This window comes from Phalacrocorax carbo, chromosome Z (genome assembly GCF_963921805.1).
Source record: "Phalacrocorax carbo chromosome Z, bPhaCar2.1, whole genome shotgun sequence".
Classification (NCBI taxonomy): Eukaryota; Metazoa; Chordata; class Aves; order Suliformes; family Phalacrocoracidae; genus Phalacrocorax; species Phalacrocorax carbo.
In genome coordinates, this window is record NC_087548.1 from 69,084,111 (window position 1) to 69,365,777 (window position 281,667).

General features: G+C 47.3%; 9 protein-coding genes and 1 long non-coding RNA gene across 30 annotated transcripts in view; 6 read left to right on the plus strand and 4 right to left on the minus strand.

The window, feature by feature from the left end:
* The first annotated feature begins 19,499 nt into the window (after positions 1 to 19,499).
* TDRD7 (tudor domain containing 7) lies at positions 19,500 to 74,121 on the plus strand. Of its 8 annotated transcripts, XM_064437828.1 has the most exons (18): positions 19,502 to 19,630; positions 19,661 to 19,727; positions 23,113 to 23,325; positions 31,304 to 31,445; positions 32,902 to 33,115; positions 46,531 to 46,616; positions 47,765 to 47,982; positions 58,608 to 59,188; positions 62,693 to 62,879; positions 64,502 to 64,613; positions 65,495 to 65,697; positions 65,839 to 65,973; positions 68,151 to 68,234; positions 68,392 to 68,526; positions 68,865 to 68,975; positions 70,441 to 70,931; positions 71,228 to 71,388; positions 73,637 to 74,121. In XM_064437828.1, the coding sequence occupies exons 3-18, from the start codon at positions 23,119 to 23,121 to the stop codon at positions 73,855 to 73,857; spliced, it is 3,288 nt and encodes a 1,095-aa protein (XP_064293898.1). In that variant the 5' UTR covers positions 19,502 to 19,630; positions 19,661 to 19,727; positions 23,113 to 23,118; the 3' UTR covers positions 73,858 to 74,121. The 8 variants fall into 8 exon arrangements, with proteins under 8 accessions (XP_064293897.1, XP_064293898.1, XP_064293891.1 ...); XM_064437827.1 differs by having other exon boundaries at positions 19,500 to 19,875; positions 23,105 to 23,325; positions 68,154 to 68,234; XM_064437821.1 differs by having other exon boundaries at positions 19,503 to 19,875.
* A 5,404-nt stretch (positions 74,122 to 79,525) lies between these two features.
* Positions 79,526 to 109,573, plus strand: TMOD1 (tropomodulin 1). 5 transcript variants are annotated; one of them, XM_064438469.1, is made up of 11 exons: positions 79,526 to 79,746; positions 92,515 to 92,678; positions 94,670 to 94,826; positions 98,233 to 98,352; positions 100,722 to 100,811; positions 101,321 to 101,451; positions 103,056 to 103,163; positions 105,066 to 105,209; positions 105,962 to 106,106; positions 107,771 to 107,829; positions 108,597 to 108,682. In XM_064438469.1, exons 2-10 carry the CDS (start codon positions 92,559 to 92,561, stop codon positions 107,803 to 107,805), a joined length of 1,050 nt encoding a protein of 349 aa, XP_064294539.1. In that variant the 5' UTR covers positions 79,526 to 79,746; positions 92,515 to 92,558; the 3' UTR covers positions 107,806 to 107,829; positions 108,597 to 108,682. The 5 variants fall into 5 exon arrangements, with proteins under 5 accessions (XP_064294539.1, XP_064294535.1, XP_064294534.1 ...); XM_064438468.1 differs by having other exon boundaries at positions 79,527 to 79,746; positions 107,771 to 107,835; positions 108,597 to 108,675; XM_064438465.1 differs by lacking the exon at positions 107,771 to 107,829 and having other exon boundaries at positions 79,526 to 79,751; positions 108,597 to 109,573.
* On the minus strand, positions 109,025 to 126,100 carry TSTD2 (thiosulfate sulfurtransferase like domain containing 2). 2 transcript variants are annotated; one of them, XM_064438463.1, is made up of 10 exons: positions 125,874 to 126,100; positions 125,343 to 125,665; positions 124,192 to 124,300; positions 120,670 to 120,795; positions 118,673 to 118,778; positions 116,846 to 116,964; positions 116,037 to 116,195; positions 114,946 to 115,084; positions 114,132 to 114,211; positions 113,422 to 113,628 (listed from the first exon to the last, which is right to left on the minus strand). In XM_064438463.1, the coding sequence occupies exons 1-10, from the start codon at positions 125,982 to 125,984 to the stop codon at positions 113,554 to 113,556; spliced, it is 1,347 nt and encodes a 448-aa protein (XP_064294533.1). In that variant the 5' UTR covers positions 125,985 to 126,100; the 3' UTR covers positions 113,422 to 113,553. The 2 variants fall into 2 exon arrangements, with proteins under 2 accessions (XP_064294532.1, XP_064294533.1); XM_064438462.1 differs by lacking the exon at positions 114,132 to 114,211 and having other exon boundaries at positions 109,025 to 113,628; positions 125,874 to 126,099.
* A 24-nt stretch (positions 126,101 to 126,124) lies between these two features.
* On the plus strand, positions 126,125 to 157,743 carry NCBP1 (nuclear cap binding protein subunit 1). Of its 3 annotated transcripts, none has more exons than XM_064438459.1 (23): positions 126,125 to 126,284; positions 126,452 to 126,537; positions 127,267 to 127,367; positions 128,639 to 128,795; positions 130,749 to 130,856; positions 131,388 to 131,509; positions 132,002 to 132,071; positions 133,656 to 133,871; positions 134,487 to 134,584; positions 135,955 to 136,018; positions 139,256 to 139,366; positions 140,646 to 140,710; positions 141,441 to 141,503; positions 142,844 to 142,918; positions 144,011 to 144,114; positions 144,961 to 145,083; positions 146,298 to 146,400; positions 147,744 to 147,837; positions 150,375 to 150,478; positions 151,158 to 151,272; positions 153,697 to 153,840; positions 154,250 to 154,363; positions 154,967 to 155,233. In XM_064438459.1, exons 1-23 carry the CDS (start codon positions 126,251 to 126,253, stop codon positions 155,165 to 155,167), a joined length of 2,472 nt encoding a protein of 823 aa, XP_064294529.1. In that variant the 5' UTR covers positions 126,125 to 126,250; the 3' UTR covers positions 155,168 to 155,233. The 3 variants fall into 3 exon arrangements, with proteins under 3 accessions (XP_064294529.1, XP_064294530.1, XP_064294531.1); XM_064438460.1 differs by having other exon boundaries at positions 126,126 to 126,284; positions 154,927 to 155,233; XM_064438461.1 differs by lacking the exon at positions 154,967 to 155,233 and adding an exon at positions 155,257 to 157,743 and having other exon boundaries at positions 126,131 to 126,284.
* Positions 157,744 to 159,051: 1,308 nt separating this feature from the next.
* Positions 159,052 to 166,497, minus strand: XPA (XPA, DNA damage recognition and repair factor). Of its 2 annotated transcripts, XR_010370466.1 has the most exons (7): positions 166,068 to 166,497; positions 165,575 to 165,700; positions 163,330 to 163,435; positions 161,583 to 161,714; positions 161,187 to 161,311; positions 160,748 to 160,865; positions 159,052 to 159,278 (listed from the first exon to the last, which is right to left on the minus strand). XR_010370466.1 is itself a non-coding variant. In XM_064437784.1 (6 exons), exons 1-6 carry the CDS (start codon positions 166,315 to 166,317, stop codon positions 159,130 to 159,132), a joined length of 915 nt encoding a protein of 304 aa, XP_064293854.1. In that variant the 5' UTR covers positions 166,318 to 166,489; the 3' UTR covers positions 159,052 to 159,129. The 2 variants fall into 2 exon arrangements, 1 of the variants encoding a protein (XP_064293854.1); XM_064437784.1 differs by lacking the exon at positions 161,187 to 161,311 and having other exon boundaries at positions 161,549 to 161,714; positions 166,068 to 166,489.
* A 2,862-nt stretch (positions 166,498 to 169,359) lies between these two features.
* On the plus strand, positions 169,360 to 172,609 carry LOC135310451 (uncharacterized). Of its 2 annotated transcripts, XR_010370515.1 has the most exons (4): positions 169,360 to 169,410; positions 170,177 to 170,355; positions 171,421 to 171,509; positions 171,806 to 172,609. It is a non-coding gene; the product is annotated as an uncharacterized LOC135310451 (long non-coding RNA). The 2 variants fall into 2 exon arrangements; XR_010370514.1 differs by lacking the exon at positions 169,360 to 169,410 and having other exon boundaries at positions 169,976 to 170,355.
* Positions 172,610 to 222,162: 49,553 nt separating this feature from the next.
* FOXE1 (forkhead box E1) lies at positions 222,163 to 227,106 on the plus strand. Its single transcript, XM_064438553.1, has one exon. It carries the CDS (start codon positions 222,242 to 222,244, stop codon positions 223,127 to 223,129), a length of 888 nt encoding a protein of 295 aa, XP_064294623.1. The 5' UTR covers positions 222,163 to 222,241; the 3' UTR covers positions 223,130 to 227,106.
* Positions 227,107 to 230,427: 3,321 nt separating this feature from the next.
* On the minus strand, positions 230,428 to 243,259 carry HEMGN (hemogen). 5 transcript variants are annotated; one of them, XR_010370569.1, is made up of 8 exons: positions 243,102 to 243,259; positions 239,795 to 239,888; positions 239,058 to 239,329; positions 237,682 to 237,881; positions 236,612 to 236,763; positions 232,536 to 233,649; positions 231,153 to 231,411; positions 230,428 to 230,914 (listed from the first exon to the last, which is right to left on the minus strand). XR_010370569.1 is itself a non-coding variant. In XM_064438222.1 (4 exons), the coding sequence occupies exons 1-4, from the start codon at positions 243,181 to 243,183 to the stop codon at positions 237,775 to 237,777; spliced, it is 555 nt and encodes a 184-aa protein (XP_064294292.1). In that variant the 5' UTR covers positions 243,184 to 243,259; the 3' UTR covers positions 237,654 to 237,774. The 5 variants fall into 5 exon arrangements, 1 of the variants encoding a protein (XP_064294292.1); XR_010370568.1 differs by having other exon boundaries at positions 232,536 to 236,763; XR_010370571.1 differs by having other exon boundaries at positions 231,153 to 231,498; positions 232,536 to 236,763.
* A 6,532-nt stretch (positions 243,260 to 249,791) lies between these two features.
* Positions 249,792 to 253,085, minus strand: SPINK4 (serine peptidase inhibitor Kazal type 4). Its single transcript, XM_064438572.1, has 4 exons — positions 252,915 to 253,085; positions 251,875 to 251,909; positions 251,428 to 251,540; positions 249,792 to 249,950 (listed from the first exon to the last, which is right to left on the minus strand). The coding sequence occupies exons 1-4, from the start codon at positions 252,988 to 252,990 to the stop codon at positions 249,896 to 249,898; spliced, it is 279 nt and encodes a 92-aa protein (XP_064294642.1). The 5' UTR covers positions 252,991 to 253,085; the 3' UTR covers positions 249,792 to 249,895.
* Positions 253,086 to 258,977: 5,892 nt separating this feature from the next.
* Positions 258,978 to 281,667, plus strand: part of B4GALT1 (beta-1,4-galactosyltransferase 1) — a 27,438-nt gene continuing 4,748 nt past the window's right edge. Inside the window, exons 1-4 of the mRNA XM_064439596.1 lie at positions 258,978 to 259,310; positions 271,547 to 271,782; positions 279,048 to 279,235; positions 280,656 to 280,778. Of these exons, the coding sequence (XP_064295666.1) occupies positions 259,040 to 259,310; positions 271,547 to 271,782; positions 279,048 to 279,235; positions 280,656 to 280,778 (818 nt within the window). The 5' untranslated portion in view covers positions 258,978 to 259,039. The remainder of the gene's footprint in view (positions 259,311 to 271,546; positions 271,783 to 279,047; positions 279,236 to 280,655; positions 280,779 to 281,667) is intronic.

Genomic DNA, 281,667 nt, shown 5'->3' on the forward strand with positions numbered 1-281,667 from the left:
CTGCTAGAGGGAGCTGCTTTAGTTTCTATTGAAGTATCCTCCCATGTGTCCACCAAGTTTTATGCTGAGTGTTGGCACAAAGCAAAGCAGTGTCATTAAAGTACCACACAATTAAAACAGAGGCCTTAGTTCTGGCAATTCTTTTTTTATATACAAACCAGGCCATTTGCTGCTGGGCACAGCTTTATGATTTTGCTGTCTAGTTAACTGTACTCACTGTTAAACTGGAGGTTGCTGCCCTCTTGCTTTCTGACTGAGGATAGCAAAACCCTCCACTGAACTAGGAAAGGCTTTTGGGAACCTCTGCCCAGCCACCGGCTGTGCTATTGCTGCAGGTTAAAAATTATTGTAAGAGAAATAGAGCACTGCAGTTATGCACAGATGCTTATGCTATAACTGTTTGGTTCACGGATTAAAAAAAAAACAACCTTGATCTGTTTTCTTTAAAGTCATCCTCCTCCAAAACAATCATCAGTTTGGGGAGGGAAAAAAAGGCCTAAGGTGGAGTGCCAAGGGCACAGGTTTCTGAGGCTGCTCTCACAGTGTCTCCAGAGCTTTCTTTGATAGTCCCTCATGCTTTCTTCTCCATTGCGCCTGTCTCCATCTCTGCCATGTGGTGCTTCCCTACACCAGGACATGTGATTGAACCCAGACACCCCCGTCCTGTGCTGGGAGCAGTGGTGGTGCCGTGCCATGCCATGCTGCTGCGTGGAGAGCATGGGCTGGCCAGCTTCTTCTGATCCCGTGCCAAGAAGAAAGCAGGTGCTAGGGCTGCACCTTGGTGGAGACAGAAAGCAGAGCCTTTTCCCCCAGTAGTGTCCCCAGAAGCTTTGTCCTGCCCCTGCCAAGGACTGTAAATTGCTGAGGAGGAGCGCATCACCGGCGGGTCTTGCTGGGTCCCGTTGGCAGCAAGGTGGTCCAACCCCAGAGCAGAATGCAGCACTGCTGGAGGAGTGGCAGCATGGTGTGGGGCGCTGCTCTGCAGGTGCCATTCCCCTCTGGATGAGGGGCATGCATGCTGGGGAAGCATTGGCAAGCTGTGCCCTAGGGGTAGCCCACCTGTCCCCAGCGGCCCCACAGAGGAAGGATACAAGGGACCTAGTCCCCTCTGGGGAAAATGTGGCATGGGGATTTGGCTCTCAGAAACCTGCCTGCAAAGAGACGCAGGGCAGACAAGGCATGGTTCAGCAGCCAGGCCCATGGTGCTGGCCTTGGGGTGAGCTGTGGGAACGAAGTCTCGCACAGCCAGTGGGGGCCAGGCCCTGCAGCACTCAGCACAGGGAGGTCATGGTGGTTGACGGGATGAGGGCAAAGCCCCAGCATTCAGTGGTGAGGAACAAAGCCCAGCACTGCTCCAAGGCCGGGTCCCAGGGTGCTGAAAGTAGGGGCAGTCTTGGTGGAGAAGGGCTGCCTGCCTTCAAGAGTAGGACTCATAGTTCTCCTATAAAGGTAGGAGCCTGAAATTCACAGGCCATCGTGGCTAAAGACCAGGTCCCATGGCACTCTGTACAGGGGCACGGTGGCAGACAGTGATGGCACAACCCCAAGCCAGACACCATGCGCCTTGGCTGGAGGGAGGCAGCAAGCAAAGTCCTCGACACCCCGAGGGCCAACTCCCTCGCAAACAGGAATGGGAAAGTGTCCAGGGAAAGGTCTGCATGGTCTGTGGGCTTGGTCCGACAGTGCTTGGCTCAAGAGGGACCTGAGGTGGAAGAACCTGCAGAACAAAGAGAGCAGAGAACTGATGATACCCTTATGTTGCATGTGAAAGCAAATGGGATTTGGGATTTCTCAGTATTAAGAGACTTCATGTGGTATCTTCCTGTGCTTTCTGCTGTGGTTCAACAGCTTCCCAGGGAACAAAGCGGTGCTAACATCATCTCTGAGCCCTGTTATCATCAGTTGCAAGCCCTGCAATCAGACAAGGATCCTGTGATGCGCTGCTTGCTCACGCAGACCACGGTGGTTTTATATCACCAAAGACAGGATGGAATGCCGCCAGGCAGCGGCAAGGCCCATACACTTCTCCCCAGCATGTAGGTATGAACAGCTCAGGTGCCTACAAGGCCTCATGCTCCACAGCTGCTAGAAACAGCTCCCTGCAAGAGGCCTCTAGCCACACCGGCAGTAAGAGGACACATCAGCTGCCCAGCTCTCCATAAATGCCTGACCAGCCATGCAGACATGCCAAGCCCTCATGCGTAGCTCTAACCGAGCAGCCAGTTACGTTTCATTCCCACAGTCAACTGTCTCAGAGTGAACGGAAGGCATGCCCTTCCCTGCCTATCGCAAGGTAAGGCCCATGCCATCCAGCTCGGCTGTTTGGCCCTTGGACAGTGCTATCTCAGCAGCAGGGCCAGGTGGCAGCCAGCAGCAAATGCTGCCAGCTGGTCCAAGCAAGGGATGACGAAGCGTCTCAGCCAGTTCTCACCCGTGCCACTGCCTTCCAGACAGCCTCGGGACTCTGCAGTTAGTCTTACAAGCAAGTCTCTCCCACCTTCTGTGGTTGTGCAGGTCCACAGCAACATGCTCATGACATGAACTTACCGAGTGATTGCTGCAACAAAGACAGCCTGTCAGACCCTGCAGCAGTGTCTGCAAGAAGGCCTGGGAGGGCAGCAGAAAACAGCCTGGCACAACTGCAGCTATCTTCAGCATCTCCCCCTTGTCATCTGGGTGTGACAGAAGGGGGAGGAGAAACAGCCTGTTCTCTTTCCACCCAACACTACACAGTGGCAAGCCCCAGAAGCTGTGGACACGGAAGTCTCTCAGCAAAACACCATAGGGAACTAGAGAGGCAGGACACAGACTCTGGCAGCAACAGGGGAACTGCCATGTGCAACCTCACTGTGGGGCTTCACTACACGACGCTGGGTGCAGCACCAAGACCAGCCAGCACCCAGACAAAGCCTGGGAGCACATCCTGCCCGGGCAAGTAGCACAGGTCCGCCACAGCAGGACAGATGCTCAACAGAGAAGGAGAAACTGAAGACACGTAAGTGTAACTGTGAGAGAACAGATATGCTTTGCTATGACTTTGGGAAATGGAGAGGCAGGGCAGGTGTCAGAAAACAAACCCAGAGAAACTGCACAAAGGCAGCACCTCAACCCAGACTGGGAAATGGGGCAGAGACTAGCTCTGTTGCCTTCATGACATCTCTCAGCCACTCTGTGCTGAGAATGCTCAGCCACTCTCACAGGCAAGTGCTGGCACCGCTGCTGTAACAGTGCTCCCGAGTCTGTGCCGGACACCTACGGGGCTGGTGTGAGCCCAGGGTTTCTGGGGATGCTGCTCACACCTCCACTCATTCACACACTGGTTGGAGGTCAGGACATCCTGGCTCAAAGCAGCCTTCACTCCTGCATTCCCAAAGCACAAGCAACCACAGCAGCTCTGGGGCACAAAACATCCCCAGCAGCAAGGACATCAGACGTGGATCTTGCCAGTCCTGCTTCAAACCGGCCAAGCTGAAACAAACTAATCCAGTCACGTGAGCCATTACACAACCTTGCATTAAAACAGATTATGTGCCTCTTCTCCATGAACCCTCCCTCTAGTATGTCCCCAAGCTAACAGGACAGCATATGGACCCTTTGCAACAGCAAAAGATGTCTTCTCCTCCAGAACTACCTAGGCCAAAGCACCTTCACTTGTAGCTTCTCCTCCTGAGCAGGGCAGAAACAGACACCAGAACAAAAGCAGGAGAACAGTGTTACCTGAAAGCAGCTCAGGGGAACCTGCCAGAGAAGAACAAAGATGGCAACACAAGATGGAGCACGCTCCATTAGAAGAGCCAGAATAGCGCTGACATCCACTTAATTTTCCTTCAAGCATTACAAAGATTCAAGTACTACAAAACACCTTCTGGCCTTCCAGTAACTAACCTGGAGTGAACTGTAAGTGCTCTTTCTGCTCTGCCAGTCCAAGGACAAAGGATCTCTGCCTTTTAGGGAAGTGCCACTTCAAAAAACCCAGCTCATCTAGACACACAGAAGAAGGAAGGCCTATGCACAACTGCTCCAGCATCTCTCCTGCACAGCTGGTTGGCTTGGCCCTTCTCTCCCTTGGGCAGCAGCCGCCTCAACAAAACAGAGCACATAGCTGGTGACATGTTTCTCCACCCAGCTCCCCGCTCAGGAGGAGAACAACAGGGCTCAGTTCAGGCCATGCTCATGTCATTCGCAGCCGTGGTGCACAGAGGCCCATCTCAGGCCTCCTCGCCCCTGCTGGGGCCCGGCCTCACTCCCCTCACCTGCAGCACACAGCACATCTCTGCCCTGGCCTCCACCTCCAAACCCTCCACTCCATACACTGCCGCTGCCACCTCCTCCGGTTTCCTTGCTCCTGCCACTGTTCTCCTCTTGCCCACCCCACCTTCACTGCCTCTGGCCCCTGCCGCCATCACACCCGCCTCTGCACTGATCCAAACTTCTGCCCGGCCATGTCCCAACAGCTGCTGCTACAGCCACAGCCCAGCTGCCCAGGGACATAAGGACGGTCTCCCACCCTCCAGAGGATCCCTGCCCCAGAGCAAAGCCCCTTAGACCCATCTGGCAGCCCCAGGGCTGCCTTCCCCCTCCCTGAGGCACCTGCCCACTCCAACAGCGCTAGCACCACGGGCAACTTCCCAAAAAGCATGACAGCAGAGCACTGCCATAGCAAAGGGCCCTCTGTGGAGCAGCAGGAAGGTTATGAGGCAGTGCTGTCAGCCATCAGTAAAACGCTACACTCTCAGGCACAAAAGCTGAAGTAGCTCCTGCCCTCATGAGTGCTCTGGGCACATCCTCACCTCCCCTCTGGCACCCACACGCCTGACGCACACGGGGCTCACGCCGGCAACTGGGGCAGGGTGCGCTGGCTTTCTGTGGGTCTTCCAGAAAGAGCAGGCACCACGGCAGGATTAAACTGTCACTCTGCTCCGTGCCACTTCACAGCTATGCCGCCGTGGAAGCGGCACACCGCTGCCATTTCCATTCAATGAAGGCTGTCTTCTAACCCATCCTGGTGACCCGCAGAGGATTACCACCACAATCAGAGCTCCAGCCGACTTAGCGCAGCCACAATGAGGGAACAGCAAACGCTTTCTCGCCACCGTCAGCTGATGGCCCAGGGTGGCCGAAAACAACGCAGAAAGAGAAATGATGGGGCAGCACTTGGCTAAGCCACCTGGATTAGCCAGGCTCAAAGGGGGCTGAAAACCAGCATGTACTGCTAACCCAGCAAAACTGCAGCTCCAGCCCTCATCTCACTTCACCCAAACACCGTCAGGCAGCTGCTGGGCCCGAGCACACCAAGAGGGGCCACAAACACTAACGCTGCAACGGACGAGTCAGGCAAGAGGAGAAAGAGCAGCCACCTGCAGACAGCCATGACTCTGAACATGCAGCTTCACCTGTCACCTACACACAAACCTCCTCCTGCTGTCTACTGCACTGGCCACAACAGCTCCCCCCTGGGCCTGGGGAACAGCGACATCTCCATGCGCCCTTGGTGTGACACCTTCAGCCACATTTCTCCCCAGAAGACAGGGGACAAGGCCGGAGCACAGGGGAGCTGCAGCAGCATCCAAAAAGGCCTTTGCCTTCACCCGCCTCCCTCTGAGGTACCGACCCGCATTCAACCTTCACCTTTGGCAAGGGCGGGGACCTGGGCTCCCGTGTCCCAAAAAGCACTGCTGGCATGACAGCATCCAAGTGTCCGCCGCACTTCATTTCACCTCGCGCGCGCACACGCGCACACACACACGTGCACACACTGACCTGTTTACCACTGTGACGTGCCTCTGCATGGGTGTTTCTTTAGATGATCCACTCCCAGCAGCTGGAGGCAAGGCAGACTGGGTACTCTCCATAGTGGGTTTCACCACTCCACACGCCACTCCCCTGCCTCGTGGCGGGCGAGGAACAGGCCTCTTGCTGCCTTCTTCGGGCACGCTCAAAGGCCTGGGCTGCCGCAAAGTTCCTTTGGGTTTTCCTAAAGAGTTTGCAGACATAGCTGTGAGTAGCGCCCTCCTCCACCCAACCCAAACACACTGCGAGCACAGCGCCTAACTCCCTCCAGGGAGTCCACGCTTTTCCAAACAACAGAGAAGAAGCACGCCCTCAGCCACACTCACGGGTCTCTTTGCTACACCATCGTGGCTCGCACCCAAGGACTCACAAACCACAATCTCCACCGCTACGCTGCAGCAGGGAAGGAGACAGAAGACCCGTCTCTCCTTATGCTCTTGGAAAAGCCGTGCACCTCTGAGGTGCCACAGCAGGCCGTGCCTCAGGTGGAACCTATGGGTCAGGCTGCCCTTTACCACCCAAGGGCAGCAGCAGCTCCCAGAGCTGCAGCACATGCAGCCTAACTTCACCTCCTTGGCCACCTCCTGCACCGCTACCCAAAGGGCTTCTTCTTCCCTACCCTGGCTTGCAAGCACCTCCTCCCAAACTCCCACCACCCAGCGGAGGTTACCAAATGACACCCGCAGAGCAACATGCCACACTGGCCTCCAGGCCACGCTGCGATAAACCGGCTCTCGCCCGCTTCACTCTCTACTTGCTGGCTGTACCACAACAATTTTGGTAGGCTCTAACACTTCCGAGGGGTAGTGCTGAGCGTGACAACGAACCAATGTGGGTGTACCATCATTGTCCTTTAACTGCGCTACGAGTCACCCGTTCAGCTTCCCAACTAGAGGGTAGCCTGATGGTGTGGGTGCAGGAGAGCAAGAAGACCCTTCGCTCCAGGCAAGGACAGGGGAATACGAACAAACTGCGAGACCCACTGCTGCTCCAAGCTGCCAACTCACAAGCACGTGGGCTTTGCCTGGGCCTGATCCCGCTATACCACATGACAGAAACATAACAACGGCACAGCAGTGAAGGAAAGCTGACCCACAGGCTCTGGGAACACTGCTGCAGCAGCTTATGAAAAGGCACAGAGAGATATAATGAGCAGCCCCTGGGCATCAGCAATGTCGTGGCACCAGGACATTTGCAGCAGCAATCAGAGCTGCTGAAACAGCCATGGAGGATGCTGCAGGGACTCCTCACTGCGAGGGCATGGCTCATTCCTGCCATTCTACAATGGGCTGAGCACGGCCTCAAAGAATGAGCAGGCTCATTGCCATACTCCTTGCCTGCATCTCAAAGCTGTTCCTCACAGAAGCACAGGCACATGGAAGTAAAGCCAAGCGTTCTCCAAGAACTGTTTTTGAAGATCATTCACATCTCACGTATGTGCTCGAGAAAGGCTTCCTCACCGACCATGGCTTGCAAGGACAAGCACTCTTGTCAACAACGCTCCCCGCTCCCAGGAACACTTCACTGGGACCGTGCAACTCGCGGCCATTCGTGACATACTCTCGCAGCCAAGGCTTTTGCTCCAGCAGCCGCACAGCTCTTTCACAAAGGCAGGCCCTCCACAGCTGCCTGGGGCTTACCTGCTAACGTGACTGGAGATGTGTTCTTCAGCCTCATCTGGCAGTTCACTTGTCGTCCCGTTTTCCTCTTGGAACTCCTCTGCCGGGCCACCAGTTGAGCAATTGGCACAGTCTCGCTGCAGGCAACAGCATGGCAAATGACCTTGTTGGAGTAGGAAGGGGACAGGGGAAAACAGTCAGTGAGGCCCAAGCTCATCCACAGCCCACAGAAGGACTTGCAACTATTTCCATGCCTGTAGCTGTTGGATCGTGCGGGCCTGCAGGCAGCTCAGCACAGGCTTCAGCAGCAGACACAGACCTTGGAGACCTCCCTCTCCTTTTGCAGCACACCTTAGAAATCAGCAGAGCAGACGGCCAGCGCCCCTCCATCCTCTTCCTACATTAGGTTGGGCTCCACTGGGGAACAGCCTGGTTTCTCACTCCCGTCCTACAGGCCCACCATCTCGCTTTACAACACTGGGAAGCCACAGGCTTCCAGCCTGCCCTTGCTCCCCCTGCCAAGGGTCCCCAGGGGCTCTGGGATCACTCTGGCCCTTCAGAGATGGGCTGCCTTTGGCTTGCTTATCAAAGAAACAGCATGGCCATCCTGGCTGCACAGGTCACCCTGCAGGCACCGGGGGCTAGCCCCCAACAACATCCCAGCCTTGGGCAAGCCCATGGCCACCTCCCCAGCCTCCTTAACAGCCTCTTGCCTCGACCTCCCATGCCATGTCTCAGCAATGCTGGCACAGGCCACCCCTTGAATGGATGCAGGAACCCTGCTCCAGTAAGTCCCCAAACTACAGGTCTAGCCATGCACTTTGCCTGACAGAGTAGATGCAAGCCCAAACTTTTGGGCCATTCAACTGCTAACAGCCTGCAAGAGCAGCTGGATGAGTACTCCTCCAGGGCTCCACAAGGACACAGGCAGCCACCCAAAAACCCCCAAGTGAAAAAAAAGGAGTCTGTGGTCTCAGGGGCCCTCTCCATGGGACTTAGCTATTAGGCTCAATGGCGGCGGTGGTGTACAGGCTGCAAAAGAGGCCCTCATGCCCAGCACTGCTACCCTCATAACCATGGCCCCCGACAAGCACGGGGATTGACAATTTAACACAGGAGCGGGGCAGGAGAAACTCGGGGACTTGGCCAGCACCTCTGAAATTTAGCAAACAGCAGCTCCAGAAAGGAACTTTTCTCACAAGCGAGGCAGGGCAACCAAAGCAGAAAAACCAAATGCCAAGAGAGAAATGGAAGCCATTGCTAAGCAAAACCAGCTTGCTCAAGGGCTCTCCTCAGTCCCCCAAACCGCCCAGGGAAACATGGGAAAGGGATGACAACGGTAGGAACAAGGCAATGCTCTTGACCTCCAGCAGTGCACTCCAGCTCGTCCTTCCCCTCCTCTTCCTCCTCCACTGCACACCCAGCACCTGCACCAGGCTGGCTCAACACATAGCCATTGGAGGGAGGCCCTCTCCTTCTGAGGGACAGCTCTCCCGTTCGAGGAGCTCCTGCTTAGAAATCAGACAGCATACGTGCTGTGCAGTCAGCACCTATGCAAAAAGCATAGCAGCAGCCTCCCCACTGCAGTGGTTAAATACAAGGAATCATGGAAGAACTGAGGCTGGAAGGCATCTCTATAGACCATCTCATACAGCGTCTCTGCTCAGAGCAGCATCAGCTAGACCTAGTTGCTCAGGATATTCTCTCCAGGTGCAGGATGTGGCATTCCCCTGCATTAAAATTCCTAGGGTTCCTGTTGTTCCATTGCTCCAGCTTGTTGAGGTCCCTCTGAATGGCAGCACACCCATCTGCTCTCGCAGTCCCTCCCGTCATCTACAGACTTGCTAAGGATCATCTCTACCCCATCACCCACGTTATCCATGAACGTGTTAGACACCATTTCCCCAGCATCGACCTCTGGGGCGCACCACTGGTGACTAGCCTCCTGAGGGGTTTTGTGCCACTGTTACGGGAGAGACTGTCAAAAGCCTCACTACACTTCAGATAAGCTACATCCAGTGCTCTCCCCTCATCCACCCAACCAGTCAGCTCAGTTTGGAAGGGTATCGCTTTGGTCACATGTGATTCTCATTTCCTAAGACCCTACTTGCTCCTACTTGCCTTCTTGTGTTTCCCATGTCTGGAACAGCTTTCCAGGATTAGTTGCTCAATCACCTTCCCAGTGACCAAGGTCAGGCTGATCAGCCTGCGGTTCCTCAGATCCTCCTTCCCAGCCTTCCTGAAGGTACAGGTGATGCTTGCTTTCTTCCCGTCCTTGGGAACCTCCCACGAACCACCATGACCCTTCAGAGATAACTGAGAGTGGTCTTGCAACAACATCATCCAGCTCACTCAGCACCCGTGGCTGCATTGCAACAGACCCAGGGACTTGTGCACGTCCAGCTGGTTTAAACGTTCCCTAGCCTAATCCTCCACCACAGAGGGTAAGTATTCCTTGCCCTGCACTTTCCCACTGGCCTCGGATGCTCATGGCTGGTCTTACCAGCAAAGACCAAGGCAAAGGCGGCAGTCAGTGCCTCAGCCTTCTCCATGTCCTGTGAGACCAGGTCCCCATTGCCGTTCTTCTGCAGGACCACATTTTCCCTAGTCATCCTTTTGCTCATGACGTACTTGTAGAAACCTTTCTTGCTGCCCTTCATGTGTCCCTTGCTGGACTCGGGTTCACATGGGCTTCAGCTTACCTGAGCCTATCCCTGCATGTTTGGACTGTGCCTCTATATTCCTTCCACCTCCCCCGATTCTGCTCCTGCCTCTTGTGCACATGCTTTTAATGGTAAAGTTAAGTCAGGGGCTCCTTGCTCACCCATGCGTGCCTCCTGCCACGTTGCTCTTAAAATAGCTGCTTAAAGAAGAGATAAACTTTGTCATACTGTGGTCTGTACCTGACAGAGTCTTAACTCATCTTTGTGAAAGGTGAACCTGGAATCCTTAACTCTTCACCCATGCCGAGATGTCTGTGCAAGAACCTGTGCAACATGTTCTTTAAGGACTTTCTTCGGAAGGATGCTCTCAGAACCAGCAGTGCTTTGGGAACTGATCTGAAGGTGATGGCTTCAAGTTGAAGGTGATGGCTGCCTTGGTTTTCACGTTGTTGAACTCACCAGCAATAAAGGCAGTCTTTCTCACGCCCGTGTGCGTGTGTTTGCCAGCATCTCTACATTCCTCCCAGGTCGCTTCTTCCTGCTCCCACCTCACGCACACTTCCTTTTCATTCTTGAGTTTGTCAGGAGCTCCTTGTTCATCCATGCAGTGCTCCTGCCACCTTTTTCCCCTGCTTGTTGGTGGGACACACCATTCTTGAAACTGGGGGAGGCAATCCTTGAAAATTCACTGTCTCTCCTGGACAACTCTTTTCTGCACGACTCTGTCCCATGCCAATCTTCCAAGCAGATCCCTGAACAGGCCAAAGTCTGCCCTCCTGAAGGCTTGTTGATACTACTGTTTGCTTTACTTCCTTCCTTTCAGGCTCCCACACACCACTAGTCACCGCAGCCAGGGCTGTCCCCAGCCTTTACATCCCCAACCAGTTCTTCCTTCTACATAAGAGCCAGGTCCAGCAAAGTGTCTCCTCTCAGCAGCCCACCACTTGTGTCAGCAAGTTGTCAACAGCACACCCCAGAAACGTCCTGGATTGCTTGTGCTTGGCTGTCCATCCCTCCAGCAGGTATGGCAGTGGCTCAAGCCCTTTGTTGAGGATCAGAGTCTGCAAATGCGAGGCTTCTTGCGGTTGTTGGAAGAAGGCATCACCTGCTTCATCTACTACTTCTTCTCAACCAGGGTATTTGTAACAGTCACCACAATGTTGCTCATACACTGGTCTGTCCTCTACCCATCAGCCATAAGCTCTGGCTGTCTCATCATCCATCCCAAGGCAGAGCTCCAAGCATCCCCACTGCTCTCACACTGGAGGGGCTCACAGAAACTCTCCCTCCTCACCATTCCAGCCCGTCATTCCTCAACAGCCTGTGTCCAGCCACAGCAGCACGCCAGTTGTGTCTGCTGTCACAACAGCTCTCCATGACCCCAGTGAGACTGCAGCTCTGAACAGCATGCAGACCTCCAGTTGCTCATGGTTGTGCCCCATTGTGCTGGCTTTGGCTGGGATAGAGTTAATTTTCTTCATCGTAGCCGGTATGGGGCTGTTGTTTGGATTAGTGCTGGAAACAGTCCTCATAACGCAGGGATGTTTTAGTTACTGCTGAGGAGGGCTTACACAGGGTCGAGGCCTTTTCTGCTCCTCACCCCACACCACCAGTGAGTGGGCTATGGGCGCACAAGAAGTCGGGAGGGGACACGGCTGGGACAGCTGACCCCAACTGGCCACACAGATATCCCACACCATACAATGTCATACCCAGCATATAAATCTGGGGGGAGAAGAGGGAAGGGGGGGACATTTGGAGTGATGGTGTTTGTGTTCCCAAGTCACCGTTACGCGTGATGGAGCCCTGCTTTCCTGGAGATGCTGAACACCTGCCTGCCCATGGGAAGCTGTGAATGAATTCCTTGTTTTGCTTTGCTTGTGCACGTGACCTTTGCTTTACCTCTTAAACTGTCTTTGTCTCAACTCACAAGTTTTCTCACTTTTACCCTTCTGATTCTCTCCCCCCTCCCACCGAGGGGAGTGAGCAAGCAGCTGGGTGGGGCTTAGTTGCCAGCTGGGGTTAAACCACGAGAGCCATGCTGTGGGCAGTCATGTACAGGCACTTGAGAGACGTGCCCATTTCCAGAGAAGGGCACGACAGCTTTCCTCATACTCCTGGCTAACAGCCCTTTCCCTGTTTTTGTGGGCGCATGCAGGATGCACCACCATCAGCCCTGCTCTGTTCTCAAGGACTCAACATAAAAGATTTTTTGTTCACACACAGTTTATCGTGGTTTCATAAATGCACGTTTTCACACCTATGGTACATTTCAGGTTTTTCCCGTCACTAACGTCAGAAGTTATTTGCAGCATTTTCTTCCCTTGTGTTCACAACACTGTCGTCGTTCAGCCTCAGTCGGCAGCTGCTCGCTCACTCCCTCCACCCCTCTGGGATAGGGGAGGACGCTGCCGGTCCCCAGGCCGCGATTGCTGCTTCCCTCTCCCGGCCGGCCCTTCCCAGGTAACGTACCGGGCATGACAGTACACGATATGGAATATCCCCTTTGGCCAGTCTGAATCCGCTCTCTTGGCTGTGCCCCCTCCCCTCCCGCCTTCTTGTGTGCCCGGCAGAGCATGGGAAGCTAGAAATGTCCTTGGCTAGTACAAGCACTGCCCAGCAACACCTAAAACATTTGTGTGTTATCAACATTGTTTTCATACTAAGTCCAAAGCACAGCACTGTGCCAGTGAAGAAAATTAACTCTACCCCAGCTAAAACCATGACAATCACAGTGACTAAGTTTAGCATAAATGACGGTTTGAGTTAGAATAAATGTAGATGTAAGAAGAGATGGGGTGGATGAATGCACTTGCAGGAGAGCAAAGCAGCCTTCAAATTCCTCTTTTTGGAGTGGGCCAGTTATTCAAGCAGAAGCCAAAGTTTCCTTCGAGGAAGGTGCAACCCTGCGCTCCTTGTGGCTGAAGTGAAGCAAAGCAGGGTGCCTTGAAATGACACAACCACCTGTTGCACGTGCACAGCCATTTCAGTTTGAGTCCCCTTGCAGCGTCTTCTGTATACTGGATTTAATCCTCATCCTGTGTGGAAACTGGAGAACATACCTATCGCGTGAAAGAGTAATTGTCACCATTCTTCTTTCCTATATTCAGGAAGGCTAAATTAGTGATCGGTAGTAGCAAGAGGAACGGGGAAAATTTATAAGATTGCCTTTTCAACACAACCAGTCCATTCAGCATCAGTTACACAGGCAATATTCATCTCACACAAATCCTTTGATTTAAGGAGCGTGTAACACGTAGCACTCTGAGATCAGTTTGTGTTATTTACTGCCCACTTCATAGGATTGCTTGTTGAACGCGTTTCTTGTGGTATGCCTTCGACAGCTGCCCTAGCTGTAAGCAAAGTCCTTCTAGGACTACCTGGCCTGCAGTCAGGATCATCAGCTGCTGGCAGATCTCTGCACGTGCGAGTGCGTCTTGCTTTCCTGACCCTCTGTTCCCAAAGGGATTAAAGGAAGAGGTAAGGGTCTCGGCAGCCTTTTTGGAGGTCAAAGTACTCCCAGAGCCAGGAAGAGAGACTGGCTGACTGCATGCTCTTGCAGCAGGCTTATGCAGGCTCTGACCTACAGTCTCAGCTTATAATGGAGCTCAAATATTCTGGAGAGATGTGAACAAAGAGCAAAGCATTAGACTGAAGTACTGCCCAGGTCTTCTATCCGGAAAGCATGTGGGAGCAGGCCCAGGTAGTTACCAGCCCACATCAGTGCATAACCACACTTGCCACCCTCTGCTCAGTGTCTGCCCTCGGAACACTCTGGACAGCAGCAACAGGAGGGCTGTGAAACAGCAATGTGGGCTCAGTCTTTGTGTCTCTCCTGCTCCCCAGGCGTTCTCAGGGTGCTTCCTCTCAGTTGCTTCAGTCATGCAGAGCATATTCAGCCCTCCTAAACCAAAGCTAGTCTTGATGAACTACCTCAAGACTCCTGTTTAGTAGCTTTCTCCTTTTCCACCTCCTAAAGCAACATTTCAGTCTCTCCTTACAGCTGTCACAGAGAAGGCACCGCCTCTAGTGCCACCCAAGAGTCCACGAGACTCTCAGCACACATTGTATTAAGAGGATAAGCAAGGCTCTCAAGGGAATGGGAGGATACCAGATTACACCCTGCAAGGCCCTAGTTAGAAACAAATGGCTATCTGCCAGAGCCACCATGAGGAAGCATTAAATGCATAAAAGCATCACAGATGTTCCCAGAGGTACCTGCATTCACGTTACTGATGTAGCTGCAGCTGATGCAGGCTTGGGCCAAGTGAAAAAGAGCCCCAAACTTGGACGCCTGCTGCAAAAGGGCAAATTCTGACAGTTGTAAAAATGCACCAAGGGAAAACCTTGCTTAAAAGCAGCCACATTTCCAGGCACCGGCACAAAACTCAGAACACCCCTCGTCACACTCTTCACAACTAACCAGGAAGACCTAGTTCCGAGCTCCCAGATGCTACCCCAACCCAGCTGAACCAACTAGGGGGCTCAGCCTTAAGGTTTGTCTCTCCAGACCTACCGTGACAGCCATACATTGTGCCAAACATCCACCAGCTTTCTCCTCTCCCACATTCTCCATAGACTTCAGGAACCCAGACATGGCTCTAGCGAGGGAGAGGCTTCAAGTTCTCCACTCAAACAGATCATCTGCAAGTCATGCAGCTAAGCCACCCATCAAGAGAATGCCTTCTAACTCAAAACCAGGAACTCCACACTATTGGACAAGGAGGCTTGTGGTCCTGGCAAGCTGTTTCCAAGCTAGCAGCCACTAGGAGACACAGGCTAGCGCAGCAAGGCCAAGGAATAAGAGAAAGCCCTCCCACCACACTAATATTCTCTGCTGAGCAAGGGCTTTAGTGGTAAAAGCATTCAAAGACGTCTTCTCCTGTGTCTGCCAGCCCAATGCCCCAATCTGCAATAGTCATGGGGTCTCATGAATACTGCATCGGAAAGCTAAATGAGGCAACTAGCGTTTCACTGTTGCTGACAGTTGCTTTGGATACCTGTGTGCTGTAGGTGTGGGTTTTAGTCCTCTGCACTCCAATGAACCACAGTCATGGTGGGCTTCGGGGGCTGGGAGAAGAAGTTGCTCCCACAGCTGTATTGAGCGCCTTTCCCAAAGCAGAAACTTCCTATCAGACTTGGTACTAGTCGTGTACCTGATTACCAAGGTACATAAGGTCAGTGTTCTGAAACTCATTTGTTCCGGGTTTTTGTCTCACAGTCCTGGGTATGCAAGCCTGCAAGAGACTGCGCCTTGGGTGACCATGTCCATTCACCTGCTCAGTCTGGCAGAGGGCCAGCAGCAGCATTTGCAAACCAAACCCTACCTTAACCTTTATGCGTTTATTGATTTTTGTGTGTTTACTGAGAATGTGCATGCCTTTTAAAGTTGTAGGCAAAAACAAAGCTACCTGTGTAATAAGTGCTTGATATTACCCAACATGATGATCTCTCCCCCAAGTTTCTGTTGTTCTTCAGCTGCCTGCACAGGGTTAAGAAACACACTGAGTAATCAAATGGTAGTAGGCTTCACTACCGTAACTGTGTAGACATGCCCAGAAGAAATAGAAAACAATTTCACATTTAAGAAACATAACTCTTTCCCACCTTTCCCTAAGATTTTGTTTGCACTTTAGGACCAAGTTGCATTAAATATATACATAGAGAGAGAGAGAAAGTCCTGACTGGAGAGATAGGGGTAGAGTTGAGCTGTACCCTGCAGACAGCTAGTTCAAGCCAATTTATATCCACAGACATTTTGAGGAGCACATGAGAAAGAAGTTTTTGCACTGCAAGACACAGACCTCTCCTTGTCTGGGGAAACAAAGCAATGGGTGCTCCTTTACTCTTTCCTGCACATGGGTCTCTGCCTTGTGTCCCTGACCTTGTGCCCTGAGTGTCCAATAACCATCAGTGTGTTCCCTCACTCCCACCTTCTGGCCTTGCCTTGGGCACTGTTTCTTCCAGATTAGTAGTTTCTTTGTTCTTTCAGGTGCCCTTGCTGTAGTCCTTCTGCAGCATTGGGACTTGCTGGCCCCTCTCACAACTCTTGGAGCTGCTTGCCCTGGAACTCCTGGACAGCTGGGACTCCAGGCAAGCACTGCCCGCTCCCGTTGGGAGCAGAGCAGGTTGGGCAGTAGCATCTGCCACAGCAACCAGCCATGTCCTCCCCCATGGTTCCATCTCCTCCCAGGGGCAGCAGGGGACCAGCTAGGGCAGCTCTGGATGGTCTCCTCCATCAGGAGAAATGTGGGGAGGAGACCCTAATGGCTTTGCTAGGGCTCCAGCTGGACACATGGGCATGCTGGACACACTTCATCATCAGAGCCTCCCCACAGCTGCTAGGGAGATCATGATGCTGCATTGACCTCATGGGTGATGGTGTATGAAGTGCTGGGAAGCTCCTTGTCCCAAGCACCTGAGGGCTACTGCTCCAGGATGGACTTGGAGCTGGTGCTGGAGGTGTGGCCACTACTGTGGCAGCTGCCAGGCTCAGTGAGGCCAAGAGGCTTCCTTCATGCTTGCCGAGAGCATGGCAGCTGCATGTGGTTGTAGGCATCCATGCTGCATGACAACTGGGTGTTGTGGTTGAGCCCCAGTCAGCAACCAAGCACCACGCAGCCACTCGCTTCCTCTCCCGTGGTGGGATGGGGGAGAGACTTGGAACGGTAAAAGTGAGGAAATTTGTGGGTTGAGATAAAGACAGTTTAAGAGGTACAGCAAAGGTCACATGCACAAGCAAAGCAAAACAAGGAATTCATTCACAGCTTCCCATGGGCAGGCAGCTGTTCAGCCATCTCCAGGAAGGCAGGGCTCCATCACACATAAGAGTTACTTGGGAAGACAAATGCCGTAACTCTGAACATCCCCCCCCTCCTCCTTCTTCCCCCAGCTTTATATACTGAGCATGACATCATATGGTATGGAATATCCCATTGGTTAGTTGGGGTCGGCTGTCCTGGCTGTGTCCCCTCTGAGCTCCTCGTGCACCCAGCAGACCAAGGGGAGCTGAAAAAGTCCTTGACCAGTCTAAGTGCTACTTACCAACAACTAAAACATCTCTGGATTATCACCACTGTTCCCAGCACAAATCCGAAACACAGCCCCATGCTAGCTACTATGAAGAAATTTAACTCTATCCCAGCTAAGACCAGGACAATGGGCAAAGCTGGTAAGCTCACGGAGAAGCTGCTTGGTGCAACTCATAAAGGAGCAGCTGTATGTCCCCAGCAGTGGCCTGCCTGTCCAGGTTGTATCTCCTCATGTTCATCAGTACAGTGAGCTTCAGGACAGTTGCTAGTATCTGGTGGGCTCCAAAAAGGCTGTCAGTTCCCACTGCAGTCATGGGACTGTGACCAGTTCAACGACCCCTTTGCCCCCCACCACACACATGCAGGGGAGGAACTCTCTGAGGAGTTAAGTAAGGAGAGGCTCCATGTCCTCGAGCCTTAGGGACAATAACGGAGTGACTGACAACTGTTGCAAAAGAAGCCAAGCTCATTTCCATACCAGAGGGAACCAGAGGATGCCTTTGTTTCAGACAGACTGTCCAAATCAGCTAAGCATAAAGAACAGTTGTGTAACTGTCTGTCCCTGACTTAAAGAAATACAGACTTTAAGCAGAACAGTATACCCCTAACTAGTTTTAGGGGTGTACTTAGTGTTAAAATAACACGGCTTGTGTATGTTTTGTATCTGTTTAATGCTATGACCCTATGACTCCAATGATTCTTTGCTTTTTTTAAACGCAGGTAACTATAATAGGTATTGAGCTTACTGTTTTACACTTTTCTGTAGAGCCCTGTCATTCTCTCAGAACAGGACTTAGCCTGCTGTGACTCCACCTACAACAAAGAGCTGGAGGAGTGCCAACACCACAAATTCTGAGGCAAGCCTGAGGAGCTGAATTTACATGTCCTGCCAGAAGAACCTCACTCCACAGTGGTTGTACCTATCAGTTCCACATACATATAGCTCGCTCCGCCAGACCCAGGAGGTGTGAGGAGAGGAAAAATATGCTCCCCACCACAATGCCTGTTGGACAAGTCTCTTCAGCTGCATGAGTTCTCAGCTTGGATCTACACCTTATCATAGTAATTTAGCAAGTATAATAGTTTTGTTTTATATGAGACATGCTAAGCGCTTCACAAGACAAGTAATAGCTCAACTCTGTACTGAGTTTACAAGGCCTCAGTCTGAAGGATGCAAAGCTGCTCTGCATGAACTTTTCTTGGCCTGCCTGCAACTATAGCTATTTGTTTTCCTTACCTTTGTCCAGTGTGACCATACTTTTATACAGAGTTAGAAGCACTTGTTCTGTGTCAAATGAGATATTTGCAGCACTAGCACAACGACGTAGTGAGACAAATACAGGCTTGGCATGATACTGAAGGCCTTGAGAAGTTACAGCAAGAAGCATAGAGGAGAGCAGGCATGAAGTGGGAAGAGACGGGACACAGACTTCATGTTTCAGCCTCCGTGGCAATGAACTTAAGCAGACCAGCATATGGTGTGTGTATCTGGCTCCTCCCGACAAGTACAAAAATGCCAAAAACAATGAAGGAACGACCTCTAATGAGAGAGCTGCAAGCTTGAGCTGGCTGCAACCCACATATCCCTTCCAGGCAATTAGGGATAGCCAGCATTCTGACAATAAGCATATTCTGGAGACCAGTAATGAGATGCACAACTATATTGTGATTCTACAGTACTGGAAATGCAACAGTCTGCAAAATGTAATGCGTACTTGTACTGTGATTGCCATACCACCCTACTAAATAGAAAAACCTTTTAAATGCAAATAGCCTCAAACTTTGTTTGGACCCTCCATGTGTGGAGTATCTAATAAAGCCTGGTCAGAGAATACTGGACACTGATGTGAAGCCGCCTCAGGAGGCTGTCACGCTTGTGGCAGAAGGCAGCTGTCATCAAGTCCTGGCAGTCACCACTGCGAGCATTTTGCAGGCACGCCTCAGGAGAGGTTCAGCACCTCCACCTCGGCCCCGGCATGTGCCCCAACAGTCTCCCTCCGCGGGGCATGCCTGGCTTCGGCAGACCTCCGCTGCACCACCATCACACAGCTGGACCTGACACCACCTCCAGCCCAGCCCTCGGAAGCGGACAACACCTGCAGAGAAGGGAACGCCGTTGCAGAGGAACTGCAGGACGGCAGGGCTCGCTGACGCAGGGTGCCTGGTGAGGGGTTCCGATGGGCAGAGAGCCCCCTGACCGGAGCCCACCCTCAAGATGGCGCCTGCCCCGACGTGGCCCCATCCCGGAGGGCGGGAGGACGTCGATGAGCGCGCATGCGCCGCATGCTGGCAGGGGCGTGGCAAGGGCGTGGCGATGCCGGCGGGACGGGCGAGAGGCAAGGGGCGGGGCGCGGCCGGCGGCGGTTGGGCGCGAGCGGGCGGCGCTGGGTGGAGCCGTGCGGCCGCTGCCTAGGCGCGCGAGCAGCGCTGCCGCTCAGCTCCGCCCCGCCCCATCCCATCCTGTCCCGTCCCGTCCCTCACAGGGAGGCGGTGGCACTCCGTCCGGCCCCGGCCCCGGCCCCGGCCCTGGCCCCGGCCCCGGCCCCGGCCCCGGCCTCGGCCCCGCGGCGGTGACAGGGGAAGAGGCTTTGCCTGGTGCCCGAAAGCATCGGGGTGAGGCGGTGGTAAGGAAGCAGCGGAGCCCCATCGGGCGTTGAGCCCTTCCGGGCTCGGGGGAGAGGCAGTGCGGAGGGCCAGGTGCTGCCGGCCAGCGAGAGGCTGCCGCGCCGTAGCGGCTCCGCTGTGACAGAGAAACTGTCCCGACTGTAGCGGGTTAGTGACTACTTTGTGCCTTCGGAGCGACTTGTGTTCCGCAGGGTTGTGTTTGCCGTGTTTTAAAAGAATGGGGGGTCCGTCCTTCTACGCAGGAAGCTACCCTCGCTTCTTGTTAGCCTGCGTAATAATCTGCAGCATGGAGACCGTTTTGCAACTGGAGGCTGGTAATCGGTTTTAAGCATATGAGAAAAAGTTTCTGTTCAGATGCCGGAAAAGGCTGATTTGAATGATGTGCCCTAACTCACTGATAGTGGCTGCTCGGGCTGTGTGCCCAGTGAAGTGTCCTGTGTGGATGGTGAGCTGCTGGGTGAATGTCTAACTGTTCAATGACTTGACCTTATAGCAGCTAACCACAAAAAGAATGTTAAAAAAGCTTCAGAAACAGCTCTGAGCTTTCTGCTGATGTATCGGTCTGTTGCTTATTGTCACCACTACTGCGTTGCAAGTCTTCTGCATTATTGGTAGCTGCAGGAATGGGAACGTCATTAAGGTGTAAGTTGAAGACTACATTCAGTTTAACCTTTGTACTGCCCTGATTAAGGGCAGTAACCTTAGTATCTGCCCTTTTGTTTAACTAAGGGAATTGTCCTCATGAGTGCTCCTCATAGTATAATTTAGGAGGATGTATTTTATGGTATCCTGTTTCCTAGTACTGACCTAACTCAATCCTTTAGTATTGGTGTACTACAGAGCTATCTGATGGTGGCTTGATGACACCATCACCACCCCCATCCCCTTTCATTTTTTTATTGAAGTTTCCTCTTTTAAATCAACCTTTGAAACTGCCTTCCCAGGTTATTGTAAATTTTCTTCCTTGTCAGTCTGCCCAGCCACAATGGATATTGTGTTAATTTTTCCTGATCGGTAAGTTAAATTCTGGTAGTTCAGGTAGGAGAACTTCAAGAACCATATGAATTAAGTAAGAATTTTGGTATATTCTTTAAAAGAAAGAGTAGAGAAAAAGGCCCCAAAAATGCCCTCATTGACTTTTCCATACCTCTTGTGTTTATGTGACTTGGAACACAACGGCAGACCAACTGCATTTTATGTGCATTTCTCAGTGTTGGGGGTTTGGTTTTCTATATGATTGAAGCATAATATAAATTGGAGATTTATGAATTTGCCCAACACTTGACGTCCCCTCAAATGGATCCAAAGGAGATATGGGCTTCCTGGGTCTTTTCCTTCTGGCAGATGACCCCCATCTCCTCTCCCTCTTTAAAGCCCTGTTCACCAGCTGCTAAGTCTCTGAAAGGATGTGAGAAGGCGCTAAATGCCCAGTGTGGCTGCTGCCCGTTGCCATCTGGAGATGTGCAAGTGCATGTGTTCAACATGTGCTCCTCCTCCTGGGCACAGTAACACTGTGGGCCACAGCTGAGCCGGGGCTGCTGTGAGGTAGCTGCGGTAGAGGTGGTTGCAGGAGCAGCCAGTGAAACCCACTGAACCGGCAAGGGCAGAAATTGTTGGGTAAAGGAGCTGGAGCACCTTTGTGCCTGTGAGCTGGGCTGTGCAGAGGCACCATCTTCGCTGGGTGCTGTGGGGGTATCCAGCCTGTCAGAGAGCGGGTGGCTGAGCTGATTTCAGTGGCAGCCTGCCTGCTGCACCACCCCCACCACCACCCCCCACCCAGACATGGACAGGGGTTTGTTGTAGAACTAGTTATGCTAAAATTTCTTCCATTGTTCCTGCCAAAGTGTTTGTGTGTACAGCTTGTTGAGCCATAGGTGTGTAAACAAACACACACACCTATACAGACCTATTCGTGGTGTCTGTATAGGTGTAGGTATGTGGGTGTCCCTGTGTGTAAATGTATGTGTACACGCACAGAGAGGCAGTCAGGTTGGTAAAGCGCTGTGCACGCATCAAGTAAAACAGTTCAAGGAGTGGTGAAGGGTAGGACTTAATGCATGCTTCCTTGCCCGGCCCCTGAGTTGGGCCATCGTGAAATTGGGTGCAGGACAGTAGACAGAGTGTTAGTGTCTCTGTGTGGAGTGAAACGTGTGGCGCAGCGTCTGAAATGCGCTGAGGGTTGGGATTTCTCTTCCTTTTAGACTTGGTGTGTCGCCCAGGGTGATTTCCCCTAAAAAAGGGAAACAGTGAGTGGAGAGGGGCAGCTTCTGTAAAGAGCAGCAGAAACTAACTTTAGGTGACGTCCTGCACAGCCGTAGTGCCGTTGCAGACAGCTGCCTGGTGCTGCGGCCATTTGGAGAGAGCCCAGGGCAGGGAGGCGAGCGGCATTTGCTCGCCTTGGTGTGCTTGGGGGTGAGGGACTCTCCTGTCATGAGTTGAGCTAGAGAGGCTTGAGGAGAGTGAAGTTGCCTTCTCTGAACTGCTGCCTCTGCTCATGTTGCACGTTAGCTGCTGTGGGGTGAAGATGAGGTGTTTCAAGCACATGAGCATGCTCAGTGTTTGGACTCAGCCACGTGTGCAGCATGGGCTTGGAGAGCAGGGCTGGTCCTGGGTTGTGCAAGAGCTCTGTCCAGCTTTGGTCCATGATTGTGGCGGGGAGGTTTCTCTGGTGAGTTTCTTTGCTCACAGTGGCAGGCATGTGTTTCTCCGACTGGGTGGTGTTGGCACTGCCTCTGTGGCATCCTGCTGTGCAGCCCATGGCTCACAGGGAGTAGTTTCCCTTCTGTTGGGTTTTCTTTCTGAAGAGGTGTCTGTGGAGTCTAGGCATTGTGCACCTGTGGGTAAGAGTGGCATGGCCCAAGTGCCTGTGGTTTCCTTGGCGGAGCTGACAGGCGCCTGCAGTGCAGGGATGCGGGTTTGTGCGAGGGAGGAGTGGCCATGAGCTCCCTGTATCACCGTGGTACAAGAAGGAGGGAGCAGTGGGCGTCAGGCGGTGGGCACCAAGGTCACTGCCCTGCTGCCGGTGGCAGTCGGGCCCTGCAGGCTGTTCTGTGGGCCGTGGCCTGGCAGCCATGCCCCTCTTCTGGCCACGTGGTCTGTGCTGATTTGCTGATTGGCCGGCAGGGCCAGCCCGTGTACTGTGGCTGCTGTGCTCCTTCAGCTTGCTTTTATTGATGATGTCGTGCCCCGTGTGTTTCATACCACACTCTACTTGGCTGGCAGTACCAGCCCTGTTGTACAAGAAGTATCAAGGTCTCCAAAGAAGAGCCACTGAGCTGCTCAATCCTTGCTGTTTGGAGAGGTTGAACAGTAAAAACTGCTATTTTTAGCCCATGAATGTAAAAATGCCCCTTTTTTTTTTCTTTTCGGGTGGAAGGGGTATAGGTGAAGATGCAGGAGCCTGAACTTATTGCAAAAACACTGCGAGCTGTTCTTCATCCATTTAAAAATGGCATACCTTTGTCAGAGCTTCAGGCTGAATACAAATCCCTGACCGGCGAGTGGATTCCCTTCCGTCACCTAGGTCATGGCACACTGGAAGGCTACTTGGAGAGCATCCCAGGAGTGGTCAGAATGGAAGGGAACAAAATGGGAGAGGTAAGAACCAGTTACAGTTCAGAAATGTCTTTTGTGTTTGTAAAGTGTGTATCGTTCATAACTTTACCTCTGCACGTGCCATGGATTTCTGAGGAAAGTATTGTAGTATGCATGTGGTGCACTAATGCTGGGAGCAGTGGAGCTGTGGCATAGACCAAGTGCCTCTTGTTTTTCAGCCTCTGCATGCAGACCGGGAAGTTGTGTTTGCAGAAGGTGGAAGGTTGCAGGGCATTTTCCTGGAAACAGCAGTTCAACTGGAAAGGCAGTTTGTGTGACTGTAGAGCTCTGGTCCCTGTTTCGCATGTCTATCTCTGAGAGGGATGTTGGTGGCTTATCCTGGAACCTTAAAGAAAGTTAACTCGTGTGTGTGTCTTGATCAATTCTTCAGGGTGGGGTTTAGCATCATCTTTTTTCTACAGCGGAACTGTTGTGGGTGCTATTACTTATAACCCTGACAAGGCTTAGCACTCTTGTTTGTTATGAGTTGCAGTGCCACAGGACAGTGAATGCTTGCCAAGGTGGGGAACAGCTCATGCATGTGAGGTGCCTTGGTATGAAAGTTGCAACACCTCAGATTCGCAAGTGTGCAAGGGACAAGGAGTCAGCGCAGAGGACAAGAGGAAGGTCTAGCAGAGGTCAGCAGAGGATATTAGTGTGGTGGGAGGGCTTTCTCTTATTCCTTGGCCTTGCTGCGCTAGCCTGTGTCTCCTAGTGGCTGCTAGCTTGGAAACAGCTTGCCAGGACCACAAGCCTCCTTGTCCAATAGTGTGGAGTTCCTGGTTTTGAGTTAGAAGGCATTCTCTTGATGGGTGGCTTAGCTGCATGACTTGCAGATGATCTGTTTGAGTGGAGAACTTGAAGCCTCTCCCTCGCTAGAGCCATGTCTGGGTTCCTGAAGTCTATGGAGAATGTGGGAGAGGAGAAAGCTGGTGGATGTTTGGCACAATGTATGGCTGTCACGGTAGGTCTGGAGAGACAAACCTTAAGGCTGAGCCCCCTAGTTGGTTCAGCTGGGTTGGGGTAGCATCTGGGAGCTCGGAACTAGGTCTTCCTGGTTAGTTGTGAAGAGTGTGACGAGGGGTGTTCTGAGTTTTGTGCCGGTGCCTGGAAATGTGGCTGCTTTTAAGCAAGGTTTTCCCTTGGTGCATTTTTACAACTGTCAGAATTTGCCCTTTTGCAGCAGGCGTCCAAGTTTGGGGCTCTTTTTCACTTGGCCCAAGCCTGCATCAGCTGCAGCTACATCAGTAACGTGAATGCAGGTACCTCTGGGAACATCTGTGATGCTTTTATGCATTTAATGCTTCCTCATGGTGGCTCTGGCAGATAGCCATTTGTTTCTAACTAGGGCCTTGCAGGGTGTAATCTGGTATCCTCCCATTCCCTTGAGAGCCTTGCTTATCCTCTTAATACAATGTGTGCTGAGAGTCTCGTGGACTCTTGGGTGGCACTAGAGGCGGTGCCTTCTCTGTGACAGCTGTAAGGAGAGACTGAAATGTTGCTTTAGGAGGTGGAAAAGGAGAAAGCTACTAAACAGGAGTCTTGAGGTAGTTCATCAAGACTAGCTTTGGTTTAGGAGGGCTGAATATGCTCTGCATGACTGAAGCAACTGAGAGGAAGCACCCTGAGAACGCCTGGGGAGCAGGAGAGACACAAAGACTGAGCCCACATTGCTGTTTCACAGCCCTCCTGTTGCTGCTGTCCAGAGTGTTCCGAGGGCAGACACTGAGCAGAGGGTGGCAAGTGTGGTTATGCACTGATGTGGGCTGGTAACTACCTGGGCCTGCTCCCACATGCTTTCCGGATAGAAGACCTGGGCAGTACTTCAGTCTAATGCTTTGCTCTTTGTTCACATCTCTCCAGAATATTTGAGCTCCATTATAAGCTGAGACTGTAGGTCAGAGCCTGCATAAGCCTGCTGCAAGAGCATGCAGTCAGCCAGTCTCTCTTCCTGGCTCTGGGAGTACTTTGACCTCCAAAAAGGCTGCCGAGACCCTTACCTCTTCCTTTAATCCCTTTGGGAACAGAGGGTCAGGAAAGCAAGACGCACTCGCACGTGCAGAGATCTGCCAGCAGCTGATGATCCTGACTGCAGGCCAGGTAGTCCTAGAAGGACTTTGCTTACAGCTAGGGCAGCTGTCGAAGGCATACCACAAGAAACGCGTTCAACAAGCAATCCTATGAAGTGGGCAGTAAATAACACAAACTGATCTCAGAGTGCTACGTGTTACACGCTCCTTAAATCAAAGGATTTGTGTGAGATGAATATTGCCTGTGTAACTGATGCTGAATGGACTGGTTGTGTTGAAAAGGCAATCTTATAAATTTTCCCCTGTTCCTCTTGCTACTACCGATCACTAATTTAGCCTTCCTGAATATAGGAAAGAAGAATGGTGACAATTACTCTTTCACGCGATAGGTATGTTCTCCAGTTTCCACACAGGATGAGGATTAAATCCAGTATACAGAAGACGCTGCAAGGGGACTCAAACTGAAATGGCTGTGCACGTGCAACAGGTGGTTGTGTCATTTCAAGGCACCCTGCTTTGCTTCACTTCAGCCACAAGGAGCGCAGGGTTGCACCTTCCTCGAAGGAAACTTTGGCTTCTGCTTGAATAACTGGCCCACTCCAAAAAGAGGAATTTGAAGGCTGCTTTGCTCTCCTGCAAGTGCATTCATCCACCCCATCTCTTCTTACATCTACATTTATTCTAACTCAAACCGTCATTTATGCTAAACTTAGTCACTGTGATTGTCATGGTTTTAGCTGGGGTAGAGTTAATTTTCTTCACTGGCACAGTGCTGTGCTTTGGACTTAGTATGAAAACAATGTTGATAACACACAAATGTTTTAGGTGTTGCTGGGCAGTGCTTGTACTAGCCAAGGACATTTCTAGCTTCCCATGCTCTGCTGGGCACACAAGAAGGCGGGAGGGGAGGGGGCACAGCCAAGAGAGCGGATTCAGACTGGCCAAAGGGGATATTCCATATCGTGTACTGTCATGCCCGGTACGTTACCTGGGAAGGGCCGGCCGGGAGAGGGAAGCAGCAATCGCGGCCTGGGAACCGGCAGCGTCCTCCCCTATCCCAGAGGGGTGGAGGGAGTGAGCGAGCAGCTGCCGACTGAGGCTGAACGACGACAGTGTTGTGAACACAAGGGAAGAAAACGCTGCAAATAACTTCTGACGTTAGTGACGGGAAAAACCTGAAATGTACCATAGGTGTGAAAACGTGCATTTATGAAACCACGATAAACTGTGTGTGAACAAAAAATCTTTTATGTTGAGTCCCTGAGAACAGAGCAGGGCTGATGGTGGTGCATCCCGCATGCACCCACAGAAACAGGGAAAGGGCTGTTAGCCAGGAGTATGAGGAAAGCTGTCGTGCCCTTCTCTGGAAATGGGCACGTCTCTCAAGTGCCTGTACATGACTGCCCACAGCATGGCTCTCGTGGTTTAACCCCAGCTGGCAACTAAGCCCCACCCAGCTGCTTGCTCACTCCCCTCGGTGGGAGGGGGGAGAGAATCAGAAGGGTAAAAGTGAGAAAACTTGTGAGTTGAGACAAAGACAGTTTAAGAGGTAAAGCAAAGGTCACGTGCACAAGCAAAGCAAAACAAGGAATTCATTCACAGCTTCCCATGGGCAGGCAGGTGTTCAGCATCTCCAGGAAAGCAGGGCTCCATCACGCGTAACGGTGACTTGGGAACACAAACACCATCACTCCAAATGTCCCCCCCTTCCCTCTTCTCCCCCCAGATTTATATGCTGGGTATGACATTGTATGGTGTGGGATATCCGTGTGGCCAGTTGGGGTCAGCTGTCCCAGCCGTGTCCCCTCCCGACTTCTTGTGCGCCCATAGCCCACTCACTGGTGGTGTGGGGTGAGGAGCAGAAAAGGCCTCGACCCTGTGTAAGCCCTCCTCAGCAGTAACTAAAACATCCCTGCGTTATGAGGACTGTTTCCAGCACTAATCCAAACAACAGCCCCATACCGGCTACGATGAAGAAAATTAACTCTATCCCAGCCAAAGCCAGCACAATGGGGCACAACCATGAGCAACTGGAGGTCTGCATGCCGTTCAGAGCTGCAGTCTCACTGGGGTCATGGAGAGCTGTTGTGACAGCAGACACAACTGGCGTGCTGCTGTGGCTGGACACAGGCTGTTGAGGAATGACGGGCTGGAATGGTGAGGAGGGAGAGTTTCTGTGAGCCCCTCCAGTGTGAGAGCAGTGGGGATGCTTGGAGCTCTGCCTTGGGATGGATGATGAGACAGCCAGAGCTTATGGCTGATGGGTAGAGGACAGACCAGTGTATGAGCAACATTGTGGTGACTGTTACAAATACCCTGGTTGAGAAGAAGTAGTAGATGAAGCAGGTGATGCCTTCTTCCAACAACCGCAAGAAGCCTCGCATTTGCAGACTCTGATCCTCAACAAAGGGCTTGAGCCACTGCCATACCTGCTGGAGGGATGGACAGCCAAGCACAAGCAATCCAGGACGTTTCTGGGGTGTGCTGTTGACAACTTGCTGACACAAGTGGTGGGCTGCTGAGAGGAGACACTTTGCTGGACCTGGCTCTTATGTAGAAGGAAGAACTGGTTGGGGATGTAAAGGCTGGGGACAGCCCTGGCTGCGGTGACTAGTGGTGTGTGGGAGCCTGAAAGGAAGGAAGTAAAGCAAACAGTAGTATCAACAAGCCTTCAGGAGGGCAGACTTTGGCCTGTTCAGGGATCTGCTTGGAAGATTGGCATGGGACAGAGTCGTGCAGAAAAGAGTTGTCCAGGAGAGACAGTGAATTTTCAAGGATTGCCTCCCCCAGTTTCAAGAATGGTGTGTCCCACCAACAAGCAGGGGAAAAAGGTGGCAGGAGCACTGCATGGATGAACAAGGAGCTCCTGACAAACTCAAGAATGAAAAGGAAGTGTGCGTGAGGTGGGAGCAGGAAGAAGCGACCTGGGAGGAATGTAGAGATGCTGGCAAACACACGCACACGGGCGTGAGAAAGACTGCCTTTATTGCTGGTGAGTTCAACAACGTGAAAACCAAGGCAGCCATCACCTTCAACTTGAAGCCATCACCTTCAGATCAGTTCCCAAAGCACTGCTGGTTCTGAGAGCATCCTTCCGAAGAAAGTCCTTAAAGAACATGTTGCACAGGTTCTTGCACAGACATCTCGGCATGGGTGAAGAGTTAAGGATTCCAGGTTCACCTTTCACAAAGATGAGTTAAGACTCTGTCAGGTACAGACCACAGTATGACAAAGTTTATCTCTTCTTTAAGCAGCTATTTTAAGAGCAACGTGGCAGGAGGCACGCATGGGTGAGCAAGGAGCCCCTGACTTAACTTTACCATTAAAAGCATGTGCACAAGAGGCAGGAGCAGAATCGGGGGAGGTGGAAGGAATATAGAGGCACAGTCCAAACATGCAGGGATAGGCTCAGGTAAGCTGAAGCCCATGTGAACCCGAGTCCAGCAAGGGACACATGAAGGGCAGCAAGAAAGGTTTCTACAAGTACGTCATGAGCAAAAGGATGACTAGGGAAAATGTGGTCCTGCAGAAGAACGGCAATGGGGACCTGGTCTCACAGGACATGGAGAAGGCTGAGGCACTGACTGCCGCCTTTGCCTTGGTCTTTGCTGGTAAGACCAGCCATGAGCATCCGAGGCCAGTGGGAAAGTGCAGGGCAAGGAATACTTACCCTCTGTGGTGGAGGATTAGGCTAGGGAACGTTTAAACCAGCTGGACGTGCACAATTCCCTGGGTCTGTTGCAATGCAGCCACGGGTGCTGAGTGAGCTGGATGATGTTGTTGCAAGACCACTCTCAGTTATCTCTGAAGGGTCATGGTGGTTCGTGGGAGGTTCCCAAGGACGGGAAGAAAGCAAGCATCACCTGTACCTTCAGGAAGGCTGGGAAGGAGGATCTGAGGAACCGCAGGCTGATCAGCCTGACCTTGGTCACTGGGAAGGTGATTGAGCAACTAATCCTGGAAAGCTGTTCCAGACATGGGAAACACAAGAAGGCAAGTAGGAGCAAGTAGGGTCTTAGGAAATGAGAATCACATGTGACCAAAGCGATACCCTTCCAAACTGAGCTGACTGGTTGGGTGGATGAGGGGAGAGCACTGGATGTAGCTTATCTGAAGTGTAGTGAGGCTTTTGACAGTCTCTCCCGTAACAGTGGCACAAAACCCCTCAGGAGGCTAGTCACCAGTGGTGCGCCCCAGAGGTCGATGCTGGGGAAATGGTGTCTAACACGTTCATGGATAACGTGGGTGATGGGGTAGAGATGATCCTTAGCAAGTCTGTAGATGACGGGAGGGACTGCGAGAGCAGATGGGTGTGCTGCCATTCAGAGGGACCTCAACAAGCTGGAGCAATGGAACAACAGGAACCCTAGGAAGTTTAATGCAGGGGAATGCCACGTCCTGCACCTGGAGAGAATATCCTGAGCAACTAGGTCTAGCTGATGCTGCTCTGAGCAGAGACGCTGTATGAGATGGTCTATAGAGATGCCTTCCAGCCTCAGTTCTTCCATGATTCCTTGTATTTAACCACTGCAGTGGGGAGGCTGCTGCTATGCTTTTTGCATAGGTGCTGACTGCACAGCACGTATGCTGTCTGATTTCTAAGCAGGAGCTCCTCGAACGGGAGAGCTGTCCCTCAGAAGGAGAGGGCCTCCCTCCAATGGCTATGTGTTGAGCCAGCCTGGTGCAGGTGCTGGGTGTGCAGTGGAGGAGGAAGAGGAGGGGAAGGACGAGCTGGAGTGCACTGCTGGAGGTCAAGAGCATTGCCTTGTTCCTACCGTTGTCATCCCTTTCCCATGTTTCCCTGGGCGGTTTGGGGGACTGAGGAGAGCCCTTGAGCAAGCTGGTTTTGCTTAGCAATGGCTTCCATTTCTCTCTTGGCATTTGGTTTTTCTGCTTTGGTTGCCCTGCCTCGCTTGTGAGAAAAGTTCCTTTCTGGAGCTGCTGTTTGCTAAATTTCAGAGGTGCTGGCCAAGTCCCCGAGTTTCTCCTGCCCCGCTCCTGTGTTAAATTGTCAATCCCCGTGCTTGTCGGGGGCCATGGTTATGAGGGTAGCAGTGCTGGGCATGAGGGCCTCTTTTGCAGCCTGTACACCACCGCCGCCATTGAGCCTAATAGCTAAGTCCCATGGAGAGGGCCCCTGAGACCACAGACTCCTTTTTTTTCACTTGGGGGTTTTTGGGTGGCTGCCTGTGTCCTTGTGGAGCCCTGGAGGAGTACTCATCCAGCTGCTCTTGCAGGCTGTTAGCAGTTGAATGGCCCAAAAGTTTGGGCTTGCATCTACTCTGTCAGGCAAAGTGCATGGCTAGACCTGTAGTTTGGGGACTTACTGGAGCAGGGTTCCTGCATCCATTCAAGGGGTGGCCTGTGCCAGCATTGCTGAGACATGGCATGGGAGGTCGAGGCAAGAGGCTGTTAAGGAGGCTGGGGAGGTGGCCATGGGCTTGCCCAAGGCTGGGATGTTGTTGGGGGCTAGCCCCCGGTGCCTGCAGGGTGACCTGTGCAGCCAGGATGGCCGTGCTGTTTCTTTGATAAGCAAGCCAAAGGCAGCCCATCTCTGAAGGGCCAGAGTGATCCCAGAGCCCCTGGGGACCCTTGGCAGGGGGAGCAAGGGCAGGCTGGAAGCCTGTGGCTTCCCAGTGTTGTAAAGCGAGATGGTGGGCCTGTAGGACGGGAGTGAGAAACCAGGCTGTTCCCCAGTGGAGCCCAACCTAATGTAGGAAGAGGATGGAGGGGCGCTGGCCGTCTGCTCTGCTGATTTCTAAGGTGTGCTGCAAAAGGAGAGGGAGGTCTCCAAGGTCTGTGTCTGCTGCTGAAGCCTGTGCTGAGCTGCCTGCAGGCCCGCACGATCCAACAGCTACAGGCATGGAAATAGTTGCAAGTCCTTCTGTGGGCTGTGGATGAGCTTGGGCCTCACTGACTGTTTTCCCCTGTCCCCTTCCTACTCCAACAAGGTCATTTGCCATGCTGTTGCCTGCAGCGAGACTGTGCCAATTGCTCAACTGGTGGCCCGGCAGAGGAGTTCCAAGAGGAAAACGGGACGACAAGTGAACTGCCAGATGAGGCTGAAGAACACATCTCCAGTCACGTTAGCAGGTAAGCCCCAGGCAGCTGTGGAGGGCCTGCCTTTGTGAAAGAGCTGTGCGGCTGCTGGAGCAAAAGCCTTGGCTGCGAGAGTATGTCACGAATGGCCGCGAGTTGCACGGTCCCAGTGAAGTGTTCCTGGGAGCGGGGAGCGTTGTTGACAAGAGTGCTTGTCCTTGCAAGCCATGGTCGGTGAGGAAGCCTTTCTCGAGCACATACGTGAGATGTGAATGATCTTCAAAAACAGTTCTTGGAGAACGCTTGGCTTTACTTCCATGTGCCTGTGCTTCTGTGAGGAACAGCTTTGAGATGCAGGCAAGGAGTATGGCAATGAGCCTGCTCATTCTTTGAGGCCGTGCTCAGCCCATTGTAGAATGGCAGGAATGAGCCATGCCCTCGCAGTGAGGAGTCCCTGCAGCATCCTCCATGGCTGTTTCAGCAGCTCTGATTGCTGCTGCAAATGTCCTGGTGCCACGACATTGCTGATGCCCAGGGGCTGCTCATTATATCTCTCTGTGCCTTTTCATAAGCTGCTGCAGCAGTGTTCCCAGAGCCTGTGGGTCAGCTTTCCTTCACTGCTGTGCCGTTGTTATGTTTCTGTCATGTGGTATAGCGGGATCAGGCCCAGGCAAAGCCCACGTGCTTGTGAGTTGGCAGCTTGGAGCAGCAGTGGGTCTCGCAGTTTGTTCGTATTCCCCTGTCCTTGCCTGGAGCGAAGGGTCTTCTTGCTCTCCTGCACCCACACCATCAGGCTACCCTCTAGTTGGGAAGCTGAACGGGTGACTCGTAGCGCAGTTAAAGGACAATGATGGTACACCCACATTGGTTCGTTGTCACGCTCAGCACTACCCCTCGGAAGTGTTAGAGCCTACCAAAATTGTTGTGGTACAGCCAGCAAGTAGAGAGTGAAGCGGGCGAGAGCCGGTTTATCGCAGCGTGGCCTGGAGGCCAGTGTGGCATGTTGCTCTGCGGGTGTCATTTGGTAACCTCCGCTGGGTGGTGGGAGTTTGGGAGGAGGTGCTTGCAAGCCAGGGTAGGGAAGAAGAAGCCCTTTGGGTAGCGGTGCAGGAGGTGGCCAAGGAGGTGAAGTTAGGCTGCATGTGCTGCAGCTCTGGGAGCTGCTGCTGCCCTTGGGTGGTAAAGGGCAGCCTGACCCATAGGTTCCACCTGAGGCACGGCCTGCTGTGGCACCTCAGAGGTGCACGGCTTTTCCGAGAGCATAAGGAGAGACGGGTCTTCTGTCTCCTTCCCTGCTGCAGCGTAGCGGTGGAGATTGTGGTTTGTGAGTCCTTGGGTGCGAGCCACGATGGTGTAGCAAAGAGACCCGTGAGTGTGGCTGAGGGCGTGCTTCTTCTCTGTTGTTTGGAAAAGCGTGGACTCCCTGGAGGGAGTTAGGCGCTGTGCTCGCAGTGTGTTTGGGTTGGGTGGAGGAGGGCGCTACTCACAGCTATGTCTGCAAACTCTTTAGGAAAACCCAAAGGAACTTTGCGGCAGCCCAGGCCTTTGAGCGTGCCCGAAGAAGGAAGCAAGAGGCCTGTTCCTCGCCCGCCACGAGGCAGGGGAGTGGCGTGCGGAGTGGTGAAACCCACTATGGAGAGTACCCGGTCTGCCTTGCCTCCAGCTGCTGGGAGTGGATCATCTAAAGAAACACCCATGCAGAGGCACGTCACAGTGGTAAACAGGTCAGTGTGTGCACGTGTGTGTGTGCGCGTGTGCGCGCGCGAGGTGAAATGAAGTGCGGCGGACACTTGGATGCTGTCATGCCAGCAGTGCTTTTTGGGACACAGGAGCCCAGGTCCCCGCCCTTGCCAAAGGTGAAGGTTGAATGCGGGTCGGTACCTCAGAGGGAGGCGGGTGAAGGCAAAGGCCTTTTTGGATGCTGCTGCAGCTCCCCTGTGCTCCGGCCTTGTCCCCTGTCTTCTGGGGAGAAATGTGGCTGAAGGTGTCACACCAAGGGCGCATGGAGATGTCGCTGTTCCCCAGGCCCAGGGGGGAGCTGTTGTGGCCAGTGCAGTAGACAGCAGGAGGAGGTTTGTGTGTAGGTGACAGGTGAAGCTGCATGTTCAGAGTCATGGCTGTCTGCAGGTGGCTGCTCTTTCTCCTCTTGCCTGACTCGTCCGTTGCAGCGTTAGTGTTTGTGGCCCCTCTTGGTGTGCTCGGGCCCAGCAGCTGCCTGACGGTGTTTGGGTGAAGTGAGATGAGGGCTGGAGCTGCAGTTTTGCTGGGTTAGCAGTACATGCTGGTTTTCAGCCCCCTTTGAGCCTGGCTAATCCAGGTGGCTTAGCCAAGTGCTGCCCCATCATTTCTCTTTCTGCGTTGTTTTCGGCCACCCTGGGCCATCAGCTGACGGTGGCGAGAAAGCGTTTGCTGTTCCCTCATTGTGGCTGCGCTAAGTCGGCTGGAGCTCTGATTGTGGTGGTAATCCTCTGCGGGTCACCAGGATGGGTTAGAAGACAGCCTTCATTGAATGGAAATGGCAGCGGTGTGCCGCTTCCACGGCGGCATAGCTGTGAAGTGGCACGGAGCAGAGTGACAGCTTAATCCTGCCGTGGTGCCTGCTCTTTCTGGAAGACCCACAGAAAGCCAGCGCACCCTGCCCCAGTTGCCGGCGTGAGCCCCGTGTGCGTCAGGCGTGTGGGTGCCAGAGGGGAGGTGAGGATGTGCCCAGAGCACTCATGAGGGCAGGAGCTACTTCAGCTTTTGTGCCTGAGAGTGTAGCGTTTTACTGATGGCTGACAGCACTGCCTCATAACCTTCCTGCTGCTCCACAGAGGGCCCTTTGCTATGGCAGTGCTCTGCTGTCATGCTTTTTGGGAAGTTGCCCGTGGTGCTAGCGCTGTTGGAGTGGGCAGGTGCCTCAGGGAGGGGGAAGGCAGCCCTGGGGCTGCCAGATGGGTCTAAGGGGCTTTGCTCTGGGGCAGGGATCCTCTGGAGGGTGGGAGACCGTCCTTATGTCCCTGGGCAGCTGGGCTGTGGCTGTAGCAGCAGCTGTTGGGACATGGCCGGGCAGAAGTTTGGATCAGTGCAGAGGCGGGTGTGATGGCGGCAGGGGCCAGAGGCAGTGAAGGTGGGGTGGGCAAGAGGAGAACAGTGGCAGGAGCAAGGAAACCGGAGGAGGTGGCAGCGGCAGTGTATGGAGTGGAGGGTTTGGAGGTGGAGGCCAGGGCAGAGATGTGCTGTGTGCTGCAGGTGAGGGGAGTGAGGCCGGGCCCCAGCAGGGGCGAGGAGGCCTGAGATGGGCCTCTGTGCACCACGGCTGCGAATGACATGAGCATGGCCTGAACTGAGCCCTGTTGTTCTCCTCCTGAGCGGGGAGCTGGGTGGAGAAACATGTCACCAGCTATGTGCTCTGTTTTGTTGAGGCGGCTGCTGCCCAAGGGAGAGAAGGGCCAAGCCAACCAGCTGTGCAGGAGAGATGCTGGAGCAGTTGTGCATAGGCCTTCCTTCTTCTGTGTGTCTAGATGAGCTGGGTTTTTTGAAGTGGCACTTCCCTAAAAGGCAGAGATCCTTTGTCCTTGGACTGGCAGAGCAGAAAGAGCACTTACAGTTCACTCCAGGTTAGTTACTGGAAGGCCAGAAGGTGTTTTGTAGTACTTGAATCTTTGTAATGCTTGAAGGAAAATTAAGTGGATGTCAGCGCTATTCTGGCTCTTCTAATGGAGCGTGCTCCATCTTGTGTTGCCATCTTTGTTCTTCTCTGGCAGGTTCCCCTGAGCTGCTTTCAGGTAACACTGTTCTCCTGCTTTTGTTCTGGTGTCTGTTTCTGCCCTGCTCAGGAGGAGAAGCTACAAGTGAAGGTGCTTTGGCCTAGGTAGTTCTGGAGGAGAAGACATCTTTTGCTGTTGCAAAGGGTCCATATGCTGTCCTGTTAGCTTGGGGACATACTAGAGGGAGGGTTCATGGAGAAGAGGCACATAATCTGTTTTAATGCAAGGTTGTGTAATGGCTCACGTGACTGGATTAGTTTGTTTCAGCTTGGCCGGTTTGAAGCAGGACTGGCAAGATCCACGTCTGATGTCCTTGCTGCTGGGGATGTTTTGTGCCCCAGAGCTGCTGTGGTTGCTTGTGCTTTGAGAATGCAGGAGTGAAGGCTGCTTTGAGCCAGGATGTCCTGACCTCCAACCAGTGTGTGAATGAGTGGAGGTGTGAGCAGCATCCCCAGAAACCCTGGGCTCACACCAGCCCCGTAGGTGTCCGGCACAGACTCGGGAGCACTGTTACAGCAGCAGTGCCAGCACTTGCCTGTGAGAGTGGCTGAGCATTCTCAGCACAGAGTGGCTGAGAGATGTCATGAAGGCAACAGAGCTAGTCTCTGCCCCATTTCCCAGTCTGGGTTGAGGTGCTGCCTTTGTGCAGTTTCTCTGGGTTTGTTTTCTGACACCTGCCCTGCCTCTCCATTTCCCAAAGTCATAGCAAAGCATATCTGTTCTCTCACAGTTACACTTACGTGTCTTCAGTTTCTCCTTCTCTGTTGAGCATCTGTCCTGCTGTGGCGGACCTGTGCTACTTGCCCGGGCAGGATGTGCTCCCAGGCTTTGTCTGGGTGCTGGCTGGTCTTGGTGCTGCACCCAGCGTCGTGTAGTGAAGCCCCACAGTGAGGTTGCACATGGCAGTTCCCCTGTTGCTGCCAGAGTCTGTGTCCTGCCTCTCTAGTTCCCTATGGTGTTTTGCTGAGAGACTTCCGTGTCCACAGCTTCTGGGGCTTGCCACTGTGTAGTGTTGGGTGGAAAGAGAACAGGCTGTTTCTCCTCCCCCTTCTGTCACACCCAGATGACAAGGGGGAGATGCTGAAGGTAGCTGCAGTTGTGCCAGGCTGTTTTCTGCTGCCCTCCCAGGCCTTCTTGCAGACACTGCTGCAGGGTCTGACAGGCTGTCTTTGTTGCAGCAATCACTCGGTAAGTTCATGTCATGAGCATGTTGCTGTGGACCTGCACAACCACAGAAGGTGGGAGAGACTTGCTTGTAAGACTAACTGCAGAGTCCCGAGGCTGTCTGGAAGGCAGTGGCACGGGTGAGAACTGGCTGAGACGCTTCGTCATCCCTTGCTTGGACCAGCTGGCAGCATTTGCTGCTGGCTGCCACCTGGCCCTGCTGCTGAGATAGCACTGTCCAAGGGCCAAACAGCCGAGCTGGATGGCATGGGCCTTACCTTGCGATAGGCAGGGAAGGGCATGCCTTCCGTTCACTCTGAGACAGTTGACTGTGGGAATGAAACGTAACTGGCTGCTCGGTTAGAGCTACGCATGAGGGCTTGGCATGTCTGCATGGCTGGTCAGGCATTTATGGAGAGCTGGGCAGCTGATGTGTCCTCTTACTGCCGGTGTGGCTAGAGGCCTCTTGCAGGGAGCTGTTTCTAGCAGCTGTGGAGCATGAGGCCTTGTAGGCACCTGAGTTGTTCATACCTACATGCTGGGGAGAAGTGTATGGGCCTTGCCGCTGCCTGGCGGCATTCCATCCTGTCTTTGGTGATATAAAACCACCGTGGTCTGCGTGAGCAAGCAGCGCATCACAGGATCCTTCTCTGATTGCAGGGCTTGCAACTGATGATAACAGGGCTCAGAGATGATGTTAGCACCGCTTTGTTCCCTGGGAAGCTGTTGAACCACAGCAGAAAGCACAGGAAGATACCACATGAAGTCTCTTAATACTGAGAAATCCCAAATCCCATTTGCTTTCACATGCAACATAAGGGAATCACCAGTTCTCTCTTTATGGTTCCTTTTCAAGGTGTTCCAGATGGCATGGCTTGAGAGAGGAACATCTGCTTTCTTACTTGCTGAAAGCTTGCTGCAGTTTCTGCTGGCTTACCATGCACTCCTGTCAGCCATGTCACCTTCTGTGTGGCTTAAGGTGATAGAAGTGGTATGTGGCACTGTGAGGACTAGAATACAGCTACGGATTCCTACTGGGAGGTAGCAGTAGCAGAACAGCCTCCATTACCCGTGTGGCTAGCTCAGGGGATGGTTTTGCTTGCTGCCTAGCAATGACAGTAGTCTCTTCTGAGTCTTCTTCCCTTAAGGGGACTTTTTTCCTTGGGTATCTGTCCAGCTTGGAGTTGTCCATGCTGATAAATATATGTATAGAGAGGTGGGATCCTGGGTTTCTTGTAGGATCTGCATGACCAGTCACAGCACACCTTGTAAGAAGAGACTGTGCTGCTGCTTTGTGCGGGTATCTGAGTTGTGCCCAGAAGGTAGAGCTGTGATGCAGATGGAGTGCTAGAAGAATCTTTTTCAGATACCCAACAAGTGCAAGGTGTGAATGTGTGTTGGGGTTTCGTGTGGGTGACACTGCCTTTGTACTTTTTCAGTGTTGTCCCACTTGTGTTTCAGAAATGTGCTTGTGGTTGATATGCTGCTCAGCACTTCTGGGCACGCCTCTCCTGCTTTGGAAACTGCTGTGCTGGGCAGTTGCTGTTCTCATTGCTAATGCTGTGGGACGTGACCCAGAACAGAAATATTATTTTTGGTGTAATGATACCCCATAGCTGATGGAGGAGCAGAAGTTTCATCTTACGGGGTCAGTAAAACAGAGAGGGAGACAAGTTCATGTTAAATCTTGTAAGATGCTGCTTAGAAGAGATGTGAGTCATAGAATCATAGAATCGTTAAGGTTGGAAAAGACCCTTAAGATCATCAAGTCCAACCGCTAAAGTATCACTGCCAAGTCCACCACTAAACCATATCCTCAAGCACCCTTCTTTTAAATACCTCCAGGGATGGAGACTCCGCCACCTCCCTGGGCAGCCTGTTGCAGTGCTTGACAACCCTTTCAGTGAAGAAGTTTTTCCTAATATCCAACCTAAACTTCCCCTGGCACTGCTTGAGGCTGTTTCCTCTCGTCCTATCACTTCTTACTAGGGAGAAGAGACCGACCCCCACCTCGCTACAACCTCCTTTCAGGTAGTTGTAGAAAGTGATAAGGTCTCCCCTCAGCCTCCTCTTCTCCAGGCTAAAAAACCCCAATTACCTCAGCCGCTCCTCATAAGACTTGTTCTCTAGACCCTTCACCAGCTTCATTGCCCTTCTCTGGACACGCTCCAGCACCTCAATGTCCTTCTTGTAGTGAGGGGCCCAAAACTGAACACAGCATCCAAGGTGTGGCCTCACTAGTGCCAATTACAGGGGCATGATCACCTCCCTGCTCCTGCTGGCCACACTATTCCTGATACAAGCCAGGATGCCATTGGCCTTCTTTGCCACCTGAGCACACTGCTGGCTTGCGTTCAGCCGGCTGTCAGCCAACAGCCCCAGGTCCTTCTTTGCTGGGCAGCTCTCCAGCCACTCTTCCCCAAGCCTGTAGCGTTGCGTGGGGTTGCTGTGACCAAAGTGCAGGACCCGGCACTTGGCCTTGTTGAATCTCATACCATTGGCCTTGGCCCAACAATCCAGCCTGTCCAGGTCCCTCTGCAGAGCCTTCCTGCCCTCCAGCATATTGACACTTCCACCCAACATGGTGTCATCTGCAAACTTACTGAGGGTGCACTCAATCCCCTCATCCGGATCATCAGTGAAGATATTGAACAGGACCGGCCCCAACACTGAGCCCTGGGGATCACCATTCGTGACCGGCCGCCAGCTGGATTTGACTCCGTTCACCACCACTCTCCGGGCTCGGCCACCCAGCCAGTTTTTAACCCAGTGCAGAGCGCACGTGTCCAAGCCATGAGCAGCCAGCTTCTCCAGGAGAATGCTGTGGGAGGCAGTGTCAAAGGCCTTACTAAAGTCCAAGTAGACAATGTCCACAGCCTTCCCCTCATCCACTAAGCAGGTCACCTTGTCATAGGAGACCAGGTTAGTGAGGCAGGACCTCCCTTTCATCAACCCATGCTGGCTGAGCCCGATCCCCTGGGTGTCCCGCATGTGCTGCGTAATGGCATTCAAGATGATCTGCTCCATGACCTTTCCCGGCACCGACGTCAGGCTGACAGGCCTTCCGACCCTTCTTGTAGAGGGGCGTCACATTTGCTAGTTTCCAGTCATCTGGGACCTCCCTGGTTGACCAGGACTGCTGATAAATGATGGAGAGTGTCTCGGTGAGCTCCTCTGCCAGCTCCCTCAGTATCCTTGGGTGGATCCCATCCGGCCCAATGGACTTGTGAACATCCAGGTGAAGGAGCAGGTCAGTGACTGCCACGTCTTCAACAACTGGGACTTCATTCTGCATACTATCTCCGTCTCCCAGCACAGGGGCCTGACAACCCTGTCAGGGTTGTGGGAGGCCTCTTTGATTTGTGGATCTGCTCTGATTAAAGATCCATGTGAAGGCACATAGGGCTACCTTAATACTCTGCTAGTCTTGATGTCCTGTTGCTATGTCGTGGTTTAGCGGCAGCTCAGCCCCACACAGTCGCTCGCTCACTCCCCACCGGTAGATGGGAGAGAGAATCAGAAGGGTAACGCTCGTGGGTTGGGATAAGAACAGTTTAATAATTAAAATTAAAACAACAGTAGAAATGCAATGTAAAGGAGAACAACGAGAGGCGCAAAGCCCCGGGGGAGGGGGGGGGGAAGGGAGGGGAGAGGGGGAACGAACCGCCGGAACAAACTGCCCGCGCCGCAGCCGCTCGCCGCCCGCCGACCCGACGCCGTGCCGCCTCCGCACTGGCCCTGCAACTGCCCCCACCCCCCCCAATATATTGGTCATGGTGTCACATGGTATGGAATGAACCTGCCATTGGCCAGTCGGGGTCAGCTGCCCCCCACCATGGCCCTGCCCCTCCCAGCCCCCCCCGCCACGCGGCAGAGCGCGGGAAGCTGGAAAGGTAGCCGACCCCCACAGTGAGGAGAATTAACCCCTTCTCAGCCAAAACCAGCACATTCTCCACCCCTTATTCCATACCATTTACACCATGCCCAGGTCCCATATGATGCAATACAACCGTACCAACCACCACCCCTCCCCTTCCCATCCTTTAACATAATACAGACATCATTCCCTTAGTTCATGGACCTTCCCTGTACAATGTCCATTAAAAATGTCCATTGAGTTCATCCAGTCCATGACTCTGGGCTCCATCTGTTGTATCAGTCTTTCCGGGTGGGAGAGATGGTGTGTGGCGTTGGGTTGCTGCATACCGAGTCAGTCATCGTTCCATCACTGCTGCACGGCTTGTTTCATAGTTGATCTTCCATGGGTTGGGAGGCTCGTACTCTGATATCATTGGTACAACACAGAGGTGACACACAGTATTATATAGCAGTTCACATTGTGCCATGCAGTTCATTGACTGTTTTCACCCAAAATCAAATCCCCTTGAGGCACACATTGGACTTCTCCATCCTCCCGCATCACCCACCAAGTGCACCCAGGTCCTCGAGCAAAAGCAATCCCACGAATGGGTTTGCCTTTGCCGGAGGCAGGAAGAACCCAGACTGTTTTGCCCAGCATACTTTTTGTGTGCACTACAGGGACTCTATCCCCTTCCACAGTATCTAGGATTTCTGACTGGGCAGGGCCAGCTCGGTTGGCAGATCCCCTTGTGTTGACTACCCACGTGGCTTTTGCTAAATGTGTATCCCAGTGCTTGAATGTCCCACCCCCCATTGCTCTCAGTGTAGTTTTTAACAGTCCATTGTACCGTTCAATTTTCCCAGAGGCTGGTGCGTGATAGGGGATGTGATACACCCACTCAATGCCGTGCTCTTTGGCCCAGGTGTCTATGAGGCTATCTCGGAAATGAGCCCCACTGTCTGACTCAATTCTCTCTGGGGTGCCATGTCGCCACAGGACTTGTTTCTCAAGACCCAGGATAGTGTTCCAGGCAGTGGCGTGGGGGACAGGATATGTTTCCAGCCAGCCAGTCGTTGTTTCTACCATTGTAAGCACATGGCGCTTGCCTTGGCGGGTCTGTGGGAGTGTGATATAGTCAATTTGCCAGGCCTCCCCATATTTATATTTCAGCCATCGTCCCCCATACCACAGAGGCTTTACCCGCTTCGCTTGCTTGATTGCAGCGCATGTGTCACATTCGTGGATAACCTGTGCAATAATATCCATGGTCAAGTCCACCCCTCGATCACGAGCCCACCTGTATGTTGCATCTCTCCCTTGATGGCCTGAGGTGTCATGGGCCCACCGAGCTAGAAATAGTTCACCCTTATGCTGCCAGTCCAGATCCACCTCAGCCACTTCAATCTTGGCAGCCTGATCCACCTGCTGGTTGTTTCGATGTTCTTCAGTGGCCCGACTCTTGGGGACATGAGCATCCACATGCCGTACCTTTACAACCAGGTTCTCTACCCGGGCAGCAATATCTTGCCACAATGTGGCAGCCCAGATGGGTTTGCCTCTGCGCTGCCAGTTGCTTTGCTTCCACTGCTGTAACCAGCCCCACAGGGCATTTGCCACCATCCAGGCGTCAGTATAGAGATAGAGCACTGGCCACTTTTCCCGTTCAGCGATGTCTAAGGCCAGCTGGATGGCCTTTACCTCTGCAAACTGGCTCGATTCACCTTCTCCTTGAACAGTTTCTGCTACTTGTTCGGGGGTGAAACTCCAAAACACTGGGGGTGCCCACTGCCCTAGGCATTTGCCCATGCTATCCCACATGCCCTGCCACTCGTAACTATCAAGCCTCGGGGCAGATTTCTGGGTGATATTCTTAAGTTGCTTAGTCAAAACCAAAACAACCTGCCCAAAAACTAACAATAAGTGCACCTTAACCACCCAAGGATGTTCAAGGTACAAAAACGTTGTTGTAACAAAGGCACAGACATCATAGAACAAAGTTGCAAAGGTATTATTCTGTATTTCCTCCATATAAAATCTCTCAGAGGAGGAGGTATAATTGCTAATTGCCTCAACAAGGTGGTATCTGAAGTACAGTAACGGTTTCAGCAAAAACCCCAAATACCAGATAAAGCTGAAAACGAGTGTATAACAAATCTTGTAGGCAAAACATTACTAATCACAGCAGAACACAGCAGATTCAACAAACCAACACCGATTTTTAACACCAACTGCAAAAAGGACAACATGGTGCTGTGACCAGCAGCTGTTGTTATCTCCAACCCTTGAGCCCCACGTTGGGCGCCAAAAAGACTGTCGTGGTTTAGCGGCAGCTCAGCCCCACGGAGTCGCTCGCTCACTCCCCACCGGTAGATGGGAGAGAGAATCAGAAGGGTAACGCTCGTGGGTTGGGATAAGAACAGTTTAATAATTAAAATTAAAAGAAAACAACAGTAGAAATGCAATGTAAAGGAGAACAACGAGAGGCGCAAAGCCCCGGGGGAGGGGGGGGGGAAGGGAGGGGAGAGGGGGAACGAACCGCCGGAACAAACTGCCCGCGCCGCAGCCGCTCGCCGCCCGCCGACCCGACGCCGTGCCGCCTCCGCGCTGGCGCTGCAACTGCCCCCCCCCCCCCAATATATTGGTCATGGTGTCACATGGTATGGAATGAACCTGCCATTGGCCAGTCGGGGTCAGCCATCCCCACCATGGCCCTGCCCCTCCCAGCCCCCCCCCACCACGTGGCAGAGCGCGGGAAGCTGGAAAGGTAGCCGACCCCCACAGTGAGGAGAATTAACCCCTTCTCAGCCAAAACCAGCACATGCTACTAGCCTCAGCATCATACTTGACCCCTCTCCTACCTTCTGAGAGCCCAGGTGAAGCTGGGAAGATCACCCCTGATGTTTCTGCAGCTGGTGAAGTTTGTGGTTTCCTCCAGAGATGTCCCCAAACTCCAGAGACAGCTGGTCTCCCTACTGGCCCCTTAGGCAGAGACCACCTGCGGAGCCTGCTTGGTGCATGTGTAGTGGCTGCTGTGGTCTGGAGGTGCCTGGTGTTCACAGCAAGCTGCCATAGTTCTATGGAGAGCTGTTTTGGTGCATTTGCCACACTGACTTCTCCACTGCAGTTCTTCCTTGGGTATGTGTCTTTGGGAGGTGCTTGGTCCTGGTCTTTGAACTCTTTTTCTCCAACTCTTGTCCCCTTTTGCTTACAGTGTATGTAATTATTCCACAGCTGATTGTTTCCAAAACTGTCCTAGTGAGCTACACACTGCCGTGACCTCTTCATTGTCAGGAGCTCATTGTGCTGCATGTGCTCCAAGTATAAGCTGCTGCTCTCTGAGGGACCTCAGAAGAACACCTGCAATCATGACATTTGTGTCCTTTCTGTGGGACAGCACCTCAGAGAGGAATGTCTTTAACAGTGTAGCAACAGTGTACACAAAAAAGACCTTGAGTTCCTGTGTAGTTTTATGTGTTCCCCTGGCTTCAGAAGCCAAATATTTTCAGTAGACTTTGACGTGGCCACCAAGAAGGTGAGCATAATCATGTTCAACAGCAAGACTGAGACACCATCCAGATAAAAGACCAAATAGTGAGGCTGAACGTATCAAACAGAAGACCATCAACTGTGTTATTAAGCCCAGATGCTTTCCTTTTGCCAATGTCATTTTAATGCTGTCATGGTTTTAGCTGGGGTAGAGTTAATTTTCTTCACTGGCACGGTGCTGTGCTTTGGACTTAGTATGAAAACAATGTTGATAACACACAAATGTTTTAGGTGTTGCTGGGCAGTGCTTGTACTAGCCAAGGACTCTTCTAGCTTCCCATGCTCTGCCGGGCACGCAAGAAGGCGAGAGGGGAGGGGGCACAGCCAAGAGAGCAGATTCAGACTGGCCAAAGGGGATATTCCATATCGTGTACTGTCATGCCCGGTACGTTACCTGGGAAGGGCCGGCCGGGAGAGGGAAGCAGCAATCGCGGCCTGGGGACCGGCAGCATCAGTCGGCGGGTGGTGAGTGGTTGTATCATTTCTGTTTTGGCTTTCTTCCCTTTTTCTCTTTTTATTATCATTATTATTATTATTATTTTATCTTAATTATTAAATTGTTCTTATCTCAACCCACAAGTTTTTTGCTTTTGCTTTTGCTCTTCTGGTTCTCTCCCCCATCCCACAGAGGTGGGGGGAGTTTAGTTGTTCGACTGGGGCTGAACCACAACAATCCTTTTTGGCGCCCAACGTGGGGCCCAAAGGCGTGAGATAATAACAGTTGCCGGTCACAGCATAGACTCTGTTCTCAATATTAGTTTATCCGATTGGCACCATACTCTTGATTTGGTGTGTCTGTTAAAGATTGGTGTTGGTTTTTGTGGTCTGCTGTGCTCTGCTGTCATTAGTGATGTTTTGCTTGGGAGAGTTGTTTTTAAAAACATTGGCCTTGAGTTTTATTTGGTATTTGAATTTATATTGAAGCTGTTACTGTGCGTCGGGTACCACCTCATGGATACAATTAGCAATTATGCCTCCTCCTCTGAGAGTTGTTTTTTTAATGGAGGAAATACAGAATGGCACCTTAGCTACCATCTTCTATAATGCCTGCTCCTTCATTACAACAACTTTTCAGTATCTTGAACATCCTTGGGTAGTTAAGATGTGTCAGTTGATATTGCTTTGGCAGACTGTTCCAGCTCTGTCTAAGGTTAATAAGCAATTTAAGAATATCATCCAGAGATCTGCCCCAAGGCTCAATGGCTACGGGTGCCAGGGTATGTGGGGTAGTATGGGCAAGTGCCTAAGACGGTGGGCACCACCAGTGTTGTGGGACTTCACTCCTGAACAAGTGCAGAATCCTGAAGGATTAGTAGAATATTTGGAGGAAGTATGTTGTCACGCTGGCAATCCCAGAGAGATATAAATCACTGCAATGTGCTGGGGCCTGGCCCATGGCTATCGAGCCCTGTTTAACACAATTCAGAACCCCCAAGGGAAAGAGAAGGCCTCTGGATCTAAAGAGACAAAGACAAGGAAAGCGACAAGCACTGCAGCCACTCAAACCCCCACGACAGATGCTGCAGCTACTCCAACCCCGGTGACAAGCACTGTGGCCAGTCAAACCCCCTGGATAGATGCTGCAGCTGCCCCGACCGCGGTGTCAAGCGTTGCAGCTGAATCAGAGGATCCACCAATGCCAGTATCAGTTGCCCCCATACACAAGAAGAAATCCTGGAAGAGGAAGTCAACTCCTTTAGAAAGAGAGGATGAAATAGCAGGGCCATCACGAGGAGAGGAGAAGGAAGAGGACGAACTCGTACAAGAAATGGAAACTACCCAACCCCTATCCTTGAATGAGCTGTGAGATGTGTGAAAAGATTTCGGCCATCATTCATGTGAGCACATTGTCACCTGGCTGCTCCAATGCTGGGGTAACGGGGCCAGCAGCCTGGAATAAGAGGGGAAGGAAGCCAAACAACTGGGATCCCTTTCTAGGGAAGGGGGCATTGACAAAGCATTTGGAAAAGGGAAACAAGCCTTCAGCCTCTGGAGGTGACTCCTGTCCGGTGTGAGAGAAAGGTACCCTTCTAGGAAGATATTGTATATGACCTAGGAAATGGATGACTGTGGAGAAAGGTATCCAGTATCTAAGGGAATTAGCTGTGCTTGAGGTGATATATAATGACTTAGATGATCAACAGTCATCCAAAGACCCAGATGAAGCCCAGTGCACACAACCCACGTTGGGAAAGTTTGTAGGGAGTGCACCATTGATGCATGTGAACATATTGGCGATAATGTCCTGAAAAGATGACGAGGCACCAACAGTGGTGGAGGTGATTGATAGACGGTGGGATTATGAAGCAAATATCTCTTCCTCTCTTGTCTTGTCTCTGGAGAAACTGTCCCAGAAGTGGGTTCAGCAGCTCGAAGAGGATATGTTCTACTCCCCACCAGTATGGACCAGTATCTCAGCCATTAGGAGTAAGGGTCCCTTTGCTCAAGAGAGACGATACACACCATGGGGCACCCTATGGTTCTACCTGCGTGACCATGGAGAAAACATGAGGAAATGGGATGGAAAACCTACCACCTACCTCAACCCTAGAGGTAGTTGCCAACTGGGGCTGAACCATGATGTTTTGCTTCTGACAATAGTTGGGATAATAAGAAAACCTAGAAACCACCTGTTGATTGTCTTCTTACTGCTCATCAGGCTCTCTTCCAAGTCAGGACATTGTGAATACTGATCTTGTGCAGGGGGCTGCTAGGAGCATGTGAAATATATTACATTTTATGTATAGGTCTTGTAAGCAAATGGAATGCTATTCACAGCCAGGAGAATTATTTCAAGCAATTTTCCTTTGAATTTTAGGTCTGAGAAGAGACTAACTGTCCCACCACGGTTTCAAAAGGAGTTGCAAGTTCACCTGTCCAGAAGCTCTTCCGTTGATTCAAATGGTATGTTTGCCCATTAATGACATTTTTGTTGACTGCTCTCATTAGATTGGATGTTATCTTAAGAAAAATCCGTCTTAGTACTTGTTTTGAATGAAGATAGGTTTGGGTGAGAAACCAAGTTCTTTGAGGGAACCTTCTCACTCTGATTTCATGGTGCTAGGGCAATGTGCATGTTTACTTGTCTGCCTCTCTGTCTTCCAGGATTGTGCAGCAAAGTAAATCACAAAACTAGTGTGAGTAGCTTGGAAACAGGAGTATGCTTAACTTCACTGCCTGGTTGGGGATCTGGTATAAGAGAGTGAAATCCTGGCTTTCAGGAGTAAGCAGCACACTAACCTAGCTGTCCAGAAAATACCCTCCTGTGTGCTTGCCCCCAGCAGTTGTGCAGTTGATGGGCTTGTCAAATGATTGTTGCTTTCTTTGCGACCAGTGAAGCGGATTTGTGAAGCTTCAGGTATGGTAGCAAATACACCCCTCCAAAGGAGTAGAGGACCAGAGGTGAGGGAGCAGGCAAGCTAGTGATGTGAACCTCCAGCTGGGATAATGACTGCCTTGCTCCTACACACGATGTATGAAACTGCCCAAAGCAGCTGGACAGTTGCTGTCTCTTTACCTGCTCTGCTGGAGGGCTTCCCTAGGTGCAGTATCACAGAAAGGCTGAGTGCTGGTTCAGACTTTTCCATAGGACATACCTTAGAATGGAAGGCAAATCACTGGTCTGTTTTGTACATCTGTCTGAATTTAGAAGAACATCCTTGAGTGTTTTGCTGTATCTTTGTTGTTCTGTTTGTACTTGTAAAGAAATTATCTTGTGTCCCTCTTGGGACACTGCCTCAGTGCAGCCTCTCAGCAACAGCATGGCTGAGGGTTCTGTAACCTCTTCCAGGATCTCTTCAGAAACGTCTTATGAAAATAACTACAGTGATTGAAAATTCAGTTTCAGGTCAGTTACTAAATGTCTGAGATTTCCACTGCTCTTTCCAATAGAAGGTGACTGAAACAACCAAGTTGGGCAGGAGAGCCACATTTTAGAGTTGGTGTTATGCTGGCAGCTCCCATGCTTAATTTTTAAGTAGGTAGGTAATTATCTGTCTTGCCTCCTGCTGATAAGGCCATGTTTGATTCAAGGTTGTATTTTTGTTTAACAGATAACTTGAATACATCCATTGCAGAGACACATACTGGTGCCTCTGGCCCTTCCACCGCGCCTGTCAATGAAGTTCAAAGTCGCATTAAGGAGATTCTGAGCCAGTGCAGCAGTGGTGTCTGGGTGTCAAAGATGCCACAGATCTACCGGGAAATGTACTGGGAGGAGCTTAGCACAGCGGTGCTTCGTCAGCTTGAGAACTGGCCTCATGTGTGCACAGTAAGTATTCAATGTATTTTTTGTGGAAGATGCCAGTATCCTACATATTTCTGAGTGTTCATTTGCCAAATGTTATTTTATGAAGTCCTGCATTTCCTTTCACCATATGTAGCAGTGAAGGAACAAAAAAGAAAAAAAGAACATCTCCTCCCCAAATTGTAACAATGCCTTCAAAACAACACCCAAAAAATCACCATTGGATGGACTAGCACTTTTTGAGAAGAAAGGTCAGCCTCTGTGACCTCCTGGAGCAAGTGCTCTGGGTTGCTGAGTTGCCACCTCTAACTGACCCCAACACTGACAACCCAGTTGATGACACTTGCTGTCCATGCCATGGTTTGGTTTTGGGTTTTTTTCCCCCCGTTGCATTTTATGCTTTTGCTTGTTGGTGGGTTTATCTCCTCTTAAATCTGTAAGCTACCAGCAAGTCCTGTGAGAACAGTCTTATGTCTGTCTGTAGTTATTCTCTTTCTGTAGCGTTTTCCACAGGTCTTTCCCACATCTTAAGTCAAGGTTACAGAATTTTGCTGTGTAAGTTAGGCTTATGATACAACACTAGATGAAAATGAAGTGTGATAATATTGGCTAGAGACATTACAGCTCAAGCAGTTCCCAGCCTGCCCCCTCCACCCTGCCCTCCCCGACATCTGTTACCTTCTGATCACCAGGGCCATCTTTTACCTGTTAGAGGCCTGTTACATGAGTTGCCATCACTAGTGAGTTAAGGGGCTTAAGCTGCAGTGCTTTTATCTCTTCTTCTGCACTCATGGTTCATTTAGGGTATAACGCAACTTTGCATCTAGGCTTTGTTTAGCTTTATTTTAACAAGCCAGTCATATCAATGACCACTTTCAACTTCATCAGCATCTGTCAAACTGTGGCACCAGAGGAATACATCATTTGCATGTGTGTATTGTATTCTAACACATATATAAGATGCATTTGTGACATCTTGCTGCGGACATCAGTAACGTATGCAGCTGCCAACAATTTGGCTGATGATTGGTTCCTGTGCTATCCGTAGAGCACGCTGTTACATTTTGAGTTACTTAATTCATGCAGCAAATTTTAGTCTTTTTCTTAGCTCATGTTCCAGACGAATGTTACTGTTCATTTAGGATCTTTGTTCTGTGTTCATTGTCCATTTGTTTGTTAACTTTTGGGTCTACCTCTTCTTCCTAGCAAGCAAATAAGGTCATTTTGGTGTAAGTAAACAGTCATTAAATCTGTGGAACATTGTGATACAGCAGGCACAGTACAAGAGCAATCAGAACTATCTGGTTGTCTTGGCACAGTCAGTCTTACTTCAGAGAACTGTTAATGAGCCTGTAAAGCCTGTCTCAATTTAGTGATGTATGTAGACCATCATCATGGCTCTGGCATGGAGAAGTTTGAACTGGGACCCAGGCCTTCTCTTATGAAGGCTACCATACATCTCTTAGATATAAGCAATGTTTATTCCTGATTCAAAAAAGTTGTCTGCAGGTGTACAGCTCTGTAGATCCTTAAAATGCTAGAAGGCAGATTGTACTCTTCAATATCAGTAAAGATGCTTCCATGATTGATTTCTGAATTATTTCTGCCTTGTTGGGTAGTTACACTGGGATTGTCTGGAAACCTTGGAAGAACAACAACAAAAAAAAAGCCTGATGTTTCCCTCAGTACCTTCTTAAAGAGACAGCATGACCTCTTATTTAATGCATACTGATTAGTAGTAGCTTAGTTGCAAACCAGCAGGCAATAAACATTGTAATACGCTTTCAGCATCTCCAAGTTCCTCATCTGAGGACTATGCTGTGGACAGTGTCACTTCTGAATAGCTCACATCCCTAAACTCTTCTTTGAAAGGAAGTAATTTAATTTTTGACTTCTGGGAAATGATTGTTTCTGTGTTTAGATTACACCCACCAGTAATGGAAACTTTTCCTGTCTAGTGAGTTGAAGTCTCCAAAAATCACTATCAGCTGTAGGTTGATGATCTTGTTTTCAGTCTTCACCTTTCAGGCAAGAGGACCTACTTTAAAGAATGAGGCTGACCGTGTTCTCCATCAGTTTGTTACCTCCCTTCCTTTAGGTTAGCCTGCTTAAGAATCTTGTTTATAGCAATGTATTTTGCACAGCTAAATGCAAAATATGAAGTGATTACGTAATGTCTAGCACTCACATATTATAGCCAAGCCTTAATGAGCAATTGGACTGAGAATAAATATGCTCACTGCCCTTATATAATACCCCAAAAGTCTTGCTATCCCGACAGGCTTCAGTCAGGAGAAGAGTTGTCTGCTTCAGCAGTTCTCTTGGTCAGGTCTGCAATGTTGCTGAATTGTGTGCTTTTGCCTCCAGCAAGGCTAGTCCTCTGAGAAAAGTGATGACTGGTGGTGACCCTTTCACCTTCATTTTTTTCTGTCATCATCTTATGCCTTTCTGTTAGATCAATTACTTTGTCATTAATCTTTGAGCAGTTAGTGATCCCCATTTTAGCCACTGTACCTGTCTCATTTCTTATCTTTCTGCAGATTTTTCTCACAAGTCTTTCTTACAACTTAGCAATTTTTTTTTAATAATTCTGAGCCAAAGTTATGTAGCTCTGCTGTGTTTGAGCTCAGCTTTGAATCATTGCACTCCAGGCAACTGAACCCCTGAGGGGGGAGAGAACATTACAGTGGAGGTATGAAGTGTGAGAGGGATGCAGACTTGTAAACAAACAAGTGGGGTTTGGTTTTGGGTTGGGTTTTTGTTTGTTTGTTTTTTGTTTTTGAAGTCACAAATAACCCAAAGGTAATAACAAATTTATTTTTGGTACTGGCAATGTGTCTAGTGATTCCCTTTGCAGTCTAATTATAAACCCCCTTACTAAGTGGTATGTATGTTTAAAAGACTTTTTCCTTGCACATGCTCAGCGCTCCTCAATTACTTGCACTCTGTGATTCAGGCGACAGCAATTCAGATATGGCAATTCAGGAGAAGACTAAATTCCTACATATTTTCTCAGAATGTTTACTTGAATTTCCAGAGTTACCTTCCAAAAGCTTTTAGTCAATTAGGCAGCAGTAGGACATTAGGGAAGGTCCTTGCATGGATGTATAATTGGTTAAAAGATTGGAAATGTAGCGAGGCTGAAATGGTTGATCTTCAGAAAGGCAGGAAGTCATCGTGGAATTCCACAGCAGGGACACTTAGACACATGCTGGTCAGGATTGTAATATGTGAGTTGGTAAAGCGTGCAAATGCAAGTTGAGCTGGCTAATAATACAGGGTTGTTCAGGGTTATAAAGGCCAGAGTTCTCTGAAGAAGTATGGAACTTCCTAATACCAGGTTGCTGGCCGTAAAACTGCAACTAAGACTTAACTACAGCAATAGACAGGAAGGAGTGTCATTACGTTTTAAAAAAAAAGTTTTTTCTGTGTGGACTGTTAAGCTTGGGACAAGAGATCTTGGCATTTATAATAACTTCATTAAAATGTTGGCTCAGTAGGAAAAAATGCAAGTGATGAGAAGTGCTTGAAAAGGAATAGAATAGAAAACAATTTTTCAGTTGGAAGGGACCTATCAGCAATCACCCAGTCCAACTGCCTGACCACTGTAGGGCTGACCAAAAGTTAAAGCATGTTATTAAGGGCATTGTCCAAATGCCTTCTAAACACTGACAGGCAGGGGGCATTGACCACCTTTCTAGGAAGCCTGTTCCAGTGTTTGACCACCCTCTTGGTAAAGAAATGCTTCCTAATGTCCAGTCTAAACCTCCCCTGGCACAGTCCCTCTTTATTCACAAATAACAAATCTAGGAGGTCATCTTTCCTAGTTGGCTCACTTAGTACTTGTGACAAGAAGTTACCTTCCACAAACTTGTAAGAATTTCCCAGAATGCTTGTCACAGCAATATAGTATTCTCAGTTGATGTCTGGGAAGTTGATATCTCCTGTAAGGGCAAGGGCTACCGATCCAGAGATTTTTCCTAATTGCCTGTAGAATAACTCATCAGTGCTGTCATCCTGGCTGGGCGGTCAGTAGTAGACACCCAGTGCAACATCTCCTTTGTTTTCCATCCCCCAATCTTCAGCCAGAGGCTCTCAGCCACATCATTGCTAACTGTAAGAGCTGTACAGTCAAACCTCTCCCTTACACACAGTGCAACTCCTTCACCTCACCTGCCCCCTGATCCTTCCTGTAACTCTCCATGCCAGCACTCCAGTCATGGGACTCATTCCACCAAGTCTCGCAATAATGCCAGTGATATCATAGCTCTGGGAACTGACCAATGCTTCCAGATGATCCAGTTTCATTTTCATACTGCATGCATTGGTGTACAAGCATTTCAGATATGCTCCTGAGCCCTCTGTGCTCCCAGAAGCAGCATAAATGTTGCTGCTAGCATTGCCACCCTCAGGTGATGCCATGCCACCCCTTGGCTTACCTTGAGCTCTTCTGTTAGTATCCCCTTCTCCCAGTGATTCTAGTTTAAAACCCTCTCAGTTAGTCCTGCCAGGTTATGACCAAATATGCCTTTTCCACATGGGGACAGATTGATCCCATCAGGCCCCAACATACCTTGCACCTCAGAGGTTCTTCCGCAATTATAAACCCCAAGATTTTGGTGGAGGCACCAGTCCTAGAGCCAGGCATTTGTATCTTGGGGTCATCAGTTTCTTCCAAAGTCTCTTCCCAATATTTAGAGGATTGAGGAAAATACTACCTGTGCTCCTGAAGTTCTTAGCATTCTTCCCAGGGCCCTGAAATCTCTTTTGTTTGACCTTAGACTTTTTGTTGCAACATCATGTAATACCCACATGAAAGAGCAGGAGCGGATAATAGTCCGAAAGCTGTACTAAGCTATTCAGTCATCTGGTGACACCTTTAATTTGGGCCCCAGGGAGGGATCTAACTTCCTGGGTGGTATCCCCTCTCTTAACAAATGGGGTACTGCATTCTGCTACATCTAGCAGCTGAGTTTTTACTGTAGCGTTCAGAGTGAATTAAACAGGTCTGCTCAGGGAAGAGGAGGATTGCTCCAGTAACCAGTTGTATTCCTTGAGCAAGTAGTTCTGTCAGGTTTTTACTCTCAAGGAAGGAACTTCTGTACCATGATTAAGCTGTGTGAAGCAAAAGCCATAATTCCAAAATGAGAAATGAACTTGAGACAATAAAAAATTCAGCTCTAATTATAAAGTAATAGATAGTATGTTATTATGAGCTGGAATTGACTTTGCACATGGAGGAGATGATGGAGTGCGTTATCATGGCTGGTAGTATGAATGAAAGCTTACACAGTTTAACACAAGCCCTGCAAACTGTCTCTTGCAGATGAGCTGTAGCATTGTGATAGCATTCTTTTGCCATGCTTGTTGAAGAAATCCTGTTTGGTCTGACAGTTCTCTATAGTGGGTATCTCAGTACCAGACTCAGAGCCACTAGCCATTTAGAATGGAGTTCAGTGAACAGAAGACATGTTCTGCCTAAAATTTAACTAGATATGTTGTATATAGTACAGCACAGGGCAAAATACAGTTGGTATCGGCCTCACTGAGAAGATGGTGTTATAGTACGCGTGGAAATGAGCCAGTTGAGGACAAAAGATCCAGAATAACTTTGCTGTCCAAACACAGTGCTAGAACAGGCTGTAGCTCAATGTTCCTAAAGCTCAGTCTTACTGATGAGTGGTTAGGCAACATGATGAGCAACCAAATGAAGTCAGACTCCATTTGACAGCATCTTGCTTTGTTTCTGCCTCGCATACCCTTGCAACTCCTCGTGTGCTAAATCTTGCACTTCTCTGACCCCTTAGGAAGACTTCACTACATTATGAGCTGAAAATCAGTGCAGCCAAATGAACTTCTGACAAAGGTGTCTGCTGATCCTCAGTGCTGGCATAAGGTTCTGAGGAATAAGGGCAGCCCTCAACAGTCTGGAGTTGTTAGATTGGCTCAGCTGGCTTATTGCATGAGAGTTTCACTTGTAACTATGTTTTCAGAAGTCAGAGTCTCAAAAGCGTGATGAACTGTGGACAATGATTGTCTTCACTGTGATGTGCAGCATAATGAAGTGGGAGCGCAAGGAGGATGGACAGAAGGGGGCAACCTAAAGACACATCTGAACTTTGCAGAGCTTACCACCCCAGACCTGACCACTAGCTGAACCTGAACAAGGGATATCTTGGCAATAGGGACCCTTTAGTCTAAACCACAAAAGAAACTACAAAAATATGTCCAGTATGACTTGTATTTTAACATTTAGGTTTAAGCACAGAAGTAATGACTACCAGAAATAGAAAGGTTTCAGTCATTGCAGCATCTGAAAATTTTTGCTTCAGTTGAAGGGCTGAAAGTATCTTCTGTATTTGTGATGAAAAATCCAACAAAAATTTATTGTTGTCATTGCCAGTCTGAATATCATAACTGATCTTTTCTGCGCCCTCTTTATGAAACTGACATACCTGTCAGGGTTAGTGACTGAAAGGCTATTAAATCAAAAACCTTTCTAAATTATTTTGCCTTCCTTAGTATTGTAAGAGGCCAGTGATTTTTGAAGGTAGTTCTTACATCCTGGTAACTGAAATTCAGTTGAAATTCAGTTGAGCTGAGCCAGTTCTTCTAACATTGCATAAACATTTCACAGAATCACAGAGGTTGGAAGTGACCTCTTGAGATTATCTAATGCAACCCCCCTGCTCAAGCAGGGTCACCATGAGCAGTTTGCCCAGGCTGTATCCAGAACAACTGATTGCATATTGGACTAGTAGCTGTAGAAGCTGGAGTGGATCCCAAGGGTAAACTATAACCAGGTGATGTAAGGGGCTTCCACGGCTTTGTAAGGAAAAGCTTACTGTGTCTGATGCCACCTTGTGCAGTGGGGATCTTCAGCCTTTCAAGAACGTTGCACAAATCTGCTTTTTTTTTCCCCAGAACTGGCTACTTTGCATGCACATTCCATGGCTTGGTAGCTTAAACTCTGTTGCTTTCAGAGACAGCTACTTAGAAGAGCAGGGAGGAGTGGAGCATTCATGTTGAAACAGCAACTCACCATGGCCTGGGGAGAACTGTACCGTAGAATGCTTGGGCAAAACCAGTGGGACCTGGAGTTGTAGTGGCTACCTCTGACAGAGAAAAGACACTGTCAGCCAAACGTATGGATGCAAGGTAGTGCTAGTCAAGGTCAGGAATAGCTTCCTCACTGCTTTGAGCTCCAGCTTGCTGGGAATTGGACTTCATGTACTATTGAGGAAAGTCGGGTAGATGAGAGCTGCCTTCACACTGAAGCATTTGTGTAAGGCGCCTGTCAGCAAAATATGTCTGTATGCAGTCTGTGGTACATATGCCATGGTAGCTAGCTTCTGTGTTGCGTATTTAAACCAGATCTGAAAGAATTCATATATCACACTTCTGATAAATTATTCTCACTGAATCAAACTTATAGTTCTGATCAGTGTGTTTTAGAGCAGTTTTTGAGGACCTGTCATGCAGGAGTCATGCAGCCAGACCTTTCCTGTTTGCCCCATGTGATGAGACTGTCACTGACATTAAATGCTAACTTCCACTGTGTGTTTCCTTTCCCTACCTTGTAGAAGAATGGCAGAAAGTAGCTGCGTATGCTAGTTGTGAATGCAACCCTGAAAGTGAAGGACACTTCCTCTGACTAGAAAGTCTCATTTCAAGGAGATGTCTTCTTCACTTTCTTCCTGGAAGGTGTTGATGCCCTAGGAGTTTACTGGTGTATCTGCTGTTTGATTATCACTGTACACACAGTGGAACAAGACTGGGTGTTATCTTGGTCATTCTGGCATTGCAAAGTGGATCCTTCCTTTTGTTTATATATCTTAGTGTAGTGGTTTACTTGCACGTTGTCAAACACACATACGTAAAGCTTTTGTCCTAGCAACACATACAGGAGCATGTCTGCCTTCATCCCCTCTATAGGTGTATGTCAAAAGGAGTGGACTTGCTCTTTCGTGTTCCACTTGACTTACTTAGTTGCAGTGACAGTATTGGGAGATTTTTTTTATTTGAAGCTTTATTATTTTGGGCTCCAGATTTTAATTTTTAAGAGCTCAGACTTAGGACAAAAATGTTTTTCTTCTGTGTAGGATGACTTCAGTCTCTGTTGCCTGATAATACATTCTGACAATGGTTGATTCTGCTTTGTGCTCTTTAACAGAGATGATGGCAGGCATGTTGTGCTTGCAAAGCAAGCCTGCCAGCCGTACTAATGGGAATTACCTTGCAGGCAAATCTATAAACTCAACTGGGAGCAAAGTTGAGATATTTGTGCTAAAGAAAGGGTGGCTGTTTCGAAGTGGTGCTCACAAGTGAAGCTGTTTGCTTACAATTAAAAGATTCTGTAGTGTTCTGTGTCTTCTTGCAAGAAGTGTTGTGTTTCTTCTGTGCAAGAAATAGTCGCCTAATAATGTCCACCTGGGCTTATTTATACTAACGTAAGCTGAAACAACTTACAGAAATAGCATTTTTTTTCTGTTTCTAAATGGTTTGCTCAGTCAGCATCTACAATCTCTTCAAAACAGAGCTTCAATGCCTAGAAAACCTCAGAGATATTATTGGAGTTAAGAGGCTTAAAGGTCTCTAAGGATCTTCTCTTTAGTCTGATGCCACTCTTTATTGTGTAAGATTTAATAGTCCTGTCAGCTAAAATTTATTCATCTCTGTTGCAGCACTAGTTAAAAAGAGCTAGTTAAGAGAAAGGGTGAATAAAGGTAGACCTCTGCATCCAGCTTCTTTCAGGATGAACTGCCATACATTCCAACACAGCCTTCTCAAACCGATTGTTGTCGTGATAATGGCAAGTATTTTCTGGAGCTAAAAGTTTCCCCGGCTAGTCATTTAAACAAATTTTTCAATCTTGTGCATGGCCACTTGGGCCATACTTATCAGTTCCTCTGTCTCTAGGATGTCATTACCTGCCAAGATGGTGTGCCCTGATTCTTTTTCTCTGGGCCACTTGATATACTTTGTTCTCTTGACTGTCTATCAAAGCTCTTGCAAGGCTTTGGTAAGTTTTTGTTTTGGTTTTTTTTTTAACCAAGTTCCTTCCTTCACCTATGGTTCAAGAGGCACAATAAGATTCCTGATACCAGAGAGTACAAATGTAGGTTCTTCCTGTCACGAATCACTGAGAACATTTTTAGTGCTTCTAGATTGCATGGCCAGACATGTTTTGTCACCTCTTATACCAAGCTGACTAGCAGAGATGCTTAAGAACTTGGTGAATGTACCACTGGTATATTAAAGGCCTTTATATTATTTGTTTATATTTTATCCTATAGTAGATACATATTCTTTAGTAAATGGACACTACCCCCTCCTCCCCCCATTAAGAGGGAATGTCTCCTTGGTTTAGTGACCCTACTTGGAAAGACTCAAGTCTTAAAGCCTATGGACTCATTCGCATGAATTTGGGGAGCTGAAGGTTGTTAGATAGGTTTGTTTGCCTTCTTCTGTCTTATTCTTGCAGAAAGTGTTACCACCCTGGTTTTCACTAATAAAGGATTCAGACATGGCACCATGAATGCACGAGTATTCTCTAACATGGTTAATATTTTCTTATATCTACGAAAACTGTTTCTTTTGTGTTGGTTTTAGATAGCACATGTGCTAGTGTTTGTGGGAGATAGCAAGTGATTCAACTATGCAATGTTTTGTTCATTGATCTGGCTCTGAAAAGGACTTTGGTGGGATGTGGACCAAGGAAACTGAAGAAAGTTGTTTCCTCTAAAGAGAAAACACCAAGGTGGAGCTATGTAAACTTTCATAACTTTACTGCAGGAGTTATTCTTGCTTTGGGACCTGTGTGAAAACACTGACAGCTTTCATTATCTCCATTCTGCATAGATATTCTTGCTAAGCTATGGTTAGATTGATCTAGGTTGAAACTGCATAGCTTTAGGAAGTGGAGTTTTATTGTAAGCTTATTTCTGCAGTTCTCAGGATGATGCTTTCAAGATTGTAACTTCATACCATGAGAGATGCATATTATTGAACTTAGCAAAAGGTAGAGACGTACGGACTGGCAAAACATCTGCATCTGAAGGGAGGCTGTGGGCATGGTTTAAAATGGCCTGATCAAACTTATTATGAAATGATCCAGAAATTTATTCCTTAATTTCAGAACTTTTTTAAAGAAAAAATAATTCCTTGAGCGTGACAGCAGATAGCCTTTACAATGCTGTTGGACAGGTGTCCTCTTGTTTCTGAAGTATACAATCAAGTCCCCTTTCCCTCAGTAAACTGAGACAGAAACTTTTGTTTATGACATGCTTATCTGTGTTAGAAGACTGGGGGGAGTTAATGTGCAAAAGACCTAAGATTGTGGAGCGTGTCATCATCTTCTGGTCCTTCTAGGAGAAAAGAGACTGTAATTCTTTGGAAGCAAGTCCAAGTTGTATTGCATAGATTAGATATTTGCCCTGTACTGATGTAGTCATATGTGTTTGGTATCCTTCAAAATGGAGGAGGAAGCATACAAGAAATACTACCCTGTAGTAACTGCCTTAAGCTTAGTTCCCTGTGGAGGTCCAGTTCAAAGTCTGTGTAAAATGCATGTTATAAAAATGTAATTGGTAAAATGTTTTATACTTAGAGATGCAACTGATTTTTGACTCTACTTCTTGTTTTCTAAGGTGGAGAAAGTACACAGGGGTGATCAGATGGATGGGCTTCTTTATCCTGCTAAGAAAACAGCACCAACAGCAAAAAATGTTACGGAACAAGAAAAGGCATCTCAGAATGTTCCTTCTTCAAAAGCCGACCCTTTGTTAAAACCAAATGTGGAGACTACCCCTGCACCACTTAGTAGTGACTTCAAGCAGAAAGTTGTTAACATCTTGCTGAAGTATTCCAGTGGTCTTTGGGCTAATGCACTTCCCAAATTGTACCAAGACACTTACCAAGTAAAATTCCCAGAAGACATTCTAAATAATCTAGAGTTGCTCTCAGATGTATGTATAGTGGACTATGTGTCTGAAGTTCCCAGAAAGGCCATCCTCTATGCTAAACCGCAGAGACTCATTGATGAAAATCTGAATGTCACTGAGAAAGTCCAGAGGCATGATGGTGTGAAGGCCACAGCTGAACAACAGTATGAAGAATCCAAGGACCAGTATCCAGAGAACATAACTGTTCCTCCTCTAATCATTCCATCTGAAGGATCTGTGTCTGTCATGGTGTTAGAACTGAAGAACACTAATGAGGTCCTAATTAGGCAAGTTTGTACTTCAGAATCTATCTTTTTTGCTTTATTTATAAATCCACATACTCGTATTGTGCAGATCTGTATTAAGAGAAGAGATGAACAGGAGGTTGCAGGAATTCATTTACTTATTTTGGTAATGAATCTTAAGGATCCTTTTGTGTGCTTAAATGGAAATTTTCTGAAACTTTTTCTGTGCTGAGCTCATCAGTTTTATCTTTAGCTTGTCTGAGAATCAAAGCAGATTTGACTTGCTGTTGGAAGACTTTTTAAGATAACCCTACTGTGACGCATGGTAGTATTCAGATATTGCTGCAGTACTTATTAAAATTTGTTTTACTTCTAAAACTGCCTTACTACTGACTAGGTGTGACTTGAGTGTGTTCAGGTTGCACTGCAGTTTTCACTTTTGGGGAGAGATGAGCTTCCATCCAACAATAAACTGCTAGTGCTTCTTTGTTTGATTGCTAATCTGCCCAGCCTTAGAGGACAGTGTAAGAAGTGGATTGTAATGGCTATCTTACTTCTGTGTTATTGTACTGTTTCAGGAAATACCATTATAAGCTTTGTATGTTTCATTGTTGAGATAAAATACATAAACCGTAGCAGTTCTTTAAAACTTAACAACCAACCAACCAACCAAAAAACCAACCAAACACTTTTTATAGAGTATATTTCATTATGAAAATTATTTCAAATCAAGCCTAATCTTAAAGGGTTTTATATGTCACTTCAAAGGATGAATCAAGCAACTGCATGGTCATGTGCTATATTGTCAACTTTGGTTTTTCCCACTAGTTTTGGCAGTTTCAGCTTTCATTAGGCAGTTTTAGTCATTCTCAGATATCCTGATTAGGATTGAAATAAGTACGTGTGCAGTTTACCTACAGACCCTTTCACAATGAAATACCCTGCTCCTCATTGCTGGTTGGCAATATTCAACACACTAGCCTTGAGGCTGAAAGTTAGATATCCTTTTTCTCTCTAGCTATCAGTGATGTATTGGAATACTCAGCCTTGAACTTCCTTAATGTGTCAGTCCACCATTTTAGCTTCCTGAAGTTATAGAATCTTAATGGCTGACAATCTATAGTGAAAATGCTGATACTTTGGTGTTATGAGAGAAATTCTCATTTGAGAATGTTGCCATCTTTGTTTAGCTGCTAGCACCATTCCTATATTGTGCTTTTTCTCAGATAAGCTTTTTTTGTACATTGCTTAGGCTTTTATTTTGTATACTGATATTACCACAAAGCATAATTTAAGGTTCTTCAGCATTAATATTTGTGTTGTCTCCGGCTGGACAAGTCAATAATTTTAGCGAAGAAGACACAGCTGGAATTTGAGTAAGCCTAATAATAAAAAACAGAAATCACAGGAGGAAGAACTACAGCAAAGAAAGGAGAGGCTTTATGGTTTAACTTGTTCCTGTGAGAGCTCTGTTTTAATTTAGTCTAAGACATGAAAGATTATGAAGATTAATAGTGCCAGGAGAGACAGCCAATTTAAGACATGTAATCATCTGTACATAGAGATACTGAAACAGTTAGACATGATGGATATTCCATGTTTTGTATTGGGAAGAGCAGGAACAAATTATCTGGCTCTAACTTCCAGTTTACCATGCAGGTGGGACTTCACTCTGCAAAACTTTCCTTCTCACGGTACACCTTTTAATTCTGGCAGCATTGATAACTTGCTATATATGTGGAGTAATAAATCTTAGCTTTCTAATCTAAGAAATTATAAGTTATTTTAAGGATGTTTCTACTAATTATTTGGGGGAATGCTTCGAGTTCCATGGATTAAACTACCACATGGCACTGATGAGCTGAGAGTGACCATGTTAAAATTTCTCTAAAGCAGCAGTTCCCAAATTTTCGACCATGGTTCTTAGACAATATTAAAGTTTCTGAATTTGTCAGCTCTGTGTAGGTATGTGGTGGTGGTTAGTGGTTTCTTGGCCGTAAATACTGAAATGACTACTTAGGGTTATCTATGTACTTCATGGGCAAGGTCATTTGTCTTCAAGATTAAACTAGCCCTGAAGGGAATAGTTTTTTGCCATGACAAGAAAATGTTCATGTAGATGTATAGGAAGGAAACAATGCGTGGACTCACCTTTCCCATGCATGTACTTTCTCCTGATCTACACAAGAACTGTGTAGTGGCTATTGGTTGATGTTGATTTTTGCACGATTGATAAAATCAAGATTCCTCTTTCTGTATGGGGAATGGAGCAGTATCTCTTTACTTTCCTGGTATGTAGCTAAGTGTTAGGCTGAAACCTTTTAAATGCAGTACTAATTAAGACAAAGCTGGAAGGTTTGGTGCTATTTCAAGTTTGAGACAATTATGTGCAATTCTGTAGGAATTCTGATGTAGTCAGAATGAAAGTGAGGTGGCAGAAACACTCCTAGATATTTGCTATATCTCTACAATAGTATGATTGAAGACAGAGATGATACGCTAGGTGCTACATTTGAATTCTTATAAGAAATAATTAACTGTCACCTTTTACTTCAACTACCTTGAGTTTCTCTGCTACAGCTCAGACACTTTTTTTCTCCTTTTATGTTTTTGAATAGACAAAATTTTAAAGCTTGTTTCACGATGGAAGCATATGCCTCTGTTCCTTTCACAGAGAAGCAGCAAGCTTTATGTGACGTGAATTGGTTGCACTTGAGATTTAAGAATGGTACCGAATGCACATTTGCAGTGTCTGGCCACCTGCACGTAGATAAATCTCTAACACACTTTTCTGAGGTAGCTCTCCAAGATTCTTTTCTAAAGAATCTGAAAAATAATTTTTCAATTGGCTTTGAGCAGCCAAAAACTTCTTCAGTATGATGCTTACCTATTACCAGACAATAGTGATTTCCCATTTGGTGTTTTCAGTAAGTTTATGTAGTTTAATAAAGAAGATCTATGCAGCACAAACTGCTTCAGTATGAACTGTTAGGTCAGTGGCCTAATATCAGGATTGTTCTGAAGGCCAAGAGTAAACAGCACATGGTTTGACAGCTGATTTGTGAAGTTATTTTAGATACTTTGTTTTTGATCTACCTCAGTGAAACCTGATTCAGCTGGTGTTTGTTAATGACAGAGTAACTTCAGAGATGATATGTTAGTTTTCTTTTATACTTGGTCTTGGATACTACTCTCCTCTTGTGGTCAAGTTGCTCTGACTAAAAATCTAGTTGATCATGTTAGATTATACGCTGCTGGACCACATTTACTGCCAACAGAAGTGCTAAATATTATGTCAGTTACTTTTCTGTAGCCCTGTTAATGGGAAAAGAGTTTGGATACTGATGTACTTAGAAAATGTATATGTCCATGATTTACTTATACTCTTATATGCATATAAATGTTCTTAGGTTTTTATTCAGCTTTTTGAAGTTGCATCCTAACTCTTATGGTGTTGTGTTTGTGGTTTGGTTTTTTTTTGTTTTGTTTTGTTTTTTTGTTTTGGTTTGTTGGTTTTGTTTTTTTTTTTTTTGTAAAATACTGTAGGTATGTAGGCAAAGATTATTCTTCTGCCCAGGAACAAATGGAAGATGACATGAAAGCATACTATAGTCAGAACAGTACAGTGGCACGAGCTCAGTCTCTGAGAGTTGGGCAGCTTGTTGCAGTACACGCTGAAGAAGATGCCTGGTTGCGTGCTCGGATAGTTTCTCTAGAAGACAACAGAATAAAGGCAAGCAATTACTTCTTTGGGCACTTCAATAAAAACTTCAAACAATCTTGGTTTTTTTTACATACATAGTCAATACCTAAATATGCTGAACTAGCATTCTGTCCTTTCTTGCCCTGAAGTACTTCTATTTTCAGTTATATGAGAAATTAAGACTTTTATGAATTTATGTGATTGCCATATTAAATGGCCTTTCAGGCTTTTATCCATTTCCAGTTTTGAGTTTTGGGGTTTTGGTTTGGGTTTTATATGGGGCTGGGCCCTATAGCACTTTTGTACTGAAAATGTGCCTTTGATAGTCTTGGGAGGAATGGGTGTAGTAGCATTATTTGGAATGGGACAGAGGAAGGGAACAAAATTGAATTGCTGGTAGATCTTGTTTGAAGTCCTGTACTGTAGTATAAATTACATGCACTAAACAGCAAGGCAATGAGAAAGATACGCTTGTATTCCCTTCCAGGCAGATCTGGTACTCTGGGTTCCAGATGTAGTAGGCATAGATACGCAGTGTGCATTTCAATTAAACCCCTTTGAGATTATTTAACTCCTTTCTTAAACTTTTCCTGGGCCAAGCAGACTCTTCTTGCCATCTGCACTGAAACTAGAATATATGATAGAAATGTAATAAAAGTTTCAAACTTCTCAATTATTTCTTGCCTAGTCAAACACTAATGATACCTTTTAATTCTTTGTTCCCCCGAGTTAACTGACTTTTTACCCAGGTGTACTTAACACACTTCTAAAGTTGATCCATTTCGTAATTACTTAAATGGCATATGTATTAGAATTGAGGTTTTTCTGAAAGTTAGTGTGATACCCTTCAGCTGGAACTTGGAGCAGGGTGTCAGAACTCTGTTTTGTGAAAGATTACTGGGTTTAGGGAAGTTACAAGGACGTTGGTAGCAAGCTTGCCTCTAATTTCTCTCTAGCTAGAGCAGTCAGCCAAAGGAAAGCCACCTGCTTTATTGCAGCATATGCTGATTATCCTCTGACACAGTGTTCAGACTCCCTTTTCAATGTTTGGTATGCAGACATTTTGCATGATAGAGTTTAGAAAAAACTTGTAAAAAGCCCTGCCAGAGCCTTCTTTCTCTCACTTTAGTGCCAATCATTTGCTGCCAATCAGCAGTTTCCCCACTGGTTTCCTACCTTGACTGGTATTTGTACCAAAGTTACTATAAGCATATATCAAAATTATTCTTTTAATGCTGTAAAAACAAAAGGCAAAACATAGAATGGCACTTAAGTGGTATTTGACTTCTCAACACTTTCAAAACTTGACAAATAAAAAATGCCACTTTTATTACCTTTCTTCATGTGGTTTGAGGTAATATGTGCCAAGTCCTTCCAGCACTGTTCCTATTAAGAGCTGGGATTCTGTGGAATAGTTGGAGAGGATGGTTTTACAGAGATCTTAAGAAGAAATCTTTCCCTGAAAACTGAACATTCAAGCAGTGAAATAAACATGCGATTAATGGCATTATGTAGTACTAAATTAGTGAAAAGTGATCTGTCTGTGGCTGCACAGAGAATGTGGTAACTGAGTACATTTTCCCTAGACTCAGGAAAACTTACTTACAATCATATCAATGATCTTATGCTTTTATTCCCTTATCCATTATCAGGTAAGCTATGTGGATCATGGCTTCAGTGAGTTTGTTGAAAGCAACAGTGTGTACAAACTACAGAAACAGTTCAATTCACTTCCATTTCAAGCTGCAAAATGTAAACTGGCAGGTAAGAGAAAGCCAATGTTGACTATACAGCTTGCTGTTGCACGATTTATGGCTCGAAGCATCTCAGTCTGGGAGTTTTGATCCTTGTTTGGGATAACTCTATGTATGTTAGATTTTGTCCAAGACAGCTAATCTGGGCAGACACAGGTAGGCATGGAAAGAAGGAAATGGAAGGAAGGTTGTGAAGGAGAGTTTTATAAAGAAACCTTGATATTAGAAGACCTTGATATCCAGTATCTCTTTAATGAAGCTCAGCTACTTCTGCACTTAACTTGGATGCCCTTGTCCCTTTAATATATGTAAGCCTAAAGAAACATAAGTAAATGTTTTCTGTTGTGTGAAGCAATGTAGTAGCACAAGTCTTTTTTCCGCAAATGAGGTGTATCTGTTGTGGCCAGGTTGGGCAATATTCCTAAATATGTTCCTATTTAGTTATTTTAAAGTGATCCTTTCCTTTTCAGTACTTGCATACTTGCAGACCTCATAGAGTCTGCTGGAAATTATTTAGCTTCCTAAAACTGGTAGGCATTTCTAACTTTTAAAAAATATTTTTAGTTTTTAATATATAAAATTGGCATGAATGAGCTTTTAGTTTGTTTGGTTTTGTTGGGTTTTTGTTTTTATTTTTATTAATACTTGGGTGCATTCCTTTTTTCTCTATGCTTTTGCCTCAACTATTTCTGAAGAGGATCTTTCTCACATTCCCCAGAGTTGTCTTTCTATATTAAAAAGGTGGAAATTAAGCAGAATGGAAGTAGAGTTGCAGTACAACTTTCCTGTCACATCCTGAGTCTTGGAAAGATTCCTGTTGCAAACACAGACCTGGTTATTATTTTTCCCTCTGAATAGAGTGGTACATAAACAGTATGGCGTATCTTACAGGACTTGAATTCTTCTGTGATGATCCTGTCCTTGTAAAGAGTGTGGAATCACAGACATGCTCCAAGATATTTGCTGTGGAAATACTGGAAAAGAGTGATATTCCTCTTCTTGTTCTCTATGACACTTCTGGAGAAGACGATATCAACATCAATGCTACTTGTCTGAAGGCGTTGTATGACAAGTCCCTTGAACTGCACCTACAGGTACCATTTTCCTGTTTCCTTAATTCATTAAAAATCCTTGACTGCTAAGGTCTTGGATGGACAAAAACAGTACTCAGAAATTTGCTAAGTTTGTGTATGTGGGGTTTTCCTGCCTTTCTTGTCAAAATCTTACTGTTGCAGGTAGATGCACTATATACAAATGTCAGAGTAACCAGTGTCTTCTCTGATGGAAGCCTGTATTGCCAAGTGCCATCTAAAGGCTTATCTAGACTTTCTGAAGTCTTGCAGAAACTAGAAGACTACTTCCATTACAAGGTAGGTTCTACGGTGAGAGAGGTGGTGAAGTCATGTAGCCTTTCTTCAGAATGCACCAATTACTTTGCACATAAGTTCAAGTTTCTGAGGTAGCCATGGCCTATTCAAAAGCCTACAAATTCTCTTCCTAGATTTTTGGGGCATGAAAAGTGGTTTTGGTACTTTCTGTTCAGAAGCTGTCTAAGGCTTCTGTAACTATGTATGACTTTCCTTGATTAGTTAGAACAGTAACAGTATGGCTCATTATGGGAAGCTTCCAATGGAAACTGCATCAGATTGGTATAAAGCCTGTGGAGATAATGCCATATTTTTTTTCTGGAAGTTTTACTTACGTCATGGAGTTGAGGTGTGTAAACAGCCTGGCCCACAGCACCCCCTGCAAAGCAGTATAACCAAGGTCTGTTGTTCTTAGCCTGGCTTCCATGGAGATGCAGTGGCTTTGATCTGATCTGCTGCATTTCTTGTCCTTGTACCCCTTAGCTTTTGAATGTTGTGGCTAATTTCAACTAGAACTGATGTATAGGAGGTATTTTCAAAAGTCTTAAATTGCTTTAAAATAGGCATGCAGCAGAGAAGTCAGACATTCCACCAACCATTTACAGACACATGCAACAACCCTTACTAGACTTTAGAGAACTGCAGAGAACATACACAAAAAATAAGAAATCTTAAGAGAATCTAATTTGTTTAACATTCGTCTGAGCCTTAGAGAATCAAACCATGAAGTGCAGATCCTTGGAGGTCCTGTTAGAACTGCTGCTTGTGAAACTACTCTATCAAAGTGGTTTTAGGTGTAGAAGTTGAGCTTTAGACCGGTTATAGAACACCATCAGAAATACTTTATATTGAACATGTCTCAATTATCACAGTTCAGTTTCAAGCAAGCTAATCACTGAAGGAAGGTGTATAGAACACTGAAATGTTTAGCAACACAAAGGCAGGCAGCCAGACAGGTATTTCAAAAGTTTGGGTTTTCTGGGCAGAAAGCATATGTTACGTTCTTGTTGCTATTAAAGAGAGACTGAATCTTTTAATATCGATCTGCATATGGGGTAAAAGAAGCATTCTTAAATTTGCTGTTTGTCTTGAGGGGGGGTATTTTCCCTGAGAATTTAAACAAACTAAGGTGTTGATGGGTCTTCAAATGGAGTTTCTTCATGCTTTTTATAGTGTAGCCTGCTGTGGTTTACCTGGCAACTCAGCCCCACACAGCCGCTGGCTCACTCCCCCACCGGCAGGATGGGGGAGAGAATCAGAAGGGTAACGCTCATGGGTTGGGATAAGAACAGTTTAATAATTAAAACAATAATAACAACAATAATAGTAATGCAATGAAACAGAGAATATCGAGAGAGGAGAAACCCAGGGCAACAGGGGAAGGGGAAATGAACACCCAAAACAAACCACACATGACACAGCCTCTCACCACCCACCAACCCAACGCCGCTGGTCCCTGAGCCGCAACCGCCCCCACACACCAACTGCCCCAGTTAATGCGCTGGTCATGGCATCACATGGCATGGAAGGAACACCCCATTGGCCAGTCGGGGTCAGCTGCCTTGGCTGTGGCCCCGCCCCTCCCGGCCTCCTGCCCACGTTCCAGAGCGTGGGAAGCTGGAAAGGTCCCCGACTACTGCAGGCACTACAGCAAAGAGAATTAACCCTTCTGCAGCCAAAACCAGCACAAGCCATTGCCTTGTTATGTTATTTAGGATCATCATGGTGAATGTCATGCCCATGAGGCTTTCATTTGAGTCAGAAGTAAATTTGGTTTGTAAAATATCTCAACAAATGGTGTGCTCTAGAATATAAGGTAGGAGCTTCAGTTGTCTGTCATAGCTCTAAAATGCTCTTGCTTTTCAGAACACTGAAGTAATGGTTTGTGATTTCATATTCTATGTGAATTATCATCCAGATGTGGCTTTTTTCTCCCTGGTGCTTTGTATTCTTCTCTCAGTTTCCCTGTAAGATACCCATATTAGAATTAAAGCTTTACTGATTGGGGAAGCTTAAAACAATGCGATAAGAAATGCTTCTGAGGCTTGAGAGAGCATATATTTGTAACAGAGTTTTTGCTTCTCAGAACTATTTATTCCACGTATGCGTTTTGAAGTGATTAGTTGAGTGCCAGATAGTAACAGTTCCATGCATTTTAACTTCTGTCTTTATATTTGCAGCAGACATCTGAGCTTAATGTATCACTACCTTTCTGTGGCAAAATCTGCTTGTTTCCTTCCAAAGGAAAATGGGCACGTGTAGAGGTAAGAAGTATACAAAGAAGAGCTGCAGTTTTCCCACATAGAAATGTCTCTTTGTTCAGCTAAGTCTGAAGCCTTAGTTTTTGAGAAATTTGTTACAGTGTATGTGTCGCTGTTGTGTATTTAACCTCAAAATGGTGTTCTTGCTTTCTTCTTTCAGATAAGAATTATTCACACTAGAAGGGCACTTGATGTGCAGTTCATGGATACTGGAACAGTTGCAACTGTAAAAGTATCAGAGCTTAGAGAAATCCCACCACAATTCCTGAGAGAAGTAATTGCAATACCTCCTCAGGTACAAAGACATGTTAAAGTTAACTTATGCTAGATCTCTTGGTAGGTTTGCAGTGCTGCTACTTCAAGGTTTATGTAATGAAATTTTGTTTTGTTTAATAGCATTTGACATTGGAGCATATTCCATTGTGCATCTTCACCTGAAATAAATCATAGCATAGTCCTATGTATCAACAAGATGTGGTGTATGTGTAATGGTACTTTTGCATGTTCCTCTGTCTCTTTGTATGTCATACATCGTTAAATCTGTCAGCATTAATGAAGTTTCCGTGAAAAGCAACTTGTGGACTGGTTTACATATTACTAAATTATACCTTGTATACTTAATTCTGTTCTTAGGCTATAAAATGCTGCCTGGCAGATCTGCCTCCTAACACTGGCATGTGGACTCCAGATGCTGTACTGTGGCTGAGAGACACTGTAATGAATTGTCCTGAATTTAGCATGAAGGTAAATAGTCAAAATGTCTGTTACTTGAAATCCATAGGCCTGTGGAAAGAGCATTGAAGGAACAACCCTAGGAGCTTAACCAATCATCAAACTGATTTTTGTTATAGAAGTTTAAAAGATTATAGCCAGCTCTTGGACATAAATTCTATGCAGAGCCCTTTTCTGAGGACATTTGGCATAAAACTTATTTGCTTAAGCCTGTTAGAAAGTTTTCCCCACAAGAATTTAAGAACTTTCACATTAGCCTTTCACATTTTGCTGTCCTAGTCCAAATATGCAGCTAGTTATTTTACCAACTGATAAGAAAGAAACAGAGCTGTTAATGTTCCACCACATAAAAAGATAAAAATGTTGAGCTGATCTTAAATTATTTTTATGCCTCTTGTGAGCATAGCTTTTTCTCCTGATCTTGAAAAGCAGACTTATTTTTTGTTTACTTTTTCTAATCCAGTGTGATTTAGTATATGCTATTGCAGACTTACAACTTCTGTTATCTTTGAGATAAAATTATTTCTGCTTGCAGTGTATCCTATCTAGTTTAATTAACTGAAAACACCCTTCTAAAGGAAATCTATTACTAGCTGCAGACTAAACAAAGCTAATTTCCTCTTAAAAGTCTGATCCTGGATACTGTCACAGCACTTGGAAAAGTGTTTTGTAGTTTTCCTTTATCTTTTTACTTGCTTTAACACTGGAGACAGTATAGTTAAAACATAGCTCCTCTTGTCTAGGACTTGGGACTGTTGCATCTGGCTTTTCTAAGCATCTTCTAAGAGAGTTTGAGTTTGGTACTAATTTTTGCTTGATTAAATAATAGAGGGCAGATGTATGGTTTTAAGTGTGGAAAGTTTTTATTCCTGGCTAAGCAAATCAACAGAAGAATCTGTAAAGAAATGTTACATACTTTGTCAAATGAAAATCTAAGTGCTTCACTATCATTAATCCTAGCATATCTGATATTAAATAGGAAATATTTATCTGTTGGTGTTTGAAAATTATGCATGATACAAACCTGGAAGCTTTTTTCATCTTTATCTTTTTCCCATCCTTAATTTACTAGGCTTCATCTCCCATAATGACAGGAAGAGCATTCCGAAGGATTAAGTGTTAATATTTAATAGCATTACTTAGTTGTTTAGGTCTGTATGGACACTGGCTACTGTTCTTCTGAAAACTAGAATTGTACACACAGTACTGAGGTTGAACCTGTTGGGTGGAACAAAACTCAGTTGAAGCTTTGTATTTGCTTTACATCAGTGAAATAGCTGCAAATGTTCTTTTTAGCTGCTGTGAGTTGCTTACTATCCAACAACTTCATTATATTGGAGAGAACCTGGAAGATACTTCTGTGCATATAGAATGCACTGCTACTGCTTTTCTGTTAAAGGCTTTAGTCTTCTGTACAAAATCAGATGTGCATTTAATAGTTATTAACTGGAAGTTAAACTGTATTTTGTTTTCCAAGGTGGTTAAACAGGATGGTTCAAAGGGAATTGCGCACGTTTACTTGTTTGCTCCAGAGATTTTCCCAGACATGGATCATAGTGTCAATCGACAGATCAAAAATGCAGACTTGTGGAAGCATCAGAAAGATGTTTTCTTGAGTGTTGCACCCAGTGGGACAAGCTCCACAAAAGTGACAAGTGATGCTGTTTCAGCTCTACGGTTAACTGGTGGAAGGCTAGAGAAGAATTTCTCTGATTCAGCCAGAGAACCTAGCAGTGCAGTGTCTACCACTGATATGCCTCCACCTCTACCCTTGTCAAAGACTGGTGAGCTCATGGATGTCTATGTCTCATTGGCCTGCCATCCAGGTCACTTTATTGTCCAGCCTTGGAAAGAGCTACATAATCTGGAAGCCCTAATGGAAGAAATGCTTTTGTACTACAGCAGGGCAGAAGAGAAACCTGTGAACATTGACAAAAACAAGCTGTATGCAGCTAAAATTGAAAATCAGTAAGTAGATACTTAAAAAGATCTTTGAAGGCTAGCCTAGCTCTGCTTTGCCCGCATTGTTAACAAGGCGGCAGATGTCCGATGATATCTGAGAGATTGAGGGACTAAATGACGTTGCAGTCTCTTCATGTTTCCAGATTGTAGTTGGAAAAGTTTACTTCTATTCAGATAACACCAGATGTGGGAAGCCTGAGACATGTTGGTTAAGACCTTTTAGTCGTATCTTATTTTTCTGGTGCCTTCACAGCGTGTGAATACAAATTGAAATAATCTATTCTTGTTCTCCCCCTTTTTAGGTGGTACAGGGTCATAATAAAAGGAATTCTTAGAAGCGGGTTTTTGTCAGTGTATGAGCTGGACTATGGTAAACATGAGTTTGTCAGCGTAGAGAAAGTACAGCCGCTCATGGATGCGTTTAGAAAACTACCTTTCCAAGCTGTAACAGCTCAGCTTGCAGGTAGGTAGTAAGCATTACAATTTTTTTTTGTTAAAGTCTTACATCAGCGGGGATACCAAGTGAACAGAAGTGCAAAGTGGACAAAGCCAAAGGTTAGTGATGTAACTGGTTTTTGCTAAAGTAAAGTACCTGCTTGCAAAAAACATGCTTAATGCATGCACGTTTATGTCATCAAAGTAGCTCTGCTTTTCTTCTTGACATAGGTGATGATGATTCTGTTCTATTCTTTGGCGTTTTTTTAATTTAATGCAGCACTTATAGTTAACCATGTATAAAACCGAAGATTGCTTGAACTTTCCCAGCAGCTGCTTTTCATTGTCATAAATATTCATCATTTCATGTATGTGGTGTTTAATATGCAAAGGACACAGGAAAATCACAACTAAATGGTTTTTGGATCCTTAAGCATAACCCATTACGAAGTATGGAAGTTTTGATGTATCTGTTGATAAGATCTTATGTTCTGAGTATGCTAATCTACGTAAAGTTAGGAACTGGATACTGAGTTTCTGGATAATTTTTTTATATATATCTTGCCCCTACTGAATTTGCTGTTTTCCAGTGCATATTTAGAATCCAAAGTTGCCTGAAACATATTGGTGTTCTCAAACAAGCAAAAACATTCCACAAGGAGGGTGGGGGCTTTCAACAGATTTAAATAAGATTAACTTCCTTGAGATTATGGGGCATAGAACCTGCATACATCTGATAGAATTTTAAAAATGAAACTTGGTCTCTCTCCTTGATGTCTTTTCTTTCCTTTTCCAAATTTTTCTTTCATTTCTGCGTTGCTTTCAGATGTATGCATCTCCTCTTACTCCGTTGCTGTTTTCTGCCACTGTCTGGTCAGCACTAGTCTAGACTTCAGTTACAGAATACGCTTGTCTGAAGTGGCAGGCTGTGGAGTTGGTGCTCTGATCCTAGGTTGCCTTCTGTGGATCTGCTTTCCTGCATAGCCTCAGTGTGACCTTGGGGGTTGCTTTAAACTAGTGATGATGGATCTGTTACCGACAGGCTGGGGTCCTAGGAGTGCAGTGCTGAAATGAAGCTGATTTCTAGCTGTGCCTGTCTACTGGGGTAGTACAGGATCCAGCTGAGCAAGTCTGCAAGTCGTCCAATTTTCCTGCTTCACAGAATCCCAAGTAGCTAGTTAAGTTGGCCTCTGAGCTGCTTCATGTTGTCAAAGCAGGCCAGCTGAGCCCGGAAGACCGGTAACTATTGTCTTGCTATTTTCCACTTTTTTCTCTTTTTTTTCATGTCTGCTACCTCTCAGTCTCTGGTCTATTTCTGTGTAAAATCCCATTTGCTTCCCCACCAGCCTTTCCTAGCATTAATTACCCTTTCTTAACTGTTGATGAACTGTTGACTTCTCATTCCTTCTGTAACCTGCAAGGAACTGTGTTCCTGTGCTGTCCTGTCCTATCAGTAGCAAGCTGCTGCTAACAGTAAAAGCAAAGTGTTGTCACTTTGCTGTTTTGCTTCTTTTATCCATGAGTAGTTCTTTGGGTATTCATGCACGATATTTGAGCCCCTTGAGTCTAGATGCTGGACACCAGCAGTGGTCTGGGAAGACTGAATTCCAAGTCTGCAGGAGCCACTTCTTTCTTGGTGGATTACACAGCCATATTCAAAACCTGTTTGGGTTCTAGCATCACATCCCTGAGCACACTTGACTTTGTGGGATGCTGCTCTCAGAAAAGTAGCAGCAGTTGTGAGGCATTCAGGCAGCATTTCTCTTTGCTTCTGCTCTCTGCAGATCTGGTTTGGGACTTGAAGATCTGGCAGATGTTTTAGTAGCTGATGCTGCTTGAGATGAAGAAAACTTAATCTAAAGCAAGGCCAACAGAACAAATAATTTCAGCAACCTCAGGCAGAAGACAAAGAAATAGTTTGATTTGAAAGGTCTTTAGTTTCCTTTTTGACATGTTCCCTAACACGCCTTGATCATGCATGGCAGCTGATATACTTTGAATTACTCAGTCCATGCATTTGCCTTTCACTTCTGCAAACTTATCTGTATATTTAGACTTCAATAAAAAGTAAATGTCCTAGTCTCTGTGATAATTAAGCTTGTTTGTGTGGGAGATGAGTGAGCTTGAGCTTCTTTCCTAGAGTTAAGATGCATTCAGTAGCACTTGAACATCTGTTTTGTCAAGTATTTAAACTCCCCACAGTTCTTTATAAATGTAATGATTCAGATTGGTCTAGTCTATAAATGACCTTCTGTTTTGCTTTACATTTGTCCTAGGAGTGAAGAGCCAGCAGTGGTCAGAAGAGGCATCAATAGTGTTTCGGAATCTTGTAGAGAAGAAACCCTTGGTGGCACAGATAGAGGCAGTTAATGAAAGCACTAACCCTTGGGATCGAAAAATAGTGACTTTTCTTGTGGACACATCTCTTCCAGATACTGACATATGGATTCATGATTTTGTGTCTCAAAGTCTTGTGGAATTTTCAAAGGATGATTAGTTGCCACTTCTGAAATGTAGCAGCTCAGATTCTTTAGCAATAAAATAAGTAACAGGCTTTGAAGAGAAATATAACTACTACATGGCATTGAACATATGAAGGTGATAAAACTGAAAAATATGTGTTCTGTGAAAAAAGTTTGTTTAACAAGTTTAGGATCTGTTGACTTTCTGAAAATTTGCACTTTGTTTACCATTGTAATGCTAGAATGTTTGGGTGAAAATATTAAAAAAGATATTTATCAATAAAACAATGTTGACCTTTGTTCTTCTCACCTTTCCCTAATTTTGGGGGGCTTTTTATGTCATAGCTGTTACTTAGAACCATTACTCAGACCCATTACTGGGTAATTCTCCCTTTAACTAGCATTTTTATTACTTTGGAAGCATGGAAGCAGTCCTCAATATTTCTGAATTTAGTGCCAGAGACGTGCATTATTGATGGGGTTTTCCCCCTTCCTTAACTTCATAAGAGTTGAATAGTTGAAAGTGCCTTATTTGGAAGACTGCATTTGTGGGGCTTAACTTTCACAGAAGGGTATGCACTTTGTGTGCTTACTAGTCTGCTTGCTGTTCTTTTGCAAAGATACCACTTTTCTGAATTCTCCACTCCCCTCCTTGTCCCCCTCCCCCGACCGGTTGCTAAATTCAAGGCATTCCTTTCCCTCTTTTTCAATAGCTCGTTTTCATGTGTGCTTCTGACAAACTTTCAAGGACTGCTGCCCCCTGGAGACAGGAACAAGCAACATCCTGTAAGCACATGGATAGGTGCTTAAAGTCTTCTGAACGCAGTGTTTTGGGCCTACTCTAGAGGCTACTTTATTTCTGGCCTTAGAAGAAGCCTCCCCTGGTTAGAGGAGGTGTAGACATATTTCATAGTCTGCTGCCTAGATTTAAGGTTGCCTGCCATAGTCCCTTAAGACTGTTAAACACAGTATTAAAGCTTTACACAGTAAATGCCAGCAGAAGGAATTTCTCTGCTGTGTATAGCTGTATAATCTTTCTAGTAATACACAAGCTGAGCTAAGAAATTCTGCCAGCATGCTGTCTGCACGGGTAAAGGCGACTGGACAGAAAGGTGCAGTGCATATGTAACATTAGGATGGGAGAAAGAAAATGCATGCAAATATTCTGAGTAAACAAGCTGTTGAAGCATGTAAGACTTATATTTGCACCCTCTTAATTCTGGTGTGGTTCTGGAGGAGGTCTGAGCTAAGCAGCAGGGAGTCCTCTTGGAAGTCTGGTGAGCATCTCTCTGCCTGGACTGTACTAACACACTGCTAATCTAATGCAAAATGCTACGTAACATGGTCCTGTCCATATTTAAGTATGCTGAGGTGAGACACACAAGTGTACTTGCTGAGAGAGGAGTTACATTCATGCCCAAGATACTAATATTTTTCAATAATAATCAATTTATTCTTCAGCTGCCAGTGCAGAGAAGGTGAAGAATGCAGGTGAAGGAATCAATGCGATGTCAAACTGCTGTAAGGATGAACTTCCATGCAGAAGTTTCCTTCTGTGTAGGACTGCTTCTGAGCCTGAAGCTCTTGAGTGGTGCAGATGAGGCAAGCAATTAGGATGAGACAAGCACTTTCCTGAGCTCCTGCATAGAGTGAGAGTTTTCCTGTGTCTCTAAGAGAATATATCACCTTTGTCCGCACCCTTGCAGAGTTTGATGGCCAGTTAGTTGATCATTGTAATGGCATAGGGCGTTTTGCTGGAACTGTTTTGCAGTTTGCCTGGTTGTGTGAGAAATGCCTGTGCTGTGTTTGCATCCTTTGAGGCTTGGGGATCTGCTGTTGGCCAGTAATTGATATGCACCTATGAAATGGTGGAGCAGGCTTTGAGATTCTACACTTTCACTATTAGGGGAAAGAGCCTGGCAGATGCTCAAGAGACTCAACATGCTTCTTGAGCTTGTTGTCTGCTACTTCTGGAGTATGCCTCACCCTCTCCTTGGTTGTCAGTGGCTGCTCCAGAGTATAAAAAGCCCAAATCAGAAGGAAGGACAATATTCATGTGATCTCATGCATTTGCACAGCTCAGTGCAGGAGCTGGCGTAGTCTGCTTGGTGTGTTGGTACAACAGAGCACAGTCCAGTTGATCAGCAAACCCAAGAGCACCACTCTCCATGTGGTGAATCATTTTAGGCAAGCACTGAACATACACCCAACCCAGTTATTTACACAATGCTGTGTTCAGTCCATACACCACATCCAGAGGCTGCACTGAGATGTCTCCCCGCCTTCACACCCGCTATACAGCGCTGCCCGTCTGCAGTAGCTCCATTACAAGTCCATTATGCTGCAGGTACTTAGTTACTTATAAGTTACTTAGTTATTTACCTACTGTCTTCTTTCACTGTCCAGGATTTTGGTTACAGAGCTATGGTTTTACTCCTGCTTTTAACATTACTTTTTTTACCCCACTGACCAGCCTGTAAGATCCTCTGGTACATTTGCTAGCTGACCTGCTAGTGCTGTTTGAGTACATTTATTGCTGTGGCTTTGAAGAACGTGCAGAAGGTGTTGGCTGTACACAATATTAAACACTTTAAGTTTCTTGAAGTTCCTGATCCATGAAGTAGTTAGCATAATTAGTAGTTAGTCTGCAGTCCCTAGGAGGCATTAGACCTGCCTGCTGGGTCTAAGTAGTTAATTCACTTCAACTTCAGTTTTTCAGCGGTCTGTGTTTGGGGTTTGTTGTGAATGGTTTCTCTGCTTTTTTGAGTGCACGACACCTCACCAGGGGCGCTTCCGCAGCCTCTGTCTGAATCGAGTAGGCGGTGGAGTTGCTGTTTCATGTGATCTTTCCATTCTGATGGTTATTAGAAATGCCTCCACTGGAATGCCGCATGCAGTTCTGGGCACTTTCCTACAAGAAAGATGTGGATTAATTACAGAGAATCCAGACAAAAGCAAGAACAACAGAAGTCTAGAAAACCTGGCTTAATTAGAAGGATTTGTAGTTAGTCTGGATAGGAAAAGGCTAAGGAGGGGAATGCTTTCAGAAATTTTCACTGATAAAGAATCTGGTTTTATACGAAGGGAAAATAGGACACGTAAGGGCTTTAACTGCAGACAGGTAAGTTCAGGTTAGGTGTTAGGTGATTTTTCTAAAGAGAGGGGGAAAGCCTGGAAATGAAACTGGGACTCCAGTTTCATTATAAATGCCAAAAGCAGGTAGGATGTATCTGCAGAAGCCCATCTGATCCTCCCTTGGGACATGGAGATGGAGAGTGTAATTCTTGGGACCCCACCCGGGATAACCTTCCAGCCAGAAAAAGGGAATCTGACATTTTTAGACATGTTTTGTGGATCATCGTGAATTTTGTAAACCAGAAAATGAACATTCATTACCTAGGGGAAACGGATGACACTATAACAGTTAAAAAAAAAACAAAGCAGATCTCTTACTTTCCCAAGGCTGTGAACAATAAGCACTTTCAAACCACCTCTTTTCTGCTTATTCCATCTCAGCTGTATTTTGTTAAGCATACAAAGTTAAAGTTTACCTGTTCTCCTCTCCCAGTATGTTCACCCCAGATTGTTTTGAGGAACTCTGTTTTGTCAGAGAAATGCAAGAACCCTCCATACCATCCCAAAATGAGTTCCCACCTCCAACGTTTCCACTCCTGGACTACTCTTTCCCCAATAGGGGAGACTTGTGTTGCAAAGCATTTTGTCTCTGCGTTTTCAGCACAGTCATCCTTTGTTCTCACAGTTGCTGCACCTCAGGCAAACCTTTGAGAGCCTAGATTCCCATGTGCTGATTGTGTTAGACAAGAAAAGTGAAGAAAAATCATGCAGTGAAAAAAAAAAACTCACTTCAAACCTTCATAATGCCTGAGACCTTCCTTTTGTGTTATTTTGTTCATTGCTGATAATTTCACACTGGAAGTCTTGAACAGGATAATTGTCCTGCCCTGTGAAGTTAGAACTCGGCTGGGGCAGGAGGAGCTTGTGACCTGAGTGGACATGCTTCAGGCGTCCTGAGCCGTTTCCCTGAGAGCTGTTTTGGAGAGGGGCTTAGGTGTAGTTGGAGTTAGTGATACTTTGTGTCTTGTGAACGGTGCTGCACCGTTCATTACTTGCAGCAGGCGCTACTGCAGAGTGTCATGGCAGACAGCTGAAAAAGAAGCGTCACTGATACTTACACTGAAAATTAATGTGCTGAGGAGCTGGGTTAATGTCTTGCCTGGTGGAGACAGGCTGAGTGCATTCTAAGGGGACTGTAGCACTCCTTGAGCTAGCTTGTGATGCTCACAAAGCTAGATCTGACAGCAGCCAGATGGGATAAAAATTAAGTGTCTTTCAGAGCGTAAAGCCAACATGGGTTTGTAGGGAAGCTTGGTAGTGCCAGTGGATCCCTACCCAAGGTCTCGCAGCTTGCACACCCTTGAGGAAGGCAGTTGGTAAGCAGGTGGTATCAATACTGGCATCCGGGTTTGTCTGATCTGGTATCCATCAGGCTTCTTCAGCCTGCAGTAATTCAGGCCTTTGGGCCTGTCAGTGGGTGACTTGGGTCGCTCTAAGTGCCCTTTTCACTCCTGCCAGCAGCTGGGATGATGCCAGTGACTTGTGCCATAATCCTGCTTACCTCCACGAGGCGTACACTCAGTCTGCTGCTTGGCAGTCTCCCCATTTGTATCCTGTGTTTGGCTGAGCTGTAAGCGCTATTTCCAGGGATAACCACAGATCTTGCTCCAAATGCCATGGGACACAGGACCTCAGTGCCAGCTAGGACAGCTGCATGAAGAAAAAGCCAGGTACCATCATGTTTTCTTGGGCCATTTTGAGATGAAGGGCATGGCTGGGAAGTGTGGGGCTGGGGAAGTGTTCAGGTGGACTGCCCTCCTCCAATACATCCGGGGCCCTCTCCGCTCTTGGCTTGTGGCTGCTGGTAGAGACCAGGCAGCAGAGATGAGGAGGAGCTTGGGGCTGATACTTTGTGGGCGATTTGTTAAAAAAGATTACAGGACAAATCCACGGGGCTTTATGGTGACTCGAAGGTGAGATAGGGGAAAGGAGATTTGGCAGCAGCGTTATGAACGCTGTTGGCACCACAAGGTTGGAAGGCAGCTCTCTGGGCTGATGGCAGGCTTGGAGCTGCTTTAGGAGGTGGCTGTCACTGGATGTATGGGGCAAAGTGACAGGGAGTAAAATAAGACACGGATTTAGTAGGTCCACTGATACCGATGGCCTTTGTGGCAAAGCTGCTTTTGCGCTTGCACCCGCAAAGCGCCACTGGCATGGCTAGTGGGGTTGTGTCCAGCCAGAGGCCAGGGTGGCTGTGGCTTGGTCTGGCCGAGGTTTGAGACTCCCCCCGGACTGCACCACCCTTCCCGGGGAAGCCGTTTTTGCAGTCTCCATGTCAGGGTGCTTCGCGGCAGCGTGTGCCCCCGTGACCCGAGGCATGCACACCTTACGGGGCTTCCCAAAAGGAAGTTTGCCGAGGCGGCTGGCTTGGCACTCTGGAGGAGGACGCGAAGGGACAAAAGGCAGGCTGCAGTGTGCCTAAATCCGTAACAGCAGGAGAGCCCTTTTGGGAGGGAATGCTGCCCTCGCTGCTGGGGGGCGGCCGCCCGCGCAGACCCGGCAGTCTCCGCCGCGCCCCGGGGACGGTCGGTGAGGGTTTGCCCTCCCGCCTGCGGGGAAGCACAGACCAAACGCGGGACCCGGGGCGGGGGCCAAGCCGGGCATGGCCGCTCCCGGCCGGGAGGGGCGACGGGGCCGGCCCCCGCTGAGTGACGGCCGGGACGGGGCCAGGGCCGAGGCCGGGTCCGGACCCCCGCCCCCCGCAGCGGCGGAGCCGGCGCCGGTAGGACGCACCGCCCGGGCTCGGCTCGGCTCGGCTCGGCTCAGGCTCGGCTCGGCTCGGCTCGCGGGTGCGGTAAGCGGGTGGCGGGCCCGGCCCGGCCCGGCCCGGCCCTTATCTGGGTAGAACATTTGGCCGGCACCGGGCGGCATCGGCTCGACATAAACAGCGGCCGCCTCCGCCCCGCAGTGCGCAGGGGTGACTGGCTGGGTGCTGGGGCGCGCTGCCCGCATGGCTGCCTGCCTGCCTGCCTGCCTGCCTGCCTGCCTGCGGGTTTGCTGCCTGGCTGCCGGGAGGCCGTGCCCGGCAGCCCGCGGGGAAGGCGCGGGGCCGGCAGCCGGCGGTGCACACGCGTGTCCGCGGCGGGGCGCGGGCGGGGGGGGTGGCGGGGGAGCGGGCCCTGCGCCGCGCTCAGCCGGCTGCCGAGGGCGCCGGTACTTGCTTTTTGCTGCTGTTGCGTTTGTAACCCTGGGAGCTCTGCCAGGAAACGGTTCTCCAGCGGATGGATCACAGAAACCTGCACTGCATTTGTACGGGAGAAGCAGAAATTGGCGGGGGAAAAGACTTCTTGAGTCCTTGTGGTCTATTTTCCACGGCCACCCTTTGTCCGGCTTGAATCAGTCACTGCCTTGCTGGAAAGGTGCTGCCTATCTCAAAGATAACTTTCCTTGGCTCAGCTGGGCACTGCTTCTGCCCCCGCTCACGTGCCATCCTGACGTGCTTCTGCTTTTGAAATGGTCCTGGGTGGTTTGTTGGGCAGAACCCGATGCCCACTGTCCCCCTCTGGACTGGCTGCCCAACCCCTAGGCAGAGGTCCTCTCTCTAGTTGCTTTACATCTTTCCTTGTGTATTGGGCCTTGTGCCAGGAAGGTGCTCAGCCACATGGCCAAGTTTATTTTTAGGTGCATACAAAATCCCTTCCTCATGCATGATCTGGCAGCTGAGGCAGGCGTGAAGAATGAATTCCTCGTTTCTCACCAAAGACACAAGATTTGTGCCGAGAGGTGGCACCTTCTCTCAGACTAGCTGGGCAGCACAAATACTGGGCAACTTTTTGAGCATGCAGGCACTACTTGAGGTTATGGCAGTGAGCCCTTCATCTTTTGTCTTCTTGGAAGGAGGAGTGTGGCTACAACATTAAAGCCAAGCACTGTCTTGCTGGCACTGCAGTGGCCAGAGCCAAATGCCTTTTCCAGCTGTGTAGAAGAGTCTGCACTGTTGTCTCTTAACAGCCTTTGTCCCTGCTGTCCTAATGTACATGCATTTGGGTATCCCAACAAGCACACTACATTGTATGCTCACTGCTGCTCATTTCAAGGTCTCCGTTTTCCTCCTCTCAGGGCTCTCTTCCCCCCCCACCCTTTCAGCATTACTTGGTTTTCCAGCCTGACTCCTCTTGTTCTTTTTGCCACACATTTCTCAGCTCTGATGGTCTCCTGGCTTTTCTCCAGATAATATGTTTTTGCATAATATTGGGAATATATTGCTGCCTCCCCTCCTGCTTAGTGTATTTGGGAAAGTCAAACAGATGTAGAGACAGCCTGTTCTATTTGATTATTGATTTCCTTTGCCCATGTTTTACTTTGTTTCACCCAAAGGAGAGGTTGGTTTGTCTTTTCAAGAGATCCCGAATGATCCTTTTGTAAGAAGCATCTGTCCCCTGTTGCTGGATGTGTAATTCCATCCCCCAGAGCAATGTGCTACTGAATGTAGTGTTTGCAGATGAATTGTTTTACTTTTCTGTTTGCTGCTTCACTGTTTTCCAGGCGTGTGGAGTTTTTGTGAAATCCTGGCAGAGCTCAAGGGGAGGAGGCTGGTATCTGGTTTCTGATTTTTTCCTCTATAGCTGACAGCCATTTGCAAATCATGAGCTAGGAAGACTCTTGTCGTCACTTCTCTATTCCAGGCAGGGACTTGTACTTAAAACATATTTACTTTGTAAAACTACCAGACCCTTGGAAGAAACAGGAGATAAAATTTGTGTTCCATGGCTCCATGTTGCTAAACAGCCACATGTTTTTTGTCACAGGACCCCAGCACTGCCAGTGGCCGAGCAGTTCTCTAGTCCATCCCCAGCTTACAGCAGATCTCTCCTCAGCCAGGGAGGTTGTGGCTTTGTATGGCCTATGTCTAGAAACCCCCAAAAATGGAAAGCCCACCTCCCTGGTGCCCTGTCTCAGAGTTGCATCACCACCCTGGGAGGGAGCTGTTCCTATTTGTTCATGGTGAATGAGCTAAACACATACCAGAGGCTGCCCTGGGTCAGACCAAAGTCTGTCCAGTCCAGGATACTCTGGCTGGCAGCAACCACTAGCAGATGCCCTGGGAGAAGCATGGAAGCAAGGCTACAGCGATGCTTCCCCAGCACTTTACCCTGTTCCAGGCCTGTGCAGTTTAGTAGCTCTCCCAGCTGGAGGTGGTCTCTTTGTTTTTTCAGGCCTTGGAGGATTGTGTGAGGGTCCCACCTCTGTTAAATGTCTCATTCAGATTTGATGCACAGTGTACACCACGTGGTGATTGCTGCTGGAACAGCCCTCATTTTGCTCTGGTATTCAAGTATCAACCTATCTACAGCTTATTAGCTGCACGTTGATGGAGCATTTAACTTCCCCAGCCGCACTAGCAGCTGGGTGGGATCAGGAACATGCAGATGTGGGTGTGTTACTAGCAGCTCACTGTGCTTTGCTGAGGCAGTCTGTCAGGGTCTCTGTGTTACAGAACATCGCTATCACCTGTTGAAGGGCCTGAGGCACTGCTCAGTGCAAGGCAGGAGCCTTTCTGCTCCTGTGTTCACGTGACATCCATCAGGTTCAGCTGCTCCCTGCAACCTGAGTGTGCCAGAGAAGCAGGAGTCCACCTGAGGACTAGCGGAAGTTCAGGCAAGAAACCCTGGATACCTTTTCTGAGCAGATTGGGCTGGCTGTGAACTTTCCAAGTGGAGGGGTTCAGGTTACAGAGCAGGAACTGAGTGCATAGTGTCACTAATGACTCAAATGTGCCCACGCACTTTTCATAGGGATTATTAATTAAGCAATTAGGTACATGCCAGGTGCATGAGAGAACCTCACCCCAAATAGGATAACACATAACTGTGTTTACAAATGCATGCCTTAAAAATATGTAAAGGGGTGATACAGCTGGAATGGTTTGTATTTGGGCTTTGGCAGAGTTCGACCCCATTATGTGTTGCCTGGTCACCAAACATCGAGGCTATTTGCTGGGTGGCCCTGATAAGAAAGACTACTTGGTAAGAGCCAGTATTGAGTTGTGTGGTTTGCTGGCTGCAGGAGTGGTGAGGAGAGGAGGGCCAGGAGATACAGCCAGTTTCTGAGTATGGGGTTAGGAACAAGGTGAGCTGCATCTCCTGGCACACAAGGGGAGAGGAAGGTGCATCCAGCATAAGACTTCCCTCAGCACCAGTGGATGAAGGGAGAGGTCACTTCGGTCGAGCACAGGGAGCTTTCCCTAGTGTGTGCATGACCTTGGACAAGAAGCCATTTGCTGTGGAGCTGTCAAGTGCAAGGATGGAAGTGCCAGCTCCAGCATGAGGATCCCCATGGGGATGCAGTAGCATCATCAGTAAGTGTTGACTATGGTGTATTGAACTTCACTGCTGTTGGGTCCTGGGTGTTGATGATAAATTCAGATAGCATTATGTGTTTTGCATGGCCAGTATGTCATTTAGGGAGGCAGAAGTCATGATGTTCTTCGATAGATCCAAAATGCCTCCTTCCAGAAGTTTCTTTTCAAATACAAATTTCAGTGTGTGTTAGGTTAACAGCTGCTGGTTGTGAGGAGTTTATCGAACCCCAGGAAATCCAGATCTTCCTTGGAGAAGTCTGAGCTTCCTGAAGATTCCCTATTGGATTTCAGTAGGCATGGGCCTCTTGGAAGCTGAAAGGCTGAGGGGCTGAGTCTCTCTAGTTGATGGCTGGCTTGCCTTGGAGCAGTGAGGGTGGGTGCTTGGGCTCTGCTTTCAGCATCTGATGTGACAGAGCTTCTCACTGTCTGCAGCATCCCCTGTCTTTTCTCTGTCCATTCTTCTCATCCAGGGGATGAATGTCCTGGCATTGCCCAGCTCTGCTGTGGAAAGCCTGAGGTGTGAAGGTACGCCTGATGGGCACTGCTTACTGATCGGGGGCTGGGAACATCAACTACCTCGTATGCTCTGTTTTATGGAGAATCATTCAAGATGATGCTTGGCTACTCTGCAGGCTGAACAAGGGCTTCTCAGCATGATAAAGCTGCAAAGCAAGATGCTGTGATGGTCTCCTGGAGGCTGAGTGACTCACTCTTGCGCCACAGAAGCAAGGGACTTAGCCAAGGTGTCCTTCAGCCATGTCTGAGCTCATGGTGGTTTGAACAGTTTGTTTCAGGGGAAGGCAGCAAAACCCCCTTGTGTTGAACCAGAATCAGAATTCAAACTTGAATTGCAGCAGTGAGGACTTTACTTCAGTGGGACAAATTGAGTGCAGAAAACAAGTTTTTGTGAAATGTAAGGTGTCAGCTGGGAGCCCAATTCCCATCCCGTGTAACCTCCTGGCATTCAGAGGAAGAACCTGGGCAGCTGGAAAGACCTGTGCATTCTTCTGAGACTGTCACAGAAAGTTTACAAGGGAAGGGACCTCTGGAAGTTGTCAGTCCAGTGCCCTCCTCTGAGCAGGCCCAGCCTCAGAGCTAGATTAGGTTGCCCAGGACCTTGTCCAGTTGAGCATCAAATATCCCAGAACAGAGATACCACCAACTCTGGTCCCTGTCCAAGGGCTGCACCAGTCTTGCAGCAAGGAGTTCTCCCCTGAAGAAGTCCACTTCCGTCTGCTTCTCCTCACATCTTCGGTGTCCCAGCTTCCTGCTCATCCTGATGGCCCTGCACTGGAGTCTCTTCAGCTTGTCAAGACTTTATTGGGGGACATCAAACTGGGTGCAGCATCCAGCTGCAGCCTCAGTGGTGCCAGGCAGAGGGGACTACCCACCTCTGTGGACCTACTGGCTAGACGCTTTCTAGTGCAGCTTGGACTGCAAGTCTATGGGAAGTCTCTTGTAGCTTTAACAAGATGTTTCAGCATCTTGTACATTCAAGGTGGTGATACATAGCCCGAGCAGACCAACAGCGCTTGACACTGCAGCCTGGGTCTGTGTTTGTGGCTTGCTAAAAAGGTGCTTTCCTCTCTGGCTGAGAAAATCAGATCAGCCTAAAAAAGAATCTACAAATGCAGGAGACCATTCCCTTAAAAGGACTGGCTTTAGATATTTATCTTCCTTTCATTTCTTCGAGCCAAAGACTTGACATTTAGCAAGAACAAAGTATGTTCACTTGAAATGGGGCAAATACCTCACTTCCTGTATCGCAGCTACAGGGCATGTGGTCACCTGCAAGGCCACTGCTGGGCTCTGGTTGTGTCTGCCTGAGAAAGGACTGCTGGCTTTAGGTGTGACATTTGTACCTGTGTGCTGGGAGGACAGCATTCCTCTTCTGGCACACCTGCATTTAACTCTCTCAAGACCAGGGTAACTAGTGGCCGGAGGCATCCAGTGGTCAAGACTTTGGATGCTGTGTGACGACTCTGGGGACAGATCCAGCTCTTCCTGTGCTCCACTCTGCTTTGCAAAATTTGCATAGGCTCATGTTTTTAGATGTGGTCTCAGAAGGACCTGATACGCACCTTTCCCTTTGTTGTTACTGGATCTGGCCCTAATTTGTTTGTCCCTTCTTGAAACTCCTGGGAACTGGTGATGTTGGGGTGCTCAGTGACTCAAACAGCGGGGCAGCTGTGGAGTTGGGCTGTTGCACACCAGCATCCAGCTATGCTGGGATGCAAGCCCAGGGTTTGCAAGCCATCCTGTGAGCTACAGGACCAGCAGAAACTCACTTTTTGGTGGATAGATGTCCTTCATCCCTACAACCCCACTGTGTCTGCTCCAGCTCTACCACTTGTAATGCCTCACCCTTTTCCAAGTGCTCCTGGTACCCTCCCTTCTTCTAGACATCTCTGCAAATGCCCTGGCTCTCTCCTTCATCCCCTGACTGTTAGCCAAAGGAGATGCCTGGGCTTGCTCCGCTTTACATCTGTGCTAATGGATCCTTCTCATGCATGTGCAGCTTGACAAGGTTTGAAGCCTGTATGAGATTTCATCAGAGATACCTAATGGCTTTAAGCTTTATCAGAGGACTGAGAAGCCACATAAAAATATGGTCTTTATTTAGGAAACCAACTGGAGCTGATTTGCTCCTCTCATCTGCACAGCATGCCTCTTGGATTTACACCAGGATGATTCACTGAAGTCTAAGTGTATGCACAGAAAGTGCTTAACTCCTCTTGATTTTGTAGGAAATGGTCACTTGAGGTATGTATAGTTTCTTTAAAAAAGCGCTGGTATTTATCTTTAAAGTTATGCTAAAAGCCAAAGAAAATAAAAAAGAAATTGTAGCAACTACAGAGGTGTTGGTGGACATTGGTTTATTATTTTTATACTGTAAAAGTAATAGCGCTGAACTTTGACTCAGGTTTATACTTAAGCTATGAAAAAATCTCATCAATCACTTCCCTGTATGAGTCAAATAGGAACTGATCTCAAGCCAGACTATCCCTCACGAGGTTAACTCCTGCGTCCGGTGCTGCTTAAAAACAGCTTTCATCCTGAATATCTTTCTGCCTTCAGAATTGGCAATTTTTCCAAGAATCATCAGTACCTATGCTGGTGACACTTGATGGACACCCTCTTATCTCAGAAAACAAGACCTTGGTCTTCTTTCTTATTTCAAATCAATGAAAAAGTTTCCTGGTAGATTTGAGGGTTGTTTGGTGGGGGGGAATGTTCATTTCTTCAGCCGTGGCTCTCGTTGGCCTCTGCCTTTTGCTGGTGATTCAGTGTTACTGGTGACTTGGGATGCACCAAAACCTCCCACGTGCTGCAGTCCCTGGCTGTGGAAGTGACAGCCGTGTGCTGCAGCCTGCCACGAAATGCTGAAATCAGGATCAGATTGGACTGATAACAGAATTTATCACCGAAAAGCCTTGTATCTTCATTGAAGTTAGTTTCTCATTCTCCCCATGTATGTATGAAGACAAAAGGGCTTTCTGTAATTTCCTGCTGTTAGCATGCTGTGCACATGGGAGTTGTGCAGTTAGAGGCTGGGCTTTGCAACATGTGCGTGTGCAAGGCCGCCATTGCACTGCACTACACAGCACCCAGGGGAAACCAGTCTCTCTGTCTTCTCTATGACGTTTTTGTGTTTTCTTCGAATTTGTCTTGCTCACTGCTCTTTCTGTCACTTTATCCCATTCTGCTTTCCCATTTGTTCTTTTTCCTGGGGCTGCCAGAGCACTGAGGGATGACCCGCAGGGTCATCCAACTCAGCAGTACAAGTGCTGCTCCACAGCCTCCCCGAGCAGCCTGCTGCAGCCCGAGCCCATTGCTGCATAGGGCACAGTGGTCCTGCGTGGGTCACATTCCCTGGGTCTCCACTGTGAGGAGATCAGTGCTGCTCTCGGATTCTGGTGCCCCAAAAAGAGCACAGTGCTGTAAGGGGGCCGTACCAGTGCAGAACAGTGAAAGGAGTATTTCCAGTGTCATATGGGGTGGTTTTCATTTTCACTTGTTCTGCAGTATTTGTTTGTTCGGCTATTTTCAGAAAGAAACTGTTCTATCCCCCTCATAATCACAAATGTTGCCTTTTTGTTTGGTTTTGCTTCCCTATATTCATGATAGGAGCAGTCTTCCCCGTAGATGACCTATGGTGTGTGTTCAGCTCCTATCTGATTTCATTTTTCTCCTTGAAACTTTTTATTGGTCTTCATGCATGCCAACTTCTGTGGTCTTCGGACTTACAAAGTGCAAGTGTTTGGCCTGTCTTCTAATGTGTCTGCTGAATACTTTGGACAGTGAGAGCTAATATCTTGCTAGTCATATGAATTTCAAATTTTTGAGGACTTAAATAGTGTCAGTCTGTGCAGCTTCTGTATATTACATATATATTTTGTTGTGCTGAATGATTGAATGCAAAGTGTATTGGTAGGTTTAATGAAAAATAGCAAGAAATCAAAGCTGCCATTGTAGGAAGGCATTGAGAATCATGGAGTCACAGAATGGCAGGGGCTGGAAGGCACCTCTGGATATCATCTCAACCAACCCCCCTGCTTGAGCAGGCACGCCCAGAGCAGGGGGCACAGGAACGCATCCAGGCGGGTTTCAAATGTCTCCAGCAAAGGGACTCCACACCCTCCCTGGGCAGCCTGTGCCACTGCTCTGGCACCCTCACAGGAAAGGAGTTTTTTCTCATATTGAGGTGGAACCTCCTATGTTCCAACTTGTGCCCATTGCCCCTTGTCCTGTCATTGGGCACTAATGAAGAGTCCAGTCCCATCGTCCTGACACCCACCCTTTAGATATTTATAGCTATTGATGAGATCCCACCTCAGTCTTCTCTTTTCCAGGCTAAACAAACCCAAGTCTCTCAGCCTTTCCTCATAAGGGAGATGCTCCCGTCCCCTGATCATCTTTGCAGCTCTCCACTGGACTTGCTCAAGCAGTTCCGTATCCTTCTTAAACTGGGGGGCCCAAAACTGGACACAGTACCCCAAATGTGGTCTCACTAGGGCAGAGCAGAGGGGGAGGATAACCTCCCTCGACCTGCTGGCCACACTCCTTTTAATGCAGCCCAGGATACCGGTGGCCTTCTTGGCCACAAGGGCACATCACTGGCTCACGGTCACCTTGCTGTCCACCAGCACTCCCAGGTCCTTCTCAACAGAGCCGCTTTCCAGTAGTTCAGCCCCCAGCCTGTACTGGTGCATGGGGTTGTTCCTCCCCAGGTGCAGGACCTTGCACTTGCTCTTGTTGAATTTCATGAGGTTCCCCTGGGCCCAGCTCTCCAGCCTGTCCAGGTCTCGTTGGATGGCAGCACAGCCTTCTGGTGTATCAGCCCCTCCTCCCAGCTTGGTATCATCAGCAAACTTGCTGAGGTTACACTCTATCCCATCATCCAGGTCATTGATGAATATGTTGAACAGGGCTGGACCCAGCACAGACCCTGGGGAACACCACTAGTTACGGGCCTCCACCCACATTCTGCCCCACTGATCATGACCCTCTGAGCTCTGCCGTTCAGCCAGTTCTCTGCCCACCTCACTGTCCTCTCGTCCAACCCACACTTCCTTAGCTTGCCTGTGAGGATGCTATGGGAGACAGTGTCAAAGGCTTTGCTGAAGTTGAGGTAAACAACATCCACTGCTCTCCCTTCATCGACCCAGCCAGCCACGCCATCATAGAAGGCTGTCAGGTTGGTCAAGCATGATCTTCCCTTGGTGAATCCATGTTGACTACTTCTGATAACCTTCTTGTCCTCTACATGCCTGGAGATGACCTCCAGGATGAACTGCTCCATCACCTTTCCAGGGATGGAGGTGAGGCTGACTCGCCTCTAGTTTCCCGGGTCCTCCTTCTTGCCCTTTTTGAAGATTGGAGTGACATTGGCTACCCTCCAGTCCTCGGGCACCTCTCCTGTCCTCCACGACCTTTCAATGATGATGGAGAGTGGCTCAGCAAGAACATCCGCCAGCTCCCTCAGCACTCGTGGGTGCATCCCATCGGGGCCTGTGGATTTGTGAGGATCTAGTTTGCATAGGTGATCCCTCTCAACCAAGGGGAGTTCTTCCTTTCTCCAGATTTGTCCTCTCTTCTCTGGGGGCTGAGATGCCTGAGGGCCAGCCTTAGCAGTAAACACCAAAGCAAAGAAGAGAGAAGAGATTTGATGGAACAGATTTGTGGTGAATTAGGGTTAAGTCTTTCCTGAATGTCCAGAAGTGTGTGCATTTAAAATTTGAATATAATACTGCAGTTGTGTTAGAGGATCTTGTTATTTTTTGGGGGTGCAGGTACAGGGGGGGCCTGTGTTAAACCATGCTTGAACCCTAGCACGGGTCAGAGAGAGCTCTTTGTGGAGGTGGCTGTTTCAGCACATTGTATAAATGAAAATAATTGTGCTTAGGCAGAATTTACCTTTCTTATTTTTGGCAGTGCAAAGCCCTCTTGCCTTTTACAGCAGACAGGCTATTTGCTTTTTCTCCCAGCACTCATTAGCAAGATAGGGTAGAAGAGGGCTGGGATGTGGAGATAAGGGACAGCTAGTGAACATACTGGTCCTGGAGGCTGTGCTGGAGGATGAAACACTAAACCCGCTTGTTTGGCGGGCTGGGGAGCAGTGCAAAATGTCCTGCAGCTATGGGCACAGTTAGCGCTCCTTGGGAGCTGTGCTGAGTTGTTGGCACCATCCGGCTGCACCAGCAAGGCTGCGAGGGCACTGCCCCCTCCCAGCAGCTATGCTTGGGGTTCGTAGCAAACGAAATTCTCCCTGTGGGGATTTCAGCTGTGTTTCAGTATGCTCTGCACCTGTCCTGAACCTTCAAAGCCTTTGCTATATGCAGCCCCAACGTCACATCTCTGCAAGATCCTTTGAAACCTGGAGCGCTTTCCAGAGTGTTGCCTTTGTGCACTGACATCCGATGTCTGTCCTGCCTTTCGCCTCTCGGCGCTGACAGTCTCCATCCTTCTGGTGGGAGGCGACAAGGTCAGCCCTGCCGAGACTGCACGCAGGTCCCAGCTGAGCCACTGCTTGCAGGCTACCCCTGATTGCTAGGAAGGGTCTGAGGCTGCCTCTGGGAGTAGACGTCGCCAAGCAGCCAAGACAGAGATTGCCATGTGCATGGCAGGTGTGGGTATTTTAAGCCATTACAGGGAATTTAGCACCCTGGGGTGCTTTATCGTCTGCCTTCCTGCCTGCTCTTAGCTCCAGCTCCTTCCACAGCAGAGTAGTCAAAACTAAAAATTGAATGTGAAATACAGACTAGTCATGGTTTGTGCACTTCAATCTAAGGTCACAGTGTCACAGCACATCTCCAGATCCAGGTCTAGGCTGCTTTTCTAGATCTCCTGCATCAAAGTAATAATAATTGCTGTAACAACAAGCATTGGTTCATGGGTAATGGTGATAAAGGCTCTGCTTTTTTTCTATGCTGACCAGAAGGGCAGTCCTACTGGGGCTGAGCTGCTGGATGTGGCTCCTTGCCGGACTAGTGCATGGTTGTGTGGCTGCTGCACGTCAGTCTCACAGCTCAAGGAGCCTTGCTCTTACTGCTGCAGGGGACTGGTAAAGTGCAGGAGTGCTGGGCTCCCCACTGCCTCGCTTAGCCAAACCCACCAAGCCCCAGAGCCAGTGCTTCCTCCTTCACCCTCCCACTGCCCTCAGCCCTGGTGCCTGCAGGTTGACTGTTGCTGCGCGGAGCAAACCAGCCTGACGAAAAGCTGACTTTCATCCTCTCAGCTCCCAGCTGTGGGAGCCTGGGCGGCTGTTCCTCCCATCAAGGAGGCACTGTCTCCTGGCGCTCTTCCTCTAAGTGGCGAGTGGCAGGAATGCGAGTGATGCAGGAATTGCCATCACACCAGTGGGAAACCAAACGTCTGACCAGATGACGGCTCTAAATTTAAGGGCTTGCTGTCAAGCCATGTGTGCGTTGATGTGCCCTTTTGTGACCAAGCTAAAGATAATTTTCCTATCTGTAACAGCAGCTGCGTTATAAGTTGTATAAAGAGACTTCTCCACTAATGAAGAGCGATCATAAGAGCATGACCTGCCCTGAGAGGATGAGCAAAGCTGGAGAAATATGACTCAGAGAAGGGCTCTTATGCTCCGCAGAAGCTGAAAAGAGGCCATTTATAGAAACTCAAACAATGTTTGGCTCCTTGAAAAATGCACGGGTCTTGCTGTTATATTAATGTAAATTCCACTTGAGAGAATAGCAAAACTTTATTTAAACCATAGGAAAAATCACTTTAAATTATCTAGGGTTCAATATTCTCTGCAAAAATTGAGACAAAAAAATGTAAAGTGCTGTGGAACAGAAGGAAACTTTCAGCAAAAAAGCAAAGTTGGATTCACTTGTGTCTGTTGTAGTGAGTGTATTTTTAACCCACCTGCATATTTTGAACAAGTTGACCTTCACAGGAGGACTACTACAGTCTTCTAGAGCTGGCAGAGGTCCAGTTATGTGCATGTGATTTTGTATGGCATTTTATATTAGGAGACATGGGACAAACCCCTGGGACAGCAGAGATTATCTGGATAGGTCATTTAGCATGTTACTCCCACTTCTCTTCTTGAAGGGTTGGTTTAGATGTGCAGCAACACTCAGGTCATCTGCTTAGCTTGCAGCAGAGCAAACACATATTGTCTCAGGGAAGGTAGGTCACTAAACATCATATTTAACTGGCAGCCTCCTGAACACGAGTAGATAATACTCCCTGATCTCCTTGTGGCTTTAAAACATGGGAAAAAGTGCCATGCACTGTAGCCTTGTGGAGGTTTGCAGGGCTCAATGATGCTACAAATCTGTTTTCCCACCTGGTGGCAACTTTGTCTGGAGTGCCATGTGCAGGGAGGTGTTACTGGGGGCTTGTAAGGTCACGAGAGCTGCAGAGTTTATGTTTATGGTTTATTGCCCTTCAAGGAAATAAATGCCTAGGACACTTGGTTAACATCTAACATTGCTTGGAGAAAGACATCTCTAGCCAGGGTCCTGTACAAAGTACTTCTCAGTGCTGCCCTGTAAGTCTGAGACAGGGCAATGTGCTACTGAAATTGTGCCACGCTCATGACTATGGGCTGTTACTTGCATGTAGGGTAGGGACGGGGGGGCCCTGAGCAATCTGACCTGGCTTTGAAGTCAGCCATGCCTTAAGCATAAATCTTCTGCAACTCTCTGGTATTCAGCATTCCCAGGCCAGCCGGGCTGCAGTGTCCTGTTTCATGTATTCAGTGTTACGCTTCTTGTTTTCATTTCAGGTCCTGTTTCGGCATAAAAGTGAGATTCACGAGACGCCTCTAAGATGTCTTATAGAAAGGAGTTAGAAAAATACCGAGACCTGGATGAAGACAAGATCCTTGGAGCTCTGACAGAGGAGGAGCTCAGGAAGTTAGAGAATGAACTGGAAGAGCTGGATCCTGATGTAAGTCATTTTTACAGGAGATGTGCTAGGTGGTAAATCTCAGTAGATGTGGAGGAATTGGCTGCATTAGTAACCTGTATTTAAGTGGGATCCTTTGCAGAGCCTGTACTCAGTCCAAGGATGGAAGAGACAGTCCAAAGATAAGCAGTAGCAATTTTGCCGTTGCAAGCGTGGGCTACATTTGGGACTTTGTTTTTTGTGATATTCCCCTGCCCTTTCCCTGGCATGCAGGCTCGGGTGTGATGAGCACTGTGATTTGTAGCACCACTGAGAGCCACTGCTGGTGCAGGACAGTAAACCTGCAGAAACTGGATCTCTGCTTCTGATTAGGCCACCTTGGAGGGAATGTTTTGGGTTTTGTGGGTTGTTTGGGTTTTTTTTGGTAGCAAACTTCAAACAGTCTATATTTTCCTTCATTTGGGCAGAAATCTAAATCCCAGAGTTTTGCAAAATTGGACAAATTTTTTTTAGCAACCTCCCATCATCAGTAGGAGCTGCACATATGCAAATGCTGGGCCTTCTGGAGGCCAGTAGTGAAAGCTTTTTGGAGGCAGTGTTGTCCTGTGGCCCTAGCAGGGGATGTGCAGAGCCAACTGGCAGGCCTCTGGGTTACGGCAACGTTAGATGATGAGGCTGGGCACTCATCACTTGCCAAGTGAGAAATTGTTCCTGCAACACGCAGTTAGTGTTTCTGGGGGAAATGATGGGCAGTGTAGATTGCATCATCAGTATTTTTAATTGCAACATGGGAAAATAATTAAGAGGTGGCAGGCTAGCTCCTGGGATTATGCGTATGAGCTAATGGGTTGGTCACAGCTGCCTCAGAAGACACAGAGTCAGGCAGCATTCTGTGAAAATTGCAGAAAGCTAAAATAATCACTAACATCTGTCTGTACAGGTGTAGCCTGAGTACAGGTGTTAAAGCATGAAGATTGCATGGTGACCTGTCATGACCTCAGGCATGAAGCCTGAGGAAGCAAGCTGTTCCCTATGCCTCCCTGCTTGTGCATTAGCACAGTTCTATTCTGTTGTCATCCAAGGTGGCCTGAGTCTAGTTGCTTCCTATTAGTCATTTTTCTTCCCAGGCTTTTCACTGATGCAGATTTAAATTATAATGAATTACTTTTATTAGGTGGGCATGGAAAAATTTGTGTGTTGTTCAAAATCGCCTTTGGCTGTCCTGAAAAGTAAATGTTAACTTCTATCCAGCAAAGCTTTAAAGAACATGCTTAGTGTCAAATCTGGGAATAGTCTTACTGCATTAAGGCTGTTCTATATTTAAATATAAGCAGGTGCTTACGTGCCGTATGTGTCAGGCACAAAGCAACTTCCCGTGGTGGCTAATGTGACTGAATAACGAGGAGGCAGTTCAAAAAAGGGCTGATCTTTGCAAGGGTTTTATTTTGCAATGGAGTGACCTTCTCTGCGAGACCCTGCCCGCAGTTTTGTGATGGATCATGAAAGGCAGAAGAGACCACCACAGCCATCTGCTCTGCCCTGTGAAACACCATGGGATTTCCCTGAACTTATTATTGTTGGGACATGTGGGGCCTGTGGGCACTCTTTCAGACACATGTAGGGAGGAGAATATGGGTTGAGTTTAGTAGCTTGGCTCTGGCGCTGTGACTGTTGTGAAGAGGCAGTAGAAATGGTGAGAGAGTGGGAAGAGGCCAGGAGGAGCAGGAGGTGATGGCTGAGAGCCCCCAGAGAAGGGGCTGGACCTGCTGTTGTAGAGGAACACCACTTGGCAGCATGAAGATCTTGTAGTGGAGCCAGCATTTGAAATTGGAGGGGGGTAGGAGCATCATGTGTCTTAGGTGATGTGGAAATCAGTGGGGTTGGATAGAGATAACCTTTGACACGAGGAGAAGCAAATTGTCCAGCAATGTGGAAGAAAGACAGTGCAATGAGGAAAGTGGAGGGGAAGAGTGTTTGCTGGATGGGGATCATGGCCTGCACAGATAACCTGTGTTTCTCTCATCTGTGCCTAGAACGCATTGCTGCCAGCAGGGCTCAGGCAGCGGGATCAAACGCAAAAGCCACCAACTGGCCCATTCAAAAGGGAGGAACTCATGGCCCACCTAGAAAAGCAAGCGAAGGATGTTAAAGACAGAGAAGACTTGGTTCCTTTCACGGGTGAAAAGAGAGGTATGGTCATCCTTTGCACCCATCTGAGTGCATCACGATGAAGGCACATCAGTGGGTGCACAGGAGAAGGGTTGTGTCTGACTCACGTTGCTAAGCACAACTTCATTTTGACACCACTGGGGTGGTGGATGTGCTGTCTCTGCTGTCTAGCCCCAGCCGAGGCTGGCTAATATGCTGGGTGTGCCCAAGAGGTCCATACGCTTGCTGATTTGGGTACCACCTGGTACGTTGTTAAGTGATGGACAGAGGCTGTATCACTGTGCGGCCTCTTTCTGTCCCCATCCCACTGCAGCTGTATCAAGCTCTGGGGAAGACACCATCTTCTGTCCTCTTGTTCTTCCTCTGCCCTGTCCTCCTGTGAGCTCTGCAGACTGTGCTGTCTTTCATCATTGCCCTTCATGCTCCATCCCTACACTCCGAACCTCATCTTGGTGTAGAGAAACTCCACAGCTCCTCTCAGCTGTGACGATCCTAGCAGTTCCTCTCTAGTCTTCCTCATCTCTTGACAACCGCAGCCTCATTCCCCAGTCTCCTGCAGCTTGCATATTCCTGTCTGCCTGCACTGTGCCCTGCACTGGCTGCTGCAACCCTGCTCTGTGAGGCCCTTGGGCCTGTGAGCAAGGGGTTTGCTCTGCCTCTTCTCTATCATCTCCCTTTGACATTTTTTTCCTGTTCTCCTGGGACATGTCCCATTAGCCAAAGGACTCTCCTGCTTCCATTAGCACTCTGAATATCATCTGACATAGGACATGGTCCAGTCAGTCCTTGCCTCTGGGTTCCAGGAGCTTCTCAGCAGCTTTCTTCTGCTGTTGTGTCTCCCTCTGTACCATGGTCCCCGTGCAACAGAATATCTGGTTCGCAGCTGTTTGCGCTACTGGTTGCCCCACATCAAAAAAGAAGCGCAGGGAAATGTGGGCATGTGAGCATGTTTCCCAGCTGAGGTCTTTCTCAAAGGTGCCTCCTTACTGATCCACATGCCTCTCTCAGAAAGAGCTTGTGTTAAATCTATTTAATAAAACTTGAGGTGGTATTTTTAGCAAAGAAAAAAGAAGAGTTCTCCTTGAAAGAAGTAAATCAAAAGGGTAAATTCAGTGCTATCAAGATTTAGCAACATCAGACATACACCAGCCCAGTGCTGGCTACCCACCTGGCTAGCCCAGCAGGTAGTAGCAGTGCTCAACAGGAGATGGAAGTATATCATGCATTTTGGTCTTCAGCTTGTGGTCTGAGCTAATCATATTTCAGTCTGATGTGATCTCAAACACATTAAACATATTTTCACTTGTAACACATTGACTGTGAGCCAAAGATGGTAAATCATATATTCACAGTTGTGGCAGAGCTGGAAATAAATCACCACGTTTGTAGTTTGGAGGGTGATTTACTAGTTTGCCATGGGAGGTGCTTTCCCTGGCTGTGCTGCTGGACAGAGTAGGAGTTGGTGTGTGCATACATGCTGTATTATGATACACAATGCTGTGTTTGCATGCACCATTTAATTTAAAGTTCAAACTTGTAATAAAGCATGACTGGGATATGAAACATTCTAAAATTAAAACCCAGAAGTTTTGATGACACTGAAATGTCAAAAGGAGTTACTGTGTGACAGCAGAATTAAGTTTGCCCTCTTTTTCCTATTCCCTTCTGAACCGATCAGATGGTGTGTACAGTTTGCCGAGCTGTGTGTCTTGTGGGACAACGGCTCTGGGTCTCCCCAAGCTAGAGCTGAGGGGGCCAGCCCTCCCCAGACATTTTGCTGCAGAGTACCCAGTAGGTGCCTGGCTGTGCAGGCACACATGATACTCTGCCTGTTTTTGTGAGAGCAGCTGGGTCTTGGAAGGCAGACTCCTGTCCTCTTCATCAGGGCAGCAGCGTGCAGGCAGGAGATGGGCTGTTTTGCAAAAGGCTGTTTATAACAGCCTCCACTTTGTACCAGGGGAGCCCAAAGTGCAGTTGCTTATTCCTTGAGGCTAAATTTAGCCCCTTCTGTTTCTGCACATCCCTGTTTCTCCCCTTTGGTGCCGCTGACTCTGGTTTCACAGCGAGGGACAAAAATAGTCCTGGCTGGCATGCCAGGCCGAGAGCTTTGCACTTAGTATCTCTCTACAGTGATCCTGGACTATTTCAGGGGAGGGGACTGGTCTGAAGTGTTCTGGGATCCCTCCTCCTCCTGTCCCACAGAAGTGCTGGGTTTGCCCAACAGACTGCTCCCTGCTGTGATATGTTAAAACACCACAAGCCTCTCTCCTTTCTTTGATGGCGGGGGTGGTTGCAGGTGGATGCCCTGTTCTGAAATCTCAGGCCTACCCATTCAGTCTCTGCAAAGATATCTGCCCGCCCATTGGCAGTGCGAGCAGTTAGGAGCTGGGAGCAGCCATGCAGTGCCATGAACCCCATCCACTGTCCCACACCTCCCTGGGATGCAGCCAGCTCCAGCAGAGAAAGGGTCACAGCTTGCCCAGTGATCATCCTAGGCAATGGGATAGGGGAGTGCCAGGGAGCCCATGGCATGCAGAGCTGGGCTGGAGCTGTGTCACTCACTGCACAGCCCCTTGTCCACGTGGGCAGCTCCCATCAGGAAAAGGCCACAAGCAAGCAGCTGAGGTGGCAGCTTTGCATTACCAGCTGTACCTCCTGCTTTGCACCTCTGACTTGTAGGGAAAGGCCTGTTCCTTGGCCTGTTGCTGTCCCGGGAGATAGAGCATGGAGGCCTCCATCTGGCATGCCCTCTGTGTCTCTCCCCCCCTTCCCTACTGTCCTCTGCAGCAATGTTGAGCCAGACCAGCTGCCCCAAGCCTGCTGCTCCCTCCATCCCATGTGCTCTCTGGATGACAGGCTGCTATCCCTGCCTGCTGCCAGACCCCCTCCACCACCTCATTTCCACCCTCTTTTGACTAATGTGCCATCTGCCCTACCACTGTGCATTTGGAGTTAGCAGCAGGAGCTGTCTCAGTGGCAGGACCAATCCTGCACAGTGCTGGATCTGGGCCACTGGCCTCTCAGTCCATGTGAGCGCTGGCAAATCTCCATCCCTTTTACGCAGACTTCAAAGAAGTAAAGTCCTGCAGGGTCAGGCTGTGCATGGCTTTCTGAGTGCTGTGCATTGAACAGTAGTCATCCTGTACAACTGAACTACTGGGCTTTTGTAGATCCAGCCCTCTGTGTTGGTGAAAGAGTCCAGCTTCACAGTTGGAGGTGTCTGGCAGGTGCCTCCTGGCTCACATCATAGGACCCAGACCAAGCTAACGGGAAGGGATTCAGTGCCTCCTCTGATTTTTCTCTAGCTCCTTGTGCCCCCTCTGTCCTTTCCACTGTGCAAATCTCACCCCACAGAAATGCATCTGCATGGCTATTTGTGAAACAGGTGCTACTCTATACTGAGAGTGACCTCACTTTGCATTTATAGGAAAAGCTTGGATACCCAAGCAGAAGACGATGGATCCTGTTTTGGAAAGTGTGACTCTGGAGCCAGAACTGGAGGAAGCCCTTGCGAATGCCTCTGATGCAGAGCTCTGTGACATTGCTGGTAAAATAGTTTCATGTGAATTGGGGGTTCAGGTTGTTCAAGTACTAGTTTCTTTCTGTTCGTTTATTTGTGGGAAATGAACTACTGAGTTTTTTGCCATTTATCTGAATGCTGTCAGTTTTGACCAGATTTCTTTCTTTGTTAAAGAAGAAGTGTATATTTAAAGTTTTACGCCTCTGTGCTAGGTAAGTTCAAGCAGTGTCCCATTGCTGCTTTTCAGGCAGTGTTGTCTGAGTGGAGCCGGCCCCCTGCAAGCCTCATGGCTCTGCCACCTTAGAGATGGCAGTGTTGGCATCTTGCTGAAGCCAGTAGCATGGACTTAGCTTTGTGACTGGGATAGGATTATACCTTGGCCAAAGGAGCATATGAACACCCCTTTGGTGCTTTACTGAGCTCACGTGTCCCCTGCTGGTCTCGCACTTGATGAATATTTCAGTGCTACTGGCTGCTTCTTCCAGTTCTGTCTCCTTCAGACTTCCACACTCCACAACAGTACGCTCCTTGCCAGAAGTCTGTAAGATAGCCTGTAGAATAACCACACCAACTAGACATCTTCTACATAACAATATCGTATTCTGGCTTAGAAATGTGTTTCTGCACTGAGGCTTCCAACGTATGTACCCTGGCCAAGCATTGCGTCTCTGGGTTTTGCTTTTTGTACTCCTAGACTCCTATAAAGCCCTATCCTATCAAATTTGTCTTGCTAAGCTCCAGATCTGTGCAGCGATTATTTTCACAGAGAAATGCTGCTCGGGGCAGCTTGTTCTGCAATTGTTGGGAGAATACACTTCAAGTGGCAGCAGGAGAACTGATGCGATACAAGCTGTGCTGAAATCTCAATATTGACAGTGACAGCGTTGCGTTTCCAAGTTTGCTAAGGCTGTGAAACAGCTCCTGTCTGTTTAGCAGGGCTTGTCAGCCGTGGTGTATTGGATTCCTTCCTTGGCAAGGCCAGTAGGACAGCTCTTGTGGGTGGCTCCCAACAAGTCCTGGAAGGGCTCCCGTGCTTTTGGTCAGCTGGGAGAGGCAGAAACGGGATGCCTTCACTCTGCTTGAGTTCCTTTGGATAATACACAATAAGCACCAGACTTACAAGCAGTGGGTCCCTCTTGTCTACCACCACAAACTCTAGCCCCAAGAAACCACACGTGGTCATAACAGCAGATCCTTCCCTCTGTCTAAAGCCAGGTATTCGTAGTCCTGGCTGGTGGAGAAATTTCATTGTCAGAGTAAGCTGTGTTTAGTGTGTATGTGTGTCCCCAGTTTGTTGAGCCTGCAAATTACTTTTCTGAGCTGTGTTGCACTCTGAAAATTTCAGCTGTGAGTACATGGCAGAGGAAAGGGCTGACTAAACTACAAAAAGGCAAGTTCACAGTGCCCAACCTCGCTCAGACTTTTAGACAGAGTCCGCTTGGCTCTGTGCAATCCAACCGGGAATGTGCTGGGGTGGGGTGAGGGGGGGGTGGGGGGGAAGTGGACAGTGGTGTTGGTTGACACCCTTTGCTGCAGGCTGTCCTGCCTGTGCAATCCAGACCTGGGGTCAGAGTGAGCTGTCACCTTAACAGATGCCATTCATGTGATGGGCCTCAGGGATAGCCTTCTCCTGCAAATGCTAGCCCTTCTTGGCCAAAGCACTGAGCAAATGGTGATGGACTGGTGCTAACCAAGCATAAGAGGGCAGCTCCTGGGAAAGCAAACTGCCTTTGTGGTGGCATGCTTGAATTTTAGTGAGAGATTTGTCCTTTATTTATTTTAACCACTGTGCCCATCCAGAGGTCCAGATTTGTTCAAATGTGTCTAACAAGTATTCACGTGTCTGCATTTTTCTTTAAAGTTGTACAGTTATTTTTTAAACAAAAGTTGATTAAAAAAAGTTTAGTTTCAAACCTGAACTTTCTGTAAGCAGCAGCGTTATTTTTTTATAACCAATCTTTGCCCAAATGCTTCTAAACCATTGGCTTCCCTCTGCTCAGTTGCAGCTGGCAAGAATGTCAGCAGATCCCCCTGGGCATGTTTCAATGGACATTTGCATATTGGTTTTGCAGTCATGAGCCTGAGATGCATAAATTGGCAGAAGTTTGGCTTTTAGGCTCTTACAGGCTTTGAATTTTGTTCATACCATCACTTTCTGCATTTCGACTGAGCCAGGAGAATCATGCTACATTGGAATACACAAGGGACCACATTTGAGCCCTGTTGTGTATTTTGACAGCTGAGGGGCTGGGTCCCCTTTGTGCGTTGTTCTGTGCTTGCACAGGGAAAAGTAATGCGCTACGGAATGCCATCCTGCGGAGCACGGCATGTATGCATCTTCCTAGGTTTGGAGCCTGCAATAACTCACGTTATGTTCTCCTTTTCTCTTTCTGTAGCCATCCTTGGCATGCACACCTTGATGAGTAACCAGCAGTACTATGAGGCACTGGGGAGCAGCACCATTGTGAACAAAGAAGGGCTCAATAGTAAGTGATTTAGAGTGTTAGCAGGCTGCAGTGTTTGGCTTTGAAGCTGCTAGCAGAGGCAAAACGGGAATTATTTTTAGCCTGAAGATTGTAGCCATGCCTATCAGAGCAGTCTGTGATTGCTGGGGCCATCTCTGGTGCATCCTTGTCCTGTGCGAGCCAGCACGGTCTCAGCTGCTGCCCTGGCACTGTCTGGGAGCTACCACAGCCCAGGGAACAGCTCCACACAGGTGGTGTGCCTTTCTTCACCCAGTTTGGACCCTGAGAGCAGGTAGCAGCAGGCACAGGCTGCCCTATGCTGATTGGCCCCACCACCAAGCAGTGTTTCTGGATGCATGCGAGCACGGGTGGAGTTGCGAGTGCTTGTTGGGTCTTTCATCTTGCATCTGTTTGTCAGGTCATGCTTCCCTCTCCCAGCACTGCTTCTGGAAGAGGAGGAACACATCCAAAGAAAACATGCTGCTATTCATGGTGCTTTTGGTTTCACATTTCTTGCTTTTCACTTGCAGGTGTGATTAAGCCCACGCAGTACAAACCGGTTCCTGATGAGGAACCAAACTCAACGGATGTGGAGGAAACTCTGAAACGAATACAAAGCAATGACCCTGACCTTGAGGAAGTCAACCTTAACAATATTATGGTTTTTGCTTCTTTCTATTCTCCTTTCTTAATAACAGGACCAAACATTTGATACACAGAAGGCAGAGACCAAGCCTGCTCTGCTGCACAGAGTAATACCGTAACACTGCATGTAGCCAGATAAGAAACACCAGTGCTTCCCATCTCCATTCTGGGCAGTAGGGGTTGTTACCTGCTGTGGGACAACGGTGTGGGGCTGGCAGCAGGCGGACTCCTGTAGATGCCTGGAAGAGTGGAGCTACATTGAGGGTAGTTTGGGAGCCACATCTCCAGCCTGTCTGGTTAAAGACATTCTAGGTTGCTTTAGTGGTTTAGTCAGGCACATTTGGTGGAGGGGCTGTTTATGTAAGATAAATGGCTTCATAATCCTGAAACTTGCCCTGAAAATATGAAGAAACCTCCCTTCCTCCAGGTAGCCCTGTCCATCTCCCACCCATCCCCTCTGCGGGATTTCTTTACTGCTTGTAGAAAACAAATCAGGAAACAGCACCACTTCTTATGTTGCCTCTGGGACACATACACATACTGAAAAATACAGTTTCCTTCTGTCCTCCCTGACTCCAGGAGTCGCATGCATAGGGTCTGTTGAATGATGACATATTCAGATAGCAAGAATGCATTTAATTGCATGTGCGCATTAAAAACACTTGTGCCACGCCACCTGCATCGTTCTGTAACAAAAAGATTTCTGCTTTCATGTATTTGATTCTGGCTAGTGTCCCTGAACATCCCTGGAGGACACCAGGCCGAGAATCTAGCAGGCAGGCACTTTTTTTGTGAGTTGGACTCATGGCTTTGGGACACAGGTTGGAGAACTGGGGAGTGGCAGTGGAGATAGTAAGCTGCTGGGCTCTGCGTTATGGTTCTGCAGATGGCTTTGACTATAGATGATTTCACATGGTGGGATCCAAATGGTGTGGCAAGAAGTCCAAACTGCGGATACTGCTTAAAATTTTAGACAGGTTAAAATTTGTGCACCTGAATGGGTATCTAAAGTGTTTGATCCATGAAAAATGCTCATTTTATAGGAACTCAGAATAAGCAGCGTGGATTTATTTTCTGGGCTGAGACCTAGCATGGCAAATATTAGCCTGAAAGATGTTGTATCAAGCAGTCAGAGGTGTCTGTGGTTTCTACTACAAGGAGATAGATCATTTCAAGTCTTTTTGCATCAGGCCCCATAGGTGGAAATTTTCCTGAATGTGACATGAATGTTGCTCAGTGTTGTCATTCTTAATAAAAAGTGCAGGAGTAGTGCCTTGTAGGCTCATGGATCCTAGTTACATACATCCCTACAATGCCTGCATTCATAAGTAGTTAAGTTTCTGGGCAATTAAATTAAAAGTCAGAGACATTGTATCTTCAAATCGAGGCCATGAGCTGTCAGCAGAGTGGGAAACAGGATGAAGACATTGCCATGCTCCTTAGGCCATGCTGGTTATAGCAAGAGAATTTGTAAAAACATTTATCAACCCCTTCCTAAACTACTTCAGTGTATTTGGTGATTTGACCTTGATAAGAAATTTAAAGTATCATTTAAATGTATTGCATATTCCTTCATATAGATGATGGCATAACACAGGTTTTCTGCATTTCTCTTCACAGAATATTCCCATACCAACTTTAAAAGCTTTTGCGGAAGCACTGAAAAGTAACACCTACGTGAAAAAGTTCAGTATAGTTGGGACACGGAGCAATGATCCTGTTGCTTTCGTAAGTACTGTCAGCTCACTGTCATAAAGTTGTGACAGGAGCTGTTCTTGGGAAAGGTATTTTTGGAGCTACTGACTGCTTTTGCACCTTATGTTGTGTTTAGTACGTTCTGCACCTCTGGCGTTTGGTGCGGATGCTTCAGTTTCAGGAGCACTAGCGAAAGCCAGCAACAGATAGGCTTTGGTTCCTTCACTTCCTTTTTCAGCTGCGGAGACTTCAGGACACAATCCTTTAATCCTATTCGGTCTTGTATTTGTCCTCAGGGATCTCCTGAAAAGGGAGCGGGAGCCAAGAACTGACTTCCTAGGGGCATTTTGTAAAACCAGTTTGTCTCTCTCAATTTATCCTATATCAGGGCCACCCTGTTTGTTTCTGATGGTCCAAAGCCGTACACTGGTGTGGGCACACACTTGCACATGTCTGCGCCGGCGCTCTTTCAGATATTCCTTTGTGCAGACCTGTGCAGAAGCATGAGTCTGCATTTCTTACGTGTGGTGTCTGTGGGTGATAAAGAATCACAGAATCACAGAATCCCAGGTTGGAAGGGACCTCAGGGATCATCTAGTTCAACCTTTCTAGGACGAGCACAGTCTAGACAAGATGGCCCAGCATCTTAAAAGTGTCCAATGTGGCGGAGCCGACCACTCCCCTGGGGGGATTATTCCAATGGTGACTGTCCTCACTGTGAAAAATTTCCCTCTCGTGTCCAGTCGGAATCTCCCCAAGAGCAACTTGTGTCCATTCCCCCTTGTCCTCTCCATGTGACTCCGTGTAAAAGGGGAGTCTCCATCTTCTTTGTAGCTGCCCCTCAAGTGCTGGTACATGGTGATGAGATCCCCTCTGAGCCTCCTTTTCTCAAGGCTGATCAAACCCAGTTCTCTCAGCCTATCCTCATATGGCAGCCTTCCCAGTCCTCTGATCATCTTGGTGGCCCTTCTCCGGACCCCGTCTAGCCTGTGCACATTGTTTTTGTACAGCGGGGACCAGAACTGTACACAGGACTCCAGGTGTGGCCTGACAAGCGCTGAGTAGAGTGGGAAAAGGGTCTTTCTGGCTTCTGCAAGTGGTCTTAAATATCAGCAGGGATGAAGAGAGGTGCTGAGCTGTTCTCACTGGCCCTCATGCTACCTTTCAGACTGTATCCTTGCATACTCCTCCAGCACCTCTGGAACCAGTTTCTCGTTGTGCAGGGCTAGGGGAGCTGTGGAGCCACATGCTTTGTGAGTGGGTGCAGGTCAACCCTGCTGCTTGGATATCACTTTCTATTCCTCCAGTTTCATGACATAGACAGGTCCTCCCATGCATCTTATGAAATGAGATCGCCAGATTAGGTCGGGGGGATTGGGAGTATGGCAGCCCACTTTGGGTCTTACCCACTGAGGGAAGCAAAAGTGATTAATAAGGTTATGATGCCACTTGGGAGGACATCTTGGTCATGGAGAATCCCTTGTTCAAGACAGATGCTCCTCTCTCTGCCTGCTGTGATGTGAAGCATCTCAGCCCCACTCAGAAGGAGCAGTGCAGGCAGGGAGCTGGTCAGGTAGGACGCAGGGCCAATGGCATCCCTGCCATCACCATGCTGGCTTTAGAAGAGGGACAGCTGAAGCTGTCACAGGGCAGCCACAGGTGTGGATCTTCACCTTCTGGGCTGGCCCTAAGTGTTTCTCCTTATGAGGTTTTGCTGTGGCCTCCAGCATATTCATGTTCAAGAATCCTCCTGGAACAGGGGGAACCCCCTTTGCCCCGCACAGAGCTCACCCACCTGGTGGCAGTGAAACCGCTTGGCACACAGGGTCCTCCTGGTGTCCTCTGGAGGCGAGGGGAGTTGAACCCCTGCTCCTCTGGGGTGCTCCGCCCCTGCCTGTCTATCTGCCAGCTCTTCCCACCCTCCTCTGCCCACAGGCACTGGCAGAAATGCTGAAGGTCAATAACACGCTGAAAAGCCTGAATGTGGAATCAAACTTCATTTCTGGGTCAGGGATCCTGGCTGTTGTGGAAGCGCTCCAGGGCAACACATCGCTTGTAGAACTGCGCATCGACAACCAGGTAAAGCGTGCACAAGCGGGAGCTCTGATCAAGTGAATATGTCCTGGTTGCATGAAACTGAGTAGCTGGTGAGGGTGGAGGAGAGCACCCAGCCACCACTGCCAGGCTGCTTTGGAGAGGCTTCAGCCCCTTGTTTCTGCTGCAGTTCCTGGGCAGTATCTGCTTCTACCTACAGTAATTAACAAAGGCTGTGGTAGTGCAAGCAGCTTTCCATGTTCCTGGTGATGTCCTGGAAAGTGGTGATGCCCCTGTCCAATATCACACCTTGCTCCGAGTTATTGCGGGGACTTAAATAATAATGTCTATTTAGTAAAACTGAATTTTTTTTCTACAATGCAAGGGAAAGAGAAGGAGAGCCTGGAGTGTGCACTGGTACAGATGCCATGGCAAATTTAGCTCCCTCAGAAACCCAGGGGATAGTAATGAAGTGGCTGAGCTATGAGGAGCTCAGGGACAAGTGACCGAGAGTTCAAAACCATAGTTTCTCCAGATGTCTCTTAGCTGCAAATCTGTCCAAGAAATAAAGTCTTTGGGCAAGAGGACTTGTAGGAATGTCTGCTGGAGGAGTCAGAACCACTTGGTTGTACGAGGAACAGGCCAGAGGTTTGTTTCAGCAATTCCAAGTCAGAAATGGCAGATAGGCCAACAGGTCCAAAGAAGGAGGGAAGGGGTAGAGATGGCAGGTCTAACTGCTCACTCTGAATCACCCTCTGACCTGACCAGATTGCTTTTCTGTTTTCTGTTTTCAAAAGAGCCAGCCCTTGGGCAACAAAGTAGAGATGGAAATCGCGGACATGTTGGAAAAAAACACCTCCCTGCTCAAGTTCGGGTACCATTTCACTCAGCAAGGTCCCCGGCTCCGTGCCTCCAATGCCATGATGAATAACAATGATCTAGGTGAGTCGGACTGACTGCAAGCCAGGGAGCAGGCGAAGGTCCCGCCCTCTGCCTTTGGGTGATTCCTAGTGGTAAAGGGCAGAACTGCTCACTTGAAGGGTCCAGTGGACGTGCTTGAATTAGAAACCACCTCTTGAACGGCTGGATGATGCTTTGCCCCTAAGGAGGAAAGCAGCCTTCACTGACTTGTTCCCTAATGCAGCTGCTGTTGCCCAGGCAATGAGTTGTGGTCCAAACCTGGAGACTCTGGGCAACCAAAACGCCCAGAAGAGGTAGCGTTTTTGGCAGTAACAGTTGGTCTTGTTGGGAAGGAGTGAGAGCTGCTAATGTGCTTCGGTACGGCACGTGATACAGCATATGGCCCATGGATTATGAGCTGCCAGCACTTGTGATTCCTGCCAACTGCTTGTCTTCCTCCAGCTTCATTCCCACCTTAACGTGGAGATAAAAAGTAGTAGAGTTGAACTTTGGCACCAGTGGGACTCAGCCCATCTCCTTCAGCAAAACAAACTGGAAGTGTTTCTAGGGAGAGGTGGGGAGCCACATGGCTTTGAGTTATCTTTGTACTCTCAATGAAATGATCAGAAGTGCTTGTGAAGCAAAATGTGGGCAAGTCTGCAAACTGCCATTATAGCCGATGCATGTGGCAGAGGCCTTCCGTTGCTTGACTACAAGCTGCTGTAGAGCACTGGAAATTGGCCAGGAGAGCAGTACTGAATGCAGCAAATGTACCAGCCACACTGTACTCAGTGGCTCCTAACTGCAAAGGCAGGGCGGTTACAAACACGACAGTGCCAAACTCCTGCTCCGCAGTGGCAGGCAGTATATCTGGGAGGAATAAACAAAAGTTCACAGATTGTCCTTTTTGTACATTAGGAAGAACTCCTTCCCCGGAAGGGTGGGAGTTTGCAAGATTCGGAGGGACAGAGCCACCAGCTGCCCTGACCCAGTGCTAGGCAGAGCCCGGCAGTGAGCAGAAGGCTGGGCTAGGGGCTCCTAGGGACAATCCCTGCCACCAGCGCTGCTGGCTTCTGCCAGCCACATCTAGAAAGCAAGGGCTGACAGGCAAGCTCTGAGAAATTACCTAGCTTATAAATGCCAGCTGTGAAGAAATAGTGGACAACTGGAACCACATATTTTAATCTGTGTATGGTCTTCTGGCCCTTCATGAACCAGCTTCAAGTTTAAAAAGCACAGAAAAACAGCTTTAAGTGGCTGCCATATTTAGACAGCTGATAAATATGTTGCATTTTTAAAAAGAAAAAAAAAAAACAACAATCTTGCTTCAGCCAGTACCATGCTCCTAGGAAGCACACCCAAGCATAGAGGCATGTGTCAGTTCTTCAGGGACCACACAGAATACTCACTCAATATTACTGTTCACTGAATATTTATTCTGCCTGTGGCTGCATTCCTGGTCACTAGAGAGCTGCACCAGGAAAGGCTTGCTATTTTCTGTCCTTTGGAACAGGACAAGGCTTTTAATGACCATGCAGCACCTGGCATTCAAAGTAATCCGCTGGAAGATCTAAATCTGGTGTTTTAATTGTTCCTGCTGTTAAGGGGAGGAATTCACAATTTGCCTTTCATGTAACAGTTGTCCATTTCACCACTTTGACCATTAAGATCTACATTTTTTTGTCTGATTTGGTTCTTGTTTGCAGCTCGTATTCATCGGTCTGATGGTCTCTGGCAATAGCATCCAGCAGTACACCTGGACAATGTATAAGTATAGAAGAACTTTATTTTCCTCCCTGTCAGCAATAGCTCTCTGCTTGTGCTCCACTCCAGTGCTCTTGCCTACCATCACCTGATGCTACCAGAACTTGGTTTTGGTCCTAAAGCTTCTGCTCTCTAAGCTGCTCTTTATGAACCAGCTATGGAAGCTTTTACGTTCATCCTCATGAGCTAACTTCTGCATCCTCTTTATACCTTTATTTTTTTCCTCGCACACATTTGAAAAGTCAAGTGTGGCTGTCAGACCGTTAAATCAACTTTAAGAGTAGATATGAGACTGCTTTGACCATGTTAACCATGATCAGAGGGCTGGAAGCTAAAGGCTTAAGATAAGAAATTAGATATTTTGGTTTTTTTTAAATTTGAAAGGGCAACTGAGAAAACCTAGCGAAGGAAGAATTGTGTCATCTGTCTCCTGCTGTCTTTACAACAGTCAGCATCAGATGATGCCTTGGCCAAAGTCGGATTACAAACTGTGGGAAATCCGATTGACTGTAGAACAAGGAAGGTAAGGCTGAAAGTAGCTTCTGGCCTTAAAAATTAATACAAGAGAAACCTCATCTTACCTTCCTTGATTTAAAACTGTGTAAGGCTATGCCTGCCGCTTAAAGCGGGAATTCAGAAGCTGATGCTACCCTGTTGCTTTCCTGGCAGAATGTACGTGTCTCAGCTCCTTTCCACAGCGGGTAAGCCAAGCCTGCCATCCACATCTTCCTGTCGCCATGACTGACCCCTCTTCCTCTTCTTTTTCAGTGAGGAAGAGAAGACTTGCAGAGTTGAACGGGCCTATTTTTCCCAAGTGCAGAACTGGAGTGTAGTTCCTGGCTATGGAGGTCATTCTCAGTGATCTGTGCTATGCTGTGGAAATCTAAAGGCAATAAGTGCCTTGACAGAGTATTTGTGGTGCCTCGGTTCTGTTTTATGCACTAAGAGTTTAAATTAACTAGTGGCTGTAGTTGAAGATTTTATCCAGTAGGACTGTTGGTGTTTTCTGTAGAGTTGGAAACTATTCAAGCCAGTAACAACCTGCCCATTTTATGCAATCTGTTTAGAGTACATCCCAGTGTAAAAGTGACTCTTAATTATCCTGGGACCTAATTTTTCTATAAACTTCCTGCACAATGTTTCATACAGTTAGGATGTGGTATGCATGAGTGAAAGATACAACTGTTCCACACAAATTATGGAAGCATTAAAAAAATACTTTAATTTTTTTTTTCCAAATTGCTCTCAACTATAGAGGAGCAACAAGTTTAACAAGCACTTCTACTACCTGGAAACATGGCTAATTTCAAGAATTGTGAATTACAAGTTTTTACTGACATTTGCTGAGTCAATTAGTTGGAGATGCTGTTTCAAATGCAATACTATGTTTGTTAGAAAAAATTGATCTCCGCCCCCTGATTAAGCTGAACTTAAGGCCACCAATTATAAAACACAGCCTCAAAAATTAAGCGGTTTAGGATGGGTTAATATCTTTCTATCCTACGTATGTCTGAAGAAAATAGTTACCTTTAGATATGTGACACAAATGCTAACCCCACAGAGGTGGCCAAACTAATCAGCAAACCGGAGCCCTCTCTTCTAATCCCCACTCCCTTCCATTTCCTAAGGTTGAAAGTGTGTGTCTAGATATTCACTGGAAACAAGTAAAATTCTCTCTCTTTGCTGTTTTATCTAGATGACCATGTCCATTAATTAAATTTTGTTCTGCTAGGGTTTTTCTTTTATTGCCGTCCCTAATGTCTGCATAAATGCAACAATAAATGTTGTGCCCTATAAAAGTTGCTAAGTGAAATACTCCAACTTGGCCATACACTGCATACAGTCTGACAGCTTTTTGTCACACAGTCTACTACCCATCATCTAGCCTGGGAGGAATTCCCCATGGGCTTACGTAGCTCCCAGACATGCAGAGAATTGGACCCAGCACTATCCCATCCAAAACTCCCACTATTAACATGGGTGGGGTCCTGCTCAGCAAGAAGAGTCTCCCAGCAGAAGCGTTGCTGTACTGAAGCCTTTTATTCATGGTCTTCTGACAACGTGCCCTAGAAAATGTTCTCACTTGCTAGAAATCTGTCTGTACACATCTGTTAAGAGTGAAGTTTTGCAGCCTTTTACACATATTCCAGCAAAAGTCCCACAGATTTCTTCAGAGCTTGTGCGCAAATACCACCCACAATTTTGCTCTGACCAACAAAGCAGAGAAATACTACGCTTCCAGCAATGTGGGAAATATATTTGTTGCCCTTCAAATCTTAATAGATGTAGCAGTGCTGTCAAATCAAATGCTTCACTACAGCTTCTCCCCACCCCTGCCCTGCAAGTTCCATATCAGAAAATGAAAATAATGAAGAAAAATACTTGAAAACATATTTAAGAAAAAAAAAAAAAACACAAAAAATTGGCACACAGCCCCTTGCTTCCATATGCATGTGGCAAAGGCTTAAAAAAACCGTGAATTAAATAATCAAACCAGAGCCGCACAGTTTCAGCTGAGCCATCCACTCAGATTTGTATGGCACAGGCTCAGCTCTTCCACTGGCTTCAGAAGAACATAAATGAATCTCATCCTGGAAAATCCTGATGGTGCTAAGAAACCAGACATGCAAGGAGACGCATCTGCAGAGCAGGGAGCACTATTGTGGATACTAAACCAGCATTTTTTTCCTGAATGAAAAAAATAGCCCATAAAATAAAAATTAAAAAAAAGGCAAGAACCTTGTCCTGTGTTTCACTGTAGCAGCATCCAAATTAACCATGCAGCCCACACGTATATTAAACTGGCAGGATCACTCTGGGTTCCTTAGCTGATCCTTACAGAGTTGCTTTGCTGAAAGATGTGTGTGAGGGCTGTGAGCTGTGCAGCAGAGACAGCTGTGCTGGGAAGCATCAAGCTGAGCAGCAATGGAGCTACAAAATGGTGATATTTAGGAACAAATGGATCACTGTTTGTCCCAGCAGCTCTCCAGGAAAAGAGGAAAAAGCCATCTTGCTGACTGCAGCATCTGGCAGTCACAGCCAATGCTGCTTAACTCTCACCTCTCCTGGAGCTAATGTGCATTACCACTGAGATGCCTGGATCCCAGCACACAGCATTTCACATGGCAAGCCCTTATTTGTATTAATCTCACAAAATTAATCCAGAAGCCAGGATACAGAAGTGACTCATGGGCTAACTGGCAAGAGGGAGGCTAAGGATGTCTCTTACGCTTCCTCCCCTCTCTGCCACAGAGGAAACCTGGCTTTACAGGGCCCCTGTAAACCTGTACAACTCAAACCCTTCTTCTCTCTTGCCTTAGTGCAGCAAGGACCAGAGGCTCCATAGTTCCCCTCTGCGTTTGAGGTAGAATCTCCAGCTGCCAGGAACTCTCAGCAGAATTGTACCTGGTACGCAGGTCTACCATGTGGCAGACAACTAGCTAGGTTTCAGCATTTACTTCTGCAGAATTAAGCACCACCAACAAAAAGATGAAGTGTATTTGTGCAGTACGTAAAAAATTACAATGGAAGTATTAAAGGTTATTTATCATCATAGGAGTTCCCAAAGTTTATATATAAAATAGAGATGTTGCCATTCTGTACTGATAAGTGATATAGAAAAAGCCTTCCAAATAGATTAGTGTTCCAGACTTGCTGATAAGACTGAATTATAAAACTGTGTTCTTTTTAGCCTAATAGATGAAGAGAGCATAACATGCAAGTTGGGGCACTCCCATCAGCACTCTAGACCAGGCCTGCAAGTAGATCTTGCGTGTTTTTCCACAAATATTCCAGTCCTCAAAAGCATAAGAGGTTAACTGGCCAATAAAGTTTGGGAGGCAAGATGCCAGGGGACCATGGGTACTGCTTCAACTTCTGCTGAAGATGTCCACTGATGGGAATTTTCCAATTTCTTCTCCAGTATGGATTGTGCACAGGTTTACTATGAAATACCATCCTAGAAAGATTCCCAAAGGAGACATTCATAAGTGTCAAGTTTTGCTTCTTGAAAGGAACAGTCATGAAGACAGTTGCTGAACTGTTGGTTTCATGGTAGCAATACTGGAAGTTAGAAGAAATGCTTGCCATGGCTTTAATGGAACACACGCCCATGTCTAAGTTGCTACTCAAGCCAACAATGAGGCCTTGCTGAATTCATAACACTGTGGGAGAGTGTTACAATCTGTATGAAAATAACATTGCCCTAACTGTCCTTAAGCAAGTGCAGAAACCTGAGTAAACTGTTTTCTTGCTTTTAAAAGCAGTTGCCAGTAAAAAAAACCCAACAAACCAGTAAATAATTTTGATCTCCTAATGACTAACTACTATTTAGTACCAAGAATGACAGTAAGTTTCAAAGACATTTTTCAGTCAAGACACATCTTCTACAGTATTGATAGAACCTTTCTGTACATTCTGCCGCATCAGGCACACAAAGCAGCAGGCAAAGTATTTTGAGATCATATGCTGTGGATCCCTTCAAACTGAAAGACTATTTCTCCAGTAATTGGAGGTGGAAATCACCTAAATATCTCACAGCTTTTGAAAAACTCAACCCATGTTTACAAAGCACAAATGCGCCCAAATCTTGAATTATTTAACTTGGATAAAGGATCTTGCAACCTCCTAATAGCTGTTACTGACATTTCTGCACCCCTGTCTCCATCACTTCCAGTCCCATAATGCTGGTATTTTGACAGTCTCTGTGCTCCCCTCTCTGTGTGTCTCTGTTTCAACATGTTTCAAGCTGTTTTTTTCCAGTGCAAGCAGAGCTGAGCCCTGGACATTTCATGTACTGACAAGTTGTGGGAAAAAAAACAGTTCCCAGGGAGACAGAGCATTGGAACGAGGATTATTTTTGCTGTTTGTCCTACAGGTCACACACAACAAGTACAGCTGGGCAGGCAGTAACTGGAGCAAAGGCCCAAAGATACAAGAGGGGTCCTTACCTGCCTTCAGACAATTTTACACTGGAGTCAAGTTAGTGGCTTCAGGTAACTACCCCTTGTTTCTCACTGGTATAAAGCAAGAAATGCAGGCAGATGGCATGTACATGGAAAATCTCTTCAGCTCTAATCCAGTCGTGTACACACACCCATCTGATACATCTGCTGTTTTCACACCCTAGCACTAGCTATTGAAGCAAATGCATGATCAATGGAGAGGTTGGAGAGATCCATCTCCATGCAGGAGGAAAAGAATGGAATTGTTCTTATGTCCTTTCAGTTTCTTTTGAATTGTGAGCAGGTGTGTCCCATCACACATACTCTGCTCCAAAATCCCCTTGGTAGAGGCCATGCTACAAGATTGTACTCAGGGAGAGGAATCCTGTAGTGCTGGTGATGGGTTGGGCACTCTGGTAATTTATGGTCAAGTAATAGATGGTTTTCAGGGCGTACTCTAGGCTTAAAGGCAGTGTACAAACAAGACTTTCCAAGCCAATGCATTTTCATGTTTTCCGAACCTAACTGAATAACAGATAGAGATCTGGTCACAGAGCCCTTTGCATTAGCTTGTGTCAGATTAGCTAATGAAACAGCTTAATCTTTTCCTGCGTCCAGCGCCCTTTGCGAGACATATTCAATAGGTACCCTTGGCCGTCTCCTTGTACATTCACATTCCTCTTTAAGTGTCTGTCCTGAAGCTCTTGAAGTCACCTTGAGCTCTTTCTCTTGACAAACAGGACAGCAAGCTGTAAGACCTTTGTTGCGACAACTTGGACATGTCAGGACAAGCTGCCGGCAGTGCTGGCTGGAACAAAGTTTATACTGGTCCCACAGTGTCCCACAGTATCTGCATGCTGGAGGGAGGAGGAAGAGAAGTTAACACCCACATTGCCCCATCTGTCCCCCTTGCTGAGTGTTCTCCATGGCACCAGGGGGCTTCTATCTCTCATTCGAGTGGCTATCTATTGTCTTCCAGTTTTTTAATTCCTGCTTTAGCTTGATTTTCTAGAATCTAGTTATTTTTTTAATTTCTGGTTTTGATGTAAAAAACTTAGGACAACTGTCTCTCACGAAAAGGAAAAAGTGCTCACTAGTGCTTCCTCTAGTTCCTATTAGACAGATTAAAAGATTCTTACTGCCAAGAGAAGAAGGAGGATATGCTGGTAGTAATTAAGCCAGTACACAGGAATGTTGCCTGCTGGGGAATGGGGACTTCCTTTCACCTAAAAGCAATAGCTTGTGCAAATGGGGTATCATTTGCCGTCCTGGTAGAGTCCTTCCACAACATCAGACAGGTTTTAACCCTTTAACTGAAAGCTACAGCCCAGTTTAGCTGAACCATCAAGAAGGTGCCTACCCCAGCATTTCCCCTTGAAACTTCTGTAGGGATGGCAGTGATGTATCCAGAGTATGTTGTTTCTACACCAAGCCAGGCACCTTCAAGATGTATAAGGTAATTACAGAAGAGGAATGGGAGGTTATGCTCAAGAAGTTACACGCTCAGAGAAAAACCAGCACTGCTTCCTAAAAAAGGCAATTCCATCTATTTGTACCTGGCAACTGAGAAGAAGAAAACAGGTACTTCGTTTGCAATATCTGAAGAGCAACCCCAGCCAGAAGACAGGCAATGTTCTTAACAACTTCAGCTAGAGGTCACTGAAATTCTACAGGCTACAGAAACTTTTAAAGCATGGAAATAAAGTACTGTAGAGCTTTGTGCCACCACTCTCCCAGTGCCTGGCAGCCTGCACTGATGTTCTGTATTACTGGAGCAGAGAACAGCTGACAGAAAGAGAACTACTTAACCCTCCAGTCACTTGGCCAACCACAGACTGATCAGCACTGTGGGCAACAAGTGGGTAACACCACCACTAGTGCCTGACATACATTTCCATGGCTGCAGATGGCTCATAACAGCAGCTGTTCTGCAGAGGATGCTTCCTTTTACTGCTCCAGTTTTAGGGAACTCCATTTAGTGACCCCCTTTTTCTCTGATTTCTGTTTTATGTGTTAAAGTTAATGATCATCATGGAAATTGATGGCACTAAAATATCAAACTGAGTATTAGGAAGAACAACACAGAGCAGTTTGAGTACCCCTATGCTGCGCATCTCTCTGGAAATGATGGCAATAGCTTCCCAGCCTTCTGGACTTAGATTTTCTAGTCCTACCTGAGATGATATCTTCATTGGAACAAATGGCGTAACGATCATCAAACACAAACAGCTTCCCCCTGTAGAATCCATTTGGAAACTCTTCCAGGTACTTGTGAATGCCACCTTTTAGCTGGTAAACTTCTCTGCACACTGCCTGTTTAAAGCATATTAGCAGAAAAGCTGAAGGAGACAAGCAGCACTGGTGGGATGTCAGAGTTCCCAAAGCAAATGTAAACGTCAGGGGTCAACAAAAAGCAGGAGCTTCTCTCAGTGACCATCAGATGGCACTATATGCACACATAACTCTCAGCAGCACCACCAGGGATTACTGGGCAGCTCCACAATGCTGGCTTGCTGACATGAGCCCAAATGTGCGTTTAATGTTACAGTCAAAAAAAGGCTGGTAACCTCCTCAGCTGAGGCAGATTTGCTGCATCAGAGATCATACGTTTCAGAACCCCTGTGAACCGCCACTTATTCTGTTTTTATACAGCCAGCTGTTAGCAGCAGCAGAATTTCTCAGGGTTCACGTTGGTGCCGAGAAAAAAAATCAAGGTTTAAATCTCTGGAGAACATATTTGGTGCTGTTCCCCTGCTCCTTGAGGGAAGGATCCAGGAGAAGAGTGGGATGAAAAGCACAATTAGAACAATGCAGTATGATAGATTTAATTCTACAACACTGGGAAAGCACTGGCTGGCTGATTTTCACCACTTTGAAATGCCCAAGCTGTGCAGTAATGACAACAAAAATATAACCTAAACAGAGATTGTGGAAATGCTGCAGAATGCTTTCAAGCCCTTCTAAAAACAGCTACAATGGGCAGGGCAGACTTACAACTACATCTTCTCAGAAAATGGATTATATAATTATTTTCACAGAGCAATAACTGCAGTGACACTAGTCCATGCAGATCACCCTGAGCTGCATTAAACTACACACATACTTGACAGACAGCATGAGGCAAGTGTGCATCAGAGACACTCACCTCCCCAGCTGCTCATTGAGCAGTTTGTTCTCAATAAGAATCTACCGGCAAAAGAAAAGACAGTTGCCCTTAAAGCAGTTTCACCTCCCCAATACTTGTGCCCTCAGAATGACATCTCACCTTGCTCCGTAGGTAAGCAGAGCCTTTTTCACAACGAATCCCTCCTGTGCAGTACATCAGGACACGCTTGTCTTGAAAAAGCTCCAGGTTTTCATCTACATAGCTCGGAAAATAGCTGAACTTCCTGATATCTGGAGCCAGACAGCCCTGGAATTGTCCCTGCAGTCACAACAGATGGCCATGCAACTGGTTACAAGCAGTCTTATGTGATAAGGTCTGTGCCTCGAACTAGAGGAAGTAACAAACCTTTGCGCCAGAACACTCAGCTTGCAGCAGCTGCTTTAGGCAGTTCCTCAGCTGCATTTATGCATCAAAATACCTGTTAAAATCTGTAAGAGGATCCCAGACACAACATGTCTCATCATCCAAACAAAAAAAGAGGAAGCTAAGCAGAAGAGAACTGTCAGAGAGATGATGAGCCACGACAGTGCAGGAGGGCTAGTGGATGTGACAGCAGGATGCCCCTATTCTTTTTGACATATTGGACGAGGCAAAAATGCTGGGAAACATCCTTACAAATTATGCTATATTTACTTCAAAGTATATAGTATTCAATGCTAATGTTGTATGGACCACTTTGTCTTCTTCCTGCCCCAAGCTGTATAAGCCCTTAGCTGGGCAGGCTCCACGCTGAGTTGCTGAGCAGGTCCTCTGCTGCTTGTTTCTAATATTCATTACTAAATTGAACTTTGTACATACTATAGTCAATCTGGAATATGGAATCTCTTGCAAGGTTACACTCTCACAATGTGAAATGCTTCCCCCCAGCACCTGTAATACACTGCAAGAAGCAAGCAAACAACACTTACTATTTTACTTTCATAGAAGTTCCTACAGTCCAGCAAGATGGTATTGCTTTGTCCTTGACTGGCCTGAGACAAAAACTGTTCTACTTCTCTGTGAAATTCCTGAGGGGATAAATGGATTCCTTTAACAAAAAAAAAAAAAGGGGGGGGGGGGTAAAGAAGTGAGAAGCAGAACTACAAGACAACGTTATGCATGATCATGTTGATCCAGATTCTCCACACAAAAATTTTCTGTGATGGTTCACAGACTTTCCATCCCAACTCAACCAGCCAAGTTTATCCATGTTTGGCTTCCTATTGCCAAATGAAAGAAAACACAACACTGTTCCATATGACAGCAGAAGCAGCAGACAGGCGCCTGTCTCTATGATCTTTGTTATGTCGCCCTGGCAACTCTTACAGTTGAAAAAGTGAGAGATGTTTCCCTTCCCTTTGCTCATCTTTCATGACATTTGGAGGTGCAGAAGTGTACAGAAATGCTATTTTTTCAATTAAACTCTTTTCTGTTGATAAAAGGAAAAATTTCCATAAGCATGTATTACTTTCACGTAAAATTTCTCAGCTTTCAGGTTGCTCCCGACTTAGGATTCCCAACTTACTGAAAAACAAAAAACCTCACCCACCAAAATACTGTACCTTATTAAAAGAATAAACCTACAAGCAACCTGACAGAGTAATGGGAACCATCTCCATAAAATGCTGTAAGATAGGAGGAAAAAAAGAAAAAAAAAAAAGAAATATACAAACATACATCCCACACACTGCCAAAAAATGGGGAGAAAAATAATATTCCTCTGCCAAAACCACAAAAAGATGCTGTAGAAATTTACCACCACCAAAACCTCGTGGTCAAAAAAAAAGCCCCACACTACTGTTAATTGCGATTTGCTGTGCTCCAGCTTACCACCTACATAAATGTCCTTGTAGCAGATGTATAGCCAGTAACATCTTATTGGACATAATCCATACTAAGTAGCTACAGGTAGCAGAAAAAGAATACAGCCTGTGTTAAGGGAGTGGTTTGAACCTGATACAGAACTTGATGCTGCTTTAGTGTAAAACACAGGAGCATGGCTGTTAACTTCAACACAAGTAAAGCCAAGTCAGCAGTGCCTAACATAGGAACATGTATATACTTAACTGTAAGCTTCAGCAGGATTCTAGCATTTTTATTAAAAAATTAAAAAACAACAACAACAAAAAACAGCTCTCAGCATCCACAGTGTAAGAATTCACTCAATCTACCAGAAGACTCCATGGAAAGCTCTTCCTATACAGTTTGGTTCTTACTGCAAGCTAACTGCACAGAGAGAGCAATGGAGCTCTTTATATGGTATCACTTCTGAGCAGTCTCAAACACCTACAGAATATTTAGAACAAATACGAATACATACATGCATTGAAATGTCTTTCCTAACCACCATATGTAGTTTCACTTTATGTCTGCCTTTAGCAGGTATCCAATGACTTACTCCCTGACTAAATGTTGCACTCGATGATCCTTGTGGGTCCCTTCAAACTCAGGACATTCTGTGATTCTATAAAGCACAAGGTATGTCCCTACCCCAAAACAAGGTAACTGCTTGATGTCATTTGAACTACTGCTGTTTCCCACAAAACAGAAAGTTAATTCTAAAGTTTTCTGAGGCAGCTAAACACTTCGCAAAGCAAAACCTGGACCAGCAAATTCCCTGTATTGATAACTTCTGACTACCAGTTAGAAATAAATTTCCATATCTACTTCTCCTGTGTCCTGTTTCTGATGAAGGTACATCCTTCACTTACCTCTCAGTTGTGTGAGAGGCTTTACTTTTCATTAAATCAACTTACCAGTTTCTTTATAAGACAATATCTTTGGATCAATGCCCATAGGTACAATTTCTTTGAATACTCCAACTCGAAGGTCTGGGAAACAGTGAGCTCCTCCTGCACTGCTCTAGGAAATTAAACACAAAAACAATCCACCAAAATTTGCTAGGTGTCAAGATCAAAATTTCCCACTCACTTTAATTTCTACAACTCATGAGAATATGAAAATGTTTCAGTGTCTGAAGGAAAGAAACATCTCTCCTGCTGAAATCCACACTCTAAATCCTGAGATTTAGGCAATGGAGCCCTACCACGACCTGGCAGACAGGGGTCGCAGTCCCAATGACTACTCTGAAGTGAGACAGCCACCATTTGGCATGAAGTGCAGAGTCACCGAGGAGTGGGAAGGAGAACAGATCTTAGAAACCAAGTCACTCGCACCTATCATGAGAAAGTCAAGGCCCCTACAGACCATGCTGACCCCGACAGGAATATGAAATAACCTCCTCCAGCAGCAGATCATGCTGACACCTCTGGGCCCTGCAGTTCTCTTCAGCCCCTCTGACACCCAACACAAGCACAGCTAGGCCTCTAGTCATGATGCAGCGACATGGGTGATAGAAACTGCAGTGGTTCATGGGCATGAAAGAGACATGGGAGGTCAGCCAGGCTCAAGTTTTATTAAGAGGGGAGGTTTAACACACACACACCCTCCCACCCACCCCAAACCCAAGCAAAGGACTTCCGCTTTGGAGATCTTGGAAAGCCCTTTTTGGTAGGCACCCTCACAGCAGACAACAGAAAGTGAGAACTTCTGCAGGGCTAAGCCTCAAACATGGCTTAGGCACTATCAAGCATATAAATGCTCAGACAAAAGTGCAGTGCTATGCAGCACTGTCCCAGCTTTTACAGAAATCAGTCTGCAGCAACTACAGTGGCCACTGAGTATTTTCATAGCCCCAAGCACAATTCTCACTTCTCTGTGCCCCTGTCTTCATGGCACAAGGACCTGAAACCCCCACTTACTTGGGTATACAGCATGCAGAGGAACTGTGAGACAGAAAATATCATCATGTACTAATGCATGAATGTTGATGCCCAAAGAGATCATGCAGGGTTGGAGGTTTTGCCAAGGTCCTGGTAAAATTCCATCCCTGTTCTGGTTTTGCATCTACACATGACTGTAACTAACAGGTCACCTTTACTGTTGAAGTTCAGCCAAGCACCACAGACAGTTAAAAAGCAAAGACTGAATCAAGCACTGCCACTCTACATGGGATTTGAGTTTCACAAGTTTCACTAACAACTTTGATTTATTTACATATGGGAAAAATAAAATAGTAATCTGTGCAAATAAAACCGTGTGGAAAAGAAAAATGCTATATAAGCAGCAGCTTTCCTTCCTCACAGAGAAACCAGTACCTACAGTGCTGGGGCAGCAAAAGCCTGCCAGAATGCCGTACGGTGGCAGCCAGAGCTGCCACCCCCATCTGAAGACAGCAATCACACATACGCTCAGGCTCAAGCAGAAGTTAGCACCTCACTCTCCCTCTAGTCAGGGACTAACAGGTGTAGGGAGAAACCTCTTGACTCTGCCTGTGTATTTTCTTTAGAAGACACCCAATTCATGGAACTGACAGTGCACCTATAAGGACACCAAAGCCTGCATGAACCTAAACCAGTAGGCTTCTAGGCAAGGATCTCAAATCAAGGTGAAGAAGAAAGTGTGGCTATACTTTGCTTGGGTAAGTGTACACTGTGATGCCTTTCACAGTCAAGTTGAAGAATGGTGGGGCTGAAGCACACCCCCTCATTCCCTTGTATGGGGGGCTTTGCAGCTGCACCCATAGCTGCACCTATACTTCTGCCACGGCATAGATATCTAAACAAAGTAAGGTTAGGAACCCTTGGCAGAACTGCCAGAGCAAAAATAATACTATCAAGAAGCACTGTACTCATTTCTCAAAAATTAAATGTCATCCATTAACAACATCTACGTAGAAATTATTTTTTCATACCTTGAAGTCCTCTTGACACAAAATGTCTTTGAACAGAGGCTGGGAAAGCATAACTTCAATATAGAGATTGGTAGCTACTTTGCTTCCACCAACTGTCCCATTAATCCCTTCTGACGCAACTCGTACCTAGAAGGCAAGAGGAGAATCTGGGGCTAAGGCTTGGTAACAGTAAACACAGATCACAGTGAAATTAGAAAAATACAGCTGGGTGACAAAAGGCAGACAGAGTATGTCCAGAACAGAGACTACCAAGGAATGAAGGAAAAGATGGTTACATTGAAGTTGAACATAAAGACAACAGTAATTAAAATAGGAATAAAACCCCAATAATCACTTTTGAGCCATTTTAAAAGAATGACATCAAGGCAGAGAGGTTTGTGCAATAAACAGAAACGCTAACTGGTTAACAGGCTAATCCTGCAGTCAGCATTACAATTCCCACTGGAAGTCTGCCTCAGCAAGAACAGTGGGATTGTGCCCAATGACTCACACAGCTAAAAGGAAAATGTGAATATTCATTATATTGCATGAATATTAAATTTCATTGTGACTCATTTTATCTCCAGCACTGACAAATTAACAAAAACTCTGAAGCGATGAAAAAAAATCCAAAAAAGATTGATTATAAGAAGCAAGGAAAAAGCCCCAACTGGTTCAGAAGGCACATGCCGTACCTGTCTTGGAGACAGAAAAAAAATTAGGAAAAATATCAACCACCAAACAAGATAGTTGAAGAAGTGAACAAGTGAGGACGTTTCACACCCAGACCTGTGCTGATGTAGACAGGAAAGGTGTCTACCATTGGCAGAGAAAAAGAAGCTACTTAGGAAGACAAGTCAAAGATGAAAATAGTCTCCTGCTCTGAGTCGCCCTCTTGAAAAATCCTTCTCCCCACAGATAGCCTGCTTCGTGAGGCTAAAATTCACCTTTGCCCACAGCCTCAGGAGGCCAGCTAGATGAGCCAACCCACCTCCTTGGTCTAGTCTGCCAGAAAAGAAACGAATAACAGCTGTGCAGGAATGAGCACTGCTATCCTACAGTGGGATCTGAGGTGTTGGTGGCTCTCATTTCATTCCTGCCAGTACGGATTACAAGTTGGCATAGTGATTCTGACTGGAAGACCATTGCACTCTGAGGATTAGTGATACACCTAACAGTTAACCACAGCAAGCCCATACCCATACTGCACAGCGCTGGACCTCCAGCTTGGCCTTCAGGCTGTGTCGTGCTGCACATCACCTTTGGCCACAAGATAAATCCAGCCCGATAATCCTATCAGAGATGCCTACATGCAGCTCCCTGTTGATACCAGTTATGTTGCCACCTGCGTGTCTTAGCCATTACCTAAAAGTGCATCCAAAAGTCCTCGTGTGAATATCCTGTTTGCCAGTGTCATGGTTCAGCCCCAGTCAGCAACTAAACACCACGCAGCTGCTCTCTCACTCTTCTTCAGTTGGAGTATAGCAGGCTTCTTGTACGAGTTCGTCCTCTTCCTTCTCCTCTCCTCGTGATGGCCCTGCTATTTCATCCTCTCTTTCTAAAGGAGTTGACTTCCTCTTCCAGGATTTCTTCTTGTGTATGGGGGCAACTGATACTGGCATTGGTGGATCCTCTGATTCAGCTGCAACGCTTGACACCGCCGTCGGGGCAGCTGCAGCATCTATCCAGGGGGTTTGACTGGCCACAGTGCTTGTCACCGGGGTTGGAGTAGCTGCAGCATCTGTCGTGGGGGTTTGAGTGGCTGCAGTGCTTGTCGCTTTCCTTGTCTTTGTCTCTTTAGATCCAGAGGCCTTCTCTTTCCCTTGGGGGTTCTGAATTGTGTTAAACAGGGCTCGATAGCCATGGGCCAGGCCCCAGCACATTGCAGTGATTTATATCTCTCTGGGATTGCCAGCGTGACAACATACTTCCTCCAAATATTCTACTAATCCTTCAGGATTCTGCACTTGTTCAGGAGTGAAGTCCCACAACACTGGTGGTGCCCACCGTCTTAGGCACTTGCCCATACTACCCCACATACCCTGGCACCCGTAGCCATTGAGCCTTGGGGCAGATCTCTGGATGATATTCTTAAATTGCTTATTAACCTTAGATAGAGCTGGAACAGTCTGCCAAAGCAATATCAACTGACACATCTTAACTACCCAAGGATGTTCAAGATACTGAAAAGTTGTTGTAATGAAGGAGCAGGCATTATAGAAGATGGTAGCTAAGGTGCCATTCTGTATTTCCTCCATTAAAAAAACAACTCTCAGAGGAGGAGGCATAATTGCTAATTGTATCCATGAGGTGGTACCCGACGCACAGTAACAGCTTCAATATAAATTCAAATACCAAATAAAACTCAAGGCCAATGTTTTTAAAAACAACTCTCCCAAGCAAAACATCACTAATGACAGCAGAGCACAGCAGACCACAAAAACCAACACCAATCTTTAACAGACACACCAAATCAAGAGTATGGTGCCAATCGGATAAACTAATATTGAGAACAGAGTCTATGCTGTGACCGGCAACTGTTATTATCTCAAGCCTTTGGGCCCCACGTTGGGCGCCAAAAAGGATTGTTGTGGTTCAGCCCCAGTCGAACAACTAAACTCCCCCCACCTCTGTGGGATGGGGGAGAGAACCAGAAGAGCAAAAGCAAAAGCAAAAAACTTGTGGGTTGAGATAAGAACAATTTAATAATTAAGATAAAATAATAATAATGATAATAATAATAATAATAATGATAATAAAAAGGGGAAAAGAGAAAAAAGCCAAAACAAATGATACAACCACTCACCACCCACTGACTGATGCTGCCGGTCCCCAGGCCGCGATTGCTGCTTCCCTCCCTCGGCCAGCCCCTCCCAGGTAACCTACTGGGCATGACGTTACACGATATGGAATATCCCCTTTGGCCAGTTTGACTCTGCTCTTTTGGCTGTGCCCCCTCCCCTCCCAGCTTCTTGTGCGCCCGGCAGAGCATGGGAAGCTAGAAGAGTCCTCGGCTAGTACAAGCACTGCCCAGCAACAACCAAAACATCTGTGTGTTATCTCAACATTGTTTTCATACTAAGCCCAAAACACAGCACTGTGCCAGCTGCAGTGAAGAAAATTAACTCTACCCCAGCTAAAAGCATGACAGACAGTAGGAGTGAAGAAAAGATTTGTTTTCCTGTAAAAAGAATAATCTGTAACAGTTCAAATGGTGGAAATGGGACGACCCTTGCGAGGACAGGGTCTGCACAGTGTGCTGTTGCGTGGATCAGAGTCTTGCTCAATGCTGCACACCTCAGGATTCCCAGCATGAAAAGGGATATGAGATTAACTGTAGTATTTTCTTTTTCATTGTAGTGTTAGCTCTTACGTAGCATTTTAAATGATACTTCACAGAGCCTGAGTGCCTTTCTTAATGGGATCATAACAGACTAGCACCTTCTGGTGCAAAACACTTGGCTCTCCACATGCCCCATCGCTCTGCACTAAGCAACGATGATCTTTTTTTGTTAGGAATACAGCCACTGCTTGAAACCTTACCTTTCCAGTGAGATGCAGATGCTGGCACAGAGCCTTTTGCCAAGAACATAGTTTCTCTGGATCCTTCACCTCACAGTAACAGTAATACAGAAGTACTTCTCCCACCTTGCTGTCCATAGCATGGCAAAGATGAACAAATAGAAGGATGTTAAGGTTGAAAGCACAAATATATACCATTAGCAGTAACCATTGAAATAGCAGACAATTTTATTCTGGCAGATGCAAGGAGAAAACAAAAATAGAACTACAAGCTTTGGAGGTATTAGCACTGCTGGGTTTGATTTATTTCAGAGAGAAAGAATATGAACTAAAAAAATCTTCCATTTTCATAGTTCTTGGGCCCGGTTACAAAATGAACTCATCTGTGCTGCATAGGATATCTCTGCCAGTGGCCTATATGTGCTCTACTCAGGTGCCTCTCAAGACACAGGACACAAGAACTGCCGTTTCCTATGCACATAAGCGTCCCGTCAAATGCTCAATCTGATGAACTTGCAGGCTGAAAATTCAAGTCCTTGAGCTATCCAAGTTTTAAGAGCCCAAATTTTCAGTGAGGTTTTGTGTGCCTGCATTCTGAGCAGCGCTCAGAACTCTCTCAGCGTTGGAAACATTCTCGTGAACCTACTTATTCATAACTAACGGTCCCTTAAGGCATGTAAATGAGCAGAGAAAAGGGGCCTGTGCAGGGCATTCCTTGCTGTTCTATTCTGTTCTGTTACAGACCTTCCTTACCTATAGATGTAAGTCGTCGAATAACACCTGAACAGGTCTGCTTTAACAATGCAGGATGATACAGTTCCGATAGTTCAATCCTCCCAAGTTCCAACCTTTACCATCAAAAAAACCCAAAAAAGCAGCATATCTACTTCTTTCTCACCACAGCAGTAATTTGCATGTTTTGCACAGGTGTAAGCAGTTGTGAAAGGAGTTCAAATAAACCAAGCGGCTCCTGGAAGGTACCTATACCTGTTGATCTAAAGAAGTGTATCAGGAAGGTACCTGAAGTTCTAAAGGAGTATCAGGGAGGACTCTGTATCTTGAAGTGTCACGACACTGAACTTCATAAAAAGTAGTACTGGCAGAAGATTGTGTGAAGTGTAAGCAGCCCAACACGGCGCTCCCGGCACCAGACTGCTGAGGGTCTTTCTTACCTTGTCAGGTCGTCATAGCTAACGTGGCTCGTGTCCGGGAGCGCACAGACAATCTCAGAACAGTTACCGGAGTGTCCGTTTCGCTCGTCGGTGCTGCCTGCTCCAGCCGGGCCGCCGGAGGGCCTCACTTCGGTCGCTGCCAGCTGCGCTGCCGGCCCCGCCAGCTGCCCCACGTCCCCGCCATGCTGCAGAGCGACATGCCTGTGGATACCGGAGAGCTCCTCGAAGGCCTGCCGGCAGCACCGCCACCGCGCGCCCTCTCCGCCGGCCGCAACCCGTGCCTCCGCCGGCACCTCCTTCGCTTTGACGAACAGGGAGAAGGCCTGAAACGTACCGCAAGCGCCGCCCGTTACCAGCGTTACCAGCGCTCCCGCCGCCGCCGCCCGGAAGCCCCCCTGCCCAGGACCCACCCCGGGGCCCGCCGCCGCCCTGCACAGGGGAGCGCCGGCACCCTCCCCTCCAACACAGGGCGGCGGCTCCCACCGGCCGCGCCTCGGCAGAACCGGGTGCCCCGGGCCGCCGCCCGCCCACCTTCCTCCGGGCGAAGGCGCGTTGCTTCCTGGCGGCGACCACCTCGGCAGCGGCGACAGCGCTGCCCCGCAGGGACCCCGGGCCAGCCGGCGGCACCTCGCCCGGCAGCATCTCCGGGAGGGGGCGTGGCCCCACCGCCCGGGAAACACCCGGTTTCCTCCTGGCGCTAGTCCGGCCTCGCCAGGCCCCAGCTCCCCCGGAAGTCCTCCAGTGAGGCTCTCGTACCATAGAGCAGCGAGTAGAGAGGCGCTGCGCCCGCGCGCCCTCTATCCCGGAAGCGGAGGCGCGGCAGGCCGGAAGCGGTGTGTGGAAGGAGCGCGCTCCCCTCAGGCCCGCGTGAGGCGCCCGGCTTGGTGCTCCCCTCCCCGTCTCCCGCCATGTCGCGACGGCGGCACAGCGATGACAGTGACGGTGAGCGCCGCGGGGCAGCCCGCTCTCCCTCTCTCCCTCCGGGGGCGGCGGTGGCGGTGGCGGTGGCGGGGCCGGGGTGGGCCATCCCGCGGCGGGAGGGGGCTCTGGGCGGGATGGGGGTGGTGGCGCTGACCGGCGGTAACGGTGCGCTCACTATGTTGAAGCAGGGCAGCCGCACAAGAGGCGGAGGACGTCTGAGCCGTCGGAGATCGAGGAGAGGCTCGAGTCGCTTATCTGCAGGGTGGGAGAGAAGGTAGGCGGCCACCCGCCCCGGCCGCGCGGAAGTCAAATTGGCGGGGGGGGTGTCCCCTCTTTCTGTGTGTCGTCTGTTATCGGATTCACTGTAGGAACGACCCCCCAAAAAAACCGTTTGTTTTTTTTTTTAATTAGACAGCTGGGAAGTTGTCGGCTTTTGCAAAACCGCATGCCGAGGGAGGCAAGTGTTCACATATCTGTGTTGTGTTTTCCGCGAGACGATAAGCGGCGTGGGAGCAGTTATCGCTTTGCCTCTGCAGATTGTTGCTCGTTCCAGGCTGCTGAGGATGTGGAGGGGTTGACTTGGTTTGCCTGTGGCGTGTGTCCTGGCAGGAGTTGAGGCTGATAGGAAGGGGAGAAAAAAAGATAAGGTACACTGACTTTATGTGCGGCAAAAAAAAGTCATGAAGGCGATCCCTTCAATGCTGTATAACTAACATACTGCTCAGTCGCCTTACTGAGGTTTCCATGTGGCAGTATTAGATCTTGCATCCCAGGGGAACACTGGAGTTCTTTGCAGGGCAGGTGTGTGATCGGATGCAGCTCTTCTGAGGAGTAGTTGCTCCTTCTTTCAGGCAAGCAGAAGCGGTTCTTTACTGCTAATGGAACTGTATCATTGCTCTGAAAAGAAGGTGACATAAATTAATACTGTCACCTGACTTCCTCAGTGGCTTGTCAATATTACCTGGTTGATGATGAAACTTTTTAATTTTTTTTTTAATTTTAGAGTAATTCATCTTTGGAGAGCAACTTGGAGGGCCTAGCTGGCGTTTTGGAAGCTGATCTACCAAATTACAAAAGCAAGATACTAAGAATACTCTGTACTGTGTATGTATGCGGGTGATTGGGGAGGCACTTTCTTCTCTGTACGTAAGTTTAAGCATTTAAGGTAGTTTAAATGCCACAAATGGCTTTAGTTCCTGAGTGCTGTTATAGCGTAGAGTTTGTTTTACTGCAAACAAAAGAAATAGAGGAATAAGCTTATTATGTACTAGGTGTAATTCAAGGAAAATACCCCTTTACATTACTTTGGTTTGAAATGTGTACAAAGGCTTAAAGCAGATAAAAGAAATGGCAGAGCTGCTCTTTAGCAGCAAAGAGAACCCAGTGATGCTGGGCAATATTCTGTTTCCCAATGAGATGCTTAAGAGCACCAAAGCTGTTGGCTGTTAACACTTATTTAGTCTTATTATCTGTGCTGTTTTCTCATTGCCTGTTCCTCTTCTCTGGCAATGAGGTGCTCATGTCTTCATAAGCCCATCCTCTAGAGGAGAGGAGCTGGGAACACGAGGAGCTGACAGCAAGTTCTGCGGTGGCTGACAGGTCTCCTTCTTCTCCCTAGCAAAGGGCAGGAGCAGAGGTGCCCTGTGTCAGGGTCACTGAGCAGGGGTTGTGTAGGGTCTGTGGTAGTAGGAGAGAGGGGTGTGGTGAAGAGGGAGAGTGTTCTAGCCCTAGCTTATGCTGTGGTTTTGCAGACACTTTAAATCTGTTTTGTAGCAATGTTTGTTAATACAAGGTAAACTGTACGTTTTTTCCCCCCTGTAGCAGTAAGACACTTCTGCAAGCATAGAGTTAGCTTACTTGCATACAGAACTGATTGAAGAAAATGAATTCTTCAGAGCAGGACGTGGCCTTCCCCGTGCTATGCTCTAAAATCAGTTACTTTGACTTGAAACACTTGGAAGCAAAATTAATAGCCTAAAATGTGTATGCCTCTTGTATAATCTTGCTGATGCTGCATAATAACATAATTTGTAAATTGTGAACTTAAAACAACTTCTTACATCCTTGTATAAATTCTGTCACTTATATTATTTGGCCAACCCTCTGGAATACTCAGCAATTAGATACAAATAAAAAGCAAATACCTTAAATGTACTTGAAAGTGGTGCCTTTCTAAATGACTCCAGTTAAAAAAAAAAAGATTGTCTCTAAAACAATAACCAGGAGATAGAATTGTAAGACCATGCTAGCACTTTTCTCTTATTTTGTCGTGAGACAAATTTAATTTACAATAAGCAGATTCTAAGATACTATGCAGTTGCCAATTGGCACATGACAAATAGACAACTAACTCCGTGTTTCTTTTTCTGTGTCAGTGCACGTCTGTTACCAGAAAAGCTTACTGTTTACACAACACTAGTTGGCTTGCTGAATGCCAGGAACTACAATTTTGGTGGGGAATTTGTAGAAGCCATGATTCGTCAGCTGAAAGAATGTCTGAAAGTCAATATGTATAACGAAGCTGTGCATTTAGTAAGTGGGTTTTTGTTTGATTTATTTTATATTTTTCCTCATCCTTTTTCTCTCTTCTTCCTGTCACCTTTTTGTTCAAAAAAAGCTGGGCCTTTCAGTATGTATTGCAGTCTTTCCTGGCATCAGTGTGCAGGGCACTGTAGGTATACCAATAGGAAATGTGCGTTGTGTGAGAAGTATTTCCTTCCTCAGGGGAGAGGAATCATATTACAGTTGCAAAATTGACTTCCAAGTGTATATTTTCCCAGTGACAAATTAATCTGCAGTAAACAGAGGTGCTTCCCCTACCTGTTCTACAGTCAAATGTAAGAGACAGATGAAAGTAGTGCACTTTACTGTGTTCAGAGATGTATGATGTTCTTGTGGATCACATGGAAAAAAAACTGAAAAGAAACTGAACAGTCTGGTTCTTAAAAGCTGTTTGATGGCTGTTATCAGGTATGTGTATTCATTCTTCAAATGAGGGATGAAGGCCAAGCAGGAGGTTTTAAGGGCTGTCTTTGAAACCATTTGCTCAGCTCTTGCGGCTTACAGATTTTGTCTGCAAAAAAGGTATTAGGACTTCAGCAGTGTCTGATTTCAAAGCACAGTGCCAAGCTCCTCAGCTTCTTTTGAAGCCCACTGGTGAAAACTAAGATCCTAGTATTTCTATGTACTTTGTCAAGAGACTGCTGTTCAGTTGTGGGATGCTTCTGCTAATACAGTCCTCATCGGAAGTCTGAATGTGCTGTCTCTTCTCTTCAGCTTCACCTTCTCTGGTCATGCTTGTAGGCAGATGACTTGTGAGAGTAACAACTAAGGGAGTGGCAGTGGAAATCTTTCCTCAGCTTTGTCAAAGCCTTTTCAAAAACTGTTCAGAGCAATGACTATCTGGAAAGTAAGAGTTTGGTACTTTTCTCTAATTTAGTTGCTCTTTGAGTACGGAACTGCCTGCTTTCCCAAAACTTCTTCCCAATGATCTGCCTTCAGATGAAAATACCTCTGTTGGTTTTTTGGACTACTGTTTATAAATGTGCCCTTAAGAAAAAATGAGCCTTCAAAAAAAAAAAAAAGCAAGATTTTAATTGTCAGAATTTCAACCTGTGTTGTCTGTTAAGATTGTGGGGATACTGGAAGAGCTTGGGTCCTACTAGGGCCTTGTTTAAGTCTGAAGGCAGGATACAAATCAAAAGAGAGGGGAGAGGGGAAAAGAAAAAAAGGCACTGCTCTGCCCCAGATGTTTTCTACTTAAATTCCCACTTCTGCCAGTCTGGATTACTTACTAGAGTGCAGCCAAATCAAGGATATATTCCTGCCATGGAGATTTTTTTTTTTCTGCCAGGCAAATAAGGCCACTTGATTCCCAGCACATCATCAGTCTGTCGCATTTCTGAAGCCTGAAAATGCCAACAGTTTTTACGTAGGCTGTCTCTGTGTAACTATCTGTATTTATGAATAGATAACTGTAGAAATTGATCATATATAATGGCATACAGATTCAGCACTTCTGTTTCCTGATGCACATCTGGATTCATGAAGCCATGGATCAATCCATTGTCAGCTCTTTAGAAGGCTTTTCCCTTCCACACTTTTTCCTTCCACTTCTGTAATTTTAGTGATCTGATACCATCTACAGTAGATAGAAGCAGAAGGTTTCTTTTCTGTGGTATCGGTTTGCATGCCTTTGAATGCATACTGGTTAATTAGGAATATTATCCTTGCAATGTTATTGCAGTGAAACAGACTGCAGACATTATAATGAATGATATATTAGGCAGTGTTTATGGTACTTGTTTTCCAGGGTTGCACAGCAGGTCTGTACAGTGTGCAGTATTTTTGCCTTCGTAGTACTGAATGAATATTGTACTTTTATTGATGGTTTTTTGTTTTAGTCATTGAAGTAACATTTATTTGTTCTTGTGAAGTCAGTTTAAAAAGTATTCATTTAAAACAATTTTTTGGGTCTTTTTTTAGGTTCGATTTCTGTCTGATCTTGTGAATTGTCATGTAATAGCTGCACCTTCGATGGTAGCTATGTTTGAGAACTTTGTGAGTGTGACACAGGAAGAAGATGTACCCCAAGTAAGCAAAAGATCTGTATGCTCCTCTAGCACTGTTTTCACAATTTTTCTGTACCATTGCTTCTGTACTTATGCTTGGAACAGGGAGGTTTTAGAGATAGCAAGCTAAAAGGACTGTTGTGCAGTTTCTTTAGCATGAGTAAAAGGAGCCTATAGCAACTGGAGAACACACGCATACAAGAAGAAAGCATGGTCCTTTATAGTGAGGTAGCTGAAGTGAATTAATTTTACTTTACTTTGGCAAGTACACGCTGCCTGCCTTGTTCTGCTATGTCAATAATCTGCAGAAGGACTGTGAAAGCCATACCATATTTTAAGTCGGCTTGTCACGGTTCAAGTTAAAAATGGTACATTTCAAGCAAGAATGTATCTTTTTCATGGCTTGCCAATCCAGTTTTTAGCTGCTGGTCTTTATATGCTCACAAGCTAATAGTTTTGCTAATGTTTTAATTTAAATTAAAATGAGGTGTGTGTACAAAATCTTGTGGAGCTTACTTGTGTACTTAGATTTTGGTATATTTCTTTCCTATAGGTACGATGTGACTGGTATATGTTTGCATTTCTGTCATCTTTGCCTTGGGTTGGAAAGGAATTGTATGAGAAAAAGGATGCTGAAATGGATCGTCTCTTGTCTCAGACAGAAAGCTATTTAAAGTAAGTTGTAACTCATTAAATATACTCTTTTGGTGTTTATTCAAGTACGGATTAATAGCTTTGATTATTGCTCACTTAAATGTATACTAAAGTTTAGGTCTGAACCATTCAGTGGGGAAAAAAAAACCTGAAAATAGAATAGGTGGAGAGATTTTTGAATGTGAAAAGTTTTATTGTCTTGACTAGTACTAGGGTATCTTGAAGGTCTTGTTCTGCTCATGCTGGAGCAGCTGCAGTTGTAAGTGTGCTGTGAATACTGATAGGTTGTTGCTTTAGTGCTCTGCAGTGTGACTGCTTGCTGTCTCGGTGCTTCAGGTTAACGTTGTCAAGGTAGGGTAATAGAGATATTTTAAGTAATCACAAACCTGGTTTTTATATGCTGTAGACTTGCCAGCTGAAGAGATTCAATAGGTAGCACACTTGCAATAAGAGAAAAAACTCCTGCCCTAAATCAGTCTTTCAAAAGTCAGGTTTTCTTTCCTATGTAAACAGGCGCCGCCAGAAGATTCATGTACCCATGCTGCAAGTTTGGACTGCTGATAAGCCACATCCACAAGAAGAGGTGAGTGGACCTTACATTGCATTATTTCAGAAAGCTTGAAAAACTATTTTTAACTAAAGTGTTCTTTTATAATGGAACTAAAAAGCACCTCTGAAAGTTTTAATGCTTTGAATTGTCTCCTGTTTGTCATTAATTGTAACAAGTTCTACGTGAGGAATTCTGTTCTAAATCTTGGACCTAAATATAAGGTTGTATGGGTGAGTAGGAGACTGTTTTGTTGTTTGCTGACAGGCCCCTGGGGAAATGTTATGAAGTGAGGAATAATTGTAAATTGTAGTATTTGCTTTGGAATTGTAGTTACAGGGCTTCATGTTAAAAGGACCTTTGTGAGAAGCAAGATGTGATTCCTTACTTATCCCTTAGTGTTTTCCCTCTGCAAGAAAGAAACCTTTGTAGTGGCTTTGCTTTCTCAGTTCTAGGAAGTGCAAAACAAATATGCAGAAACTGTATGCAGCAGTTACCACACCATCTTTCACAATTAAGCCAAAAATACTGGAGGGGAGAGGGAGCATCTGGCTAGTTTGGGATGGCATCTGACTTTTTGGATATTCTTGGATTTTTTTCTTTCCCTTAACTTTGAGGACAAACTTCGTTAGAAGTGAGATCTAAATTGATCTTCTGGGAAGTTTTGGAAAATGGCCATCTTCCATTTTGTTCACTTTTCTGATTGAATCACAGCCTTAACAATTGTCTTTTTAATCATAATTTGGGGAGACAGACTGTCTGACAATTGATTTGTCAATGTGAGTATTTTGCCTGCCTGATATCTGCATTTTCTTATTTAGCAAAATAGAGGAGAGATTAACAGGGTGTGTTTTGAGACTATGTGTTACCCAGAGTACCATAAACATGGCTGTTCACTTCGGGGGCTAGTTGTTAGTAGTTTTGTTCCCATTTTGTAGTGTGATAATTTCAGCAAATGCAAAGCACTTTCATACAAAGACATTTCTTGCACTGGTTATAACTTGAAACTTGTGTTCAGTAAGGCCACAGGCCTCCAAAGTTCTTGGACTGCTTTTAGCAATTAAACAAAGCAAGCCTATTGCCAGTTGCACAGGTGTCTGAGCTGTCTCTGGGAGAATGCTGGGACTCACAATTGAGTTGAAAACCATGGCAAAGGTATTTAATGTTTGATAGTATTGTTTGTCTTGAATATGCAGTAACTGGTAGTTTTGATTGCTCTGGGAACAGCATGGCAGTCCTACAGAATGTCTTTCCAATTTTAACATTGATATTATGTCTGTTTTAGTACCACCAGTGAGCAGTGACTGCAGTAATGTTCACTGCTATAGTTTCACTGGCAGATTCAAAGGATGGCCATCGCGGTCCGACTCCTGGGCTGTCTGTTGGTGTTTAAAAACCTTCCAGCAGTTAAATTTTACTAACACAATATTGTATGGAATTAGAAGCAGCTCTGGAGTTTAGACTACTTAAATTATTTCTTGGTTTACTGCATCAGCAGTTTAAGAAACTTTTTTCTGAACGGAATATGGAATTTAAGAAATACATTTCTGACAGTTCAGGGAGCTGCCAGCTTTGTTATGGGATTCAGTGCATCTGACATTTCTCACCTTTTTCTTTCAGTATTTAGACTGCCTTTGGTCTCAGATTCAGAAGTTGAAAAAAGACCGTTGGCAAGAACGACACATTCTGAGGCCCTACTTGGCTTTTGATAGCATTCTTTGTGAAGCGCTGCAACACAATCTGCCTCCCTTCACCCCTCCGCCTCATACTGAAGATTCAGTGTACCCGATGCCAAGGGTTATTTTTAGGATGTTTGACTACACAGATGACCCTGAGGTATGTGATTGCTGTGGGGAATGGTGAGCTATCACAGTTAGGTTCCTGAGGCAATATTGGTCAAAATGTGATGTCCCCTCTCACAGGAGAGTGAGTGGTTTGAAGACCAGCAACAATACTGTTTTGGTACCTCTGCAGAAACGAAGTAGGTGACCAAGTTACCATACAAAGCAAGTCTGTGAGGAGCAGAATTTAGGGCGTGAGATGTTGTGATGCTTTCATTTAGAATGACAGTGTTGATTGAATTCTGTAATGTCTCTAGAAAACTACATTCACAGAGTTAGACTTTTCTTCCATAAAGTTGGTAACTTAAGTCTTTTTGCAGGCTAGGTATTTATTGTAATGTTCAGACTGTTGTTTACTCATCTGTTAAAATTTGTTGATGCATATTGTGGAACAAAGGAGTGCTTAATTGGGGTGAGTGAAAGATCCATCTGTCTCAAAAGTCTGCCACCAGCATTGGTCAACAATAGATATATAGACAAAAGTGTCTATATAGACACCTCAGTCTGTGTGGAATTTTGACTGTTTTTCCACCTGTAAATGTATGTAGGATGGCTTGCTACCTGTAGCATTAGCGATGATCTTTCATAAGCCTTCATTTTTTCTTACCAGGGCCCTGTCATGCCTGGCAGCCACTCTGTTGAACGATTTGTAATAGAAGAGAACCTTCACTGCATCATCAAATCCCACTGGAAAGAGAGAAAGACTTGGTAGGAAGAGCTTAGCGCTATGGTGCCCTGGCGCTTTTATTATGCTACCATGGCTTTGGTACCGTCAGGGATATAGAGAATCCTGCACTGGTCAGACAAGAGCTCAGTATTAAACATTTCCCAGAGCACTTGATGAAACTTGATTTACTACATTTAACTATATTAAAATTGTTGTGTGGAATACCATGGGTCTCTAATATCCAGATAATGAAGAGTCTGTATGATGCAGGCTTCTTGGGAAGGGGATTCCTTAATAATATGCGATGTGCTGCAAAAGATATGCAGGCACACCTTATTCTTCATGGGAGCAGTGTGGAGAGTGTGGTTGTGTTATGCTTTGTAGGATTTTGAAGCAGCTGATTTGTTGGGGTACAGTGAGCCTTGAGCTGGTTCATCTGCAGCTGTCTGTGCACTAGTTTTATGAACACACTTCTGCTTCCTACTCTTCCTTGTTGTGCTTGTCTCTTCAGGATTACATGTCAGAGATAATAGATCTTGCACTGGGGAGTCATTGCAGGGCCAGCATGTTTCATTAGTTTGACTTCAGCCATGCCAGGAAGCAGTTGGGGTACTTTTCTGCATTTCTGCCTAAGCAATATCTGATGTGGGTAACTGATAACCTAGATGGTTTACCACAGGTGTCAGGCTTACAAATGAAAACCACCACACTTTGTATAGTATGCAGAAAATGGGCAGAAACAATGTTTTTGGTAATGGCATGCGATAAATTTTTTTGGTTGCAGCTGTTTGATTCAACAGAAACTAGAAATTCAGGGTTGTTGCAGTTACAGGGATAGCCTTTGTTAATTCTCAGGGGGAAGTAAAAGACTAGAGGGATATACAAGATTTGCCAGGGAGGTAGAAATGAGATAAAGGAAGTAGCAGTTGTTTGCATTGTAATAATGGTAGGTGATAATGAGCTGATTAAAAGTTGAAGCATTTGAAGCCTGGGAGTTTCTTATATAACCCATTAGTTTTAATTGTGCTTTCAAGTCATTCTGAACATCTGTTGTTAGGGTTGGTTTTATTTTTCACTTTTAATATGTGCATGCCAGAATTACAGATCACGACGACTATTTAAGCAAACCTTTTTTGCGTAGCAGTATAGTGTTCAAGTGATGTAACTACATAGAGATAATGTACACCATTACAAATCGTAGTTTAGGCAATGCTGATGTGTTCTTGTGCTGTTTCTGTTTTGAGTATTCTATGGATTGATGGGCAGACTTTCAAAGGATTGTTAATTTCTTTCTGCTGCTTTCATGTGAACTCTTGCCCAGAATGAAGCATTTTCTGTAACTTTGTTACTTGATCTTCACATCACATCTGCTGTGTTATGTTCTGAACTAAATGTATCTATGGTTTTGCAGTGCTGCACAGCTGTTGAGCTATCCAGGAAATAACAAGATCCCCTTGAACTACCACATAGTAGAGGTATGGATTTTGTAGACAACGTCTTTGGTAGTGCTGTTATTTCATGAGTAACGTGTTCCAGTTAGTTCCATGATAGGTCCGTTAAATTACAGTTTGATTTGGGAGTCAGCCAGAACCTTGCTGAATTCAATCATTGGCTATTAAATGAGCAGATTATATACAATTGAGTGATATGCTTTTTGTTGTCATTTTAACTTGGTGCATGGGAGTTTTGGTCAAGTACCAAAATTTCTTAGTGCCCTAGTAATCCAGGTTAAGGCATTTGTCAAACTTTTAAAGTTCTACATATGATGCTTCTAATGTATCACACAGTCTAAGGGATGGCTACATTTGAGTCACTTGTAGTTTAAAAAAAATTTGAATTAAAATGCAAGAGAATATGGGACACATTGAAATACAAGAAACTCCATCTAAACATGAGAAAAATATTTTTTCATTGCAAAGGTTATTAAACACGGGAAGAGTTTGCCCAGAGAAGTTGTGGAGTCTCTACCCTTGGAGAAGTTCAAAACCTACCAGGGCACAGCCCTGGCAGCCTGTTCTAGATGACCCTGCCTTGTGCAAGGGGCTTTTGACTAAATGATCTGCAGCTGGACTCAGCCGTTCTGCATGGCTATATGTTTGAATATTCTAGATGCTTTTGTTCTACTGGCCCTGAAAAGAACTTGCTGTGAAATTGTGATGTGTTTCCTCCAGGGCATCCTCCATATTGGAGAATTTTGAATAACCATAATGTGTATCAGAAGAGCAGCGTAGGTTTCCTTTTGCTGCCTCCTTTCAAGGGTCTGTTTTCAAGATGCAGAGCTGTATAAAGCTTCATTAATTTCCGTTGAAAGGGATTAAGATATTTCAGTAGTAATGGCAACTTGTCATATAAAGATTTTATGAAGAAGTAACTATAAGGAGGAATTTCAGAGCTAATCATAATAGGAAATAATCTTTTGTAGATTTATCTTAGTAAAAGTGGGATGGACAATTCCTCTTGGCATCAAAATGCCTGATGTTCTATATGCTGTAAAGTTACAATACTTTTGGTCAGCTTGTTCTTTTTGTACTCTGAATTCAGAACAGAGGAATCTTAAAATCAGCAACAATTTTCTGCCTTAACGTTGAACTATCTTCAGTGATTTTATCTTCAGTATCTTCAGGTGCTGTATATGGCTGGGTGCTTTATGCTGAGCTGTACATAAATGCCAACAAATAGTTACTGCAATTCCTGATTAAATAAGTTACCTAAAAGCCCTGGAAATTCTTTGATTCAGAAACTTAGAGGATGTGAAAATAGCGGATGTTTGCATAGATGAAATTACTGGGAAGAAGTGCAAGCTTGGTGTACAAATTCTTTGACTATTACTGTCATAATTTCCTTTTTCTTGCAATTTTGAGTTATTTTAGATTATTAACTTCATCACTTGTCTATGACTGTTTACTTTTAATAAAGCCCCAGAGTTTTTAAGGCATAGCATGCTTTTTTCAGTCTTCCCTTCATTCTCCTTACTACTGCTCCCTCGTAAGGTCTCTCTTAACAGTGAAGTTGGTGATATGTTGCTTTCAACAGCAGTTTAACAGTTTAATCTGTGAAATTTCACTAACTTTTTCAGTAAGTCACAAAACTGTAGAAATGAAATGGTCTAACAAATAAAGGAAAGTGTTACTTAAGGTTCAGAACATAACAGTTAGGCAGGAGCAAATGTAGTCTGAAAGTGTTTGTTGGTACCTTCCCAAGTATGCCTACTTTTGAGGTCCGTGTGGCACCATGTTGTAGTTCGTCAGGCCAAGCACAGAATGCTCCATGCTACCTGGAACCTGTGTGGAACACTTAAATGTGGCACCTTTCTCATCAGTAGCTTCTTATAGACATGTATCTGGATATTTCTAATAGCTGTAAACAGAGAATGTTTGGGCAGCATCATTGAGTTGTTAGACTGCTATGCCCTGTTGTGCTCCTACAGCTTTTGGTACAACTTCATCCTCGACAAAGTTCAGACATTCAGATGATCGGTGTCCTCATCTTTCTTCTGGCCCTGTCGTTTTTAAAGTATGGTGTGCCAGTTTGAAACACTTAATCTGAACGTTTGATACTGAACATGTGATCAATATCACAAATATGTTTGATGCAGTATCTCAAACAGACAATGACACATCATCCAGTTGTTATTTCCTATCTTGAGAAAAGGAGCAGTTTTCTACCTAAGACGGTCCCCTGCCTTTTTGCCATTATCTGTCTTAACAGTGTGTCCAAATTATACTGTCACGGAAAAGTTTTCCAGCTCTTATAGTCTCTTCATGCTTTCAAGTCCTTCCTTAGAATAACAACTTCTAGTCGATGTGTTTTCATGTGCTGTTTGTGGAGTCTATAAATGGATGTTGATTTCTTACACTAGTAAGAAGATTTTCTAAAGCTTACTCATATAAGCTTCAATTCTTCTCTGTTTATTCGGAAGTTTAAAGTTAAAGTGGAAACTGACCGGCCATAATCAATCAAAGTTTCCTGATTCCTTTGATGTAATTTAAACTAGTTGAGAATGGCATGCAAAGTAAACAGAAACTCAGAGATGAATGTTGTACAATGATTATCTTTATGTAGCCCTTAAAGATTGACATGCTGTTATTATAGGCAAACTTGAAAATAAAAACAGGAATGCTGACTGCAAGACTGATTTCAGTTTTCTTAGAAGGACTCTCTGCCAGAGGGTACTGAGCATATATTTTTGTTGTATGGAATGCTGGTTACAATTTTCAGTTGAAAGTTGTGGCTTTATTTATGTAAGTTTTTGTATAGGAGGACACAACAGAAAAGTTATACAATTTTAATGCAAATAGTCTTTCACACAAAACACTTAGGCTTCATGTACTGTTTAGTATTTCTGTTTATTATTTAACAGGACCAGTTGATTTTGCATTTCTCAGATCATGTCAAGCACTGCAGTAGGTTATATTATAACTGTGGCCATTTCCACAGTTAGGTGGTGTATTTGTTAGACATAATAGACGTGTAATGCTGGCATTGTGCTAGTATTAATTGATAAAGGCAGTTGAAGTGGGCTGTATCAGTACAGTGTAGGGTTGCTGCTACCTTTTTAGGTTTCTCTCTCTTTTTGCTGCAATGTGCATTTGACAGAGTAATATGGACCATTTTGGGCATGTAATTTTTTTAATTGATGGCCACTATTGTGAAGCTGAGGGTTATGCAGGCCACATCACTGTGCTCTGATGTGGTGCCTTCCTCTCCTACAGGTAATATTTGCAGAATTGTTCCAGCTTCCATCTCCACCACACATTGAAGTCATGTACACAACACTGCTGATTGAACTGTGCAAGCTTCAGCCTGGCTCTTTACCACAAGTTGTATCCTTTCTGTGCTGCTGGAGAGCACTTACAAAATATGGTCTTTATTTTGTTTGTCTGTAGGTGATGGGTTAGCAATAAATACTGGACTAATATTTTACAGCAGCTGCATGAAACTTTGCCTATAACACTCACATGACATGAAAGAGTAGCACAGCCCACTTCGCCCAGGTCTAGATTTGCCAAGTGGGTAAGACTCTTCAGCTTTCTGGACAATGTTCTGATACTTCCTCTGACCTTCCCAAGAAAGGCTGTCTTGGTGAGGGGATAAAATGCAATACTACTGCTTGTCACTGCAGCCTGTTTAGGTCTGGACAATGCGTGGCATGGTCACAGACGCATTAAAGGCTGAGAAGGAAAGGAAGTGACAGACTTGATCTTTTCTTCTAACAACTCTCTGAGTGCTCCTACCTTTTTTTTTTTTCAGTAGGAAGTGTAGCAGATGATTTAAAGGAACTTGCCTGAGTTCCCACTCAGTGCTCCCACTAGGAGCATTCAAAAGGTCAGTAATCATCTGTCAGCTCAGACAGGGTGACTAAATGCCGAGGAAGGAAGCATGACTCCCAGCTAATTCTGGCTATTACATTGCCCCTTCTTTGCTGCCATTTTAGATCATGTTAGATAATCATTTTAGATCAAGCTCTACAGACTGTGGGAATGGAGGACAGTTAACAGATGTCCATCCACTGGTAATGTCATGCCCAAATTTTTGTTCTACTTCATGATACCAGTCACTGTTTGCAAATAACATAATCTCAATGATTAGAGCTAAGTCTGCTTTAGAATTGTGTGGTCACCCATGCAGAAAGTTTTTAGTGTTAATAGGGACACTGTAAGAAAGATAAAGCCCTTGTTGGGTAAAGTCAGTGCAGACATGCTTTCTCAAGCCTTCAGTGATAATAAAAGATTGTTTGTGGCAAAGCATCAACAGCAGCCCACAAAGCTAGACTGGTGAGATTACAGAAGTACTCCATAAGGAGGCTGATATCTCTTCATATCAGTGTGGTTTTCCTTGTTGCATGATGTGAATTCTGGCTTTCTGTGGAAGAAGTCAACAGTCTCATTGCAATAATGGAAGAAAGACAGACTGGTACTAGAGAGTAGAACTCGCTATATACTTCATTTTTTCCACTGTGGACTTACTGTGATTTACCTGATTTTGGAGTAGACCCAGGGAGCTTTCACAATAAAAGGTTGATGACATTCTGTTCACAAATTGAAAGGAATAACTTCCGACTTATCTAGTGTTCTTCTGTTAACCTTAATAAGAAACTTCCAGCTTGCACAAGCCACAGAAATGCTCTACATGCGTTTGGATACAATGAATACAACATGTGTGGACAGGTAAATGTGTTTTGGAGACAGTGAAAAATGTTCCTCGATGTCCAACGTACAGGAAGAATGAAGAGGCTATGGAAAGAGTAGTCAGAAATCCTTGTTAAGACTTCTTGGTGCTATTCAAAATGTTTTCTGGGCTCTGGCTTTGAGTAATTTAAAGAGAAGGTGGAGGACTGACTGCTTGCCTCTCCCTCCCAGAACCACTCCCCCAGAGGTCACAACACTGTCTGTCTGTACAGGACTGTTAAGATTGGTGACAACTTTTACATGTTTAAAGCTGTTTGTAGTTGCCTTGTACTCTGTTGTCTAGTACTATGCCTGCTTCTTAGTGGTCTGGGAGTGGAGTTCGTGGTGTATCTGCCAGCCAGAGGAGGAGAGTGTTGGTGATTTTGCCCTTTCAGTGAAGTCTGGGTTGTGTAGGAGAGCTGTTAATTACCCGTTAAAAATGGGAAAGTTGCATATTCACAGTAAGTTTACATTTTAATTGTTAGTTTAATGGGTCATCTCATTGTATGAAGCAACAGAGCATGACAGGCTGTCTGTCCATAAAGGCTTCTTTCTGACTCTCCAAACTCAGTGTTTTGTATCTGTCAACGTGAGTGCCTGTTTAATACTGTAATAGCTTTAGAGTTTTAGCTTGTCTTTGTAAAGTAGAATGCATTTATAACAGAATTTCAACTGAAAGTTTTCCTGCACTTCTGGCATTTAATGGAGCTTTCTTTTCTTTTTAATAAAGATTTATTAACTGGTTTTCTCACCACTTGAGCAACTTTCAGTTCCGTTGGAGCTGGGAAGACTGGTAAGTTTCTCTTCCTTTTGATCTGAACCTGGTAGTGTAAAAAACTTTAAAATGTCAGACTTATCCAGGAAGTGTCACAGCATAGTGGCCCTGTTAATTGCTTTCCTTCAGCTCTTCAGAGATCTTTCCTAATCTGTTCACCACCACTCAGTGGTAGATTATCTTGATTATCTCTTTAGTCACTGTATTGTCCCTGGTGAACTTTGCGATAAATCTCAAATGAGTGTTAGTATTCCATAAGTAGGGGAAGACAAAATCCAATTTCCTTAATTTGTACCGCACCCTCAATCAGCTGCTAGCAAATTTTCCAAAATGGCTCCCAAATTACTTCAAATGATTTGCCCTGACTCTTTGTATCCTGTATTACTCATTCAGTAATCTTGCTCTCTGTTCTACCCTAAACCTTTCATTATAACCTTTACCCTTCAGACCTTGTGATCTGTTTCCCTCCTGCCAAATCCTAGCACCTGAAATTACGTCAAAGCTGGCCCTGCCATCCCTTCTTACTATGCCAAACCTTGAACTTGCATCTCTAGCAGGAGGTCCCTGGATTCCATCAACGTCTTGCCACAGGTTCCCCTGAGCTTTCCATTCCAGACACCCATGTAGCAAGAGAGATCACCTTGGGGTGAAGTCCTCCCTACAGTAACTTCCACAGCCTGCTACGATAGATGCTTTCCATAGCCGATCTGTCCCAGTGTCCTTGTGGAGAGGAGTGCAGCCCTTCTTGTGATAAATTTTTTTGGCTTTACTTAAGTTTCTTGTGTTGTCCTCATGTGGAGTTAAGTGCTTGCTGGCTATCCTTGTATATATCCATGTTGACTGACCAGGCAGCAGTCTTCAAAGAGCTGATTTGTCTTTGCTTGGATGTTCCATGATGGTAACACTTCTGTGGGTTTCTCTCACAAGCTGCCATTTTTCACACATCTGGCAAGTGACTGTGTTTGGGATATCTCTTCATCTGAAATGTGTTTGAAATCAGCCAGAAGTTCAAAAATTCCTGTGAGGGAGGAGCAGACTATGAAATCCCACAAGGTTCCTTTCCTAAGGAAAGGGAAAGCCAGCTAACTGTAAACACAAATTATTTTTAATCTGGTGGGGGAAGGGAAGCTACTTGATAATATATCCCACGGAGATGAGATTCCAAGAATGCTAGTGGCCAATAAGGAAATGGTGATAAACTTACCTCATTGTCTTAAAACTGCCTACACTGTAAAACTAAGTGACAAGCGCTCAGTTGTCCTTAGACCATGATTGGTTTGTACCTATTAGACCAAGCCAAAAAGAGACTAAAGCACAAATTCTTTTGCTAAAAGCTATTGCATTCTATCATTTGATAGGTCAGATTGCCTCACTCAGGACCTTGAAAAGCCCAAGCCCAAATTTGTGAGAGAGGTTTTGGAAAAGTGCATGCGGTAAGTTAAGATCTTTGATAGTTGCATTCAAGGCAAAGTTTGTTCTTCTAGGTACTATCAGCTTCCTTTCAACCTGACTCTTGTCTTAGGCGTGTCTGTTCTTACAATTCAGTTTGAGTTAAGAAATGAATCTGTTGTTCATATGATTTTAATCTGGTTTACCTATTTTAGGACACTTAGGGTACCACTTTAGATAGAGGGAGAAACAAGTGGAGCAGATCTGTCCTAGGTATGCACACCTGTAGTTACAAAAAGACATGCTTCATCATAGGCATGGAAAGAAATAGACCTTAGGCAATATTCTTGGAAAGTATTCAGCATTCACAGAAATGGTGGTAACTGATCATTAGTACTACTAAAAACTGATAATCTAATCTTGATTCTTCTAGGTGCCTCTGATGTTCATTGACTATAAAACACATACACAAACAACCTTCCAAACAAAAACCCCAAACCCTACAACAATAGTACAGAGTCAGGACTGAACTTAAAATAGTTGAGACAGAGGGATATAGGAAAGAGAAGGAGCAAAATGTTAAAACAGCCTATGTTATTCAGTATCCTACAGGAAAACATTAATCCATTTTTGGGTGAGTTCAGTATAGGAAGTGTGAAAGTATTGTGCTGCGAAACACATGCCATTTTTCTGGCAGTCTTACATTTCACTGAAAACTGTGTTAGCAAAATTAAGCCTTAGTGGGAGTGAAATAAGCTGGAAAGTAAAATGAAGACATCCAGTTTAATATTTTATTCTGCTTTGAATACCAATGTCTTACTAGTTTTCTGCAGCACATCTTAGGCTTTTGCATAGAACATCCTACCAGACAGCCCCTAAATCTTTTCACAGGCTAAATTAATTGTGTGAGGATGAAACTCTAGCATCAAAGAGTTCAAACAGAAAGCATGTGCTAGTAAGTTTGGTTTACTTACCTCTTACTACCTAGCAGAAACTACCATTCTGTTGCATAAACATCCTGATTTTTGTTCCATGAAAGTTAAATACAGGAAAACCATTATAAAGCAGTCACTTTAGAATTAGCCCTGGTGTTATTCCCATTTTAATTCTACTGCTGTGAAACTTGTTATTTCCAGACTCTCCTACCATCAGCGAATAATAGACATTGTTCCTGCAAGTTTTTCTGTCCTCAGCCCTGCTAATCCAGTGTGTATTTACAAATACGGAGATGAAAGTAATAGTAAGTATTAAAGTTACTGAGGGGTCAAGGTAAAGAAAATAGTGTATCAGAGCAAGGAAGCACACTAGATTGACTGGAATATCAGTTGTCTTCATAAAAAAGAATACAGCTGAAATAAGTACCCGTGATTTTCATATGGCTAAATGTGTTTCTTGTGAGCAGTTAATATATATTAAGCCTGGATCTCTGTAATATAATCGCATTTGTTACTTTATAAAGAAAAGAAAATCCAGATACATGAAGTTCCTCTTGCTGAGGTGGTTGTGGTGCTGTGCATCATTGTTTGCCAGAAGTCTAAAATTGGAAAATTTATCTATTTCCCCTGTTTGAGCACAATGCTAAGTAAAAGTCAGCATATGAAGTCATATGGGGTTTATTTTTTGAACTTCTTGAAACAATAGAAGATATTGCCAGTAAACTTTGTTTAATGAAGCATATGGAGGCAGCAGATGATGTGAAGATTGAGGTAGAGAAATACCTTGTTATTCCTTTTATTATGCAAAATAAACACAATCCTAAGCGTAAAAGTCATCATCAAAGATAGAGTGAGGAAAACCAAGGAAGTATTGTATTTTCAGGAAATTGGTGGATGCTGAAGTAGAGCTTTAGGCAGGAGAGTGATTACCTGACCTCAGCTCTGAAGGTTCTACTCTAAGTTTTGAATATAATGTTAAGAACATGAAATGTGTTGAGAAGTTTAATGGAATAGTAGTGTGGACAATGATGTTGGAAACAGCTAGTTTAAGGTGTTGCTGGGAAGTGTACTTGTTTCTCTGAGAGGCAAACTGATGTTAAAATTACTCACTTGCCTTCTTATGTATTTTTGACCTCTTTGCTTTTGTTTAGGGTCTCTTCCTGGATATACTGTGGCACTCTGTTTAACAATCGCAATTAAAAATAAGGCCAGTAATGATGAAATCTTCAGTATTTTAAAAGACGTGCCTAATCCAAACCAGGATGATGATGATGGTAAGATACATGCTGTTAGGCTTTGGCAGGCTGTAATTTTTGTGTGTAGACTGATCTGCCATCCTTTGGAGCTATGGGTGTGGTGGTTAACAGAACTGTATGCTTTTCCTTCTAATAGTTGCTTTATCAGTAAGTAGAAATAATACACCATTGTTAGGGTTTGTTGTAAGCATCTTGCATGCAGAGACAGGCCTGTTTTTCGTAACAGAGTTAACCTGGTGCTTGAGACGTGTTTTCGTGTGATTATTGACAGAGGTAGCATAAAGAATCTAACATTTCCTTTGCCTTCAGCAACAGAATGCAGTTTGTGCAGTTATCTTCATGCTTGAGATTATGGGCGCGTGCCCAGCGTGGGAGCTTCCCTCCCTCGGTGCTGTCCCACAACAGATAAGATAGCTGGCATGCTGGCAATAGCCTTCCATAAAACAAACTCATGATAGGACTCCACTCATTCTTTTTAGCTTCGCAGCCACAGAGAGCATTGGTTCCTAAAGCCTGCGTGTTTTAGGGGGTGAGAAGGAATGCGAGATGAAGAATTAAGAAGTGATCTTTACAGTGGGGTCAGCTTCAGTATTTCTGTAATATTTGCAAGTGTTCTGTTATACAAGCAGAGAGCAGCAATGATCTGTTTTTTGTCCTGGGATTCACCAGCATGTTTACTAATTTGCTTTAGGCACCACACAGTAATGAGTGCTCTCCCTCCTGCCTGTCTTCAGCTGCAGGTAGCTGCAGCTACAGGAGGGGACTTGGCACCGTTCACTCCTAGCACCCATGTTTGCTATACATGCTTGCTGGACCCTTCTCCCATGTTATAAATAGTCAACCGCTGTACCCTAATCATCCTTACCTTCCACTCTCCTGCCTTTATGGTCTGCTAGGCCTTCAGCTTGATGCATAACTCTGCAGTTTCCTTTGCTGCCTTTCTCTGCTGCTGTCCATCAGTGTTGTCGTGTGTTGGTAGTGTGGTTGTGTTTCTGATAACTTCTTCAGTGACCTGGAATTCTTTCTGCATGTTTTCCCCATGGCAAAATGGGAGCCTGAAGGTCTGCACATTTTGGGAAGTCTTTAGTAGCTCCCTACTCAGCCTTGAAAACCCCTGTTGATGAAGCTCTTTTGTGAAATGGGTTAAAACCATAAGTTATCTCTACAGTTTTATGAGTAGCTTACATACTCTACTTGAAGTACTTATAGTTTCAATTTTAAATAACTTGCAGATGAAGGATTTACCTTCAACCCTCTGAAAATAGAAGTCTTTGTTCAAACTCTGCTCCATCTAGCTGCAAAGTCTTTCAGCCACTCCTTCAGTGCCCTGGCCAAGTAAGTCTAATATGTGCATTATTTTGGGGCTTACAGAACTGTTTTGTTCTGACAGTGGAATGCATGATAAAAGAACTGGACTGGGAGCTTCAGCAATGGTTTAGGTGCTCCACAATGCAATATGGTTAGGAGAACTAATGACACTACTTACTGAAGGAATGGTGGTGTAAATCTACGTTATATATGTGAATGGAATTAACAGAAATTTGTACATTACAGCCATGTGATGTACATCAGACAAATGAGACAGGTTTGGAACATTACTCCATTTTAGAGTTACAGATTTGCTGATTATGGTGAGGAACAAGGGGGTTCTCCTTACGTTTGAATGACTGGGTAGCTCCCACCACAATATCTTGGACTATGATTATGACTCTAGAACAGTTGCGTCTGTATAAAAAATGAAAGAAAAAGAAAAAAAGAAACTTCAAAGCAGACTGGTACAGACTTCTTTTATCTACCAAAGCACAGTAAAATCCATTCTAAAATACTTTAGAGTGCATCCCTTAAAGATATGCTTTAAGTTTTAAAGAACTTACTGCACCTTTTTTAGCAAAATGAGATAAAATAAACTAATTTTTAATTCTGTGTACTTTGGAGCTGCTCTTAAGTGGTCTTGATACATGAAAGGTAGTCACATGCATCTTAATGAGTTATTTTTTATCTTCCTTAAATATATATAAAGCTGTTACAAAAACAAGCACCTGGGAGCTTTATAGAGGCAATGTTGATAAGCTGTAGGTAGTCACCTGCAAGCAGTAGTACAAGAGGCAGGGTGATGTGAATACTTAGAGCCATGGTATTTTTACTGCTGCACACCAACGGTGGTAGCCATGAGATCAAAAAGAGCCTCTTACGCTTTGTCATTCTATTACAATAAGCTGGGCTGTGAATGCTGTGTAGCAGTCAGCATAACTCTGCTAAAATAGAGGCTTTTAGCAGCATTTCCTTTAAAAAGAGGCAGATTGGGTAAGTGTCTAAAGTTATGGGAACACATATCCAGAGGAAGAAGGTCTAAGGCTCCAAAGGCAGCAAATTTTGCTCCAGCTGTGTATAGATCAGCACGAAGCATGAAAGTGCCTCCTGCTTTTAAGAGTATAAGAAATGCAGCCCAGCTTCAGGGGTAGGTTCACCACTAAGATTTAAGTTGCTTTGAGGAGCTGTCATGCCTTTGTAGCCTGTTTTAGCTCAGGATGGTTATGTATTCCAGGGAATAGTTGTTCAAGTATTGCTGCACATAGTCACAAAATTTTCTTTTGGACAATATAAACCACTGGCCTTGTATCTGCTGCTCTTTTGACTTGATCCCAACCCTGCCACTGACTACTTGTATCTATTAAAAGGTTTCATGAAGTCTTCAAAACACTTGCTGAAAGTGATGAGGGGAAACTCCATGTTCTGAGGGTTGTATATGAGGTTTGGAAGAATCATCCACAGGTGAGAGGTTGCAATGTCAAGTATCTTTGTGAGCTTCAACTCACAGAGGTCATATTTTTTAATTATATAAAGCAAACTGTAATGTCTTTTATTAAATAACTTGTCTGTTGTTAACTTATTTGAAGGAAGGTTTAAATTGTATTTACTGTTGTTATAACTGCCTAAAATGAAGGCTGGACAAAATATATACCATCAGTGAGGCCTCCTCTTCCTCAGAGTTCATTGTGGAAAGACAAAGGCTGTCATTCTGACTCAGATTCATACTATACTGTTTGTCATACAAGAGAAAAAACTTTTGCTAAAATCATGTTTCTGCTCAAAATTGGGAAGCAGTGTGCATGTGAAAATTGAAGTAAGGTGTAGATCTCATCAAAAGCAACATTCTTAGAAATGCAGAAGCCTGGGGGGTTTGGGGGCTTTTTTTTTTTTTTTCAATTACTAGTGAAAGCCATACAGTTATTCCACAAAGCTCATGTTGGAGTCACTGTTGGGTGTGGGCAGACTGAGTAGAGCTTGCAGTCAGTGGCTATTCAGAACAGATCAGTCTGACAGTGCCATGATTATGTTCATTCTTGAGCCAGAGGAAATAACACCCTGAAAGACCTATGAAAAATGCTTCAGTTGTTTAAGCTGTTCAGTTTCTTCACAGCAGTTGTTTTCTCCCTCAGCTGTCATTCTTCTATAAATAGAAATCGATAAGGAACTCTAGCTGAATTTGTCTGCATTAATTATTTCACGTATTCCTTACTGGTGTATTTGTGTTGCACTTTATTGTGCTTGAAAGTGAACTGTACCTCACAGCTGAATAGGCAAGACTTTCAGAAGCGATGCCACTGAGAACAAGAGGTAATCCTTGCATCTGCTACTGGACCTGTGGCCCACTCCCTAGGGGAAGAGCTGAACACCTAGAAGATACCTATGCAAGATGTCATCTCTCTTCTAAGTAGAGTAAAAACATCCAAAAAGCAGGATTTTTTAATATATTAAACTTCCTACCCAAATTACTGGCCTTGAAAATGTGACGATTACAGTCTGACCTACTTCTTACTGCCATTTAACTGGATCAGAAGAAATTACATTACTGCAGTCTAATATCGTTATCCTCTTCCTCTCCATGCCTTTGTATTGCAGCATGACCGAACTGAGATGGAAGTTTCAAACCCAAGCTAAACAGTCATGTTAGATTTTTATGAATAAATCCAGATGCTTTAAAAATATCAAGTGCAAAAGTTAAGGAGGTCTGTGGTTCTACTTGATCATGGAACTTAAATTTTCCTCTCTTGCATTATTGCCATTAGTCTTTTGCTTCTGGCCAAGCACTTCTTTTTCCTGAGTCCCCAGCCTCCTAAGCACACAGAAGAAATGTTCCTGGACAGCAGGAAACTTGTCCAGAGTCTGTTTTCATGCCGCTTGCCCTACTACCACATCTATGGGAATGTCCTTTGATTTGGTTCAGTCTATCAGCAGTATTCGGAAGGCAGATTGTGCTCATGAGCGATCTATGCTGCAGGTAGTGATTTAGCAATAGGAGTCAGCAGTCCCTGGACCTATAAGTAAGGTTGTGGTGGTGACTTCATAAAGAGAAACTTTAACATAGAGATTAAATGTTTTTCCCAAAGCCCTAGGTCTGTGTTTCTTGGAAGATCAGACTCGGTAATCAGAAATTCTTCCTGGCAATACAGAAAGACAAATAGAGCATAGGATGCTATCCTGGGACTTGAAAGTTCAGTGCTGAATCTTCTGTATGATTCATTCAGTTATTTTAATTTTCATTCCTTAAAAGGAGCTTTGTTGCACTTCCTTATTTGACAATGGGTGGTTGTAAGGATAAATACAGTGCAGGCTGTAGTTCTTAGATACTGTGGCATTCAAGCACAGGAGGAACTAAGATAAGCCTTTTTTCTGAACAGCTTGCAACTGCTTCAGTCAGTAACTCCTCTCTGCAGTTGCCTGCTAGATTGCTTGCAACCCCCCCCCCAAGAATCATGGCAGTGCCTTTAGCAAGTAGGCACCTCCATTGACTACACAGCACTAGCTCTGTCCTGAAATGGATAGTTCCTGTGGAGAAGAGCTTACTGTCATGTTTGAAGACTTGCATTTCAAGGAGAGTAAGCTAACAGTAGCTCCTTCATTATGGTGATCCAACAGGTGTATATGCTCTGGTTTGAGCACTTTGATGTCAAATACTAGGACTTGTGTCTCTAAGGCCTCACTTCCAGCTATGCTGCTTGTATATTTTGCTTTTGTATGGAAGTATATATGTTAACAAAGAGTGACACATCACTTTCACAAGAAGTAAAAAACGTTGTTAAACAAAATCAAAATGCTTTATGTAATCAATATAGAAACCCTAATTTGAGCCGTTTTAGACTAGACTACCCAGCTTCCTAAAGTATGTGAAATTACCCAGTAATATCACTAACGAAGAGTTGCACCAAACCATCTCTGGTTTTATCTGAGGCTAGAATACTTTACACATTGTGTGTGCAAGCCCTTTTCTTATTTTGAATTACTAACATGTCTTTCACAAAATATAGATGATTGCTGTGCTTGTGGACAAGATGATTCGGACACAAATTGTTGACTGTGCTGCAGTAGCAAATTGGATCTTCTCTTCAGAGCTTGCACATGATTTTACTAGGTAACAAGAATTTGTCTTGGGTTGTTATTTGTCTCTGAATTACTATTTTAAGTGGCCAGTACATAGTTTAATCTATGAAAACTGCGCAGTGGAAGCAAAAGGTACAATTAAGCTTTTGCTCCTTCTACAAAATATGTACTTCAACGTTTTTCTTTCTGAGTTGAGGTATGAATGTTTACATGGCAGTGCAAGAATGTTGCTAGTATGTCATTTTGCAAGTAGTCTCTAAGCCTGCCAAAGCAGAACAACACTGGAACTATTTCTTGACAAAGTCTGTTGCTGTGTGTTACATAGTTGCTGGCTTCGTGTGGTGCTGGTCTTTGCTTGAGGTGTGTAACTTGTGCCACTATTGATGCATTGCTTACTGAGAACAGGAGAAGTGTTTGGTCTGAGAAGTCAATTTGAGGTTGGTAGTCTTGCAGTAAGAGTAAGAAATACAATGCTGGTTTCTAAACGTACTGCAAAAAAAAAGGGTAGAAATGGTTGTTAACCTTTATTACGTTACAGGTATGCTTTCCTATATGCCAAGTGTTTGCTCACTCTAGTAGGTGTCTTAGATGATATTAAGTTGTGTTTTTTTTAATTCTCCCAGAGAAATTTTTTCTGTAAGAAACGATATATAGTTTTCTATCTTGGACTAGCATGTAATGTAGTGTTTTGAGCTTTATGTCTTTCCTAGGTTTTATATCTGGGAGATCTTACATTCCACAATTCGTAAGATGAATAAGCATGTTCTGAAGATTCACAAAGAACTGGAGGAGACTAAGGCAAGACTGGCCAGGCAGCATAAAAGAGTGAGTAATTTGTTGGTAATTTTTATTATTTCAAGCTAAGTTATACAAACCAGCATGCTGTCAGACTGGCACATGGTTGGTTTTGGGAAGCTCTGAACAAATATATTTATCAGGAAACACGTCTGCAGGCATGTGGTTGTCTGTAGCACTAAGACATCAAAAACTGGATGCCTGTTCTCAGTCTACCTTTCTAACGGTAGCTATAACCGAAGAATTCAGTAAAATCTTTTAAGGGAATTCATATGTGTTTGTTCTGTTCAAGCTCTCTCTCACAGTTTTCTCTTCCAATATGAGTATGTCTTCCACTTGCCTTCCAATCTGAATTCCGATTACCTGATTATATAACAATAAGAAAAGTTACAAATTATTTACAGTAAGTTCTGTTAAAGAGTACTCTTGTGGCTTCCATGCAGAAGTGCACGGAAACAGCTATTTGCTATTGAAAATTTGGCTGTTACTGTTCTTCTGATGGATGCTGCTGGATTCTGACACTGGCATCTGTCACTTCCTTCTTCCAGCTTATTTTTCAGAACACCTCTGCATGATCTGGGTTACTATATACAACAAACTGATCAGCAAGCAGCTGCTGTTGTGTTCAGTTGTCCTGAGTGGGACAGTAGAATAGGGCGTGAGAGTGTCTTCTGTGGCAGCTGCAAAAGGCGGGGCTTATGAACATGTTGAGAGTTGCAGAGAGCAAGAGAGTATTTCACTCTTTGTATGTAGTCTAGCTCCAAAACTTTGGTCAAAGTCCATGTCAGAATCTGGCACATGGCACAGAGGCTGCTGATGGTTTTTGAAGAAACCTGCACAAGTCAGTCATTTTTCCAGAAGCTTCTGTTGAGAGATCACAAATACCTCACTGTTTGCCAGTGTCAGTTCATCCCAGCCCCTTCATCTTGTTTCCTTCATTCCCAGCAACAGCCATCCAAGTTGCTTACATCCTCAATTTACATTGATCAGCAGTTAATAAATGCCTGTGATTATTGAAGACCTAGATGCAGTCATTGATCTTACTGTGAGGCAAAGAGCATCTCTGGCATCTCTAAACAAATATACCAGTGTTTTCATTTCTGTACTTGTCTCTTGCTGCAGTTCTTTATTACCGGGTACTTTAAATGAGTATTGTGCCAGGAAGAAACATTTGTATGCAACAGTGAGTAGTTCTGCAGGCTGTTGCTCTGCTGCATGACCATTCCTTTTAGAGGAAGTAAGCTGTCAAATTTTGGTGTCCCCATCAGGAAGTGGATTGCCTTACTACAGAATGAGTCCAAGGCTTACACGATTTCTCTTAAGTTCTGTTGGTCCTTTAGCATTTTGAGTTCAGGAAACATGTAGATGGGGAAGAAGCAAATTCCTATAGAGAGAATAAAATTAAATTCTCACTTGCTTTGGTAAATAATTTTTATTTTTTATGCTCGTTCAGAGCTGTAACTACGTTCCAATTGTGAGTTTCATTTGTTATGTGGTAGGTGAGTTAACACATGGCCCTATATTTGTCACAAGCTGCACATGCTCCTTTTACAAATATTTGAAGTTTTGAGCTGTTAATTTTTGGGTAATTTTGGCACAGAATCAATCCTATGAGACTGAAGCAACATCTGTATTTGAGCGTACCATAATCCATCAGATCCTGCCTTTCCTCCTGTGTACATTCTAGTCTTGTGTAAGACTTCATTACCTGAGCTCTCAAGACTAGTACTTACGGGTATTTTGTGGTTTTGGTGGTTGCTGTGTTGTTTTGTTTCAGTTTTGAGGCAATGAGGACCCGCAGTGTTCCTAGTTAGGAGTTTGGTTTCCTCGCTGATCTGTTCTAGTCTGAGAGCATCCCTTTTGATCGTGAATATAGGGAGTCCCCACTTTAACACCATGGGCTACAGTCTCTAGTCTTCCTTTTGTGCTAACCAGCCAGATTCACCTGAGTTCTTGTACAGAAGTGCTTTATTTTTTTTGGCCATGAGGTTTCAGAACTGTTCGCCGAATTAATTACCTGCCCTGCTGCAGTGGATACAATTTTTTAAAATCTACACTGGTTTGTTTTTTTTTTTTAAAAAAAAAGTGGTTTATTATCTGGTAATGATAAAGTCAGCGGGGGTATTACTTTTTAATGTGTTTTTACTAAAAAAAAAGCTAGTATAAAACCTTTAAGCTTGCACTGGTTTCTCTGAAACCTTGTGGGGTTTTGTGTTGGTGTGTGTGTTCCCCTCCCCCAGGGGCTTTCCTATATTGGCATTTTTCATTCAAAATTTCTTTCCTGAACTATGTTCAAAGTAAATGTCCTTCAAAATACTTGCCAAGCTACAGAGCAGCTTCCGTTGCTGCTCTTTAGTTGCTCTGCAGACCTTTTCATGTGCAGAACCAGAGGGCATTAACAGTACCCACAGGTAGCCAGGTTGTTAGTTACCCTTGTGGTGTTGTCACTTACAGCGAGACAGTGATGATGATGATGACGACGATGACCGAAGCAGCGATCGGGAAGATGGACCGCTAGAGGAGCAGATAGAGCGCTTGCAGGAGAAAGTAGAGTCAGCCCAGAGCGAGCAAAAGAATCTCTTCCTTGTTATATTCCAGGTAACGATGGGCAAAGTCTCTCCTCACTTTCAGGTTTTAAAGTGACTGGATTTATGAGCTTTCAGAGTCACCTGTATTTCAGGCATCCTCTTGGAAGGCGGGAAAGGGTTGGTGGGTTTGCTATCGGTTAGAGTCAGTCTAGGTCATCCCACTGCAAAGGCTCCTTCTGAGCGGGTTCTGTTCAGTTTCAAGTGCTCAGGAACAGCAGAGTTCTGCTGACATACAGTTTCCTGAACAACCAGAAGGTAACTGGATTTTATTTGCTTACTAAATTCAGTGTTTGCCAAACAAAATAATTATTCTCACATTGCTGTTCAAGGCTTCTGTCCACTAGATCCTCTCATCTGATGTTAGGATCCTGCTTTCATTTGACGAGACTGAAAAAGTATTGTGTTTTCCTCTCCTGCAGCGTTTCATTATGTTGTTAACTGAGCACTTAGTGCGCTGTGAAACTGGTGGAATTGATGTATTTACACCTTGGTACAAGAGCTGTATAGAGAGGTTGCAGCAGATCTTCCTACAGGTAAGTTTCGTGTCTCGGTTTGGAAGGCTGTGGGCAGGGACATGCTGGATAGAGAAGCTTTGTGGCTGGAGGACTGAGCACACCTTGGGAGTAGCAGTAGGTGGTAGCAGCATGGCTTCTCTGACGGCTAGTGTGGGGCTGGGGCATAACTCTGGTTGGGGCCACATCTCTGCCACAGACTGGTGGAGTAACTGGTCCCTGGTTAATTCCTGCACTGTAAGCACACTGCAAAAAAATACCGAGATGTGATTAGGAACTTTGCTGAGCTCCTCTTATAGTCTGTTTATAGTAAGGGCAAACTTGTGAGTGAACAAGAATTCTAAAATAGATGTCTTTTAAATAAGTGGATTAAAATACTGCAGAATTCTTTTTAACAAGGTGCATAAATACCTATTAAAAATAGTTTTTTAATTCTTGGCTCAGTAGTAAATCAGGTTACAAGCACAGGTGGCTGGATGAAAGAGATAGTAATAGAAAATTATACCTGTGTGAGCAGAAGATGTGTTGAAGAATGGGAGTGGTGGTACAATTCTGCCCTGGGCTGAACTCTCTCCTGGTAGTAGATGTGGCTTCAGAGGAAAGCAAGTGTCACGATTCTTCTAGGATATCTCTGCAGCTGCATGGTATCCTGCACACAACTGGGGGTCCAGGAGTGGAGAGCTACAGGGATCACAGTGCTTCTCAAGATGGGATTTCAGCACATGCTTCCTTTTTGCAGCCAGTAGTGGCTTTTCTTGTCAGTGGCCACTGTGTTGTGGAAATGAGATGTGCTTGACAAGTTTGATCAAAGCATTTGACCTGTGATTCTTACATGTCTTGGCTTCTCTGCCTGTTCTTATATAAAGATAAACCAATAAAGATTTATGGTTTTGTTTTTGTTTTTTATCTGCCAGCACCACCAGATAATCCAGCAGTACATGGTGACCCTAGAGAACCTCCTGTTTACAGCTGAACTGGACCACCACATACTGGCTGTGTTTCAGCAGTTCTGTGCTCTGCAGGCCTGAGGATTATTCACAGGCAGAGTCTTGTCTGCAGGACTTCAATAAATTTAATTTTTTTTATTTTTTAATGGGAGAACTTGACATGGGGATGGAAGAAATTTTTGACTAAAACTGGCTTTCATGTGCTCCTATGTAAAACAGTACAGTACTCTAACCAAGGGCAAACTGTGTAAGCATTATAAGCCTTACAAGATATGACTGATAGGGGATAGCCACAAAGTAAAGTATTAATTATTTTCATTGTATTTTAATTTGGTTTGACTCTTGACTTCATGACGGTATTTTTGGTTTCTCCCCTGTTGTTCATATAAAAATAAAAATCAGGCAAAAACCAAAAAAAAAAACCCCAAACAGGAGAATTTGTTACCTCTGCCTGGCCCTTAAATCAAAGGAATTGCAGAAATTAGAAACAGTTCATAGTGTTTTGTGAGTATGAAAGGGAATGCACCTTTTCAGTGAGCGGTGTGGTAAGCTCTCTAGTATGGCACAGGAAAAGTGTCTGAACTTTGGGCATGCGAAACATTTGAGTTAAGCTTTTAAAGTAGTATAGAGCATATGGATTTATTACCAAGCCAGCTAGGTTTTCACATTTTGAAAGAACATGGTTGTAATACAATTGAAATATGCTTTTTTTAAAAAAAAAAAATGTATTGTCTAGTGTCTTACAACAGTAGCTATAAACAATCGGTAGAGGACCTTCATGGACAACTTCTGAAAAATGCAATCCTTTTTGCAGTATAGTTGAAGAATCATGAGCTGCTCCTGGCAGTAATCTTCAGTGGTAAATGGGGACAGTAAGCAAGAGTGGGAGTGGAACGAACTTTCGACTGGCGTGCTGCAAACTTTACCAGGGTGTGGGAGCTCCCGCCCCGGATGCCAGGAGAGAGGGCAGGGCAGTGCTCAGCTTGTTCCTTTATTTCAGCCTGTAGCTAGCTGGGTTGCTGAGCTTGTGCTGGGCTGGACCTGCAGGCCTGCAGCGATGCCAGAGATCTTTTGCTAGTGATGGTGGAGGAACCAGGTGCCCTCACCTCATCTGACTTACTAAAAACTGCTTTGCGGTGGCTGCATCTGCTACCCTTCCCTTGCTTTAAAATATGACAACAGCATGTGGCTCCCATGTCTTCAGAAAGCATTTCAGTGCTCAATTAACTAATATCTCACAGGAGATTTAGACTGGGAAAACACAACCTGAAAATAGAGTAGCCTTAGTTTTGAGTTACGCAAATAACATTACGTACATAAACGCCAAACCGGAGTGGTCTGTGTTAAGATAAGCAGCGGTGAGTGGCAAAGACACTGCCTTCGGTGCTCAGGTCTGTCAGTGTGCAGTGTATTTCCAAGCTCTTTATGGTCTCTTCATTTTGCAGATAAATGTTTAAAGAACTTTATACACAGTGGTATTTGGTTTAAGCTTAGGAAGTGATGAGCTTTGGGTAATTTTGTTCCTGTACAAACTATTTTTTCAAGTGTTAGACCTAGTAATGCATTTCATCCATACGTTGACCAATTGACCTCCTGATCAAGAGAGGAGGGTTAAAAATGGAACTTTATACTTTGAGTGTTGACCTAAGTTTGTGTGTGGCCTGTAGCAATCCGATATATCCTCATAGACTTAGATCTGTTACTTCTGGTTTCTCTGCTTACCCTTTCTGGTTTGACTGATCCCTCCATTCTTTCAGGGTATACTGTTAATTGTTGTAAATTTGCTTTATGCAAGGATTTTGTCAGTTATGCACAGAGTTCTGCTTCAAATCTTTCACTGTTAATGCTCTTGAGAATCAAATAGTTGGTTTAGTTTGTTGATTTTTTTTTTTATTTTTTAAGAAACATTTAATACTGTAGAGGTTTTAATTGAATTTTAATAGTTTTTTTTTCACTGGCTCGTATCAATATCAGAGTTCTGATATTAACTAATGGTGGGGATCTGGCTATAAATGTGACTAGTGTAAAACTGATAATGCAGTTAAAACTTGGAAACGTGTAACTTCCTCTGAGCCTTGACAAATAGAGGTGCTGGGGATACAGTTGCAAATGCCTGAGTGTAATAATCCTACGATTTAAAACCAAATAGCAATGTCTTTGAAAATTGATCGGACTTCTGTGGTGAGCGTGGGTTTTGATTACATTTCTTGGGTCTGTTGGAAACCTTCCCCTCGTTGTACGTGGCGTACACCTGACTTGACTTGACTGGGAGACTGGTTGGAGCTGTAGGGAAGCGAATGAGACACTCGCGTAGCGATACCAGCAGTTAACTGGAGAAACATGGAACTGCTGAAGCCTGAGGTGGCAGATCGTGTAAAGATGCTGTAGAAATGTGATGTGGTTGGAAAAAGATGCACAATTAAAGACAAAAATAAATGAAGGTGAAGCAGGTTACTACTGTGAGTGTTTGTCCTACCTATTTTGGGGGCCACTGAACCAAAGCAGTCATGTCAGGGCTGTGCCAGTGGTAGAGCAGTCAGGTTTGGAGCAGTTTCATTTCCCCTGCACTGTTGCTGCTGCCCTGACTAACACAAGCCTTTGCTGCCTTGCACTGCGGGCTGAGCTAACACGCTGCCTCCACCTGCACAGCCAAGCGAGGCACGCATGCGTGCTGCGAGGCAGCTGGTGTGGAAATTCTCCCTCTCCCTTGCCAGCTCCTGTCCTCTGGGCAGTGGCGAGGTAGGGTGTGCCCACTGTGCTCAGAGGGGTGGCTGCCGCAGCCTGCCTGCAGGTAAGTGATACACAGTGGCTGCTGCACCACCCAGCTGCCTGGGAGGGGAAGCTTTGGGACTCAAGATACCACCAGGTCAGAACCACAACCTGGACAACTAGGTCCAAAACCTCTGCCAAGACTATGCCTTCCAGCCAACACCACGTGCCCTGAGCCCTCTGCGCTTGGTGGGAGGGTAGGCCAGGGGGCTGCGGCCATGGGAGAGTGCTGGAGAACTGAAGGGCTGTGAGCGGAACCGTCATCCACCCTCCCAGACACCTCTCCTGTCACATTTCAGTTCTACCCAGCCCACGCTCCCCTAAGGCTCTCCACACTTTAAGCTCTCCCCTATTACTGATGGCAAACAGGCAGAGCTGCTGCCTCAAGCACCTTCCTTCAGCCATTTCCCCAACACCTCTAAGAAGCAGAGTTGAAATTGGAACTTTAAAGTAAATCCATCCTCCACTGAAAGTAGATGTCATTTGGGCACACTTAAATCTACCCTGGGGAGAGGGGCTACACTTTGCCCCACCCCCAAGGACAGGTGTTTTTTAGAAATTTGTAAATGAAAACGTTGAGGTGGTGTTGTAAGTCACTTTGGTCTCTGGGCCAAAACTTGGGAGAAATGGCACTGGAGGGCACATGTAAGGACCCTCCCCAGGAGCACGTAGCTCTCTTTTTGAGACAGAATTGTCTCAGTCCAAGCAGGAAAACCTGCTTCATGACGCAGCCTCCAACCTCCAGAAGGGTTTTATCTGCCCACCCATGACCAATAACAGCAACTTCCCTTTAAGGGAAGCAGACAAGTAAGGGCAAGTTCACCTCCATTTCATCAGTGGATGAAGCAGAATGCTACCAACTTACCTTCTGGCCTGAACTGTTAAAAATGCATTATATTCTACCCTAAGATCTAGCTTCAAAGCCAAAGCTTATTGTTGTGCAGAGTTTCTTACAACCAAGGAACACCATTCTTCACCAAATTTGACAACAGCTTGTTCATAATTACCATTTATTTCACTTTATTACAGAATACCTTTTAAAAGTTAATGAAATAAAAAAACAGATAAGCGCTACATCTTCTCATAAGTTAATTCATGGCCACATACAGTACAGGTCTTTTTATATGTATCTTCATCAATGTTTTCTTCTGGTCCATACTCATGTTCATGGATACTAGCTGCTTTCTTCCACAAACTACTCCTCACAGCACGGCGGAGTTCTGGTAAGAAATAATAAAAGAAAAATTTTAAGATTTTAATAGATCTTAAATCATGGTGAACAAAACTCAAGCTAAACCCCTTTCTGAGGACTACAGACATCAATCTGCTTATGGCCAGTCTTCCACACATTTTTAGTGAGAACCTGCTGTTGCAAGAACAAGCTTTGACTTGCCCTGCAATCTTCACCTTGTTTGCATAATTTAAAGGGTAAGAACCACACAGACGTGCAATCTCACAGGAGAAGATTCTCCATCTGGACTAAGTATGCGTTGCCCACTGCCTTTTTTCACAAAGCCATTCAAAGGTATCTAAAGGGGGTAGGTGGAATGCAGAGAGAAAGTTTTTATAAAACACCTCATTGTTTTACATGACCAAGAGAGAGTACTTTTCATTCAGGTCACAGTAAGCCTCCCAAATGACTTGGCATTCTCTAAGCTTTACGCCCAATAACGTGAGTTGCCTCTGCAGCAGCCGCAGTGAAGTCAGCGCGTTTTCAAGAGAGCACAGGCTGGCAGTTCAGCCCAAGATATTATCCCGATGTTGCAAGTGGGTGGCAAGCATACCAAACAGCAAACCTAGTCACGCTTTGAGCCAAGCCATTGAGGCCACAAACTTCATCACGTTAAGGCCTGTACTTGCACTGAACTCTGGCATCTCAGCTACAGGCTGCTGCCAGTCCTCCTGTGCGGTGAACACCAAAATGGCCAAGGCAGGGGTTATCAGCTCAAGCCTCGTGTTCTGCCTCCTCCAGACAACGCTGGGACACCCAGCTTCAGTTTACTGCCCCTCTGAATGCTGACCTGAAGTGAAGCACGGATGCTTGGGCAGCACAGACAGCTTGGTAAGCCACAGCTCTCGCCAAGAAACAACCATACAGTCTGTTTTAAAATTACTAGCATGTCTGTGCTGGAGGTGTTTTCCAAAAGTTCTACACATTGAACACTGTCCTAATTTATCAGGAAAAAAACAAGAAAAACGAGCAGTAGCAAGAGCAGCTGGGAATACTGTGAACAGTGGGAAAACACATTTTCTACCTCCATTTACAGTTACCCCACCCAAAGGCACATGGACAACAGAATTATAACCCACTGCCACAAAAATCTGTGTTCCTCTCCAAGTCAGGAAAAGTATCGGGAACAATCTATGGCACATTCTGGGTCATACCAAAAAGTTTAAGAAACACCATCATGAACTGTCATAACTGATTTCTGTCACTTACATCACGCCCATAGGACAACGGGGCAGTTCAGGTTGGAAGGGACCTCAGATCTCCAGTCCAACCCTCTGCCCAAAATAAGTCAGCTGTGAGGTCAGACCAGACTGCTCCAGGCTTACCCACACAGCTCCTGAAAACCTCCATTTTGCCACACTGAAGACTTTCTGAATACTCCAATCAGATGCAGAAACAAATTCAAACAGGACCGCACTGTACTTTAGGTAACTGCAGTATCCAAGTTTAACCCTTTACCTTTGACTTTCTTATCAAACTTCTTCTGCTTCATCTTCTCCCGGCTGTCACGGCGGAGGTCCCTTGCTTCTTGCAATGATTCTTCACTACCCCAGACTTCAAGAGAACGCTTGATTACCTACAGGATGGACATAAAGGTGTTTCTTTTTATCCCTGAATCAATAAAAATGAACTATTCTAACTCGCTAATTTAATTTTTTCCCTACACACACACAAGTCAACCCAATCTTGCTTCTGCCCCCCATCTGTTCTCTGCTCCTGACCAGCAAACATGGCATTCCTTTCACAGAAAGAGATAACACTGATCTTTAGTATCAGCTAGATCTAACAATACTCAGTGAAGTCAAACCCGGCTCTCATTTTGTGCATATTCCACAAAAGCAGCAGCATTCCTATAAAAGTAGCAAACAAGAAATGACAAAAGCCCTGGAAAACCTACTTGCTTTTCCTGCTGCCTCTGAGGGCAGAGCTGCAAACACAAGGCCACAGCTACAAAGGGCCACGCACAGCAGCATCTGCCCCACACGTTTCAGAGAAGCGCTGAAAGGCCATGCACTTTGTGACCTGTAATTGGGCAAACCACTGGGGTCATGGTCCATGAATATCTTTAAAATGCTCTTAAACACAGATATTTTAATTAATTTGGACTATAGCTCTCTAACTACACAGAAAATTTACACAGCTATGCATAACATACTTGACAAAAATCGTTCAGAGATCAGAACCAAAGTCACACCACTTTGGCTATCGAAGTTCTATGAAGGTAAAAAGAGGTCTGAAATACGCTAACAGTTTCTATACCTGTAGTTTTAAATAAAGTTTCATGTCACCCCACCGTGAATTATGAGGGTTTTTCTTCACAATGAATCTGAGCACTGGTTCCCTCTTGTCTAGGTCACAGTCTTTAAGAAGATACTCTTCTTTTGCTTCTGTCCTTGTTATAAGCTTATGTTTATCTTCAGCATCTCTGGAAGATGTAAAACAACTATGAGAAAGCTAGACCTGAAAAACCACATTATTAACATCTAAGTCCCCATCGCTTCTAACATTCCTGAAATACAGGCAGCCCTCATCCTCCCAGTCTTTAATGCATGCAAGTAGCTTTGGACTCTATCTAGCTAAACTTTGAGACAGGTTTACTGAAGTTAAGTTTAAAAATTCTCCCATTTGAGCAAACACAGGCTGAAAAGCCTGTTTTTCTAGAAGGGCTTTTCTTCTATATTCTTAGAAGAGGGAGTAACTGAAACTTAAAAAGGAGTATGTGTAATTTTAGGTATTCACCTAACCCAGATGCAATTAAAGAGGACAAAAGTACAAGCCTGACACATGGTCAAGACAGAAAGAATGTGTAATGTGAGATAGGTCAGATCACCTGAGAATATACACACTCCATATGCTTCCAGATCCCAGAAACAGATTAGCAACCGACAGAGCACTTATTTCTAAATGCAAGGCAGTAGGCAGACAAACCGCAAAGTAAAGACCTTGAAAAACTGTAACTTTTACCAGATAACGAAAAACTGTGTAACCACAGCAGCCTTTATAAGTTAATAAAAAAAAAAATTACATTTACGCAATCCTGACTGAAGTGTAACTTGAATTACTTGAGCTGGAACGATCTGCCAAACAGCAAGTGCTAACAACCACCATCAAGGAAGTACTGCTGCAAATGCAGCTTTACTACAACTCAAAGTTCACAGTAAAAGCTAACATGCCAAGGAGCTCCAAACGTTCAGCTGCAAGAGCTACTTAGAAAAACCACGAAGGCTCAAGCCTTCTCCGTAACACCCTTTTTTCCACCCACCTTGCCTCCCCGAGACAGCACTTTGCCCCTGAAGACTGTGAACGCCCTACAGCATGTGCACGCCCCCGGCTGCTCCCTGGGGCAAGCCAGGAAGCTCTCAAGATTCTAACTCCTAGCTGTGAGCTTTCCCTCCCCCACCACCCATTCACCCTTGCTTAGGGGTGGCTGGCTGCTCCAGAGCTGGTTTCATTGCCCTGGTTATTTTGATGGCTTTCGGAGCATTTTCTGTGTTAAAGGTAAGAGCGTAGAGACTGCCTTCCTCTCAAGGTCAAACTCCTGCTTAGCCTGCAGGTCAGCAGGTAGCCTGCCGCGGGGGTTCTGCCCTTTGCTGCCACACCACCGGCCCACTCGCTCGGCCAAAGTACTAACTTCACTGGGGTAATTCAGCAAACACTCTCCTGGATCCCCGCCCCACTCCAGACAGCAGGTACTCTGTGTTCCATCGAATAGCTCTAGTCTGCAACCAGACACCCAATTCCATGCTGACTAACACCCCAACTGCTCTCAAGACATGTTTCCGGAATGTTACGTAAAAATCTACTGACGTCCCCTACCCCAAGTCAGGCTCACCAGACAATGCCACTGTTCTTTGCTTCCGTAACGGAAAATACAGAGATTACCACTCAACTTCCATTTACTTTTTCAGTAAACTCTCATGCTACTGAAAAATGTCTCTTTGCTGACAGCTTTTTTAATTAAACAGAATGATTGTAATTAACTAAATTATAGCCAGCAATCTTCACATAAAATAAAGCTTCCCTCTCCTGATTTGTAGTACCTGCAATTATCACATGTTGCCCAATCAAAGTGCTGCATAAGGTAGGAATCCATGAATTCTTTGCCACAGTCTCCACAGATGAGATAGTCAAATTCTAGGACAGGTGCTAATGGAAAGAAATTTTTTTAAGGAACTACCACGTTAAAAACAAGCATCTGGAATTGGTATGACAATCAATTTTACTAAAATTTACATTAGAGTTCTCATAGTATTTGTTACAGACTAGTTTCGCTCCTCTATTAAGTTTTCCACAAAGATACAGTACAAATTCAAACCCGTTTTATCACGCAACCCATCTCTGCTTTTATATTTCTGTTCTTGCTAGAAGGTTCACTGCATTAAGTATTGGATTTCAACATTCAAAAGCACACATTTGTTTCGACTTAGCCATTGTTTAAAAAAAAAAAAATTCTCCACGTTTCCCCATAAAGTGCTTCATATCCCCTCCTACAGCTTCCTCCGTCCCGGCCCTCAGAGCTACATCCTGATTTAAGAGGACGTGCGGGCAGGGACAGGAGGAAGCAGGGAAGGGCATGCGGTTCGAAGAGGGTGGCTAGAGCAGGAAGCATACAGGAGCTGCACTGGCATCATAGTCCTCTCAGCTCTGCTCCTGTTTTTTTCCAGGCTCAGCCACACCTGCCTCTCCCTAAATGAGCTCAACGGAGGCCTGAGGTGGTTGGCAAGGCTCTGGGTCCACTGCAGCCGGCAGACATGGAGGTGGATGGCCAGAGAGCTGCTAGGAGTGGAATGGGGATGGAGCTCCACTACAATCCTCTCCCCAAGCCCTCTCAGCACTGCTCCAAGCCCAGACTCATCCCACTGCCGGCCATCACTTCTGGCCGCATCCTCGCCGGGTAGATCACCTCCAACGTCATCGCCATCTGCTTTATGTTCCATGTGACACCAAGAAACACCGATTCAGGTAACGCAGCTATAGGGAATAGTCCTTTAACAGTAACATTGTAATTCTAGCAGAAAATCAACATTTTTATACAGTTTCATAAGCTAAAAGTGAGGTAATGCTGCAGAACATTAACAATATCTGAAACAGAAGATTAATGCTTGACATGCAGCACCATACATTTTTAATTGCGTTTGCATTTATAGCAGGCTCGATCTAGCAAAGACGACATTTTATGCCAACTCAGTCCTGCTAGCGGCAGTGGGATGCTCGGTACTCCACATAGCCATGCTCTCACGTCACATTTCATCATTTAAGGCAGTACTCCCGAACATAACGACATTTTATTAACACAATGACATTATGAATTACACAGCAAAAATAGCCCCAGCACAAAGGCACCCCAGATCTACTTAATTTAAACATTAAACATTAGCCCCCAAAAAGAAGTAGGGCTGCTAGTTGTTTACGCTCTTTAACGAAATCTGGTGGCGATATCTAACAAAGAGATACACTGCACCAACAGCCCTGCAGCTGATTCAGAGCCGAACAAAGCAAGACAAAGGCAATCCCAGAGAAGAAAGTGAATCTATTTTGGGATCCTTACTTCTCCATTTGCTTTTTGGAGGGAGAATATCACAAGCCAATATGTCGAAATCCTCCACCAAACGATCAGCAACTTGGCGTCAGTACGTTTTATAACGACAAAAGCTGGCACTGCAGCAGTGCTCTAATCTTGGCATTAACGGTATCAACCTCGAAATTCCCAGAACCGACGAAGCCACGCCGATTAAAACGCTTATTTTCGTTTTAAAATTCAAATTCCCGAAAGAAATCGTGGAAATAACGTTTATCGGGGAAAAGAGAGAAAACAAAAAAAGAAAAAAGCGGGTATACCCAAGGGCACTGACTGTGTCCCACTTCCGAGGCTTAAAATTCTTCCATTTTTAATTACCGCGTATTTGCTAGCCTCTTTAATGCTGAAAGAATCGGACGCGCCAGAAATCGAGCACATCCAGAAAGCCGCGTTAGGAGGAGGAGGAGGGCGTGGGGGAGGGGGGTGGGGGAGGGGGAGGAAGAAAGGGGGGGAAAAAAAGCCCGGGAAAAAAAAAAAAAAAAAAAAAAAAGGCGCCTATGCCTGCCTCCCGCCCCGCCGCCGGGCCGGGCCGGGCTCGCTGTCGCCCCCGCGCCTTCCTGCCCTCCCCCCCCCGCTCCGCGCGGCGCCGCCCCCCGCGCCCCGCCCGCCGCCGCTCCCGCCACCGGGGGCTTCAGGGATTTTTTTTTTTTTTTTTTTTGGAGGGGAATTGGGGTGGGGTTTTTTTTTGCTTTTTTTTTTCTCGTTACCGGGGGGATGCACGATCTTCTCGGCGGCGCCGGGCTCTTCCTCCGCCGCCGCCTCCTCCTCCTCCTCCAGGAAGAAGCCCCCTCCCGTATCGACGACCTTGGGGGGGCCGCGCGCCCGCACGCCGCCTGCACAAGACAAACGAGACGCCGCGTTACCGCCGCCGCCGCCAGGGGGCGCGCGAACGGGCGCGTGCTCTCTCCCCCGCGGCGCGAGGCGGGGGGCCGCGCCGCGCTCGCTCGCGCCCGCGCGAGGGCCCCCCCCCTCCCCCCCCGCACGTGGGGGGAGGGGGGGGGCCCTCTCGCGCGCCGCGGCGCCAGCTTTTCCCCCCCCCCCCCCCCCACCCCCGGCTTTCCCGCTCCCCCTTCCCCCCCCCGCCTCGCGCCCAACGGCAGCGCGGCGCACCCCCCCGACCCCCTTCCCGAAAAAAAAGAAAGGGCGCGGGGCGCCGCCCGTCGCGGCCGGGCCCCGCCGCCACCGCCGCCGCCATCCGACCTGCGGCAGGGTAGGGCCGGGCCGCCAGCCGCGCCTGCCGCAGTGCCAGCGCCCGCTGTCGGTTCCTCTCGATCCTCGACAGCGCCGCCGACGAGAGGGGCAGCCGTCTGCTCGCCGCGGACGAAGCCTTTTCTTCCTCCTCTCCTCCTTCTTCCTCCTCCTTCTTCTTCTCCTCCGTCTCCTCCTCCTCCTTCTCCTTCTCCTCAGTCGGGGCGGGGGCCGGGGCCGGGGCCGGGGCCGCGCCCGCCATGGCGGCGGCGGAGCAGCGGAGCCCCGCGGATCCCCCCCGCTCCAGCAGTGGCGACTCGCCCTTCCCCTCGCCTCGCCGCCGCCGCACTGCGCCTGCGTAGAGAAGGGAGGCGGGGGAGGGGGCGAGAGGGGCGAGGCCCCCCTCGCATGCGCGCACCCGCCGCCTCGCCTCCCCGCCTCGCCGCCGCGCTTGGGGTGCCGGGAAACGGCGGGGAGCGGGGGGGGGGGGGGAGCGGAACGGGGGGGGGGGGGGCGGGGGCTGCGTGGCGCCCGGCCACGGTGGGCGGGGGGCGCCGCCCGCACCGGGAGGGGGGGCACGGCCGCCGGTGGGGATGGGGGGAGGTCGGGGGAGGGGGGGTTGTCCCGGCGCGGTGGGGCTGGGAGCGGGGATATGATCCGGGGGGGGGGGGGGGGGGGGGGGGGCGGGGGGAGGGGAGGCGATGACCCTGCGATTTCCGCGCTGAGCCGCGTGTGCCGCGTTTCGAGCGCTTTCTGCACCAAACCTCCCCTTCGGTCTTGAGCAACCCTGTGGAAAAAATTAAAAAAAAAAAAGAACCCCCCTCCCCCCAAAGAATAAAGCCCAACCCGCCACCCCGCGCGGCGGCAGGAATTCCTTCACAGCGTCACCCAGCAAATGCCCCTTTTGTCCAGGGGAGACGCGGCCCCACGCGGTGCCGTTTCCGCAACCTGGCCCTGCCAGAGCACTGCGGGGTGGTTTTACAACGTGGTTCTTGTACCCTTCCCGGGCGGGCGAGGGTGCCTGGGCACCCCTCTGGGTGCCTCCCGCCCGGGAAAGGCACGGTCGTGCTGCGCCGACCCGCTTGCACCCAAGCAGTAAAGGGGGAAGCAGTGCCGCGGGGCGGGGGGGGGGGGGATCATCCGTACCCCGCCTCGGCCGGCCTGCGGAACAGCCGCCACCACGTTTCCGCCAAGAAAATGATTCCTCACCACCAGCAGCACCGTGGCCGTTCACAGCCCCGGGTGACCCAAACCACGGTCGGTGTGTGAGCACGTTTGCTTTCCGAGCAAAATTCCCCCCACCACCAACTTGCTGCCTTCACTGGTAGCGCGTGATCCACGCGCGAGAGCGAAGGGAGAATAAATGGAGCCCCATAGCCTTCCTTGTTGATGAGATACACGTAAAAGGCTTTGTCATGCAAATGTGGCTCTAAGCCACTTTCATATAAAGCCAGCTTAATACTGAATAGCCGGTGATCCTCGCCTGTCCATTAGGCAGTGCCTGCCCTGTCCTTGAAGCAACAGAAGTGAAGACGCTGGTAGAGGGGTTGCTTTCAGCCTCCATACCGAATTGGTATGACCTTACGGCGCAGAAAAAAAGTCTTCCTTCCCCAAAGGTCTCTCTCCCACAAAACTTACACGAATTTCCTGCTAACCCTCCCCCCTGCCCTCAGAATGTATCCCCATTGCCTCTGCATTCCAGTCCTAAATACCCACGGTAATTACCTGCATAGACTCTGTTTCTGCTGTGTCGAAAAACATTTTATTTCTTTTTTTGCATGTCGTCCGTGCTTGGTATTAACTTTCAACGATAGCCAGCAGAGTGTGCTGTAAATGCTGTGAAAAGAACGTCCTGCTTCTGGGAAATTTTTTTTCATACATCTCTTGTGTGTATATATATATACACACACATATATTTAAACGCAGATGAAGACATTTTAAGTGGTTCAGATATTTGCATGAGTGGTAGATAGTTCCTCCCATCGGTTAAAATGCTTCTCTCGTCACAGATCACAGAATCTCTTCCTTAAAAATTAATAGCCAAGTCATACTAAACTGTCTGCTTTCAGCAAGATTGCTTTTCAGTGTTTGTATAAAGTTGGAAAAGTGCCACAACGAACGTGTCCAAATACCTTTCGCCGGCAAGGAGAAGGGCCTATAACACAAGCTTTTTAATAGATGAAAATGTGAGTTGTAATCCTGGCTTGCAGGAAGCAGCTTATGGAATGGTACCGTATGAGCATACATTTCGCCAGCCTCATTACTCTCTCCGTTGGACTGACTGGCGGTGGACTTACAGAGAGGCAAATAAATATATTACAAATAAGTAAAATAAAAGTAGTTTGAAGCAAAGTGTTTACTAGATGGCTTAGAAGTGGAATTGTTTGCTCAAAAAGCAAACACAGGTCTGTTTGGATTCCTTATTTTATTCTGATGTCACTCTTTTCTCCCTTGGTCTGTGGGAGTAGAAATTTAGGGAAGAGTGAACTTTTGAGTTGTGCCTGGAGGTTAACAAATAGTCCTGTGTCATTCACAAACCAAAACTGCGTTAAAGTGGCCAGGTCTGGGACCCGGTGTAAGGGGTTTAAGGGCAGGAGGACATTGTTATGCAACCAAACTGGAATTAGGATTAAAAGGAAATCAGAAGATATAAACGAAAGCAAATTCAGAGGCAAAGCACTCAAACAAAATTGGCTGTAGGCCACAACTGTCCGTGCAATGCAGCTAGTGAAACTGTTTTAGAAACACATACTCGAGGTTTTTTTTTCTTCTTTTTCTCGAGCCCAATCTGACTGGGCACTCACAGCAGAATATTCTCTACAGCTCTGCTTGTGACCAGGATGAATCAGATACAGTGGTCCTAATTTTCACAGTCATGAGAAGGTAATAAAACTAATAGTTATGCCTTAGCAAGGGGTTACAAACTATCTTATATGATAATACTCATGTTTAAAACACACATGGCTTAATGGGTGTATGTGAGTTAACAATGCTAATGGTATCTGTGTTTCAGATAGTTCTTTGTGTACCGTATGCCAAGTAATCCTTGATATTACTTGGCTGCTGGTAGCCATGTATTAAAAAGTAGCTGTCATTAATTGGCAAGTGTAGACATGCATTATTTCATAGCCACAGAGAACAGTGTCAGTGAGTAGCTGAGTGCAGGGAGGCAGCTAGGCAGTGCTTGTCAACTCATTACTCCCTTGGAGAAAAGGGTGAGCAGTGAGATAAGAATGTTTGCTGACTATACAAAACGTTTTTAAGTTTGCAGGGGTGAGGGTCATCCCTAAAGAATCGTGGGTGACTAGCCAGTAAAAAAGTAGATTAAATGTGGGGCAGACAAATGCAAGATGAGGTAGGTGCAGAAACCTAGTCCTGACTTTACATGAACAATAGCAATGTCTGAATTGGTTGCTGCCACTCAGGAGTGAGACTTTGAGTATGTGTGGCCTGCATAAACGCCAGCTTGATGTTTGGAAGTGCAAGGCTCATTTTAAGGAAAGGGACGGAGGACAAAACAGGGAGCATATTTATGGCACTCCACAAATCTGTGGTGAGCTCGCACCGTGAGCACTGTGCCCGGTTGAGTTTCCTGCTTCTTGGAAAGGAAATACTAGAACTGGAAAAGGATAAGAATGACACTCAGCTGTCCGGCTTCATGTCCCTTGAAAGGAACAATTGAGTAGGCTCAGAGTTTTCACTCAAAAGAGGTTACTTAGGGAGGATATGCCTGAGGCCTGTCACATCCTAAGTAATTTGGAGAGGGTGGACAGCAATAGACATCTTAAGTACAAACCATCAAATTTGTGGCAGTGGGAGCCAGGCTCTAAACAAGCAAGAGGAGATGGTTCTCCACATGGTCACACGGGGGAGGATGTGCGCAGTGCCTTTCTGAATGGCACACTTGGTACAGGGTGTTTCTCTGGGGTGCAGGGGAGATTGGCCAAGTATTTGGAAGAGGGCTGTGCTGAGAGTTGGTGAACAAACAGCCCCTCAGGCTCAGGAAATTCCCAGCACTGAAAGCAGTTGAAGGCTATAGGACTGTTTCAGAGGAGATATCGTATCTTTGCCTTGTTTTTCCTCTTCCCTTGATGTTTGCCTGTGGCCTGTGGTGGAAACAGGATGTTGGACTGAACAGGTTCTTCATCTGAGGCAGGACACCTCTTACTCTGTATTCACGGAGAATCATGCTGTAACTGATGCTTATACACCTGGAGCCACACAACAGCAAGCCTGTGACATGGGGGTCTTTCAAACCAGATTCAGTGTTCATCTGTACCAGAAGTTCCTTACGAAGCAGGTGCTGTGCCATGTCTTTCCATTTTGCTTCACGATATACTTACTTCTATGTGTCCAAAAGTCTTAATAGCAATCTGCATACAGTTACATTGCAGTTGCATACCTACAGCCAAAACACCTTTTTGTCCTGCTCAGTAAAAGTATTCATTCCATGAGAGACAGATCTAACAAAGTTTTACTTTTCTATGGGTTTGTCTTCTGAAGGGAGCGGCTGTGGAGAAAAATCCCTCTACCAGTCGCCCTCCTCTCCCTCTCCCCCTCCCCCTTCCTCTCCCTCCCCCTCCCTCTCCCTCTACCCTGCCCCCTCCCCCTCCCCCTCTCCCTCTCTCCCCCATCCCTCCCCCTCCCCCTCTCCCTCTCCCCTGCCCCGTCCCCTCCCCCTCTTCCTCCCCCTCCCCCTCCCCCTCCCCCTCTCCCTCTCCCTCTCCTTCCTCTCCCTCTCCCTCTCCCTCTCCTTCCTCTCCCTCTCCCTCTCCCTCTCCCTCTCCCTCTGTTTGACCGTTCAGGTGGTAGCATCAATTTTAGCCATATTTGAATTCTGTAGCCAGCAACTGACCAGCCAATACATGCAGGCTGTTAGCTGCTGCCTCTTAGCATGACTAAGGCATTGGATTTTGTCCAATGACTTCAAATGCATTTATGGGAGAGAACAGCTCAATTGCATCCTTAGGGATGTAACACAAAAAATGCCATGCCCTCTGTGATTATATTTCCATCAGGTTTTTAGTTTGATACACCCTTTTCTTACGTGACCTTAAATAAATAAATGGTGAAGTATTGCTGGCTTCTTGGTGAAAAAGAAGCATGTGACCTATTAAAAATGAAGGGAACTTGTTAAAACCAGAGAGTGCACCTGCTTGGATCTGTATGTTCTTTCCGAATTCACCTATGCCATAGCTCACGGATCAGAGATAAGCAGTGAATCATCCTGTTGGACAGAATGGGACACGGAGAGTAAATTAAGTTTGTCATCTCTCTTTGAGATTTTCTCATTTGCTCACTACCTGTAGGAGGGGATTTTCATAGTAATGTGACCCATCTTCACACTCCATTTATCATCTTCCAGGTGATCTATATAATCTCAGTTGAACTGGTAGATAATGGAGGAAACATGTAAAGTGTTGAATGCTTGAGCAACAGATCTGAAAAGAACAGGTAAGCAAGAATTGAAGTGCAAATGTTTGAAGACAAAAATTGGCATTCTTCCCTGACAGGAGATCTTAATGCAAGTTTGTTATTATTTTCTTGTTACAGAAGATGACAGAATGTGAAATTACAATGTAAATCTCTTTTATTTGCTAGCATTGTACATGACTTTTCTGTTTTATTACTTTTACTGAATAGGACTTTAATATGTTTGCTTTTAATATCAATGGAAAACACTGGTTTCACATCTGTGAACAGGAAAATGTCAAGGCATGATGAAAAAATGCTGGTTTTTACTGTTTCAGAGATCACCACAAAGCTGACTGCACACTTTTGTTGTTGACTGGCAACCCAGAAAGAGAAATCCTTTCTCTATTTTACCAGGAAAATCATCTCTCTTCCATGCACAAAGAGAATGGGAAACTGTGGCAAAACAACAAATATGTGCTGTAACTGCAGCAGCGTGGCCTCTGACGATTTGATATCTTCAATACAAAGAATAAAAACATTGTTGCAAAGTAGGAAACTACCTATTTTTTTTTTTTCTGAAACTATGGTACTGGGAGCTTTTTCTTGCTCCACCAATGGCTGGTGGAGGAGATGCTATGGATATAGGTTCGAAGACCTGTCTCAACTGTCATTAAATCAAACTTTTCAGCTTTTGGGAGGGGGGGCATGTTTCCAAACACGCAGAGCTTTTCATGTGTAGGGGTATTCGCATGTCACGTAAAAGGGATGTGTGTACTGGCAGATTTTTTCCTCCTCTCAATATTCCTATCTGGTCAGTTATTTAATCTATGCAAGAGCCTTTCCTGTAGCAACTTAGAAATGTTAAGAAACTGCCTAATGCTTTAGTCACTTTTTCTTTCTATTAAGAGGATCTCAGGTATTTCTGTGACAGAAAATCGGTACATCATCTGTTATACTAATCTCCAAGACATGAGATCTGGCTGTATTGATGGTGAAAGGCTGAGCATACTGGAGAGAAGTATAAAATTCTGGTCTTCTTGAAGTATTTAAGGAGATTGAGACTGTAAGTGCTTTAAAAGACATTATTAAAATTTCTGCTTTATATCATTCAATGTATTATGCATGTTTTCTTTTTTAAGTCATACCATAAAGATATTCTTTTTATGATTGCTTCCAAGTCAGCCTGACTTCTTCCTGTGTGCAGAGTAGCTGGAACAGAAAACCACAAAACAGCTGACAAAGTCTGCTGTAGCAAAAATACCATGTCCCAGTTACCAGGATTTAAGCAAAATTAATCTCTTTTGGTACTTGCCAATCTCCACAAAACATTTTTGTGCCATTGTCCATAGGTTTGATCAGATATTTTTTCAGAATTTTGTTTCCTAAGGTAATCCCCAAACACATGATGAGAAGTTCATCTCACAGCACTAGCCACGTGCACCTCTAGGCCTCTGCCCTGCTCTTCAGGACAGATGCCACCAGGAACTGTGGCCAGTTCAGTGCACGGAAGCTCAGGAGGAAGAGGATGTGGAATTTATCTCTCTGTCTGGACCATGCATTTTAGGTTCACAGCAACCTACTTGTGAGAGAAATACAGAGTTGACATATGGCTTAAGTCTTATAGGAATGCAGGACCAGTGGGAGGTGCTTCTGAGGGACTATGCCGGGGCCACAGTATTTGGGTCTTGAACATAATCTAAATGTATCCTCTCAGCCTGACCAGAAAGTAATTTCTGTTCAGGGTCTTCACTTGCTGCCTGGATTCATTCAGCTAATTGATTTTGTTGTCTTAGTTCTGGTTTTGGTTTTTTTTTTTTTCCCTAGGGGAAAACTGCATTGCCAGGCCAGAAAGTAGCAGTGACCATAGCAATTTAACATGCAACATTAATTGATTTCTCTCTTGGAACAAGGAAAAATGGCTTCCAAAGGTTCTAACATCCCTAATTTAGCTGAAACTGTTTATGAGTGAAGGAAAATTAAAAGAGTTCCTGATGTCCCTAACTCCTTTCTTTCAGGTTTGAGGCATATACTTGTTGTGGTTTAGCCCCAGTCAGCAACATTCGAGTGTTGCTTCCCCTTCATCCAAATGTTCCTGGTTAATCTGTTCAAATCAAACTCTTGCATAGCAGCAGCAAGGTAAAGCCAGATCCTTCAATTTATTTTTAGGATTGGTTTGCTCTCTTTCAGAATTGATTTTCTTTGTTGTACAGGTACACTGAGTTTTGGTATTTGCTGGAACTTTTTTGCTGAAGAGCATGGTACGTCCAGTTATTGCCTGGACTTTGGGAGGTAATTTGTGAAGGAAAATTTAAAAAAAAGGGAAAAAAAGGTTTTTTTGTCTTCCTGACCCAGTATGGGATCTAGTAATCCAGTGACACAGCACTTTTGTTGCAGGAGACTTCACTTCCTTGGTTTTTGCTCAGCCAGAGCTTTAATTACAACAGAGGTCAAAGCCTCCCTGTTTTCAGCATCCTCTTTGAATTTGGAGGCGATGGAATGGTTCACCATTGAGTTAAATCATCCTCACCTGTCTAGGAAAGCATCCTGTGTAGCGTGTGGCCCTTCTCTGGCTGGAGACCGGATACACATAGCCGCCAGCTGTTGCAGCCAATGCACCACCAGTGCAGTCCCATGGTGGAGGGAGGTATTGCTTTTTCATGAGTCTAGATGTGCTCTGTCTCTCTACGGTGTGTCAGCGTGGTTAGTGTTAAACTCAACCAGCTTGGATTTTGATCTATCAAAGTTTGGATCTTCCTCATGTCACATTTTTTCACTTTTATTTTTCTAGTTTTGGCGGGTTTTGTGTTTTTTTTCCCCTCAGATTTGCATGAAGTTCTGAATGTTGCACATTTTCCTAGGTTATGTTTGAGGTATTTTTAAGAGTTTCAACTACATTTTTTTATTTTGGCTTTTCTGACAAGACAGGAAAAACAGAGTTGGTGAAGCCCCAGTAACATCTCATGGATTCATTAACTTTTAGCTTGGTGTCTACTAAAGTCTGAAAGTGCCTGTACAAATCACCTCAAACATCCATGGTCTTGGACTGTTTATCTGCAGTAGCCACTCCATCTCTTCTCTGAGCAATGTAATTTGTCATGGTAGATCCAAAAGCATTGGGATGATGTATCCCAATTTCTTTATTTTCTGACTCTGTCCCCCTTGTTGTCTATAGGAGTGGTCTTCTGGAATATTTTAGTGCTGTGAGGTACAACCTCAGTTTCTGCCCTAATACCCTGATAATTTAAACACTTTCCCTTTTTTCTTTCATAATTTCATTAATTCACTTGATGAAACTTGCTTTTTTGCTTTTCCCAAAGTGATCACTCAGAATTACACACTGCAGCAAATGTCTATACAACATAAAATCATCTTAATTTAGGCAGGATCCTGGTTGCAGAGTTCCTCACAGAGGACATCAGTTCTCTTGACTCATATGTTTACGTGGCAAATCACAGAGGGCCCACCCAGTAAGCAGAGTAACAGATAACAAGAACTTTACTTACTAACTTAATCATGCAGTATAATGATTAAATGAAGACCAGTGTGATACTGATATGATATGGCAAATTCTTGTGCTGTGGTACATGCCTAGGAGGTGTGCTTGGAAAATAAATGCAGACAAAGCATGCTTGCTGGCTACTTGGCATTCAAGCTATTCTTCCTAATCTTTTGCTTCTGGAAAGACTCAATCCGTCTGCCCCTTACCTTTGACAGTTTCTGATGCTGTTACTCCTGCTTAGTCTAACTAAAGCTAACTTGACTGAAGCTGCTGGTAGGTTACTCATACATTCCAGCCTAGTACTTACCTTCTGATTCCATTTTATGCTTAATGATTATCAGATACTAATTTCTATATTATCTTACACTAAATTCTGTACTTAGGCATCTTTAAAAAGTTATGATTAAACGAGGAGTCTACATGTTCCATCATTGCTTCAGAGAACTGCAACAGATCTGTAAAGATCAGTAAATCATTACTCCCTTTTACGTATGCCACATTGCTTTCTTCTCAACAGCTCGTCTTTATGCAGCTGTACATTAATTCCATTCTTTGTTATAGTTTCTACTGAGGTCTCTGGTATGGAGACCAAACTTACTGCTCTGTCATTTTTTTTTGTATACTTCCGGAGGGTTTCCTTGGCAATTTTGAAAATTACAAATAAAAGAATTATTTTGCCCTAAGCTACAGAAAGTTTAAAAATATTTTTATTAAACGTGTAGCATTTTTGGTGAATAAACAAGATAAAACCTTGCAGTTGTGTCCGTTGGACAGACATAGCATGAATAACATACAGCGTGTTCACGTGCATATTTTAATAAACTTTCCGGGTACCCTGTTTGCATGACAAAGCAGATACACTAACGGCTTACTTTCAAAGGTTTAATTAATAACTGTGATAAAGACCACTAGAGGGTGCTCTTATTATTGTTCCAGGAACGCCGTTGGACTTCCATCCGCAGAGCTAAAGGGACAACTCGTTTTAACACTATAAAAATTTAAGTGAATTCGTAATAAGTGGAACCATGCTAAGGTATTTAAAATCAGCCATAATGCTTGGTTGTATAATCCCCACCCAAATTCGCTTTCCTCTAACTTGACACTAAGCTGGACAATATCTTCTGTAACACAGCTTCACTTCAATGCATTGTGGGTTTTTTTGCATTAACACATCCGTAAGATTAACAAGAATTTTTGTTTACTTTAGTTATGTCTCACACCTACAAAGTATATACTAAAATGTTTTGTATTTGTTACAAAAGTTAATAGCTCTTTTCCAAAAAGAAAAAGAATTTCCGTGTTTTGTACTACAAATACTGCCAACAAGTTTTTGACCTGGATGAACTTCTGCAAAAGGAATCGGTTTTACTTTCCATCTTGTTAGTGATTTATTCAGTGAAGCTGGACAAGTAACTTACTGCTCTGTTTTCAGAGACATGTCGTTTTCCACGTCCCAGAATGTATCATTTTTGGTGAGTTTTATGCCTCTGTTTCCCTGTGTGTAAAATGAAAGTGGATCCATCTTCGTTTTAAAATGCTGCTTACGTTCCTAACAGAGAGTGGATGCAATGTTAGAGCGGCATTTCCCACTTGACCGCCACGTACTGAAGTACATGTGTTAAACATGATTCAGTACACAGGTAAGCCACTTGGCTAACCTGGTTTCAAATGCGCTGATCAGACTGCTGTATTTGCACACACATCACTAATCTTTTGTGGCGGTTTGTGCTGACACCATAACAACTTCCAAGCAGACCACCCACCCTGCGGTGCAGGAATGTTTTTTACACAATTGACAGACCTTTGGGTTGTTTCCTCTCTTTTTTTTTTTTTTTTTTTAAATCCTGTTCCTCTGAATCTGTCGTTTATAGAACAATAGGTGCAAATAATGGTAGCAACATTCAGTTTTCTGTGCGTTCACGCTGCTGACAAAAGAGCATCGAGGCTAGAGGAGGGAATTTTGCCTCTGTAGTCGCTGAAGCTGATGAGATTTACTCCCGCTGTAAGTCACACTGTGCAGTTTTGAATGAAGCAGCCAGCTTCTGGCTGATTCTTTTTTCTCTTTCTCTGAAACTGAAAGGAGGCAGCCCTGAGAGGCACAGCAACTGAGGCGAAAGCTGCTGTACTGCTGAATTAACCCAAACCACAGCTATGTCCCTCTGGAATCAGAAGTCCAGGGGCTTGCCTGCATGCTAGAACTGCCACCCGGCATGGCAGTGCAGCGAAGGATCTGCCCCATCCTTACAAGGGGGCTGCAGGGTGCCTCTGCCGGGAGCGGCCATGTCTGTGCTGGGGCGAGCAGTGCAGGGTTGCTCTGCCATGTTAGAGGTGCCCCTGCTGACCTGACGCTACTTCAAAATGTCCACTTACTGAAATTGGTACTTTTTGTTCATTTCAGCAGTACTTTGAAGCATATTTCCTAGACTTCCTTAGTAATGATTAAAATACAGGTCTTTAAGGCAAACACCTAAGAAAAGTGCATCCTTTCTGTGCGCTCCCCAGGGCAAACAGTGGTGTACTCTGTATTTAATGTGACTCTCAGTCAGCATAAAAGTCATGTGTAAGTGTGGGCACATGTTAAAGTGTCCTCAAGCCCCCAGTGATATCTCTTCAGTGGGCTCTCTATCAGAGGTGTATCTAGCACCACTGGTGAAGACAGCTGCTAGCGAGATGGTGCAAGATCACATAAAGGATTTACTTCTAGTAAAAATCTCTGGACACCCGTCAGACGCAAGGGACCAATTAATTAAACAGAGACTGCTCCAGGTGTCCTCCTGCTGGCTCACAAGATCTTAAAAGCACTTGGAATCCTTACATTAAAGCTGACTTCTATAGAAAGTGGCTTCCCAGTGGATTGTCATGCATAATTTTTCTCTCTTCATACAGTAATGCTGTTGATTAGCAATGCATAGTCCAGCTAGGGAGGACAAGGGGATGAGCTAAATAAGTGTAGCCTTTCTTAGATTTTGGAAACCTCAGTATCTGGGGAGTCACTCTAGAAGCAGGATTCCTGAGCAAGTCCCCTTTTTCCCATGCAGAAATTTTGCCTAGGCCAAAATACAGAATCTGGGCTGGTTTAGTAGTATTTGTGAGAGTCTGCTAGTCTATTCAAAGAGTAGCGCTGTGCAATGCAGCAATAACTATCTCTGAATGTGCGGTCAATATCCAGACATCCTGAAAGGAAAACACAACACACGCACAGACCTATTTTGTCTGTGTACAACCAGTGATTCCAAAAGGATCTGAAAGCTTCAAAATCTTAATCTATTATTTCTGTGGTCAACCTGCTTGTGCTCAACCTGCCCTAGGTGTCCTGGGCACAGCCATAAATCCAGCGTGCGTACATAGTGCTCATGGTGGAACTGCTGGTGCAACACATATGCATTGAGACATCATCTGGTAGAAATATGGGAGCCTTATACAAAAGTACTAGTGATTATTATGTCATCACCCCATCTGAGAGTCTGATTCAGGATGAAAAATCCTATGTAAAATTTCTGCTTGAGGCATTTTGCCTCCAGCCACAATGTGTAAAGAATCTTTCACAATATAACATTTGACCACTGCGGTCTATACATTGCTGTGTCAGTTTCTATTACTTCTGGGCCCTCCAGCTGCACAGAAAGAGCAAGTGATTTGAGTTCTTTGGTTGCAAAAGGGACAAGGCAAAGGTGTATTAGAGTTTGCCTGCTTGAGTAGTTAGATCTGGCTCACCTCAGTGATTTCAGTGCTAAACAATTGTGAATTTGCTTAGTAAACACCTGAGATGTGCCATAAACTGGAGAAATAAGTGAGGTAAAAAAAAGCAACATGCTTTGAATTGCTTTTAATGTTTATCTTTTCAGTCAGTAAACAAGCACATGGCTAGTGCCTCCAGATTCTGCAAAGCTCTGTCAGATGTATGTTCTTTTTCTGAAGGTTAGCAGAAGACGCTATTCAGGTCTTGTCAGTGCAAAAATTTATCCTTCCCTTCCCTTCCACCAAGAAGAGCAAATTACGGACAGAATGGGGAGACAGTAGGAAAGAGAAAAATAATATTGTTGTTATTACTGAGAGGATAAAGGACATTTTCATGAGGGCATTCAGCTAAGGCTGCAGATCTGAGCTCTCATGTGCATATCGTACCTCTTCTGTTAGCTCTAATAAGTGTCTCTCTGAGTAATGATTTTGCTCACCTCTTGAAGCTATGCAAAAATTCAGGCTTCTCATCTAAGCTGGTCCATTAAACTGTCCATAACATTAACTGGAATGCTTCGGAGACTGCTACAGATGGTTTGGACTTTGTGTCTTAGGAAGGGCTGAATCACAGCAGCTGCCTGTTTCTCTCCTTTAGGGTTAAAGTGAACCATTTTTCAGTGTCCACCTGATCCCATGTGGGACAACAGGTGTAGTGTCATTGCCTGTTCCCACCTTTTCTACCTGGACAGCAGTTCCTCAGGGCAATGGAGCTGGTGCTGTAGAGACTGGCATACCTGGCTCAATGGGGCACTGAGCTTGGGTAGAGCTGGTAGGTGATACTTTAGTTTAAAGAGTAATTAGAAACAAACCAGATGGGTTCTCTTTTCTTTAAAACTTTCACATATTCCCCAGAGGGCACCACATGAAGGCTGCTACATGCAGGATCCTATGAATGACTCTTGAGAGCTTCCTACCCTTAACAATGGACAAGGCAACACCTGTGTGATTTGTGGGAATCGCTATTACAGACCATCCTTCAATGAGATAGTCAGAAAAATGGCTGAAGGTACTTCAGATCTGATCAGGTATAGCTCCTCCCTCATGCAAATCCTTTCCAGTACTGCAGGGCAGGCAGCAGTGCAGAGATACTGTGTGAGTCAGAGAACTGATGGCTGAGGACTGAATGACCCAAGAAGTCCATGGGGTTGGTGTTTCAATCGTGCATGGAGGATGTTGTTCCTCTGTCAAAAACACTTAGGTGTTTCATTAAACATGGATTATCAGTCCTGGCTTGCAAGGCTGGTCACACTGGATGAGATATGGTTCCCAGAATCTGACAAAGATTTATGTCAGAAGGCATCTCTGGAAGTTTCCAATCCAACCCTGTGCGCCCAGCAGGGCTCACCACAATGCTATGTGAGGTAGCTCAGGCTCTCATCTGGTTGAGTGCTCAATCTCTTAAAGGGCAGAGATCCCACCACCTCTCTGGTCCCTGTCCCAGGGCTGCACTGCTCTCATGGGAACAGTTTTGTCCTCATATCCAACCCCCTGCAACCTGTGCCCTGGGGCCTGTCACAGGGCACCTCTGAGAGGAGTCTTCCTCTGTCTTCCTGTAATGCCCTTCAGGCAGTAGGAGACTGTACTGAGGATTCCACTCAGCTGTCTCCTTTCCACACTAAGCAAACTTGTCTTCATATAAGTCATTAACTATATTTTGCCGAATGGCTTCAGCCAAGAATATCTTTTTAACACGGTCAAGAAAACATTAGTCTCCAGCCAGGAGCTGGCAACAGACAGCATGAAGGCAGGGCACATTTTCTTTAGATGGCATGAGGCAACATGGTGATTGGAAGTCGCTGTGGCCAGTTTTTAATGAAGATAGTAGTGATTTAATGATGCATGAGGATGAGGCAGGGCAACAGGGAGGTGTAATCCTCTCTGAATGGTTTGCCACTGTTGGCTTCCCCAAGAGAGGGCCTCATGCTCCTCCTTACTCCACATCACAGTTTGGCCCCATTTGCTGGGTCAGGTGTGTTCCTCCTGACAGCAGCAATATTTGATTTGGTGGCTTTTCTCTTCTCCTGTTACTTTGACCATCCACTTCTGTGAGTTCATCTTGTGGGGGTTTGAGCCAGGCAAAACTGCTGGATCTACAATAAGTAATGGTAATAGGTCACACAGCTAGATTGTATACATTAAGAAGAAATACCTCCTCTGGCTGAATATGAAGCTGCCACCTGCTAGTTTCATTTGTTGCCTCTGTTCTCGTACTGAGAGACACATGAGTAGTTATTGCCTATTGACCTTCCCCTTGCCTCTTACCACTGATGGGATCTACTTTCACTCTAGTCATCTCTTTTCTAGACCAATGTGTCTTGATATAGTGCGCTCATGAAGAAGCTCTTCCTTTCCTCTCATCATCCTCCCAATATCTTTCTGTCCTTTTCCAATTGTTCCATCTCCTTTCTGAGCTAGGGAGATAAAGGTTAAGTATTACTCCAGTGGCATTGTATGAGACGTGTGAAAGAGGAGACTTAAAAGGAGATGTTTGTATATGTTTAGCAGGGAGGAGAGAATTGGCCAGTTGCTGGTTGTTTAGATAATGTTTTCTCTGGTTGCCCGAAGGCTTCTCAGTGATGTAGGCAAAAATTATGACCTGGACAAGATCTTACCAGCATGACTGTCGCGTTCTCCTTTGTCCAGGCCCTGGTCCTTAAGGCATCTTCAGCAAGGGTCCCAGTGGTGTTGTAAACACTTCTATGTTGCCTAATTTGCTGCCTGCCAAGATGCATTTGAAAACAGAGGCAGTCCCTTCCCCCACTCAAAGGATGAGAACTGTATTCTTATGAGAGCATTTCTGAAGAAAAACTGTTCCTTTTATTTCATTCCCCTTTTTTCTCTTCTGTCTACAATGACCAAAAGCTACTGTTTCAAGGTGGCAACTTAAAACTCACTCTCACTCTCACTCTTTTGCTGTGGGGAGGTGAACACATATTGTACCACAAGTGCCCCACAGATGTAATCTGGTGATGTCTCCCATGTTTGTTGCTGGGGCTGCTTTCAGAATCCAGACCAATCCTGCCTGTGGAAATGGCTGTGTCAGGTCCAGGTGTTGAGACAAGACAGGGCATTTCAGTGATGGCCTCTAAGGCAGAGGCACCCACAAGTCTACAATGGGACTAGGAAGACTAGAAAGCAGAGGAGACCCTTCAGAGATGATGTGACCCATGAACTGAGGCTGCTGGAGAAACATCTGGCAGAAGAGGGTTCTTGCAGTGACTTGCAATGGACCCTGGGGGCCCCACATCAGGTAACAATGGAGTCACTCCCCTGCAAGCAATTTCATGTGTGAGGGTCACAGCAGAATCCTCAAGCCCTGAAAGCAATTCAGGTCAAGCTAATACCACAGTTATTAAGGCAGCTGAACCTGTTGGTTTTACTATTAGGAAACAGCTTCTCAGACATGCCTGGAAGAAATGGAGCTATTTTATTTTCTGATTTGCCTTCTGCAGAGGAAATAGCTATGGGAGGGGTGTATGCGTGTTTGGGGAGAGGAGTGTTAAATCTCAGCTCAGGCTGAAAAACACTCATGGTTGTAGATGGGGGAAGGCTGGCAGGATTCTGCTTTCAGCATTTTTAAATACATGGGTCTGGGTTTGGCCTAGAGTCAGCCCCCATTTTTGCTGGCACAGCCCAGATCTCAGAAGCTTATTTTGCAGGGCTTGTAGCAGCCAGAGCAAGACCTGCTCTTTGTGCAGATGTGGCTGTCCTAAAGTAAGCAACAGACACTCAGGGGGGCAGCAGAAGAACAGATGACACAGTAGTTTGTACTGCTTTTCTACTACATTTCTACTAGGAATTATATGCTAGTGAGATGCCCTGTGCTTTTTACAGAATCATCCTTTCTTGCTGTTGGAGTATTTTCTCCTTCCAAGTCATAAAATACAGCTCAAAAGCAAAAATGCTGCTTTAAGAATAGCCCAGAGAGCAGCAAAGAATGGATTTTTGCAAACTACTTTTTTAAACCATCGTTCCTAGTCTCCTTGCCCATGAGCCGTCCACACAGTTCAAGGCACAACGGTTATGGACAGTGATGCTTTAGATACACATACAACAATGGGCAGCTCTGTAATGCCTTGAGACCTGCATCACTTGCGATAAGAGAAGACATGACATGTATGCTGCTTTGGCCTTAAATTCCATGGCATCTGTCCTTCCCTATGCCCCAGTTCTGCTTCATGACCCAAATCTTCACCTAAGTAACATCTCTTCGCTTTTTTAACTTCTATCAAATCCTGCAGGGGATCTTGTACATAGGAGAACTTCTTCCTCTGGCTGCATATTCAAGAAAGCCTTTTAACAAATGTAGAAGATGGGCAGAGGTCTTGTGCTCTCCTGTTATTTCTTGCAGCAAACACATGCCCACTGGAGGAATCAGGTTGTTTTCCTGTTCAAAGAGTCACTGGAGGTGAACCTCCTTTCAAAGTCCTGGCAGGATAAAGCTGCTTCTGAAACTTGCCATGAGAAAAAACAGTGGGGTAGGTGGCATCCAGACTCCCAGGGGTGGAGGAGAGCTGGCTGGTGCAGGGAGATATCATTCATACAGCCTCTGCATCTGTATAGATATGTATCTGACCATGTGTTGTAACAGCTTTGCCAGCTTTTTTTCAGCTTTTGTAGAGGAAGGGAGAAGAAGCCATACTCTTTGGGGTATGGATGTTTTACACTGTGGTATACAGCACTGCTGAGAAAATGGACAGGGAGATGCAGTGGCTGTGTCAAGACAAGAACACCAAGGTATATTTGCGCTGATCAGTTAAACAAGACCTGGACTTCAGTTCAGTGTTCATCACTGTCCTTGCTGCTGCTTCAGCTCAGATACTCCCAAACAATCCCCAGGCCCGGGACCATTTCCCGATGTGCAGCTTAGATGTGGCCATCTGGTGCAGTGGGGATGTAACCACGCAGACATGGGTAGAGCTGCGCTGGTTGGCCTCCATGACATAGAATGGTCCTGGATCCTTTGGGGAACTTCTGTAACCATCCTCACCTGCATCCCTTCAAAGTCAGGCCAAATTCAAGTACACGTAAGGTCCCAATCACAGAGCTGTCCCACCAGACCACCTGCACTTCTGGGCCTTGGGCATAATTTTTCCTTCACCTTTTGTTTCAATGACTGAAGCCAGCCCAAGTTCCTGAGCAGCACACTGACTAAGCAGACAGTACGATTGTCTATACATATTTGAGTGACATGTCGCTTGGAGCACCATGTAGGAGCTAAGATGTGTTTCTGGCAGGGCTGTGGGGAACCGACCTACACCAATGTGCAATAACACAGAAGCAGCATGGCCCACTGTGGTGTTCCTCTGGGGGTATCCACTGGAGCTGGCTGAGTGCCTCTTTCCCTGCTACCTCTCAACCTGCTGTGCATCACAGGGGATGCAGCCACCAAAGGGAAAAGAATCTGGAGCCTCCATGGCCTTGCCCAGGTAAGGACAGCTTTGGTGCCTTCTGTAGACATAAGAGTTGCCACACAAATGATCCAGCTCCCAGACATCTTTAGCTCTTCTGCCATGTGCCCCAGCTTGCAGCAATATGCGGGAAACTTAAGAATAAGTTAATGATACTGATAACAGGCTTGTCTGTATTGCCAGTCCTGTTGTGGGGCCCCAACAACCCTCTAAACAGCAGGAATGGCACTGTCCAGCACTGGCCCAGGGCAGGTGCCATCTGGCTGCTCAAGCAGGCAATGATGCTCTTCAGCTGTGCCCAGCAAAGAGAACGGAGCTGGAAACCAAAAAGGGAGGGAGCTTGGGCCAGCAAGGAAGAAGGGCTGACAAGGATAATTAATTTTTTTATATTCTGCTCTTTGCTCCTGGTGAGAAAAACCTTCATGAGAGTCCTTCTACAGCACTGGTGCAGCCGGGTCTTCGTCATGGTGTCCATGAAGGAGAAGCAGACAGTTCTCAACCTGCCTGATTGCTGCTGTGGGCATGGTTTGTACTTGTTTCATTTCTGCCTGTCTCATTGCTTCACAGTTCATTTGGCTGAACTCTTCATACAAAATAACGTGTTAGGCGAGCTCTGTGCTGGGAACGTTGCAGGAAAGCACTACCTGTCCAGGGAAGGGATGGGCAAAAGGACTCTGCTTTCAGCATCCGTACCGACTGCCTACGGAGAAATTGTGCTTGTTTGCTTTGTCAACCCATCCAGAATAATAATAATGTTTCAAGTCAAAGAAACACACCTATGAAACCAAACCTTTCTGGCCAGTGGCTGTGCCCCTGAGCCTCCTGCAGCTCATCCTACCAGCTTGTTCCAACTCTTCGCTTTGCATTAAACAAGGAAGAGTGAGACTAGCACGTGCCTGATGTTTTAGTTGAAAAAACTTCAGTTACAAATGAGTGGAAGAAGTATTTCCCTTCCAGACCTTCATTTTCAATCCCCTTTCAGTGATGCTGTTAAGTGAGTTAACAAGCTTAACAAGCTGAAGGATGGATTGCACTTTGGTTTTTTGGAAAACAACTTAGGGGGGTGCCTCTGCTGCAGCAGGGCAGGGAAATACATGAGAGGGGCTGAAAGAAGGGAAAGGGAAAGGCCTGGGTGAAGGCATGGATTCCAAAGACTGAGAGAAATACTGTCTTCCCAGCACCAGCTCCCCTCTCCCAGACACTGTCACTCCCTGGGCAGCCCAAAGCAGCTCCTCAGCCCAGGTTTGTTAGCCGATGCCCTGCAGCAATGGGGCTGGAGAGGGGGCCAGGAGGGATGGCACTGCCCTGCGGTGCACCTCTGTCCTGCCCCACCACTGAGCCTCTGGGATGGGGTGCACTGGTGTGAGAGGCAACATGAGGGTCCCTGTCCCTGTCCCTGCCCCAGCTGAGCCTGCTGACAGAGTGGCTCAGGACAGGCTCTGGGTCTGGTGGCAGACTGAGGTGTAGAGGGCCACTGCAGAAGGTAGGGACTGCAGCTAAGGAAACATTAGAGGAGGGCAAACAACTCAGGTTTTTTAGTGCTGTTAGTGGAAAGAGTGAGCTGAGGTCTTTTAGACTTGTATCTCATGTCCAGAATTGCTCTTTAAGTTCTGGCTCTGAAATCCTCATGGCAAACCGTGATACCACCATCATGAGATGTGGCTCACGAGGGACAGTCAGAACCCAGGTGAGTTCACAGATGTGTAAAACAAGCCCTGTTTCAATTCCTCCAAAAGCTATGAAGCTCAGAAATGCTGAAAGCCTCCTTACATCCCCAAATGAAACAACTGTAAAATCCACACCTGAGGGTCATAAAAACATTGGAAAAAATATAGATTAGAAGAGGAACATGTGGAGGCCCTGGTTCAACGCTCTGCTCAAAGCTGGGCTCACCAAAGCAAAGCCAGGTTGCTCAGGGCCTTGTCCTGTCAAACCCAGAATATCTCCCAGGACATAGGTCCCACCAGCTCTTATCTGGGCCTTGTCTGCACCACTAATGGGGAGGATTCTTTTACTTATAGCCAGCTGGAATTTCCCCTCTTGCAACCAATGCCAGTTGTCTCTTGCCATTTCCTTGTGCACCTCAGAGAAGAATCTATCTCTGCCTTTTGTCTTGCTCAAGCAGGCAACGGCTGACTGCAAACAGATCCCACTGGATCCTTGTCTTCAGGCTGAACAAGCCTGGTTCCCTCTGCTTCTTCCCATAGTGTCCTGCACTCTCTTCTCCACAACATCTCTGTGAGCCTGTGTTTGAACTCTTCAGTTTAGCAACATCCCTCCTGTCCTGGGAAACCCAAAATTTGTCTCAAAACTCCAGATGTGCTGAGCCTGCTCAGCACAGTCGCTCTCTGCAAGGTTTGGATATGCTCCATGCTCACCAGTTTTCAAGATATGTGCTCACATCATCTTCTCTTGCCGGGTCTAGAAGCTGTGCAGAAAGTGATGGCCTGTCTTCACAGCTGCTGGAAACTGCCTAGATTACTTGGGGACAGTGGAGTATGCTCATGTACAGTAGCACAGGACTGGCTCAGAGCTCTCATTATTTGCTGTATGCATTTTGAGAGTCCTGTCCAAACCTCTAGGTGCACAGGGCTATACTGCTTGCCCGATTCATTTATTCCATCTGACAGATTCATACATGAACTAATACTGTTTGTAGAAATCCTCAGTGGAAGTGCAATATGCCTGACATATTTCCACTGCCCCGTGTTTGGAAATATTCCTTAAAGGCTTTGTATTATTTGATATTTTCATCATTTCACTCTATGTTCTTGCAATTTCTAGCTGGCATTTATTTACAGAACAGAGTGCAAGAAGTACTTTTGACAAGCACATGTAGTGACTGGTTTCAGAAAGATGGGGCAGGGCTCACCTTACAGACATTTTTAGACTTAATTAGGAAAGATTGTGGGGAAGAAATAGCTGCACCTACATTTTTCTGTTTCCCACTAGTTTTAGCTGCTGTAGTGTGGGATATACTTTTCTGCGAACGCAGTCAAGTTTGCCTGACTCTTTATAGGCACAGTGGTACAGTGCACTGGAGTTTGTTCCCAGCTTTCACTTGGGCTGGTATTACTTGGAGGAATACAACTTGAGGCTGCAGAGCACCCCAAGCATTTGTGTGGTCAACCTTCTGTTAAGGCAACGGATGCTGTACCAATATCAGGCATTTTGTTTATGGCACAGGTTTTACACAGACATAGCTGCCTCTTTAACCTATGTCTAGGAAAGATGGTCTTTCTGCTTTACTATGTTGTGACAAACAGTTTGTTGGAAGAGGTTAAAACAGCCTCTGTAGAGGGGTCTTGCCTTCTCATACAGCTTTCTGTTTCTGCAGTAGTACAAGGCAGGGAAGAGACAAGGTTCCAGAAGATTCAGCTGTCACTGGGAAGTAAGAGAGCAGAAGCGAAAAAACCCAAAAAGGATCAAGTCTCTTGTACAGCCTTCCTGCTCCCCTCTTTCCATCTACCAGAAAGATTTTTTTTAATGCAGAAAATTATTTTCGAACAAAAATAGCGAAGAGATTTGACTCATCACTTGTGATCCTCCAAAACCAGAAGCTGCTCCTGTAAGCTGCTAGCTGACAAAATTCTGTACACTGCAATGCAAGTTTGCATTTCCCCAGAGGTGATTGGAAGTGATCTTGCTGAGCTCTCCAGTATTAAAGTTGATGTGTATTTCCTTGCATCCAAGGCTTTTTCCAGAATTGCACAAAGCAGGCGGAGTTTAGGAGCACCTTTATTTCACCTTTTGGAAATTAATGACTTCTGGGTTATTTTCAAGCTTTTCAGTAGTCAGAATAGCAGATTACTCATCTGTTCTTGTTAAACAGATTTCAGGAATGGCTGAAATCCCAGAAGCTCATGTATTACGAATATATAACATGTTGATTCTTTTGCTTCATTATGCTTTGACAGTGTGTTGTGTCTCTGAATGACTTTAAAATGCCAGGAACAGATCAGATGCCCAGAAGACAGTTCTGTCAAGCTATGCTTGTGTCTTTGGGCTAGTTCATTTCTACATAGGCAGGCTTCAGAAATAAACAGCAAAGGCATCTAGGGTGAACTCCACATCTATGCATCTTCCAAGCAGAGTGGCCACTTATACATAATGTAATTGCTTGTAGTTAAATTGGAGGTGTGTGTCTTCACTTTGTAATGTAATGCATACACAGCCATATCTGATTGTGGCATTATGCCCAGTATTGTCTTCTATGAAGTATTAACAAATTGAAAAGCAAGGTGTTGTCCTGTAATAGCACATTTTTAATGAATAATGAAAGTTAAATTCCTTTTTTCCCAGACCTTTGGGTTCAAGTGTCACATATTTTCCCTACCACCATTACTGCTGTTGTTCTAGCTGAAAGCTAAGACCCTCATATAATCATATATCTATGGAAGCATGTTTTTTTAGAAAAGTGTGGAGCAATGTAAGACTCTGAGAAATCCAACAGAGCTTGTGGCAGCACACCCCCCACGTGCTGGCTGCCACAACACTGCAGCATATTTGGTGGTTAGGTGCTAAAATGAACTGACCCCCACTGAGAGTCACTCAACTTGTGAGAGGTGCGCCAGCGCACAGGGAGACCTGTGAGAAGACATCATTTGCAAGTGATTCTGCCTGCAGTCAGGGTCAGGCCATAACCATCAGTGTCATCCCTGTCCTTCCCCAGGTGCAGAAATCCCCTTGGGGAGGGAATGGAAATGCAGTGCTGGTGACACAATACACAAAGTTCTCAGGTCTTCAGCAGGAAAGGGGCTGACCCGCAACACCAATCACTTACTGAGAAAGGCAAAGGTGAAAGCGAAAGGGGAGTCATGAACTGTGATGCTTCTTGCTCTGAGTTTTGCATTCTGGATTCTGCAAGTTAAGGAAAATCTTGCTGCTGTTTGATTGAACTTCCCAGATCAGCGTCAAATACCCATAAAACTTTACCCCAAAGACGATGTTTGCTACAGGATCAAGAAATTTATTTCCTCATGCCTTTCTGCCATAGCAGTCTGGTGGAAATACTATAATGATATTATTAGAGGGATCTCAGTAGAGCCTTGTGGACTCTTCTGGACATGAAGATTACTTCTCAGTCCAGGAACATGCTTCTGTTGCTGGGTATGGCACCTGTGTTTAGCAACATTGCAGGCGTGTTCTAAGAAAATATTCACTGAGTTTTTTCTATTAGATTTTGCTTGGAGACAGAGAGGAAGGTAGTGCTTGGCTCATGCCTGTAACTATTCAATAATCACTAGGTCTTTGTGACTTTTTTGTCTCAGCTTAATTTCATTGCTGTGAAAGTGCTCACATCTACATGCCTGAGGACAAACAGGCAAAAGCTAAGTTCCATCTGTTTGGTTACAACCATTTAGCTCCTGGAATTGCTCACCTGCATTGTGACTGCAAAATTCAGGAAGAACTGAATCCCCTGGTGCTTGAGATCCTGTGGGCACCCAAAACAGCCTTTCCAGAAGTGCTGAGCCTCAAAGCTATTGCTCATTTTAAGGAATGGTCCATGATACACCAAAATAAAACATTTTTCTGGCAGAAAAAAACAGGGAGGAGTAAAACTTCCAGGCTCACAAACTGTATTAGCATACTGTCCTGAAGACTGCTCAAGGGAAAACACCGTTTCAGCTCGAACTTTGGAGTTTACATGAAGAATAGGTTTAGTTACTCCAAGATTATTTTTTTAAAATACATATCTAACTTAAATATCTGTTATTTTATGCATCTCTGAGTTAATAGAAGTGCGTTATAGGTACACCAGAAAGCTGCTAACACTTTTTCCATCAGTGTTGATCCTATTAGGGAGTAAGATGGGCTACCTGCTCTTCTGGACTCACCAGGAGTGCAGACCAAATTGCAAGTGCCTGCCTAAGTCATCCTCTCTATGCTGATAATTTGATTGATATGTTCTGGGCTGTTTTGTTTATGAGAAATATAGTGTCATGAATACAAAAGACTGTCAGAGGGAGTGGTAAAATTGCCCTGGAATTACAGTCCTTCAAAATTCTTGTAGTTAATGTGACTGCTCTTTGCTTCGGAAATGGTTTGGGTGTGATAAAGCTTTATGTGCACATTTTAAGTGCATGTAAAAGAATCTGGATGGGGGGAAAAGGGTGCAGCTCCCTTATTTTTGGCTTAGGGTGTTCAGGACATGATAGGGCATATCCTGCTACTTTCTGTTCTGATAGATGTGAACTTGAAACCCAAGCCTTCAAAACGCAGTGAGGGGGAGAGGAATGCTTCCAAAGACATGCAAAAGAGATATTTCCACTACAACAATTAAACCTGTTGAATGTGGTATGGTTAATGTACCCCCAAAAGTTATCACAGCCCAAGCGCAGAATCTGGCTGGGATCTGGATCCCTCTATGATCTCTGGACACTTTTGCATGAATCACTTCCCTGATAGCAGCTCGCACACACAGGATCACTAAGGCCAGCAAGATCTGGTTTTGCATCTCCTGCTTTTGAATGCCCAGCAAGGACTTCCTTGCTTCTAGTCACCAGGCATGTGGGAGAGCCCACATCTCAGCTGAAACCAGCAGGAGCTGCAGCCCACTGGTCTGCAAGGGGTCCATAACTGAAGACTTGTCATGCCTTTTCTTGGGTGGAGGAGCTGATGGGATGTCTGTTAGGGGGAGCTTGCTAGCATGGGGAGTTACTGTGAAGCAGCTCTAGGCTGCCGCTGCCTCTCTCCCCTTATCACTTCACTTTTCACTCTCCATGGCATGCACCGTCTCAGGTTTTACCAGCAGTGCCAACCTCTACCATGGCTCCCAAACACAGGCAAGGCAGTTCAGTGTTCTTTCCCACACAGGGATGAGCTTGGGGCCTAGAAGAGAAAAACAAGTCAAAGCTTAATCTGGCTGCGATACAAGGGGTGTTGGCTGGCTCCTGGTAGATGGGGATAAAGCATATCTGCTTTGTAGCCAAGGGGTGTCTGCATTTGCAGCTGCAGCTCTCTCCAGGTGAAGGAGCTGGGTTCCTTGGTGTTCCTGGAGGACTGAGTAGCAGTGAGACCAGTGGGACTTTCTTCTCCTTCCTACTGGCCAGGAGACCACAGCCACAGCTTTCAGATGCTGACACTGCTTTTCATCAGCAGTGCAGTTATCACCTGGAGATTCAACATCACAGTCACTCCACAGGAGCTCCACCTTAAATCAGCCTGAAAGGTGAAGTTAGGGCAGGATACGGCAGTTCCTTGCTAAGCTGAGTATTCTTCTGCATGCACATGACACCATAGCGTGCTTCTGGTTTCAGGGTGGAGTTTGAATGTGACTTCTAACTAGTAAAGTCTTTGTACCCTGCTGTCTAATGTCTACTAAATAAGTATTCAACAGAGAGACCTTTTGATTCAGTAGGGGTAAGCTGCTCAAGGTCTGTGTCCTGCAGCTGACTCTTAACTTTACACCTCTTGCACCTCTGGGATCTGAACCAGCAGACCTCAGATCTGTAACCCTAAAAACATGGTACAAATTTTTTTGTACGCCTGAGATGTGGAGTTGGTTGGGGAGGAAAGCAAGTCAGGGAGGCCCATCCTGATGACAGGTGCAATGTTCCTCCCTCATCCTTTTCACTGAAATGTTTTGCACTGTGATAGCATATATGCTTAACTGATTTGGTAGTAAAAACGACTCCATTTAAAATATGTGCCTTAGCACACCAGAAAGGCACCTTTTTTCTTCTGTCCTGTACATGACAGTTAGCAAATGATCCAAGTGGTCTTGCCATTCCAGGCAGTGGAAGAAGAAGAGATCCAAATTTGACTCCACACTAAAATCACTTTTTTCCTGAGAGCAATTGCAGGAAAGCTCCCAGCAGCTGTCGCTATGCAATAGATTTGAAATCTATTGTACCCATGCAGTAACCGAGCCAATCATTTCATCAGTCTGTGAACACTTCTTCAAAATGGAAATCTGCTTTTCTCGGCAGTGAGAACGGTACAACAATACTGTATCTATGGTGACACAACTCAGAAAGTTCCCACAGGCAAGAGCTTGTGTTTGTTGTTTAGTTTGCAGTGGAGTCATTCTAGGTATGATTAAATGTATTTGTCTTTTAAAATAGGTGAAATCCACGGCCTTTAGCTACTAGCAGAGATACCCAGCTATTCACGTAGTGCACAGAGTGCTAACAGCTAGTTAAGGAAATAAAGGTGACAGAAGTGAGAAGTTGATAGAAAAAGCCCAGTTGAAGGACCCCTCCAGGAGGAAGGTGGTGCTGGGTCTTGTCAGGATCTTCTGGGAAAGATTCTCTGAAATGCTGATCGAGAGGATCCCCTGCCCAATAAGCACCAGTATGAACTTTATGGTGACCTACAGAAAGAACCAGGTACAGAGGTAACCTCTTCTCTTAAGCTTTACTGTGTTGTCAGAACAATTCTGGATACATTTCCTGTAAAGTAAAATAAAAGTTACCATATATTTCACTTAGAAAAGGCATTTCTTGGTTCAGATCTAATAACTTACTGCTTTCGCGAGTTATATGAGCTACTCATGCATTTGTCAGTATAATGTTTTTCCTTAAGAAAATAGCAAAGCACTGAAACCTGAGCTTTAGAGAAACATGCAGAAAAAGAACGTCTAAATTTCCCACCTAAAACTTCATGATGGCAAAATGAACTTTGAAATGCATGGAGGTGTGGGTTCATCCAGAGAAGGTTGAGTCAGTTTTTGTTCTGAAACTATGGCGGGCAGTGAACTGCAAGTGCCCTGGGAGTTTCAGCATGTTAGTTTCCATACCAGAACTTTAGCAAACCCCAAGCAAAGAGCACCCACACATTTGTCTGTTTGTGTGTGTGAGCTCCACACCTGTAGTAATCTAAAAGGAAGCATCATCTGCTCCCTACTGTAGCAGCCAGATGCTGCAGGCTATGAGGTGCCCTAGGGATTAGCAACCTGCTATTCGTTTGGGCCTTTTTGGAGTGACAGGTAAAGTCGTGCTTTGGCTGCAGAACTTTGGCAGGCATACTCTAGGTATTACTCACAATACAGCTTTGTCAGGACGTCAGATTAAAGCACACCCAACCTACAGATAAAGCCAGGTTTCTTTGCTGCATGCAACTTGTTCCAGTGGCTCACTTTTTTGTCCCAAGATAACAAAAGCATCAATACTCCTTTTTTTCTGATTAGTGAAACTATGTTTACAAGGCACTGTCAGTCCATTTCCTTCGTGCTATCTGTTTTATTGTCTGGTCAACAATACATGAACTTTCTAACTCTAGGGGTTTACAAAAGATGGATTTCCCTGCTAGTTTTCACATATGACAAAACCTTTTTGCTGGTGCCAGTATGAAATTATGCATGGGTGTTCTTTGTTACAATAACAGGGTATTCAGAACAGCAGGCACAATACTGACATGCTGATTCCAAAGTTGGGCCAACACGAAAGCATCAAATTGATAAAAAAGAAAGGTTTATGTCTGCAAATGACGATGTTTAGGAAAGGAAATCTTTCTGCAAGAATTATTTTTGAGTTTTCGAGCATCACTTTTGCAGCTAAACTGATGAAATTATGGATTTTACAAGTGAATTGCAAATTGGATGGAAAACTGGATGGACCATCAGGTTCAAGGATAGTGGTCCATCCTTCAAAATGTAGCTGGCAGGCAGTTACAAGTGCCATTTCTCAGGGGTCAATACCGGGCTGATATTTTTTAACATCTTTATCAACAACCCATAAGAAGGAATGTAGGGCACTGAGGATGGTACCACACTGAGAGAGCAGCTGGAGGGGAGTGCAGCCCTTAAGAGGGGCCTCGGCAGGCTGAAGAAATGGCCTGCCAGGAACCGTCCGGAGCACAGCCTGGGCAAATGCTGTGTCCTGCCCCTGGCTGCGAGGAGCCCAGCAGTAGCGCAGGATGAAACCCGTGGTCTGGAGAGCAGTTCTGTGGTCCTGGTGAACAGCAAGGGACACAAGGATCAGCTAGGGGCCCTGTGGCTTTGGTGGCTGACCAGAGCCTGGGTGGTCCCTGCAAGCCAGTGGAGGGAAGGGCTTCTCCACCACTACAAGGCATTCATCGGGCAGGACCCAGAATTAAGTCCAATTTTGGGACATCCAGTCCAAGACAAGTTTTGAGAAAATAGACAAAACTTCCCAGAACAATGGTGCAGCCCTGGGAACAAGGCCCAGGGAAGTGGTGGGATCTCTGTTCTTGGAGATAAACTGGTCTAGCTTTGTGGTCCAACCTGCTTGGATCAGGTGGTTGGATTAGGGACCTCCAGAGATGCCTTCCAATCTAAATTTTTCTGAGCTCCATGAATTACATTTCACAGGACTCTTGTAGCAGGGCTAGAGTTGAGATGGAGAATTTGTTTTGACTGAATGCAGCTCCTTATGCCATGCCTAGGAGGCCTGTGCTGAGATTAGGTGGTGACTTACCAACAGGAGACCATATGGTCTGACAACAGCAGGATGGCCACAAGGTCCCAGGACACACTTTTGCCTTTCCTCCTTCCGATACCTCAAGAAACCCAAACCAAGGAGAAATGATGCTGAAGTAAGCAGAGGTCTGAGGCAAAATGATCACTCTGTAATAACCCTTGGAACCCAGAGAGTACACAAGACCTGCCCAAAAAACGGCTTACCATCATCAATGAAGAGGGGCCCAGGAGGCCGGATGAGAACTTGATACCTGGCATCCCTCATCCACTATGTCACTCCAAGTGGTCTTGGCCAGACTGCTTGGGTATACAGCTCTCTCTGTCTGTGAGCATATTGATGTGAGCGGGTAGGGGAAATCTGTGAATGAGTATGAGTGAGTGGAACCAGCTTTGCTTAAAATTAAAGTGGCTTTCCTGCTCCGTAAGAGCTGAGGCAGATCAACCAGTCACAGAGGAGCTGAGAAGACCCACTCCCAAGAAATCACAAAGCACTGAGTCCTTGGTAAAGGTGAACTAGGGATTCCTGTGGCTGCCTCCACACATTTGGATAACACAGAGATCAACAGGATGTCAAGGATGTAAAACTTCATTTCTAGAACTTCTCTAGCCAGACAGAAGTGAAACGAAACTGAAACACACACTGCAAATAGACCTGAAGGCACTCAAAAATGGCAGTTTGGGTTTGGCAGACGACCTTTCTTCCTACCAGGGACACATGGATAATGGCCTGCCTATTTGAATCATTCTCCTATGTAGCTACACATCATTGGAGAAAATGCTATATCAGAGCAACATCTGAGAGAGAATGGATGCAAAGTATGTGTGCCTATCTGCCAGATACTCTTCCAGGCTAAATAATCCTGTTGGGCTGCTGACTTACGTTTAGCTCTTCAATTAAGACCAAATCCTATGGTTGGAACTCATGTGACTAAGTCCCAGAGTCACATAAATAATCCTCAGGATTACTCAGAACTTAATTTTTAAGACATGGCTAACACATGACTGGGAGCTGCAGGCTTTGCATACAGAATCACAGAAACCTTCAGGTGGGGAGGTCCATCCAGAGGTCTTCAAGCCCCCTCTCCAAGCTCAGCTGACTTCAAAGTGGGGTCAGGTTGGTCAGGGCCTTATCCAGCTAAGTTTTGAACATGTCCAACAGTGGAGACCCCACCATCTCTCTTGGCCCTGTCCCAGGGCTGCACCATTCTTGTGGGAAGGAGTTTTTCCTCTTATGTGCAACCAGAATTTCCCATGCTGTAATGTGTCCCTTTCGTCCCTTATGACAAGGGACTTTTTAAGACAGGACATCCCTATGCACTTCTGAGAGGAGGTTGGTAACCAGTTGCGGGGCAGTGGACATCCGCAATTAGGTCTTCCCTGAGTCACCTCTTCTCCAGACTGGTGAAGCCTGGTTGCCTCTATCTCTTCTCCGTACGTCAGGTGCTCCAGCCCCACTGACCATCTCCATGGCCTTGCACTGATCTCTCTCCAATCTGCCAACAAGCAATGTTTGCCTCCACCCCTGCCATACACACAGGAACTGCAGATGCTCTCAGAAGACAAATGCTCTTCTGATGATATTTTAATGCTCATATGGCTGTACCTCTATGTCAGTACTGACAAGAGTTGTTGCCCACAATGGTTCTGTAGCATGTGTCCTCTCCCATGTGAGACTGAAAGAGGGAAAAGCATGAGCCCACGTGGGAAGGGGGCACAGTTTGCCATGCAAGATGTTAAGCAGCAGGAGCATGGGCAGTGCAGGACCCTGTGGTCACCAGTGATGGCCCTCTGGACTCTGCCTATGTTAGAGGATGCTTAGAAGCAGGATTTCAGCCTGGGACTTGGGCACCAGCTTTGGCTGAGAGCCTGGGCTCCTTCCATGTCATTACTGAACAAAAGCGTAAATAAAGCATGCTACACTTCTGTTACACATGCCCAGCTCTCTCTTTTATTAGTTTGGCTTTTTCTCTTTTTTCTTTTTTTTTTTCCCCCCTGACAAAATGGTTTTGCATATCTTTCTTTAATAAGCATTGACTACTGGGTCATGACACTCTGGCTCTAAGTACTGCTCAGCCACACAGAAACCTGTCTGCCTCAGGCAAATGGCTATTTGCTTGCAGCATCACTGTATTTCTGGGGCTTTCCAGTATGGGTACAAGCTCCAGACAATGACTATTGAGCAATGCTGCAAAATCTGTGGGCCGGATGTCTCCCAAAGGCCACTCCAGCTATGCCAACAGCATAGTCATCATATCAGGTGTGAATCTGCGTTACCATTTGAGCAGAAGTATGCAGGATCTCTCTCTGTGATGCTTTGAAATACGTTAATACCACTTAGTATCTGAGGGTTGAAATATACTGAATTGCTAAGAGAGAAAAACATTTGGTATCAGTCTTTGATATTTCACTAACACTGTTGCTTATTCATGAAGCTCTTTGTACTCTTCGAAGCGCATTCATTGCTCACAGGTTCACTAGCTGGGGTATGGATGGTTTTAACTTAACACGCTGATTTCAGCTCTCGCACTCAGTATTATAGTTTAAATAAGCTCATCGCACTGCAGCTGCATGCTCCACCCAGCACACTGCAAATTTATTTACTCCTGTTGAACACTACATCTTTCAGCATATTTGTTATGCTCAGGAGATCATGACCGGAGGTCTGTAGGGTGTTACTCCTTACTGTGAAGCTCTGACAGGAGCAGTCCAGGCTGCAGGGGAAATGGTTTGCACTTCGCAGCCATGTTTGTGACTTCCAGCTTAACCTGATGGCCTCTCAGAGAGATGCAGCTGAATTCTGAGGGCCTTAAATACCCTGCTTCCACAGACAGGGCAGCCCACAGCCTGGTCTTACGTTAAAAGTAGCTTTTTGCATATATTAGCTGTGCTTCATGTAAAAGGACAAGCCTGAAGCAGGGTGTGAGATTAAGGTGAAGTACATTTAAAAAAAATATGCCAGCATTTCTGATATCTCTGTGTGGTGCTGAGCATCATGCAGGTGTTGCTGGTTAACCTGCAGTTTACAGGAATCCCCCAGAAATCCGTTGTCAGAAACCCAGGGCTAGCATGGCTGAACCCCCTGGAATGCTCCAGCGTTCGTTCCTCAGCCGTACTTGTTTAGGCAAACCAGACGAAAAGTACCTGATTTAGGCTGAAGAGGGAAGCTGGAGTCCAATGTAAACATGTATGGGCAGCACTTCAGAGAGCTTGACTTTCAAGTTTCCCGAGAGCAGTCATGCCCGTGGAGTCAGTAATGAGAAGGAATTTGTTTGCTGAAGGATCTCTGGGGCTCTGTGCTTCTTTTCCAGGTGGGGGCATTCAGACAATTGATGAATGAAGCGTTTTCTGTCTGGGACAGTAAATATTTAACTGGAAAGTTTTGAAAGATCCGTGCTTCTGAGTTTTCAAGGCCTCCTCAAAGAAAGTGTCTTTCCTGCAGTCACAAAACAAAATGCACTGAAAGGAGGGCAATGGCTAGGAAACACAGGGAAATCAGAAAAGCTGTGTCCCTCTCTAGTGTGCTCTAGCCCTGCAACACCTTCTTTGCAGCATGTGCAAGAAACGTGCTGCAGCTGCCCCTCTCAGACATCTGCAGCATGCTGAAGAGCAGTTTATTCAAGTACCCCCAAAAATGCCATTCATCATACTAGATCTAACCACTGAACGCTCAGTGCTTTTCTTTCTTTGGACAATCAAACAATACAAAATGTGACCTGCTTAGAAATCCCAAAGTGATGAGAAAAGGTAGGTTTTTACACGAAAATGTCTTTCTCAGGTTTTTTCACTGTTGTGTCTGGTGGTGTTTGGACATGACAGCGGCACCAGCAAGCACCTTAAACTTTTTGGCAGGCAACCTTTAGTGGCCTGGTAGCCAAGCTGCCAGGATGCATCAGGATGGCTTGTTATAGCATTTTAGCATTGAGAACCATGGGCTTTGGAAGCCTGATGCAGGTGACGGCAGGGGTTCCATTGATTTCAGTAGGAACTAGAGTTACTCTCAAGCATCAACACCAGCTAAATCCTCCCATTCACTAACTAGGTTATATTTTATAGTTTGCCCTGGAAAAGTAACTCCAGACAAACAGTCTTAACACTTGGTCTGACACTGACTTTACTGGCTCAGAAGGAGCTGTGTCTCTCATTGCCTTCTAAGAAGTCACAGATGTGAGCTGTGCATGCTTGAGGCCACAGCCCATTTTGTAGTCAAGCACAGTGAAAGAAGAGAGGTCCCTGTGGTGTGCAGGCTCCACTGCTGCAACCAACTCAAGGACCTTCTCCTCTCTGGCAGGATGCACATGATGTCACCAGTGAAATGCCTGCCTGGCAGAGCTATGACAAGGAGGCTTGAATCCACACTTAACCACTCAATGGCTCACCCAAGTGGAGTGTGGGAAGAGGATCTTCCAGGGACAAAGTGTTCTTAAGAGGTAATGCAGTCTGCTGCCCTGAGAGCAGTGCATCTCTTCAGGGCTAAGAACCGGCAAGAGGAGTGTGTGAAGGACAGAAATAAAGGAGCAGAAAAGAGATCTAATGGAGAGATTAAATGGGCTTTCTCTTAGGATTAGCATTTCTCTGGAGCATGTCTCTGCTGATCTTGATGGTGGGGTGTTGGCTAGTTCTCTGGGCTGCTTCCATAGGGTGATTCACTTTCTTGTTGAAGGTGGTCAGTAGTAGTCCTTTTGGGCTACCAAATCTTGAGCAGCCCATGATAGAAGAGACATTTAGGAAAAAACTATACAAGGAAGTTATGGTAAAAAAAATAAAGAAAATACTTTGATGTAACAGAGGGTATGCACAATTTAGTAAACAATAAGGTGTGGAAAAGAAGGGCGTTGGGCTTGTTCAGCCTGGAGAAAAGAAGGTCAAGGGGGCACCTAGCTGCTGTCATCCACTGCCTCACAGGGTTACAGAGGAGAGAGAGAGACAGATCCTTCTCGCACAGAAAGGACAAAAGACAATGGGCACAGGTTGCGACAGGGAAAACTCTGGTTGGGCATATGGAAAAAATTACTTCCACAAGAGTGGTGAAGGTCTGGGACAGGCACCAGAGAGGCTGTGAGATCTCTGCCCTTGGAGATTCTTCAGACTGACAGGACAAGGCCCTGGGCAACCTGGCCTAGCTTTGGTGAGCCTTGCTTTGAGCAGGGGGTTGGGCTGAAGACCACCAGATGTAAACCTTTCTGTCATTCAATAAAAAGCTCCACAGTGATCCTTCTGAGACCTCCCTCAATCCCACGAGCTTCAATAGCAATATGTTACATGGGTACCTATATGAGGATAGAGTCTGGGCTATGGGAAACAGGTGTGCATATGCCTCGTACTGAGAAGAAATATGCCCAACACTGCGTTTTGAAGTCCCTCCTTTCCTGTCCTTCCCAGCTACTGCCCCCTGGAGGCTGAAGTCCTCAAACTGTGCTCAGCAAAGCTAAACCTTTCACCAGATGTGCCTGATGGCCATGTGTAAAAAATGTCATGAATGCTACTGGTGTTTAATTTCTGTAGAGCAAAGCCTGTCACATGACAGATCTTTGGAGGAATGCCTGTGTCATTACTAAAATATCCTTTGGATAAGACCTAGGCTGCTGGTGATGTCCCCATGCCCTGCAGCAGGTGGAAAGAGGCATGAAGGACACAGGGAAAACAGGGCCAGACGGGAGCTCTGCAGAGTGGGAAAGGCAATGATGAAGTCTTGAGCCCACAGACTGCTTCAGAGCAGAAGCAAGCCCCTCCTGGGCTTATGTGGTATGAGAGGAGCTAGTGGAGGGGCTGCGCTTGCCATACCTCCTTAAGAAGGAACTGTGTGAAGTCCTCTTCCCTGCAAGGACCCATGGGGCCCAAATGTGGAAGGGATGGGGCTTTAGCAGCAGACAGACCAGTGGTGCCACTGCTACACACCTCTGGAAGGATGGAGACAAGCAGACAAGTGGAAGTGAGAGATATCCAAGCATGGCTGGGATGGCATAAATCGGTTCTGAAAGTTTGTGGAGATGGTCTGGAGGTAAATGGATGGGGCTGTATTTCTCAACACGTCTGCCTTTTGTGCCTGTGAGTCACCAAAAAGCTGGAGGAATGGCTTATACAAGGATCCCCCCACGCAGAAGTGTGCGTGAGCCGTCCCAGTGCACTGCAGAGTGCAGCTCCATCGGGATGTCATCTGGCAGTACCTGTCTGCAGCTAGCTCTGCCCACTGGGAAGCAGCTCTCTGTGGGTGTGTAAGCCTGCATTTGAGCTTCAGGTTCTTCAGTGGAAGATCTCTTCTCTTTTCTTAGTCTTTAAACATTTGTCTTTCAACTGTAAATAGTTTTTACAAAACCTGCACAGAATTTGTCAAATATTTTTCAACAAAAAAATCCCTCACCTCCAAAGTTCCTCACCTTTTAACAAAGGATTTGTCATTTTTGAGAGGAACTCCCCTTTAGCCAAAGGGCTGGGTTTCTCCCCTTCCCCCTGAGCCTTTCCTTGACCTATGTGAATGTCTGTGCCTCCCCTCTTCCTAGGCAGAAAAGCCAGGCAAAACTGGAGGACGTTCAGCTGAAATGTGTTCTCGTCTCTGCCCCATGAGACAGAAACTGGAAGCAGTTTGGGGATCATTTTGTGGTTTCATGGGGGCAGCAGACAAAGGAGATACAACAGCACTGGAGATAGAGAATGGGACATCTGGACACCTCCCTGGGGAGGCTCAGAACATGCTGTCTTGCATCAGAGCCTGTCCTGGTAGACAACTGCCAGGCATCCAGTGCCTTGCCCGAGTCAGCTGGTGTCCCCAGGCCTTGTGTGTGGAGCACCCAGCAGCTGACATCTCTGCACTTGTTCTTGATGCTGCAGAGACACCAACAAAGGTCAGATTTCAGGACTGTTGATGGATGCTGGCTTCAGTCTCTGCTCAGAGGCTTAGGGAAATTAAACTCAAAAGTGTTTATGGCACCATGTCCCAGAAGAGGCAATGGAAATGGACAACAGAGAGGCAGGACACAATGAGTAACAAGTCCTCTCCTGATGTTTAATAACTGCATGTTCTCCTTGCCTGCTTCCCCAGACTTCTTGGGGCAGCATGCTGTCATAACCCAGGTTGCTGCTCTGGCTGGTCATCACAGATTTGCTGCCAGTCTCTCTTCAGCTCTCAGCACAGTGGCACACACAGTAATCCTTGCTTCTACAAAGTGTGTGTTGAACAGATTGTTTCACTTCTTTTGGTTTTTGAATTTAGGGGTTTTCCACACAAAGCAAAGGTTAGGGTGGTGACCCACCTAGAAGTACTTCAGTACATCTAGCTGGCTTGCACTTTTACATGTTATCACAAGCACAAGCTCCCTTCTGCTTACCACTATTTCTTCCCTAACAGAAATGCCTCAGAAACGATGATGACAAGCTAAATACATTGCATGTGTTTGAGGCCTGCCCACCAACTCCTTTCTCTTCTCTCCAGCAGACGTCATCTGAGCTTTTGGGCTTCTCTCCTTTTAAAGCCCAGAGAGCCTTTGCCAACAGTCCTTATGTAAATGGAAAATTTATGCACACGCACCCATGCATGTGCAGTCATCCCTTCTGCTGGCTCACATACTCTCACTCTCTTGAAAAGGCTGTCAGACGTCTCAGTTTTTCCAGTCAAGGCCTCTCTTCCCAGTCACAGACTTTACCAGACAAATTTTGAGTATATCTATCTCTTAAATCCAGGTCTAACAAGGCCCAGGTGGAGCTTGGCAACCAGTCTCTTGCTGTTCTTATAAGTGCTGTAAGTCCACCGATTTTAGGAACTGCCTCCCAAACTATATCCCATTGCTGTGCATTCACACAGTGCCCTTAAGATGGTAGCATGGGGACTATATCCATGCAATATGATCCGATCTCCTTTTAAACTGAACTGTGTCTTTGCATGAAGAAATTGGAAGCGATAATTAAGTCTCAGTATCTCATTTTCCATCTCATCACCCTGTCATATCACCTGACATTTTTGTCAGAGTGGGATAACTCAGTTAAGAAAATTCTATTTGATACCTCTCATACCATGATGCATGGCATTTTACTCAGACTGAGCCAAGCAAGTGCTACCTGAGGATATTCCCATAGCATACTCCTCAGAGGGGTATGGGTTCCCCATCCCTCCAAAAGAAACTGCAGATTTTATACTGCAGCGAAGGTAGCCAGTGGATCATATGTGAAGACCTGCAACAACCCCAATAACGTAGGAGCAGTCCCAAAAATGCTGAAACATCTCCACTGTATAAGAAATCCTGGGTTAGAGCAAGCAGTGCTAAGCTTCCTCCCCTTTCTGCCTGGCTTCTATTTGAAATCTGCAGCAGCCATGCAGGAAACCAGGAATGTGACTCATGCTAATTTACACCCATGAGTGATCCTGGATTCTCACCAGTCCTGCTCAAACTCCAGCTAAAGGCACAGCATAAACAGGAGGATGGTAATTATAGCAGTCAAATGGCTTTGCCAGCATCTTCCACTTAATCTCACTTTAGGTGCCTAATTAATATCCCTTGCAGGTCTGTGATGTACTTGTCACATGGATTAAAAAGCAAGCAACTGAAATAAAATAACTCTCTGTGGAAAGTCCTATTTCTGACTATTCCTGACACAGATCCAGCAGGCATCTGTTCTCAGCACATCGCTCCAAAGTAAAGTAGACAAAGACCTAGGAGAAGGTGCTGTTTCTGGTGAAGTTTACAGCTGACAGATGCACAAGCAGAGTGGTACCTGTGCAAAGGCACGGTGTTGTGCCACACCTCCCACACATGGGAGATGCATAACTGTCAGCAGTTTTCAGAGAATGAGGACTTGCTGAAATGCATAAGGACTTAGTGAAATCATCTGAGCAGCCCACAGGGGAGCAGTGGCTGGGAGAGTTAATGGGTCACAGGTAGCCATGGGAGTGGGTAGTCTTCTCTGTGCAGCCCTAATTAAGAGAGGAAAATGGGTTGCCTTTTTAGTACAGATAGACCAGCCCACTTGTAACAACATTACAATAGTTGTGGGATTGTAATCAGAAACTGCATCCCCCTATACTTTAAAGAAATCAGCACGTAAAGGGTTTTTAAAGAATTATTTCTACATGACCCTGCCTGAGAGGTGGTGTGCCCATCACCCCGATTCTCCTGATCTCTGTCCTCCCTGTGAAGAGGAGACTTGTTCACAGCATGCAAATGCCCAGGGAAGGCAAGTTTCTGACCATGTGTGGCAGCAGACGAGCCAGAGCATTCATTCCACTTCACCTGGACTAGAAGAAAACCTCCCTCTTTCTTCCTTTTAGAGGGTCTTCACTCATTTAAAAAAAAAACAAAACCAAACAAACACACACAAAACTGTTTGGGGTTAAAAACACACAAATCCCAAACGGTTCAAGGTGAGTTTCAAACTGAAAGCTCCTCATGAAACAAGAAAGCAAAGGAGTTCATTTGGAAAATGTCAAAACGCATTGTTTCCGCTTTCCGGAACTTTTTCTCCCCTCCTTTCAATTAAATCTCTTTGACAGTTTGGATCAAAGTCAAGAAATAATTTAGTTTGCCACCAGAGCACACTTTTACTGGCCAAAGTGTGTGTCAGGAAACTGCAGCCATGGTGCTGACCCTGCTTGTCTGCCATCACAGTGTTCTTGTGTGCAATGAAGGGGTTTGTATAGGAGCAGCACTATATGCCAGACTATATGGACAGATTTTGATGGCAGTATAGTACTACCTTTACCAAGCCCATCCACTCCACCTAGAGCAGATCTTTCAAAAAGAGGCAGTCTGAATCTTAAGGCTGCATAATTAAATTACTGATGAACTAGTAACCAAGTCATCCGTGGTCTGATTCCTCACTGACAGACTTCTGTCTCAAAGACGCAAGAAATCCCTAAGTAAACAGTGCAGAGCTGTCATCAGATTTGGAGACGTGTAGCTTTGAAAGTTACGAGGAATTCTTTTGCATGTGTGCAAAGGCTGTAACAAGTCACTCAAGCCTCTGGTGCCAGAGCCAAATCTGGATAGCATTTACCAGCAAAGCAAAGGTCCCACCACCACTGGCATTGGTGTTTTACACAGTAGCTTCTCTCCAAATTTGCTGGGCTGCTTCACCAGATCTCCAACCTGATCTCACAAGACAGCAACATGAGGACACCAGAAGCACCCACCCTTCCCTGGTGGGGACCACGTCCAACCAACCGATCCATGGGCAGCAACCTCACAGGAGCCCAGCCAGGTCCCAGCACTGTCTCTGACACCCTCTTCTCTGCGGTGGCTGGTGTTCAGGGCTTGGGCTCAGCCTGGGTGCATGAAGTTAAAAATCCCTGTCTTTGGGGTCCTTTTTGCAGTCTGTTCAGCTGAGAGCACAGGTGCCACCAGCTGGGCCTCCCCTATGTGTGTCCTTTCCTCTGTGGTCAGGGACCTGGAGAGATGCTCCACTCCAGAGAACACTGTTTAAAAGCAGTACCAGACCCATCACTAAGATTTTCCCTATCCCCAGAAAAAAAAAAAACAACCTAGTTTTTCTTTAATGGCAGAATCACAGTCATATTATAAATAGCAACTTCTGTCTTACTGGTCTGCTTTCATAATGCTTTCAGTGTTTGCCTTCTCAAGAGATAGATGATCACCAGCACAGACAGCAAGTATTTCATATTTATTCCAGTCAAAACACAACAAATGGGCTTTGCCTGGAGCCTGTATGGATCCCAGTGGGTGTGCACAGAGAGAGCCTTTTACCTGCAATTGGTTTTCTTCAGGCAGTCGCAGCAGTGGCTAAACCGCAGCTGATGGTCGTTGCAGCAGGAGAGGGGAACACCACCTGTGAGCCTGGAGGAGAGACCAACCCGCAAAGGGCAGGAGCCAGTCTACACAGCTGACTGGCACCATAAAGGAGTGAATTGCTGCACTGTTTGAAGAAAACCTGCCGTGCCTGCTTTCACTGATAGGAAAGCATCATCTACCACTGGGAAAATACCGTATTTTGAGTCAAAAGAACACATATATGCAGACAGATTATTCACACAGCTGCTTGCTGGTCCTGTTAAGATTTTTTGTCACCAGATCACAAGATTTATGTGGGAAGTAACCATCAGAAGTCTCTGGTCCAACCTTCTGCTCACCTCAAAGCTTGAACAGGTTACTCAGTACCTTGCCCTTGAAAAGTCTGTTGGTACCCCTCAGCAGCAGCAGCAAAAGCCTGTTATCTGAACCTCTCTGTGCCTTGGCCCTGAGATTGCCTGTCCATCCGTGGCAGTGCAGGACGCTTGGGCATCACTTTCTTTGGGTCTCTGGTTTGCTGGGTACCATCCAGCACTCCAGCTGACCTGGTCCTGCCTCTGGTGCATGTGAAAAGCCTGCAGCTGGAGGTGCTAGGGCTCCTGAGATCTCAAAGGGCCTTCCAAAACTGCATTCATGGTCTGCTTCTGTGTGGGAAGGATAAGCCCTGAACGGTGTCCACACTGAGCTTCAGGTGCTGCACTCACTGGTGAGCCCTCCCAGGGCTGCTTCTGGGGACATCCTGTTTCTGATGAGTGTTGCTGGAATTACATGCCTGCAAGAACAAGATAAGTGGAAAGGACATGACAACCAGTAGCTTTCTGAATTAAAATGGGGGAAAGGAACAGCCCTGTTTCCCTGCTAAGGCCTTGTTTCACTTTTATTTGGTGTGTTCAGCTTCTGTATAGAGATGTTGACAATACCGATGACACTCGTGATTAATTATTAATACAATATTTAAGACACTGAGCTATGAGATGAAACACCTCTCTCCAGCATGCAAACACACAAGCAAAAGGTGGAACAAGCACAGGGCACAAGGAGCTGGAGGAATTGAGGCAGCAGCAAGACAGCATTACTCACCTAATAAGTATGAATTATTGTCTGTGGGTTTCCTTCAGAGAGGGAAGTTTAAAGAGAAATCAGGAGGAGAATGATAACCTGTGAATAAAGCATTGAAAAAGGAGAATGATGTTTAGCCAGCGGAACAGATGGAGATGGGGAAAATGTTTCTTTTTGTCAAGTATAACCGCTGACAGAGAACCCTATTTCAGCTTGATGCTGTCAGACATTTTAGAGTCCATGTAGGAAGACTGCATCTGCAGCCATGGACATGTCCGCAGGAAGATCCTGCAGGGTTGGCTGTGTTGCTTTTAAGGCTTAGGACTCTAATTTTATACTTTGTAAAAATCATGAAGTTGACTGAAGCCAAAATTCACAGATGGGAGGGAAAATGACAGCAGTCTGTTCCTGAGGGAAGATTATTCTGTTACGCAGGACACAATAGAGACCTCTTCTTTTACTACTCTAACAAGTTTTGCTTCATGCTGGCATTCCTGCTTCAGAAAGGCACTGTCATGGGAAACGGATTCTGCCCGGAGACCAGACATTGTTCAGGATATCCCTTCTACCTCTGTGTGCTATTCAGTGTTAACGCAGCTGTAAGCAAAACCCTGAGACTATTGAAATTTCTTTCTTCATCTCCCCCTTTCTCTTTGACAAATGTGTGACAAGGATGCAATTGTTTGAAAGCCCAGTGACCGAGAAAACAGAGAGTGAAGCCTTCAGACGTGCCTCAGTGATTTAGAAACCTACCCCCAAGACTTGTGAAAGAGGTCACTGGAGGTCCTCCATAGGGTTCAGCCTCCCAGCAGGACTCTAGATACCAAAGTAAAGGCACGTAAATGCTTCCAACAGCTGACCCTGTTGCGGATGTTCCCACCTAGGATTATCCTGGCTCTCGGGCTGAAGAATAGCCCTTAGCCAAGTAATGGATCACAGGCTCTTCCCTCTGAATATCTGCAGTTTGTGTTGGGTAGTTGCCCATTCAGACAGCAGGAAGTTGTTTCATCATTAAAATGACTAAAGCTTTCGAAAGATGAAGATAAGGGCTCTTCTGATGAATCACTGCAGGGCTACACTTGGGGAATATTGTTTCTTGTTACCCAGAAGTTACTCAGCAGCCTGCTGGTAATGAAGCATGAACACAGCAAGGACACTCAGGTGTTGATCTGTGAATACATTTCCCTCTCAGAGTCCAGCCCAGAACCAAAAACAGGAATTTTTTCCTGCAGCTGCTAGGTCACTTTGTGCTTGAGGTGTGTGCTGGACCTTTGGCCCTTCTCGGTGTGAACAGACATGTGTGGACGCAGCCTCTGCTGTGTAAAAGGGGTGGAGCACTGCAAGCAGGTCTGCAGTGGAAATCTGCATCCTGCCAGATGGACACCATGCTCTCCTCTCCTGAGGACACCTTTGCTCTGCCTCCTAAACACAGAGAACTCTCACTCCCAAGGCCAGCACTCAATGAGCTGGGCTCCCCATGCTGACCCCTTCTCTGCCTGAGGGAGATCCTAAGGGGTCACACCTCCTCTCTCTGCAGAGCAGTTCCTGCTCCTCTGGGCTACACACTGCCCCATCAGTGAGAGGGCATGGGGAGGAGGTGCCTGAGCTCTTTCCACTAAGGCTAAGCTATTTAAAGATCAATAGGCCAGAAAGAGGGACCAAGAGTGAACATCACTTGTGCTCCTACTCAGAGGAGGGTTTATGCATTTTATGCATTGTCTGTTTCATGTGATAGCACTCCAGAAGTCCTTGGAGCAGGACAGGCACAATGGACCCCTGCTGGCAGAGGCAACTGTGACTGCCAGGTAACCTTCTGAGAGTCCTGCGCTACTTTGACTGGAGACTGGGGCTCGTTCAGCTCCAGAACGGCAGGTAGCTCGTGGTGGCATGGCCTGGCTCTTCACGCTGGTCAGGAAGATGATGCTGGCTGACCCAGGAGAGCCACTCCTGTACCCCTCCAGCCCCTTAGAGGACTTGGCACCTGCCACCAGTGCCACCATGGTCACCCAGAGCAGTGCTAGCTGCTGTCCCACCACCCCTGCTCTATGCCAAGAACTGAAGGTGTTGCTGGGCTCATTCTTGTGCATACAGTCTGTATTTCCCAGTGCTGCTGCTAATCCAGTTGCCCCACCATGTGGTCTGGGTGCACTTGGACTCCAGAGGTGATGGGACCTCCCAGCCATCCTATTTACAGACCACTCGTAGGGCCAGGAGCCCTGGGAGCCTGAGTGTCTTCCCCTCCTTGTCCCTGCAGGCTCAGTGGGGGAGGCCTGGGGGCTGCTGGCACCAGGCACCCCCAGTGAACTTGCTCTTCCCAGCTCAGCTCTGGTTCTGCAAGCAGTGGTAAAGTGCTCTCCACCTGCCCAAGAGCTGCCCTGCATGGTAGTATAGATACAGCCCAGGAGAAGCTACATGCCTATGACCTTCAGGTGCCTCCATCACTGGGCCATGAGAGCTATTTGGGCAGCAGACTTAGATCCCAAGTCCTTTCATAAATCTGTGCACCAAACCTCCTGCTCTGACTCAGAATAATACCAGAAATAAATGTCTGTCTTTCTGCTGCCTCTCTCCCTAAGTGACCCCTCCTGAAAGCCCTCTAGGCTTCCAAAACAAACAAACAAACAAACAAAATATCAAAGAAATGGAATATGATGAAAACAAAAAAAAATAGAGAAGAACCTCAGGCATCATTTAGGAAAGGCACAGTGTCTTACTCTGGCACTGTGCCATCTATGCTCATTGCCTAGAAGGCTGGGAAAGGTTCTGGGAGAAAAGTCCACTGTGCGGGAACATTTTAAAGGCCCAAGTGGTAATGAGTCAGTGCTGAGGTTTGGATTCAGATGTTTCCTACCTAGCACATGCCAAATGTGCCAGACCTTCCTGGGGAAGGACACAGAATACCATTATCCCTGGTTCACAGGAGGAAACAGGAGCTGAACAGAGGGAATATATGCCCAGGATAATGCCAGGAATTGGCTGAGGGTCTGGGATGAAAATGTACACGTTTCAAGCTCCCTGGGGCATAAGACGCAGGAGATCGAAAACCGTTCATCCCAATCTCATAGCCACTGCTGTTCTGTTGGTTCGTGGGACAGGGAAGGTAGAATGAAGAAGGGAAGGTGACACCATGCTTTTGATGCAGATCCATCTCCTAATGGTGAAGAAACGAGGGTAGAGCAAAAGAGCAATGCTCTGCCCCTGAATGATCTGGCTGAGGACAGTCCACACCCCTCGGGACCATCCTGGTACCTCGCTTCAGCCTCTCTGTGGCTGTGCTCCCAGTCCCACCAGGCTTTGTTCTGCACATCAGCATGAGTCAGCCTCCATTTCCCTTTGGCAGTGCTTGGCAAGCCTGAGGGCTGGGGATTTCAAGGGGCAGTTCAGTCCAGCCACTCCTGTCACCAGCAGGTCCCAGGGCTACCTGTGATAGTGGGTACTCCAAATTTGGGTGACAGTTGTTGTCTTGTGTTACAGGGAAGGGAGAAGGACCATGCTGTTTTCCTTATCAACCCACAATGGGAACGGCACTCCCTGGGACTGCCATGGCTTTTCTGTGTGCCTTTGGAACTTCTTTCTTTCCCGCTTCCTTCTGAAGAGCTCTGAAGGCTCACCTGCTCCCAGGTCTTTGTAATGAACAAAGAGCTGGACATGGTCTCAGCCAGATGATAAGCCAGATGTGTGGCTTTCCATCTCACAGGATCTCCAGGCTATTAGCTGGGACTCTGCCTTGATGTTTAGCTGCCCAGACAGGAGCTGGGCATCTGGCTCCATTAAGCAGGAGGACAAGTAAGCTCTGAGCTTCAGGCTCCCAACATATTTAATGCTGGACTAGCTCCTATGTCTCTGCTTCATGCAGCGGTTCAAGCTGGGTGAAGCCCCACACAAAGCTGGGTGCTGCCAGGAATGCACCTGCTGAACTGCCTGTAATGGGAGAGGGATCCCCAGTCATCGCAGTGGAGTCTGGCAGCCCTTCCAGACAGGGAGCAGGAGCAAACCCCAAAGCAGTTGCTGTCTGAGAAGGTACTGCCTGGTAGCTGGACTAGGCCAAATGCTTTCACCTATCGCACATGACTGCTGCCCCTACAAGGAGATTGAGCAATAATCCAGCAGGAATTTGATCAGAAGCCAAATCCCAGTTACCAAATATGGGTTGCATCGGGCCAGCGTGTGGGCACAAATCGCACTTTACGCTCCGTTTGTCCTTGTTCTGGCGCTGACCCCACCATGAGCTCATTGGAAAACAGCTTTGTGCACAGCAGTCCCACGAGATACACTTCTCTCCACACCCAGCCACGGCCTGCAAGGCTCACGCAGTGCCGAAGCACCCATCACTTGATGGTGAGGTGAGGCAGCACCATCTGATTGCCATGCAAGCTGTGCAGTGCCTGGGTCTAGGCAAAGGTTTGCTATCAGAAAGCCAGTTGTGGCCAGTCCCTAGAGTGAGCACCATGGGGAGAGACTAAACTCTGTGATCGAAGAAGTTGGGATGAGTATCAAATGTTAACTGAATTTTATTTTGGACTTGCTAGCTGGCCTTACAACAGCAACATGAGCTAACATTGCTTTCCTGGCCACAGCAACAACCCGCTTTGCCCAAAGGGTGTTGTAGGAAAGGGCACACAGCAGCACACACCTCTTGATGCCACACTGAGAAGGCCACCAGTGGCCCCAGAGATAGGTCAGCATCTACACTGACAGCTAGGCCAAGCAGCTGGACATAAGAGGGGAGAGGACCCTCAAGCCCCAGTGTGTTGAAATGAAAACCCATTTCCCCATTACCAACCATTCAGCTTGCTCTGTAGCGGCAGCGAGCCTTGGTGCTGCAGGCATCAGCAGAATGTACCAGAAGACAAATCCAAGGTTGCCAGCAGTGCCCTCAGCTGGGGTCCCTCATTCTTGGGGGATGCTCATTCCAGCCCAGCCACACAGCATGCAAGGCTACTGCTCCGGTCAAGGTCCGCCAGGGTCCAGGCACCCGGAGGGCATCCCCCGTGACACAGCCATGACCCAGGACCGAGGGGTCACAGCACTGCCAGAAGCGCCATGACGCACCCAGTTTTTCACAGGGTTTCAGGTTGCGCCAGGAGGACATTCCTCTGTCACCACACTCCCTGCAAGGCTAATCCGCAGAGGAATGCTCCGGCATGCACAGCCCGCACCAGCCTTGCCTGGCCTGAGCCGCATGAGGGACCTGAGAGGTCCCCATCAAGTCCTGGGTAGTCTTACAGCTCCAGCAAGCCTTGTCCTGTTTGTCACTGCTGGAGACTGCAGCTCAAATCTGCTCACAGCAAAGTGTAAAGGGTGGTGAGACACAAATTGGCTCTACAGAAGCCCTGCCACAGGAATTCCAGCATTTCACTGCCTGCCAGGTGTAAGCACCAAGAGATCTACAAGGTCTCAGCTCATCCATAAAGGCCAACTGATTTTCTCCCCTCCTGGCTTGCAGAACAGGACCTGCATCTACTGAAAGGCTTCAGCACTTCTGCTAATGTTCTGGCCATTTTGGTAATAATAACTTCCTTTAAAACTTCTTAGCGTTGAATGCCTCATAGCATATGACCTTTTTTAAGTGATCATCTTATCTGAGCATGACTTTTCTGCAAGTGCCACATCTGTATTAATAAACAGGTGTGGGAAAGGCTGGGATGGAAAAGGGTCCTCTTCTCTGTGACTCCATGATGCTTTTGCTTTTTGTTGTACCACACCAACATCTTTATCGTAAAAGATGAAATCTTTTAAATAATAATGGAAAAATTACCTTCTCAATCCAGACACTGGAGGGGAGCTCTCTTGAGTTACTACTCTGCAACCAGTTGGATGTGTCTGCAAAGATTTCAGGTGAAGAAAACAAGAGAAAGTAGTTAAAAGACTTGCCAAAGGATGCAGAGAAAAATTATTTCTATGTCTACTATAGCTTCAGGAAATCCAACCTCCTTTTCCCCAGCCCAGGTATTTAGGCTGGGTTTGTGCTTTCACTCCAACTACCATGTTGTCCTTGCTAGAGAAATCTAGTTGCAAATAACCTTAAACCTCTGTCAAAACTCCAGCGCTGCTCTGTTTGGACTTGGCCAGTGTAGCCCCTGCTAAAAAATGCAGAAAATATTTCAAAGTCAAACTTTAAAGGGACAGCCATTGTTTTATTTGTGTTTAATTAAAAATAATAATAATAATAATTGTTTTCCAGTCCCATGGTAATTTGCAATCCAATCTACAGCTCCCATGGGAAAGAGCCTCTGTTTCTGGAACAAGTGTGTTCGAATATTGACTTGTTCTAGGCATTGCCAAGGTTTTGAGTACAGCAGTTTGTTGGGAGGGGGTTTCCAACTTTGACTCTGTAGCAGTTAAACTGTCATGCTCCAAACCACAGTGTTATACTACGGCCTCCATTTCCCTTTGTTTTACCTGAACTTCTCATCCCGCTCTGCAAATCCTATGCCAGAATGAGTCATTCCTGCAGGATTAGCTCTTATTTTTCAACTCCTCTGTCAGTGTTGCCCAGACTAGTTCTGAGGAGAAAAAATTGACACTCCCCATTCAGCAAAGCTGTATTACAATTGACTGAAAGAAATTACCTCCAGTGCTCAGCTATTTACACTGAACCAGCAAGGACCACCCCATCTTACAGGGGTAACAGAGCCTCTGCACATCACAGCGCCGCTGACAGCAGTGGGCTGGCAGCCCCAGCCAAGGGATGCGCCAGTGCTCCCCTCCTGTGAGTTGCCCCCTCGCTGCTGTGGTGCATGCAGGGATGTTGGCTTGTGGATCCTGAGGATCACTGGCGACAACGCCCAAGAAGGATCGGGGCACAACGTGCTGCCGTGGGGTGCACCACCCCGGCTTTTGCTGTCTGAGCACTGGGGAGCTGCGCTGAGCCCACCTCTGGTCCTCCTGACTTTGGGGTGGAGATACCTTCTAGAGGCCCCCCTCTCTGCTGAATGCTGAGGTCAATCCCATGCCTCTTGCATTTAGTGTGTGGCTCAGGCCAGAGCGTCTTCTGATCTGGGACTTAGTTTCTGGAAGCAGATCTTAGCCCTCCAGACCTTTTCTTATATTCACATCTAAATAAACACTTGCTACAGGTAAAAATACTTCTTTTTTTTTTTTTTTTGTATTTTCACACTTAATTTTCCACCTTTACCTTGTTCTTTGATTTTTAAAGTAATAAAGACACTGTCACATACCAAATTTCATTGCTCACAGCGGAATAAAGAGGAGGGAAATTCAAAGGCCTCAAAAAGATGAAACTCTCTTTCCCTGTCCAAAACATGTTCCTGGAAGTGATTCTTTAAATAACTTCTGGAAGATCTGTTCTCTGATAATGGTCCAGCATGGTGGCAAATCTGTGGTTTGCATAAGCAAAACTATCAGAGCCAGCTGAGAGAAATCAGATCTGAGCACCTGCCATTTTGAGAAGTCATTTTGCCTGTGTCCATGGGTCATTTTCCTATATCGTTAACATGATTTGAGCTGACTTGACAGAAACTCCTGGAAATCATCTTTCTCCTGCAGTAACAGAAAGAGCTGCAGAACTGATGAGGTTTTTGGTGCAGCCTTTTGCTCAAAGCAGGATTATGCCCCAAGTTAGATCTGCTTGTTCAGAGCCTCGACCAGCCAAGTTTTAAAAAGCCCGAAGGACAGCGACCCCACCATCCCTTTGGGAAACCTGTCCCACAGCACTGATTTCTCGAGAGAAACACTGACTGGTCACAGAAAAATTAAGAACCAGACTGTCAAAAATGAAGAGGGATTTCTGAAACTTTTTGCTGTCCCTGGAAATGCACACAGTACAGGGTATATTTTTAATAGCAGTATGAAACTTATAAACACTTCTTTCTATCCAGATTAACATGACCTAAACACTTTTGGAAACATGTACAGCCTCAGTTAAACACTGGGCAGATGCTTATCTACCGTAAATCCCCACATGTCTGTTACTTTCAGCAGGACTCCAGCTATTCACAGCCTTTGCAGTCTTGTAAAAGAAAAGTTTTGAATTTGAGAAATAACCTGCCTCCTCATCTGGCGCTAGATATTTTGCTATGGAGTCAAGCAAAACTCCAGCAAATTTCTGTAGGTTCTTGTAAATAGGGCATTACTTGGTAATTACCATGGTGATTGCTAAAGGGTCAGAGAGTGGCAATGAGAACAAAAAAGCTGGAGGGAAAAAAAACCAGAAGCACTTTGTAAAAGTATTCAGATTTTGTCTGCCAGTGTCAATAAACACAAACTATCCCCACTCTACATTTTGTGTTTTAAATAAAGGCTATTTGCATCCCTCACTAATGGAATTACACCAGTTGGTAGCACTGGGTCTTAACAATTCCTCATCAGTGTCTACCCAGCATCTGAATTCACTGATGGCAGTGGTACTCACAGTTCACCCTATAGCCAGCTATGATTTACCATTCAGTGGTGCTTTATGCATTGCACAGGCACACACATGCCCACACTAGTGCATGCACACATGCCATTTTAGGCACAATTTTCTTTGCCTCAGTCAGGGCTCAACGCACACTCCCCATCCTGGGAACCCCACTGGCTGTGCCCAAGGCCAGGAAAGAGCCCAGTGAGGCTCCTCACCTTTAACGGAGAGCTACTTTCAAGCTGGGGCTTTCACCTGTGGCCAAGGGCCACACTGCAGTTGTGCTTGTGCCCCTCCCTGCAACCCCTGATGTGGATCTTGACCCACTGTCTTTGCTTCCCAGCTCTGCCTCTGACCTGCATTGTCACTAAGGACTTCCCCAGAAAACCCTGAAGCATCAGAAACCTGACTCACAGAGGTGTTCAGTGCCTGGACCTATCTACTGAAACACCTTATTTTTGTTAATCAGAGTTGTGCAAAGCGCGCTGAAAGTTGCAATTTCCAGGGAAAAAAGGGCAACATCTGGTTCGTTTAATAATGCTCAGTAACACAGTTTCACCAGTGATTTTCCTTGGTTTAAAGAAAAGAAATAAGACCGGAAAGAACCCAACAGAGCAGCTCACAGGTTTTTGTGCTTTGTGTAGGCCAGTCCTAGAAAGCTGTGAGATTACTTTTCATGTTTGTTTGCTTGTACCAAAGTGATGCTGAGAATGAAAGTCTCTGATTCCAGGCTAAGACCTGGAGGAGAAGACACTTCGGTGGCTACAGCTTTTTTTGTCCATCCCTTCAAGATCTCCTCCACAAAACAAACCTCTCAACCCGTCTTCCAGCAAGGGCTCTTCATCTTCTTCCAGCTCCAGTCTCTCCAGTCCCTCTCCACATTCCCTGCTTTTCCATGGTGCTTCTCCTCCTCCTTCACTTTCCCCTGCTTCACATGTTCCCAGTGTCCCTCCACTGCCCCATCTACTTGCTCCTGACACTTTTTCTTTCCTTTGCTTCCCTCCTTTTCTGACCCACTCTATGTGACCATGGGGAAAATCCTCTGCAAGGACTACAGTGCAGAACACGTCACAGGACAGGAAATTGGTTGCTAAATTATAGGACAACTCCACTGTAATTTGTTAAAGACTTTTAAATATCCATATTTGGGTGAGGCAACATAAAAAAATATGTCCAAGAAAGAACATCACCAAGAAATTTCTCACACCTGTGTTGGGAAATTAATCCCCTAACACTGCAGTTCAGCCAAAATGACCTGTCCCCTCTCCATGCCATGCTAAAGTGCTGGTCAGAAAAAGCTGGTGTTCAGAGCAATGTGGTTGTGTCTGCAACAAAGGCAAAAGAAAACAAACAATATTTCTTTCCAAATAACTTACTGAAGTAAAGCAGAGCATTTGCAAAGATATTTTGCTCACAGTAGGGCAATTAATTAACTTTAATAATTATTCTTAAATTAAATTCCCAGCTTCCAAAACAAGCAATAAACAATTCTCTCTCAACTACTGCATCCTGTTGTCTTCTATCAAGCATCAGGTTTCACCACAAGCTGCAGAGAGGGATGAACTAGTGCTCTGGTAAGCAAAATTTGACTTCAGATGACAAGCCACCCTCCCACAAGCCTCAGGGTCTTGCCGGCCCAGTGGGCCCCCCCTTGCAGGAGCTCCTGTCAGATGACAGTAATGCCAGTTATGAGCCAAGTTCTGAGCAGAGCACACAGGTCCCAGCAGGGCACCTGGGAAACATAAGAGCAGGACATGCTCATCCTGCAAGATCTGAGCCACCACTATGTCCTACATGCTTGGCCTTCACCTGCCCTACCACAGTTAGTGGCACCGGCAACAGTAGTGATGGTGGCCTCATGTGCAGAAGAAATTCTTCCACCTGGCTGGTTTCCCTACCCTCTGCCTTCTGCAACAGCCTTACTGCTGCTACTGCACTGGGACACAACTAGAATAAACTATACCCAAAACTGACACCATGCCGTGCACACAGCTGCCTGCAGTGACCATGGGAGGCTGTGAGCAGCAGGGAAGACTTGGAGAGGAAAGGTGAACCTCACTACAGGGAGTGTGAATGCCAAAGACCTAGGCCACCCTTAGAGGGGATTAAACTTCTTGGAAATGGTGAATGACTGGCCAAATAGGGCATTTGATAGGCAAAATAGAAAGAACTTATTTCCATACCATCAGAGCCTAATGGTTATTCAAAGATACGCACCCAGAAGATTTTCATGAGGCGCTGAAATAAATGTACAAGCTTCAGGGGAGCAAAATCCATGCAAACCTCACAACACCTGCAAAAAAGAAAATAAAAAAAAGCAAAGCAAGTGATTTTTGGCTTAGGGAAGAAAGCCTAACTCCACTTTGCATGTTCCCAGAAAAAGTAAACTCCTCCTCTTTACAGCTTCTGACAGATGTGCTCAACTCCGAGTGATTTCTTGGCAGTGCAAAGGCAAGAATGGGCAGCTTATTCTCTTGCAAACTAGCTCTAGAAACTGCTTCAGCAGAAGGACAAAGGAATGTGTCCAGCTCGGGCTGGATTCACTGCACTTGCACCAGAAAGGTGTCTGCTCCTTGCTACCTGCGTCACATCTGTTTTCTACTGTTTCGGTTTGTGGCTCCATATCTTAGCTAAATGAGTCTCTCACTGCCAGTTTGCACAGTGAGGTTGCATGTTCAACCTGCTGTTTAGGCAGTGCTGGCACAGACCAAGGTTTGCATGACAAGCTGTGCTCCTCCTCATGAAACCTAGTACAGAGTGTGTCTTATTCATAGCAAGAGACTCTCCTGGCCCATGTTCAGCCTTGTGCACACCATTCCCCAGCTCCCCTGCAGCCAGGCCCCAGTTCTACCAGTCACTTTCCAGCCAGGAACAATGCACAGGGCTTTCCTGCTCTGGTGCACCACCAGCATGTTTCTTTTGCTGGGGTTTGTGAGTTTCCTGGTGGTCCAGTGCTCCCATTTCTGGTGGTCCCTCTAGGTTGAGGCTCTGCCTCTTCTCACGTCAGCCACTCCCTTCTAGTTCAGCACTATCATCACCATACAGCACCAACCCCGCACATCACCCATGCTGTGTGCCAATCTCTCTACACAGAAAACCACTGCAGTCATACCAAATTCCCCACAGTGGGGCAAGGGGGTCCCAAGGCAGCGGGCAGAGGTGATGCTCTGCTCTGAGGGAGCCTGCCCTGCCCTGCCCACGTGCAACTTCACCTGTCACAGCACACAGATGCTGCTTGCCCTCCATGAGTTAGGGGAGCTGCTGGGCTGTCAGAGAAGCATGCTGGGTAGCCTCTCTTGCTACCCTTCAGACCAGCCCAGGTGGTGGCTGGATGGATACTGAAGCTCCTCATGCCTCTCACCCCAGTCAAATTTTCTCTCCTGCAGCCCTGAGACATGGCCTGTTTTAAAACCACCATGGGTTATTTTTTTTTCCTACAGAAAAATGACCACAGCAGCTAACCCAAGCCTTCCTCCTGAACCTGGCCACATCCATGTGATGCTCTCTTTCTCCCAGATATTCTGAGAGAGAAAAGCAAGCAATTCTTTCTCCCCTGCAGCCCCAAGTTGCCATAGAAAACTCAACCAGTGGATGAGAAGCAGCATTAATTTGGAAAAACAGGACAGATGGTAAACAACCAGGCCACTGATGCAGAGTGAAACCTTGTTCCCACAAGACCAGGCATATGACCATCTAATACAAATACGCAATGGACATATCGTGCTAATCTATTGCTTTCCAGCCCCTCGTTTGCCTGTGGCTGGACTCCATGTGGCAGCTGCACATGAGCTCTCCCTCAGAGGTTTTACCTTGGTCCCCATGCCACAGTCTGCATACGAACTGTTTCCAAAATCCATGCCATCACCTCTCTGCTTTTGTCTCCCACTAACTCCAGTCAGGTGCAAGACGTCTTAAGCTCTGTGACTTTGGGCACTTCTTTGTGGACACATGCTCTGAAAGTGACTGAAGGATGTCCCCATCACTCATCTTGTTCCAAGAGACTCAGGCTTGTTGTCCCCTCTTAGATCTTAATAATGAGCTGCAGGTAGGTCTCCATTGTCACAAAGTGTCATAAAGTGTCTGGCTGCGATGATTTCCACACATTCAGTGCAGTCTTTGCACCAAACACAGCACCAATAAAAAAAAACAAACTTGCTGTCCCATCGTAGAGACAGCTGAGCCTGGAGTGCAGGCTGTGCCATGGGATGTGTGATCTCACTTCATTTGCGTTCAGCTAACCTGATCTGGGATTTTGGGTCTGCTTGACTTGGGGCACATTAAATACAGCTCTGCTGTTCCTGGGACACAGAGGCAAAACAAAATGTTTCCTGCCTTCAAAGAGGAGAGGAAGTCTGATGGTGGAACCAAAACTATGAGTGTGCAGCACCTGAAGGGTCTGTCCACACATTTAATGTCTGCTTCCTTCTGTTTTGGTTGAGGTGGGATAAGCCACTCAGGTCACAGGGCTAACAGAGAGCCAGGCTTCCCAGCAGTTTAGTCTTGAGGCATCTCAATGGTGCGGTTTGTTATATAGGAGCAACTGAGTGGGGAATGAAGCCTAAAGGACTGGATTTTTTTCCACGGGTGGAAATTACTCCTGGAGATCCAAGCAGATGGGATTTTGGCTGAGGTAATGCTCTGGCACTTACTGGTACTAACAAACTCCAGTCTTGGGAGGCCAAGGTACAATCCCCTTGAGCAGGGTACACTCTGCAGTGCCTGGTCTCAAAATCAGTGAGCACTTTGCTCAATTGAAGGCTGCAGATCTCAGCATAGGCAGGATCTGAGCTGGGAAATTTAGACAGAAAAAATACTGACTCTAAACTTTATTCCACAGACCAAAACAAAGTCCAAGCTATAGCTTTTGTATGGCTAATAGTCCTGTAGATACCATACATTTTCTATTGCATTATGAACTCCAAATGTTTAATCAATGCATGGCATTTTCCATTTCACTTGCCTTTGTTCCTCCTCCAGCATAGCTGAATCAAAAGACAAAAAACGTTCTCAAACATGAAAAGCACCAACTCTTCTCTCCAGCAACAGGCACCACTTTGGTCTATAGATGGAGATCTGCAGTCTTAAGAACCACCTGGGTGAATCTGAGTTTTGTGTTCCCCATAGTTCCATCCCCACAGGAATTGGTACTCAAAAGAGACACCAATGCTTAAAATGGGGCGTACGCCTGCTACCTGAGTGGAGAGCTGAAAATATTTTTAAATAGGCTGATGATAAAGTCAGATTGAGGATAGTCTCCAGGCCACTACGTTAAACAACTCCCACTACACTCACAAAGACTGGCATTACAGCTTAACCTGCATGATGAGGAAAGGAGAAGGGACAAGAGCCAGCACATGCTGCTTGGATATCCATTTCACTCTGCTTACATGCTGGGCTCTGCCAAGGAAAGCGCTTTCTTGGAAAAAGATTTTCATCACCAGCAGGGAGGGCAAGAGCAGCTGTTCAGCACACCATCCCACCTCTTTCATTCCCCAGTCTCTACAAGTGCAAAGTGAAGGATGATCTGACTTTGCCCTCTGGAGGCACGGAATTGGCATGGCGCAGAGACACACAGCCCCAGAGGTGGCTGAACTACACAACTGCTTTTTGGAAAATGTGATAGGAAAATTCATCTCCAGCTACAGCTAACCATGAGCCAGAGGGCAGAGCATTGCAGGTGAGGCAGCTTCACTGCTCTCCTTTCGCACTGAAGATGTCGGTTTCTTTGTTCCTCCTGGATAATACTATACTAGCATTTTATGTACTTCAAGAATGTGAGTGTGAGTACGGGAGGCTGATTTTTCTTTCAGCGCAAACCCTGTAGCATGCTATTTGAAATACTGCCACACATCTGCATCCAGCTACTGGGACCGCACGCATGGGTCCTCAGAGAGTGCCGCTTCATGGTTTATGCTGCTAGCTTCACAGTTTATTCTACTACCTCCCAGATAGTTGGGAAGCTGCACAAACAAGCAGGTGGCCAAAGACTCTGGGGTCCCCTTATTTAGCTAGAAACCAGGGCTGGAGTTTATTTGCTGCATGCAAACGGATCCTCACACACACCGAGTTTGCTCCAAGCAGAGAAACAACTTTGTTGGAAAGCTCCAAAGGAGCCCTGTTTCACTAGGTTGAACATCTCCCACCTCCCCTTCCTCCCTTAAACACCAGTTGTGCAATGGCCAAGAGGGCTTTGGGCAAGCTTTGCCCACAGAGATAGACTCAGCAGCACACTGGTGACATGAATTTTGGGAGAACTGCCACATACAGCCACACACAGCACCTGCACACCTATGCACACCCACCCTTCTGCACACACATCTGCCCACATCCATTCCTACGCACTTGTGGACACTCATGCCTTGGGTCCAGCCACACAATTGTGCACACTGGCTTGTGTTCATATGCACTTGCATGCCAATGCACCCCTGTGAACTCTCATGCACATCCGCAGCCCCCCACCAGTGCCCTTGCACACCCATGTACCTGTGAGTGCTCAACCTCCCATGAGCATGCAACCCTGTGCACACCCTGTGCACATACACCGACCCTTTCCGTCCCACCTCTAGGACCTCCTGCCATGCCTTTAATCCCCTCGGTCCCGAGGATCACCATGCCAGCAGGCAAGAAGGCTGTGCTGCCTTCAGCCCCGTGGGTGGGTGCCGCAAGGGTACAAGTCCTGGGAAAGTGCTCCTCGCCATCTGAGCACACTCATGAAACTTGTTCTGGTCCACAGTCCTCGGGTATCACCCTTGGCCCCAAGTATTCAAGCAAGCAGGAGGGAGCTGGCAGGTAAGTATGTCACAGCAGCAGCCTGTGGAGTCGTGGTTGGAAGCAGCATGTGGCACAGGGATCAGGGGCAAGCAGGTCAGATCAGGGGTAAACCAGGGGCACGGGAGCCCAGCTCTGTGCCGAATCACTGTTGGGGGACTGGAGGTTCGGGCCCCATTCTGAGCATGTTTTAAGCAGCAGCTCTGCACACAGATTGCACTGCCTAAGCCCTTGTTTAACGCTCTCTCCCCATGTAGATTTGTCACCGGGTTTCTTTGAACGTTTAGTTCGTTTGTATCGCTTCACAACCGCGAAGGCGTGTGGGGTGACACTGCCCAGAGCCGGCTGCCCTGTGCTGTGGACCGGCAGCATCCCCTCCAACAGCACAGTGGTGGCCCCTTGCCTCACCTCACCCCGCACCAGCCCCGACAGCACCGGGCCGTACAGGGGGAGGCACTGGAAACACCCGCACCGGGACCCCCGCACCGGGACGCCGGAGATACCTCGGTGCTCCGCGCGGTGCCCGCCGATCCACCGGAGCTCCGCGCTCCCGACGGCAGCGGGATGGCGGCGCCCCGACGATGCTGGGGACGGGGACCACGGGGGGGGGGGGGCGCCGGGGCAGGGCGCTGCCCCTGCCCCTGCCCGCGGCGGCGGCGGCGGCACGCCCGGCCCTGCCCGCGCCTCCCGGGCTGCGGGGCGTTGCAGGGGGAGTGCCGGCCGCCCGGGCGCGGAGCCGCCGGACACCGCCGCATAAAAGCCGCGGCGGCGCCGAGCTGCGCCTCCTCGGCTCGGCCCGGCTCGGGGCCGCCCCGACGGCCGCATGACCGCCGAGAGCCGGCTGCCGCCGGGCCCCCCGCCGCCGCCACCGTTGAAGGGGGACGCGGCGCCTCCGGGGGAGGAGGAGGCGGCGGCGGCGGCGGCGGCGGGGGTGCGGGGCGGGAGGCGGCGGCGCAAACGTCCGGCGGAGCGGGGCAAGCCGCCCTACAGCTACATCGCCCTCATCGCAATGGCCATCGGGCAGGCGCCTGAGCGGCGGCTGACGCTGGGCGGCATCTACCGCTTCATCACCGAGCGCTTCCCCTTCTACCGCGACAGCCCCCGCAAGTGGCAGAACAGCATCCGCCACAACCTCACCCTCAACGACTGCTTCGTCAAGGTGCCGCGGGAGCCCGGCCGCCCCGGCAAGGGCAATTACTGGACGCTGGACCCCCATGCCCGCGACATGTTCGAGAGCGGCTCCTTCCTCCGCCGCAGGAAGCGCTTCAAGCGCAGCGACCTCTCCACCTACCCGGCCTTCCTCGCCGAGCGCCCCGCCGCGCCCTGCCGCCTCTTCCCGCTGTCCGCCCCGCCGCCCGCCGCCGACTTGCCCCCGGCCCCCGCCGCCTCCTGCGCCTTCGCCGCCGCCGCCGCCTCCTACCCGGCGCAGGGCTGCGCTGCTGCCGCTCTGCCCCATGCCTATGCCCCTCTGCCCACCGCCCCCGGGCCCTACGCGCCGGCCGGCCCCGGGCCGCTGTACGCGCCGTCGGGGCGCATCGTGCTGCCCGCCTCGCCGCCCGCCCCCGCCGGGCTCTACGGTAGCCGCTCCCCCGCGCCCTACCCGCCGCTGCCCCACGCCTACGGCACCGAAGGGCAGCTGAGCGCCGCCGATCCCGGACCGCGGCACGGAGCCTACCCCGGCGGCCCTGACAGGTTCGTCCCGGTGCTCTGACCCAGCCCGGGAAGGGCCGGGTGCCCGACGGCGCGGACTGGAGCCCGGCAGAGGGCCGTCCAGGAAGATACTGGAGGACCTTGGGCTGCGCCGCCGCATCCTGCCACCTGCCCGGGCCTCCTGGCGAGGAGCACCACTCTCAGCCATGGGGTCTAGGGGGCCCTGCCAAGCCCCCTCTGGTCTCACCAGAGAAGCCTTAGGGGCTCCCAAGTGCCTGAATGGGGCAAACAGCCCTTTGCTCTTCTACTGCCTTTCCTGGGACAAGTGCTCCAAGCTTTCTGCCAGGCTCCCACCCTCCTGGTGCACCCAGCTGGGGCCCCTGGTCTATCGAGGAAGATCCCAGTTTTATAAATCTCTCCGCTGGTGATTATTGTATTTACAGAACAAAACATCTGCTGAGGTGGGGGCGGAGAGAGGCAGGAGAAAGTGGTTCCCAGCCAAAGCTGTAAAAGCAGAATGCATGGCACTAACGTGGCGGCGTGTCGCTGATGCTATCACATTAGTGCCAGGCTTCACACCAGCAATGTGGTCAAGGCTGGGGAAGGTTTGGATGCTGGGATTGCAGCCAAATACAGCAAGTCAGATCCCTCTGGGATCATGCTGTATACTGCAGGGGTGGGAGAATGGTGGGACTGGAAGTATAAAAGCTTTTACCATGAGCATGCTCAGCCCCTGGAAGACAGATGCAGAGAGGCTGTAGGATCTCTGCCCTTTGAGGTCTGCCCAGCTTGATTGGACAGTGCCTGAGTGACCTGATCTGGCTTTGGAGTTGGATCCAACATTGAGTTTGTGCCTGCTCTGAGTGGAGACCTGGTCCAGAGGTCTATGGAAATCTTTACATCCTAAATTATTTTGATCCCAAGGTCAGCCCTGTTCTGTCTGTAGCCTAGAGAAATCAGCATCTATGGGGGAAAAATTTCCTTCCTGAAACAAGTGGGAAAGGCAGGACATGGTGCCTTTTCATCTTTGATTGCTCCCCTTTCAAACATTCCTAGGAGGGAAAAAAGGCTAGAGGAAAACACGGAGAGGAGACATCTGATAGGAACGGCTGTGCAAGGCATGAAAATAGATCCATGAAAATAGATCCATAGGGAAACTCAAGCAAATCTCTCCCAACAGGGCCCCAGAGAGGTGGTGGATTCCCAGGGCTCTGCCTGTGGCTGTGAGTGGAGAGGAAGCCAATGTAGCCCTGATATTATCCAGATCTCCTTATTCAGCTCCTCTTTCCTGTGGAGGTGGGAGCCTGTGTGACCAGGACCAGGAGGAGGTTGGTGAGGGGTACTGCAGCATGGTGGAGCCTTGAATGGGGAGAGGAAGGTGGAATGTGCAGCCGGAGCTGCAGCAGGAGCTTTAGAAGAGCAGACAGGGTGTGCACACACCAGGGTCTCTCTCACCACAAAAGGGTACAGACCATAGTTTAAATCAGGCTGGAAGAGACCTTGGGAAGCTTTGTTCTGACCTTCTGCTCAAAGCAGGGTCAGCTATGAGTCAGACTGGGTTGCTTGGAGCTACCTAGTTGAGTCCTGACAACCTCCAATGATGGAGGCAGCACAGTCTCTTTTGGTAATGTGATTGTCCTCATGCAGGAGAAGTTTCTCCTTGTATCCATTCAGCACATCTCTAGTCTCATTTCATGTCTACTGTCTCTTGTCCTGCTGCTATGCACTGCTGCAAAGAGCTCTGATCCCATGAAGACACCTGTGACTTCTGCTCCATGGAGGATTTTTCAAATGACGTCCTCAGCAGGATGAAATTTATGTAGGGGCAGGTTCCTTGCCTTCTCTGGGTGCTAAAGTCCGGGAATCCCAGTGGGACATGAGAGGGAGGAAATGGAGTGAAGCAGGAAGGTGGTTGGGTGTCCGCACAGCAGAGTTTTGGGTGCATGTTCAAGCTGTCTGCAGTGGGGGGACAGGAGACGCCATATGGCTGTGTTCCACAGGGCTCTGCAGTAGGAGATGAGTGTTGGATTCAAGGTGCCCAGCCCTCCCTCAGAGTGGTCGGGATGGAATGTGGTGGCTGAGCCACCTCATGGGCTGGGAGGCTGGGGCTGGTCTGGCACTGCTGCCCCTTGTCCGTCTGGACTTTTCTGTGGTGCTGCAGGAAACTCTGCTGCCTGTACACGGAGCTGGGGAGGTTAGCACAGGCAGCGAGTGTAGGCCTCATTCAGATCTTTGATGTGGTGAGGTGAATCAGATTTTTCCCTTCCTTGCTTTCCCTCCGGAAGAGCCGCCTTGTCTTTTTCCATGTCCTTTCTGTTCCAGCCATGTCTAGAGGCTGCTTCCATCCTGGAGAGAACAGAGTCCTACCTCTGCGGCTTGGCTGCCTCAGCCTGGGGCAGGTCTCCTCAGCAGCCATGCTAGCTCTTCTCCCAGCTTCTCCCTTCACCAGCTGGAAGACAAGGTGTACTTCTAGCTGTGCCAGCTCTTAGTTTTTTGACAGCTGCCTGCTGGCTGTCTGCTTTCATCGGCTGCAAGGACTAGACAGTGTCCCTTTACAAGCAAGACATGCTGACCCATTTCTGGTTTGGCAGTAGGGAGAGGTTTGGGACAGGAACTGTCCTGCCTCTTAATGCCTTCCTTACTTCCTGTAGGAGCAGTTATCAGTGTGGACCGGATCGTTTTCCTGAGCCTCAAGGTCTTCTGGCCCTTGTTCCCATTACTTCAACCTGGTTTTATTCTCTGATCTAGCCCTGGTGCTAGTGTGAAAAAAAAAAAAAAAAAAAGGTGACCAGAGATGATACAGGTCTCATGTAAGCTGCTCCTGACCTCAGATAGCATCTGTAGCAAGTTCAGCAACTCAGTGTCTGGAGGAAATGTATGATAGATCTTGATGACTCAGAAGGCACAAATTGGATAGGTTCAGTTGCATATTTTTTGCAGATAAGGTCTAAATGCTTGTTCTTATTTCTCTCCAGATCTTTTATACTTACAAGCTAGGGAAACCAGACATACCTAGAAAGTATACTTTCTGCAGCAGGTGCAGTGATGAGCCTGTTTCATCAAGGACCTGAGACACATGGCCACAAACTGCTTAAGCTTCAGCCACAAGCAGCTGGAAAACCTGTGCAGGAGCTTTGTGCACAGTGAAGAGCTACATGGACCCTTCAAGGGACTCCACATCTGTGCAGGGTCTCTGCCCTTTGGGATTTTTGAGAGAAATGTAGACACAGCTATACCTGTCCTGTAGTAGTGCTGGCAATATTCCCAACCTCCTGCAGCACTGCTGTGATTTTTTGGCTATCACAATCTCTCTGAGCTATCGTGCAGGCTCAGATGCAAAGGGTCGGCTGAATATCACAGACCTGTCCAGGCTCTAACTTGTGGCAGCAGGATGTGCTGACCCTGCGCTTGTGTGTGTAGCTGTGTCTCATGCAACTGCGTGACTGCAGACAGAGGAAGATATGGTTGTTGTATCCTTGGGGAGCCATGGGGTTGGGCCTGTCTGTGAGGATATGGGGATATGCCATGGGGATATGTTAGACAATTGGATCTCAATGTATGCTTGTGCCATGGGGATACGTTTAACATTTGGATCTCAATGTATTTTTGGCTGGGAGTTTGCTTGTAATTCTCAGGCGCCATCCAGAATAAGGAAAATTTTGATTTCTGGAAGCTTTATTGTAAATATCTGAGGGCTTTCCTTTTAGAAAAGTTAGTCTAAGTTTCAAACTAGCTGTTGATTTCTGGGAGATGAGTCCAATAGGTTTGGGTTATAACCCTGTAGGAAACAGTATGTATAAACACTGATGAGAAGAGAGGAAGGCCATCAAAATGTTCATTCCTGAAAGGACAGAGCCTCTAGGTTCCTGTTCTGCCCAAGGTCTGGTACTGCCAGGCTCTGCGCTTGTGGTTTGTGGAATCCAGGTGGATTGTAGGCTGTAGCCTAGGAGAACATTTTATTCTGTACTGGAGGTTTTTTTGTATTTACTCTTCTACTTCACTTGTAATGGAAATAAATCTTTGTTCTGTTGTTTGTAATGAAGCGCCTCTGATTTTTTCAAGCCTTTCCTGCATGTCTGAGACCAGGAGAGTGATGATGTGTGCCATGTGCTACTCCTTGCATTTCACTGTGTCTGTCTTACCTTGGCTTTTTTTTGGTCTGCTGGGATTGCTGAAGACATTGCAGGGAGAGAGGGAGCGGGTGGCAAGGCCAGGCCAGAGCTTACCATACTTCTGCAACCCCTTGAGTCACCAGTCTGCTTTCAAGGTCTCCTGTCAACCCATAAGCACCCCACACATCAATGCATGCACCCTTTGCTCCACCTTTTGCTAAAAAGGGGCAGGTTGGGAAGCCACAGCTACTACCTGCAGTAAGAACACAAGCTGAGAGATGGGCAGGGGAATTGTGCTTGGCACTAATTACTCTCTAGCTGCTCTAGCATGGTGGAGCCAGTCCTGCTGGAGAAGGTTTTACTTCTGCAGACAACATTTTGTTGCCTGTCCTGTGGCAGCAGCACCAGAAATGCTTGGTCTTGCCTCTTGCACCCCAGGCCAGTAAGTTTTTTGGCTGTAGAGATGGAGTTCCTACAGCCGCGGGCTGACACTGTATTCACCTTGTGCAACAGCAGCATCTGTGGGAACAATTCATCAAGCAACAATCATAGCTAGTGGGGGGTGTAACAGGCCTTCAGGGGCAACCGGGGTAACTCCACGGCTCAGGGCAATTATCTGGTTGCATGTGGCTAAGACAATGGCAGATGTTGCCCCTTCTCCTGCTGAGAGGGTGGTGACCAGCTTCCCAAGAGGTTTTCAGGGAAAGTGAGCTCTGCAGCTGGTGTCCTGTCACAGCCCAAGCTGCCTGGGAACAGGTAGTTCAATCTGTTCAGTTATCAAAGAGCAGATAGGAGGGTCTACTTTAATAGCTCTGGGACTCCCAGGTATGATTTATCTGCCTTTGGAAGAGGCCAAAAAGTGCATCAAATTTATGAGAAGGAGTAGGCAGGGGAGGTAGCTGCCATTTGGCCAGGAGGGACTACCTTGGAGGGAGTCCAAAGCTTTGTGAGTTGTAGTTAGAGGTCAGTCTGCACACCTGGAGATGGGCTTTAGCTGCATCTGTTACCTAGAACTGTGATGCCAGCATTAGTGATCAGATAGATGTCCCAGTTGTGCAGCACCCGGATGGGAACTAAAGTGAGCACAGGAAGGCTGGTGCATGTTGGGGGGATGACTGTAGAGTCTGATGTATGGGGATACAGTGGCCCATGTCAGCATAAGGAATTGCTTCACACTCTTGTCTTGCTGTGGACCTGGGGCCCTGATTCATAGGAGGCACTGTTTAGAGAGCAGAGCTGATTTCTCAACTCACTCCTCCTGTTAAAATTCATGTCTTCTCTCTGTCAGAGGCCAAGAAGTCAAGGTGGGAGGTGATGGCATCAGCTATACCTGGAATCTGGGATTATTTCTGGAAGCTACTTCTGGATCTGGAGCAGTCACCCCAACCCCTGCTTGTGTGGGCAGATTGAGAGGGAGGCAACGGGGGTCTTGATTGGGAGCCCCTGCTTGGGGCTGCTAGACTGAACTCTCGTCATCTCTGTCAGCATTAACACAGGGTGTAGCTGGTGGTCCCCAGGGTATATGTGGACCAATAATGCATGAAGTACCCTTGCCACACTGCTTGGGCCAAAAGGAAAAGGAGGCTGTATCCTAGCCTCTTCTGATGATTGGAAGTCCATAGGGTCATTGTATATTCAGGGCCAGATGTCTGGGTGAAAGTGGCTGTGGAGTAAGCAGAATGGTAGCTGTGGGCTGGCTCAGAGGAGCTTACTGGGCCCACTGCTATCCCTTCTTTCTCCGATGCCAGGAAGCCTAGATTTGCTAGCAAATTAGGGATTTGCAAAGCTGTTGTCTGGATGTGGACTGCCCAAAGAGGTCTTAATTGACAAAGGAGCTGATGAGCAGCTTATGACCTTTTTGTTCAGAGAGAGTCCTGAGCCAGCACCAGAGCTCTTGGTCTGATGGCAGAGGCACAGCTCACTTGGTGCATGAAGCCCTCTGAGTCAATCATACTTCTGGCTAGCTCGTGGAGGGAGACTGTCTGCACCTCGTGTTGACCTCTTCCACTTGGAAAAGGCACTCACGAGTCCAGGCTGTCACCTTCTGAGGTTAACAAACTGTGTCCTTGGCTTCATACCACTTCTATAGCTATATGTTTTAGCACATAGTCTGTCATCAGGTCAGTGCTCACTGGAGTGCTGGCCCTAGACTTGGCCAATTAAACAGTGGCTCCCTGGCCACCCCATCCCAACCCATCATACTGAGTCTGGTTAGGCTAGTCAAAAAGTAGCAACCACAGAGATGTCTGCTGTGATGGGAGCAGGAGGAGGCAGAGAGCCCACTGGGAGATCTTGCTGTACAAATCAAGATCTGGCCATCTCATCTGAACACAGTGGGGATCCCTGGAGCCTTGACAAAATGGCACATTATTTAGCTATGAACACTCTAAAACAGGGTTGTGTAAGTGACAGCCCAATGCTGGACTCTGGAAAAGAATATTTGGTTCCACAAATATTCCCATTGCTTGAATGTGGCAGTGGGATGGATCATAGTCCATTTTTTCAAGCAGCAGCCAGTGGGATGTAGGCATAGATGTGCCAGTGCAAATTTATTCTCTTCCTAACTCCTGCCCCTGTTCCTTCCTGTGTAACACTCCAAATCTTGCTTTGGATGGATGTCATGGTTTAACCCCAGCTGGCAACTAAGCCCCACCCAGCCACTCACTCACTACCCCCTGGTGGGATGGGGGAGAGAATCAGAAGAGTAAAAGTGAGGGGTGAGATAAAGACAGTTTAAAAGGTAAAGCAAAAGCCGCACACACAAGCAAAGCAAAACAAGGAAATTAATTCATTGCTTCCCATGGGCAGGCTGCTGTTCAGCCATCCCCAGGAAAACAGGGCTCCATCACGCGTAACAGTGACTTTGGAAGACAAACACCATCACTACAAACATCCCCCTTCCTCCTTCTTCCCCCAGATTTATATGCTGAGCATGATGTCATATGGTGTGGGATATCCGTGTGGCCAGTTGGGGCCAGCTGTCCCAGCCGTGTCCCCTCCCAGCTCCTTGTGCACCCCTAACCCATTTGCTGATGGGGTGGGGTGAGGAGCAGAAAAGGCCTTGACTCTGTGTAAGCCCTGCTCAGCAGGAACTAAACCACCTCTTTGTTATCAATACTGTTTCCAGCACAAATCCAAACCACAGCCCTATAGCCCCTCTACGATGAAGAAAATTAACTCTATCCCAGCCCAAACCAGCACAATAGAAAAGAGAACACTGTAAGTGAAGCCAAGGGTTTACCATTACTATGTGCAGAGGTTTTAACAATATATTTTCAATTATTAGTCTCATAATCCAAATTAATACAAACAAACCTCAGTAACACAGCTGAGATTGCTATGCACGCACACACACAAATTCTTCTTGATGTTATGTTCACCCTTCCTGTGTCCTGAGGTTGATGACTGCGAGGGTGGTGGGGAGGGGGTCTTAGAACAAGTAACAAGGATCCTAATGTCTTTAATAGGCAGATCATAATGTTCCTGGTAAAGGTTTCATCCTCTTCATCAGAAGGCACATGGTGTTGATGGTGATGATTTCTTCCTTCTCAGTCTTGGAGTTCACTTAAGTTTATTTCTGTGTGTATATTGTTTTTCAGTGGTTCCCAAATTGGGGTTCTTTTTCCGTTCTCCTTGTTTTCTCTAAAATTGCCTTTTCTTGAATAACGTGGGCTTGCACTCCTGCAGCAATGAGTGACTGACCACTCCGATAGGCTGGGACTCACGGTGTTGACCTGGAATCACAGACAGTTCAAGCCACACAGAACAAATAATTGTTATCAGTATAAATGAAAACAAATGTACTACTTACCTGACCACTGATTACTGTCAGAGCCAAGCAAGCCAAAATGAGCTAAGGCCAAGACATGACCAGCCAAGTCCCAATCCTCTGCACTGTGAGGTCAACACAAAGCCGTAGCCCCTGATTAATAACATATTTGTGTGCTGTATTTAAGACCAGGTCCCACCTACCATCACAACCAAGAGCCCCCACACCAGTGGCTGGGAGAGGACTGTCTCCTGAGGTGTGTGAAGTTTGTTTTTCTTTCTGTGGTGTCTCAGGGCTCTACATCTATTGTGGCTCGGTCTCCTGTGCTGCCAGTGGGCAGGTCTTGGAGGTGTAAGTGAGACAGATACAGCCCCGGGAGGGGGTTCCTCTGCTGGTGTTGTGTCCACTGGCACCAAGCCAGAGTCCTTGCTGTGGGACAGAGGCTGGGAGCTGGGCTGGAGGCTGGGGAAACATGGAGAGGCAGTGGAAATTTCAGCACCTCAACTCTTAGCGTGGATTTTCTGCTGATCAGTGATCAGCTATGTCTCGCTTCTGCAAACAAAAGAAAACATGGGTGAGAGAAATTAGAATGCAGCTCCGTATGTGAGAGCTCCCACCAGTGTGGGATCCTGACAGCCCTAAACACTACTCTGTGGGAAGGAGAAGCAGAGGGGAGATGATACAAAATTTCCCTGTAAAACCTGTCTGAGCTTGTGGTTGCTGAGGTCTAATCACAGAATTGGGGGCACCTTTTCTTCCACTAAGTGAACTACAGCTAATGTAAACTATTTGCTTGAGCACAGTCAATGGTGCAGGAGAGTCTGAGCTGTGCACTTGAGCAAAAATGCTTCTCAGCAAATGCACTTCAGATTGACTGGGATAATTATCCTAAACCCAAGAAAAATGCAAGAGAAAGCGCTCCACGCCTTGGCCCTTTGCCATGCACATAGCACTTCAAGGAGTTCTGGGGGCTGTAGTGGATGGAGTTTGGCTGGGCAAAAGGAAAGTGGACTGGGTGGTCACATGAAAAGCCCATAGTCTCCAGATGCCCTCACATGGCTTTGTATAAAGGCTGACCTCACACCTCAGCTCCATTCTCCAGGTAAGAGCAGAAATAACCAAGTTGGCCACGGACACATAGTGAGTGGTCCCACTCTGCCACGGTGTGAGAGGCTGTGCCTGGATTGTTATTGTTAATATTTGTGGCTTTACTCATGGAGGAAGCAGAGGGTGATTCAGAGCTTAGACCTTTCTGCAGAGAACATGCATTTAAAAAACAAGTCATGTTGCGAAGAACAGTTTTCCTTCTTGGGTCAACGTCTTTTGTATTTTGTCTTTGTGGAGGTTTTCCCCTCCCCTTTACTTCTAGAGAGAAGGCAAAAGAAAGCCCCACTTGAAGCAACCAGGGCAAGTGGTTTTGAGCCTTCCCACTTACGTGGATACAAGATATACTACCTTTCTGCCACAATAGGAGCTAGACTTTAATTTATCAACATTACCAGCAGTGCAACAATTAACACCGTTACAAACAAAATGCTCACCTTTGCAGAGCAAAACGTTCATAAAAAATGAGGTTCCTTCCTCACCTCTAAGAGTCGCCACATCCCTGCTGTTGACAACCCGAGTGAGATCTCGCCGGCCAAGCCACACACAGGACTCTTCCACAGCCAGGAGGAGAGAGCGTGGTCATTTCCAGCGGGCCAGGAAGTCACTTCACGCTTCATTCCTGCAAACGGCACTGCCGCTCCTGCGGCAGCAGCAGCGTGTGGCAGGTCTCACAGCGCCCGGAGCACCAGCACAGGGCCCTGCGGCCGCCCCCCGAGCCCCACCGGGCAGACGCCACGCTGCGTGGCGGTGCAACCCCCCCCCCGCCCCGGGGCGCCCCGGGGGACGCGGGGCCGGCGCTGCCGCTAGAGAGCGCTGCCGGACCGCGGGCCGAGGCGGGTTTCCAGCGCTGTGCGAGCCTGCGGGAGCCCGCGCCGGGCGCCGGCGGCCGCTGCCGCTGCGGCGTCGGTGCTTCCCGGGGGGGCTCAGCGGGCGCCGGCTGCGCGGGCAGCCCCTCGGAGCGGAGCGCTGGGCTCCGGAGGCCACCCTCTGGGTCAGTGATCAAGGTGTTTCCCGCGGGAAATGCAAAGCTACTTCTTTGAGAGCCTGAAAACTGGTGGCTGCCTCTTGCGCAGAATGTAACGCTCAGCTGTAAAAACGCAGTGCTAGAGCTGCACTTTCGGTCTGCAGTTAAACATTCCAACAAATAAGCAGTAATTTCCAGGGGCATGTAATTCTGCACTCAACATTTAGTACTTTTGCAAATTTCTTGGAAGATAGCGTGTACGGAGAGTGTTGAAAAAAGAATCGTTATTAAGGCTATGAAGCTCAGATCCCACTGTTTACCACACAAGCCATGCCCTCGTTTCTTTGCTCTGCATTTTCTGCATTTCATTGGCAAAAACCTCAGGCAGCCTGAGGGAGACAAAGGCACAACCATGCTGAAAGACCCACGTCCATCCAGAAGGACTGAGTTTCAGCCAGTGTGGTGAGGCCAGTGGCCATTCCCCCTGCTTGATGTGGATAAGCCCACACCTGGAATACTGGATCCAGTTAGTGTAACCCAGTACATTGTTACACTGGACCCTAGCCAGCTGGAGGCCAATAAGATAGGGAGCTGGAGCATAGAAGGCTGAGGGAACTGCATCTGTTCACCTGGAAAAGAGAAGGCAAGCATGGAGTCTTAACTTGTGGTCCTGAGAGGGTTACAGAGAAGATGGAGCTGGGGTCTTCTCTGAAGTGCACCGTGATGGGGCAAGAGGCAAGAAGCAAAAGCTGTGATGAAGGGAAGTCTGGTTGGACATAAGGAAAGACATTCTTCCCATGAGAGTGGGGCAGCCCTGTGGTGGGGACTAGAGGTGGGGATCTCCAATCTTGGAGGAGGTCAACACTTCGTTGGAAAAAGCCCTAAGCAGTCTGTTCAGAGTTATCCGTGCTTTGAGAGGGGTCGGATTCAAGATCTCCAGACATCTCTTCCCACTTAACTTTTTCTACAGTTATGTCATTTCCTGGTGAAACAGGAAGAGCCAGGCCAGCCAGTGGAGCACAGCTGGAGTCCATGGCAGCCCTGGCAGTATTAGACTGGTATTTATTTATACGGTGAACACAGAACAGGAAGGATTACAGCTAACATACTCTGAGCAGGAAACAGTAGCTGAAAAGGGAGTGTGTATTTGCTGTCACCAGGATTTACTGCTTAAAGTCAATTTTGGTAAATGAACCAGAAAGTGTTCGTATCTCTGCAAGACCAGGCTCTTGTGGTGTGGAATGACTTTTTGTTGATCTCTGATGGGCTCTGGCTCTAAGCTGCTGGCCCACTTCTTTCTGCTTAGGCTTAGCTATGGCTTCACTTCTGCAAAGGACCAGAAAACCCTCCCTGTTCAAAACATCACCCTTGAGCAACAGTCTGCCACAAATCACCCCTATCTGCAAATGTGGAGGACCCCATTTCACACGGGCCATTTCAGAAGCAGGAAGCCAGGGTGCACAAACGAGCCAACCTCTCTTCAGCCATAGAGCTGGAAGCATGTTTCCTTGAAGGTTATTGAGAGGTAATTGGCAGTGGACAGAGGGGAGTCTGGTTCTCTTGGATGTGACACCAGCTTCCCTTTCCTCAGCTGTTCTGTCATCTCTGTCAGCCCTCAGGATAGCTTGCCACACTCTGCAGAACAAGGGGACAGGACCTGTGGCACTGAGATGAGCTCACAGCAGCATGGTCAGCCCAGTCCAGTTGACATTAACAAACACCAAGCTGCATCTCACGAGTGAGGAGACAGTCATAGTGGTCATACCCACTGCATATCACAGCATGTCTGCCTTGGTATGTGTGGCTCAGGGAGCAGGTCAGAGTGTCCCAGAAGAGCCTCACACAGCCCTTTCACCAGCACAGCACAGCAAGGAGGAGCACATTGTGTTGGGCACTGACCCAGCTCCCTGTGCTGGCCCCATAGCTCAGAAGCCATCTCCCTGCACCCATCACCCACTCTTTATTACCAGGAAGGCTACAGTCAGTTAAAGGTCTCTGACCTCCCCCAGTCTTCCCCTTCATGTCAGACCCAGACCCTACTTGTCATCTCAGAGGGTGAAAATTTCCTTTATTGGATACTCTGTTAATGTCTCTGGGTAAAGATATCTCCCTGGGGCTCAGGAAGAGGGGAAGGGAGGGAGAAGGTGGTGCATTGCATCTTCAAAACAGCAGCTTCCCTCCCCTAGGTACAGTCACCCTTGCCAGCCAGTCCCCAGCTCCATTCAGACAGCAGGACATACATCAGGGATGCACATGGACCCCCATGTGTCCAGCTTTGCACCTGAACCCCATCCATATAAGCAACAGCTCTGTTATCTGTCCTCTTGTCAGAGAAAGAAACAGTGGGTTGTGAGTGAAAGTGCTGATAAGGAGGGTTTATCTTTCCCTTGGCTATTTTGCAATAAGATTTGTTGCTTGTAGGTACACCTTTCTTGCTGGCTGCCAGGGAAGCCAGTGAGAGTGAGAGAAGCTCTAAGGCAGAGCGTGCTGTCCCAGGGTGACTTCAGGACCTCGCAGCCACCAAAGGCATCTCTGCAGGGATGGACAGAGGTGATTTCTCTGGTTTCCATGAGCCTCTGCCCACGGGGAGTTCCCCAGTCCTCTCAGTGCAAGATCGGCACCACTGCCCATGTGTGCTTCAGCAATAAGCGCTGCCCATGTTCACAGATGTCCCGCCCTGCCAGGCCTTTGCCACCTCTGACAGTTCCACTTGACCAACAGAGAAGGGGACATGTGGTTGTTTTGTGCCCTTTTTGACTGACAGGGTCTGTGAGATGAGTCTAAAGCCTCCCAGAAGTTGCTTCTCCCCAGAATCTACAGAGCTCTGGGAGCCAGGAGAGCCTAAATGTCTGCAGACATGGAGGTGGGCAGCATGGCTGATTCATCCTCCCTGTGAGTACTGCAGCAGGTTAGAGAACTGGAAAGAGCCATCAGCTCTTGCTGGCCTCTGCCACGGCACGTGTGGAGCTCTGCCAGGCAGAAGGGTCTCCTGGCCTGCCTGGCAGCAGCAGACCCTACAGCCCAGCCTCCTTGCAATGTGGTGTGGACACCACACTTGCAGGAGGACCCCAACACAGCTTTTGTAATGGTGCTCAGCCATTACATGGCTTCCTGCCTCTGGCTCCCCTTCAGGCCAGTGCAGCCTCAGCTGCTGTCACCCAGTACCTTGGTCTGGGGTCAGCATCCTCCCTGGCTGCAGCTCCCTCCATGCTAAAGGGCTTCTACAAGACCCTCAGGTTATGCCTTAAGTATTTGGGATTATGAACAAGGTTTGGGTAGTTCATGGCAGAAGGTGAGAGATCTTGCTCTGCTCCCACTGGTATCAGTCACTCAAGGGGAAAGTGCAACCCTGAGTTAGCCGAGATGTCTATGGAAACCAAAGCAGTGCCAGGACACTTGCATAGGGAAACCCATTTCTCCAGGGGGACCCAGCCTGTGGGGAATGGACTGCATTTGCTTGGTTATGGAGCTGCTGGATGCTTTCTGCTTTGACACCCACCAGGTGCTTTAGAGCTTCTGGTGGTTTAACTCCAGAGATCATCCCAGGATTTCAGGGTGGGAAGGCAGTGCTCAGCGCTTGTGAGCACTTACCTCTCATGTGATGTCTCTGGGACCAAAACCGGGGTGGGTCTCCATGATGTCCATCCTGTTACTGGAGAGACAGTGTTACTGATGTCACCAGTGAGATGTCTCATCTGAGACGCAGAGCCTGCAGGGTTCTGGGACAGTGGAGGCAACATCTCCTGAGACACAAAAAATCCACAAATCCCCCAAATCGAGGGTGACCTCAGGGCCTGGCCAGTCCTGTGTTCTGGGAGACAGACCCTTGGTAAGTCAGATAATGACAATAGAGACCTCCACCCCAAGAGGAGAAAGACCCTCCATGTCAGGGTATTACAGGAATGTCAGACAGCCACCGCCCCTGCCATGCACAGGAGAGAAGACCACAAGACCTGAAATGTGGGAAGAGAGAGGGTGCCCCATTCTTTCCTGGCTTCAGGAAAGCCAGGGTGTGTGACTGGGGAGCCAGGGACGTGGCACCTATGCAGAGTGGCTCCTGTCTTTGCCCTAAATGGCACTTCCCTGACAAAAGTGTATGGTTCAGCCAAGTTTCAACCTGTCACACTGAGCTGATTTCAACCATCATTTGTTTGCCTAATGCAGTGGCTCAGGAAGGCCAGAATGAAGTTGCCCAGAAACTGAAAACAAAATGCTTTCCAGGCTTTAGGAAAGTAAGCTGTGTACTGGGGAGGAAAACAGACTGAGAAACACCTTCAGACTGAAGATAATAACACAAAGGGCTGTAGGGTTTTTTGGGGAAGAAAGCCCATGTCAGGCAGCTCCAGCCAGCTAAAAGTCACGGTGGGTTTCTGCTTCGCAACACCACTCATATTTCTGCAAATCAGAGATGCATTTCAGAAAGATGGAGGGATGCCAGTCTGTACACTTAAACTGTGGCGTGGTGGGGCACCACGCAGCCCTCCGTGGGACCACCACCCAGGTGAAACAGCCTGCCAGCAGAGAGGGCAGAGGGACGTGTAAGCCACAGGCAGCAGGCAACTCCCAAAGGACTGCCTTTGCACAAGCAACTGCATTTCCCCTCACTGTAGCCTGAAAGAGCACAGAAAGCAGACCAGAAGAGTGTGGGCTTTATTACTCACAAGGAAGGAGCTGGTTAAAAGCAATCACTCTCCAGTTCTTATCAGTGTTTGCTGGGCAGGAGTCAAAACATAGAGAAAAAAAACCAAAGAGAATTAGAAGAGAACATATGTGCTCTCTTTGTTATCCTGGTGGTCATTTTCCAGAGTAGTATTCAAAGCTTCTGGTATTTCTTCTGCTGGTTTCAGTACCTCGTCTTCACCTATAAGGCATGTAAGAGACAGATCATTTCATACTGGGGGGCTCTTGTGTTACACCTCCATGCTGTGCTAAAGCCCCCAAGGCCAGGCTCCTGTGATTGCCTGTGTTGTTAGCTAGCTCCTGGTTGTCTGCCTGCTTTTCAAAGGACACAGCAGTCCTTTGAAGGAGGGGAGCTGGAGGGGAGCTGGAGAGGGTAAAGTCCTGGTGCGTTTAAAGACAGGAGGCAAATAAACGCAGCCCTGATGCTTGCCCATTTCAAGATCTCAGGGTGGGGAGCTGGACTGGTGTGATGTGCCCCACTTGGCCCCAGTTCCCAAGATGCAGATTGCTTGTTTTACATGGCATGAGGGCATTGCACATCTTGTAGCAAGGGGCCTCTTCTTCACCCCTGGCACAGACATTGCTGGAAATGCAGTAATCAGGGGTCAGAGGATGCGCACCTCTGAAGCAGGTTTTAGGTTTTACTGGTTTTTGAAGCAACCTGCATGCTTGGCCCACTGACCACTAAAGTAAATGTGCTCTCCTCTTCCCAAGGCAAATCTGGGAGCAACTCTTGCTGGCCCAAGCTGTCTTATCATAAATGGATTTCCTGAGCCCAGAAGGTAATCTGCTGTTCAGAGCAGCTTAGTGCCCTCCATGCCTCAGTCCTGGCAGCTCCAAAAGGGGTAGTCCCCTGCAGACACCCACCCCTTGCCCTAGTGCCCATCCTCCCCACCCTCCACCCCAACCTGTGTCAGCCCCAAAACTGGGTGGTCTGTGGTTACAGCATGTCTGGGCTTTGACTATCCCTGACCAGCTCTGGACTCAAGAGACCACATCTTCTCTCTGCAGCATCTCTGCCCTAACCTAGCTCTTGGCAGAGCCACAGAGGTGTCCTTAGGACAAGAAGCTATTTAGGACCAGGGACAACAGTCCCTGTGCCAACGACTCTACTGATGGTAGTGGGCTTTTATCACTCCTTGTGACCTGGAGAGGAGTATCTGCCCCTCACAGCCTCAACATCCTCTCTGCCCCTTTCACATCTACCCAAGTCACGGTTGGTGGCATAGGGACGAGTGCCCTAGTGGTGCCACAGGCTGGTAGTTATGGTGGGCTAACCTCGGCTGACAGTCCTCAAGAGGTGCCACTGTACTGATCCCCAAGGCCCCACAGGGCCGGTGGCTCTCTGGCAGCTCACCCGTAGGATCCTGGCTCCTGGCTGCCAGCTCACCCTCCACTGCTCCCTGTTGCATTCCACTGACCAGGTCCTGGATGGTCAGCACAGGCAGCTGTTCTTGATGCACTGGCTCAGGTGATGCTGACTTGGAGGGCACTGGCTCAGCCTCCTCCTGTGGGCCAAGCTGGTGGTCCAGCTCCAGTTCTGGCTCCAGGATGGGCTCCACTGCCGGCAGGTGGCCACGTCCTCGCCTGGCTCCTCTGCTTGTCCTTTGCCGTTTGTTCTTCTGCTCCCTGCCAGGGGGTTTCACAGGGGTGAAGCATTGGCATGGGGCAGAGGACTTTCCCTCTTGCTGTGAGACCACTTTGCCAAGCCTCTGGCTGCGATCACAACCCAGTCCATCCCAGCAGAGGCTGCATTTCTGCAGCCCTCCTCCCCAGCCCCGCATGGCAGCCCTCTGTGGCTGCACCAGGGGCGGGATCTTGAGCACTAAATTAATCCTTGGCCCCATGCTGTAGTTGAGGATTGCTTGCCACCCAACCCACTCCCTACGTAACCCACCTCCCTGCCCATGTCTGCCCCCCAATTCGTGCCTAGACCTTCAGCAGCTACCAGCTGCAGGCCACCTTACCCCACTGAAGACTGATGGGGCCCAGCGTGGGTCTGTCCTTTTGCGAAGATGGAGCGGCTGGGCTGCCATGCCTCGGCTCAGGTTAAGTACACCAAGAAAACGACTCCACAGCATAAGCAAGACTTACTTCAGAACCCACTGAGTTGACTGTTTCTCCTCAGCTTTTGCTTTTCTTTTCCGGAGCAGCTCCCGGTCCCTCAAGCGGTGGGTGATGATGACATCTACAAGGACAAATTGAGTGCTAACATGACATCCTGGCCAAGGGACAATTCGATCCCTCCCTGCCTGGTGACAGAGCATTGATGCAAGAGGCCATGCTCTTTTTGTCATGAAGTGGATCTTGATATGAAACTACTTAGTGCTGTACTTCCAGCTCAGCCTCAGTGGATAGGATCTGATGACACACCACCCAAGGCTCTCAGGTTCCTGTGCTGAAAGTTATTCTAAATTTCTAGCTGTGTTTACTTCCTGCTGCTGCAGCTTTGAGGTGACCTACTCACCACTGTAGGGACCTGGGGCCTGATGGAAGCACTGGGCAGGCTTCCCATGCCATGAGAACACCATGAAATCCCTTGGCCAGACATCACTACAGGCTGCAAAATAATTATTTGTGTTTGCTCCATTGTTACCCTTTTCCCCAGATAGCTGCAACTGGCCACAGCTGCGATTAAGATGCTTGTCTAACTAAGGAGAAAGCCTTGCCCTGCAGAACAGTCAGCTCTATAACATAGGAACAGGTCTGTGGAGGCAAGGGGGTGAGCCAGAGGGCACAGGCTTTGCTGTTCACAGATGCTCGTGTGTATTAGGTTGAGACCCTTTAGGGGATGGTGACCCAACCAGAGACCAGAACAGTGCTAGTACACACTGCTGGGGGTAAGAAGAGTGGCCCAAAAGACCATACAAGCAGCCCAAGCTGTTCTGCAGCTCCAAAGAAGACCATGGCAGGACTGAAGACAGACTGACTTTTGAGAAAGCTCCAATGCTGACTTTACCATTTGGGCAAGACGTGCAGGTTACCTACAGTCACCAGGGAAAAGGGGCACCCCCAGGTCCCAGTCACCCGGTGCAGTGCCTTTTTATGCCAAGGTAATTCGTGCCCATTTCACTGGCTGCAAAGGACTCCAAATGGCTTCCTGAGGCAAAGATATCTCAGCCATCTACACCTGGGCAAATGAATTCCTGAACTTTGCTGAAGCCATCACTGAACTTCCTCCCCTATGCCTTTGTCCGAACAGACCATATCCCTGATGATGTGGCAATAGGTCTTGTGGTTTCTGATCCAGTCAGCCCTTAATTTTCTAGCTTGGACTCTAGCCTGTGATAATAAAGAAGTAGCTTAGATCAAGTAGTATGAGACTACTCCCTTGAGACAAAAGGCATTGTTCAGGAGCAACATCACTTCCCCAGGTCTTGGAGGGAGAGGGGACTCTTCCCACATGTACACTGAAGTATTCACAAAAATGCTGATTTCATAGTTTGAACAAAACCCACACAATGAAGAAGCAAAAGTATGACCTGCTCCTTCCAGATGTAATGAGGTCCAGCTCCTTCCACAAAAAGCTCCAGCTTACACTGAAGTATTAGGTCAAATCAGTGAGGAATGGTAATTTTGTCATTCCTTTGTCCAGCTGGGAGAACTAGCAAGGTGAGAAGGACTTCTGAGGCTGAGCTTGGACTATAGCTCTTATATCCCAGATGTCTGTTAAACTCAAGAAAAATCATAGCCCAGGACAGAAATAAAACCCCAGAACTGACAGCAGGAGTGAACCTCTACCCAAAGTAGATCTTTACACAGGACACTTCTGATAGTTTATAATAATCTTGCAGAAATTTAGCTTGGAAAGGATTTCTGTTTGGCTCTATTCCAGTGTCTTCATCAAAACAGGACCAACTTTAAAATTACATCAGGCTGTCCAGGACCTTGTCCTGGGAAGTTGGGAATACCTCAAAGCCCACCTCTCTGGTGTCCACACCACTCTCAATTTTTTTTTCCTTTCTATCTGGCCATGTTTGCAATGTGGATGTGGTGCCTCCTGTCCTTTTCCTTTGCACGCCTAAAAAGTCTGGCTCTCCCTTCTCTGTAACCCCTGTTAGGCAGAGGATGACTGCAATGAGATCTCACTCCGTGTCTTCTTTTCTCCTGGCAGAACAAGCCTGGTTTCCACTGCCTGTCCTCATAGGTCATCCGCTCCAGCCTTTAGCAGTCTTGGTAGCCCTGCACTGGACTCATCCCAGTATACCTTTGTCTTTCTTGTGCTGAGTTGCCCAAATGTGGGCATGTTATTCCAAGTGCTGCCTAATAATAACAACAGCCACCATCACAACCACAAAACAAAAAATAATCCTACTTTCTGTTGTTTCCTGTTAGTTTTTCTATTCTTTTATTGCTTTTTTTTGTACAGTAATTCCAGGAGCCCGCTTTGAGCACAGTAGAGCCATACAGGAGTAGACGGCTCCTCTCATAAAAACATTCCAGCCTAACCAGACCAAAGAGAAGCAGCACAACAGGATGCGATACAGACATGAAGGTGATGTGAAAGAACGGTGCCAGAGTTTCTCAGTCATGGTAGGGGTATCTCAGCATGACCAGAGATGTTGTCAGCCTCTGAGACGAAAAACACTGTGCTTGAACTGCGCAATGCACAGCGAGTATATGTTCCCCAAATGGGAGGCTGTTCCCTGACATGAAGCAGTATCAGAGGCAGCAGGGCACATTCAGCAGGATATCACTCTGCCATCCACATAGCAAAAGGCAGGAAGCTGCCTGGGAAGATGAGGTTACAAATTGCAATAGAAGGATCTGCATAGGGCTTCAGTTTAACTGCTGAAGTTCATAATCCCTTGCACATCCCTTTGCAGGCAAGGTAATTTTCTGTACCTTTCAAAATGTCTTATGAGCCATAAAAGCATTTTTAACTGCTTGCGGTCAGTCTCCCTCCCCACCCACCCTAAGCAAATTATTTTGCACAGGTAGCAAACACTGCTCATTCACTTCCAACTGGTCCAAGAGAGCACTCCCACAGCTGCTCCAAAGCTGTCTGTCACCTGCTGGCACTAGGCGGGAAAGGTCACAGTAAAACATCTGCATCCTGATGAAAAATTATTTAGCAGAGGACACAAAGATACAGAGATGAAATGAAAAGAAAAAAAATCCATCAAGCTAAGAGAACAACGAGACAGTATTGCCAATCTGAAGACAATATATTGATGCAGCCTGAAGGACTTTGACTGCTTTGAAAAGCCTTTATAGGTGCTTCTGCCTTTGTGATCTGAAACAATATGGGAAAAGCCACATATATTTGCAGTTAAATGTGCATCCTCCATCCCCCAAGCATACACTGGTAATTATTAACTCCTTTTTTAGAAATCACTTGTGACAAACATCATTCTCTCCTCTCTCTAAAAACTCCAGTTAAGAGTGGCCTCATCATTACCTGGCACAGCATGCTCCTCACGGGCTGCAGAAGGTGGCAGGGAAGAGTCCGAATAAGCATAGCCTTTGCCTGAACTCTCCATTGCTCTTTGCAATTTTAAATAGAAAGCAGCTTAGTTCCCTGGGTACGGCATCTGGAGATACTGGTGCAGCATAATAAGAGCTTGAAAAAAAAAGCAGACTGCCCGCCCAAAACCTCTTATCTGGCCTGGCCACTAGTAGGGTAATAATATTTTCCTTATCAGAGTGCAAAGGTGTGAGAGTCTCTGCCCAGGATCTACTGTATGTGTTGAAAAACATGTTAGTGCTTTTATACAGCAAATAATTCCGCTTCAGATAGGAAATTTACACTCATTGCTGCTAAACTGTAACTCAGATGTCCTCCTTTACAGCAGAGAGAAGGTGCAGGGCAGGGCAGGATGCAGCACTGCCTTGCTGCTGGCTTCCAGTGTGAGATGCAGGGATGTGGTATTAGTCCTTGAGGACCCTTTGTGAGGTCTGAAAGGGGACTTATACTGTTTGAAACATGTTTTCATAGGACCCTGGCAGTGCTGGTGGGAAAGGACTTCCATCTCCACTCCAGTCGCCCTCACGGCAGGAGTGTCTGCTGCACGAGATCAGGGTGGCTGCCACATCATATGCTTTGGAAACCCCCAAGCCAAATTCATGTGACCTATCCAACATCTGCACCACCTTTCTGGGAAATCCAGACAGAATAATGAATCCATACCAGGACTGGAGCCAAAGGCCTGCGCATGTTGAGGATTTCCCAATGACTTGTTGGTCCAGTACCTGGTGGATCAAGGCCATGAGCAAAGCACTTCCCTCATGAAGCAGGATGACAATGGGCAGCCCCAGTAAAACCAGAGGGAAGACCCAGCTGGTCCCTTGTTTGCACAGGAGGATATCCCTTAGTAGTTGCTCCTAGCTCCCTGTTGCCCGTTGCAGCCCCAGACCTACACAGCATGCAGGCCCACACAGTCTCTGTAGGGCCATCTTTGGGTCCAGTATAGTTGCAAAGGGGAAGTTTCTGCTTGGTACAATGGCTTCAATCGTGAGATCCTGCTCCCTGCTCTGCAGTCTTCATGGCCGGGCCCCCAGGTTGGTCTGCCTCGGTTTTCTGCATGTGAGATGAGGTGGGAATCCTGGCCTTCTCTGCAAACTGCCTTCAGAGTTTCTCATGCCGAATAGCACATAAAAGCTTAAGATTACACCTGTGCATAAAAATTCTGCTGGACCAGGGACACGTCACTGCTTTGACAAGTTTCTAACACACTCAGTGCCACTCAGTGAATTTGGGATTCAGCTTCTACCAGCAATTTTCTCCATGAAATACTCAACTGCTTATGCTCTGGTGAGGTGCTAGTGCCCCTAACTCCCCCACCAAATTAATTCAAAGTGGCTCCAAGGTTGGTAGAAGAACCCAACAATGTGGCTACCCCCAGGTCCTCAGGGAACTGCTTGCCTTTCCTAGTAGGGATGATCCCATCTCCTTGTGCAGTCCCAAGGCTTACTCTGGAGCAGATCAGCTCCTCAGGGGTGAGCAGATCTGGCCTGCCTCCAGTTCTTGCCAGGCTTTTTTTTTTTTTTAAATGTACAGCCTTTGCTTTCTGCAGATTCTCTCTCTAGGTCCCTAGAAGCTCCAGAGTTTGAAATTTAGTGCATATGGGTTTCTTATGACATTACCTGGGGTCTGTGGTCATCTCTGCTGCCTTTCTGCTTATCCCCTGAGCTACCACTTTGATCTAGGGTTCCTCCCCTGTGTCCACTGCAGATTACATGGCACCTCCAGATAGGTGGGGTAGGTTTAGCAGCCCCTAAAGGAGCAGCAGGGTGGTGGCAGCAGAGCAGATATGGGAAGGCTCTGATACGGGAGGGTGGGCCATGACCATGGATGGCATAAAGAGATGTGATGCTTCTAAGTCCTTTACAGGGGAGCTTCTTGTAGCTCAGTCACAAGTGAAGACAAGGTGTCCCATGCTGGAGAGGCTGTCCATGTTCCAGCACTGAGTGATGCTGCACAGCTGTGGGGTCACCCTGCCTCATGCAGACATTCTGAAAACTGTATCTTACAGGATGGTCTACCATGCAAAGACAGTGGTTGTGGAGGAGGAAAGCATATCACACCTGGAATACTGTGTTCAGTTTTGAGTTCCTCACTACCACAAAGATATTAAGGTGTTGGAGCACATCCAAAGAAGAACAATGAAGCTGGTGAAGGGTCAACAGAAGGTGAAGGATCCTATGAGGAGAGGCTGAGGGAGCTGGGGTTGTTTAGTCTGGAGAAGAAGAGGTTGAGGGGAGACCTTATCACTCTCTACAACTACCTGAAAGGAGGTTGTAGCGAAGTGGGTGTCGGTCTCTTCTCCCAAGTAACAAGCGACAGGACAAAAGGAAAGCCTCAAGTTGTGCCAGGGGCAGTTTAGATTGGATACTAGGAAAAATTTCTTCATTGAAGGGGTTGTCAAGCATTGGAACAGGCTGCCCAGGGAAGTGGTTGAGTCACCATCCCTGGCGATATTTAAAAGATGTGTAAGTGTGGCGCTTAGGGACATGGTTTCATGGTGGACTTGGCAGTGTTAGGTTAATGGTTGGGCTCAATGATCTTAAGGGCCTTTTCCAACCTAGATGATTCTATTCTATGATTCTGTATTCTTGGCCATAGAGGGACATCATATCTGGAAATGCTCTTAGAAAGACCTTGACATAGCCTGGGCTGCTTGCAGGTGATATGAAACATGGAAGAAGGGGTGGAAATCCCCAGGGTGTTCCAGTGCTCCATGGGAACTGGGTGCGTGCTCAGGCTTGTGGCTAACTCAGCTTCTCATACACCACATCTACTCAGTCACTCCAAAGCCTGGTGAGGTCTGATAAATCACTCTTGACTCAGCAAAACATTGCCACATGACACTGCAGAGCTGGTACTGTAAATGTTTCTCAATTCCAGCCATCTTCTAACTGGATAGAAACCAAAGAATTTGTAACAACATTTTTAAAAGAAAGAGTCTCTGTGCCCTCATAGTCTTTAGAGGTGCTTAATGGAATAGATGGGCTTTAAAATCATACAGAGCCTGCGGTTGCATCTCTGAGGGCTGACATCCCTGTAAACATTTGGCTTTTGTGTTTGAATTACTTTAAATCCAAAGGACATGATTTTATTATCCCATGGGAAGGCTTTGGTGATGGATAACAGTGTGGAAGTTACAGACTCCACCACCTAGGTTCGAGTTGTTTCTGCTCTGAAGTGGGGGGACTGAGAGGCAGAGACTCACCCACAATTTTTAGAGCCCAGTGTTCCCTCCCTGCCCCACACCAGCACCAGCAACACAGCAGATTCTTCTTCTTCAGCAGAGCTCTGTAGCTGGTGTGGCCAAAGCTGCATCCTCTTTGAATTAATTCCCTTGATGAATTTGTGCAAGTAAGTTAAACTTTCTGGCCAGTCTCAGTTGCGTGAACTGTTGCAGCTGGACACTTCACAGTATGCCAAGCACCGCTTCCCTCCCCTTTCTCTCCACATTTAAGTTCAGCTTGCCCTGGGCCACTTTCACTGATGCATCCAGTTTCCTAGGTGAGGACCTGGAGGAGCTCAGCCAGATAGGTTTCCAGCAATCTGAGCAGCTCCAGTGTCACAGACTCCTGGAGTGTCACTGGAGCTGCTCAGTTGGGGAACACCCCCAACCTTGGGTACATCTCATCACGCCGGTCCCCCACATGGCTTCACTACCCAAAAGCCTTGGATATGCTTTGTCCAAGGGACAGCTAGGCCTAGGGCTGGATCCTGCCACTAGGCCTATCTCCTGGCACTGTTGGGACTGCTGTCACTGCAGACATAGCAATATCCAGCTTTGAATCTATGTATAAGTCAAAGCTCTTCACAAGCCTTAGTGGTATCTCTGTTTACCCCCATCTGGCATTGCTACTGCAAGGCAATATCCAGAGACCTACCTATCCTCCCTGCAGTCGGGGAAACATCCCTGAACCCAGGGTTATCTGGGGGATCAACATGGGCAAGTGGGGGAGCTATGCTGCTGTCACTCCAGCAGGGTGTCTGGGCAGTTCTTTCAGTTTTGTCGTGCATGACAATGACAGGGAAGCAATTTGCAGGCTTGTCCCTCACTCCCTGACTTGAGACAGGTTTGGGGGCAGCTTCCCTTGTTGCAAAATGCTTCTCTGAGAGCAGGACTACCACTAGCACTGTGTGATGAACTATGGTGCCTGTGAAAGCAGGTAATCCCTTTCTCCCTCTGCCTTGACTGAAGCATGAAAAGATAGGAAACAGATCAATTCAATAGGCAAAACTGTATGCAAAACTGCAAATCCACATGCATAACCCTTGCCACAGACCAGTGCATTGCAGGCGTCTTGCTATCCACCAGCCGCCTCCTGATTCTTGCCTGACCTTGCCAGACACAGAACTGCCAGGCTTCAGAGTCAGGCTCTCTGCACCAGGCTGGATCCAGTGGTCCTGTGCCAGCTCCTGAGGTCTGTGGTGGTTAAATTACTCCCTTCACTTCCCCACAGTCTGCCACTTGCTCTTGAGCCATGTGAAATAAACAGGCAAATCCACCGGTGGAGGATGGGTATCTCTGAATTCACTGTGTGTAGAGTCAAAACTGACCCTGTCCTGATGCTGCCCAAGCTTTGACCTTCCAGGTCTGGCCTACAAGTATGTGCTTTAGCTCTGCAGTTTCTGAATAAACACTCCATGTTGTGCTGGATGCATGTGGTTTTCCTCTTCAGAAGAGCCCCCAAATTGTCTGTGTTGGTTTTTCCTAGCCTCTGCAAATAAACAGATATGGCTCTCAGGATACACAATGATGGGCTTCAGCCACTCTGCCTGCACAGCTCAAGCTACTGTGGGGGGGCTGAGATGCTGGTGTCCGCCCAGGGGAGAACAGGTCCCAGTTATGCACCATGCTATGCTGGGCATAACCTTCCCCTCAGTCCTGGCATAGAGCTGGGACAGAGCTGCCCAAATATATCCTGCCAGTAGCAGGAGCAGAAAACCCCAGTGGGAAGGTGAGCAATGCATTTGTGTTGCTCACCATGGAAGTGTTTTGGGGGTGATAACCCCACCAAAGCTCTTCCCTACAGTGCAGGGGAGACACATCTGAAGGTCTGGACATGACTGGCAACACGGAGAGCAACACACAGTCAGACCACATCTGCCTCACCACCTGAGAACTGGAAAGAGGCAAACAGGCTTGCAGAGCCCCAGGACAAATGAACAGATGGTGCAATAGCAGCAGCCATAGACCAGTGGGCAAGCTGTGTCCCCATCTCTGCAGAAGTGGAAAGGGTGCAAGGAAGGAAAAAAGGGACTAACAAAGCTCTGGACAACTCTGAGCAACTAGCCAGGCTAGGACTTCTCACCCTGGGGAAGAGCTTTTAATGAGAGAAAAACTTTTAATGACAGCAGCCACCTCTGGGACAGAAAACAGTGGCTGCCCATCTGACCAAGCATGGCTGTTTTATGCTCCTCAATACTTTTTCCAGCTACATCATTAATTCTATCAGCAATGTCTTTGTCGTGCATTACGGTTGTTCCAGGAATGTGCGGGTGGGGGTGGATTACATGCCCAGCTGGCCAAGCACAGTAGCCATGACGCTGGCACAGCTTGCAGACTCACAGGGTGGTCACTGACTTCAGGGACCTCGCTTGACCATATGATGCACCCTGGACCCTTATCTAGATGCCTGCAAATGAGTTGTGTGAGTATAGTAGCAAGTCAAAGCGGCATGATGCCCTGTGGATGAGCACAGATCTATCCTTGGAGGGTTTGAAATCACACTGAAGCACTTCTCAAAGCAACCCAGTGCTTTGCTAAAGCTGATCAGAAACCTCAACCAGTCACTCTGTAGAAATACAACATCTGGTGCAGGACTGAACATAATCCAGGAGGCAAGTCCTGGATTAGCCAGTGCCCTCTGATCTCCATCACTGCGAGCACAGAGAGAATATCCTAGTTGTACAGCCTCGTTACAGATATTTTGTGGAAGGTGAGTTGTGTTGAAGGGACCCCCAAGGACTGCTGATGCACACTTACACTGTTACCTTGGTTGGACAGTCCCAAACATGGCCCTGACACCAGGAGCAACCTAGACCTGAAATTTGGCAACTGGCTGGGAACCTGCAGTTCCTGGAGAGTATTTCTGGGTAATTAGTTCAGTTTGGAGGTTGCTCTCAAGTACTTGAGGAGAGATCCAGTGACCCCTGTATTCAGAGTCTCGACTCAGGCGGTTTCCATGCTTCCATGTGTTATCGGGTCTGATTCCTGTTGTGAAAGGCTCTTGGATAAAAAGCTGAATAATATGAGAAGTGCAGATGCTACTATTTTCAATTTACATCAGCTCTGGAAACGGTGATGTTTTCTAGGGATCCAGGGAGTTGTCTTCTCCCACACTGAAGAAACTTTACTTTCCCTTCATTAAATTGCCTCCTACAGAAAAAACCCCTGCATTTGTCCAGCACCTTCTTCACTGGGATCTGTGTATTTCTTGCTACTCCCACATGACCTTTCTCAAAGGAAGGTGGGCGAAATAATACTCACAGTGCAGAGCCCTGTTTTGTGATGTGGATTTCAAATGAATGTTTTGACTGTATGCTTTTATCAGCCTTTTGTGGGAAATGGCTTGTGCTGTTTTCCCTCAGTCTTGCATAAAAGAGTGCTGTTGAAATACGATTGTGTATGTCATTTTATTATTTACCATTGCTAACTTAAATGTGCAATCAACACAGAGCACACAGGCTCAATTAATCACCTGTTTTTAGGCTCAGAAAAGCTACTAGAAAGCTCAGATATCTTGACACTCCCCGTCTTTCAAAATCCGGATATCTTGTCTGGTTTTCCTGGAATAATATAGGAAAAAAGAGTAAGAGCTCAAAAAACATACTCGAGTCATCCTTTGGCTCCCGTCTAGCTCATGGGACAGAGATGACTATTATAAAATTGGCTTGCTAATTCTCCTGTCTAAAAAGCTAAGGTGACTGCAAGCCATCCTGGCCCACAGATGTCCCCTCTCCAGGCATGCAGCACTGGCGGTGAGTCTCCAGCCTGACCTGCTCACAGCAGGGCTGTCCCCAGTGTGAGATTATTGTGGCCATGGCTCTGTCTAAGACCTACCACCACCCCAGGAATGGAGACCCCCCTGCTACCTCCCTGGTGCACCACCCTGCTGGGGAAAGGTTTCCCCTATGTCCAACCTGCACCCTCTGGTGCTGCTGCTTGTGGCTATTGCCCTGTGTTGCATCATCTGCTACCACCAAGAAGAGTGTGACTCTATCCTGTTTGCAACTGTAGGCTGCTGCTAGATCCCCCCAAGCCTCCCCTTCCAAGACTAGCCAAACGCAGCTCCTCCACACGTCCTTGCAGCTTCCCTTGGCAAGCTGGTCATCCGTCTCTTCCTGCAGCCCAGCATATAGGTTGTGTTATTTGCTGTGCAAGAGCATTGCTGACCTGTGTTCAACATTATCTTCACCATCAGTCCCTTCCTAGCAGGAACACCTGCTCAGACAGTCACTTCCCAACCTGGATAAAATCACTGCCCCAAAGCAACCCTTGCACTTCTCATGAGGTCCCAGTTGCCCTAGTCCTTAAGTTTATGGTGGTACCTTTGGTTTGAAGTTCTGCCAAAAAAGCCATAAGGCACATAACTGGACATCTGCATTCACAGAGTTCCCCTTGAACGACTTAGTGGTGCTATTTGACTTTTCCAGACTAGATGCCTAGTCGATCTTTTCGCCCATCTAAGTTCAACTCTCCCTTCTCTAACTGCAGGCAGAACAGACAGTGGGACCTTCTCCTGTCCTCTACAGAGCACCTGGTTTGTTGCCAGCTTGCAGGCGCTTGTGTTGGAGGGTCTCCTTGCCATGGACTCCTGACCTCACCTTTTTAGATCATGCAGCCACAGGGTGGTCTGATTTAGCAAGCTGATCCAATGGATGAATTAATATTCAGGTCTTCTGTGGGATTAGCCCCCTGACAACAAAATGAGCTAAATCCCTCAGCCTGCAGCTGCACAGTAGTCACTAAACGTGGTGCGAAGGATGGGGCAGGAACCTGGAGGCAAGGGCTGGGGGCATGCCTGCACTTATCCACAGGCACTACCCGTGCAGGAAGGTGAAGCTCACAGGGTTCACAGCCCAGCAGCTGGCTCAGCTGACATTAAAAAGCCCTCTTCCAATTTGTTAGCAGGAACACGTGTTCTTCCTGTCTGCCATAGCTTTCCCCAGGCACGGGAGAGCCTGAATGATGGTATTTCACAAGCACCCAGTTTCAGACTGCCAAAATTAGACCCTGGAGGTCCCTGTCAAGGCATGAGCTTACATTTGCTGCACACAGAGCTGGCATTCATTGGCGTAGGTGTTCCCGTCAGTGCCACAGACAGGCAAGTGCAGGAGTGGGCAGGCCTGCAGCTCGACCATGTCTCCACAGACTGGCTGGAAAGGAGAAACCGCAGCGCATGTTTTAGTGCCAGCAGCACCCATCTCTTCCTCCCACAGCACCTGGGCAGGAGTGAATGCCACTGGCAACCCGGTTCCCTCTGCTGCAGAAAGGGCAGGGTGTGCAAACAGAGCAAGATACAAGATACAGGGAGCAGAGGCCACTGCATCCCTCAGTGGGACTCGCAACCCGGGCTTTGTTGTGGTTTTCATGCTGGAGCACCAGTAGCCATGAGGCTGAGGATGATTAGTGGGAACAGCCTTTTCCCAGACATGCCAGGCACTAAATCCTATTTCAAGCCGTGAACAAGGAAAACCAGAAACCTCTTACCCTTCTTAGGCCATTGCCTTCATTCAGCTCTGCCCCTGAAACAGAGCAGAGACCCATGAGCATGGCACACCTGTGACCAGTGGCAGGACTCCGAAGCATTGACAGAGGGTCACGTCCAAACCAAAGGGAAGGCAGGGTTGTGCAGGGCCCACTCAGGACCTGGATCAGCTGTATGGGTTTCGTGACGGGGGGATCAGTTTGCTGCATGCCAACCCCCACCTTCCCAGAAGCACAGTACGCAGCCTCCATCCACAGCTGGGCCGGCTGGGACAAAACAGGGAATGCCTGTTCCCATCCCCTAATCCCTCTCCCAATAGCCCTCTCTCACAGTCTCTGGATCAGGAGCTCCACAGAGCATCCAACACATCCCAGGAAGTGTCAACCCATGCAGGGCTGCACAGGGACATGGGTTATCTTCAGAGGGCTGAGAGTGCTGCTGCACAGCTGAACAACAGCCATCCCTAGGGAGAGCTGCATTCAGTGGGTTCCTTTTCTGCAGTCTGGCAGAGCAGTAGCAAGAGTTCACAGCCCATCTGTGTGGTGCATGGATGTCCTGGGAGCATGAGGGCTCACACACAGGCTGCTGCAGGACCACCACAATGTGAACCTAGGTAGCACCAGTTTTCCAGAACCCACAAACAGCTGATTCCCACCTAAATATGCTAAGCATGTACTCCTTTTGCAAAGGCTTGCAGGTCTTCATGGAGGCAGGAACAACAGTAGCTGCCACCCCAGTGTACGTGCTGTCCTCCCATATCCTAGTTCCTGTTCACATCATAGGTTGTTCCCTATCCCATCCCTCTCCCAAGTGCAATGTGGCAGATGAACCAGCCCATAACCCTTGCCCTGAATTGCTAATAAGGTGTGGTGTATTTGCTCCAGTCCTTCCGTACCACGCTGCCACTGTGTTTGCTTGTCCTCCTGACCTCCTCTCCAAACCAGAGTTTCTGGGTCTTTCTGCCCTCCCACCCACTTTTAGTCCCTCTGTGGTTCCCAACCCACCACCAAAGAGCTGGCTGCCAGCAGCAGAGCAGGCTTACCGCCGGCAGCGATGAGAGTCACCAGTGCCACTGCCACCAGCTCCTTCCCAAGCATGGTTAGTTCAGGTGCATGCATTCATGCACCTTGCTCTGCTTATGGCTGCCTTTATAGGGGAGAGCACTGGCTTATCTCAGCAGTGCTGGGAAAAGCAGCATCTTGAGCAGCATTTGATTTGCACTGGGAACAGCTGGACTCTGTACCCAGAGAGATCACTTGGGCGCTCATGCAACTGATAAGCCACCCCAGTGCCACTTCACATGAAAAAACCAGGAAATTCAGGCTGATTTGGGTGGCTGTGCTGTGGCCTGAGCATAATCCCATGACACCCAGCCATGTGGATAATCAGCTGCCTGATGCACTGGGCAGCACCCCAGGAGGGAGAACCCAAACACACGAGGCCTGCCATCCTGCTGCTGTCACTCGGTGGGATGGAACAGGCTGGGGGTGCAGAGGGGCTGGAGGGAATGAAGTTCAGCTGTGTGGGAGCAGGGAGCCACAGGTGCAGCCACTGCCTGTGCTCCCCTACCCATCATCATGGGTGGTTTAATACCTTGCTGCACTCACCAGCTTCGTCACATAAATGGTTGCAGCTAAGGTCAACACAGCAAAATGATCTTTATCATCAAATTCAGTGTGACGGAAAGAGGCTGTGCGCATGGATACCCCATTTAAATACACACAGCTGGCACATACAGCAATACAGCAAGGAAGGGTACAGAGTGTTCAGAGAGGATTGGCAGTGGTAAGACATGCCAGCTCTTCAGTGAAGGACTTCTCAGCAAGGATCACCACCCCAGAAGATGCCAGCTACTTTGCCTACAGGACTGGATGCTTGACATCAGTCTTTCTGTGTGAGCATCCTTGCCACCTCTTTCTGAGGAGCTGAATTTTCCACATCTGTTCCCACCTTCCTCTGGTGAATCAAAATCAGTTGGTGAAGGATAGAAAAGAGGACCACTGGGTAGAAAGCTGGCATCATAGCTGAAGACCAATGTTGATGAAAGACTCCTTTGGGACAGACTTGCCAAGATAAAGCCTGGGCCAGAAATGACAGAGGGCCCCCTTTACCCTTAGAGCAGGTGCTGTGTGCCCAAGGGGTGGCAGGGGGGTAGTTGTCCTACAGAGACCACCAGTGGGCTAGAATAGAGCTCCAGACACTCACAGCATGTACATCTGCATTTGCTGAGGAGCTGACCATGACTGTGCTCAGGACATTTCTTCCCCACAGTCCTACCTGAGGCATAGGAAGGTACATGCTGGCCTTAGCGGCTGAGACAGGAGGGAATGGCTTGGTAAGTATCCCCTGTGGCCAGAGGGGTACGGGCCCTGCATGAGGCTGCTTACATCCTTGCCCTTGGGAGGTCCTTCTACCCAATTCAGCAGGGCTGTGACTGGGTTATGGGAAGAAGGAAGATGACTGATTCAGGTTTCTCTTGCAGAACCATTTCTTCACTCTGCTGAAGCGGATGCACATGTTTTATATTCCTTCTTCAAAGAGTTTACACAGTTCAATAACCTTTGGCTTTTATTATTATTCCACTTTTGAAATCCCTCAACTAAAGTAAATATTTAACTGCATTAGCTACATTAAGGTTGGAAAAGTCCTCTAGAATCATCAAGTCCAACTGTCAACGCAACACTACCACGTCTCCTAAACCATGCCCTGAATTGCCTTGTCTACATGTGTTTTAAATACCTCCAGGGATGGTGACTCCACCGCCTCTCTGGGCAGCCTGTTCCAATGCCTGACCACTCTTTCAGTGAGGAAAGTTTTCCTCATATCCAATCTAAACATCCCCTGATGCCGCTTGAGCCCATTAAAGATGACAGAATAAAAAGCAACAGGCACAAACTGTAGTCCGGAGATATTCGGGTTGGTAGTTAGGAAGGAAACCTTACCCTGGAGGGTCAGCAACCCAGACCAGCAGGGAGGTGGCAGATCTCCATCCTTGGTGGGCTGTGTACAAAGCTGCAGAAGCCCTGACCAAGCCCTGCCATGCACAAGATTTGGTGGGCAAGGCCTGGAGGGCCCTGCCACCAGCACGCTGGGTCCTGAGGACACAGCAGCTGTCACTCTCTGGCACATGCAAATATATTTTCTTAGGCACCCTTCTATGTCCCTGTGTCTGGGTCTGCCCTTGGACTTCCTTCTGGCTTCTCCTAGGAGCAAGGATCCTGACTCTGTTGCCTCTTCCCCACACTCCCACCAGCTGCAGCCCTGCAAGAAGGGCAGGAGAGGCAGGTATAAAGGTCCCAGGCTTGCCTGCATAGCCAGAGACTTTGTCTCACTGCCAGCAAGGCAGAGAAACTCTGCTAGAGATGGCAGTGACAAGCACTTAGATTTCTGCTTCTAAAATCGGTCTCATGCTTGTTCCCTCGCAGCATTGCCCCTGCCTTTGCACTTCCCCACCCCCACTCACTGGCACCCACCCGCCCATGTCCACGATGCCTGTGCGGGATCTCTCGCTGCATCGTGAGGCCTCATAACGCCTTTGTCTCCCAGGTGACAGTGTTGCTGTTTGCAGGCTTTCCATCTGGCTGGGCATGGGTGGCAGGAGGCCAAGCCAGTTGAGATCACGTCACTCTTGCTCCACATCTGCCAAGTGACTTTATCTGTAGTGTGGCCTTGGTGTCATCACCGCTTCACCCAGCACCTGCCAGTTCCTTGCTGCTATCTGTTGCCTTCCCTGGATCTCAAGGCTGTTCTCAGTCTCCCAGCTTGCTGCACTAGCACCAATATTTTAACTCCTGTTCTGCTGCTCCTCCCAGGGCCTTTGCATACCAGCAGGTGCCAGAGATTCACAGTATCCCAGGAACAGGGGTACACAGTACCTTCTGCAGCCCAAGCCCAGAGCCCACAGTCTACTCTCTCCTGTGGCATGAGGGGGCACAACAGAAAAAGGAGGGGAAGTACCCACTGATTTTAATCCTTAGCTCCCTCTCTGACTCCAGATGGGTTTTACAGAGACAATGATAGTCTCCATTCTTCCTCTCTGCTCACCCTGAGGTCTCCTCACAAGACTGATTTGTTCTTCTCCTTTGTATGCAAAATAACAAAAAAGCACAGATGCAGGTGACCAGAGATTTTCCTTTGGCTATACAGGGGAGGGGAAACTTATCCCTGTGTAACCAGGGCAGTGTTCAGCCATCACCACTTCCTAGCTGTTTCACCAGACTTTCTGGATCCAGACCACGCCTTTGGCTGTCTCTCTCCTCCCTCTACTACTGTGGGTAAATGATCCGATGTGGCAGTGAGTAAAGCCTATTATTTCTTTGGTGGTTCAAAAACTTCCTAGTGACAGTCATTTGTGAGAGTGCAAAACGGGGTGAGTACACAGATGAGTCCTCCTGCCTGCTGACACTGCCACCAGCAGAGGGGACAGGGCCAAGGTGGCATTAATCTGGAGTAGATCAGATCTTCCAACAAAGCCAGGCTGTGTGCTGGACCTTGGAGGTGTAGCAGGTTCAGGGATGCATCCATTGCATGTCTTTTTTCCCTGCTTCAACTGCTGGCTGGAGTCAGTGTAGCTGGGTAGAAGTGGCTGTAGCTGTGGCTGTAGCTCACCCCAATCCCAAAGCACCTGCTTCTCCTCTCCCTTGGGTTTGCCTCTGCCTGTTCAGACCTCTGGACTTCAAGACATGCTCTGAATGCATCTGTGGTCCACAAAGGCCCTGCAGGTCCTCTGCAGCTTAAGGATGGTGTTGACCTTCCTTTTCCCAGGTGCTCCCACACAAGGGATAGGTGTCCAAATCCTCAGTGCAGCAGATAAAACAGCAGAACACCGTGGACTTCCTTTTTCCCCAGTAAGTGCTTAGCATGGGGTAAACCAAGCCACCATGCTGGCATAAGGGAGGGGATGAGGCTTTGTGCCTGGGCTGTATAGACAGAGCTCTGAGCTAGCTGGGCTGGGACTGCATTGTCATCATGATGCTCACAACAGCAGGTTTAACCAAAGCACAAGGTGATTATTGGACTGACTTGCAGAAGGTGTCAGAAAGAACTGAGAAACATGTAAGTGAACAGAAAGCAGACATCTCTGGTCATGCACCTTGACTGAAGGATAACTCTTTCTTCTTGAGCTTCCTCATTGCAAAAGTGATGCCCATCTTCCAAAGGAGCTTTCAGGTGGTTAGTGGAAGCTTCTTGGGAAGGGCAAAAGACCTGAAGTCAGCTCCTTGTCCTGCCAGCAAAAGGAAACTCCTTTGTCCTACAGCAAGGTAGATTTGTCCAGTTTCAGGATTGCTCCCAGAGATTGCTGACCATTTCATTTTTTAAAGGTGAGTATGGACTCTCCCGCTAAAGGCCACAGCCATATTTCCTGGGAATTTTCTTCCCTGTTTCTGCTCTCTCAGCACGGCATCACAAACCGAGCCCATGCCCTGCTGGTTTTCACCACAGCCAGTAATAAAAAAGTGTGTTCACTTGCTTATGCGTAGCATTGAACAGCTCTAGTCTGTGGGATCAGATGACAAAACATTGGACTGGTGAGGTCCAGCTGGTCCAAACTTAACACAAACCGTGAGAAAGAGCCACATGCAGCATCTGATCTCACAGAAGAGTGCCAGTCTTGAGAGTAAGAAACAGCAGTGTAGTTGGAGGTCAAAGGAGGGGACATGGTACACTTCTTCAAAGACCACAGACAGCATATTAATCTGGAAAAGTACCTGTAAGCAGCCATTGAATGAAGGAGCATCCAGACATGTTGGACAAGAGCCCAGCTCCACAGACCAGCACTTCTGCAGCCCACCAAGTAGCACTGGAGGCTGCTGAAATCAGCAGAGCACAAAGGCTGAGGGAAGTGGGAGCGGTGTGTATGTGTGTGTGGGAAGTATTTTTAACCAATGAGAAGAACGTAGATTCACTTCTCCTTGCAGCGGTTTTGCTTTCATGAGACTAAATAAACAGTAACATTAAATAGTAGCATTAAGGCCTACTGGCAGGAGTTATTTATTGCACTTGAAAACCACTTGAGTGTCACCCGGTGTCTGTGAAGCACTCTGAGGCTCATGGGGATAACCAGATACATGCAAGTCTGCCAGACCGCCAGCAGGATTTTGCCAGGTCAGCAGTTGCTCTTACTTACCCCATGAGCCACTGATGCCCACTGACCCCACTCCAGTCAGCAGTGAGCAAGGTGCCTGCGGTGCCCAGGGCAACAGCGAGGTCAGTACTGGCTTCCTGACTGTTGCTTCTCTTACCAAAGGACAACACTAAACCCTCCCGCTATCGTGGCTGCTGGCTGAGACAGGGTTATAGGGCAGCTCCAAGTAGGTTTCTTTCCAGGCTTATGGACTCGCCCCTTGTAAGAAAAACATGTAACTTTGAGGGACACTGGATGGTGCCCAGACCTGCTTGCTTGCCCAGGCTTTTCTACGGCCTGGATGACAGACATGAGGAAAATCCTTCCTCAGGAATGTGGGCCGGCTCTGGGACAGGGCACCAGAGAGGTGGAGATCCCCATGCTGGGCAGCTTTTAAGGCTTAGCAGGACAAAACCACAGCTGACTTTGCCTACTGCTGGCAACAGCCTTGCTCTGATGAGGGTTTGGCTGGAGATGTCCAGAAGGCCCCACCGCCGGCACTGCTGGGGTCTTGTGGTTTATTCAACGAAGAGGTCCTGGCCTTTTTTGCTTTGCAGAAAACGCGTTGAAACAAGTTCCACCGATCTGACAGAAAACTCCGGTTTACGCTTAGTCGTGCTAAGTGAAGGCGACCCAAAACCCTCCCAGGGGCATGAACCCGAACACAGCCCGGGCTAGCCCGCAGCAGCTCGCAGCTTCCTCTCACGCTCTCTGCTAAGGCCGAGCGGTTTTGCATGCTGCTATGCGGTGTTACCGGCCGCCCTGCTGGAGAGCCAGCGGAGAGGACGGGTGCGCCCCCAGGGGCCGGCCCCGCGGCGGGGCTCCGGTGCCGGGGCAGCCGCTGCGCGGCCGCCGCGGGTGAGGGCGGCAGGGGTGATGGCGGGATGGCGGTGGGGTCCCAGCCGGGCGGCCGGAGGCTGTGGGCGGGGCGCGGGGCTTGGGGCCGCCCCCGGCGGGCGGAGGCTCCGCCGCCCCCGCCCCGTCCCCGTCCCCCGTCGGCGGCACGGCGCGGGGCGGGTGGCGCTCCCCGCCAGCGCAGCGGCATGAAGGAGCCGTCGCTGCCCGGTACCTCGCTGCAGCGGGCCTGCCGCCTCCTCGTCGCCTTCTGCGCCCTCCACCTCTCGGCCACGCTGCTCTACTACCTGGCGGGCAGCGCCCTGGGGCCGCCGGGCAGCCCCGAGCCGCCGCCGCGCCGCCCGCCGCCCGCCAACCTCTCGCTGCCGCTCTCCCGCCCGCCGCCGCCCTCCGCCCGGCCCCGGCCCCCCCACGCCTCGCCGCCGCCGGGCCCCTGCCCCGACCCCTCCCCGCTGCTCGGTGAGTGCCGCACCCTCGGGGTTTGGGGGGGGGGGGTACGCACGCACACACACCCCCCGCGTTAGGTCCCGGCGTCCCCCGTGGGTGTCTGTCCCCGCGGGGCGGAGTGACAGCGGCGCGGCGGCCGGCGGGGGGATTATGGGAGAATCCCGGGGGAGCCGGTGCTCGCTGTGTCGGGGAGACAGACGAACACCCCGAGGCGGGGATGCTCCCGCAAGGAAGGCAGGCGGCGGAGCCCCGGCGCTGCCGGGGAGCGCACCCTCCCCGCCCGGCTTGGTTCGCCGGAGAGGTTGGGTAATTTCCTCTGGGAACTTTACGCGAAATACTCTTGCGCAATCTTAGAGGAAGGATCAGACGGGCTGTTTGTGCTGTGCGGGATTTTCGCGGTGTTATCCGTGTGCGCCGACCTGCTGGATGAGCGATGCGGATTTTAAAAAGCGCTGTGAGGCAGGGTCATGAATACGGTTGTTATTCATCCCAGAGGCGCTTCCCACGTTTTTCGTCCTGTGATGCAGTATCCTGATACGTGGCAGCCTGGTGCGTGTTTTATCTCCACTGGAGCTGTGCTCCCCATGGCCCTTTCCCAGGACTGCTTGGGTGCTGCGGGCTGTTGGCGGGTTCGCAGCCTGCTGGTGGGCTGATTCTTGCATTGATCTGTTCTGATTGTACCTGTTTTGATCTGCTAGCTTTGTCAACATCAGGGGTGGGGGCAAGGTCAATTCGAGCTTTTTTCATCCCCTTACGAGGCTCTCACCCAACTTGCTCTTTGTAGCTGCTGGTCCTTGAACAGAATCTCCTGTGGTGTAGGATTCTACTCAATATCTTACACACGTTGCTGATGGGCTCGTCACCGTGACCTGGTGGCCTCCCAGTTGACAGTGACCCGGCCACAAGCTGTTCAGGGCCTGGAGCCTGACAGTCATCCTCCTCTTCATCAGTGTGCCACGTTAGCAGGGGCACAGTTATCACCAGAGATGCCAATTGGGGAAGAGACTTTCAAGATGCTACCTGTGGTTTTCAGCGTATGAAACCGACACAGAAATTCAGTTTCTCTGGGTGCTTGCTGGTCAGCTGTTTATGGATCAATGCATCTGAATAACAAATGACTGGTTTGTTATTTTAGGAAGGCGGTTTTGAGGTCACTAAAAGGAACTGTGCTATGGTTTTTTTGTTGTTTTTGATTCATATCTTTCACTTTTTTCCCCTAGATCACTTTAGGTTGAAAGTGGCCGTGCAAGCCTGGCCTCACACAGTGGAGTGGGAGCCCTTTATGCATATGCCTTTGTTTTAAATGGTCTCTGCTTACCCTGATCCTCTCAGGAGTGAGTCATGTGGTTTTGAAATTCCCGGAGTTTACAGAAATGCTCTTAGTATCCCCAGGATTCAAAGTGTTATCAGAGTTAGTCGCTGAATAATCAATTAAAGTATTTTATACCATCTTTGTAACATCTCCAGTGCAATTTGTGGAATCTACCAAAGGACATGTGAGGCTATTGGAAGCGGTTACAGATGTTGAGAGAGCTACAGGGCTGTGTAGAAAGCAGCTCTTCACAACGCAGTAGGCAGATGGTTTCTAGCTGTGTTACCTTCAGTACTTGCGGGATGGTGCAGTCAGAGGCAGACTGCCACCATCATGGCTTCAAGGATTGTAGCCAGCAGTTGGGTAGGAAACTTGACGGGTATTTATTTTTTCCTCCTCTTTCCAGGTTTTGGTAGCAAACAGTGTTTGTAAAACATCCTGTCCTGCCTCAGATGTTGGTCAGAGCTGAGTCTGCCCTGGTTCACATCTCATGTACCTCTAAGGCCAGTGTGGAGCGTATGCTCCACAGGCATTTCTGACATTTAATTCACCCACCCAGAATTAAAAAAAAAAAGAAAAAACAAACCCTCTTCTTCTTGTGCACGTAATTCCTTATCAGTATGAATGTAGCAAACAAGAGCCGGCAAGGACCTTCCTGTGATTCCCACCTTCCCAAAGGCATGGAGAGGTGCTCTGATGGGAACAGGTAGCTCCAACTGCCCTGGTCCCTCAGCAGAAACCTAAATTTATGGGAATGTGCCTCATCCTTTTTTATAATTTTCTGCCCTCTTCCGCCCCCCCCCCCCCGTCATTGGGAAGCATGTGATGAATCATGCAGGGTATGTGTGACTCAGCTGCTCAGGCTTTTTGAATGGTCATATAGCCAGGTACTTGTTTCAGAGGCCCAGAGATTTTTTTCTTAGCCCTGTTTAGAGAGAGTAGATTACAATCCCTGCTGTCTGGCTCTGCAGCAGATGCATTAGCTGAATGAGGTTTAATCTCTACAGGAACCTGCCAAATTCAAAATGCTTTTATGGTTCACTTGCCTTTATTTATAATTTAAAAGCATAAATTATATTTATGGGGCTGGGGAAATAATATAATAATTCTATTTTGAATTAAAAATCCTTTGCAGCTATGAAATTCTCTAATACAAGGTAATCTCTAATACAAGCATTTTGGATTTATGCTCCGGTTCAGAGCTGTGTGCCGATGAGTATCTTAAATCAGGTATAGAGAAACAGAGCCTGCTTGCTGTGTTGAAATTTCAGCCTCTGAGAAGCCCAAAAGCAAGTAAATCCAGATATATCCTGCAGGTCTCCATTCCCAAACTATGTTCTTTAGGAGCTGTTGAAAAATGTTGTGGGGTTTTTTTTAAAAAAAAAGTTTAAAAGTTGCTCTACAGAGGTAGTGTGTATGTTGGCTTAAGTGCTTTCAAAACAGTCAAATGGTTTTCTTCTACCTTCTCCATGAGGTCTTTGAGCTTTGGTGAGGGGGTACTTACGTGCCCGCTGTTTTTAGGAGGGAGTGCGGAAAGGGGCCATTCTTTCGTTCAGAGATCCGTCTCCAAACGAGCTCATGTTAAAGCAGCGCTTATCTTACGGCGCCAGACGTCTGCAAAGCAGAATCTCATGGACAGGCTTATCTGTATTTCAGGGATGTCATTTTCGAGTCCTGTGTAATCGAGAGCACATGTTGTTCATGAAGGTTATTTTAGAATACAGCTGTCTCCTTACCCATTTTTGACCCTCATTTAGATACCAGGTGTGGCTGGTAGGGATGGCAGACCAAAGGGATGTGTTCTTACCCTCAGCCCTGAGAGCACCTCATGGCAAAGACAACCTAAGTACACTAAACATGTTGCAGTTATGTGTCTGGCTCCATACCTTTTAACCTCCAGGTTTAAGTTCAGAAAATTGACAACCCAAAACCCTAGTAATTGAGGGATATTGACATTTAAAAAATAATCTAGGTTAATATATATGAACCAGTGAACTGTCCAAAGCACAAACCACTAGAGATGCAGTCATTTTCTCTAATGTTTAAAAAGAAATAGCGTTTCCAAATGTGCCTGTTTTCTGGGAGATCTTGAGCATGCAAGAAAAACAACTGTTTTTTCAAGATGCGAGTCCTGGATAGCAACTGATGCTTTGCGCTGTTAGCGAGGTGTGTTTAAAAAGCAGAGGATCAAGAGAAAGAAGCTGCTTTGGCCAGCTTGTGGGTGAGCAGCTGTCAGTCGGTTGGAGGGGAAGGATCTGTGGCATAGACTTTATTTTCCATGCACCGTTTCTCATGCCTGCGTAGTCAGTCAAGCAGTTGCTCTAAACTGTAGATGGTGAAGATAAGCGATAAGACTATTCTGATATTTTGAAGTGTTCAGAGGAGATGGAGGTGGCTTGCCAGATCAGTGGTGACGCTTAGTGCCTGTGTTACAGCAGGTTTTAGAGGTTATATGCTGCATGAGAGGTCAGTGAATTCACAAATGATCTAGTTTGAGGCCCCTGTATGTGTGGACATTGCATGGGCAGGGTAGAGGATGCTGTAGCACTGGCAGATTCCTAGCAGAGCATAATTTGGGGTGAGAGCGTGAAAACCTAAGATGTGCTGAAAACACTGGTTTTTTTTAAGAAGACTTCTGGTGGTGACCGTGGGGTCACTTAAGAGAAGCGCATTTGCTTTACACGCAGCATTTCCCCCTCCTCTCATCTGAACTTGCTATTGTCTGCTTTCCTTTTTTTTTTCCTGTTTTATTTTTTTGAACCTTTCTGATACAGCTGCAATCTCTGCTCCCTCCCGCCTGCCCCCCAAGCCGGGTGCTACAGGTGTTACTTTGCTCATGGCCGCACTCAGGGGTTGTGCTCTGTCCCTCCGCTGCCTTGTTTCGAAAAAGTAAAACAGAAACTCAAAAGAGAAGAGCATGGGAGGCCTGGGGGAGGGGGAGCTAACACGTGGACCAGTTTACTCAAAGTTAGGCTTTCTTGGCCTCAAAGAGAGGTTGAGAAACTGTGTTAAACTTCTCCAAAGAATATGTTTAAGATGTTTGGCAGGGAGCGGGTGGCTTGATCCTGGCAATGCTGCCGACAGCTCCGCAGCTACTCTTGTGGTTGGGAGCACGTCGTACCCCTGAAGCACAGGCTTTCTTGGTGGGCAGGGAGCAGGCTCTGCGCTGAGAGCATCCCTAGCATCCTCTTATCTGGTTAAAGTGAAGGTCATGGACTATTAATTGGGCTTGCAAACTAACTCAGAAAGGTACTATGCCTTCCTGGAGAGTAGCTGTTTCAGGGACGTAACACAGCAGACAGGATGTGCTGAGGAGAAAAGGAAGGTTTTCCATCTTGTGCATCTAGTGTTTTATAACGTGCTTGTTTCCCTGCCAGTGTTGATCTGAAGCAACAGCTAGTTTCTTTCGAAAAGGAGCCAAGTTTGTGTTTGGAAAGAGGCAGATGCTTGCAGCTTTCCCAACTTGGATACAGAATTCAGTTAAGCTCTCAACTTCCCTCCTCTGGTGTGGAGCTCCTTAGTCTGACTTCACTCCACAGATGGAGAACATTGTCGCTGTGTTGAGGGCCCCCACCCCAAAGCGTAGCGTGCTGGGGGTGCATGGTCCTCAGCAGGGAGGTGGTCTATGTCTGGTGGCCTCGCAAGCAAGCCCAAAGCGCTGGGCTGCTGGACTCCACCGCTCACCTCCTCTCCTTGCTGGTGGACGCTTTTTTCCAGCCAACATCCTGCAGCTGCTGCTCCCCTCCTGTGCACCCATCTCCGCAAGGCTTTGGTTGCAGAGGTTGTGGGGACAGAGCTGGCCAGGCCACAGCAGTGCTGCAGTGGTGGGGCCAAAGATCTGGGGTTTTCTGGGACATGGATGGAGCAGTGTCAGTGTCCAGCTTGCCCCTATCTCTCTGAGCTGGAGAAGGTCTCACTGCTGAGCCCATCCCCACTGGGACAGTGTTTTCCATTGTGTAGATTGGTGCCTAGAGCCCCTGCCTGCAAAGAGAGGTGTTTGGTGAGCCAGGTTTGGTGAGCCTTGGCACCTCTGGATGGGCAGGCAGTGGCCGAGGCTGCCAGGGATGCTGGGGCATGGCAGACAGCCTTTCCAGCTGCCTCCCAGCTGCAGCTGAGCCGCAGGAGTTCAGGGCAGTCCCCAAGCCCCTGCAGATGTTTGTCTGAAAGAGGGCTGCTTTTGTCACCTCCCTTTACTGCCAGTCCCCAGGCTGGGGTGTCATTGGGTCCACTTTGAGGGTGCTAACCTGCAAACGTGTCTTGCTGAAGCTGGAAACAGCCCTGTAAAGACTTTACAGGACAGGTTTGCACGAACCTGTGTGCTTGGGGGTAGTGGACTTTCAGCAGCCATTCCTGCAGGCATGCAATGCCCTGCTCCTGTTCTTGCCTCTTATGCTCCCTGCTGCAAGCAGCACCCCATGTTTTCGGGGGTGCACAAGCCCTGTTTGAGTTTTGGCCAGACAGATGCGCCTCTGCCCCACCTGGCACCTGGCACTCACTCGTGCTATCTGGGAAGCACGCCCCAGCCCCGGGGCAGCACTGGGATCCAGGTGCAGCCGCCACCAGCGGGATGGGATGGGGCAGGGGGGCTGCCTTGCAGTTTGGGACTGCCCCTGGCAGAGCCACATCCCTGGGATGCCACTCAGGCCAAGAGAACTCCTGTTCGCCAATCCCATCCTGTGGCAAGGTGGGGGGGTTCCTGAAGGGGCGCAGCTCAGCCTTTTTCTGATCTCCGGCCTCTCTGTTTGTTTGTTTTGAGTTTGCTGTTTGAGGGCCTGGAATTTAATTTCACGGCAGCGGCGGGCAGGGCTAATCGCATGCAGATTGCCTGGCTCAAAGGGAGACAGTTCAAAGCCGCTTCAGTGAGCATGCCCTGGATTCCAGCCACTGACGAGGACTTTGCTTCTCTCTCAAAAGTACCTTCTCATGGAACGACAATCTCTTTTTTTTTTTTTTTTTTCCCAAAGACACCATGTTCTACTGTGAGACCTTGTGTTGGAATAGGCAGTATTTGGGGTTGGATGAAGAACATTTTTCCGCTGGCTGTAGTCACTCAGTTAATCATGCAAACCTGCCATTGTGCAGACCCAGTGTTGCCAGTGCATGCGATGCATCGTCATTTTTTTCAGCCTGTTTCCCTTTGGGGTCCACAGTTGCAGATGCCAGATGCTGTGTGAGCCTTCCTAAGACAGGGCATGTGCTGGTGTGGCAGGCTCAAGCCTTGTGTCTGCATAGCTGATGTTTGTAAAGGGATGCAACTTTGCAAGTGTAGACCAGCCAAAGAAAATGTATGCTGGTCCTTGGGAAGGCTTTTTCTCCTCATTGGGATATTTCTAGTCAGATCCAAGGATTTTTATTTTTTTTAATGCTCAGCCAGTTTGCAAGGAGGCAGAGGTGTCCCTGTGGCCATTTTGGCTGGTTGGTCACATGCCAGGACAGGGGCTGCTTGGAGGACCCAGCTGGGCGAGGGGTGCTGGGGCTGTCCCTCCCACTAGTCCCATCCCCCTGCCATGGGGCTAAACCCCAGTTTGAGCCTGTCTGGTGCCGCCTGCGTAGGCGCTGGCACAGCTCTGAAGTTTAGCTGGTTTTAATAGGGTACGCTTCCATTGCTGAGCCGTGGGATGCAGCTACCTGCCTGCCCTGGAGCTGCCACGTGGGGCTGGGTCTGGAGCTGGAGCTGGAGTGACCCCTGCTCCACAGCCCTGGGTGGGGAGACTTGCCCCCGCATTTTCTCGGGTGGAGCTGGTTTTGTTTTTCCTAGCCAGGGCAGACTTGGTGTGGTGATGGACCCTTCTTTTTCTGCTGGGCCCCTGCAAAGAGACGATTTTTTTTTTCCCTTTCTGTGAGTTCTGCTCCTCTTTTCCAGCTTTCCTTTCACATGAGGATTGTCTGAGTATGTCAGTGTGGGTGTGCATGTGGCTTGGTGGCTAGAGAGCAGCATGCGGCTCTCAGCCAGGGCAATGGAAACGTTCTTCTCTGATGTGTTTGCAGAGAGACTTTTTCCAACCTCCATGCTGTACACTTTTGCTTTCATTCTTACTAAATTAAATATCAGAGATGTGCGCCTGGTTTAAAGCTCACAGGTGAATTTTGCCATTTTTCCCAGTAAAGTGCTTGGGAGGCTGATTCAGTCTGCTGGATCACCTCTCCAAACCTGCCTGTGAACCCAGCTGCCCTCCTTCCCACCTCTTTCTCCTGGGGTTGCACCACCCTCCTGGGAAGGGGTTCCTCCCACCCTGTCCCACCAGAACACCCCGGGGCTGTCCTTTGTGGCTGCTGCCCCATCTTCTGCTGCCATCCCTGCCATCGTCCCTGCTACCACCTGCTTGGATGGAGTGTGGCACCATCCCATTCACAGCCCCCCTGGGAATGCAGGAGTACAATTCTGGCTCTGCAGGGCATTGCTGCTTCAGTTTTCCCAACTCTTCTCTTATCTGTGATCCAGGGAGGCTGGAGCACCCTCAAGATTATTATAGCATCAGGCTAAGCGGATTCTGGGCTGTTTGCATGAGGGTCCTCTCATTTGGGTCAGCAGGATGAGCACTGGGGAGGACGCGTTCTGGCAGCCTCACAGGGCAAAAGGTTTAGCTGTTGTGGCAAGCGTTGGCCATTGGGAAGTGGGGGATGAGAAGATCACTGGGGCCGTGGGCTAGGTTTCTGAGGCTTGAGCACTGTTCTGCGTCTGGCTTTTTGCAAGCCTCACCTTTTGCTTTGTGTGAGAATCTGCTTCCTGTTTATGTGCACCAGGACGGCCCCCCAGCACCTGTGTGTCCTCAACGCTTTTCCTGTGCACCTTCCCTTTGAGCAGTAATGCTTCTGAGTGTCAGAGCCAGGGGCAAGCAGGAGGGGTTGACTTGGTTTTTTGTGTGTGTGTCTCTCTTACCCTACCACTGCCAGCTAAAACCTCCTTTTACAATCTCTGAAGTGTTTGGATGTGACATTGTGCTTTTGTGTCTTTTGCAAACTTCTGGCAGTTGCTTATTCATGTTTTTGAGGTTTTCTTTTGCTAAAAATGTATGGTGGAGGCTTGTGAAGCTGCGTTGTTGGAGCTTTGTAACTCTGAATCCAAAAGGTGTCTGCCTACAAATCCCAGGCCGTATGGGGGACCAGAGCTGCAAGTCCACATAGCTGTCAACCCTGTCTGTTTTTAGCAGGGGCTCAAAATACAGTGGCTCCAATGTCTGGAGCATGATGCAATGTCAGGTGGTCACCTTGAGCAGAAGTAGAGAAGATAGAGATGGAGTGAATCAGGCTGGAAACATTACCTAGTGAACACGGACAGGGATACAGTTTTGGCCAGTGGGACAGCACTCAGAGCAAACTTCATACACTTTCTTGGCATCGGCAGATCCTGTCCTGAGTCAGCATCCTTGGGAGACAACAGCCTTGGGGCTGCTTGCGATCCAGGTAGCCAAATTTCAGTTAAAATGATTTAAAATTACCAACTGGAACTGTGACTCTGGTCACTGGTAGGAAAGCCTGTGTTTGCAGATTTGTCTTTAGCCTTGTCCTGCTTGGGAAGTGAACTGAAAGCATTGACTCCCAGTGGGTGGTTTGTTGCTGCTGTTGCTTTTGTCAGCCACATGGCTTTAGTTTGTTTTAGCTGTTGTGTATTTGAAAACAGCCTAATCAGGTTTTTTATGTTTCCATATTCACTGACACCAGTGAATGTTTTAACTGGGTAATTTTCATCAAGCCTGTCTCAGAAGCGGCTGCCTTGCTGTACATGTATGGCACCAGCGCCTGGGGTCTCCTCACAGACCTGCATGTTGACTGCGTCCCTCCGGGCAGCATTTGCAAGAAGGTGTGCTGCCTTTAAAGCTGTTTTGATTAACTGGAGGGTTGGAGCAGTACAGATTGTTTCTCACCACTGTCCTTCAAGACTCTGAAACTCTTAAATCTCTGTCTTCTGCAGCTGGTTTTTATCATGAATGTGTCTTCCTCTCCCCAGTCTTTCTTGCTGACGTTCCAGCCTCCTGAAGGCAAACAAGAGCAAGCACTGGTGGGATAAGAGGTCCACGTTTGGGAGGCTGGCAAAAAGCCCCCTGCTTGCAGTGTCCAGATGCTTGTGGCTGTCCTTACCCAGCTGCAGCTCACAAGCCAACAGCAGGAGATCTCCCCTGTAAATTCGCCTAAATGGCAAAATTTTGTTTCCTCCCCCTGCTTACACTACGGGAGTGAGTGTGAGACATTAAAAGAGCCTTTATTTGTAAAACTAGAAAGCATCCCCAGGGCTGATGTGGGGTTCACAGTTGTTATGTGGGAGCAGCAACTGGTAGCAGAGAGTGCAGGCCGCCCGGGCAGGAAGGGGTTTGCTCAGTGGGACGGCAGCGGCCCGGCGCCTGGGAGCAGGCTGGGCTGGCAGGGCCCCACGAAGGGATGTGCTGCTTCCGCCCTGCTGCTTCCTGCAGCGTTCCGCAGGGTCGGTCCCGCCGCTGGCGGCGGGGTGTGAGCAAGGCAGGAAAATAACGTCCCTGGGCACAGATGCCCAACGTAATCCCATTTGCTGGCCATGGTTGGTTGCACTGTACCCAGTGCAATGCCTTTTGCTATTATAAATACACAAAAGCGTAGCATCATCCTAACTGTGAGTGCCTGTCTCCTAACGGAGGTGACACTGGAGGGCAAGGGGAAACAGACATGGAGGTGGGTCGAGGCCAGAGGCCAGTTTGGGAGAGCACTCACCCCTATGGCAGGGAAGCGATAACCAAATTTGGAGGAAGCGATATGCCGTTTCCCCCTCCCGCCCCTGCTGGCCTCGTTGCTCTGGCACCTGCCCCCAGCCTGTCCCACCGGCATGCAGGGTGGCTGTGCCTGACGCGATCCTGCCGCTGCTGAGCTCCGGTCCTGGTTGTGCTGCTGCATGTTCCTTCCTGCCTCAGTTCCTCCCATTCTTGCCTCTTCCTCCCACTGCAGAGGGCCCTTCCAGCTCTCCCCACAACCCGCTTTTCAGCCAGAGAGGCTTTGGCCCTAGCTAGCGCCATGGGGCAGAGAGGGTGGGGAGCTGGGCAGGCACATTTTAGGTGCATCTGGGAACTGTGGGAGTACTGATAGCGTGGACAGACTGATCCCAGTGCCTGGTCTCTGAGAAATCACTGCCTTCTCCTTGCGTGAGAGGGAAACGTGCAAACTTGCCCATTTAACCTGCACAAAATGCAGAGATCAGGATCCCTTTGCCTCCTGCCCGTGATGCCAGTTTCTGCAAGGTCTTGCCTCCGCTGTGCTGGCAGTGAATCAAGCAGCAAAGCTCCCTTGCTACCTCTGGGGGTATACTGAGCACCTCTGCCTATTTGGCCGGTCTCCTTGCCATGTCTGGCCCAAGTAAGCACAGGTTTGTGGAGCGGCACAATAGAACAATTGAATTAAAAGTAGCTTCTACTAAATAAATAGCCAGGGAATGAGCCCTGAACCTGGAGCATTGTTTCTGCTTTTTTAGTAGTTGCATACTGGGGTATGTACAAGGTTGATTGTGATGGCCACTGTCTTTTAGAGCTATAAAAATTGCTTGTGCCCCCTTCTTAAGGGGCTCCATAAGCGCAGCGTAGCCAGCACTGGCATGCGCACATAGAAGTGTGCACGCTCTGCATGCCCTTGGAGGGGCCTGTGGGTCTGTTCAGCAAATCCAAAGAGGAGATGGTAGCTCTATGACATGTATGAGAGTGCATGCATACATGCAAGTGCGTGTATTCACACCCAGATGGAGGAGAAAGGGAGTGTACAGCAGCCAAATATTTAAGGAGCCTAGTGCTTATGGTGAAGACTTCCTGGTTATGTGTGGGAGCCTCAGCATCCCCACCTGCTGCAGAGGGATTTTTGGGACCTGAACATGCCCACAAAACCTCATTTATTAGCTCGCCATTGCTGGGAGCAGGACATGGCAGCAAGAGTAGTCCTTCTGCGGGCAGCTACCACACTTGTTAGGCTTTTGCAGCAGGTCTGTTCATCAGGGCTGGAGGAGCTGGAAGCAAATCCTGCAGAAGGGCCAGCCTGGATGTTAAGAGGTGTCCACAAAAGGTGTGTGGTCAGTAATGCTGTGTTTAGCCCTGGACCCGCATACAGCTGTATGAGAGGGACCGCTTCAGAGCCAGTGTGGCAGAGTAGAGAAGTCCTGGCAAGCAAAGAAGACTTCTGCAGATATGTGAGCCGAAGTCTTGCAAAGTAGGTCTCATTGGCCGTATCAGTGCCCAGGGCTGTCACTGCCCTCTGTCCCTGAGCTTGGCCTTGCGCAGCTCAGAGGCTGCCGTCCTCTCTGTGGTGCTAGGGCGTCTTCTTGGTTTTATACACCAGTTTTGGCACAGATTATTTTGACAGTTTCAAAACCTGTCACTGTTGAAACCATATGCAGGAATTGCCAACCTGCATGCAAATCTGGATATGTTTTTTAGCAGTTCTCATACAGGACTGTTAATAAATAATGGGCATGCCTACAGAACACTGAAAGTATCTATACGAAAAAAACCAAGAAAGGGGGTTTTGTTCGCTTTGCATGTGGCTAGCCTTGGCGTAAGTAATTACGTTGGCAGGAGAGCAGGGCTATTTTTGAAGTGCTTGACTCTCACAGTGTGCGAGGTGAGTGAGAGCACAGAGGCAATGCTCTTCTCTAGGCTGGTTTTGTGGTGCACGTGCCAGCGGGAGTGCAGCTGTTGGTTTGCCACACAGATAGGAGGGTTTTCAAGACTCGTTTGGTGTCAGCAACTTGGTTGGGGTCTGATACCAAGAGGCTATAGCATTTGCAGGTTTGCTCTGAATGGTGTGGTGCAGTTGCTTTGGGTACAGCTGGTCCAAGCTTCAACACCTCCATGCACTGCTGGGATTTTGTTTGGATCCAAACCTCTGTTTTTAAAAAGCAATAAATAAAAAACATATGTGTGTAAAGGATGTGTGCTCAGAGAAATAGATTGTGTGTGCTAACTTGCTTTGTGCTGTGCCTCTTTTCCAGTTGGTGCACTACATGTAGAATTTTCCCATCCTGTGAACCTGGAAGAAGTAGCAAGAGGAAACCCAGAGGTCAAAGCAGGAGGTCGTTTTGCTCCGAAGGACTGTATGGCACTTCAGAAAGTAGCAGTAATCATACCATTCAGGAACCGAGAGGAGCACCTGAAGTACTGGCTGTATTACCTGCACCCAATTCTCCAACGGCAGCAGCTAGATTATGGAGTATACGTTATCAATCAGGTAAGATGATAAGACACAGGGCTTTATAACACTTTCATAAGAGTGCCTGTGCCTCCTAAAACAGAGGAGTTGTTGCTTTATCCTGAATGTCAGTGGGCTGGTAGGCAGCGATAAGGTTGCTTTAAAAGAAAAATAAAAAAAAAAAGCTGTTGCACCAAAAAAGAAGTGAAAATGAACATGAGCAATTTTGCTTTGATGATCTGGATGAAGAACCTGGGGTTGTCTCCTCCGGTCAGGCATGATTCACTCTAAAGAGCTTCTGCTTAAAGAAACCCCATGGTGAGGAGGAGAAAAATACCTAACAGCACAACTCAACCTAATCTCTCTTCCCAAATGTTCCTTCTTCCCAGCTGCTGCAGCAATTGCATACAGAGACCTTTATGGTGACAAGGTAGCATTAATGCCTATCTGGCATTAAGTGTGCCCTAAAGCCATAGGATTTCACTTACTTGCTTGAGCAACTTGTGTTCATGTTAGTAGTAGTGCACAAAGTGTCAAGTTGGAGAAAGCAAAGCTGTTGCAGTGGAGCAGGTGTGTGATTGTTTTCAGATGAACAGAACAGAAAAGAAACAAGTAGTGACAGGAGGGCTGTTTGTTGTTTTTTTTCCTCGATATCTGATGGTCTTAGACCTGTCTTAAAAAAAAAAAAAAAAAAAAAAGGCATGTTTCACTCCAAACAAGCTGTCTTAATTTATACTGTAGTGGTGGTTAAAGAAGTGGGTGTTGTTCACACTTGGAAAATCTTAGAATGTGTCGGCATTTGCATGAGCTGCAGCGTGAAAGGGCAGATGCAGTTCTGAGAGAGCCGGCAGAGACCCCGGCTGGACAATCTCACAGCGCAGTTTCTCTCTTGGATATGTATTCATATCCTGTTTTCTCAGCTCTCTAAAAACTGAGGTGAAATAACAGCCTTCTTTAAATGTAACTCCTTAAATTTGTAGATCACCTGATGTGTTTGGGCATATCAAACATCATGAATATTTAAAATGGTCACCCAAGCGATAAATTTCCTCACAGAATTGAAAGTACGGGGAGATTTTTTCTAGAGATAAAACCAAAACTCCGTTACCACTGTTATTTCTCTTACTTCACCCATTTCTGGGCAAAAGTGATTTGTGGCAAATTAGCAGTAGCTCCCAAGCACAGCAGCCAAGATGCTCCAGTGTCTGCAGCTGACTGTGCTTGTGGCCTGGCGGCCCTGTTGCTGAGGGCACAAGGCGTTTCTGCAGCACGCAGGCTGGCATGCTGTGCCCTAAGGTTAAGCCATGTAAGGAGACCCTTCCTGTGTAATGCAAAGAGCAGCTGGTGCCACTGCGGTCCAGCAACACAGGGCCAGCCCTAGCCCTTCATCCTTCAGGCTGCATTTCCTTGCACGTGCAGCAGTGGTCTGTGCAAGTTACTGGAGCCACAAAGTTGTTTGAGCCAAGGTCCCCATCAGTCACTGGGGTGCAGGTGGGTGAAGGTGGCAGAGCCGCATGCCTCCCTTTTCTGAGTGTAGCTCGGAAGCGAGGGTGCGATGCGGCTTCCAGCAGTGATCCTGTGGTGGGGGCTGCTGCTTTCCCAGCCAGGCATAGCTCGCTGGGCAGAGCTGCCTGCCTGCAGCCTGGGGCCACTACTTGTGGACAAGTGGCCATCTCCATTGCAAAGAGCCAGCGGTGCAACTGAGGCTCATGTTTGCCCATCAGTGGTGGTTGAGGGTAAGGAAAGCAAGCAGCCTGATCATGTGGAGCTGCGCCGGTGCCCATAAAGGCAGACAGTGTCCAAAGCCCAGCTGGAGTTCTGCTGCTGCTGCGACGGTGCATGCTGGCTTGCATTGCCCTGTGTTGCTGGCTCCTCCTCTTCTCTGGTACTGTCCTCCAGTGCTAGGGCTGTGGGGCTGGCTGTGTGCTCTAAAGTTAACCTTCACAAAAATTATTAAAGCAAATGGTTTTTTCAGATGCATCCCTTGAGCAAAGTTGGAGTGGGAGTGACATCCAGTACACAGGGTATATATGTCCTGGACACATCCAGCAGTCAGACATAGGTTAGCAAGTAAGACTACTTGATTTGTAAAACAAACATACTCCTCCTGCATGCCTCTAACAAGCTGTGTCTGGAAGAGGCAGAGTGTTCAGTGGTAGTAAATCACTGGATGCATCTCTCAAGGGTGAGTGGGAACACTGAATATGGAGAGTTGCAGAAAATGTATTAATTCTGCCGGAAGTACCATAGGAAAACAGTCTTATTTCTCTGCTGTCTTGACAATTGCTTTTCTCTTTTTCTTGTCTGTCCTTCCCTTTGCATCTGCCCTCCTTTTTTTTTATTTTATTTTTCCTTCTAGTGGGGAAATTTTACCTTTACTTGTTAATCCTGTCTGTAGCAAAGCAATCACTGAAGCAAGGAGAATTACTGTGTGAATCTGGTTCTTACACGCTGCCTACGTGCTCTTCTGTGCTCTGCATCTCATAGAAAGAAAGAGGAGCGCTGAGCCCTGCTACTGCTGCACTGGTAATGTCAAACTTCTTCCTTTCAGCGCAATATGTTTCCATCACGAGTCCTTTGTGTCTCCACCATGCTGGTCTTGTGTGCCTGAATGCCTCAGAGTAGGACTTGGCTGAAGTAGGACTTGGATGATGTTTGTAAAATGTCCAGTGTGTAACAGGAGCCAGTGGAAAATTCATATTATGCTTCACCATGGCCCCAGCAAAACCCGAGCCTGACATGTAGAGTAGCAGTTGTAGGATCTTTCAGATAAATCTGAGATGAGGATGCACGGCTGGGTATACTTTTTGCAGCATCCGTTCAATGCTGTGCAAGCTTGGCTTCATGAAAGGAGAAGGCAGCAACAAATTTGTGGCGTCTCCCTCACTCCCACTCACTCCTGCCATTACCCACATTCTCTTTGGCCCCTTCAGCCATTGCACCTGGGTGCTCAGGTCTGGAAATGAGTTTTCTCTCTGCAGTTCAGCCTGTGCAAACGTCCATGCAGCCAGACTGAAGTTTGGGAACGGGGAGATGTAGCAGATTCCCTGAAAACCCCGTAGCTGCTCAACAGTTTTCCACTGGCCCCTAGCATTACCTGCAATGTTCCTAGTGGCAATTTTCCAGAGAGTGTGTGTGTCTGTGAGTGGCTGGGGTGTCGCACTTATCTTATTCATGTTACTTTGCAGGGGGTATTGGGACCCCCAGGGTATGCAGGCAAAGGAGGGAATTGTGCTCTGCTCCCGCTTACCCTTGCAGTGGTGAGGGAGGTGAGTTTCCCCTGTGGCTGCTCTCTCCTGCTGCCCAACTGTCCTACTGTAATGGTGCCAAGGTCTCAAAACACTCTCTGACAGAGAAACAGCAAAATATCTCCTCGTGTCTCTGTATGGTCTTGGAAATCAGTTTCTACCTGCTCAAGTCCACTGGAGCATGGACTTTCACACAGACATTCTGTGTGTGGTTCAAGGCTGTCTTGGGGGATCACTGACCTAGCTAGCAGTGTCCTGTTGGAGGTGATGGCTCTCTCCTAGCCAGCCAGAAACACATATCCTTACCATTACCTCCCTGAGACCTTGTGAGTTTAGGATCCAGGTGAGAGAGATGCAGCCATGGGTCCCCTGCATTGCTGTGCTGTCTGCAGCAGAAATTACGGAGCTGCCTCCTACGTGGAAGTGGGAGGCAGGACAAAATTGGGACAGATGGCTTCTTGCTGGTTTGCAAGCCCTTTAGCTTGGGTGACAGTTCCAAAAACCTCAATTTTATCTGTCTGGCACCAAAAAAGGTAGCATCCTTTGGTAGGTCTGGCTGAGCAAACCAGATCCAACAAAAGGGATGGGAAGTAAAAAAGCCTGGATATTCTTTTGCTCAGGCTAATCATCTCCACGTGTGAGGAGTCAGTGTCAGACCCTGCAGGACTGAGGCAGCAGATTGTCCCTCTTCAGCCAGCCTCTTGTGGAACAGGGAATGGACTTGGATGTACTAGGAGAGACACAGGGAGTAAAATCAGGAGCCAGAAACAGGTGCTGGGTGCCAGCACTGAACTCAGACATGGGCTAAGTTTCAGGACAAGAGAACATAGGGGAAAAATTGTTGGAAAAAAAAAATAGCAAGAACATGCTTAGATTACATCTTTTCTGGTTGAAAGCCTAGGAAATAAGCATGGAGGCTATATCTAGAGCTTGGCTGCATTGTCAAAGCAGCAATCCCCTGTGCGCTGCCTACCTCTTTAGGAGGATACTCCTTTGTCCAAGCAAGTCCCAGCTGATCCATTTCCTTGTGGCAAATAACAGGGAGCCTCTATGGGGTGAGGAGCTGCCAAGCAGAGGAGAGGGATGGAGGTTTCTTCAATTCTGCCTTATCTGTGCTCTTTAGTGTTGCCTGTGGTACTGTGCTCTGTACTGACCTGGAAGGGACAGCAGCACAGAAAGGAGATTTCCTAACTTTGCTTTTTTTTTTTTTTTTTTTTTTTTCAAAAAGTTGGGGATAGTGAAAGATGGAAGCCTGCAGTACATTTCTGAGTTTTGAGAGATTTGAATCTCAGATACTGCGAGCATGCCAATGCTTCCACATTCACTTAGGTAAAGAAACAGAGCTTTCTGCAAAAAGCAAAACCTCTTGTCAGATTTTTTTTTGCTCTGCATACCTCCTGGAACAGAAAGCCAGCCTCCTGCCCTCAGAGGAGTTGCAATTGATAACAGCGTTGCAAGGTTTGCTGCATGAGCTACCTGCTCACTGTAAAGTTACTAAAAACAGCTTGGAGAGGGGTTTTATTTTCTTTTTTGGTTATGATTTCTCCCCTCCCCGGCCTTTTGGATCCCACAGTGTGAAGCTGTGTGGCCTTTTGGGAAGAGAGCAGCAGTGCCCATGAGAAGAGTTTGCCCTGGGTCTGGTCCCTCTCCACAGGAGAGGTCCCACATGCTCTGGGTCTGGGGCTTTTGGAAAGAGGTTTAAAAACACGGCTTTTCCTAGCATTGTTAACCCCTAAGTGTCACCCAGAGGAGTTAGAGGCTACCTGAAGTTGTGGGTGGGTTAATTCTGGCTGAACCTTTGCTTGTAACTAAATGGGTGTGAAGTACCCTTTGCCTTCATGAAAAGAGCAGCCAAAGGGTGTGAAGTGAGGAGAATCTGCCGGACTGGACCCAGCAGGTGCTTTAAGGTGTGAGCACATTGCACTGCCACCAGGAAAAGTCCCCCTTGGGACTATGGAGCCAGGCCCAGGTTTGATGCCATGGGACCTGAGGAGCATTTGGCAGCTGGGGCTGGGCAGCAGCACCCTTTGCCAGGGAAAAGAAGATCTTCCCACAGCCTCAGGTGCTCCCTCTCTGCAGCCTCTTTGTTGGACTTGCTTTCATTTTCTGCACTCAAGTTTTCACTGGTCTTGCTTATGCATGATGGTGATCATCTTCCCACCACCTTAGTTACTGCGTGAGCCCTTTTGTTTCAGGTGAAGATGCTGAGAATTTGCTCAGATCCTCCTCCATGAAAACTCACTCCTCCTTGTGAAGTCATTTACGCCCAAGGCAGGTGCTGCTGAATGCTTTTGAAAACCTTGGTTTGACACTTGCATATTAAAACCTTCATTTGAAAGATATTTGTGGCTATTTCAAGAATCTGTGTTGGCTCTCCAGCCACAGGTCCATTAACCAGCCTTGATTAAACAGTTTCCAAACTGAGTATTTATTAACCAGGCAAAGCCATTTGGAAGGAGGTGATGTTTTAAGCTGATGCTCCTTGGGCGTGGGATTTTATCTGTCCTTGATTCACATCTCTCACTGGGTGCAGGTGATGCAGGGTGGGAGGATGGCTTGCACAGTGGGGGAGTCCCTTGTCTCGCCACTGCTATGAGAGTGTGGCAGGGGAAAGGTGGGATGTGGTAGAAGAGGAAGGATTTGGCAGTCTTCATTTCCAGGCTGGCAAAAAACTTCAGCCTCTCTCAGCAATCCCCTATGAGTTCCCTTCCGCTTGCTCTGTTCTCCTGTGCAAGGTTTGGGTTTGAAGCTGCTGCTGCAAAGCTGGGTCCTGGGTTGGAAATCCTTATTCTCAAACAACCGGTATTCTCAGGTTTGTGGGTATGATCCTGTTGTTTTTCAAAAGTATTCCAGCAATTTGCGAGCCTGTACTTGTGCTCAAGGCCACATATGCGTTTGAAATGTTTCTGCCTGAGAGGGGCCAAACTGATTTCTCCTTGGGCGCCTCATTGCTAGGGAAGAGAGCGGAGATTTTCCTGCCCCACTCTCAGCAGGTCTCTTCACTCTCTGCAGGTCCCTTCATTAACTGCACCTGCCCTGGGATAAGCATGCCCTGCTGTGGTGTCAGCTCTTTTCAGGTCCTTCCCACCAAGGAACAGCCCTCCTGGTTTTGTTTTTCCAGTGAGGCACCTGGGACGGATGGTGGGTCATACTGTGCTCCAGCTGGCAGAGGGGCAGCAAAGAAGGGCCTGTGCACTGCAGCAGATGGCAGTGTCCAGCACGTGAGCTGTAGCCCTTGCAGGAAGCAGCTCGCACAGGCCTGCCATCCAGTAAAAAAGGCTGTGTGTCACTGCCACGTGCTGAACCAGCAGCGTCCTTTCCAGGTCCCAGGGAGTGTCCTGCTCCTGTGTGTACACAACTGCTCAGGGCTTGGCACCGGAGCAAAGGTGAGCATCAGAGTGTTGGACCTTAGCTTCTGGTGCCACCCTGTGCTTTGCAAATAGGGTCTGGCGCATGCTAACGCGTGTTGCTGAGGAAAGGCCACACCACAGTCCTGCAGCCGTGTTGTGGCAGAGCTTAGGAAGAGAGTGCTGAAATGCTGGCCACAGAAAGGTGTTGGTTCATGGTCCCGGTCCTGGCTGTGAGCCAGGGACTCTGTAGCACTAGTCCCTTCTTCCAGAGGAGCTCGTCTCTCTTTGCTTTTATCCACTGCTTCGGGAAGCCCCAGCTGCTTGCCCGGCAGTCCATAAACTTTATCTCAAAGTTCAATCCTGAAATGCCTTTGCGTGGGGTGGTGGTGGGGACACCGCTCAGCATAAAACCTGCCTTCTTGGATCCTCCCACCAAGAGAGGGGAGCTGAGCTGGGTCCAGCTTTTACTCAGCTGTTGCGGCTGCCCCCGCAGTTTGCAGCTGGCTCAGATGCCATCATCCTGTGGGGGTGCTCGCTGCCAACATCCTGTGGCTGCTGCGGGGGAGAGTGCTCAGGCTTGAGCTCAGGCCATCCGAGGCATGCCAGCCTAGTGCGGCGACACCAGCGCATGGCGACAGGTAAGAAACTGCTGATGTCAACAGTTAAATTTAAGACACTTAACTGTTTTTATTTGTTTTTAAATTAGGATGGAGAAGAAGAATTTAACCGTGCTAAACTGCTGAATATAGGATTCACAGAGGCTTTGAAAGAGTATGACTATGATTGCTTTGTGTTTAGTGATGTAGACCTCATCCCAATGGATGACAGGAACACCTACAAATGTTACAGTCAGCCACGGCACCTCTCTGTATCCATGGACAAATTCGGATTTCGGTGAGACGCCTTTCAGAGGGGCATTTTGTTCCTAATATTGCTGTTAGCCTAGCAGGCCAGGCGCAGTGTTACACATCCCCACCCACCATTGAAAGCCTGGGAAAATGTCTCTGGCAAAAGCCTATTTTGGCGTGCGCGTCCCTGCAGGGAGCGGGTGGCTGTGAGCAGGATTGGCTGGAGGGAGGGAAGGGGGAGAAATGCAGCTGAGCAGTTTATTAAAATTCACAGCTTCTGGAAAGTGAAACATAGGGCAAGGAAAAACTAGATGCCTGTGTATCCATTCTTGTGTTTCAGGCTGGAATGGGGAAGGCAGGTAGTGTTTCCACCCAGTCTGAAAAGTGAGACACTCTCACACAGTGAGAATTATGTGCAGCTTTAAAAAGACTGCATCAGATGCTATTTTAAGAGTAAAACGAAATATTTTTAGCTGTTTGATTTTGGGCCACTGAAGAACCTGCCCTGGTATCTGAGAGCAACACAAAACGAAATGCCTGTCAGCATGCATCTGGGTTCAGCAAGCTGCTGCAAACAAAAATGTGGCTGGGTTTTCCTTTTTTTTTTTTCTACCCCAGATCCCCAAGGGGGAGTTTAAAAGCTCATCTATAAAGCAAAAACCAGTCATGGCCCCATGGTGGCCAGTAGTGCTAAATATACAGCAGTAGTGTTGGTGGCAGAACCCCTGCATGTTTCCACTCCACTCCAGACCCAAGCTGTGCTTCGGAGCAGGACTGTCAGTGGCACCGCAGCAGCTGTGGGTTTTTCTCCTTCAGCTAGGTGAAGCTTAGAGCAGAAATGCAGGCCCCAGGTTTTTTTTTCCTGCTTGACGTTGCAGTTATGAGGTCTGCGGTCGGTCCTGGTGATCCTTGTGTGGGCCCTCTCCTGGTGCTGTGGGTCTGAATTTTTTGTGTCCCCAATCCCGTTTCAAGCAGGAGCTCGTTGGCTTTATGTGTGCAAGGTCACGCTGATGGCTCAATTTTGGGCTGCGAGCTTTTCTTTGGAGCACCAGGGAGCATGGAGGTGCGCGGTGGAGCTGCAGGAGTAAAAGGCTCTGTGGCACCTCCGATGCCTCACTGAGCTGTTGCCGCTCCTAGGGCATGTGTGTTACCCATGTACCCTGGCGAGGCGATATGCGTCTCACTGGCCTGTCCTTTGAGGGCAGTGTACTTCTTAGTGAAAGGCTGCAGCCATTGCCAGTTGCAAAATACTTCCCAGCTGTATTTGGACTGAGCCCACCAGCTCCCTCTGCCTCCGCCGAGCGCAGGGCACACGTGCTGCTCCCTGCTGCACAGAGGTGCCTTGCAGCAGGTGCTGGCTTGCTGTGGGCTGGGGTGAAGGGCAGTGGCAAGCCCTTTTTGGGTACACAGGCTGCCTCTCGGCTTGTGCCTTTCCTCCTCTAATAGCCTTTTCTCCCTGCTTCCAGGTTGCCTTACAATCAGTATTTCGGAGGCGTGTCTGCCTTGAGCAAAGAGCAGTTCACAAAGATCAATGGATTCCCAAACAATTACTGGGGCTGGGGTGGCGAAGATGATGACATTTTTAACAGGTAAATAAATGCCTCCCTTGGCACACGTAGTGCATCCAGGGTGGGGATGAGACTTGTTGTTCTTGCCTGGGTGTGGGGGGATGCAGAGTGTCTTTTCCCACTGACTGCAGGAGCCTCCCCTCCGGGTGGACGGAGGTGGTGTGTGGGCAACCTGCTGGCTCAGCAAAAGCATGTTCCTGCTGGGTGCTGGCACCCCATTTCTCAGCTTGCAAGGTGTGCTGGGGAGTGATCCAGCTGGAAAAATTCCACCCCTGCCCCACACATGCATTGCTTGTTCGCCGCGCAGCCTTGCAAGCTTCCACACCAGTGTGGGGGTTGGAGCAGTGCACTTCTTGGTCTCCCAGCACTGGCCAAAGGAAGGGGATTTGGGGCACAGAGTGGGGTAGAGAAGACCTTGACTGACCTAGCCCAACGGAGCCAGAAGCTTGCCAGGGTCTGCAGCCTTATAGCAGATCCCTTTGTTCCCAGGAGAGCTTTGTTTGTTAGGCTGTAAATGGCTCTAAATAACACCATGAGCCATCGCTTCCTGCCTGAAAGGAAGCTGAGCAAGGCTCAGAACTGCAGGAGAGGACAAAAGTATTTGCACAGGGCAGCCTAGGAGCACACCTGCTTGAAGACTGGGGTAGATGGTGGATGTGGGGTTGTGCTGCCTTACAGCTTCGCATCCCCAGGGTGGTTGCTGTGAGAAATCATTGTGGGGGGCATGGATTTGGGAAGCCCTCTTCATATTTCTTGATGCCAAAACCACACTGCATGGTCTTTTCTGTGGGCTTTCCAAGCTCTTCTGGGCTTCAGGAAGGGTCTTCCTAAAAGTGCTTGTACCTTCCTGAGGTTCAGCATTTCTGTTTAATAAACCAAGTGAGGGACAACCTTCCAATGGGGCAGGGCA

Coding starts and splice junctions, on each gene's coding strand:
- TDRD7 (XM_064437828.1), top strand. CDS start 23,119: ATGCAGGAGCCTGAACTTATTGCAAAAACACTGCGAGCTGTTCTTCAT. Junction 33,116..46,530: donor CACGTCACAGTGGTAAACAG/GTCAGTGTGTGC, acceptor TTTGAATTTTAG/GTCTGAGAAGAGACTAACTG. Junction 65,974..68,150: donor AAGACTACTTCCATTACAAG/GTAGGTTCTACG, acceptor TTATATTTGCAG/CAGACATCTGAGCTTAATGT.
- TMOD1 (XM_064438465.1), top strand. CDS start 92,559: ATGTCTTATAGAAAGGAGTTAGAAAAATACCGAGACCTGGATGAAGAC. Junction 101,452..103,055: donor TCAACCTTAACAATATTATG/GTTTTTGCTTCT, acceptor TTCTCTTCACAG/AATATTCCCATACCAACTTT. Junction 105,210..105,961: donor AACTGCGCATCGACAACCAG/GTAAAGCGTGCA, acceptor TGTTTTCAAAAG/AGCCAGCCCTTGGGCAACAA.
- TSTD2 (XM_064438462.1), bottom strand. CDS start 125,984: ATGCTGCCGGGCGAGGTGCCGCCGGCTGGCCCGGGGTCCCTGCGGGGC. Junction 125,666..125,873: donor GCGCCTTCGCCCGGAGGAAG/GTGGGCGGGCGG, acceptor GGTACGTTTCAG/GCCTTCTCCCTGTTCGTCAA. Junction 115,085..116,036: donor CTGCTTACCTACGGAGCAAG/GTGAGATGTCAT, acceptor TGCTTTAAACAG/GCAGTGTGCAGAGAAGTTTA.
- NCBP1 (XM_064438459.1), top strand. CDS start 126,251: ATGTCGCGACGGCGGCACAGCGATGACAGTGACG. Junction 147,838..150,374: donor TTTGGAAGAATCATCCACAG/GTGAGAGGTTGC, acceptor CACAAAATATAG/ATGATTGCTGTGCTTGTGGA. Junction 154,364..154,966: donor TGCAGCAGATCTTCCTACAG/GTAAGTTTCGTG, acceptor CGATTCTTCTAG/GATATCTCTGCAGCTGCATG.
- XPA (XM_064437784.1), bottom strand. CDS start 166,317: ATGGCGGGCGCGGCCCCGGCCCCGGCCCCGGCCCCCGCCCCGACTGAG. Junction 165,701..166,067: donor CCGGCCCTACCCTGCCGCAG/GTCGGATGGCGG, acceptor TGTCTTGTGCAG/GCGGCGTGCGGGCGCGCGGC. Junction 160,866..161,548: donor AACTTTATTTAAAACTACAG/GTATAGAAACTG, acceptor TCCATCCTGTAG/GTAATCAAGCGTTCTCTTGA.
- FOXE1 (XM_064438553.1), top strand. CDS start 222,242: ATGACCGCCGAGAGCCGGCTGCCGCCGGGCCCCCCGCCGCCGCCACCG.
- HEMGN (XM_064438222.1), bottom strand. CDS start 243,183: ATGGAGAGTTCAGGCAAAGGCTATGCTTATTCGGACTCTTCCCTGCCA. Junction 239,889..243,101: donor TGAGGAGCATGCTGTGCCAG/GTAATGATGAGG, acceptor TTGTCCTTGTAG/ATGTCATCATCACCCACCGC. Junction 237,882..239,057: donor CAGGAGCCAGGATCCTACGG/GTGAGCTGCCAG, acceptor CATGCCTTATAG/GTGAAGACGAGGTACTGAAA.
- SPINK4 (XM_064438572.1), bottom strand. CDS start 252,990: ATGCATGCACCTGAACTAACCATGCTTGGGAAGGAGCTGGTGGCAGTG. Junction 251,910..252,914: donor GACTCTCATCGCTGCCGGCG/GTAAGCCTGCTC, acceptor GCTCTGTTTCAG/GGGCAGAGCTGAATGAAGGC. Junction 251,541..251,874: donor AAGGCAATGGCCTAAGAAGG/GTAAGAGGTTTC, acceptor TCTCCTTTCCAG/CCAGTCTGTGGAGACATGGT.